The sequence below is a fragment of the Gadus chalcogrammus genome, chromosome 16 (assembly GCF_026213295.1).
Source record: "Gadus chalcogrammus isolate NIFS_2021 chromosome 16, NIFS_Gcha_1.0, whole genome shotgun sequence".
Classification (NCBI taxonomy): domain Eukaryota; kingdom Metazoa; phylum Chordata; class Actinopteri; order Gadiformes; family Gadidae; genus Gadus; species Gadus chalcogrammus.
This window is the reverse complement of record NC_079427.1, coordinates 2,259,170-2,547,527: the sequence shown is the minus strand read 5'-3', so window position 1 is coordinate 2,547,527 and position 288,358 is coordinate 2,259,170. Positions and strand designations below refer to the sequence as shown.

At 43.7% G+C, this 288,358-nt stretch overlaps 6 protein-coding genes and 3 long non-coding RNA genes across 17 annotated transcripts in view; 3 read left to right on the top strand and 6 right to left on the bottom strand.

Annotated features, from left to right (window-relative positions):
* The window catches only part of LOC130405754 (uncharacterized), a 164,063-nt gene extending 142,688 nt beyond the window's left edge, over window positions 1-21,375 (bottom strand). The window contains exons 1-7 of one of the 2 annotated variants that reach the window (XM_056610933.1): window positions 18,419-21,375; window positions 16,774-16,833; window positions 13,751-13,822; window positions 12,708-12,767; window positions 11,532-11,591; window positions 6,491-6,604; window positions 2,450-2,554 (exon numbers count right to left, since the gene is read on the bottom strand). In XM_056610933.1, coding sequence (XP_056466908.1) covers window positions 2,450-2,554; window positions 6,491-6,604; window positions 11,532-11,591; window positions 12,708-12,767; window positions 13,751-13,822; window positions 16,774-16,833; window positions 18,419-21,293 — 3,346 coding nt within the window. In that variant the 5' untranslated portion in view covers window positions 21,294-21,375. The remainder of the gene's footprint in view (window positions 1-2,449; window positions 2,555-6,490; window positions 6,605-11,531; window positions 11,592-12,707; window positions 12,768-13,750; window positions 13,823-16,773; window positions 16,834-18,418) is intronic. The other variant, XM_056610934.1, reaches the window with a different exon arrangement.
* A 30,862-nt stretch (window positions 21,376-52,237) lies between these two features.
* On the bottom strand, window positions 52,238-250,310 carry LOC130405767 (uncharacterized). 2 transcript variants are annotated; one of them, XM_056610963.1, is made up of 9 exons: window positions 249,955-250,310; window positions 241,318-241,587; window positions 223,656-223,910; window positions 219,927-219,974; window positions 219,005-219,283; window positions 218,746-218,793; window positions 217,646-217,723; window positions 217,219-217,509; window positions 215,371-217,036 (listed from the first exon to the last, which is right to left on the bottom strand). In XM_056610963.1, the coding sequence occupies exons 1-9, from the start codon at window positions 249,959-249,961 to the stop codon at window positions 217,020-217,022; spliced, it is 1,293 nt and encodes a 430-aa protein (XP_056466938.1). In that variant the 5' UTR covers window positions 249,962-250,310; the 3' UTR covers window positions 215,371-217,019. The 2 variants fall into 2 exon arrangements, with proteins under 2 accessions (XP_056466939.1, XP_056466938.1); XM_056610964.1 differs by lacking the exons at window positions 215,371-217,036; window positions 217,219-217,509; window positions 217,646-217,723; ... (4 more) ...; window positions 241,318-241,587; window positions 249,955-250,310 and adding exons at window positions 52,238-52,566; window positions 53,331-53,600; window positions 53,914-54,186; window positions 54,478-54,750; window positions 67,200-67,252.
* LOC130405779 (uncharacterized) lies at window positions 75,249-79,298 on the top strand. Of its 2 annotated transcripts, none has more exons than XR_008904369.1 (4): window positions 75,249-75,563; window positions 76,798-76,890; window positions 77,001-77,040; window positions 78,890-79,298. It is a non-coding gene; the product is annotated as an uncharacterized LOC130405779 (long non-coding RNA). The 2 variants fall into 2 exon arrangements; XR_008904368.1 differs by having other exon boundaries at window positions 75,249-75,766.
* LOC130405769 (uncharacterized) lies at window positions 82,068-165,237 on the bottom strand. 4 transcript variants are annotated; one of them, XM_056610968.1, is made up of 6 exons: window positions 165,156-165,237; window positions 149,041-149,301; window positions 129,170-129,280; window positions 84,387-84,647; window positions 83,967-84,266; window positions 82,068-82,902 (listed from the first exon to the last, which is right to left on the bottom strand). In XM_056610968.1, the coding sequence occupies exons 1-6, from the start codon at window positions 165,160-165,162 to the stop codon at window positions 82,877-82,879; spliced, it is 966 nt and encodes a 321-aa protein (XP_056466943.1). In that variant the 5' UTR covers window positions 165,163-165,237; the 3' UTR covers window positions 82,068-82,876. The 4 variants fall into 4 exon arrangements, with proteins under 4 accessions (XP_056466943.1, XP_056466941.1, XP_056466942.1 ...); XM_056610966.1 differs by lacking the exon at window positions 165,156-165,237 and adding an exon at window positions 154,458-157,519; XM_056610967.1 differs by lacking the exon at window positions 165,156-165,237 and adding an exon at window positions 154,458-157,519 and having other exon boundaries at window positions 129,209-129,280.
* LOC130405781 (uncharacterized) lies at window positions 167,197-171,328 on the top strand. Of its 2 annotated transcripts, none has more exons than XR_008904371.1 (3): window positions 167,197-167,694; window positions 168,062-169,427; window positions 170,198-171,328. It is a non-coding gene; the product is annotated as an uncharacterized LOC130405781 (long non-coding RNA). The 2 variants fall into 2 exon arrangements; XR_008904372.1 differs by having other exon boundaries at window positions 167,303-167,357; window positions 167,468-167,694; window positions 168,062-171,328.
* On the bottom strand, window positions 181,448-182,247 carry LOC130405782 (uncharacterized). The gene is made up of 2 exons (XR_008904373.1): window positions 182,050-182,247; window positions 181,448-181,745 (listed from the first exon to the last, which is right to left on the bottom strand). It is a non-coding gene; the product is annotated as an uncharacterized LOC130405782 (long non-coding RNA).
* On the bottom strand, window positions 187,315-208,127 carry LOC130405758 (uncharacterized). 2 transcript variants are annotated; one of them, XM_056610944.1, is made up of 20 exons: window positions 207,769-208,127; window positions 207,488-207,535; window positions 207,266-207,346; window positions 206,838-207,125; window positions 205,381-205,644; window positions 204,316-204,579; window positions 203,123-203,392; window positions 202,556-202,612; window positions 201,737-202,030; window positions 197,213-197,281; window positions 194,380-194,486; window positions 194,169-194,286; window positions 192,300-192,873; window positions 191,765-191,949; window positions 189,453-189,541; window positions 189,028-189,201; window positions 188,721-188,940; window positions 188,404-188,589; window positions 188,136-188,245; window positions 187,315-187,962 (listed from the first exon to the last, which is right to left on the bottom strand). In XM_056610944.1, exons 1-20 carry the CDS (start codon window positions 208,085-208,087, stop codon window positions 187,855-187,857), a joined length of 3,825 nt encoding a protein of 1,274 aa, XP_056466919.1. In that variant the 5' UTR covers window positions 208,088-208,127; the 3' UTR covers window positions 187,315-187,854. The 2 variants fall into 2 exon arrangements, with proteins under 2 accessions (XP_056466919.1, XP_056466920.1); XM_056610945.1 differs by lacking the exon at window positions 202,556-202,612.
* A 13,864-nt stretch (window positions 250,311-264,174) lies between the features above and the next one.
* LOC130405766 (uncharacterized) lies at window positions 264,175-271,875 on the top strand. The gene is made up of 12 exons (XM_056610962.1): window positions 264,175-265,212; window positions 266,555-266,632; window positions 266,734-266,766; window positions 266,972-266,995; window positions 267,123-267,172; window positions 267,290-267,342; window positions 267,518-267,744; window positions 269,177-269,433; window positions 269,967-270,092; window positions 270,250-270,385; window positions 270,466-270,558; window positions 270,969-271,875. Exons 1-12 carry the CDS (start codon window positions 265,206-265,208, stop codon window positions 271,247-271,249), a joined length of 1,365 nt encoding a protein of 454 aa, XP_056466937.1. The 5' UTR covers window positions 264,175-265,205; the 3' UTR covers window positions 271,250-271,875.
* A 2,586-nt stretch (window positions 271,876-274,461) lies between these two features.
* Window positions 274,462-284,445, bottom strand: LOC130405768 (uncharacterized). The gene is made up of 10 exons (XM_056610965.1): window positions 284,353-284,445; window positions 281,337-281,414; window positions 281,024-281,155; window positions 280,552-280,623; window positions 279,810-279,881; window positions 277,765-278,043; window positions 277,521-277,568; window positions 277,289-277,369; window positions 276,864-277,148; window positions 274,462-275,475 (listed from the first exon to the last, which is right to left on the bottom strand). Exons 1-10 carry the CDS (start codon window positions 284,357-284,359, stop codon window positions 275,450-275,452), a joined length of 1,080 nt encoding a protein of 359 aa, XP_056466940.1. The 5' UTR covers window positions 284,360-284,445; the 3' UTR covers window positions 274,462-275,449.
* Between the last annotated feature and the right edge of the window lie 3,913 nt (window positions 284,446-288,358).

The following is a 288,358-nucleotide window of genomic DNA, read 5'->3' as shown; positions in this document are numbered from 1 at the left end:
TTCTGTGCTGATACAGAAGCAGCTTTTCTCCAGGGTGCCTTTTGCTTTCCAGATATCGTTTTAACCTTTTAAGGTGCAATGACATCTATGACTTTCAAAATGTTCAAATTAAAGTTTTCTACAAGATCATCAGCAGAACATGGGTTGAGAGGTGGTAGCAAGGAGATGGCCTTTTTAAAAAGTACATTAGAATCTTGATTGATATACCGTTTTTTGACAGTATTTGATTTTGTCTGTATGTCGGGAATAAAAGATATGTTAAAGAAAACACAAAAGTGGTCAGACAAGGAAGGATCAGTCACAGAGAGATCAGAAACATTGAGGCCCTTTGTGATAACCAGGTCTAGAGTGTGCCCCTTACAATGAGTAGCCTCTTTCACACGTTGAGACAGTTCAAATGTGTCCAAAACTTGTCATTCAAATCATCAGTATGAAAATTGAAGTCACCAGTTATAACTCGACAGTCTATTTCTGTGGAGATGCTAGACAATAATTCTGTGAAGTCATCAAAAAAATCTGCAGAGTATGTGGGTGGCCTGTAAATAATTAATAGGAGAACTCTGGGGGAGCATTTCAATACAGCACTAAGGTATTTAAATGATGGAAAATCACCAAATAGAGACCTAACATTAAGTAGAGCCATCCTGATGGTGTTGTTAATAGGCTTTAAGGTTGTTTTTGGTTTGGAGGCAATAGATATGAGACTTGTGACTTGTGAGGTTAGCAGTGTGTCTAAGTTTCCCTTTGTTAACTCTCTTAGTGGTTACAGCATGAATGCAAAAGTTGCCATGTTTTGACGTAGGCAACCATGGGTTCAGCAGATTATGTGAAACTTCCTTTATACTTTGTCTACGGTTGAACTCTTTTTTGTCTCAGTAATACTTAGGACTACTATCAGTACAGGGGGTAACACCCAGAAATAACACCCAAATTTTAAGTACAGGTAGGTGGGTGTGTACTGCTATGCATTTATATTCATATGTATTTGTACATAGACCATACAGCAAAGGTACTTAATATTATAGTCATACACAAACTGTAGTAGGCTGGGCTACTACAGTGGGTCAAATAGCAATGGCCATAAAGTAGGTCTTTATATGCAGTGTAAGTGTCATGGTCTGTCTGTTTCCTTGCCTTGTTTTGGTGTGTTTCCCTGTGTTTTCTGTTTTACTTTGGTATCTCTGTCTTGTTTCTCCCCATGTCCTGTCAAGTTTCCCTCCTGTGTGATTACTGCTACCTCCCCTAATGTGTTTCAGCTGTTCCTCGTTGCGTGCCCTGTGTTTGGTATTTAAGCCCTTGTCTTTCCTTTGTTCCCCGTCGGATCATTGTGGTTGGTGGTGTCCTGTGTGTTACCTGTGTTCCCTATGTTACCCGTGTTACCTGCGTCACCTGTGTTCTCCGTGTTCCTTGCCTTTTTGCGTTAATAAATTACCCTTTACCTGAACTCTCTGCTATTGGGTCCTATCTACATTTATATTTAGGGCATTTAGCAGACGCTTTTATCCAAAGAGACTTACAATAAGTACATTTGTCATGAGAAGTGCATCAATATATCGCTGTCGGTACAGAAAGGATGTTCATAGAACCAAGTACAACAATCGCTAGGCTAACCAATTCCCCGTGTTACAGCCATGATAGCAGCTACTGTAGTTGCTTCACAGTTAAGTACTACAATACAATACAATACAACACAACACAATACAGTGTACAATGGTGGCCAGAAGGGGGAGGGTGGCTATGTTTCCTACCTGCCGGCCTGCCACCCGCTAACCGTGACAGTAAGCTTGTCCCTGCAAGTCAGGATGTAGGCTATGAGAGTAGCCTACATAGAGTAATTGCAAATGCATTTTTATTTACTCAGGACCCGGCCTGGAATTTCGTGATTTTAGGGGCAAGGCCCCTTGGCCTGCAGCGGGGCAACTTTTTTGAGGGCACAAAGGCCACATGCCAGGGCATCAAGACCTTAAGTTAAAAAACATGATTTTGATTTCACTTAAATAGACAAATCCATTTCTAAAAGCATCAACGCCTTTTTAATAAACAGTGTTACACTTCTAGAGAAATTGTTCATTGTTTTGCAGTTATTATCTGCATCTTGAAGAGCCCTTTTGCAATAATTCTCCACTTCGTTTTCAAAAGGAAAATAAATCGAGTGATTTTGTTAAAGGAGACATATTATGGTGTCTTTCCAACAAGTAAACATAGTATTTGAGATCCAGAAAACATGTTTTTGAAGCTGTTTTCTGGAAGTAGCTTTTAGAAAATACAATTTTGCCTAGGGTTATGCGCCAGAGGATCAGGCTAAGGTCAGGGGGGCGTTTGCTCAAAAAAGGTTGAGAACCACTGGTTTAGGCAAACTTTTTTTCAAAGTTTGCATGCGTGTGGGAGCACCATAGACCCAAAACAACACCAACAGAAGGGGTGAATTGAGATTCACCATTGAACTCACCGCATAAAATTGGAAGTGACGACTCAGAGTCCACAGGGACACTTAGACAGCTTAGCTTAGACCTGGACAAGCTCCGCTGTCTGCTACTGCCTGACGCCACCGGCTCTGAAAGACAAATCAATAGAATTTGCAAATTGTGTTGAATATTTTCTTGTTTTCTGAAAAATACAGAAATGTAAGATCTGACTTCCTCGGATACTACTTAAACAATATGTGTCAGTGTGTGATACCTGTAATCCCTATGTTACCCGTATTACCTGCGTCACCTGTGTTCTCTGTGTTCTTTGACTTTTTGCGTTAATAAATTACCCTTTACCTGAACTTTCTGCTATTGGGTCCTACCTGCCTGCCTGCCACCCGCTAACCGTGACAGTAATCTTGTCCAGGGCCTGCAAGTCCGGATGTAGGCTATGAGAGTAGCCTACATAAAGTAATTGCAAATGCTATTTTATTTACTCAGGACCAGGCCTGGAATTTCATGATTTTAGGGGCAAGGCCACTTGGCCTGCAGCTGGGCAACTTTTTTGAGGGCACAAAGGCCACATGCCAGGGCATCAAGACCTTAAAGGTTGGGTATGGAATTCTCTTTTTTGGCCATTTTTGCAAAATTACTTGAAATCCTTAACATAACCCACTTACAGCCACTGAGTAAAAAGTACTGACATGAAAATTAAACAAGTCAATCATCTGTGGAACAGGCAGGGCGCGAGAAACTCCAGCCAATGATTTCCAGACCCACCGAGTGGCATTGGACCGTTAGTACGTCAATCAAGCGGTCGTACTGCACTCCCCCTCCCCCCGCGCGACCCCTTCGTGCACGTACTCAAAGCTCGTGACCCAGAGCAAGCTTCTGTTTGTTGTTATACTGCGGTGGCTACTGGAGCTGGCTAACTAGCTAATGGCTCGCTCTCCGCATCTGTGTTCGCTCGTGCATGATTGCGCGTCCATGTACTTGGAATGGGTGGAGTCAGAGTCAGCGTTGAAGGAGAGGGGGTAGGACCATTTGAGCAGTGGCGTATCCAGGACATTTTTACTGGGGTGGCCAAGATGGGACACAAAGCTAGTGTGGGGTGGCCATGGCATAGCGAAGTTTAATACATACACGTACGCAGCCAACTGCGGTTTGAATCCCGGTCCTTTGCTGCATGTTGCATCCCCTCTCTCTCCCATGATTTCCTGTCTCATAACTGTCAAATAAAGGTGTCTATGCTGGTGAAATGACTTTTTTTTTTTAAAGTCATTTTTTAAATTCCATTTCCACCTATCACAGTCCTCAAGTATATCTGGTTATTTTAACATGTCTATTTTTAATCAGTAATTATGAATAGGGTAAACATTTTCTAAGAGCCATTTCCTTATAGTGGATTAAAGTCCTCATCTCTTCACAAGTTAAATTAGAGTAGCAAAATGCAACTGCTCTTAACTCATCCTATATAATAACATTAATCAGCTCATCATCTGTGTCACCTGTATTGTTACCTGTGTTTGCTTTACTAATTGAGGCGCCATCTTGTGGTTACATAAAACACAGCAATCCAGGCAACAGAACAAACCAAAATGCTTTAAGATAGACCTTATTAAAAAGTGTATCTGTAAGCAAAGGATAAATTAAGCTTGTAAGGAAAAAAACAAAAATATTAGTTGTTTTTGCTTTACATGCTTAGTTTATGTTATTATTTAGCTTAGATCTAATTTGTTGGAGATACTGGAATTCGATTTTTTTGGTTTGTTCTTTGCTTTGGTGTGTTTTTATTTAATCACAAGATGGCACCTAAATTAGTAAAGCAAACATAGGTAACAATACAGGTGACATTTTAACTCCAAAGTATATACTATAAAGTAATGTTAGGTAAACCTTCAAACTCTCATGAACAATAGAGGATTCTAATAATAGTAACAAAGTGCAATAGAGGTAGCTAGTTCTTGCTTTTGCTCATTCTCCTGCTACAAAATGCTTTCATATAGGCCATAAGACCACAAGACAAGACTTAAAGTCCAATGCAATGCCACCAGACCAAATATAACTGGAACCCCTTAAATAACAGCTTTGACTCCATTAAAATGTCAAAAAGAAAGGAGGTGTCAACAATGTGCCTAATTATGTCTATTTATAGGATCTACAAAGGTTTATTTTTACATAACTACCACTCTTACAACTCACTTTTAATAACACAATTAACACATATTGCATCTCAAGCATTTGTGGCATTTGAATGCAACAAATAAGACACAGCTTGTTCTTGTGTTATAGCTACTTAAATCTAGACTGTCACACTATGTTTCACACACTGGTTGGCCAAAAATATAACATTAGCTCTATTGAACACACACATCTGCAAAAAACACCATCAGTCTTCAGTCCAGAAAACATCTTTTCATATTTCATGGCGGTATCCAAAACACTAACGTTACATGCTTAACTTGGTTTGCAGGCTGCTAAGCTAGCTAGTGCAGTAGTTCGTCTTTTAGCTGCTACTTAGTGCTGGATAAAGTTTTCCTACACATTCAGAGGGAACTACGATATAACTAAACATTAAATTACCATACCTCTCAACGACAGATTTCAGCGTCTTTATCGTTTTTATATTGTTCACATTGTCACTGTGACCGTTGTCGTCCTCCTGTTTCACGGACCAGCAGCATGTGCAGCGCGCTCATCTCATGGGTTACCTGACCTGCATAGCTAAATGTCCGCCGAGCAGAAATCAGCTCTCACAGCCTCAGTACGACCATTACTGTGTTAGTTAAAAATGTAAAACTGACCCTAAATCAGTTGATCAGCTGTCATCATTGATTGACAGTATTTCTCTTATTTCTTGTGTTGACGAACTTGACCAACTACCTATCAGATCTGGGGTGGCCACAGGGGTGGCCAATGAGCTTTCAGGGGTGGCCCTGGCCACCCCAGGCCACCCCCTAGAATCGCCACTGCATTTGAGTTGTGTATTTTCAAAATCTGCTGGCGTTTCGCAAATCCCATACCCAACCTTTAAGTTAAAAAACATGATTTTGATTTCACTTAAATAGACAAATCCATTTCTAAAAGCATTAACGACTTTTTAATAAACAGTGTATCACTTCTGGAGAAATTGTTCATTGTTTTGCAGTTTTTATCTACATCTTGAAGAGCCCTTTTGCGATAATTCTCCACTTTCCAACAAGTAAACATAGTATTTGAGATCCAGAAAACATGTTTTTGAAGCCGTTTTCTGGAAGTACCTTTTAGGAAATACAATTTTGCCTAGGGTTAGGCAAACTTTCTTTCAAAGTTTGCATGCGTGTGGGAGCACCATAGACCCAAAGCAACACCCCAAATCCCAGGAAAAGTGTTGTTTTCATAATGTGTCCCCTTTAAATGTTAAAACTGTATTATTGTCTATAAGACGAGTCATATTGCCATAAGTAATATACATTTTTTAATTACACATTGTAATCATGATTTTTTCAAAATGACAATAACCCTCCCTCTGCCGTCATGGGGGTCGCCAGTGTTGCCAGATTGGGTGGGAAATCTGGCCCAATCTGGCAACACTGGCGGAGGCGTCATTTACTGATCCGAAGTAGTTTTATTTCAGAGTGCAGCAAAAAGCTCCGCTGTGCTTGAACTTAAGAAATGCTTGAGAAAATGTAACTTGTGTGGACAGTACTGCAGTACTTGGTCAAACGCTTCCCGAATGTAAGCGTTTTCGAACGCTTACATTTACTCACATCGTCTTTGGGATCACTGTGCTGTATGGATCGGGTCAACGAGAGCTCTTTAACGCTTGAATTTGTATTGGTCACACTTGTTGATAACGCTGCTGTTGTGTTGACCAATCAAGTACGTACATACTAACATTCCGTGGCTGGGGCGGACTTGACAGGAGAGGGCAGAGAGGCAGGGAGCATGATCTTACTTTCAAGGGGATGTCAGCCCTCCCCCTTACCCCTCAATAAAATGACAATCGGGAAAATGCTACCCTGCGCCTTAACGCGAAAAAGTGAGGGTCAGGGGTGAGGGTTTGGGTGAAGGGGCGAATTTAGTTTCACCATTGAACTCACGCAGCTTGCCACCAGCAAATGAAAATGGAAGTGACGACTTAGAGACCCCAGGGCCGGACAGCTCAGGCTTGGACAAGCTCCCCTGTCCACTACTGCTTGACGGCACTGGCCAATCTGAAAGACAAATCAATAGAATTTTGCAAATTGCGAAAACAAGAAAAAAATATTTTCTTGTAACGTAACATCCGACTTCCTCGGATACTACTTAAACAATATGTGTCAGTGTGTGTTAACAATTTCATGAATAACCCAAAGTTATCCTCAACATGCCCTGGGCAGGTTTTTCATGTCAAATTACAGCCCCATGAAGTACACTGTAAACATACATAACATACATGTCACATGTCATGTAATCTTTCAAAGTGAGTACATGAATCAGAATGTATTGTTATCTGAAGTACTAGCTGCTGTTCATAGATTCGGGATTTCTCAACCTGGAGACTATTTTATGATCAATTTGGGTCTAAGTGACTAATCCGGACAGCGATTCTTGAGATCCTGGCACACACACACACACACACACACACACACACACACACACACACACACACACACACACACACACACACACACACACACACACACACACACACACTACTGCCAAGAACTATGTCTGACCAAGTGTTCTCCAGTCTTGTCATCGGAAATATGTCAGTCATGCGAAGGATTTGTTTGAAACCACCCATAGCTTTAGAATTTATGTCCCAGAATCCCCAACAGATATTCCAGAAAGCCACACAACTCTGTCATTTAAAAAAAAAATCAAGTTTGTATTCATTAAATTAGGTCTTATTAAGTCATTATATGATCTATCATTTATCTGGTGTATGTGAAATGTATTTTGACAGGGAAAAACTATGACATAGAGGGTTATGTTACTTATTAATCCTAAAAGTAGGAGACTTACTGCGGGAAGCTATTTTGGACCAGGACGCAGGCGGGGACTTCGGACGAGGAGGCCTCTCCTGTCCGCTACTGGAATGGAACGCCATTAAGGGTAGCGCCGACATGTGTGTAAAATTTGATCTTGATCCGATGTCTAATTTTGGATTTTTTGGGATTTATGATTTTCCAAGTGTAACGTAGCTGATAAACAAATATTCAAAACGCTACCGTTTCGTCGTCGAATGTCGGATCAAAAGATTGTTCGAATAAATGTAAAATAAATGTAGTGTCTATGTCCGAAAAGTTGAGTAATAAAAGGAACTACAACTGAAAGCAGTTATCCAGGGGTCCAAGCGATGTGCATTTCGCCGGCACAACGCGAAGCATGTATTCCAAACGCTACCGTGAACCTGTGGATATAACGGTTTTGACTGTGAGAGGTTCGGTGTGGGAGTTATAGCCCCAAACGCGTTTTTCCTTGGTATAGCGCCACCTAACACCACTCAACGGGGGACTAGGGACTGCTGTGTCTGTGTTTTTACAGAGACATGGCTCAACGATCGAGTCCCGGATGCGGCCATTCAGCTAGACGGACTAACCTCGCATCGAGCCGACAGGGACTCATCACTGTGCGGCAAGACCCGAGGTGGCGGACTGTGTGTTTACATCAACACTGACTGGTGCAACAACTCTGTCCTAGTCTCAAAGTACTGTTCATCGCTGGTGGAATACGCGGTTGTGGGATGTAGACCCTTTTATTTGCCACGAGAGTTCTCCTCCCTGCATGTGGTAGCTGTTTACATTCCCCCCAGTGCAAATGCTAAGGCTGCGCTGGCCGCACTTTACGGAGCCATTAGCGATCTCCAAAACACTCACCCAGAAGGACTGCTCATTGTCGCTGGAGATTTCAACCATGCAAATCTCCAAACTGCGCTTCCTAAATTTCATCAACATCTGGATTTTGCGACGAGAGGGGCGAGCATGCTGGACCTTGTTTACACCAACGTAATTGGTGCGTACCGGGCTGAGCCCCGCCCCCACTCGGATACTCGGATCACATCTCCGTCAAGCTGATCCCAGCATACAGACCGCTCGTCAGATGCTCCAGACCAGCCAAGAAACAGGTGAAAACCTGGCCAGCAGGAGCCATCTCTGCCCTCCAGGACTGTTTTGAGTGCACCGACTGGCATATGTTTAGGGAAGCAGCAACCACCGACGGCTTCATTGACCTGGAGGAGTACACAGCATCAGTGACTGGTTACATCAGTAAGTGCACTGATGACGTCACTGTCACCAAGTCCATCACCACACGCTCCAACCAGAAGCCATGGATGACTGCAGAGGTACGTGCACTGCTGAGAGCCCGAGACATAGCCTTCAGAGCAGGTGATAAGGGCAACACTGGCCCAGGCTATCAGGGACGCTAAGCCTGCACATGCTCAGAAAATCCACAGCCACTTCAGAGACAGTGGAGACACACGGCAGCTATGGCAGGGCATCCAAGCCATCACCAACTACAGGACATCTACACCAGCCTGTGACAGCGATGCCTGATTGCCTGATGCGCTGAACGTGTTCTACGCCCGGTTTGAAGCAAAAAATGATGTGGTGGCGGAGAAGAACATTCCCTCTCCCGACGAACAAGTGCTACGTCTGACCACGGCTGAGGTGAAAAAGTCACTGTTCAGAGTGAATCCGCGTAAGGCTGCTGGCCCAGACAACATTCCCGGGAGTGTGCTCAAAGGATGTGCAGACCAGCTGGCAGATGTTCTCACGGACATCTGCAACATCTCCCTGAGCAGTGCCAACGTCCCATCGTGCTTCAAAACTACCACCATTGTCCCTGTGCCGAAAAAGTCACCTGTGTCCTGCCTCAACGACTACCGCCCCATAGCACTCACTTCTACCATCATGAAGTGCTTTGAGAGGCTGATCCTGAGGCACATAAAGAGCCTCCTGCCTCCCACCCTAGACCCCCTGCAGTTTGCGTATCGAGCAAACCGCTCTACCGATGACGCCATCTCAACCACCCTCCACCTAGCACTCACCCACCTGGAAAAAAAAAGGACACATATGTTAGAATGCTGTTCATAGACTTCAGTTCAGCATTCAACACAATCGTCCCCCAGCACCTGATCACGAAGCTGGGCTTGCTGGGCCTGAACATCTCCCTCTGCAACTGGATCTTGGACTTTCTGACGGGGAGACCCCAGACAGTCCGGATCGGGAAAAACACCTCCAACACCACCACTCTGAGCACAGGGGCCCCTCAAGGCTGTGTGCTCAGTCCACTGCTGTTCACACTACTGACGCACGACACGGCTCGAATCACATCATCAAGTTCGCAGACGATACGACCGTGGTGGGTCTGATAGAAAAGAACGACGAGTCAGCTTACAGAGAGGAGGTGAAACAACTGCTAACCTGGTGCAAAGTCAACAACCTGTCCCTGAACGTAGACAAAACCAAAGAGATTGTTGTTGACTTCAGGAGAGCACAGAGGGACCACGAGCCGCTGGACGTTGATGGCTCCCCGGTGGAGATCGTGAAGAACACCAAATTCCTTGGTGTCCACCTGGCCGAGAGCTTAACCTGGTCCCTCAACACCGGCTCCACGGTTAAGAAAGCCCAGCAGCGCCTCCACTTCCTGAGAAGGCTGAAGAGAGCCCACCTCCCAACCCCACATCTCACCACTTTTTACAGAGGGACCATAGAGAGCATCCTGGGTAGCTGCATCACTGCCTGGTTCGGAAACTGCACCAAACTTGACCGCAAGAACCTGCAGCGAGTAGTGAGGACAGCTGAGAAGATCATCGGCGTCTCTCTCCCCTCCATCTCAGACATCTACATCACTCGCTGCATCCGCAAGGCAACCAGCATTGTGGATGACCCCTCCCACCCCTCACACAAATTCTTCTCCCCCCTTCCGTCTGGCAGAAGGTACCGGAGCATCCGGTCCGCCACAACCAGACTACAGTACAGCTTCTTCCCCCAGGCCATCCGACTCCTCAACTCTAAGGGACAGATCTGATCATCTCTGTTACCCGTGGTTTATGCACTATTGCACTATTGCTTTATATTCATATTTATTATATTCATATTTATATTCCCGCAGTACTCAGACACATAGTCATATTTATATTTATATTCCCGCACTACAAATTCCACACAGTCACTTTACTGGTTTGCAGTTATATGTAGCATGTTGTTGTTGTTGTTGTTGATTTTTTGTTATTATTGTCGCTCTATGTTGCACCTTATGTTCTTGGGAAACGCTATTTAATTTCACTGTATACTGTGTATATGGCTGAAATAACAATAAATTATCTTGAATCTTGAATCTTGAACCTAGTGACCGGTATGTCTGGATTTTGTCGTCTGCGTAGACCTTACGGACCTGGATCTAGTCATGCTATAGACGTTTCTGCACCATTTACGGTTTGGGCTGTGGACCCACTTTTAGGGAAGGAAGTATAAAGATACACAATGTCGTCGTTTTTGGCGGCCCCTTTTGGCGAAAATTTCCGAAGACAATTTTCCTCGTGGCGAAAATGTTTGATTTTTTTATGGAACGCCATTAAGGGGAGCGCCGACATGTGTGTACAATTTGATCTTGATCCAATGTCTAATTTTGGATTTCTTGGGATTTATGATTTTCCAAGTGTAACGTAGGTGATAAACAAATATTCAAACGTTACCGTTTCTTCGTCGAATGTCGGATCAAATTTTTTTTCGAATTTCTTTTTTGTGTGCGTCTGAAGATGTTGTGTGCAAAGTTTGGTGTTGATCGGGCAAGAAATGTGGTAGGAGTAGCAAAAAGGCAGTTTAGCGTTTTTTGCGAATTTTCGGAAAATTTCTATCGACGCAAATGGGCGTGGCCTATGCCAAAATATAAAGCAGTCTCCAGTGAATCTGTGTTTATAACATTTTGGACTGTGGGGGGTTCGGTGTGGGAGTTATAGCCCCAAACGCGTATTCCTTGGTATAGCGCCACCTAGGGACCGGTGTGTCTGGATTTTGCTATCTGAGTAGCGGTGCCGGACCTGGATCTAGTCATGCTATTGGCGTGTTTGCACCATTTACGGTTTGGGCTGTGGTCCCACTTTCACGGGGGGAAGTATAAAAATAATCGCTACAAAAACAATAGGGATCCAACCTTTTAGCGTACGAGGAGGCCTCTCCTGTCCGCTACTGAATGATGGATTCCAACCAAACCCTGAAAGAGAAATCAAGAGAATTTCAGTATGACACATCATACAAATACAGAGAACACAAAACAACAATAATTATAAAGTGCCATAAACATTATTTATAAAATAAATGTAGTGTCTATGTCCGAAAAGTTGAGTAATAAAAGGAACTACAACTGCAAGCAGTTATCCAGGGGTCCAAGCGATGTGCATTTTGCCGGCACAACGCGAATCATGTATTCCAAACGCTACCGTGAACCTGTGGATATAACGGTTTTGACTGTGAGAGGTTCGGTGTGGGAGTTATAGCCCCAAACGCGTTTTTCCTTGGTATAGCGCCACCTAGTGACCGGTATGTCTGGATTTTGTCGTCTGCGTAGACCTCACGGACTTGGATCTAGTCATGCTATTGACGTTTCTGCACCATTTACGGTTTGGGCTGTGGACCCACTTTTAGGGAAGGAAGTATAAAGATACACAATGTCGTCGTTTTTGGCGGCCCCTTTTGGCGAAATTTTCCGAAGACAATTTTCCTCGTGGCGAAAATGTTAGATTTTTTTTATGGAACGCCATTAAGGGTAGCGCCGACATGTGTGTAAAATTTGAACTTGATCCGATGTCTAATTTTGGATTTTTTGGGATTTATGATTTTCCAAGTGTAACGTAGCTGATAAACAAATATTCAAAACGCTACCGTTTCGTCGTCGAATGTCGGATCAAAAAATTGTTCGACTTTCTTTTTTGTGTGCGTCTGAAGATGTCGTGTGCAGAGTTTGGTGTTGATCGGGCAAGAAATGTGGTAGGAGTAGCGAAAAGGCAGTTTTGCAGTTTTCGGAAAAATTGTACAGACGCAAATGGGCGTGGCCTATGCCAAAATATGCAGCAGTCTCCAGTGAATCTGTGTTTATAACATTTTGGACTGTGGGAGGTTCGGTGTGGGAGTTATAGCCCCAAACGCGTATTCCTTGGTATAGCACCACCTAGGGACCGGTGTGTCTGGATTTTGTCGTCTGCGTAGACCTCACGGACTTGGATCTAGTCATGCTATTGACGTGTGTGCAACATTTACGGTTTGGGCTGTGGTCCCACTTTCACGGGGGGAAGTATAAAAATAATCGCTACAAAAACAATAGGGATCCAACCTTTTGGCGGACGAGGAGGCCTCTCCTGTCCGCTACTGAATGATGGATTCCAACCAAACCCTGAAAGAGAAATCAAGAGAATTTCAGTATGACACATCATACAAATACAGAGAACACAAAACAACAATAATTATAGAGTGCCATTAACATTATTTATAAAATAAATGTAGTGTCTATGTCCGAAAAGTTGAGTAATAAAAGGAACTACAACTGCAAGCAGTTATCCAGGGTTCTAAGCGATGTGCATTTTGCCGGCACAACGCGAAGCATGTATTCCAAACGCTACCGTGAACCTGTTGATATAACGGTTTTGACTGTGAGAGGTTCGGTGTGGGAGTTATAGCCCCAAACGCGTTTTTCCTTGACAAAATCCAGACATACCGGTCACTAGGTGGCGCTATAATAGCGCCACCTAGTGACCGGTATGTCTGGATTTTGTCGTCTGCGTAGACCTCACGGACCTGGATCTAGTCATGCTATTGAAGTTTCTGCACCATTTACGGTTTAGGCTGTGGACCCACTTTTAGGGAAGGAAGTATAAAGATACACAATGTCGTCGTTTTTGGCGGCCCCTTTTGGCGAAATTTTCCGAAGACAATTTCCTCGTGGCGAAAATGTTTGATTTTTTTATGGAACGCCATTAAGGGTAGCGCCGACATGTGTGTAAAATTTGAACTTGATCCGAGGTCTAATTTTGGATTTTTTGGGATTTTGGATTTTCCAAGTGTAACGTAGCTGATAAACAAATATTCAAAACGCTACCGTTTCGTCGTCGAATGTCGGATCAAAATATTGTTGCCAAAATATGCAGCAGTCTCTAGTGAATCTAGTGAATGTTTATAACATTTTGGAATGTGGGAGGTTTGGTGTGGAAGTTATAGCCCCAAACGCGTTGTGGCAACCCCCTTCGTCGGCGGCGGGGATTCTGCAATTAATGAAAGAAGCAGGGTTGCGGTGCAACGGGTTTTATTGTAAAACCAGTCACGAAAAGGGAAATCATATAAACTAAGGTTCTTCCGTAATCGGGAATAAGGGCACGGGACCTCCTGGTCCAGACCGTCCAGCCCTTCCTCGGGGTCGGCGGGGAAACAGCTCCCGACGCCTCCGGCTTACTCCTGGTGGGGAAAACGTTTCGTTAAAGCACGCCGGTTCATCAGTAAGTGCACTGATGACGTCACTGTCACCAAGTCCATCACCACACGCTCCAACCAGAAGCCATGGATGACTGCAGAGGTACGTGCACTGCTGAGAGCCCGAGACATAGCCTTCAGAGCAGGTGATAAGGAGGCTCTGAGCATAGCGAGGGCAACACTGGCCCAGGCTATCAGGGACGCTAAGCCTGCACATGCTCAGAAAATCCACAGCCACTTCAGAGACAGTGGAGACACACGGCAGCTATGGCAGGGCATCCAAGCCATCACCAACTACAGGACATCTACACCAGCCTGTGACAGCGATGCCTGATTGCCTGATGCGCTGAACGTGTTCTACGCCCGGTTTGAAGCAAAAAATGATGTGGTGGCGGAGAAGAACATTCCCTCTCCCGACGAACAAGTGCTACGTCTGACCACGGCTGAGGTGAAAAAGTCACTGTTCAGAGTGAATCCGCGTAAGGCTGCTGGCCCAGACAACATTCCCGGGAGTGTGCTCAAAGGATGTGCAGACCAGCTGGCAGATGTTCTCACGGACATCTGCAACATCTCCCTGAGCAGTGCCAACGTCCCATCGTGCTTCAAAACTACCACCATTGTCCCTGTGCCGAAAAAGTCACCTGTGTCCTGCCTCAACGACTACCGCCCCATAGCACTCACTTCTACCATCATGAAGTGCTTTGAGAGGCTGATCCTGAGGCACATAAAGAGCCTCCTGCCTCCCACCCTAGACCCCCTGCAGTTTGCGTATCGAGCAAACCGCTCTACCGATGACGCCATCTCAACCACCCTCCACCTAGCACTCACCCACCTGGAAAAAAAAAGGACACATATGTTAGAATGCTGTTCATAGACTTCAGTTCAGCATTCAACACAATCGTCCCCCAGCACCTGATCACGAAGCTGGGCTTGCTGGGCCTGAACATCTCCCTCTGCAACTGGATCTTGGACTTTCTGACGGGGAGACCCCAGACAGTCCGGATCGGGAAAAACACCTCCAACACCACCACTCTGAGCACAGGGGCCCCTCAAGGCTGTGTGCTCAGTCCACTGCTGTTCACACTACTGACGCACGACACGGCTCGAATCACATCATCAAGTTCGCAGACGATACGACCGTGGTGGGTCTGATAGAAAAGAACGACGAGTCAGCTTACAGAGAGGAGGTGAAACAACTGCTAACCTGGTGCAAAGTCAACAACCTGTCCCTGAACGTAGACAAAACCAAAGAGATTGTTGTTGACTTCAGGAGAGCACAGAGGGACCACGAGCCGCTGGACGTTGATGGCTCCCCGGTGGAGATCGTGAAGAACACCAAATTCCTTGGTGTCCACCTGGCCGAGAGCTTAACCTGGTCCCTCAACACCGGCTCCACGGTTAAGAAAGCCCAGCAGCGCCTCCACTTCCTGAGAAGGCTGAAGAGAGCCCACCTCCCAACCCCACATCTCACCACTTTTTACAGAGGGACCATAGAGAGCATCCTGGGTAGCTGCATCACTGCCTGGTTCGGAAACTGCACCAAACTTGACCGCAAGAACCTGCAGCGAGTAGTGAGGACAGCTGAGAAGATCATCGGCGTCTCTCTCCCCTCCATCTCAGACATCTACATCACTCGCTGCATCCGCAAGGCAACCAGCATTGTGGATGACCCCTCCCACCCCTCACACAAATTCTTCTCCCCCCTTCCGTCTGGCAGAAGGTACCGGAGCATCCGGTCCGCCACAACCAGACTACAGTACAGCTTCTTCCCCCAGGCCATCCGACTCCTCAACTCTAAGGGACAGATCTGATCATCTCTGTTACCCGTGGTTTATGCACTATTGCACTATTGCTTTATATTCATATTTATTATATTCATATTTATATTCCCGCAGTACTCAGACACATAGTCATATTTATATTTATATTCCCGCACTACAAATTCCACACAGTCACTTTACTGGTTTGCAGTTATATGTAGCATGTTGTTGTTGTTGTTGTTGATTTTTTGTTATTATTGTCGCTCTATGTTGCACCTTATGTTCTTGGGAAACGCTATTTAATTTCACTGTATACTGTGTATATGGCTGAAATAACAATAAATTATCTTGAATCTTGAATCTTGAACCTAGTGACCGGTATGTCTGGATTTTGTCGTCTGCGTAGACCTTACGGACCTGGATCTAGTCATGCTATAGACGTTTCTGCACCATTTACGGTTTGGGCTGTGGACCCACTTTTAGGGAAGGAAGTATAAAGATACACAATGTCGTCGTTTTTGGCGGCCCCTTTTGGCGAAAATTTCCGAAGACAATTTTCCTCGTGGCGAAAATGTTTGATTTTTTTATGGAACGCCATTAAGGGGAGCGCCGACATGTGTGTACAATTTGATCTTGATCCAATGTCTAATTTTGGATTTCTTGGGATTTATGATTTTCCAAGTGTAACGTAGGTGATAAACAAATATTCAAACGTTACCGTTTCTTCGTCGAATGTCGGATCAAATTTTTTTTCGAATTTCTTTTTTGTGTGCGTCTGAAGATGTCGTGTGCAAAGTTTAGTGTTGATCGGGCAAGAAATGTGGTAGGAGTAGCAAAAAGGCAGTTTAGCGTTTTTTGCAAATTTTCGCAAATTTCTTACAGACGCAAATGGGCGTGGCCTATGCCGAAATATAAAGCAGTCTCCAGTGAATCTGTGTTTATAACATTTTGGACTGTGGGAGGTTCGGTGTGGGAGTTATAGCCCCAAACGCGTATTCCTTGGTATAGCGCCACCTAGGGACCGGTGTGTCTGGATTTTGCTATCTGAGTAGCGGTGCCGGACCTGGATCTAGTCATGCTATTGGCGTGTTTGCACCATTTACGGTTTGGGCTGTGGTCCCACTTTCACGGGGGGAAGTATAAAAATAATCGCTACAAAAACAATAGGGATCCAACCTTTTAGCGTACGAGGAGGCCTCTCCTGTCCGCTACTGAATGATGGATTCCAACCAAACCCTGAAAGAGAAATCAAGAGAATTTCAGTATGACACATCATACAAATACAGAGAACACAAAACAACAATAATTATAAAGTGCCATAAACATTATTTATAAAATAAATGTAGTGTCTATGTCCGAAAAGTTGAGTAATAAAAGGAACTACAACTGCAAGCAGTTATCCAGGGGTCCAAGCGATGTGCATTTTGCCGGCACAACGCGAATCATGTATTCCAAACGCTACCGTGAACCTGTGGATATAACGGTTTTGACTGTGAGAGGTTCGGTGTGGGAGTTATAGCCCCAAACGCGTTTTTCCTTGGTATAGCGCCACCTAGTGACCGGTATGTCTGGATTTTGTCGTCTGCGTAGACCTCACGGACTTGGATCTAGTCATGCTATTGACGTTTCTGCACCATTTACGGTTTGGGCTGTGGACCCACTTTTAGGGAAGGAAGTATAAAGATACACAATGTCGTCGTTTTTGGCGGCCCCTTTTGGCGAAATTTTCCGAAGACAATTTTCCTCGTGGCGAAAATGTTAGATTTTTTTTATGGAACGCCATTAAGGGTAGCGCCGACATGTGTGTAAAATTTGAACTTGATCCGATGTCTAATTTTGGATTTTTTGGGATTTATGATTTTCCAAGTGTAACGTAGCTGATAAACAAATATTCAAAACGCTACCGTTTCGTCGTCGAATGTCGGATCAAAAAATTGTTCGACTTTCTTTTTTGTGTGCGTCTGAAGATGTCGTGTGCAGAGTTTGGTGTTGATCGGGCAAGAAATGTGGTAGGAGTAGCGAAAAGGCAGTTTTGCAGTTTTCGGAAAAATTGTACAGACGCAAATGGGCGTGGCCTATGCCAAAATATGCAGCAGTCTCCAGTGAATCTGTGTTTATAACATTTTGGACTGTGGGAGGTTCGGTGTGGGAGTTATAGCCCCAAACGCGTATTCCTTGGTATAGCACCACCTAGGGACCGGTGTGTCTGGATTTTGTCGTCTGCGTAGACCTCACGGACTTGGATCTAGTCATGCTATTGACGTGTCTGCACCATTTACGGTTTGGGCTGTGGACCCACTTTTAGGGAAGGAAGTATAAAGATACACAATGTCGTCGTTTTTGGCGGCCCCTTTTGGCGAAATTTTCCGAAGACAATTTCCTCGTGGCGAAAATGTTTGATTTTTTTATGGAACGCCATTAAGGGTAGCGCCGACATGTGTGTAAAATTTGAACTTGATCCGAGGTCTAATTTTGGATTTTTTGGGATTTTGGATTTTCCAAGTGTAACGTAGCTGATAAACAAATATTCAAAACGCTACCGTTTCGTCGTCGAATGTCGGATCAAAATATTGTTGCCAAAATATGCAGCAGTCTCTAGTGAATCTAGTGAATGTTTATAACATTTTGGAATGTGGGAGGTTTGGTGTGGAAGTTATAGCCCCAAACGCGTTGTGGCAACCCCCTTCGTCGGCGGCGGGGATTCTGCAATTAATGAAAGAAGCAGGGTTGCGGTGCAACGGGTTTTATTGTAAAACCAGTCACGAAAAGGGAAATCATATAAACTAAGGTTCTTCCGTAATCGGGAATAAGGGCACGGGACCTCCTGGTCCAGACCGTCCAGCCCTTCCTCGGGGTCGGCGGGGAAACAGCTCCCGACGCCTCCGGCTTACTCCTGGTGGGGAAAACGTTTCGTTAAAGCACGCCGGTTCCACAGCACGTCTCTTCCTCGTCAGCCCTCTCCCCTGTCTGCCACGTGCCCAGCCCTTAAAGCCCCTCTGTCCTGGTTCCCCAGGTGCCCCCAATGTTCTTGATTCCCTGGGCCCGGTTGATGTTCCCTCTAGCGCAGCTGGGTGGAGGGGGAGGTATCTCCCTTCCACCACCCGACCACGGGGCCGGTGCTGCGGCGGCTGGCCCCTGGTCAATGGCGTGGGGTTGCCACACACCCCCATCCTCAGCAGCAAGCCGGGGGTTCCTCCTGTTAGCCCTAGGCAGGCGTCCCTTCGGGACAGTGCGTCTGCGTTACCGTGGGCCCTTCCGGGTCGATGGACCACCTGGAAGCGGTAGTCTTGCAGGGCCAGGAACCAGCGCGTCACCCTGGCGTTGGTGTCCTTGGCCGTGTCCATCCACTTTAGGGGGGCGTGGTCGGTGACCAGGCTAAAGTTCCGACCGAGGAGGTAGTAACGGAGCTTTTCTAGGGTCCACTTGATTGCCAGCGCCTCCTTTTCCACCGTTGAGTAGGCCCTTTCGCTGGCCAGGAGCTTCCGGCTGATGAAGGTCACCGGATGTTCCTCTCCTGACCGGACCTGAGATAGAACGGCTCCCAGCCCCACCTCAGACGCGTCCGTGTGTACCACGAAGGGGAGGCTGAAGTCCGGGGTGATGAGCACGGGCTCGGTGCAGAGAGCCTGCCGTAGGTGGGAGAAGGCTTCCTCAACCTCCTCCGTCCACTTCACTCGGTCGGGTAGAGTCTTCCGGGTTAGCTCGTTGAGGGGGCTGGCCAGTGTTGCGAACGCAGGGATGAACCTCTGATAGTAACCGACTAGTCCCAGGAAGGACTTCACCTGTTTCTTGGTGGTTGGCCTGGGCCAGGTCCGGATGGCTTGCACTTTTTCGTCCTGGGGTCTCACACAGCCCCTCCCGACTTGATAGCCCAGGTAGGAGGCCTCCTCCAGGCCCAGGCGACACTTCTGGGGGTTGGCCGTGAGGCCGGCGGTTCGAAGCGCCCCCAGGACGGCTCGGAGGTGGTGGAGATGGAGGGTCCAGGTGCTGCTGTGTATTACGATGTCGTCTATATACGCGGCGGCGTATTCTCTGTGGGCCCGTAGGATCCGGTCCATCATCCTTTGAAAGGTTGCGGGTGCCCCATGCACCCCGAACGGGAGGACGGTGTATTGGTATAGCCCGTCTGGTGTGGCGAACGCCGTCTTCTCCCGGGACCGCTTGGTGAGGGGGACCTGCCAGTATCCCTTCGTGAGGTCTAGGGTGGATATGAACCGGGCCGGGCCCAGTTGCTCTATTAACTCGTCCACCCGTGGCATAGGGTAGGCGTCGAAGACAGACGCTTCGTTCAGTTTGCGAAAGTCATTGCAGAACCGGTAGGTCCCGTCTGGTTTGGGTACCAGAACCACCGGGCTGGACCACGCGCTATGGGACTCCTCTATGACCCCCATCTGCAGCATGCGGGCGACCTCTGTTCTGATGACGGCGCGCCGTGCTTCCGGGATGCGGTAGGGCCGGAGGCGGACTCTGACTCCCGGTTCTGTCCGGATGTCGTGGCTGACGGTTGTGGTCCTGCCGGGTCGCTCTGAGAAGACATCTAGATGTTGGAGCACCATGTCCCGCATGTCCTGTGTCTGGCTCGGGCTCAGCAGCTCCCCCACTGGGACCTCTGGAGGGGGCAGTCGAGCGGCCAGCGTCAGGAGAGTTGGATCCCACGGAGTGGTCAGTGGTTGCCACCGCTTCAGCAGGTTGATGTGGTACAGCTGGGTGGTCTTGCGTCTCCCCGGTTGCCGTACCCGGTAATTGACCTCGCCCACCCGGTCGATGATCTCATAGGGTCCCTGCCACTTGGCCAGGAACTTGCACTCAGAGGTCGGGATGAGGACGAGGACCTGGTCGCCCGGGTCGAAGGTGCGCAGCTGGGCCCCCCGGTTGTACACCCGAGCTTGGGCTTGCTGGGCTCGTCCAAGGTGCTCCCGGACCACGGGCCACACCTGCGCCATCCTGTCCCGCACCTGCTCCACGTGCTCGATGATGGTGCGGTGGGGGGAGGGTTGGCTCTCCCAGGCGTCCCGGGCGATGTCGAGGAGCCCTCTCGGTCGTCTCCCATAGAGTAGCTCGAACGGGGAGAAGCCGGTGGAGGCCTGGGGTACCTCCCTGATGGCGAACAGGACGTGAGGGAGTAGCTGGTCCCAGTTCTTTCCATCGACCTCCATCACCTTTTTTAGCATGCGTTTTAAGGTCTGATTAAACCTCTCTACCAGTCCGTCGGTCTGGGGGTGGTAGACGGAGGTCCGGAGGTGGCGGATCTGTAACAGACTGAGGAGGTCCTTTAACACCCGGGACATAAAGCAGGAGCCTTGATCTGTCAAGATCTCCCTAACTATTCCCACCCTGCTAAATAACGTCATTAGCTCTCTGGCCACTGCCTTGGCTGTGGCGGCGCGGAGAGGTATGGCCTCTGGGTAGCGGGTCGCGTAATCTACCATGACCAGTATGTAGCGGTGACCTCTGCTAGTTCTGGGGAGGGGGCCTACGATGTCCAAGGCCAGTCTGTCGAAGGGGACCTCGATCAGGGGCATGGGTATGAGGGGATTCCGTACGGACGGTCTAGGGGCGGTACGTTGGCACTCGGGGCAGGCTCGGCAGTAGTCCTCTATGTCTTTCTTTACCCCTGGCCAATAAAATCTAGCTAACACCCGGTCCCTGGTCTTATCCATCCCCAGATGAGCCCCTAGGAGGTGTGAGTGGGCCATGTACAACACCTTGCTAACATAGGACCGTGGAACGATCAGCTGTTCCACCTCCTCTCCCCCCCTCTGAATTACCCTATACAGTAACCCTCCCCGTGTGCTGTAATGTGGGTACTGCCGGCAACTCACCGAGTCCCGTGATAGTCCCTCGTGGGTTTGCACGTGTCCCCAGGCGTGTCTTAAGGAGTCATCCTCCAGCTGGGCGGTGGCGAACCGTCCGCCCCTGTCCGCTCGTCCCTCAACGGCCAGGGGGAGGTCGGAGAAGTCGATGAGGGGTGGGCTCTCACTCTCCTCTGGTGGAGGTATCGGCTCGGAGGCGGTCATCGTGCCCGGTGTCCCCGGGGGAAGGGATTCCGTGGACGAGGCGTGAGGCCGGCGTCCTACCTCTCTCGCGGGTCTCTGCGGAGGTTCGTCGGAGTCAGTCGGGGATGGTGGGGGATGGCCTGCCATGTAGACGGGTCGGCTTCGTAGCTGGCGCGGTCTCGTCCTTGGATGTCGGGGTCTTGGTGGGCGAAGCTCCGCCCCCAACAGTCGTTCAAAGATGGGACAGTCTCGTCCAATTAACAGGGGCATGGGTAGGTTGGGCACTACCCCGGCCTGGACCGTGAAGGTCCCCTTCGGGGTTTGTACTGTGATGAGGTTGGTGGGGTATGTTTCCGTCTGTCCGTGGATGCAGCCCACCTCCACGTCCTGCCCGGGCGTTCCACAGGCTAAGTCGGGCCGGATCAAGGTGACCACGCTCCCTGAGTCCAGGAGGGCATGGGTGTCGCGCCGTCCCACCCGTACCGGCAGGCTCGGCGAGACGGTCCTCTCGTGTGACCAGCAGGTGGTGCGGAGGCAGGCTCCTCCCCTCTGGTCGGACGGACTGGCCGTGGGCATTGACACGTCCCCTGCGCCGGGACAGTGGCGGGCCAGGTGGCCCTTCTGGCCGCAGGTGTAGCACCTCCACTCCTCTCTCGGAGTCGGGGGGGCGGGGCCTCGGCGGGCCACGATGTTTTGAGCCGGGTAGGCGGGGCCTCGGACGACTGGTGTCTGGGAGCGCGGGGTCTCTGTCATTCGTCCGCGTCGTTTGGTCCGCGGCTCCCCCCCTCCGGGAGGCGGGGCTGTTCCTCCGCAAAGCCGCTGGGTTACTTGATGGTTCTCGAGGAGTTCCACGAGATCGTTCACCGTTCGGGGCTGGTTCCCGGAGGCCCAGCGTTTGGCGCCGGAGGGAAGCGATCGGATGCAGCGGTCTATGACGAGACGATCCAGCAGGGGGGGGCCGTCGCCTTCTACGAGCCACCGCTCGGCCAGCCGGACGAGTTGGGAAATCTGGCTTCTCACTGAGCCGAGCGGTTCGTAGCTCCAGTCGTGGTAGCGCTGCGCCTGGGCGGGGAGGCTGTGTCCATAATGGGCGAGGATGGCCTGCTTGAGCGTCGGGTAATGCCCCGCCTGTTGGGGGTTGAGATCCCGGTAGGCGCGCTGAGCTTCCCCGGTCAGGAAGGGCGCTAGGATGTGGCCCCAATCGTCCGCGGGCCATTGTTCACGGTCCGCGGTCCGCTCGAACACGTCAAGGTACGCCTCTACGTCGTCCTCCGGTCCCATCTTTGTCAGCCTCTTCGTGGGGGCGGCGAATGCAGGACCCCGAGCGAGCTGCTCGGCCATTCGGACCATGCATCTCCGTAGGACGTCTATCTCCTCGTCCCTCGTGGCGGGTTGGTCGGCGTGCTCCATCGTGGTCTGGGTTGTGTTTAAGTCCAGAGATCGCGTTGCCCGCATTCTCCACCACTGTGGCAACCCCCTTCGTCGGCGGCGGGGATTCTGGAATTAATGAAAGAAGCAGGGTTGCGGTGCAACGGGTTTTATTGTAAAACCAGTCACGAAAAGGGAAATCATATAAACTAAGGTTCTTCCGTAATCGGGAATAAGGGCACGGGACCTCCTGGTCCAGACCGTCCAGCCCTTCCTCGGGGTCGGCGGGGAAACAGCTCCCGACGCCTCCGGCTTACTCCTGGTGGGGAAAACGTTTCGTTAAAGCACGCCGGTTCCACAGCACGTCTCTTCCTCGTCAGCCCTCTCCCCTGTCTGCCACGTGCCCAGCCCTTAAAGCCCCTCTGTCCTGGTTCCCCAGGTGCCCCCAATGTTCTTGATTCCCTGGGCCCGGTTGATGTTCCCTCTAGCGCAGCTGGGTGGAGGGGGAGGTATCTCCCTTCCACCACCCGACCACGGGGCCGGTGCTGCGGCGGCTGGCCCCTGGTCAATGGCGTGGGGTTGCCACAGCGTATTCCTTGGTATAGCGCCACCTAGGGATCGGTGTGTTTGGATTTTGTTATCTGAGTAGCGGTGCCGGACCTGGATCTAGTCTTGCAATTGGCGTGTGTGCACCATTTACGGTTTGGGCTGTGGTCCCACTTTCACGGGGGGAAGTATAAAAATAATCGCTACAAAAACAATAGGGATCCAACCTTTTGGCTTGGACCCCTAACTCTCGTGTTTGTTCATATTTCAAATGAAATATGAACAAACATGTTTGAAGATGGCATAATTTAAAAAAACCTAAACTATTCTCAGATTACCACTTGTGGTGGTGTTGGTTCAAGATGCCACAACTAACAAAACTGATTTCTCAACATCACCTTAACTTCTGTGTTTTTCTTAATTCATAGCCTACATTAAAGGCATATTGAACGATTTTCAGTGATATACACTTTTTAATATGTTGTTGAAATTGTTTTTTACATCCTGACAGCAATAAATAACTTATGGGCAATGAAAAAGAAGCGGAAACTAGAACTGCAAGCAGTTATGCAGGGGTCCAAGAAGTGTGCATTTCGCCGGCACAACGCGACAAGAAATGTGCGTTTCGCCGGAACAACGCGAGGCATGTGTTCAAAACGCTACCCTGAACCTGTGGATACAAAGGATTTGACTGTGGTAGGAGTAGCGAGTAGTCACTGTAGCGTTTTCGCGGCGAAATTTTGTAGAAGATATACAATTTCCTCGTTTATTGCGCCCCCTAATGGCGAAATTTTCCGAATTTTTTATCGAACGACATTAAGGTTAGCACCAACATGTTTGTAGAATTAGGACTCGATCCGATGTCTACTTTTGTATTTTTTTGTATTTTTGATTTTCCACGTCTAATTTAGCTAATATACCAATATTCCAAACACTACCGTTTCGTCGTCGAAGGTCGGATCAAAAAAGTGTTCGAATTTTATTTTTTGTGTGCGTCTGACGATGTTGTGTGCAAAGTTTGGTGTCGATTGGTCAGGAAATGTGGGAGGAGTAGCGAAAAAACAATTTAGTGGATTTCGCGATTTAGCGAAAAATATTCGTTGACGCAAATGGGCGTGGCCTAGGCCAAAAGATGCAGCAGACTCCAGTGCATCTGTTGGTATAACGTTTTGGACTGTGGGAGGTTCGGTTTGGGAGTTAAAGCCCCAAACGCGTATTCCTTGGTATAGCGCCACCTAGGGACCGGCGTGTCTGGATTTTGTTATCTGAGTAGCGGTGCCGATTCTGGATCTAGTCATGCAATTGGCGCGTGTGCACCATTTACGGTTTGGGCTGTGGTTCCACTTTCACGGGGAGGTAGTATAAAAATCCTTACAAAAACAATAGGGATCCAACCTGTTGGCTTGGACCCCAAAAAAAACGAATTCTGTATCTGCTATAAACCTGTTAAAATGCTTACCAATCGGAGACATTGTACCCGAATAATAAAGAACCAATCACAAGCCTGCGCGTTCTCTCCCCTCTGTGTACGAGCCTGAGCCGGCCTGAGCCGGCCTGAGCGCGTTCACAGAGGGCAAAGAAAGCGTTGTTGTCATAGTAGTTCATGACAGTGGACTAGACCTAGTGAGCCTACAACGTTAACACGATGGAAGAAAAAAAACAGAAGTTACCACTGCCACCGTTACTTGCCCCGGTTCATCCTTTTAAAAAGGCAAGAAAAAGAAAGACAGAAAATGAAAAGGCAGCAACAACAAAAAAAGTAAGAGAATGCTCGAGGAAAAACGAGAATAAATATTGGATTCGCTTTTCAGCGATGGCGACAGCTGAGGGAGTTGAATGGCCTGAAAAGTGACGCAATGGTTGCCGTTGAAGTAAGCCGTAAGCAGCATTAGCGCTCGTGCACGGCTCTGGGTCGAGGGGTTGGGGCAGGGAGTCCTGAAGGGTGGGGGAGGAGTTAAACGGAACTCCGAAGAGAAGCTAATTTCAAATCATGCTAGCTCTCTCACATCGTACAGTATAGCTTTAAGTACACATAATGTACAAGATTTAAGATTTTGGGTGACATTCTACAATTGGCTGTCTGTTGCAGATAACGTCATATGTGACCAGAATGTATTGTTAGTGTAGATTTATCTGAAAAACTAGCTGTTCTTAGATTTGACAGTTCTAAAGACAGAGAGTAGAAAATACCAAAAGAGAGCAAGGTTATGAAACTAAACAACTAAGAACTGCCCTCTCCCTCTTTGCTCTCTCGCTCTCTGCGTTTATAGTAATAATAATGAATATATCCGCAAGCGGTGATTAACAGGGTCGGAGCAAAATGAAATGTCAAGAACACAATCATGAAAGATATATATGGAAGATATATAAATATGACATATAATTATGAAGGAAAGATGTTCCCCTTAATGTCAAGCTGTTCCTCGGCTTTCAATTTGACTGCAGAGCACGGGCCGAATTTCATGTTCAGCTTGTTCATAATGCTCTAACCTGAGGTGCGTTCAAGTTCAGCGAACATAGGCGAACGTTCGCATCGAACGCGTTGACATTGAACAATTAATTTTGAACGATTTTTGAACACCGTTCTAAACAAACTGTAAACGAAAAAAATGGATACGACGGCCATGGTATTAGCGGCAGCCTCCATGTTAATGGAAGAGTTTACAGAAGTGGGTTTGCAAGTGGTCGACCTCGTTGAAAGCCTACTGCAGACAACCAGTACGGAAAATTCAAGAATAGAGGGCTACGTCACCGAAGTTGTACCCACTTACTGCGATATAACGTTCAAATCGCATTTTAGGATGCAAAAGACAACAGTTGAAGTAAGGGTGTAGATAGGCTATATGAAACGTTTTATCTATTGCTTTCTGTGTAGGAAAGGAGTAAATGATTTCAATATAGTTTAGTTTAATGCCATGGCAACGAATGTCACGTAGCCGAAGTGTTTGTGGAGAACTACCTCTTCAGACAGTTTGCCTATGTTCGTAAACGTTTGCTTGCTTATGTTCGTTTAACGGAAAATGTTTAAAATCATTCACGAACGTTCGCCTATGTTTGCGATTCTGAACGCACCTCAGGATTCGACCTCTCAACCTAAGGGTCACCAATACAAGGTATTATCCCATCGAGCCACTGACAAACATGGACTTTAGCCTCATTCACATGCTGATATTCTCTATTGATGAGCAAACAACATCAAGAAAACAAGTGAATTCAGGGCTATCGCATATGCATGAAAATTCTTCTGGGGAAATTAAATATTTGTAGTCAAGAACACTATCGGAAGAAATTTAAATATGACAGTGAATTATGAAGGAAAAATGGTTTACGAAGAAGTTCTCCTTAATGCCATACTGTGTCTTGGCAGTCAGATTCTTGGAAACGAATGAGCCGGAATGTTGATTGACTGATGAATTTCAGGTGCTGTTCAATGTTGTGTTCCCCATGGCATGAAAATGTCACTCTATGAGGTTTTCTAATAGGAGTTCCCCTAGCCTGCCTATGGTCCCCCAGAAGATAGAAATGGCGTCCGGTGTAAAATGAGCACTAGGTATCCTGCTCCGCCTTTGAAAAAATGAAGGCTCGGACGCGTCGATTAGGAATCTGGCCCCATATGTCTTCATAAGGGGCCAGGTTACCTCCCCTTTCTCTGCTTTGTCCGTCCAGAGAATTTGGCCCGCCAATGAGACAATGAGCTACGACAGTGTGTGTGTGTGTGTGTGTGTGTGTGTGTGTGTGTGTGTGTGTGTGTGTGTGTGTGTGTGTGTGTGTGTGTGTGTGTGTGTGTGTGTGTGTGTGTGTGTGTGTGTGTGTGTGTGAATACAGAAACTGTACCGCAAGTGTTGTACACTTGGGGGGTAGGGGGGCAAATAGTCTCAGACTCAAGTCCCTGTCTCTGCAATAGACAGTTCTGTCATAGAACTGCCATACTTTCATTCATAATTCAACCTGAGCGCTGTGTCTCTGTCAGAGCGCAACAGACTTATAATAGCCATACACCCTAGATGCTTCCGTCCATGGTCCGTGCCCACGACCTAGACCTGACGTCACCTAGACCAGCGGCCCCCAACCACCGGGCCACGGGACATTCCTAACCGGGCCGTAGGTTAGTAGGCTACGACATGAGTAAAACAATAAATTAAAAAAAAAAATCATGCAAAATGCATGCACACATAATAAACTCAATTTACTTCGCAATACTGATACTCTTTTACATGCCATAAGTCTATATGCAGTTGTTAGATTGCATATAACATGTTTGCATTTTTGGCAAGGTCTTAACTTCTTTTCTTAGGCAAAACTGTCTGTCTTTCCCATCCTCAACACGTATTGGCTTCAGCGGCTGTGCGCGCAGCCTAAGCTCACTTCACTTGTTTAGTTCAACGGTAGTGTCACACAATGAGTTCAGCTCAACCTGACACTCCAGGGGAGAATGACTACTGCTGGGTAGATGTAGAGTGCGTGTGTGTGTGGGTCTACATGGGGCGATCTGCATACACAGAGCCCCCTGGTTGAGGTTCCTTATGCTTTATCTGCCAGTTTACTGGCATATAAAGTTGCTGCATTTAAAGCCAAGCTTGATTTGTGGGATCGAGGAGTGGACAGGGGAGTATTCGATATGTTCCAAACATCCGTGGGGATTTTGGGAGGGACTGAGGCAGGGCCCATTCTCTTGCAGCTGGTGCGCGATCACCTTGTTGCGCTTTCAGATGAATTTGAACGTTACTTCCCATCCTCCAAAGATCCACCACAAACAAATGAGTGGATCTGCAACCCATTTGTCAATGTCCCGAATCACTTGTCAGTGCAGGAGGAAGATCAATTGATCGAAATAGCAAATGATAGTGGCCTTAAAAGTGCGTTTGAGCAAACCTCTCTGGCAGGTTTTCGGATCAAAACCAAAGCGGAATATCCCGAGACATCCATAAAAGCGCTGAAAACGTTGCTTCCATTTCCCACCACGTAGGCCTATCTATGCGAGGCCGGGTTTTCGGCAATGACTGCAACTAAAACAAAATTGCGCAATCGATTGGAGTTCTGAAAGACAAATCAAGAGAAATGGAAAATAATATTAAACAAAACATTACAACTATTCTCAGATTACCACTAGTGGTGGTAGTGTTGGTTCAAGATGCCACAAAAACCAAACTGATTTCTCAACATCACCTAAACTTAAACCTGTGTGTTCATCTTAATTTACAGCCTACATGAAGTACATATAGAGGACAATATCTAAGATTTTGGGAGACATTATACAATTGGCTGTCTGGTGCAGTTATCGTAATATTTGATGTTCTTTTGTAAGACGAGGAATCAGAATGTATTGTTAGTGTAGATTTATCTTAATACCAGCTGTTCTTAGATTTGACAGTTCTAAAGAGAGAGTCGAAAGAGCAGAAGAGAGCAAGGTTATGAAACTAAACAACTAAGAACCGCCCTCTCCCTCTTTGCTCCCTCGCTCCCTGCGTTTATAGTCATAACAATAATAATAATAATAATAATAATAACAACGACAATGAGCTGTGGGGTGTTCCACAAAGCCGGTTTTATCACATAACCGGGTAAGTTAACCCAGGGTTTGCTGTAACCCTAGGTTTTCCGTTCCAAAAGGATCACGGTATGTTAGTTGCTATAGCAACATATGCTCTGAATCAAACCTGGTCGGACCAGGTTTTGCGCAGGTTAAGTTTGAAACATAACCCGGTTTTGGGTATTTCAACCGGCGTTCACCGCAGATTTCATGTGTTCACAATGGCATGCCCTTTTGATGAGAGAACTGCTCATATCAGAGCGCAAATTATACGTGCAATCCACCGGGAGCGATTGATAAGACCACGGCTCGACATCTTGGCATATTGGATGACTTTTTGCTGGAGTGGAGAGATATAGATTCTCGCGCAAATCTTTAATATATTTAAATAGCCTTACATAGCCAACACTACCAATCGAGGACCTGGCCTCAGTTCACTCCAGACTATTTGCGTAGCCCTCCCGTTTTTTTCAAATGGTAGTTTTATCTAGGCTATAATGCTGGAGATGCTGAGCACATCACAGTCGTTTCAGATGACCCATCCAAGATTTGTATCGGCCTCCTATCATACAAAGAGCAATATTGTCTGAGTACTATGCCGAGAGGCATTTACAACATAAAGTATAAAATAGTCCTAACGGACTTGCATCCACTGGAGAATGTTCGATCGTAGCCGGCGGCTTCATTACAAGCACTGATCCATCTTGATCTGTGAAGTTGATGAATGGTCACTTTTAGGTTTTCTACCCAGTTACCAAAAAATAAACATTTGGAATAGTATGCGCTGTGGCAAGCACACGGTTTGCATGTGTTACTTCGAAGGCAAAAAAAATCTAAAATACAAGAAAACACAAAAACCTACATTCAACCAGTGTGGGGTATGGCCCATGACTCTCTGAGGTGGTAGGTACCTCCAGGTACCCCCTCCATGCCAGGGCGCCCTGAATTTATGTTTATTAACAGCTCCTCCACCGGGGTCAAGACAATTTGAGGGCCAGATCCAGTCTGCCGACTGTCGGCCTTTTCACGATTGGCTTAAAAAAATGGCTTATTTAAATTTATACCAATACGATGGTGGGAAAAGCTTACCAGTTTGTATGTTTTTTATACTTCATTTTTATACTTGATCCTCTGACCGCTTGGAAGCAATCGGAGTACATATTGTTTTAGAAGAAAGGGGTTATGTGGTAGGATCTTTAAGAATGCTTAACTGGGATATTTATATATTCATGGCTCAAATATTAAGGATCATGCTTTTGACGTGTAACTAACGCATTTACGCGGTCAGCGATCCGCTGCCAGGCTTTGGTTCTCCGGGTTCCAGAGGTTTTAGCGTTCCCTTTTCTTGTGATAATGTCCTTCTCCTCGTCATAGCTCTCCAGGAGAACCTGGGGTTCCATTTCATTGAAATAAGCGGCCCGTTTCGCCATATCGATCAGGGTTTCCATGATCCATACATCACGTCTTTTTAAGTTTGGCGTGGACGCGCACAACCCTGTGTTAACCAACCCCGAGTTGATTGAACTAATGCATAACCGCTGCTGTGGAACCGAAAACTCTGGGTTGGTCGGCACAGGGTCAATCAACCTAGAGTTCAGCGTTAACTCAGTGTTTGTTAAACCTCCGTTCGTGGAACACCCCTCTGGTCTCATGCCTGACGTCATGAGACCAGCAGATTGATTCCTGACATATTCTGAATGTCATGACATGTCAGACATGCCAAAATCAATTGGAATGCATACGATAATTGTAAAAAAACATTGCGCTCATGGTCTGCTCTATTGTTTGCCACTCCTCGCTGGAATGCCAAAATTAAATCTGTGCTGCCAAGTTCCTACAAGATACCAACTGGTGCACCCTGGGTGAAATGGGCGTGTCAAGATAACTTTTGACCGTTCATTGCAAAATGCTAACTTGTGTATTGGGACGGTACTTGGTCCGCAAAAGATGAAGTATCACAAAGACCCAAGAACACAAGTACAGACAAGAATGCAGAAGGCCAAATGCGGGATTGGCAAAAAACTCAATAGTGAGCATAATATTGACAGCCAGAGGCGTCACTATAGGTAATGACAGCAGGGGCGGACTGGGACAAAAATAATCGGCCCGGGCATTTTGGACCAGACCGGCCCAACACATTCGATAACGCACACCTATTCAGTCTTTTCTAGGGCTGTAACGATACACAAACTCACGATTCGGTTTCTATCACGATTTTTGACCCACGAAAGAATACTATTAAAGTATAGCTAAATTAATAAAGAAATAACCAAAGATTGCAGTTGGAGGATGCTTTTTGCTGGTAGGCAAAAACCCTCAACTGTTTGGTTGGTTTAGTCAAATATCCTTATTAGCGCTTCTTATCAGGCTATGTAGCTTAAATAATGACATAATCAGGCCGTATAGAATGCAACATGTTTAATAGCCTAACTTTCATTAGATGGGGAAAAACATGAAGGTGTCAGGATTCTCGCATGGACTGTTGTTGTTGTCTCCCCCTACCTGTTGGAGTGTGATAACTCTGGACTTTGTTTATGTTTGGAGCCATGTGTTGGTCATGTGTCCGGGGTGACGCCCATATCCTTATTTGGGCAACTTCCTGCCTTTTGTTTGTTCCCTCCATTTTCTCTGTCCACCTGTCCCTCATTTTGCACTGATTGGTGGAGTATTTAAACGCTGCCCTTTCTGCTCACTTTGTCAGATCGTCACGTTAGGTACTGTTTGCTACCAGACTGGCTCGTGAGTGCGACTAGCGTGAAGCTCTTTAAAGAGAGACTATATTTACTGTTCTTCCCGGTTTTGAACCCTGGCTGTTTGGATTAAGCCTTCTGCCTATCGTTTTGGATCTCTTGCCTGTAGCTGTCCGACAGTATCTGTCTGCCTGCCTGCCCGTTTACGAACCCTGCCTGTACCTGGAATCTGATTTGCCCGCTGGACTGTATGGAAATAAATCCCCTTTTGATCTGCTATTGATTCCCGTTCTGTGTCGTGACAGTACGATCTGACCAAGATGGAATCAGCAGATCTGGATCAGGTGAAGGCTGTGCTGGAGAGGCAAGGAGCGCTTCTCGGTCGACACCAAGCCCAGTTTGCGACAGTCGAAGTTTCTCTGGGGGCCATCGCAACCAGCATCACAGACTTGGCGGCCCAGCTGCAGCAGGTCCAACTGGCCCTGGTGCGGCCACCCCAGCCTCAACTGCCAACACCGCCCGACCCACCCGGTCCATCTGGTAACCCGTTCCGAGAGCCCCGACTGCCAGCTCCTGCACTTTATGCCGGGGAACCAGGAACCTGCAGATCGTTCCTTTCACAATGTTCGCTGGTGTTCCAGCTGCAACCCGCCACCTTTCCGTCGGATCAGTCCCGGGTTGCTTATGTCATTACCCTCTTAACGGGCCGTGCAAGAGAGTGGGGAACTGCGGTTTGGGACTCCAACTCCCCAGTCTGTCTAAGCTATCAGGCATTCATAGGTGAGATGAGGAAGGTCTTTGATTGCTCGGTGCATGGGAGAGAGGCCGCCCGAGTGATGTTGCAGATCCGTCAAGGCAAGAGGTCTGCTTCAGACTATGCAATAGACTTCCGCACCCTCGCTACCACCAGTGGCTGGAATCTAGATGCCCAGTATGATGCCTACCTCTTTGGACTCTCTGAGGCCATCAAGGATGAGATCGCCACCCGTGAACTACCTTCCACCTTTGATGACCTCGTTGAGCTTGCCATCCGAGTGGACAAACGTCTGAAGCAGCGCGCCGGGGAGCGAGAGTTCCGCCCTCCTCCGAGGTCACCCGCCTCGGAGGCCCCTCTCCCGTCCCTGCCAGTGCCAGCTTACTTCAGCGTACCAGAGCCCATGCAAGTGGACCGTACCCATCTGTCCCCAGCCGAGAGAAAGAGAAGAAGGGACACCAATTCTTGCATGTATTGTGGTAAACCGGGTCATTACTCCGCCCAATGCCCAGCAAAAGGCAACGCTCACCCGTAGAAGGGGGATTACTGGTGAGCGTCACTCCTCTTCATCCCTCTTCTACCGTCCGTACCCTTGTCCCTGCCACACTCTTTACAGGAGCTCGTTCCCACCTCGTTTCTGCACTTATTGACTCGGGAGCCGATGGCAATTTCATGGACACCTCTCTGGTCTTAGAGCTACACCTCGTCCCAGCCCTGCTGAAGGCGCCCCTGGAGGCAAGAGCACTAACCGGAGCAAGGTTCTCCCAGATAACCCATGTCACGCCCCCGGTGAGTCTACTCATTTCTGGTAATCATCAAGAGAAAATGGAGGGAACAAACAAAAGGCAGGAAGTTGCCCAAATAAGGATATGGGCGTCACCCCGGACACATGACCAACACATGGCTCCAAACATAAACAAAGTCCAGAGTTATCACACTCCAACAGGTAGGGGGAGACAACAACAACAGTCCATGCGAGAATCCTGACAGAACGTCTAACATGAACGTTGCAAAAGACGAGGCGTAGTGTTACGAGTAGCATATGTGTGTGCGCGAGAATGGCAGTGTGCGTATGCATGTGTGAGTGACGTCAGTGAGTGAGTGGACGAGCGAGGAGAGCGAGCGGTAGCGCGTGTGTCTAGTGAAGAAGCGAACAGGTCCGGTAGAATAAAGTACCCATCCTGTCAATAATCGGTGGCCGCTTCATTCCGACCTATAAGCAGACAAGCTGCCAGTCAAATCACACAAAACAATAGAGACAGGACCACACAGGCAATTTTTTTCGCGCTTGGCCCACTCTGGATAAATGCCGTTCATATCGCATATGAGGACTTCGACGGCTGTGGAGAAATGCAATCCTCCGTAGCCACAGAGAGCTGTCATCACAGAGAGGGCATCTCGTCGCATACTTACGGCATCGATGAGAGCGGGCGGTGTCAGCAGACTATTGTTTAGACAAATTATTAGCAAATTTCAATCTGACAATTTGACAGGAGAGTTAGAAAGGGCATATCGCGCTTCTGCCTTCTCACACCGCGAGACAGGTTTGTGGCTTTGAGTGTCGCGATTTCGGTTTCAATACGCGTATTGTTACAGCCCTAGTCTTTTCGGTTTCTTGAATGTGTATACCAACTGTGCAACTCTTTAAAACCATGTACCTTAAGCCATGCAATGAGTTAACGGGAATCAGTGAGAGTGGACACATTAAATACTTCCAAAAAGTGTACCTTTACGAAACGGAACAACTCAACGAAGGGCCCTGGGGAAGAAATGGGTCACACACACACACACACACACACACACACACACACACACACACACACACACACACACACACACACACACACACACACACACACACACACACACACACACACACACACACACACACACAAACCCTGATGCCAACCCTCCCCTTTAATCCAGGCTTGGGACCGACACCTAGTTGAGCTGGCATGCCCCCTGAAGTGGCTGGGTTAGGCTAAACTACAAACATATATTACAAAGACTCCCACTAAATAAAGCCATATACACTACGGAACCACATCTAAAATACCCCCCGCCCCACCCCTGTGTGTGTGGGGGTGAAGTACGTTACCTTTCAATAACCGTCGAGTCTCGTCAGATAGGTCCTTCATGTCTTCCAGACCTCTCAGCAGGTACTGTGCTGTGGCCTTTCCTGGTCTTCGGTCCTTCCACAGCCGCAACATGTTCCGTCTCTGCATGTACTCGTCTTTCTTTTCTTTCTTGATCTCGTCCAGATCTTCGTTCTTCAGCCCCAGGTGGAGGGCCACCTCCACCCACTTCTGTCCCAGCGTTTTTGCAACATCCCGGAGCTGCTCATCAGACAGATCCTGCCCTGCAGAGCAGGTTTTATAGTCTCTATCTGGAAAAAGTATAAACCAAGAAAACGCGGGTCAAGTTCCACATTTTGACGATGTACCAAAAATATAGATATAACCATTTTAGAAATGGGTGTGAGGGGTTAAGGTGAGGCTACAAACCTGAACCAAACCTATAAAAGGTATCCTCCACACAGACAGAAAATGTGTGTTTGGTTCATGAGCCGAAATAAAATCACCTCAAAATAGGCGTGCATTAAATTCTCTTACATTTAAGTAGAACTTCAACTTGAAATCATTTTACCTTAAAGAACATAAACTGGAGAACAATGAACAGTCCATGCCAGCTCCACTAATACATCATTAATCAAATCCACTTAAAGGTCCCATGACATGCTATTTTATGGATGCTAATATAGGTATTAGTGGGCCACTAACACAGTATTCAAAGCCGTTCCCGAAATTCAGCCGTGGTGCAGAGTTACAGCCACTCCGAGGCAGTCGCACATTGAGCTTCCCCCAAATGCGCCGTTTTGGTGTCTGTAGCTATAATGCAAATGAGGAGGAGCGAGGCGGGTCAAGGAGGAGGGTGGGGGTGTGGCCCTGAGCAGCTTGCAGCCACGGTACCATGCGCTCTGTTTACAGTGGATGTATCGCAATGGCGAGGCGCACACAGCCTTTAGCCGTGTTCTGTAAATATTCTAGAACACACGGGAGTCCTGGAGCACTATATCTAAATAATATCATAGATATCTATATCATATAATATATATTATCACGGCCAAAAGCAGTGTGAGCCGATATTATGAATCTCAATGGACCTTGTTGGGTTCTCCGACATTCCTGGTTCTTCCACGTCCACATCAATCTGAAGTAGACTGAACCGCGACATGGAGGAGAAGGGATTGTCGCCGGGCAGCACTCAGGCACCACCGCCTCCTGCAGCGCCGAGGCGGTGGTCCCTCGGCAGCGGGAAGAGGCGCTCAAGCGGGAGACATTCGCCGCCAACAATCCCTTTCTCCTCCATGTCGTGGTTCATGTTCTTGAGGGAGTCAAAGCCAAAGTCCCTTTCCCCCAATTCATTCTCAACCATGGCTGAGATAACCCCCACTACGAGTCTCGTTGTATACGAGAGAGGAGAGTCTGACGTGTTATGCGCCATAACACCAACAGCAGAACGGTTATCCAAATAACTAGGAAGTGTACAACACTTGTGTTACAGTCCTGGAGCTCTATATCTAAATAATATCATATAATGCATAGATATCTATATCATATAATGCAGTGGTTTTCAAACTGTGGGGCGCGCCCCCCCTGGGGGGCGCCAGAGTTCTTCAGGGGGGGGCGCGACGTGAGAAAAAAATAAACCCGAAGAAAACCCTGAAAGACGATGATTCAAATCATCAGTCGTACTTCAACTGTAGAAGTAACATAATAACTAAATCAATTTTCAACCGTTTATCTTCGTGCAAACCATTTAACAAATCTACACACTTGTATCTTCAATAATATTGAAACAGAATTTCGATATCATTTAAAATGTCTTCAGAATCACAGTTTTAGTTTCATACTGCTTCGTTTTCAGCTGTTTTCATTGAAGACGTCAGCCCATTCTGATACACCTACTTCTAGACATCGTAACTCATTCCTTTTTCAACCGTTTACCATCGTTCAAACCATTAAACAAATCTACACACTTGTATCTTCAATACTATCTAAACGGAATTTTGATAGCATTTATACTTTTTTCAGAATCACAGTTTTAGTTTCAAACCGGCGTCGTTTTCAGTTGGTTATAATAATTGAGGTCACCATAGCAACGCCGGTAAACAAACCCTGCCGAATAGTCGAATCTCTGGACTGAAAAGGCAGATCTGATTCGACTCAGAAAATTCAGAGTTGGGGACCCTGAATGAATCTGTAAACTGGCAGTTTAAACAGATTAAGATGTTCAAATGTATTTAAAAAAGGTTAAGCTAAAACATGCTTAGATAAAGTTGTTAAATTTTGTTGTTTAAAAACGCAAAAAGATGTAATGTTTCAGAAATATGTTTAAAAAATATGTTAAAAAATTTGTTTCAAATGTTTCAAAAATATGTTCCAAATGTTTTAAAATTATGATCGGAGATGTTTGAAATGTGTAAAATAATTAAAATAGCTTTCAAAACACAGGTATTTAGAAAAAAAAATTGGGGGGGGGGGGCTCAGCTGAATTTTTTTCTCTGAGGGGGGGCTCACTCTCTCACACTTTGAAAACCCCTGATATAATGCATATTATCACGGCCAAAAGCTGTGTGCGCCTCCAGACGATATTATGAATCACAAACGACTTCGTCGGGTTCTCCGACGTCTCTGGTTCTTCCACTTCCACATCAATCTGAAGTCGACTGAACCGCGCGCTGCCTGCTGCCGGCTGCCGGGTGGTTTGTGCCTCGCCGCATTTTGTTATTTTATAAGACAATGAATCAGAATGTACTATGGGTGTAGATTTATCTTAAATACCAGCTGTTATTAGATTTGACAGTTCAAAAGAGAGAGTAGAAAAGAGCAGAAGAGAGCAAGGTTATGAAACTAAACAACTAAGAACCGCCCTCTCCCTCTTTGCTCCCTCGCTCCCTGCATTTATAATAATAATAATAATAATAACTAGGACTGTCTGCAAGCAGCCCTCGAGGTATTCACAGCCCATGCACCGCCGTCCCCAGCGACCGCCTTCTCAAGCGATTCGCTGGACACGTCATAATCCTAGGCCAGGGGCGGATGGTGTTGGGGGCGATTCGGGCGACGTACTACCAACTGGGAGAAAGAGGATTTTTTTTCTAACAAATTCTATCACAGCAAAAGTAGTTTTCAGTGTTCTAGACATATTATCTGTCATTGTCCAATCAGAATCGTCAGATTCAAGTCGCGTTTCAAATGGTCCCGCCTCTCTGGGCAAATTCATTGACGTAGAAAATCGCCTGTCATGTTAAAACTTTATTTTTTCGGAAAATGAGCCGAAGATATGAGGGATATCTTCGACCAAGTCACTTGCTAATTTCAACATGGCTGCTGATGTGTGCAATTCCGTTGCATCTCTGAAAGAAGTTCCATTTAGTCGACGATTCCAATTCAGATAAATTGGCATTAAAACAATCTCTCTCTCTCTCTCTCTCTCTCTCTCTCTCTCTCTCTCTCTCTCTCTCTCTCTCTCTCTCTCTCTCTCTCTCTCTCTCTCTCTCTCTCTCTCTCTCTCTCTCTCTCTCTCTCTCTCTCTCTCTCTCTCTCTCTCTCTCTCTCACGCCCCAGCATGCATGTGGCCCATGGTATGCTACACACCTCCAGGCTTCTCCCTCTCACCCTCCCTTCTTGTTTTGTCTTTTTGCCAGACACCAGTGCTGAGATTGATGAAGATAATAAGGGTGAGCAGTTACACTCTTCCATTGAGCTTTGAGTCTCAATGACTAGGTGATCTGACGACAGAAGTGTTTCATTAAATTGTGTGTGTGTCTATAAAGTTCATATGCTTCTGTACAAAACATATCACTACTAACTGCAGAATTGTGTCTGGTTTCAGATTTACCATTCCTCCATCTCACCCTCCCTTCTGCTTTGTCTTTTTTCCAGTTGCCAGTGCTGAGGTTGATGAAGGAGAGCAGCATGCTGCCTGCCAGTGTATAATGAGGCCGACTGTTATTCAGGGGCGGTTCCTTAGAAGAGGCAACGAAGGCAACACCTCCTCATGATTTAAAAAATAAAAATAAATAAAAAGATTTACGTGATGATGAAATTATTATTCAATTCTTCTTTTTTTTCAAAATGATCCATGTGAAATGTGTGTTTATTATTGAATAATTGCATGAAAATGTTGGAAGGGTTCTTCTCGATTAACCACCAAAGTGGTTCGACCTCAAAGCTTCAAATAAGTATGCTAGGGACACCTAGTGGTGATTGAAATTGTGATGAAAAAAGAGTTTCCAGTGAACCCAACCCATAATGTGATGTTTGCTTTAGGTGCTGATACAACATCAAACTATTTGAGAATTAAAGTCATTTCAGAGTGTGTGTGAGTGTGCTATTCATAAATATCTCCGGAGCTCATGGTAGAAAATAAATCATTTGGCAAAGATTTGAAGTAGTCCTCCCGGCCAAAATAGACTTATCAACTACAGTAGGCCTACTAATAATTGTAACAATACTGTAATACTTGAAGTGATTCATGGACTAAAGTGGTATCACACTGCATGATGACTGAGAATGAGTGTGATTAATTCATTATAGCCATTAAAGTGATCTTGGAACTTGGTAGAGTCTTCTTTTTGTAAATGATGTGCAAATTAAGAACCCATATCGTGGAAAAGCCCGAGATGAAGCCTCGACGGTAACACACATCGTCATTTCGCCTATGTGAATCCTACTCGATACGGAGATTCGCTGGGGGAGGAGCCGACGTAGCCTCCTCGACACACGCCCCGATGCCTCGACGCAAACCATAACATCACTAACTTGAAAACTTGACAAATATATCAAAACTGTACCAAGTATCATGTTTGTCAAGTATCATGCCATTTATCAAATTGCCCTGCGGAGCGGGTTTCATTGTCTCCTGTCTGTGAAAAAGACTAAGACAATCCACACAGTCACCTATCGAGATGATGGACCACTCAACCAAAATCTCGACCCCTCCGTTTTATCCATGACACCCCCTGAAAGCCTCAAAATCATAATTTGAATGGGGACTCAAATTTTGTCAAAAAAAACATATTTTATTTTATTGTCACTAATGGCCACTTAAATGTTTTTATGCTCACCATGTCCAGGTTTCAGAATTCAAAACATGCATTCACAAATATGTTATTTTGTGTGTGGAGCCAGCCAGTGGAGCCAGCCAGTCTTGTGTGCGTATGCAAATTAAACATGTTCGCCAAACAGAAGAAAGACGTAATGTTGCAAAGTCATACTAAAAACGGCTAGCAAGCGAAAGCTAACCAGAGTGTATCACTCACACACTTTGGGTCTATTCTAACTTAAGGTAAGAGGCTATCTTTTAAATCTTTGCAGTGACTGAATTGTGATGATAGAACTGGGACATATGGGGTGCACTGTGCATAAGATGAGTGCGTGCTACTGTGCGCGTGCATGTCCTTTCCGGCTTCGGCATACTTATGAAGGCTTTGTGGTCGGTTGTGGTCTTAAGAAGCAGCCTTGGAGTTGCAGAAGTTGGAGTGATAGTTTAGGTGCGTGCGAAAGAGAGCGCGAGAGAGAGAGCGCACCTGCCGTGGTGATGTTTGGTTTGTTGTCTTAAATGTTGTCAGCATCCGCCGTCGTTGGACGAATGTGCTTTGTGCATGTGTTCAATGATGTATTTGTCTGATTGTATTTGCTGCAGATGGATGGTCAAATAATGTCAAACGATTGGTCATACTGCAGGTTTTCATTTGCAAGTGCACCGATTGCATGCCAGTCTCCGATAGGCTATACCTGGCATTTATTCAGTTGTTGATTGCTCTCCTAAGTGCGCCATATTGGTGCCAATTATTGCTGTGTTTGCGTTGTAATGCACAACTTTTCCTCTCCTTGTTATAGAACATTGTGCATCCAAACAACTTTAGCCAATCCAGCCTCCTATGTCAGTACTGACATAGGAGGCTGCATTGGCTAAAGTGTTCCTTTACGAATATGCTACTTTAGCATATCGGATTATCAATTTTGTATTGCGCAACAATCCGGGGATGGGGACCCCCGAATAATGACGGGTATTTCGAACACTGGCTCTAAACCTATAAAAAAACTATAAAAAGGTATCCTGTCACACTAACACCACACACACACACACACACACACACAGACACACACACACACACACACACACACACACACACACAAAATGTAAGTTTGGTTAATAAGCTGAAATAAAACCACCCTCAAACTTGGCATTGAATTATCTTACATGGGAGTAGAACTTCAACTTGAAATCAACTTAACTGAAATAACATCAACCGGAGAACCATGTACAGTCAACGCCGGCTACACTGGTACATTATGGATCACACCTCCCAAGTTCTGGTGCAGAGGTTTGAGTGCCAAGTCTGTGGCCCTACCTCAGCCCTAACTACTATTTGATGGGTGTCCATCTGCCACCCCTAATACTACCGTTACTGGGTTAAATCGAAACGTCAACTCAACCACACGTATATTGGCATTGATTGGTGTTTGTTAAAATAATTATAATAATACCGCCAGTTTTTTTCAAAACCAGCCCAAATTGTATGTACCCGCCCAATCTTGCAACACTGACCGTGAATGAAATGAGTAAGCAAGAGCACGGGTTTAGAAGATGCCAATTTAAATTTACAGCGAGGCACGGTGAAGTTTTAAAAAAAACTTGCTGGTGGCGCTGCAGAAATTCATATTTTATTGAACCACCCATTTAGAGAATGTATGAGACTAGAAACATCTGACGATGAGGAAACATTCAAACCAGCTTTGGCAAGGAGAGATAAATCGCTGGATTTATGCTGTAATGTTTCTAAAAAGAAAACGATTAGATAAGAATCATGTAACAATCACGTAACAATCACAGGCCATAACGCCTATGAACAGGTAAAACCGCCAAAACCTAGACGACACTGATCAGATTCAATTCTCATGAAACCAATGCGCATATAATATCATACAGTAGCCTAATAAGGCTAAAAATGTCATGAAACTATCTTGAAGTTTGTAAAATGTTTAGCCTTATTAGGCTGCTGTATGATAGTATATGCGCATTAAAAGATGGCTTACCTTCCATAGTCTTGTGTCAACGTTGGCAAAGTCGACCAATATGAAACAGCTTTTTTCTTTAACAGACTTCCTGTTGTTTCCACAGTTGTGGTGCTGTGTGTTCTCCCACTGTGTCGGCCCCACCCCTGTGTGTCTCTGTCTCTGTGCTTTGCCTGCAACTCTCAACTGCTCACATCTGCACGCCTGCACCGGTAGAGACAGGACGCTGACGTTCTTTTATGGCACTTTATTCTGTAGGCTGTACAAGTTCAATGAGAGCAAAGATTCAGAATGAACCAGTGGAATGCAAAACGAGCACTAATAGTATTCCAAAAGTTCCATTCACATTGCACTGCTGTGGACACGTACCTCTCTCAATCCAACGCAAACTGAGAAAGGAACGCAAAAATCCAGCATATAGCCACCAGTATCCAATAGAGGGCGCAGTTTAGTGGTGCAACGGATCACGGATTTCCCGTGATCCGTATGGATCAACCCTCACGGGGCGGGACGCACGTGATCCGTGGGTCAGCTGACAAATAATAGTTGCCCGTTCACGTTCGAATGATCGGCGTATGCTTAATTAGGCTACTGAACATTAAGCGTGGCAGCATGGCGAGTGGCGGGGTGGAGGAGTTGGGAGAGGCCTCCTGCATCATTTAAATCTGTTGTATGGGAGCACTGTGGCTTCCCTGTGCACTTTAATGAAAACGGAATAAGGGTAGTGGACAAAATGGCCACGGTGTGTCGGCACTGTGGCACCAGAATAACCTACGACCACGACAACACCTCAAGCATGGCCAGCCACGTGAGGCGACATCATCCCGGTGTGTCGGGAGTGGGGATGTAACGATATACCGTAAAACGGTATATCGCGATATGAAAAGGCCACAAATGTCAACCGTACGTATTTTCATGTAATACCGTGTTGCGGCATAGCCGCGAGATTGCATCGTAAATGCGCACTGTCATTGTGGGGAGTCTGTCATTAAAACGTTGCACTCAATTTAGCACGGAATGCCCAGGCAATCCACACCACACAAAATAATAAAGCATTGACACAACACCACTGAAATATGACTCCTAACTTGAAAATCAACGGTCCCCTCTCACGTGGACCTTTGTTTGTAAACAAAGGTCCACGGGATGGTAGGTGTAAACACTAACCATCTCAGTGTTGCAGTTGCAGTGTCCGTTTCAACTAGGGATGTGAAGAATGTGTCGACTCAACGGTCGATTCTCGACTCGTGCTCTAAACGACTCTAAAAATAGAAATCGATGAATCGTTTTTTTGCTTTTTTTTGTTTTTTTTTACATACGAACTGCTTCAATGTCCTTTACAAAACATTTTAACCCATTTCTGCTTTCAAAATAACCAATTAGAAATTATCAAAATACAATAAATCCTTTTTTTTTTTTCAAATGGGAGACATAGCAGTGTTGTTTTTCTTACGGTCACTTCTCTTCTGCTACACCGCTATGTCTCCCAAGAGCGATCTCTTCCTTTGTCCTTTCATGACAATGGCATCTTCACTTAAAAGTCTGGTGTGGGATAGTTCCATGAAGATTGATGACAGAACAGTTCAGAGTTAAATTATGCCTCATGAAGTTTGCGTACCATTCGTCCACAACCGTGAATCACGTCATGTTGAATCACCTGGCAAGGAGGCATCCCAAGCCTTCCAGCCAGCAAGGCAGCATCGCAAACTTTACGCTGAGATCCTGTGATAGCCGCCAGGCTGAAAGAATCAGCGGGTTGCTAGCTAAGATGATAGCCGGAGATATGCTGCCCATGAGCGTAGTAGAGGGGACTGGGTTACGCAATCTGATTTCATTTCTCGAGCCAACCTACACAGTGCCATGTCGCCAAACGATGACTGTGAGGCTGGAGAAAATGTACCGCAAAACAGCAGCCTCCCTCCGCGAGATCCTGTCCTCAGCTGACAAAGTTGCTATCACCACTGATGCCTGGACAGCTTTGACGACTGAGTCGTACGTGACGGTGACCGTTCACTTTTTCAGCGACTGGGTTCTGCAGAGTGCGATCCTCCAGACCCGCTCAATGCCAGAGAGGCACACTGCTGAGAACATGGCTCACGTCTTGCAAGCCGCCGTTGACAACTGGGGCATAGCCGGCAAAGTGGCAGCCTGCGTGCACGACAACGCGTCCAACATTTTGCTGGCAAACTCCCGTTATCTGGAGTGGGAATCGCACAGATGCTTCGCCCACACGCTGCAGCTTGCAATCAAAGACGGCTTCAAATTGGGATCGGTTAGTACCGTTGTCGGGGGTGCAAGTCGCCTTGTGTCCCATTTTCACCACAGCACAGTGGCAACCGAAGCTTTAAAGGGAAAGCAGGCCGAACAATATCTGCCCCAGCACCGCCTGATCCAGCATGTGAAAACGAGATGGAATTCCATATATGACATGTTCGAGCGCCTACTGGAGCAGCGCTGGGCTCTAGCAGCAGTCTTATCCGACCGGGGCTTCAACAAGCTGACAGATGCGCGTACCCTCGAGCTTGCAGACGCAAGCTGGCACGTCATGGAAGAACTGTTGCCTGTGCTGAAGTCACTCAAATGTGCCACAACTGCACTGTGCAGGGAAACAGAGCCGTCAATTTCCATGGTGCATCCAATTACAGCCACTCTGCTTTCCCGTTACCTGAGGCCGACAGAAGGCGAGTCACCAAAAGTGAGGGAATTCAAAGGGAAGGTAGCAGAGTCTCTCTCCTCTCGAGCCTGAAAACACTGACACAGCGCAGAAAGCGGCCTTGGTCGCATCGTTCTTGGATCCACGAAACAAAAACCTCCGGTTTACAACCGACCAAGTCAGAGAAGCTGTCCACACAAAGTTGGCGATATGCTGTCCAATCTCCCGGCCTCACCACCAGATCATCACGAGGAGCAGGCTCTCGCACCGATCCCCGAAAAAAGAGCCAAACATGCCGATGCCATGCTGGCCTTTTTCGGAGACGAGTACTTCACGGAGGAGCCAGCCAAAACTGCTCGGTCAGAATCGGAGCGATACCTGTGCGAAGAGAGCATCTCCCCCACACAAGACCCTGCTCTCTGGTGGAAACTTCATGAGAGCAAGTACAAGAGGCTGTCCCAAGCACTACCTCTGCATCCCTGCCACATCCGTGCCAGCAGAGGGTTTTCTCCGCTGCGGGCTTGATCGTTAACAGGCTACGCTCTCGCCTCCTCCCATCTCACGTGGATATGTTGATCTTTCTAAATAAGAACAAGTCCATTGTTAAATAGTAATGTTAGGCTATGATTTTTCACTCGCTGCTATGCATTTTTTCTTTTGTTAGCCAATATGTTTTAGGCTTTAGCCCAGCCTACATTGGAATAGCAGACCGGAGTTATTTTAGCCTATGTAATAGCCTCGATAGGCATAGGCCAACTGTTATTTAAGCTACTGTTTGACAATTGTGTAGGCCTTTAATTTTTAATAAACACACTTCGACTTTGAAAATCCTCTCATTTTTATTAATACTAGGGTTTTGGTGCAACATTTTAATTCTAAACAGCAGTTGTGGTCCCAAAAATGTTTCTTTTTGTAATTCAGCAAGCACAGCCGATTAATTAACGGCTGGAGGCGCGTGCAGCCAGACCCTTCCCAGATCGCAAAACACTGCGGTTGCCTACTAGCAACTTGCTCGAAAATATTAAAAATGTATTTAAGATATTTATTTACTGTGCGGAATCTCAATCAGTGACCGCACCATGCAGACAGGAGTGCGCCCACAGTCTCCAGGTGCACCTTCTCAAGTATTGCAAAAATACACCAAAACATGAATTTTCGTTTACAAATATTTATTTAAAAACGAAAATATCTGTTTTAGTGGGTGTAGCCTCTGTTAAATTAAATGGTTTTATGTCCGACTTAAACAATTTCGTTGCAAAGAGGAGGCGCGCATCATCAACTGCCGTTCCTCATTAATACAACGCCGACACATTTTGCCTATTGGGAATTTACAGGTTCACAATCCTGCTCTTTGATATTTTGTTTATCATAATTTTTATATCAACTTAACTTCATAAAAAAAATGCATTATTGGTGTGCTCCTGATAGCCACCTTTGAAATAGGACGGGTGGGTCAACTGGGCCGCTGTCTTAAAGGAATGCGCAGATCCTTTGAGCTCTGCAACTGCTGCAGCCGCGGGCCGAAAAAAAGAGAAGAAATCGATCGATTTTTCGATTTATGCCTCCTACACGTCGACTCACAGAAAACGAGTCGTTTAACATCCCTAGTTTCAACAACATTATGCACACAGCAGCCAAGAAGAGAAAACGCAAGCAGATAAAAAGAGAAAGAATAGCGATTGAAACTAGCTTACCTGTTGAAGGAGAGAAAAAAAGCGATTGAAACTAGCTTACCTGTTTGAACAGAAAGTGGTTCATCACGGGTCAGTAATTATGAATCCAGGCGAACAAGAAATTGCGGAAGCAGAGGACGCATCTTCGCTATTTAGGCCACCAAAACGGACCTGGGCCCCGTTTCCCGATATCGATGGATCTTCGCTCGTAAGATCATTCTCCCGATGGATCTTTCGAACCATCGATAATTTCTTTGGAGCGTTTTCCGAAACTCCTCTTAACGTGAACGCGCATTTGCTGCACTCACGACGATCGTAGGATTGTATCTGTCCGCTGACATGGTGCTGAAACGGGCTATGACGCAGGGGGAGACGTAGGAATGTCGGAGGAAAATGGGGTTAAAAAGGGTTAAAATATCTCCCCATCAAGGCCAACCGCAGAGTAGCCTACGAAAATAATAGATTGCAATAATATGAATGCTAAAGATATTAAAACACAATTGATTAAGCCTAGGCCGACATATATATCAGTCCTAATCCTGAACGCACTGTGCATACATTTATTCACGGCATTTCCCCCCCTGAAATAATTCCATGTTACAAAAATCCAAAATAGCTTGTGTGACAACTACATTTATCTTAATGTGCTGATTTTTTAAACATATATTTTGCGCAGCAAGAGAGCCGACTTTATCTGATATAGGACGTAAATATGGGCTATTATGACACGGCTCTTCTCAATGCCGTGGAACGCTCCGTTCACTTGCATGGGCCCTTCACAACAACGCCAGCTTCTTCAGTTGCTAAGCGACGTCAACGTCTTTGGCTAACTATTTCTGTGCTGATCAACACTACGTATGGTAAGTTGGTAACAAATAAATTGTTAAAAGAAAAACACCTTGTGAAGTTATTTTTTCGTTTGGCAAGTAGCCGCTCATTATCGAAAATAAATAATAAATTATCCAAGCACCTCCGTTTCGAATCGGTGTCCGGTTCGCCCTGTCTGGGATTATTTTCCCGATAATGACCGGCGTTCTATTATCCCACTTAACGTCAATATAACTCTGCATGTGGAAGGTAAAATAGCTTTATTGGTAATTACAATAATATCCTGCTGTATTTTCCGAGACCCCCACATATATTTGAGTTTACTGCTTTCATGGGAGCCAGACCTCTCTCTATGGGAGCTCAGCTCCCACTGGCTCCCACCTAACTCGAACCCTGGCTATAGGTCTTTCTACACTGCCGAGCCGGTTCGGTCGCAGCTTGGCACGCCCGGCGATTTCACCTTCTTATCTCAAGTTTCCTGTGTCAAACCGAGGGGGTTAAATCCCCCGTTCGTCACGGCACAGGGTTTCTTGGTTCACTGGGGAAGGCGGGGCTGTGCACAGAGTCTCTGACCTCTTTAGAATAATTTGCATTATTGGATACTCCCGAATGTTTTCATTTTTTATGAATGAAGACACCCGCATGCAATGATGAGTTCACTCTATAGTAGGCTAACGAGGCTCTTAGCGTCCTACGAGTACCCTGGAGCACTCGTTAGCTACGAGCGTTTTCAAGACGTTCGTTACCAAAGATGCTTTCGGGAAACGGTGTGAAAACTGTACGATGCTCGTACGACCCACTCTGCGATCCACTTAGGCTAAATATGCTCTCGGGAAACTGGGCCCAGGTCGGCAGTGTAGGAATTTTTCGGCTATCTAAAGGATGAAGACGGCAAAGTTCTTGTAGATGGAATGCCGACTTGCAAACGCTGCAAGAGAAAAGTTCCTTGCAAAGCGGTAAACACGTCCAACATGGCACATCATCTCCGTGAGAAACATCCACAAGACTAGCCAAAATCGTCAAGTCCACGGTAAGGTTGGCGAACATCCGTGACAGATGATATAAATGTGTCCAATGATCCTTAATATGTTCAACATAACTTTACGTTAGCTTGTGTACTACCGGCATGTTGCGCACAAGAATAGAATCATTAATAGGTCACACTCAGGTGACGTTGCCCACCTCCGATTGTGAGAGGGAGGGAGGGGTGAGAAGAGTGCACTGTAAAAACATACATTTTGAGACAGATTTTTTAAAATAATAATTAACCAATAAAAATATCGTGATCCTTTTTTTATTTCATTAAGTCAGAATGTATTGAGATAAAAACTTAAATAAAAATAGATTTGATAGTGCACAGTCAAGCAGCCAGCCTAATATAAAATAAACCTTTGCCAAGGGAGCAAAATATGCTCCCAAATCAAAAGGAATTAGATGAAGCAGTGGCATTTTTTTATTGCAAAGGACATGATGCCTTTCCAAGTGGTTGAAAAGCCCTGATTTAAGCATTTGATGCAGAAGACGGCCCCAAGCTACAAGCTGCCATCTCGGGTGTTAGCTCCCCTTTGTCTGCCTTGCCCGCCCAGAGAATTTGACCCACCAAGCGCCACAAGTGCCACATGTGTGCGTGTGTGTGTGAATTAGGGCTTCACGGCTTCATTTTTACTGAATGTTTTTTATTACTGAAAAAAATAAATAAAAAAAATCGGTATTGCCGGTGTGTAATCGGTGTTGGCCTCAACACCGGTAACACCGGTAATACCGTATACCGCGGCAACCTTATTGTGGAGCAGAGCTCATCTCAGCATTTCTGAGACCGGTGCCACGGTTTAAGAAGTCCTCGCATTAGACAATGCGGCAGACTTCAGCTTGCGCAGCTCTTGGGGCGGCAGAGGTTGATTTCCCATTTGGGGACGTCTCCTTGCGTAGCTAATAGAGGCGCAGGGCAAACTCAGGGCAAACGTTTGTTCACGTTTATAACTCAAATAAACTAGCCTAATTGTTATAAATTCAGATGACTATTTCGTTAAACAGTTTAGACAGAAACGATTGACTTGGTTCCTGAATTCCCCCCACAGGGGGTAAAGGCCGTATGACGCCATCCACTCTCAATCATCTTACTGCCAAGAACTATGTCTGACCAAGTGCTCTCCAGTCTTTGTCATTTGAGAAGCTATAGAAATGGACTCTGGTGGGTTCAGTAAAATGTCGACCTCCACAAAAAGTTTAAAATCTAAAATATGTGCCATATCTCATGCAAATGATTTATGTTTGAAACAAGCCATAGGTTTGGAATTGTTATCCCAGATCCCCAAGATATTCCAGAACATGCCACACACCTTTGACCTTCTTTCAAAAAAAAAAAAAAGTATTGATTAAATTAGGTCTTATTATGTTATTATATGATCTGTAATTATCTGGTGTGTGTATTGTGTAATGTATTTTGATAGGGAAAAACTATGATATAGAGGGATATGTTACTTATTAGTCCTAAACCTAGGAGACTTAAACTTACCCAGCTCGCTGTCGCCTTCATGCATTTCGAGGGGCAGAGACGGGGACATCAGACCAGGTCTCTCCTGTTTGATACTGAATGACGGATCCCCACCAAACCCTGAAAGACAAATCAAGAGAATTTGAGATGGCATTAATTGAAAAATAATGGACTAAAAAAAAATTCTGAAATAAAAATAAACACTTCCTCAGTTTACTTCTGGTAAACCTAATTGTTTCAGTGTTTGATCAAAGTGCCACGAATAACCAACCCACTAAACATTGAACGTTGGATAGACGTGCAGATCATGTTTATATCAGGTCGGTACATGACCAATTCTTGACATCCTTTTTGGGACATCATAATTTTTTTGGACATCATTTGGACGCCTATGACAGCTGCAGGAAATGTATACATGATCACGATGCGCAATGCCGTCGGAGTGACGTCCTTTCTGAGTCATTATTGGTCGTCAAATTTCGGACCAAATTTCGGGGTTGTTTTGTAACGCCAGGCGACGTCTAATGATGACCTCTGTGGGACCTCCGTGGATGGGCTATTTAGTTCAAATGTGGTCGTTTGTGGACGCCTTTTCAACATCAAATTTAGACTAATTTTAGACGTCATTTTTATACTACTTCTTAATGTTTCAAGATGTTTTCTGTACCATTAGGTTTCCTGTAGCTATAACATTTCACCTTAGAACAGGGTACGGTTTTTGGCCGTCATTTGGAAGCGTATGACAGGGCCTTGTACCACGAAGCTCGCTTAGAGGGTTAGCGAGGTATGTTGAGCTCCAAGCCTGGGTTAGTTGTACCACGAAAGTCTCTTTTAGCGTCGCTGTATCACCATGGTGACTTATGCTCGCAACCAAACCTGGTCGGGAGCAGTTTTTCGGCTTAGTCTAGCCGGAGATCGGCTACTTAAATCGGCGTGCGCAGCTTCCTAGCCCCTCCTCTGACAATGGCGTCACCATTTGTGGGTGTTCCCGTGGACCCCGGCGCACTTCTCGTACATGCGTCTCTCCGGAGACAAGGGTTTTATGGGACAGAACCGATCCCTTGGCATTGTCTGATGACATTCAGATTTCAGACTTTATTGTCATTGTGCAAACAACGAAATTGGGGTTCTTCATGAGAGATACAGATTCTCATCAGAGGGTGTTCGTTATTTGATCGTCCTTTTGGACCTTATGTAGACAATAATTACTGTTGCGCATTGCGTCTCAGTAACAGAGTGCTAGCGTGGAGGTAGCGCGTCAGTCTTGAATTTCTGCGCGGGGGGTTCGACTCCCAAGTGAAGCGAATTTATGTGAAGCTTAAAAAGTTCTAATTCTCATGCATATGGAATTATTATTATTCACTAAAGCTTATGGAATTATATTTATGGAATTATATTTTTGTGCTTATTTCGAACTTGAACCCATATTTTCAAGGCCGTGCTGGCACCACATCTATGGGGGTAAAACGAATTGAACCCCGGTCGCTGGCGTTCGGGTCTTATACTAATCCACTACGCTACAGCCGCTACCTCTCAGCGGTTGAAAACATGCAATACATTTCTTAAATAGGGTGTATTTAAAGTGAATTCCCAAAATGATAGAATAAGGCAGGATGGACGTTGCTTATGCATTTTAAAATCATCATCATTCTATTTGGATTAATGGCGAACAATTCTGCATTTGGCATAGTTATTTTACAGACAGTATGCAGAATCTTTTCACTTATACTCATATAGACTGCTTGATCTATCGTAAAGGTGAGAAAAATGACGCAAAAAACGCCCCTTTCATGTGAACGCGCACTGAACCTAAAGCGGAAAATCTGGTTCAACTAATTCAATCTAAAGTGAGCTTCGTGGTACCATTTAACTCTGCGGGTTGCGGCTCTATCGAGCCAGGTTTTCCCAAGAAAGCCTGGGTATGTTCAGCGAGCTTCGTGGTATAGGGCACAGGTGCAGGAAATGTATGCATGATGTAATATTTGTTTATAATGATGTTTTGTTGTTATTTTACATTTTCGTGTCTGTCTGTCTGTCTGTCTGTCTGTCTGTCTGTCTGTCTGTCTGTCTGTCTGTCTGTCTGTCTGTCTGTCTGTCTGTCTGTCTGTCTGTCTGTCTGTCTGTCTGTCTGTCTGTCTGTCTGTCTGTCTGTCTGTCTGTCTGTCTGTCTGTCTGTCTGTCTGTCTGTCTGTCTGTCTGTCTGTCTGTCTGTCTGTCTGTCTGTCTGTCTGTCTGTCTGTCTGTCTGTCTGTCTGTCTGTCTGTCTGTCTGTCTGTCTGTCTGTCTGTCTGTCTGTCTGTCTGTCTGTCTGTCTGTCTGTCTGTCTGTCTGTCTGTCTGTCTGTCTGTCTGTCTGTCTGTCTGTCTGTCTGTCTGTCTGTCTGTCTGTCTGTCTGTCTGTCTGTCTGTCTGTCTGTCTGTCTGTCTGTCTGTCTGTCTGTCTGTCTGTCTGTCTGTCTGTCTGTCTGTCTGTCTGTCTGTCTGTCTGTCTGTCTGTCTGTCTGTCTGTCTGTCTGTCTGTCTGTCTGTCTGTCTGTCTGTCTGTCTGTCTGTCTGTCTGTCTGTCTGTCTGTCTGTGTGTGTGTGTGTGTTTGTATGTGTGCACTGGCATGTGGCCTACGGGTGGGTCAAAAGCATGCAAGCTAGACGGAGGGAGGGAGAGCCATTGATCGGTCCATAATCATTTATCCGACGCTGCAATTAAATAAATCGCTATTTATCCTTTTCTGACGGCAAAAACCATCATCATATAAATAAATTAAATAAATTATAGAAGTAGTATAAAAAAGATGTCTAAAATGAGTCTACAAGTCTACACAAACGACCACATTTGCACTATAAATAGCCCTTGCACAGAGGTCCAGAGGTCGCCTGGCGTTAAGAAAACAATCCCTTCAGTGGACCGAAATTTGACGACCAATAATGACACAGAAAAGACGTCACTCCGACGACACATTGCGCAGTGGGAGGCTGAGTTCACTACGTGACCTTAGTTCCTCCTGTTATTAACACATTTAAGAATCATATAGTTTTGGACAAACGAGATGATAATTTAATGAAGGTAAATAATTCCTTTAAAATAATGAAAAAATACATTTAAATAGCAACTCGCCTATCCGTAGTTCAGGGTGCCTCGTCGTCAGATAATCAACCATCAGGCTACTTGCTCTCTCCCCTTTCTCCAACACCGTATCAATGAGACAACGTGCTTTGTCTTCTCTGTTTGTCTTCCTCTCTACAGTCTTCTTCTCCTCGTCGTTCAACACATTCATCTCCCTCAGGTAATGCAGGAGATTGATGACGTCGTGGTCCGACAACATGCCGAATAATTTAGAGCCAATCCTTCCAAGTTCTGAAAGATAAGTCAAGAGAAATGGAAAATGGCATCAAAGCAAAACGTTACAACAATTCTCAAATTACCACCTGTTGTTGTAGTGTTGGTGGAAGATGCCAAATAAAACGAATTTCTCCACTTTACCTATAAGCTTCTGTGTGTTCATCTTAATTTACAGATTACATTAAGTACACATTATGGACAATATTTAAGATTTTGGTATCAGAATGCATTGTTGGTGTCGATTAATCTTAAATGCCATCTATTATTAGATTTGACAGTTCTAAAGAGAGAGTAGAAAGAGCAGAAGAGAGCAAGGTTACGAAACTGAACAACAAAGAACCGCCCTCTCCCTCTTTGCTCCCTCGCTCCCTGCGTTAATATTAATAATAGTAATAATAATAATAACTATGACTGCAAGCAGCCCCCGAGGTATTCGCAGCCCGCACACCGCCTACCAAGGCGACCGCCTTTTCAAGCGATTCCCGCTTGCACACGCACACACACACACACACACACACACACACACACACACACACACACACACACACACACACACACACACACACACACACACACACACACACACACACACACACACACACACACACACACACACACTTAAAATATGCAGTTTATATGTGATTCTTGGCCCCTGCAGGTAAAGTGGTGCATTATGCTTAACAGCAATTACTTTGATTGACGCTGAAACTTCAGCAAATTAGTTACGGACAAAAAACTTTACACATGTTAAGGGAACTTTAAAAACATGGTAAACTCACTGATCTGAGCAGTTTTGGTCGGATCCAGGGTTGAGCATAGTTCAGGGTGTTTCTCCGTCAGATAATCAACCATCACGCTACTTGCTTTCCCCCCTTTCTCTTTTACCGTATCAATGAGACAACGTGCTTTGTCTTCCATGTTTGTCTTCCCCTCTACAGTCTTCTTCTCCTCGTCATTCAACACATTCATCTTCCTAAGGTAATGCAGGAGATTGATGAAATCGTTGCATGACAACATGTAGACTAATTTAGAGCGAATCCTTTCAAGTTCTGAAAGACAAATCAAGAGAAAAGGCAAATTAAATGAATTAAAATAAAATTCTCAACATAATAATCTCCATTGATAATTTCTGGGATAACAATTTATCAATTCTTTAAAATATACAATCAAAATCACTACTCCTCTGTGAAACACACACACACACACACACACACACACAGTTTATATGTGATTCTGGGCCCCTACAGGTGAAGTGGTGCATTACGCTTAACAGCAATTACTTAGATTAACACCGAAGCAAAATAGTTCGTGAAATAACTTAACACACATGTTAAGGGAACTTTATAAACATTTTGAACTCACTGATCCGAGCAGAAGTTGGTGTCAGACCCAGGGTTGAGCATAGTTCAGGTTGCCTTGCCGTCAGATAATCAACCATGAGGCTTATTTCTCTCTCCCCTTTCCCCAGCACTGTATCAATGAGACAACGTGCTTTGTCTTCTCTGGTCGTCTTCCCCTCTACAGTCTTCTTCTCCTCGTCATTCAACACATTCATCTCCCTAAGGTAACGCAGGAGATTGATGACATCGTTGTCCGACAACGTGTAGACTAATTTAGAGCGAATCCTTCCAAGTTCTGAAATACAAATCAAGAGAAAAGGCAAATTAAACAAAGTTAAGTTTCTTCTCAACCAAATTATCTCTGCATTGACAATTTCTGGGATAAAAATGTATAAATTCTTTAAAATAAACACACACACACACACACACACACACACAGTTTATATGTGATTCTGGGCCCCTACAGGAGAAGTGGTGCATTACGCTTAACATCAATTACTTTGATTGACACCAACATTTCAGCAAATTAGTTGCTGACAAACTTAACACACATGTTAAGGTAACTGTATGAACATTTTAAACTCACTGATCAGAGCAGAAGTTGGGGTCAGACCCAGGGTTGGCCATAGTTCAGGGGGTTTCTCAGTCAGATAATCAACCATCACACTACATGCTCTCTCCCCTTTCTTCATCACCGTATCAATGAGACAACGTGCTCTGTCTTCACTTGTTATCCACCCCTCTACAGTCTCCTTCTCCTCGTCATTCAACACATTCATCTCCCTAAGGTAACGCAGGAGATTGATGACATCTTGGTCCAATAACAGTTCGATAAATTTATAGCGAATCCTTCCAAGTTCTGAAAGACAAATCAAGAGAAAAACAAAACGTTACAACTATTCGTAGATTACCACTTGTGGTGGTAGTGTTGGTACAAGATGCCACAAAAAACGAATTTCCCAACTTTACCTAAGCTTCTGTGTTCTGCTATTTTATGGATGCTTTCATATAGGTATTAGTGGGCCACTAACACAGTATTCAAATACGTTCCCGAAATTCAGCCGCGGTGCAGAGTTACGGCCACTCCGAGCGAGTCGCACATTGAGCTTCCCCCAAATGCGCTGTTTTGGTGTCTGTAGCTATAATGCAAATGAGGAGGAGCGAGGCGGGTCAAGGAGGAGGGTGGGGGTGTGGCCCTGAGCAGCTTGCAGCCACGGTACCATGCGCTCTGTTTACAGTGGATGTATCGCAATGGCGAGGCGCACACAGCCTTTAGTCCAGTTCTGTAAAATTCTAGAACACATGGGAGTCCTGGGCCCAATTTCCCGATAACGATGGATCTTCGCTCGTAAGATCATTCTCCCGATGGATCTTTCGAACCATCGATCATTTCTTTGGAGCGTTTCCCGAAAGTCCTCTTAACATGAACACGCTTTCACTGCACTCACGACGATCGTAGGATTGTAACTGTCCACTGACACGGTGCTGAAACGGGCTATGTAGAAGGGGGAGACGCAGGAATGTCGAAGGAAAATGGGGTTAAAATGGGTTAAAATATCCCCCCCCATCAACGCCAACAGCAGAGTAGCCTATGAAAAGAATAGAGTGCAATAATATGAATGCTAAAGATATTAAAACACAATTGATTAGGCCTAGGCCGACATATGCTATTTCAGTCCTAATCCTGAACGCACTGTACATTTTTTCACGGCATCCCCCCCCCCCCCCTGAAATAATTCCATATTATGCAAATCCAAAATAGCTTGTGTGACAACTACATTTATCTTAATGTGCTGATTTCTGAAACATATTGCGCAGCAAAGAGAGCCGACTTTTTCTGATTCCGGATAAGGTTTCATTGATTGGTCACGTGAAATGACCCACCCATAAAAAAACCTGCGGAAAATGGGAATGACTTCTGCAAAATGGCACGAAAGAGAAAAGCGTTGTTCAAACCTGAGGAACTTAATTTCGACATCAATCAAATATGACTGGTGCGGGGGTGCACACGGCGCAGGCCCTCAACGACGAGGAAGAGCGAGCCATGGCCATCATAGGCTACTTGGCCTCCCAGGGCATCCCCGGGGGAGTGGATATCCTCGCGGGTATCACGGAAGAGGGAGATCCTTCAAGTGAGCAATGGCAGGAGGATGAGGAACCCAGGATACCCCACCAGTCCACCTCGGCTGCCCCCACCTCCATACCCGTCATGACGCCCCTGCTGACCACACCGTCCACCTCGGCTGCCACCTCTACCCCTTCCACCGTCTCAACAGTCACCGCCTCCGTCATCGGTTGTGGCTGCCAACGCAGCCAAGACCTGATGGAGCTGGAGAGGGAGAAGGTGGCTCTTCTCCGGGAATCCTCCGAGCGTGACGCTCGCTTCCAGGAAGAGGTGATTGTGCTGAAGAGGGCCGAGTTGGACCTTATGGCACGTCAGCTTGCCCTCGAGGAGGAGAGGTTTGGCCAGCAAAGCCTTTCAATAATCATCCCGGAGCAATAAGGTAATGCATATTTTCAGTAGGCCTACACACAGATATTTGATATGGAGGTTGGGAAAGTTGAATGAGCTTCATAAGGCATTTTTGTTCTCTTTTTAGATGGCGACGGGTCATGACGGGTGGGGGCAGCCGAGTTGGACTGGTGGGGTATCCTGGGTTCCTCATCCTCCTGCCATTGCTCACTTGAAGGATCTCCCTCTTCCGTGATATCCGCATGGATATCCGCTCCCCCGGGGATGCCATGGGAGGCTGAGAAGTCTATGATGGCCATGGTTGGTTCTTCCTTATCGTTGAGGGACTGCGCCGTGTTCACTCCGCACCGGTCTAATTGGTTTGATGTCGAACTTCCGACGCTTTCTTTTTCACTCCACATCGGATCTAGTGACCGCATTCATTATCAGCTACCCCCCCCCCCCCCCCACTTCTTAAAATGTTGCTTGTTGGTGTGGGCCCCTTTGAACCGTTTTTTCTTTGAGTTTTGAAATAAAAAAAACGTTGTTTTTCCAAACGATGTGTGATAATCATGCAATTACTATGTTTCAGTCAAATGCAGCCTAATATGAACCACAATGGTCTCCACAAATGATAAAGCACACTTCAATGGCCGCTGAGCGGCTGTGTTGCCTTCGTTGTCTAACATGCGTGCATGTTTTTGTGTTAAAGCTTTTAAAATTACTCTTGGTTTAAATCCTTGAGAGGAAAAAGATTTGTCTGGTTACATAGCATCCTTAAAAAGCAATTTTAAATATAGGGCTACTACTATATAATTATAATAAAGACTATAATACTATAAAGCTATTATACGAACTATAAAATAATACATGTGGAAACACCAGCAATGAGTTTGATATACCCTTAACAAATTAACTGGTTAACATAACCGAGTGTCTGATTGTTAATGTGTTGATAGTGTTGTGGAGGCATGACGCATCTAATTAACATTATTCGTTGGCAGGTTGTATTAATTAGTCTCGGAACATAGGCCTATATAGTGCAAGGGGCCATGCAGTAGGCTACATCAGTGCAAATAATGGCTGGTAGACAGCGTGTGCTAGCGCTCCGTGAGCAAGAGAGAGCGAGAGCAAGAGAGAGCGAGAGAGCGAGAGAGCGAGAGAGAGAGAGAGGCCGAGAGGCCGTGGCGTCCCCGGAGTCGCCTTGTTGCAATTAATGCTCGAATCCGGGACAACTTTGACCCCCTCAAGGTCTACAATGACGCGGCAGTCATCCAGCGCTACAGGCTGCCCAGGGAGCTCATCAGACAGCTTCTTGGGACGATCAGCGAAGACCTGAGACGCGCAACCAGGAGGAACTTTGCGCTCACACCGCAAGTACAGCTCTTGGCCGCCCTCAGGTTCTATGCCACAGGGAGCTTTCCGCAGGTCGTCGGAGATGGCCATGGCCTGTCCAAGGCGTCAGTCTGCAGGTCGGTCCAGGCAGTGACGTACAGCCTCCTCCGACTGGTTCCGCAGCACGTCCATTTCCACACCAGAGACGAGATGAATTCTTTCGGTCGTTCCGCATCCCTCAAGTGGCCGGAGCCGTGGACGGAACCTTAGTACCAATTCTTACGCCCCATGTGGATGCCCCTGTTTTCATATGACCATCAGGGCATCATCCTTGGTGTCGTGGCGAGATGGCCTGGAAGCACACACGACTCCTTCGTCGTCCGCGAGTCCTCCATCGGGCGGCTGGCTGCAGCCTCCAGGGGAGAGTGGCGGCTCCTCGGAGACAGTGGCTATCCTCTTTGCCCTCACCTCTTCACACCTGTGACTAACCCGGGAGACGCCCATGACGAGGAATACAATGAGGCCCACCATCTGGCCCGGTGCATCGTTGAGCGCACGATCAGGGTGGAATTCGCGCTTTAGGTGCCTCCACAAGTCCAGCGGAGGGCTCCAGTTTTCGCCAGCCAAGTCATGCGCTGTGATATGTGTTACAGCTATGTTGCACAACATTGCAGCTAAGGGTGGGGTAGCTTTAATTGAACCGGACTACATTGAAGACGATGACGACGAGGAAGATTGGTGTGAGGACGGCCTCCCTCATAACTACGCGGCTGGTTTTCATGCACGTCGAAGAGTGATTGAGACTTTTTTTTTAACCCCCTCCACCCTCCCACATGTCACTAAACATCCCTGTCAACGAGACCAATCTCCACCATATCCAAGCCTTTTGCCTGCTCATTTGCTTTTTTTTTTTTACATTATTTTAGGCTATGTTTTATGAGTAGCCTATGTTAGTCTGCACAAATCCCCCCCACTTTCTCTCACACATTTTGAGTGCCCTGCCTGCTCAAACATTTCCTGGACTGTCTCTCTCAAACTAAGAACATAATGGCCCACATTAGGCTCAGACGCATGTGATACACCATTACCAATGTGTTATAATAAAATGCATCCAATGTCTGCTGGTTACGCCACTGAGGCTATAGTAGGCTAACGAGGCTCTTAGCGTCCTACGAGTACCCTGGAGCACTCGTTAGCTACGAGCGTTTTCAAGACGTTCGTTACCAACGATGCTTTCGGGAAACGTGAGAAAACTGTACGATGCTCGTACGACCCACTCTGCGATCCACTTAGGCTAACGATGCTTTCGGGAAACGGGGCCCTGGAGTGCCAAACACAGCATCAATTCACGCAACACAGCAGCAATTAACACAACACACCAACAATTCACGCAACACACCAGGGGCCTGTACTACGAAGCTTGATTAGAGGGTTAGCGAGGTATGTTGGGCTAAAAGCCTGGGTTAGCTGTACCATGAAAGTCGATCTCTTTAAGCGTCGCTGTATCACCATGGTGACTTACGCTCGCAACCAAACCTGGTCGAGAGCAGCTTTTCAGCTTAGTCAACCCGGAGATCGGCTACTTAAATCGGCGTGCGCAGCTTCCTAGCCCCTCCTCCGATAATGGCATCACCATTTGTGGGTGTTCTCGTGGACCTCGGTGCACTTATTGTACAGGCGTCTCTCCGGAGACAGAGGGTTTTGCGGGACAGAACGATCCCTTGGCATTGTCTGACGATATTCTTTATGAGAGATATATTCTCATCAGAGGGTATTCTTTATTTGATCTTCCTTGTTGGACCGTATGTAGTCAATGCTACACAAAGAAGCCGTGCACTTACTAGCCGCGTTTACATGGACACATCTGATCCGCATAGATTTCTATGCGGAATAGAAAATGATCATATATACGCAAGGGTGGACTGGCCATCTGGCATACCGGGCATCGTCCCGGTGGGCCGTTGACCCAATGTGGGCCGGTCCGGTCCGCTATGTTTTCTTTTTTCCTCTCTCTCTAAATTCCCTCCAATTGGGCCGGCCAATGGGCTACAGAGAGCTAGCAGTGTGTTGCCAGCAGACGCATATTATTGGTCTATGTTTGTCATTGTCAATCAATCATGGGCTGACTGGCTCAGAGAGCCCTGACAGTGCTGTCAATCACAACACAAACCAGGGTGGGCGGGACCTCATGGCATGGGCCGGAGTCGCGGGAGCCGTTACGGAGCTGAAAACGCCCGGGTGGTGCTGAAAAACGGCGACTTAAGCCTCTGGAGATGGAAGTTAAATGTTCAAAATTGACAGACCTATTTGGTGCCGGGGTCCACACCCCAGCAGGTGCTGCTGCGCCAGGAGACGAGCGAGTGGAGGCATATGCTAAGTAACGTTAGCCTGGGGCTAGCTAGGCTACATTTTGAGACAAAGTAGAAAACGTTTTTTACATTGAATGTGATGTGACCTAATTAACTGCATACTTGTGACAACATATTAGCCCAGAGTTGAAGGGCTGTGACTGTTGGTAGTTGTGGTTGATTTTGTGTGATATTATTGGTTATTATTGTTCAGATGATTTGGCTAAGCTAGCTAACAGCTGCTAACGTTAGCAGTCTCTTGTTGCCATAGCAACAGTAAACATTGACAAGGACTAATGAGCTGTAAATAGCGATGCAGAATCAAGCTGTATTGTAAATACAGATGTGACACTTTGAATTTTAGCACAAAATACAAGTAAACCTATTGGAAATAATTAGTTTAATTTGCAATATTTGCCATTGAATTTATTGTAATCTTTCAATTCATTTATTGTTTACTGAGGTGATGACTATTTCGAGAGGAATGCAATCTGTGTATGTTTAAAGGTTTATGTGAAGAAACATACTATATGTGTGATAAAATGACAATTGGTTATTCATAAATGTCTCTTTATATTCTCTGCTACCATCATCTCCTGTCAAACAGGTTTTCCTGACCTAATAGAAGTTCTTCTATGATGAGAGAGAGAGAGAGAGAGAGAGAGAGAGAGAGAGAGAGAGAGAGAGAGAGAGAGAGAGAGAGAGAGAGAGAGAGAGAGAGAGAGAGAGAGAGAGAGAGAGAGAGAGAGAGAGAGAGAGAGAGAGAGAGAGAGAGAGAGAGAGAGAGAGAGCTTCTCTTGACTTTGTGAGTTTATTATGCAACTTGTTTTGCCTCAGATTGAAACAAAAGGTTTGATTATGATTATTTCCTGGTTGAAGATTTTCACATTGATTTTAATTTCAAACATTTGCATATCTTTTAAGTTAAATTAACAGTTATTACAGGTCTGAATAGATATGCATTCTCATATACATGTATGTGCACATGTATACATACATGTGCACATACACGTGTATGAGAATATGAGAAAAAAAATTAAATTCTCTATTTATGGTTTCATAATGACGTTAAACAAATTGGTTTCAGCTCTAATGCTGTTACTGTCTGTAATATGTTTCTATTTAGATTATTTGTCAGGAGATTTTGTTATTATTGTCCGAGTCTGGTTTTAACTAATGCTGGGCTTACACCAAACGATTTTCACAGTCACAGACTAATAACTGCAAGAGAGGATTTAGCGTTGGATCATTTGTGATATTTAACAAGGGTTTTGTAGTAGATATGGCGGGTGGAGATGCAGCAACCACAGGATGTCTGTTGACTTCCTGTTCGGGTTTCACACCTTTCTTGTCAGCAGCACAAGAAACACAAACTTGAAAAACAAAAAACGGAACTATTATTCGGATATACAGGGTTCTTCCCGTTCGTCTCGTCCCACCCCTAGTGCTAATAATGGAGTGGGCTGGTCTGGAGAGAAAATGCCAGGGCTGAATTTTTCTCCCAGTCCACCCCTGTATATACGCCTCATTCGGAAGCGACGGGACATGGGTGTTTATTAATGATGTGTTTGCGTATCGTAGTGTCCGCGCGCGTCCGAGATAACTGTAAATGAGTAGGCTACTACTAGTACTTTTGCAACCCCTTTTTGCAGGCTGAACGTTAAAATACTTCTTAACTTAGAGAGACCACTCTCTCCCACCAGTCTTGGCTGCGGACTCGCATTCAAATTCCTCTTGTTTGCGGCGGAGGTGGGGGTAAATATAAAGATTGGACGTAGCTGTGCTGTCCTCCTTCTTAATTGAAGGAGCAGGCAGAGAAAAGCTCTCTCCTGCTGTGCTTTCATTAAAATCAAATTCACAATGCCAAATAGTGATAAGACATCCCTGTGTCTCTTTAAAACCTTGGTAAAAACGCACCTTTTTTATTTGGCCTTTGGACACTAGATGGCGTGTTGATGTGATGTAGAAGTGTTGGGTGGGTCATGTGTTTTTACTTATTTTATCTCTTTTTCTGTGTGCAGCACTTTGGAAACCCTTGTGTTTGTTTAAACTGTGCTATATAAATAAAGTGGATTGGATTGGATTGGATAAGACGTCCATTATGTCGCCGCCGGTCCAGAGATGTGTCAGGTGTGCGCGAGAGACATAACGGACACTTTTGTTACTGCCATGTATACAGTAGGGGATCACATTTTAGGAACAGATCTATTCCGCATAGAAATCTATGCGGATCAGATGTGCCATGTAAACGCGGCTAGTGTTGCGCAGTGTGTCTGTGTTTCAAGTTCGAAGGTGGCCCCGCACGTTCAACGTACATTAACCTATAGTCAAGGGCCGTGTTGTCCATTATCCCTTATACAACCGCTATGTCAGTGACACAATTAGGTCTAGGCATTTTTTATTCTACAAATTCATATTATAGCTGTGAGAATTGTTAAGAAAGTCGGAAAACCAAATCATAGGCTAGATTCACCTGAAATTATTCAAATGGATGCTTACAACATTAAATAATATTTTTATATTTATTTTTGACCACCACATATATGGGGGCAAAAGGGATGATGATACATAACATTTTTTAAACAATATGCAGAATCTTCACTTACGAAGGCTATTTTTTGCCAGCACGCCACCCTAGCCATATTATGGGCAACCGTGTTCCCCTTGGCTGTGATTTGAACTTTGAATTCCTCGTAGGAGTTCATAATAATACACTGCTCGCCTTGGATGAAATACACCGCTCTCGCGCGATTTATTTTGCATATGGGCGAGTCAAATGACGCGAGAAACGCCCCTTTTATGTGAACGCGCATTGAACCTAAAGCGGAAAACCTGGTTCAATGTATGCTTTTGATGGGGTTGATTTATGCCCTCAACCTGGAGTATCCAAAGAGGAACGCATTTGAGGCATTCCAGAAACTTTTTCCGGAGCTTGATGGGGCAAAGCTGCCCAAAATCAAGCTACTGGACACACGCCCACGCCCACGCCCACGCACACACACAGTCACTCACTCACTCACTCACTCACTCACACACACACACACACACACACAACGAAGCAGTCTTTTTTTTTTGAGCAAACAGGTTTAAATGTTCTGTTATAAAATGACTTGGCTGCTGAAAACACACACACTCACACACAAACACACATTTACAACTGCAAAGTGACCAGTTGAACACAGACACACTCACTCACTCTCACATACAGGCACAAACTCGCACACAAAGAAAGCAGAAGCACTGAGTTGTATTATGCATGCTATTTATTTTGTAGCAAACCGGTTTAAATGTACTGTTATGTATGGTTGTTCAGAAACCAGTTTGAAATGACCTGGCTGCAGAAACACACACACACATTCACAGCTGCCAAGTCACCAAGGTGCACACACACATAATCACACCCGCCAGCCCACACACACACACACACACACACACACACACACACACACAAGCACTGAGTTGTATGAAAAAAAAATTAGCAAACAAAACCCTTTATTATTGTTTGAATGTATTGTGAATGTTTTGTGATCCTCTTGCAGGGGTTGACACTAACGGTTGCCCGCTTGCCCGGGGCAAGTAAAAAAAATGTTTGGGCAAGTTGAGATTTTTTCCTGTTGCCCGAACGGGCAAGTGGATTTTGGGTGGATGTTAACATAAAAGCTATTTATTCAAATGTTTTTAGAAACTGCAGAACAACCTTTTGTTCCGGTAAACCACACAAAATAGAAGTATTTGCAACTGATCAGCGCGCCGTCTTCTTATAGCCCCGCCTTCTGTCACTCACTCGCAGTGCGGTCTCTGGCAGTGATTCGCTAAAGGTTAGCCAACACAGCTAGCATCTCAAGTGCAGCACCTCCGCGAACGGTTTAGGTAGAAGTTAAATGGAGTAGTGATGGAGGAGTGCAGTTTGGAAGTACTTTGGATTGAGGCAAATTATCAAGGAAAGTCAAGAACACGGTTTTGGGTTTCATAACTGTGCACATGCACACAGCAATAGCGACCTTTTTCACGAAATTGGACCCTCACAAACTACTGTATATATTACATGAAAGCTGAGCCTCCACTTATTCCAACAGTCCAAACCATATCATTCTGTGACTAAAACTCGCAAATAACAACTTAAGAAGAAACGTCCCCTTTTCTTTTAACAACCAAAAATGAAGTATTACCTTTGTGATCGTTGTCCACAAAGTTGATTCTGATCGAATAAAACCACCATAAACAGATTATCCAGTATCTGGGCCAAATTTTGCAACTTAACATGGTGTTTTCAATCAATGAATAAGAGAAGGTTTCTTAGGAAATAGGTAAATTGCCTTCAATCATAAAACATATTCTTCAGCGCAATCTAGTGGCCATATATTTATTTGCGAGTGTTTGGCTTGGTGCATTCGATTGCCCTGAACTTTAAATAGAGGTGTCAAGTGTCAAAATTGTAAGATATCTACCTTTATTTGTGTCTCATAGTAAGACAGCGCTCCCAACTGATAACGACCAACTGATACTGATAATTATTTCAGGTGGAAATGTTATCTTCCACTTATGCTGTGTTCCATAGCTTTATTCACTTTAACCAAGTATTATCCCCATTAAATATTTCACATGCACAACAATCTTTCTTTTGGCCCAAAGATCACATTATCGCCCTTGCAGTTGTGGAGATATAATCTATTTACTTTGGGTATGTTCTTTCCTGAAAAAAACTTTTCCCCTGATATCGAAAATGGTATAGAATATCGATCATTTTCCAGGAATAGTGTTGAAGTTAGAAAATCCAGTATCGTGACTGACAACCCTACTAGAAACGCAATTGTGATTGTTAGAGCTACAAGAAACTTGAAAGTTAAAAAATACATATCTTTGCTACTACCTCTGACATTTAGTTAAGTACATTTGCATCAAATCATGCAGGTCTACATATAACTTGGCGATAGCTTTAATAGGTTGCAACGGTGGACTGAAATCACTTCATGGCACGATGTGACCGCTCGATAAATAAGTAAACAGAGAAGTTTGTAATTTTTTAAACACAACATGTGTGGAAGCTAACATTCAGCTTCAGTCTGAGCTAGGATGATTTTTCTGAGCACCCCCCAAAACCAGGCCGGGTGCCTGGCAAAAAGAGGGCCGTTCACGATTCTGATTATAATTTGGGCAAGTGAACATTACATTCGGGCAAGTTGAACCTGACCTGTACTTGCCCGATGGGCAAGTGCTTTTGAAACCTTAGTGTCAACCCCTGCTCTTGCATATTCTTCAAGAAACTTTTGATCATTTGGTTGATGAAAAAAGTTGACTTCATCAACACTTTCTGCTGTGTCTGAAAATAACTTCAAGTAAATCGAACCTTCCCTGAATAGGTAATAGTTAATTAGTCATATTAGCTAATTATTACTGATATTATTAAGTAGATTAATGCCTAACAGTCTTAAATTATTCTTATTGAATTATTTGGAGTAATTTGTATTGAAAAATCGTGGGTAAACTTTATCTAATTTCTTTTAGTATTTCATAGCTGTTGAATGGAGGTAGTCTTTACTCAAAATATGGAAATTTACCCAACCATATGCAAATTGTTACCTGAGAGGAATTGGGTAAATTCTGTAGGTTGATATTTACAGTGTGTCTTGGCCAGGACACCGAAAGAGATGTTTAATCCCAACGATGATTATTATTTGCAACTAACCAATACTAGTTGACATTTTTAAATGTCAATGCACTTTTCAGCCCTGAATAAAGCTTTTTAATAATTGATTTGCATGCATAGTATACTACACTTTCCATTGAACAATTACCCCTGTTACCATAATTTGATTAATTTTATAATGTAATCAAATGCTCACACACTATATCCAGACAACATATCCTGACATTTGTAACCTGAAAATCTCCTGAATAATGCTACCCCTGAGGTAGTATTTTCTCTGTAGGAAATGTAAATTACCGTATGTGAATGAGGAGTAGAACGTCTGTATTTCTCACACCACTTCAGTGTTGATGACGCTTCTGCAAGTCATTGAGTGGCCCGCTAAATGATAATCAGTCTGTTGCCTTTTGTTGGCTGAATGGTTAAAAGATATTTAAATGTTGCCACTGCTTTTATGATATACATACAGCATACAGACCTACTTCATGGCAATCCACCAACCATTGCTATTTGTCCTATGGGTGTTATTCTGATATTGAGGAAAATCACGTTCACTGTCCCATAGTACTACTGCTCACAACTAAGCTAATGTGGAAAATAAATGATATATGTATTTGGTAGACCTATACACCTTTAAGAGGAAATATGAAAAGACATTGAATGAGTCTTGTGGGACTAACTATATATAGTGTGTGTGTGTGTGTGTGTGTGTGTGTGTGTGTGTGTGTGTGTGTGTGTGTGTGTGTGTGTGTGTGTGTGTGTGTGTGTGTGTGTGTGTGTGTGTGTGTGTGTGTGTGTGTGTGTGTGTGTGTGTGTGAGAGAGAGACGTCAACCTCATAGGGCACAGAGACAAACGCTCTTCAAATTAGCCTACACAGATTTGTTTGAGGAGTGAATTTGCTCCTAATCGATTGGTTTGCTGATAGCCTGCTGCTGTGGAATTGCGGACAGGTGTCATCAAAATTGGCCCGTGGATAAGCAACGCCTTTAGGTTGGGAACGGTCAGGTTCCTCTAGTCAGTCCAAGTATTGTTCATTATGGAAAGTTCAGCTCAACGGGAGCATTAGTGGCAGGCAGACAAACGGCAAACTGACAAATTCGACGTATATTTTTGTACGGAATCTCCGTGCTTCTGAAATGCGCGAACATCTCCGCCCAGCGCTCGTCCGCTGGTTTTAAAATGTCCATCAGCATTCGACTGTGCGATCATCCCTATTGCCCATCACATGACCCCTCACACATTGTTGAAATCATATGCTGGATGCTTTAATGTTTTTATGTGTTTTTTAGTTAATGCTCGGGCTATAAGAAGACCACGTTGGCTATTTAATCGCGGAATAAAGGGGACCTTTCATAGTGGTTGGTGGAAATCGGGACATTTTAGTGTCCCAAAAGGTTGTCGGGAGTCGGGACACGCAACTCAAAATCGGGACGTCTGGTCACCCTACGAGTAGACTAATAATAAGGTAGGCCTATATTAAGATGTTACAAAGTCCAAAGATAGTTTATTGACAAAAACGGCTTACCTTCCATAGTTTCTTGTGAACGTAGGCATACGTTGCAACATCGACCAATATGATTGATCTACTTTCGTGTTTAACAGACTTCCTTTATCTTGCAGGGTTCTAATTGGTTGGAGTATCCTCTTTTCCATCACGTGTTTCTACCTGATGCAAACCAACAGGTTCGGGTTACACCAATAAAACCGCCTTAGGTCATCACACGCCGTAGCCTACCCCACCCAGCCTCTCTGGGTAGAACTACCTGGCGGTTATGGAGCTCATTTCCATCCTGATAAACATTATGACAACACATAGCAGTGGTGATTTTAGACTATTTTTAGTGCTGCTCAAGCACACTTAGATTTTATTTCAGCAACCCTACAGAAATGAAGTTAAATGATGATATTTTTCAGTATTGTTACGTATTTTAAGAATCTAAGCTACCCACACATAGGCTGTTTCCCAAAGTGAAGGCTGCAGCCTTGCTAGGACGCGTCCTTACTAGTCGCGTCCTATGGAGATGAGACTAGAGTGCTAGCTCGAGTGCTTCCTAGCGTTTGTAACGTCTGACTTTGGGAACGACTTGGTAGTGTGGAAGCGCTTCCGCTTTTTAATACTGCGTGTCCGCTTGTAAACACATGTGCGCTTATGAATAAAACATGGCAGCAATCAAGCTGATCGATATTTATTTGACTTTTGTCTGTTATGAATGCGGTCATGTCTCCTTCGCATGGCTCTTTGGGGAAGTCACAAAAGCGAAAATCGAATTGTCTTTATTAAAAGGAAAATCCATTCAATTTTTATAAAACTAAGTGAAATTGTCTGAGAACTTAATTCATGCATCACATTTACAGTACGGTTGATTACTATTATGCAGGGGGAAAAAGACAAAGAAAGAGATGATAAACGTGTATTTATTTGGATATATTATTTAACTGATCTGATTCATTCATTCATATATGCCTACAATCTACCAGTGCTTTGAACACATAAGTATATCATATAAAATACAATTATATACGTTCATTAAAAATTACAAACATTGCAAATGATCGGTTGTGCATTAATTTTACAACATTGGATAGTGGCACTATCCCTTCCACCGGTAAACAAATGTTTGTGCGCCACCCTTAGGCGCACAAAAACCTCCGTTTGCTGGGCTGACCCTAAAAACCCGATTCAACACAAACATAAATAGGTATACATAAATAATGTAATCTTGTGAGCGAGTAAATTGACATTGGTGACAGTGGTGTTTAACACCAGCTACGTCCATGCAAAATATAGCAACGTATCATTAAGTTGCAAAAACGTTTGAAAAGTGGCACAGGTCTTTAGGCTTGATTATTTGCATTAACATGATGAATCTATAAAAAGCAATACGGCACAAAATATTTCTGAAAACTAATATAACTTCACTTCATCTGAACGTGTACTGCCCTGCCATTTTCAAGACCCCGCCCAGTGAACGCAGAGGATTGTGGGTAGTTTTGGCTCGTCTAGGATGCAGCGATGCATCCTTGAAAAATCTCGGAATTCTCAAAAACGAAGGACCCGAAAAGGGGGCGTATTTCGAGTGTCCTCAACATTGGAACAGTGCTTGTCGGCGTTCGATGACGTAGCGTCCTTAAAAGGGCGGCCGTTGAGCATGCTTCCTTGACATTGGGAAACAGCCATAGACCCAATGATGCAGGACCAAACATATAAGCCGTAAATACTATACATAGCCACTAGGGGAGCAAGACCTTATTGAAGGCGGCTCCACCACAGAAGGCATCACCTGAAGAAGCCGAAGCCACCACGCCCACTAGGCCACGCCCACTTGACGGTTCCTTACCTGTGCACACGAGGTGAAGGGCGCAGTGATAATAACGACACACGCGAAGGGTCACGGGCCTCTGCCCGTGGCCCATAGAGCCCCAGAGATTTTCAGCGACACCCGCGTGGCTGAAAGTAGCCAGAGTTATTATCTCTCACACGTGTTAGATTCAATTCCCTCCGTATAGCTTCACTTACCATGCCGAAACATACCGACGACTTTATAATAAATGAAGTGAGTTAAAGCAACCCGGGATTGGACAACTTTCTTCGAGAATACGCAAAAGTATCATTTTAGAAAAAGGAGGAAGTGAACCGAATTGATCTCGAAATACCTTTGGACTTTGTAACATTGTGTTACACCATTTATGAGGCTACTATATGACGGGATATTCACATCAGTTTTAGAAGTAGGCTATTGCGATCGATCAGTGTGGTCAGGGTTTAGTTATAGGGACTACTGTAGTGGTTGGTCTGTACTATTGAACATTACTAAATGTGGACTGAGTTCAGATCCAGTATACTTGTGTTCTGTAGACTCCTGGTGTGACTCCTGAAATTCATATTTATCTCCTCACTGTGATATCAGTGAGTTCAAGTTAAAACTCAACTTTATTTCGACTTGTCCAATTCCACAACACTGTACATGGGGTTTGTTGTATATAGGTGCATTTAAAATACAATGTATAATTAATATCCATAGGCCTATTATTGTGATATAAGTCTATTCTGGCTGCGTTCAGTAGTCTGTCTGTATCGAGTCGCGTTTCCTGCATATTGTTCTGCACAACAGAGATGGTCTACAGTAGGAAGGGAGGTACCCCTACCTGTTGTAGAACCGAGCACAGCAATGCTCTTAGAATCTCCACGAAGGTCTTCTAATATACTTGAAGCAGATTATTGTATACTAGTATTTGTCTGCAAAAGTAGATAAATTGATGGATGTTGTGATTGATAGATTAAAAAAGGGAATTTATAGCCAGGCCGAATGGGAGTTGATACACCACTCAAACACTTGTAAAATAAACAGTTGATAAGTAACATGCCCTTAAGAATCGCTGTCTGCATTTAATTAATCCCAAAATGTTTGGAAAATAGGCTCAACGTTGAGTAGGCCTATCATGTCTCATGATACATATATTACCTATATTAATGTAGTTTGTAAGTTTACATGAAAATCCTGCAAGCTGTGGTCATGTTGAGAGTCCAGTTGGGTTATTTGTGGAATTGTGTATATTAGTAGTAACCCAAGGAAGTCAGCTGTTCAATTTCAGTATTGTGGGTAAAAATATGCAAAAATATACATAACATGACTATTAATTAGAAACAAACTACAAATGTATTCGTGTTAACAATCGTTTATTTGAGTATTAATAAGATGTATGTTTCCTACATTTCCTAAACACACACACTCAATGATCAAATACAGGGAATGCTTTGTAGTGAATGACAAAACCTGTTCTTGTTAGGGGGGTTGCGGGTGCAGGCAGGCAGGTAGGACCCAGACGCAGACGGTTTCAGGAAAACTGCACTTTATTCACGCCTAAAGGCTAAGGCACAGGAATCAGGGAACTCGGGAGACAGAGAACTCGGGAGACAACAGGGAACACGCAGGACTAACAACCACAATGAAAGCACAAGGAACAAAGGAAAGACAAGGGCTTAAGTAACAAACACAACGAGGAACAGCTGAGACACATTAGGGGAGGGATCAGCAATCAACACAGGAGGGAAACACAGGGAAACACACACACCATGACAGTACCCCCCCCTTAAGGGTCGACTCCCAGGCGACCCATGACAAGCAAAAAAAACGAAGAAAGTCAAACCCAAAACGGGTGGGTGGAGGGGCGCCAGGAGGGGGGAATCAAAAAAAAAAAATGGACTGGGGCAGAGCGGAGGGGTGTCAGGCGGGCGGCCAGAAAACTGCCCCAGGGCATGGCAGGGAGCCTCAGGCGGACGGCCTGGGGGGCAAGCAGAGGCAGAGTGAAGGCGGAACCCTTCAGGAGGCCGGCGGCAAGGACGATGAGGGCTCAGTCGCTCAGGAGGAAGGCGAGCTGGAGGGCGGGTCCCCTCTGGAGGAAGGCCAGGTAGAGGGCGGGTCCCCTCTGGTGGAAGGCCAGGTAGAGGGCGGGTCCCCTCTGGTGGAAGGCCAGGTAGAGGGCGGGTCCCCTCAGGAGGAAGGCCAGGTAGAGGGCGGGTCCCCTCTGGTGGAAGGCCAGGTAGAGGGCGGGTCCCCTCAGGAGGAAGGCCAGGTAGAGGGCGGGTCCCCTCAGGAGGCAGGCCAGGTAGAGGGCGGGTCCCCTCTGGTGGAAGGCCTTGAAGGGGAACCCCCCTCGGGAAGGAGTGGAGGAGGGCCCCCACAGGCAGGAGCGGAGGACGTGCCTCCCCTGGACGGTCTGGAGGGTGGGCCCCCTCCGGCAGGAGCAGAGGCCGGTCCCCCTCTGGAAGGAGCAGGGGGCGGGCCCCCTCTGGAAGGAGCAGGGGGCGGGCCCCCTCTGGAAGGAGCAGGGGGCGGGCCCCCTCAGGCAGGAGCGGAGGGTGTGCCTCCCCTGGATGGTCTGGAGGGCGGGCCACCTCCGGCAGGAGCAGAGGGCGGACCTCCACAGGCAGGCGAAGAGGCCGGTCCCCCTCTGGAAGGAGCAGGGGGCGGGCCCCCTCAGGCAGGAGCGGAGGGCGGACCACCTCAAGCAGGCGAAGAGGCCGGTCCCCCTCTGGAAGGCGAGGAGTGGGCTCAGGAACCGGACAGGGCTCGGGGACCGGAGTCAGTGCGGGAGCTGGAGTGCCAGGAGGAACCGGGTGGTACCCCAAACCCTCCCAAAAATCCATTGCCTTCATTAAGAACCCTAATCAATCCTCCCACTCACGGCTAGCTTGATCGTCCGCTGGGTCCAATGTTGTTGCTTTCATTCTGTTAGGGGGGTTGCGTGTGCAGGCAGGCAGGTAGGACCCAGACGCAGACGGTTTCAGGAAAACTGCACTTTATTCACGCCTAAAGGCTAAGGCACAGGAATCAGGGAACTCGGGAGACAACAGGGAACTCGGGAGACAACAGGGAACTCGGGAGGGAACAGGGAACACGCAGGACTAACAACCACAATGAAAGCACAAGGAACAAAGGAAAGACAAGGGCTTAAGTAACAAACACAACGAGGAACAGCTGAGACACATTAGGGGAGGGATCAGCAATCAACACAGGAGGGAAACACAGGGAAACACGACAGACCATGACAGTTCTCTCTTTCTCTCTCTTTCTCACAAAAGCCACAGCATGCATGTTGCCCACGGTGCACTGGTTTGAAGAGAAGGACGCTTCTGATTCAGATTCTGGTCAGAGTTCTGGTTCTCTTCTCACGCTACATACCTCCAGGCTTCTCCCTCCCTCCCTCTCACCCTCCCTTCTTGTTTTGTCTTTTTGCCAGACACCAGTGCTGAGATTGATGAAGATAATAAGGGTGAGCAGTTACACTCTTCCATTGAGCTTTGAGTCTCAATGACTAGGTGATCTGACAACAGAAGGAAGTATTGCATTCTGTTGTGTGTGTGTCTATAAAGTTCATAGGGATGCTTCTGTACAAAACGTATCACTGCTAACTGCAGAATTGTGTCTGGTTGCAGATTTACCATTCCTCCGTCTCACCCTCCCTTCTGCTTTGTCTTTTTGCCAGTTGCCAGTGCTGAGGTTGATGAAGGTGAGCAGCATGCTGCCTGCCAGTGTATAATGAGGCCGACTGTTATTGGAGGGCTTAATGTACACATTACTCTTACACTGGACATGCTATCGGATATGTTACGGACAGTAATTATTTATCCTGACAGAGGAGATGCACGTCAAGTCACATTGTGAAAAATGTGAATAAGCTCAGCAGGTGAATTTAAACAAAATAAATACCTTTACATTGAAATTTCATCAATTACCTTAAGTTTAAAATACTACGTTATACATAATAATGCTCCATGACTCCTGGAGACCTGCTGGATCGGTTTATGATGTGGATGTGGTCAACAAGGATCCATCTGTGCTCAAGTTTATCCATTTCCCACACTCTCTGTGCCTTGCTGGTAAGAACACTCCTGATTTACCAGCCACCTAAACCAAACCCAGCTTTCATCCCCGAGATACATGACCTCCTCTCCACACTCTATACAACCCCAGGGAATATCATCATACTGTGATTTTAATATTCATGTTAACAACTCCCCTTCCTACTCTGTAGCTGAATTCCTTAATCTTCTTGACAGTCTCAACCTCACCCAACACGTCAATGTCCCAACACACTCCAGAGGCAACACTCTTGATTTGTTGATCACCAACTCCACCTCCATCAGCAATCTTTCGCTGCACGATCTGGGCGTGTCCGACCATAAGGCCATCTCAATGGAGCTACCCACCCTGTCCCCCCTCAATAAGCCCGACAGACAAATCAGTTTCAGGAACCTTAAAAATATCAACCCAGTCACCATGACTACTGACCTCCTCCGTCTCTCCGCTGCCAACCCCCCTTCAGTCACTGAATCTGTGGATCTCTACAATTCATCACTCAGCACCCTCCTGGACCGCCATGCCCCAGTCAAGCTCAGAACTGTCACCTTCACATGCTCAGCCCCCTGGTACACCAGTGAGCTACGACTGCTGAAGAGAACGGGGCGTGTCCTTGAGCGGCATTTCATGGACTCAGGACTTGCTGTTCACAAACTAGCCTACCGCGAACATCAGAAGGCCTACAGCAAGTCCCTCAGTGACACACGGTCCCGGTTCTACTCCCAGATAATCAATAATAGCCCTGGTGACTCCAAGCAGCTTTTCTCAACTATAAATCATCTCCTCAAACCTCAGACCCCCCTACACTCAGACAACACGCAGGAGCGGTGCAACAGCCCCCCTGCCTCCCCGCCCTCCCCTCTCTCTAGCCCCCCTGCTCTCTCTTCTTCCCAGCCCCTCCCATTCTTGTTGGCACTCCACACCAGACCCAGTCATCCAGTATCACCAACATCACCTTCTCCGGCCATGACATCCACCTCTCATCCTTAGTCACTAACCTTGGTGTCAAAATGGATCCTCACTTGACCTTTGAGGCCCACATTCAATATCTCTGCAAAACCTCCTTCTTCCACCTCAGGAACATTGCAGAACTCTGCCCCATACTCACTCTCCCCAATTCCGAAAAACTTGTCCACGCCTTTGTCTCCTCCAGGCTGGACTACTGCAACGCACTCTTCATCAGGATCCCCAGAAAGAACATCCAGCGGCTGAAGTACATCCAGAATTGTGCTGCCAGGATCCTGATGGGGGTGCGCGCGGAGATACCACCACATCACACCCATCCTCAAATCCCTCCACTGGCTTCCTGTCCAGTACAGGATCCAATTCAAGATCTCCCTTCTGTCCCACCAGTGCCTCCATGGCACTGCCCCCCTATACCTCAAAGAACTCATCACCCCCCATTCCTCCTCACGCCATCTCCGCTCTGGACAGGCCTATTTATTTATTTTTTGTTGCATTTTTCTCTTTTCTTTTAATGTGCATTGTAGCACTTTGAGATCATTGAATTGATATAAAGTGCGTTACAAATAAAATGTATTATTATTATTATAACACACGCTGACTGTGAAGAGGGGGGGATTCATAAGCCGAATACTCTCAGAATCTGTGTGCATGGCAGCTTTGGCAGTGTTTTGTTGACCAACCATTCTGGTAATTCCTTGGTTTCCATGGAGCTTTGAAGGACGTTCCATCTCAAGGCTCCCAGTCTAGTTTCCCCCTTGTTTTCAAATTGTACAAGATCCCTGCTTATTTTTAAAATGAAATCTGGATTACAAAATCATCTCTAGAACAACTTGTAATATGTTTATTGTTTTACTTTCACATGTATTTCTCCAGACTTATGAGTTTATGTACATACTGGCTATTATAATTTCCCAACAGGCTTGAATAAATAATGTAACTTTTCCACAGAACCGGAGCATGAGCTGAGCAGCTTCAGTGTTCTGCATGTAAAGGATCGCCATGCCAACATTGAGTCGACGGTGGACTTCATGGCGAGCCCTGTTAAATGGAGCGTTTCCTCGCTTTCTCCTCCTGGGTCTCATCATTCCGAGCAGTCTGCAGGTGAAGCACCATGCGTTGGTGCTGATTTACAAGGAGCGGATCACATACCAAAAAAAGATATCAATCTTCCACGTGTTTTTGGCCTGGAACAACGTCTCTGTGTTAGGCCTTTCACACCAAAAAGAAGAGCCAGTTCCGGGCTGGTGCTAGGGCCAGTTCAAGACTGGTTCCAGCCTTATCCCAGTCATGAACCAGTTGGTTTCACATCGGCCAGAGCCAGCCATGGAGCCGGTGAGAGCAACGTTATGACGTCACTGCAAACGTCTGCTTACGTCTCCGCTTTCAAAGATAGCCTTTGTCCGGGTTGCTCCCTCTAACTTGTTCTGGACCTCGGAAGAAGACCAGAATCCAAGGAGACAGGTTGTCTCCTCCACGGTCCACTGCGTTTTCATCTTCACGTCCATTGTTTACTTCAGTGTTTTTAAAAAGGCCGGTCTTCGTTGGTCTTCCTGTTTATGAAGGTAAGGATAACCCCGCCCCCTGCCCCTGGCGTAAAGGCAGTTCTCGTTCTAGCCCAGCACAATCCTGGGGCTGGAGTTGAACCGTTTTTTACAGCCCGGAACCGGTTCTCTGGCCTTGTGAAACCGAAACACTGGCTCTAGCTCCGAACTAGCCCGGAACCTGCTCAGATTTTGCGGCGGTGTGAAAGGCCTATGAGATCCAGGTGATGAACAAAAAGGACGAGAGTCCCTGTGTGTTGATAAACAGGATAAACGGACAGACTACACTAAACTAGGCTATGCTAAAATGAGCAAAGCTGTGATAGACCAAGCTGGGATAAACTTGGCTAAACCTTGCTATAGGCTAAACTGGGAGGGACTAAAATAGGCTGAACTAGGCTAGCCTATGAAGGCTAAGTGAGACTGGGCTAGGCTAGACTGCACTGGATAGGCTAGGTAACTCAGTGTAACATCCTCTCTTGAGGGTGCTTCTGTCTTTCTGTTTCTGTGATCTGCTGTCTTGAAAATAACCCACATCCCACATATTAATACCTTCCTCTTCAGAATCAGAAAAGGTTTATTGCCAAATACATTTACACATATGAGGAATTTGTCTTGGTATTCGTATTCGTTGCGCACGATCTTAACAAACAGTAAACAATAAACAATAAGCAAGTATTGAATAATAAGTACTGAAAAAGATAAGAGTAAATAAAAATATAGTAAATAAAAAATATGAATAAATAAATAGAGATACTCTATATACATATACATATGCACCTTAATAAGATAAGATAAGAAAAGAAAAGAAAAGAAAATAATATACGTACAATTGTGCTTGATGGTGAAAGTAGTGCAAAAATTGTCATCATAGGCAGATGACAACAATTGTTGTCATCAACAATGTGGGTGTTGATGGGGGAAGGGGGGGTAGTGTGCGTGTCAGTGTTGATGGGGTTCCGGGGCCGATGTTGATGAGGCCAGTTGCAGACGGGAAGTAACTGTTTTTGTGGCGGGAGGTTTTGGTCTTGACAGACCTCAACCTCTTACCAGAGGGCAGTGTTTTAAAGAGTATATATTTTTTGAAGTACGCTTCGGTGAGCGTCCTCCTTTCGAATTGTTTCTGAAGGACTCGGACTGAGATTAACCTTTGTGGTCTACTACAATCAGAGAAGGAAACCAATGGACACAACTGGAATTGTTTTTGTGGTTTGCATCGTAAGACTCTGATGCTCTTTTCTGTGCCAAATTCTAGAGGAGTGGAAATTCAAGATGAAACCAAGCGTAAAACCAAGACGTAGGTTATTACCTTTAAAGAAGACCCAAGTGGCAAACACCAGACCAGAAGGTACACTTTTCTTTGTGATGCTGTGTTCTTTGGATCATTGTTGGTGTTCCAATCGGATAGTAGTATTATTGGGCACGTTTAATCAGCCATTACTTGCCCCTTCTATTCAGGAGAGCAGAGCCAAGGACGAAAGTGCAGTCAGTCAGTCAGGTGAGTCATGGAAGATATTTAAACTATTAAACGTTGTGTTGGATCGAGCCAAAACATTAACATTAGTTTCCGTTTGTAGGGGGAAGGACCCATGGTCCTAGCACGAGTGGTAGCGCGAGAAAACTTTGAGTAAACATATCCCCATGATGATACGTTCTAGTTTAGTTTTTTCAAACGAATCATTTGTATATTACTGTACAGCATAAAACATTTGCTAATTACAGTAGCTCAGCATATCAAGTATTTGTACTCAACCTTTTCTCCCAAGTTGAAATAAGTGTTTATCTTATACAGTAGGCATACTTTAGTATAACAGCACTTGGGTAAGTAAACAAATCACAACAACCAACCAAAAATGAAACGTGTAGAGTGCATTTGATAGAGTCAAAATAGTCACAGCTCATCTTAAGCATCTACTGTCTCCTGGTAGCTACGGTGATGCCCATTTTGTGCTGGGTAATTAGCTCTGATGGCCTGGACAACACAGGAGGCCGATACTGTCTAAGAAAGAAAGAGACCAAAATTAGCAAAAGCAAGATAAATTATGCCTTGAGTAGCCTATACAGCATTACACAGACTTCAAGCCTATGCTCTACCAATAGGATCGGCTACTTTCGGATAGCTACATTGTAGCAAATGTGTTAGCCAAAAAAACCACACACTTACTCTATGCTCAGACGTCTGTTTCTCCCGGCTTTGGCTGGCGTTTCCAGTTCGCTTTCTGTCCGGAAATATGTATCCAATACACCGGGTGAGAGGTTACACACATGGCCCCGTCCTCGCCAGATTCAGCCATTTATTCTAGAAGAAACTGGCATCGCTGAAATTCGCTGCAGCACAGGGACTCTGTGTTAGTGTCGCTAGGCGAACAGAGCAAACCAGCGCGCTCCGGCTCCTCGTCCTCGGCAACAGGCAGGGATTGTTCAGCTGCAGCCGCAGCAGCCTCCTCTATTTTTGTCAATTCTTCCTGGCTGTATTCTGGCTCATACAAATAGCCCTGAATGTCCAAATCCAACAATAGAATTTCAAAATGCACTTTGACTGTTTCACATTGCAAATTTGTTCTCAAGCTAAGCTGTGAAGAAACATGGCGGACATTGTGTTTACATCTCGTACGCGAGCTCCCGCCCCCCCCTCATTCCTTATTGGTGGGTTCACAAATTTGCGGAACCAATGGTTTGTAGTCCTGGCCCTTCTAGCAGGAAAGCAAAGTTCTCCCGAGATGACGTCAAACGCGTCATTTGACGTCATCTCGGGAGAAAATTAGATCAGGAAGGCTGGGCCAAGGGAAGACTGGGTTAGACTGAGGTTAAAAACAAACCTTTTTTTATATTACAATAGGGATTTTATAATGATAGAAGGCCAGTTCTGAATGGGTGAAGTATCCCTTTAAGTTGAAACAAGGATTACAATGTAAAGAAGTGAGATTGGTTTACTGTTGGCCTACAGCCTGCAATTAAAAGATTCAAATTAATGAAAGACTGCATGTAAAGATACCAGCAAGTCATATTATTCATATTAAAGTGATGGGAATAGAATAATTGTGGCAAAGAAATCGTTCTTGATGGTGTATCTGCAGGCATGAAACACACATCATAGAAAAAATCAGCTAATTCCTTAATTTAGCCTTTTGGAAGTGTGTGAGGTCAAAACTAAAGTAAAGTGAATCAGCGCAAAGCCACATTACTATAAACTATGGGATGTAAGCTGTGTTTATCTTAACAAACAACACTTTAAACAATATTTAAACGTATGATCAGGGTCGTCGTCAAAAATTTTGCTGATTTTGTGTGTGACAAAATATTTACCCCAATAAAGAAGTTGAATTAATCATCTATCGTGATTGCAGGGGAGCTTCCAAGGATCTATTCTGAATGGGTGCAGAGAGTTTCAATCCCAGTTATCAAAGGTCTCCTGGATGACCTTTGGCAGCAGAAAGTGTTCAATACTGAGGACAAGGACACTGTGATGGAGAACCACAAGATCAGAGTGGAACGAGCACGTTGTCTGATCGACATGGTGATCGGGAAAAGGGAGAGAGCAAGTCAGATAATGATTGATAGTATGAAGGAGAGAGACATTGAATTATGCATCACCTTGGGCCTGATCTCTTTGATTTTAGTAATTTTAAAGAAACGCACTGCCAACTTTGTTTTGACAAGACAAGCTGAAAAAGTAATTGCTGCTGTAGATAGGAATTTTGTTACATTTTATTATAATAATTTTAATATGGTTGTTATCATGGAGTTTAATGAATAAAGTTGACAAAGAAAGAAAATAATTTTGCTTATCTTGACATTTGTAATAATCCACAGAATTGTATAAGGGTTGGATTTTTAATTTTCTTATAATTTTTTATCATGGATATGACCAAAATGAGCTTGTGTGACAACTACATGTATCTTAATGTGCTGATTTCTGAAACGTGCTTTGCGCAGACAAGAGCCGACTTTATCTGATTCCGCATGGTTTCATTGATTGGCGCACACTCTCGAGAATAATTGTAGAAACTAAAAAGGCAACGTTCCATAATTCAAACGCAGAGGCTAGGCATTGACACACGGCTACTGCTAACCCGATTAGGAGAGCTTGGTCTAGATCCTGCCCATTTTGTTGTGCAGGATGAAGTAGGCTATAGGTCTTTTTACACTGCCAAGCCGGTTCGGTCGCAGCTTGGCACGCTCGGCGAGTTCACCTTCTTATCTCAAGTTTCACCGTGGTGAAGTTGGTTTGAAGTTGGATATTCGACAGATATTCGGCCATTCATTTCCTATGGGAAATTGCTTTTTGCTCAATAGCTTCTGAGTTATAGGAGCCAGTGGCCCCAGACCAATGTTGACCTGTCCTACTATGTGGTACTAACAACACACACCTCACTAAAAAATAATATTTTGCTCCTCCTATTTTATTTAAATATTTTAAGAATCCCATTCATTTCCTATGGGAAATTGCTTTTTGCTCAATAGCTTCCGAGTTATAGGACCCAGAGGCCCCAGACCAATGTTTACCTGTTCTACTATGTGGTACTAACAACACACACCTCACTAAAAATAAATATTTTGCTCCTCCTATTTTATTTAAATATTTTAAGAATCCCATTAGTTTCCTATGGGAAATTGCTTTTTGCTCAATAGCTTCCGAGTTATAGGAGCCAGTGGCCCCAGACCAATGTTGACCTGTCCTACTATGTGGTACTAACAACACACACCTCACTAAAAATTAATATTTTGCTCCTCCTATTTTATTTAAATATTTTAAGAATCCCATTCATTTCCTATGGGAAATTGCTTTTTGCTCAATAGCTTCCGAGTTATAGGACCCAGAGGCCCCAGACCAATGTTTACCTGTTCTACTATGTGGTACTAACAACACACACCTCACTAAAAATAAATATTTTGCTCCTCCTATTTTATTTAAATATTTTAAGAATCCCATTCATTTCCTATGGGAAATTGCTTTTTGCTCAATAGCTTCCGAGTTATAGGACCCAGAGGCCCCAGACCAATGTTGACCTGTCCTACTATGTGGTACTAACAACACACACCTCACTAAAAATTATTATTTTGCTCCTCCTATTTTATTTAAATATTTTAAGAATCCCATTAATTTCCAATGGGAAATTGCTTTTTGCTCAATAGCTTCCGAGTTATGGGACCCAGAGGCCCCAGACCAATTTAGACCTGTTCTACTATGTGGTACTAACAACACATATTAAATCTAACAGTAGTCTATGAGTAAACTATCGGCGGTAATCACTGTTTTTGGTAGCGAATTTGTGCCAGCTTGGCATTCTGTGGAATTGGATGTGTTTTAATAAAACACATCCAATGCACGGAATGACGGCTGGTGACGCCACTGAGGCTATAGTAGGCTACCAATGCTCTTAGCATCCTACGAGTACCCCTGGAGTCCTCGTTAGCTACGAGCGTTTTCACGACGTTCGTAACCAATGATTCGGGAAACGGTGTGAAAACTGTACGATTTTCCATTTAAAAGACTGACATTAACTGAGTCATCTGTACATTTTTAAATATGTCTGTTTGTGTGCTGGCTGCGACAGTCATCAGTTTATATGATGTATAATAGAGGGGACAGGACACAGCCCTGTGGTGACCCTGTGGAGGACAGTATCTCCTCTGAGAGTACCCCATTTACCCTCACTCTGAGTTTCGTCGGTAAAAAAAATCCAAAATCCAAAATCCACCCCACTAAACTGAAAGCTAAATTAAAACTTCGAAATAACTCAATTGAAATGTGTGGTTGAATAGTGTTAAAAGCTGCAAAGCAACAAACACAATTTCGGCATGTGTGTTGCTACCTTCACTCTGTGCTTCAGTATCAGATTAATATTGTTGCATCTTCAACCCCTCGCCTGGCCCTACAAGAAAATTGTTGTGGGTCCAAGAGATTCTGTTTTAATAAGGAGCACCCTTACCTACTCACTGTCAGTACAAATATACAAAACAACTATAGGTTCATTTAGGACTTATCGTAACATGACTATCACTTATTCATTAGACAACAGTAATTCATATTTTCTTTTTGTTGTTCTTATAGTTATTCATATTTTCCCTTTGTTGATCTTTCATTTGGAAGTTGTTACACTTTCTGCACAGCGAGTTTGTGGGATTTTTTTTGGAAGTGTCTGCAGCGACCTCTCTTGGTCACACGCGGGAGTGTGCTATTTGCTCTGATATAATGGTCCTTCCTTTGTTTGGACATCAAAAATCCCAAGACGCCATTCCAACGTAACTCTGTGACTAAAAAGAGCACTCTGACTGTTCTTCAGAATTCAGCACGGCTGAACTCTGGAAAACATGCCTCCACTCATCGTAGAAACACCTGAGCTCAAACTTCTACTCGCAGTTCTTTAGGGCAATGAGTGAAACAATAAATGATATGCATGAATCCACGGAGATGTCAATGTTGACCGAAAGCTTACAGGAATGTGTTCCATTATTTATAGAATAAGAGTTCAATTATATTAATGTGACGTAATTATTATATTAAAAGTATTTATTAATATTGAATATGTTGGCATGACTAAAAACAAATGAAGCAAGAAAGAAGCCTTTTCCACCAATCATTTTAATTTTGCACCAAACAGATGTTTGAACATTCCTGGGTCAGGATAATGTTACGGTGAACACCCTGAGGTAAGGTTATCAATAAGTTACGGAAAACATTTTTGTAGAAACCTGAATAATCACAGTATGGGTCATGAGTCATGATGAACATGTTAAAATAATATATAAAAATAAAATGACACACTACCAGCTGCCTCTTCGGGAAACTATTAAAAAGAGTCCTGAATAATTTTTTGGATAATCCTAATCCTAATCACAATCATACCAAAATTCCTGTCTAAACCTGGCTATAGGAAGTACCTGAGGGGAACATCTTAGTACACATGTAGTAGCCCAGGAAGGAGGAACTATTCTAAACATGATATCAATAATTACTTTACACGGTCAAGATATTTGGAAGAAGAGTGCAGATTGAAAACTCATCTTTTCCGGCTGCATCTTGGCATATGAAAAATAATTCAGATAGAAAGTTCTCTATCACTTGTTTCTATAATGTAGCACTTAAAGCACCTTCCTTATTGAATGCCTTTTATGTACTTGCACTTGGACATATTCCTGCACTTTTTGGGTTTGTCCTCCATTCTGAAATGAAATTCCAGAAGCTTTGGACTAACGTGTCAGCTAAATAAATGTAATTTAAACAGTTTAGAAACTGTTTCAGGTTAGTTGGCCCATCACTTGTTTTGGTCAATCTTCAGGGCTTTTCTTTCGACGGAGACATCTACTGCACTATGGAATCTGCCATGTAACTATTTTGAGGATTTCTTCATCATGCCTGAGAAAGCAAACAGACAGGGAATTAGTGCACATACAAAAAACAAAGTTAACCTCCATTGCAATTACAACCATATTACATTACTACCACAAATAATATTGAATGCAAACTGATTTAGCACACTAATCTAACAAGAAGTATCCAACGTTATGGGGTGTGGCGCCCAAAGCAGACCGTACTTCCTGCGGAGGCTGCGATCATTCAACATCTGCAGGAAAAACCTGTGGATGTTCTACCAGACTGTGGTCGCCTGCGTTCTTTTCTACGCTGTGGTGTGCTGCGGGGGGCAGCCTATCTAACGGACTCGTCAAGGCTGGACCAGCTGATTAGGCCCTGCTCTGGTCAGAATGAAGCTGGACTCTGGACAGCGGCAGAGAGGAGAACATCCAACAAACTGCTGGCTATTCTGGGCAATGTCAGCCATCCTCTGCACACTGTCATCAGCAACCAGAGGAGCTCGGTCAGCGACAGGGTGCTCCTCAACACCAACAGACTGAAGAACTCCCTTGTCCCCCGAGACATTAAACTGTCCAACACCTCACTGGGATTTAGGCGGCGGCCAAGAAGGACAGAGTTACCTTGTGGTCAATTCCATTCAAAAAGCTTTATGGCACGACTATTGTTGTGAACAGCGTTACCAATGCATTATTTATCATTATTTTTTGTAAATTATTATTATTTTTAATACATTGGTAGTCATGGCGGGGCCCTATTGTTGTTAAGGCGGCCGCCTTAACCACACAGTGCTCGGGGAAACACTGCATGACACTATATCAAACCCAACTTGGCTGTTTGACTGTTTAAGCACTCCCGCATGTAAGTATTGTCTTGTGTACTATTCCTCTTGTATATTGTTTCACATTTATATTTGTTCTTCTTTACTGTTACTCTATTTGTTACATGGTGTTTGCTGCTGCTGGAAGTGCAATTTAATTAATAAAGATTAATCAAGTTCCTGTCTGTCTGTCTGTCTGTCTGTCTGTCTGTCTGTCTGTCTGTCTGTCTGTCTGTCTGTCTGTCTGTCTGTCTGTCTGTCTGTCTGTCTGTCTGTCTGAGTACGTTACCTGTCAATAACTGACGAGTGCCGACCGGTAGGTCCTCCATGTCCTTCAGACCTCTCAGCAGGTCCTGAGCCTTTCCTGGTGGTCTTCTTCGGCCCCTCCACAGCACCAACATCTTCTGCTTCTGCATGGCTACAGATCTATGTTCTGCTTTGATGACCTCGAGATCGTTGTTCTTCAGCTCCAGGTGGATGGCCACCTCCTCCCACTCCTGTCCCAACGTTTTGGCCACCTGCAGGAGCTCCTTATCAGTCAGAGCCTGCCTTGCAGGCTCTGACTGAGAGCGGGTTTCAGTGTTGCTGCCTGGAAAAAAGACAAGGACGATCCACACACACAGGCAGGTCAAGTCATCTCAAAAAGATGGAACGTGATGGTCCTGCTTTCCCCCCACTATGTTGCGTGTTGTTGGGTGAGGAACGTTACCTTTCAATAACCGATGGGTCTCGACCGGTAGGTCCTCCAGGTCTTTCAGACCTCTCAGCAGGTCCTGTGCTGTGGTCTTTCCTGTTCTTCGTTTCTTCCACAGCAGCAACATGTTCCGTCTCTGCATGAACTCAGCCTCGTCTTCTTTCTTGATCTCGTCCAGATCTTTCTTCGTCAGCCCCAGGTGGAGGGCTGCCCTCTTCCACTCCTGTCCCAGCGTTTGTGCAACATCCCGGAGCTGCTTATCAGACAGATCCTGCCCTGGGGAGGGGGTTTCATAGTGTCATCATATTTCTGGGAAAAGACATAGACAATCCACACACAGGCAGGTGAAGTTCCACCATTTGACGATGTACAAAACAAAAATACAGATTTAGATTGACCACTTCTGAAATTGGTGTGAGGGGTTATTTTACCAAGAATGTGTGGCTAGGTAGATGAGAGAAGCAAAGTGTATGCACGAGGTACACAAGCAACATTATGCATGCGCCCTTAAAATAGCATCTGAACAACGCGCCACTGACTATAAACCAGGTATTTCCTGGTTTGTGGCACAAGTGATTTCTGAAACGGCAAGATAGCACCAGGGAACGTTTGCGCCAGAACACGCCTCCTCCTTTCGCCGAGCCGCCCCTTGGGGCGCAAGATCATTCCCTAATTTACCGACGCGTGGCGCAGGAGGGAAAAGAACTCTCTGCACCAGTTGCAAACTAGCAACGACACATGCGCCAGTGATTAAGTCAATTGCGCCGGATGCAAGATAGAGCCCGTAAAGTTTTATTCCACACAAATGTAATCCCGAGTGGAAGATCAGTGGATCCCAGTGGATTAAGGACAAAGAAGCTCCCCTCTTGTCAAAACAAAGCTGGTAGTGACCGTTTCTTTAAAAAGTACATTCATGGTAACAACTCACCCACACCAGCAGGAGAAGAGATAAGACCCAGGGTGGAGCATAAGTCATAGTACTTCCTCTTCATACTAGCAATCATTATCCGACTTGCTTTCTCCCCTTTACCGATCACCATATCGATCAGACACCGTGGTCGGTCCTTTGTGCTCCTCTCGTTCTCCATCACAGAGTCCTTGTCCTCAATAATGAACACTTTCTGCTCTAAAAGGTCATCCAGGAGACCTTTGATAACTGAGATTTCACAAATTCACAACGGACCCTTCGAAGCTCCACTGGAAAAGAAATCAAGGGGCAAAATAAAAATGACGGCATGAAAACACTATAGTTGAGGCAGGGTGTTTAACACATTGTTCAGAATTTTGGACCACAGAATTCAGGAAACATTGATTAAACTTTTCTTGACCTCTGTATATTTTAAACCGTTTGTCGTACCACCTTGTCACCCACAACATATCTCATCAATAAGATGTTTTTTTGCTAGACTTGGTTTAATCAAAATATGCTACATTAAGTTCACTTTTGCATAAGAATAAGCAGTTTCTCGTTATATAGTTAGTCAAGTGAGATGCGGTCGGCGAGGTGTTCTGTCTTGGGCCAGCTCGTTCAAACGTTGTCCGTTGTCTGTGCTCTTAATGTAGTTTATATCAACAATGTTTGGAGGCCTACTAATTGGCCCAATGTTTTAAGTACAGGTAGGTAGGTGTGTACTCTATGCATTAATATTAATATTTATCTGTTCCTTAGACCATACAGCAAAGGTACTTAATATTATAATCATACACCAACTGTAGTAGGCTGGGCTAGGGCGAGCCTACAAACCTGTAACAAGCCTATGAAAGGTATCCGGTCGAATTACCTTTTTAGAAGAAATTGGGCCCTATCTTGCATCCGGCGCAAGTGACTTAGTCACTGGCGCATGTGTCGTTGCTAGTTTACAACTGGCGCTGAGCGTTCTTTTCCCACCACCGCCACTCGCCGGTAAATTAGGGATTGATCATGCGGAAGGAGGAGGCGTGTTCTGGCGCAAACAGTATTTTGCCGTTTCTGAATACAACTGCGCTACTGACTAGGAAATACCTGGTTTAAAGTCAGTGGCGCGTTGTTCAGATGCTATTTTAAGGGCGCATGCATACATGCGCATGCGATGCATACGGATTGCTTGTGCACCTCGCGCATACACTTTGCTTCTTTCATCTACACGGACAGTGTGGTAGAAATTAACCATTACTTTTGTATTAACTATGAGTATTATCAGGCCTATATACCAAGGCATAAACATTAATAGTGGAAAAGTAGAGAAACCACCTCTGGACCCAGAGCAATGGCCTAATAAGGCGCCAAAGACTTTGGGGCCCAGGCTACGGACATCCTCCCATTATTTACATTAACTACAGGAGATGAGCACATACGTAAGGGAATGTAAGGCTAACTTTCCATACCGTGTAAGGCCATTTTGAACATATACCAGGACGGTCGTATAACATGCATGACAGCTCGGTTGAGGTGGATAAGAGGGACTGGGATCGGAGCCCCAGTCAGTGTGTCTTTTGCAAAATCACATGCTCGGCTCTGTTGTACCTATTTTGTGGGTAACAATAAAGTCTTTGTCATTACTTTTTCCGGACTCCCCGATTTCTATTGCTCATAGCTAGTTGAAGTAAATTAGATAAGTCGTTAACAAAAATTGCAACTACACATTGGCGTCACGAAGAACAGGACTGGAAAGAGACAGCCCAACTGCCGGGCTGCAAGGCGGGGCGCGGACGGATCACACAACCAAGCGCACAAAATTATTCTCGGTAAGTTTGGCTTACCACTAATTAAACGGTTGGTTGATCTGTTTTTGCCCCGTCTGAACGCTTGGTGAACGGGTAAAGTGTCTCTTCAGTCAAACGAACCTAAGTTAAAGAGGAGAGATAGAGAGACGGGAGCTCCGGGAGAGATTGACGTGCACACGCACATAGGCCATATACGCGTTCTGTGGTTCTAAATGACCAAGACGCTTTGTGGCTCCCTATTTTGATACGAGTTGTTGTTATTTGGTGTTTTGGTTAAAATATACCTACTATAAAGTCCTGTGGCTGTATTCTAGAGGAACGAATTAGTGAGAAAGTTCCAATAGAAAAGTGGGTCCGCAGGTCGAAAGATTGCGCACCTGTTGGATTTCTGAGATCTCGGCTCAAGTTGGGTCCACAGTTCGAACGATTGCGTAACTGTTGGATTTCTGAGATCTCGGCTCAAGTTGGGTCCACAGTTCGAACGATTGCGTAACTGTTGGATTTCTGAGACCTCGGCTCAAATTGGGTCCACAGTTCGAACGATTGCGTAACTGTTGGATTTCTGAGATCTCGGCTCAGGTTGGGTCCACAGTTCGAACGATTGCGTAACTGTTGTAACTGCTGAAATAGTTAATTTATAATTCTGATCTTGGCACTGTGAAGCGATAGGTACTTGTTTGAAATTTTGGTTGGTTGATTATCCATCCGACCGGTCATGTTTTAATTAAAAGGCCAGTTTCTACGCTCGGTCAACCTTTTATTTGTAATTAATTACAAACAATTCGGACATTTTTCAATACAATATAAAGAAATTGTATGAATCGGCTTATTGTCTGTATTTAAATCGTGTTAGGATTAAATTACCTCGGAGATTTTTACGACCCGGTTTATTTTTTGTTGATTCTGTCATAAATAAATTAGGCGGACAGAGAATAGTTAATTTGTTTGAAGTAATTGATAATCATAAATAGTTAGAACGATAGAGAATAGTACATTTGTTGAAGTACTGAATAAATGTGGAAATCTTCTTTGACTTAAACATTAACGCTCTGAGTCTAACTGCACGTGCACGAGCAAAACTCACGGGACGAGCAGGAGCCTGCAGGCCAGGTCTAAAAATAGATAACAGGGGCCACATTCCAATCGTCGGGAGGGAGAAGAGCGCTTTGGAAGAGTTCACGTTTGTAGCTTAGAGATAATAAAGTATTTTAACTAACCATTAGAATAAACTCAAATAAATTGTATTAATAAATAGTGTATTTCAAAATAAATAAATAAAATAATTAAAATAAATAAAGTAATAATTAAAAATGGCACCAACAGCGGTAGAAGTTTTGAGTAGAGACAATCCACTCCTCAGAGATGAGATAAAACAAATTTCTGAGAAGTGGGAGAAGCGGACGGCTAAATCAGGCACAACATGGCCCGCGGGAGGGACTTTTGATCCAATAATGTATAGGGACATGGAGGTAGTAATAAGGAATTACATAGATAACAGAAGTGGAAAAACGGCCTTAGCAAAGAGGGACAGGGAAAAGTTAGTACTAGCTTTGTTCTTAGAGGAAGGAGAGAGATGGCGAACATTACAGAGAGTGGCGGGAGAAATAATAGCTAATAATAACAAGGCTCAACCATTGCCTCTGAAGGTTGAGCCACCGCTGCACAAACTAGTATCATTGTACCCATTGCTAAAAGACAACGTAGAATCTAAAGGGGAAGTCACACTAGATGAAGGAGATAATAAATGTAACACACAGGGGAGGAGGGGCGCACCCATACACATGGACTGTTATGAGGGGATCAGGAAAGCAAGGGAAGAGTGTAACAATACTGACAGTAATTCTAGTGAGAGTGAAGATGAGGACGAAGATTGGGCAAGTGGTGTTGAGCACAGTAATGAAGATGTGAAAGATGGCAATGAGCAGGTTTGCGAGGGGCCTTCTCCAGAAAAGAAAAAAAGAGGAAGGAGGTCAGTAAAGAGGACAAAGACTCAGAGGAAGCTAAAAAAGAGTAATGACCCCAAGGGGGAGGGGCATAGTGGGAGCCCAGCGACAGAGGAGCCTTGCTGCAGTACATCATTACTAAGCCCCACACCATTCGAGTTAGATAAGAAACAAAGGAAATCACAAAGGGGAAAAAAGGCACCCGACACCCTCCCAGGAAACTATCCTATTCTAGTCAAAGGACAACAGGTCCACTATCAACCATGGGGTTCACAGGACTTGGAGGGAGTCATTTCTAAACTCCCTAACATACACAACGGGGCGTCTAAATGGATTAGAACATTTGAGGTACTCACAGTGGGAAAGCTAATGGCAGTGGGGGACCTGAAAGCTCTGTTGGCAAGAGTATTGGGGTTATCTAAAATGGAGTCTGTACTCAGGAATGGAGGGTTGGATATAATGGACGGAATGTATGATGGGACTACACTTGATTGCTACAGAGTGGCGATGTGGGCCACACTCAGGAGGGAGTTCCCGGTCCGCATGGATCCTAAAAACATGAGAGGTCTCCCTATTGGTGACACAGAGAACCCTGCATCCTACCTGCAGGCCCAAGTAGACAGATGGCGCATGGAGACGGATGAGGATCCTGAGATCCATCCGGTGTTCTCTGTCATGTTTAGAAACTCTGTGGTAGAGACACTTCCCAGCCAAATCAAAGCCAAGCTAGAGGATGTGGTTGGACTGTTTACATCAGGATCTCATAGAGATTTTAATGACCATTTAGTTCATGCAGTGGATGAATATCGTAAGAATAAACAAAGAATACAGGAACAAAGCAAAGAGGTCCAGAGGAAGCTATATCAGCTTCAGCTGGAAGATCTCACAAGGAAGGAAAGAGATAAGAAGAGACAGGCAGGTGTTTTAGAACCAGCTGCTGTAATATCGCAAGCCGTCCAGCAGGGCGCACTTCAAAACCACTATCCACGATTGGCATTTTCTCTCCCAGTACAACAGCCTCAGAGCCAACTGTCACCTACTCCAACTGTTACACATGTACACATCCATGATTATTGGAACCCCACAAATAAGAACAAGCAGAATCACAACAAGGGGCCCCAGGGACAGTATAGAAATATTCAACAGCAGGGATTCCAAGGACAACGCAGAGGTCCTTTAATATGTTATGGGTGCAACCAGGAAGGACATACTAAGAGAAATTGTTTGACTAACCCTTTTCCATCCCAGCAAGGACAGGGTAACGGTTATCAGGGGAGGCAAGATCAAGGGAACTACAACCAGGGACAACAGTGTCCCTTCATGGGTCAGGGATACTAGGGGTGCCCAGAGAATCCACAGGGGGAGGGTCAGCTTGTAGCAATCACAAAACAAGCTGATGAGGAACCAATACTGCAGGTTCTGATAAATGATAGAGGCACGCCAATGATGGCTGACACTGGAGCCACTTACACTTGCGTAGGTTCAAAATATGCCTCTCACCTCCCCATGGCAGGAAAATTCGCCAAAACTTTAGAATTCTCGGGACACACGCAGTTAATACCTATGACAGCTCCAAGGATGAAAATCAGAGAATTCTTATTTTAAGTTGTATATGTGAGTGAGTGAGTGAGTGAGTGAGTGAGTGAGTGAGTGAGTGAGTGAGTGAGTGAGTGAGTGAGTAAGAGAGAGACTAAGAGAGAGACTGTATTCGCATTGTACTGAATAGATTATTTGTGTGCTTGGATGTACTCTGTAATTGGTCCCTGAATGTAACCTATGTCCACTGTTTTAGAAAAAACGTAGAACCACCACTGGGATCGGTGATTCTGTGGTTCTTGGAGACTCTCCAACGCGTCGGAACACCATGTGGTATATATCATTACATCTTGGTACACAGAGCACTGGTGAGACAACGGGTTGGATCAGAGGGAGAAGGTGTTTGGAGAAGGGAGAGGAATGTAAAGAAAGCAAAAAGGGCGGACGTGGACCGACGCAGAGGTAATAAATCAGCGGAGAGGAGGCTGGGGGTCGGTTTAGCTCAGGAAGTAGAGGGTGTCTTGTAACCGAAAGGTTGCTAGTTCGATCCCCATCTCCTCCTAGCTGAGTGTTGATGTGTCCCTGAGTAAGTTACATGGTGATCACAGGATTTAGGAATAATTATCTAGACTCCAAAACATGAGCAATTAGCGTTAAAAATTGTCTGCACACCACGCTCCACAGGAGTCAATGGGTTCAATGGCGCCAGGGTAAAGTGACTCATCAAAAGAGGAGCGGACCCAACCCTTGGACTCTGCGTGGATAGGTGGATGTTATCTTGGTGCTTGTACCTGACGAGGTCTAGGTGCCAAGATAACAACACAAATAAAATATTTCCTTAGAGATTATGATAAGTAATAGACAATTTATTAAAAGTGATCTTATAATTTAGAAAAAACAATCGGCAATACTTAAAAATTAGACCAAATAAGTATGATAAAACGTTATCCAAATTTCTAATTTAGGTTATCCACAATGACAAAATGTCATTTAAAATAAATAAGTAAAATAGAATAAGAAAGGATGTGTGTGTGAGCCTGTTCTCATGTGTGTGTCGGGGCTGCCGAGGTAGGGGAGAATCCTCTCCTACTCCGAGTGATGGAGTACACAAGGGGATACACAAGCACACTTCAGATAAAACAATATGGTTAATTAGTAAATAGAAACAATGTATCAATTCAGTGTTGAATAAACTAGTTAAGATCAACGTAGAGGGTTTGGGTTTGGTATAGTAGTGAATCAAAATGTGGAAAACACTAAATGCAATCAATAGGTAGAATAAAAGGTTTAATTAGGTCGTCCAATTTAAATAGATAGTGAAAGGCAATCGGGTAGGATTATGAAGAGAATTGTGATTTTGAGTAACGGTTAAGATAGAAGTGAGTCGCCCAATATTGAAAATGCAAGGTTTAATATTGTGATTTTTTGTTTTCTTTCACATCTCCCTAGTTAAGGACAAAGGTGGATTGACGCCACATCTGCTGGGAAGGAGTCATACATGCTATGTTGTCAAATTGGATTCGGAAGTAGTGGGTTTACCTTCAAATGCCACTAATGCTGTTGCAACACTTTAATAATTTTAACTCTGATAAATTATCTTTTGTTTTATAGTCGCCCTGATGTGCACACACATGGCTGCATAAGGCAGATGCGGCTGAAGACTCTGTCTCCATCCCTCCACTTTGCGATCTATACGACCATATAGGTGGGGATTGATCGTATCCCAGGTACGGCATCCTGCAATAAGCCAGTATGGAAGGCTGGTTAGCCAACGACGGGTAAGATCCCACCTTGAAGCCCGGGACAACCTAAAGCAGGCACAGTCACGATTACTTGGCAGAGTCACTGTGAGCACTGGCTCACTTGATCATGGAGTGACGGACTGCAACCATCATAGGAAAAGCCGGCTGATGAAAGGTGGAGGGGGAACAGGAGTCAGATATGGCAGCTATGGCAGCAGAAGTGGTCTTGGAACGGGGCATGTCGCGTTTTATTTTATTTTATTTTACCTTTGTGGTATAGAAGCCCACTAACGCATGTACGTTTTTTCGGTTTAGTGCATGACTTTGGAACAGCGTGGTTTCAGGTGGCTGATGGTAAACCCACCCATATTGGGCTTTGGATTTGGACATACTGGTTTCGATTTCCCTTCCCAAAAGATTGGTTTCAGTTTGTTGATGGTTACTTACGGTTAGACTTTTCGACGTTGGGTGCACCAACGGCGTTATTAGATTTGTTTATCATTTAATGCGTATGGTTTTGACCATTGCGCAAGGGGGGAGGTATTGAGGAGAATTAGAAAAAAAATAGAAAACAAGGTTTTTCTTCACCATACTTGCAAACAATGATTGACATCCAGCTAAATGAGTGCTAAATATTTGAAAAAACAGTGTTCAACAGATGGGTAGAAGCAGTCCCATCAAAAGACCAAAGTGCGGCTACAGTAATCAAGTTTCTGACTAGAGAAGTCATGCCAAGGTTTGGAATTCCGTCACTAATTAGCTCAGGCGATAGGGCAGCGTTTATTCAGAAAACACTCAAACAAGTGATTCAACATCTGCATGTCAAATAAAGACTAGTCCGTGTCTACAATCCTCAAACCACAAGGTATGGTGGAGAGAGGAATGGGACGCATAAAACAAAGATTAACAAAATTAAATTAGAGTACTAAATTAAAGGACTAATGCACTACGACTGACACTAATGAGTTATCGCATGAAAACTACCAGAATGACGCATCTAACCCCGCATGAAGTGCTTAGGGTCGACCCATGCCTTCACTTAAACATTCGAGGGTCCCAAAAGGGACTTCCATTAGAGTAATAAAATTAAGGAAAATATGCTTTTGAACAACTAACTGCTTTACATAAGTTTGTAATCCCAGCGAAAGAAAGACAGAGTTCCAGAGTTGAAGAAGGAGCCACCAAGGGGGGTGGAGCCAGGTGACCAAGTGTACCTAAGGGTGTTCAGGAGAAAGTGGAACGAGCCCAGGAGAGAAGGGCCATACAAAGTCACAAACGCAACACCAACAGCCATCCAGGTGGAAGGAAGTGCCACATGGTATCATCTCAACCACTGCACAAAAGCCGCTCAACCCAGGGATGAGCGTGAGGAGGAGGAGCCAGACGCAGACACACCTGGGGCTGACCAGCTGCCCCAGGACCAGATCCATTTCGAGCCGAGTCAGGAGCGGCAGCCACACAATGATGCTGAAAGTGATCAATGACAGCATCTAGGCTCTCCAGGGAGATGACCCTTAGGGTAACTGGCATAGATGAGTCAAATGATTGGGAATGGAGGCTCTATGGGAAAGAGCTTCAGAGCGAATCTGAAGAGGAGAGCGGAGTGTGATACATCAAACACCAGGTGGAGGCTCACACGATGTGCTAGTAACCTCTCGATGTGAGCCGGCCTCGTGATCTACAAGGCTTGATTTCAGCCAACAGGAGCAACATCTATGACAATGTCCAAAACCCCCCACTTGTATCCTGCGCACCAATACATGAAGATCACCTGAGCCATTCAAATCCGTGCAAGCATGCAGACAATCTCACATTTCTAAAAACTGTATTATGATGAAACATCAGTTTTTGAGTGTATTATTATGACCCATATTATTATGTCACGTATTTCTTTAAATGTATATTATTGTGTCCACTTTTTAGTATAATATTGGGTCACACATTTTTGAAATGTATAATATGATGTCACATATTTTTGAAATGCCAATTTTCAATGCATGCTGAATGATTATTGATTATTATGCTTTTTATGATTATTATGTGGGTATTCTAGATACACATTTATATAGTTGCATGATGAATATGGAATATTGTGCTATTATGATTAGAAAGGTTTTATGATTACATATGTACAACTTGTAGGGATTAGAATGTTAATAATACACTGCATTTGGTAAATCTTTTTGGCCTACAATCAGGTTGAAATCCCTGAAAATATTGCAGGTTGAAATCCCTGTCAAATCTCTGAGGTTTTTACTGATGACCAGATGTGGTGTCAATTTGGCAAGGGCTTAGCAATAATTCAAGTAATTTGTTGGAACCTTATTGGCCCCAACAAGGGGGGATATGTGGTAGAAATTAACCATTACTTTTGTATTAACTATGAGTATTATCAGGCCTATATACCAAGGCATAAACATTAATAGTGGAAAAGTAGAGAAACCACCTCTGGACCCAGAGCAATGGCCTAATAAGGCGCCAAAGACTTTGGGGCCCAGGCTACGGACATCCTCCCATTATTTACATTAACTACAGGAGATGAGCACATACGTAAGGGAATGTAAGGCTAACTTTCCATACCGTGTAAGGCCATTTTGAACATATACCAGGACGGTCGTATAACATGCATGACAGCTCGGTTGAGGTGGATAAGAGGGACTGGGATCGGAGCCCCAGTCAGTGTGTCTTTTGCAAAATCACATGCTCGGCTCTGTTGTACCTATTTTGTGGGTAACAATAAAGTCTTTGTCATTACTTTTTCCGGACTCCCCGATTTCTATTGCTCATAGCTAGTTGAAGTAAATTAGATAAGTCGTTAACAAAAATTGCAACTACAACAGCAGTTCCCATTTTTGCAAGGAAATTACAAGGAAAACAAAATATTACCACACAAGGAAAATCATTGTGGTGTCCATACAGATAAAATAAATAGGCATAAATCTAGCGTACACATTTACCCAAATTATTCACGCGAATTGTAGCAGGCGTAATGACGGATCTAATTAACCTGGTTGACCAATAGTGGCAAGAGACACATGTATATAAGGACACCTGTCAAAGTGGGTTGTCCGTCAAGAATCAGGAACCACAATTCTGAAGACTGTGAAATAAATTCTGAAGACTGTGAAATCACCTTCTGTAAGTCCATTTAAAACCTTGCTCTGCAACTTACCAGTTAAGTTGAGGTTGCTCATAATTTTTCTATTGCACAGTGGAATGGAATACGTCTTGGGACCGAGGATCAGACGCCGGGGGGAGAGGGTCTACCGGCCCAGACACACCTATCTCTCCCTGAGTGAGGAGGAATGCAGGCGTAAGCTACGCCTGACCCGTCAGGCTGTCACAGATATCTGCCATCTCCTGGCAGATGAGCTGGGGACTGATGCACGCTGTCCCTATGCCCTCCCCGTTGAAGTGAAAGTTACAGCGGCAATGCATTTCTATGCATCTGGGTCGTTCCAGCATCCCCTTAGTTCTATTGGACGCATTTCACAATCGGCAATAAGTTCGGCTATACATGCAGTTACGTCAGGTCAAGTCCGACATGCTGGGGAATACATCAAATTCCCCGTTACACCTGACAGCCAGGAAAGAACAAAGCAGGAGTTTTGGACCAAGTATGGGTTCCCTGGCGTCCTTGGTGCTATAGACTGCACCCATGTGCAGCTACGTGCCCCATCAGTAAACGCACTCGTATATATAAACCGGAACGGAACTCATTCGATTAATATCCAAGTCATTTCCGATGCTAATTGTAGAATAAATCATGTCTTTGCTAATTACCCTGGCTCAATCCATGACTCTTTCATATTGGCAAACTCGACCATTCCTGCCATATTCGAGGGGAATCCTCCCTTGGATGGGTGGCTGTTAGGGGACAACGGCTATCCGTTGAAGTCATGGCTCATGACCCCATTTATTATGCCAGCAACAGTGCGCGAAATTGTATTCAACAGGAAACACACACACAATTACACGCAGTGTAATTGAACGTACATTCGGAATACTGAAAATGCGCTTCAGGTGTTTGGATAGGTCAGGTGGTACTTATGGTCCTCAAAAAGTCGCAGCATTCTTTGTGGCATGTTGTGTTTTACACAACATTGCCATGAATCATGGATGTGTCGATGACATTAATGAGGATAGATTAGAGGACTTAAGGAGACGTGATGCTGAACTGCATGTGCCGATGCCATTACGTCCAAATGCCCCAGCTGCAGCACGGGAGAGGAGAGCTCATCTGTCAGAGGAGCTGCATCGTATATAGTGAGGTATAAGCAAACTAATGACATCTCCGCTCTATTGTTTAGCTACATTGTACAATTATTACCATGCATTCATAACCTTCGGATTCAGAGAAAGTGAGCCCAAAACATCGGAAAGTATAGTATGTCCTTGAGACATTTTTTATTCGACTTGTCCAAATGTTCGTAGGCGTAAATGAAGAAAAATAATACAAAACGAAAAATGAAAAGTTGCAAAGATTTGAAGGAGATTTAGCCGAAAAATAAATTATTTTCTCCCTCCTCTGGACATCATTGTGACGGGGTGCATAGCTTCCGTCAATGTTTAATAACTTCCGTCAATGTTTTAATAACTTAGTCATAACTTCCGGCTAAACCGGAAGTGACCCCGGAGTTTTTGTAATTGTGTTTATTGCTGTTTTTTGTAATTGTGTTTATTGCTGTTTTTCTATATTTTGGCTATGCCAAAATCTAGCATTAGTACACGGTTTACCGTACTTAGGTTTCTAGCTTATAGAGGGGAGAATTGTAGCTGTTTTAAGCTGTTTAGGTAATTTAACTGGTAACACCCCTGTCTCACGTATATATTGGTATGCCAACCCTTTTGACACTTGCGCCGCGGCGGAAGTGTCATTTATCCGCCTGTAAAATGGCGATAGCGCCGTAGAACCGCCCACAAAGCTACTTGCGCTTTGCGCTTCCCACTTGAGTTTCAGACCGTTAAAATAGGGCCCAAAAAAGCTGTCATATTGTTAGTTATCACAGACAATTTTAAGTAGAAACGGGTGGCCAAAAGCTGTCATTTGTTAGTTATCACAGACAATTTTCAACAATGAATGATCTGTACGGAGCTCCATAAGGGACATTAGGGAGAACGCTCCCGGACAGAACCTTAGTTTGGAAGTCGTGCTTAGTGACACGACAAATAGCCTACTTCCAATTGAAATACAAAATTTAGAAAATAGGCCTACTGGACCCTGATCACGTTTCAATAGATTAAATAAAGTGACAGTATCACGTATTTTCGTGAGACCAGGTTTGAGCGTGTGCATGGGTTGAATTGCGTGTGTCTCACGCCGAATGCATGAGACATGAGAGCCCTGTACTTACGTGACACAAACCAGCACCGCAAACGTTCTCTCCCGCTTGAGATGACGTCTTTCTTTATAGCTTCATGGGTCTGATGCGCCGATTTATATATATTGCCTATATATATATATATATATATATATAGGCTATATATATAATTAGGCTATAATTATATTATTTAGCGTGTAATGAGACAATCTATAGCCACATTTATGCGCCGATTTCCCATGCAGACAATTTGGCTATAGATTGTCTCATACACGCTAAATAATATATATATATATATATATATATATATATATATATATATATATATATATATATAGCATTTGTGGTTTTGGCATAAACATAACTAGGGTGCACTGTACTATCTGCGCACACCCTTTCTGAAGCGCACACCCTTTCTCTCGCTCTCTCTCTCTCTCTGTCCCTCCCTCTCTCTCTTTCTCTCTCTCTCGTACCGTTTTGTGGAGCACGTTAATTGTCTGAGAACACTCCCATTCAGAATGCATTGGTTTACATTTCGTTCTGTGTGGCACGCAAAAAGTCGGACTATCGTGCTCTGGAACACGCTTCAATAGATTAACGTTCGTGCGCATGAGCACGAAATAGCGTGATACCGGGTTGAGAGAAGAGATAGATCGCTAACTAGCATAGAGTTGTAATCACTTTCCACCCTTTTCAGTGGAGGAATTGGACTCCCCAAGCAATGTTATACATAAAAAACCTTCGGCCTGTAGCATATAAACAAAATGAAGCAACTGTATTATATTTCTAACTGTATTTGAAGTAGACATTGAGACTCACAAAAAATGGACGCTATAGGACAGTGATCATGATTTGTCTCAATATGAGAATAGGCATTTTTATTAACTCAGGACCAGGCCTGGAATTTCGTGATATTAGGGGCAAGGCCACTTGGCTTGCAGCGACCTTAAGTTAAAAAACATGATTTTGATTTAACTTAAATAAACAAGTTTTCGGACTATAAACCGCGCCTTTTTTCAAATTTTTCGATTCTTCGGTTTATATAATGGTGCGGCTAATCTATGGATTTTTACAGCTAACGGCCACTAGGGGACCTACTAAATCTATGGATCTTACAGGTTACAGTCCACCAACTTTAAATCTATGGGCTCTATGACCGGTCCGCGCCCCCCCACCTTTAAGCGGCGGGCTCCAGCAGGAAAAACTGGAGGCCGGAAAAGAGTGAGACAGGTAGCGCGCAAAAGTAAAAGTGGAACCGAGAGTGGTACGAGAGACAGAACGAGAGACAGAACGAGAGCAAGACAGACATTACGAGAGCGAGACAGCCATCTCTTTCCCGACAATCCCCTCTGTGCACGAACCCTTACATATGGTAATTAGGACTGGCCTAAATTATTCAAATACTCGTACTGAAAAATTAGTATTCAAAGCTTAAATCAGTATTCGGAGCTTCGTGTTTTTTTTTTTTCACGTACGTGACGTTACCAGAGCGAGGGAGGCAAACTATAAGGGCCGTTACATAGTCTACACAGCATACGCAAACATCGCGGGCAATGCATGACATGCAATACACCACTCACGCCACAGGTGGCAGCAGAGTCACCGGTGTTTTCGCGGGTGACGTTGCGGATAAAATTCCGGGTGACATTCCGATCAAAATAGCTATGGAAGAAGAGTGCATTTTATTGCCCCTTTTACATTGGTGGCTGCAACGCAGGAAGCGCAGAGATAGGCGGTGGTATGTGCGCCCTTTAAATACCACACGAGATCAGGATGTGGAATTTATTTCTCTGGTGCTTCCAATGAGAAACCTGGACGAGGAGAGGCATTTCCAGTATTTTCGGATGTCGGCGTCAAAGTTTGATGATCTCCTTTCGCGAGTCATCCGATATCTTCCCGACTCTCACCAAAACCGGCCCTTGTCAGGGAGCAGCTGGCAGATTATTTTTTGTCAGATGCTGGCATGTTTCCCCACCAGTACAATGTGCTACGATTGGGTATGCGCACTGACCAATAAATGTATAGACATTGGTCACTTGGAAGCATGACTTTTGATTCATTAGTTATCACATTACACAAGTTAACTAATTTTGTTTACGTCAAACTCATTAATTCATATCCATATAAAATGGTTATACAACGAGCTACTGCCTCGACAGATGAATTAATTATTTAAGTGTATCATAGGCCCTATAGCCAAAGCTATAGCGCATAATGTCCACAGAAATTATATGGTAGGAAACATTATTAGAGAAAAGGGGTTTATTCATCAAATACAGAAACTGACCCACCATACACGCACACATTTTTCATTCACTCAAAGAGGCTACTGAACTTATGTTTCACACAGAACATGAACGCTTATGTTTCACACAACGTGAACACAAAACATTACGTAATTAATTCAAATAGGCTAACACTAAAACAAATAAGGCCAGTAATAGAACGAATATCGGGTGACAAGAAGATCATTAAAATGGCACATAATCCCGCATCAGCTGTTTGATGTCGCACATCAGCTGTTTGATGTCGCACGTCAAAATAAAACTTTTCCCCTGTGGAAGGGTTCGCATAAATTGGCGTAAGCCTAATTAGTAAAAGAGACGTGAATATCATTCTTTTCACGTTCCCTCATCCTCTCAAATTCTCTTCTGTAATATAACCTATAGTTTAAATAATGTACAATTTTTAAAGTATCGCCCCCACCGACAACGCGTAGCATTGCATGGATCGGCGTGTCGCGTATCAAAAATTGGGAGGACGCGTTTTGCTACGCGTCGACGCATAATGGTGGCCGAAGCGTCGCGTCGCGTAGCCTTCTGGACGCGTATGCGTAGCGATGAGTCGACTATGTAACGGCCCTAAAGGCTTGATTCCACCGGACGCGTTACGGCAACGTTACGGCAGCGGCACGTCTTGGCCGCGGTCACCGCAGCAGATAGGTTCCACTCTAATCAATGAGACCATTTCCACCGGGCGCGGCTGCGGAACGTCTCAGCAACGTTCCAGGAGCGGCTCGCCGTGCCGCAGCGCTATCATTCCGTAGCAATCGTATTTTTGCCGCAAGCCGTTGCTGAACCGCGTCAATTTCAACAGATCAGGGCAGGAAGTGAAAAAGTAAAAGCCATAGAGCATTCCGGTCAATTTTCAAAATAAAACACAATAAATAAAACACCAACATTATTACGTCATGACCGGTGGCACCAGGTCAGCAATCAATCAAAGGGTCTCAAATCATCCTTTTTATAAGAACAATGTCAGAAAGGACAAAGCCTGGCATTTAATTGCAGTAGTTTTGGGAGTGGAAGGTGAGTACATTAGGTTTCGGATTATCGCGGGATCTCGTGATCTCGCGGGAATACGGCTGGCTCGCAAGGCAGCGTTGCGCTGCCGTAACGCGCCCGGTGGAAATGCAAGCAGGGCAAAGTCGCGGCCAAGACGTGCCGCAGCCGTAACGTTGCCGTAACGCGTCCGGTGGAATCCCCGGGTTAGCGTCAGCGACACCAAGCAGAGAAGCGAGAGAGGTGGAGGAAGAATAGATATCTTGTTTCCCTTTACTTTATAACACAACATTAGCGGGATCTCGGGAGGAAAAGTAATTCTTAGCGAAATGCTAACCTTAGCTAAGTTGTTTGTTTACGTTCGCTGTACAGCGCCGCGCCAATCAACTGTGACTGGCTTGCTGCAGAGCGTGAGCGTCTTGGGAATACCCGGTCAATATAATGGATATAATATGGACACATAAGACAATCAATATTCAGTATTTGTTATGGATTTATTGTACAAATTCCCTGAAAAGATGCACGTTCCAGGATGAATTGAAAAGCTCCCGTAAGGGCACTTTCACGGGGAAAAACTAAGGAACTTCAACCTACTTAGGCCTACTAATTAACGTTCAAAAGCTATTAAATCTTCAACAAAATATGCATATACTGTCAAAATCGGTCCAGGGAGTATATAGTAGAGCTGGGACGACTACGTCGACGTAATCGACTTCAAAAATTCGCCGACATGAATAATTTGCGTTGACGCGTCGCCTCCCCCCCCCCCCCCCACTCTCACTCCAGTCGTGGTGGTAAATATGCACCAGCGTACCAGCGTTGCTATTGTGACCGGTCTTGCGTGTTCCAACGGTTTATTAGGTATCTAATAAGCTGTCTAATCACTTCATTCACTGCCTCTTCCGTGGTCATTACAATATTATGAATAGACTTTGTCGGGTTCGGATTTTATACTCTGGTGGTGAAAAGAGAACTTTTGTCATGTTATGTGGTTCTAGTCTAGCTGTTGACTGTCGAAATTCCACGATCTAGCAACCAGTTCTAAGTAGTTAGAGAACTTTTGTCATGTTATGCAGTTCTAGTCTAGCTGTTGACTGTCGAAATTCAACCCGGTATCACGCGATTGCGTGCTCCTGCGCACGAACGTTAATCTATTGAAGCGTGTTCCCGAGCACGATAGTCTGACTTTTTGCGTGTTACACAAAACGAAATGTAAACCAATGCATTCTGAATGGGAGTGTTCTAAGACAATTAACGTGCTCCACAAAACGGTACGAGAGAGAGAGAAAGAGAGAGAGAGCGGGAGGGACAGAGAGAGAGAGAGAGAGAGCGAGAGAGAGGCTTCAGAAAGGGTGTGCGCAGATAGTACAGTGCACCCTAGTTATGTTTATGCCAAAACCTATATATATAATTAGGCTGTGGAAATTGCAATAAGTTAAGAACACAACTTCGCACGTTGAGCACACAGCCGTGTGACTCGTTTATTTTGTAAAAAAGAAAACCGGAAAACAAAGCGTGCTGAAGGTAAACAAATCCAGCATGGTCTGTGACGTCATGAGACGCACGTAATCCTTAGGGACCGCGATCCCTGAACCACCAAGAACGTAAATGACATGCAGTAAACAACAACACAATTGAAAGAACAACACATAACGAAATACTGTAGGTGAATTATGTTACGGTCACTACAAGGCTATAATTATATTATTTAGCGTGTAATGAGACAATCTATAGCCAAATTGTCGAAGATGCCCGAGAATCTTTGGGGATAGGGTTAGGGACCAGTTTTTGAGATAGGAAGGTCCTACCGCCCTGAAATTGTAATACCTTATTCTAGGGCCTAACTGGGACCTCTCCGCACCGAAACTTGGCCCGGTCGGACCCCGAGGGCAGGAAGGGGGACCATTAGGTCTTGCAGGCTACACTTCTGAGGGGCTTTGTCCAAATGACACTCCATTTGGGAAAACTTTTTTTCTCTAAGGGCTAGAACTCCAAATCTCGGATATGTCGTACACGGGGCCCCGGGAAATGTGTGTAAACATTTTAGCATCCCTAGCTATCTCGAAAAGGTCGGCAAAGGGGCGTGACCTCCAACAGTACAGTAAATGTACATAAGACAGAGGTTAGTTTCTAGTCCCCATTTTTTGTGGGATGGAGGTGTACATTTGTGGCTAAAGGTGTGTAGACACAGCTGGCCTGTGGCCACGTTTTTGAAGTCGGGGGTCAAAAGGAGCCGGCACCACGCCGCTTATGAGATAACAAAAAGTTAATGTGTTTCTCTCGTAACTTTTTGTCATTATTAAAGAGAGGCCTGATTCTCAGATATGCATGTTGGATGGCTAGGGTGTAGGTCTGGGATGAACTTCAGGCCAAAATCTTGCAAGCGATCCGCTGGGTGCAGGTGCAACGAGATGGAGCACTTGCTGAGCCTGGACTTTCATAATCTTCGCTCTGTGAATGTAAAGGATGTTTGGTCGGATGTTACGACGAAGAATCATAATGTGAATGGGAATATTCTATAAATCTCTTGATATCATCTTTCGTCTCAACACTTCTGCTGCAGCCACTTAAAGTCTCACTCCGAGAACCTTAAAATATGAATCAATCCATTAGAAGTATGAAAATATCTTCCCGGTGGTGCAACAGAGCAAACAAGGTGTCCTTTGACATCTACGTTTCGAGACGATTGCAACAGTGCCACACATGATCATATTTGAATATGTTTCGGGGTAGTAATTAGCTGTCGATTTTGGAGGCCTTTATCAATAATGACCAGCTATAGATTTGCTTCCCGATGGAGATTTTTGACAAATTACATGTTAATTAGCATCTACACGTTAAGCTGAGTCCAATGAGATCAAGCTCGGCCTCTTGCTACACCGAGATCATGTCCTAGACCTAGGTGTACCATGTCAAATACATGTTACCATTAGCTAGAGTGTCGTTCTTGGTGTCATTGGACTCAGCTCAACGTGTAGATGCTAAATAACATGTCATCATTTGTGACAAATCTTTATCGGGAAGCAAATAGCTGCTCAGTATTGATTAGTAGTATTGAGAGTACCAGAGAGACTCTAAGGTTGGCAAAAATTGCAGAGTCGGCCTGACCCAAAGCAATCGTTATCTTCATTCGGCTCCCCCACTTTGGCCTTGGAAGGCTGATATCTCTCCTTTCCCTGGTTGTTATGCAGACGGATGCCCTGCCACCCTTCCCCCCACAAAGTCCACCCCCCACCTCCTGTGAACTTTATCTCTGGTCGGAACTCTTCGAGGTCGTCTCCACGGCGACGGTCGTGTCCACGTCACCAGCTATCAGACGGGAGAGACACTGTTGGGTCCATTGGAGATGGAGTCCCTGAGCTCACACACACACGCACACAAGACTGAGTACACACACACCCCCCCTGGACTCACCGCCTACTGGACTCCCTCCCCCCTCCCCTGCCCCTTCCCCCCTCCCATATGCGTTTGTGATGTTTTTGATGTGATGCTTATGTGTTGAGGTGTTTTTTTTTTGCTAATCCCTACACTGTGCCCCCCTTATAGGAGCATAGTTTGGGGTATTGACAATTTTTTTTCCCCCTCGTTCCCTCTTGTCTTAGCTTTGAAACTTTCTTATATAATGCGGGCCGCATGGTTCTCCGTGAACAAGCGCCTGACAGTCTCTCCGTCCTGTCTCCCCACACTGTCTTCTATGTTTCTTGGACGGATTGTTACTGGGAATTTCGTCGATAGTTTAAATGTTCTTTTCCCTCACTCTCCACCTCATCCCTAACTCTCCACCTCAAGCTGGTGTGTAGTGAGCGTTCTGGCGTCGATTGGTCGCCGTGCATCACCCAAGTGGGTGCTACATATTGGTGGTGGTTAGTGAGGTCCCCCCCTTCACTTTAGGCGTCTTTTTGAGTGTTATTAATTCTTCATGTTTAACCTCTGTCTTATAACTTTATGCTCTGTAAGGTGACCTTGAGTGTCTTGAAAGGCGCCCTTTAAATAAAATTATTATTATTATTATTATTAAGGCCTCCAATTTCGACAGCTAATTACTACCATTAAACATGTTCGAATATGCTCATGTGTGGCACCGTTGCAATCTCCTGGAAGCGTAGATGTTGAAGGACATCGTCCTCTTACGCCACCGGGAAGATATTTACATGCTTCTGATTGACTAATGAATTGATTCAGCTATTCCCCCAGAAGTCTGGGGTCAAAAGGTCAAAAGGAGATGGCACCACGCCGGGGTGGATCCAGATCTCGGGCAACAGCGCAGGGTTGCCAGGTCCTGCAAAAAACGTGCCCCCCACATACCGTTCAAAATCCACACAAAATGTCCTAGAAGCATCCCAAATAAAAAATGATATTATTGGCCATTTTGGCCAACGTTTTGAAAGTAATAATATTTGAGGGAATATTTTTTTGTTGTTGTTTTAGCAGCGAAATGCACCGTGTGCGTGTGTGCGTGTGTGTGTGTGTGTGTGTGTGCGTGTGTGTCTGTGTGTCTGTGCGTGCTTGTGTGTGTGTGTCTGTGCGTGTGCGTGCGTGTGTGTGTGTGTGTATAACACGCTATTTTATGTTGAAATGCGACGTAATCCAGTGTTCACGAAAAGTACACTGTCAACGTATGCTTTTGGCGACTGGGTTGGCTCTCAGATATACGTGTTTCTAACAAGATGATATCATTAAAAGTTACATAAAGTAACAGTTTAATAACACAAACGCAGGAAGCACGTGAGCTGCTAGTTTAGCGAAAGCAACCTGACGTCGTTGAAACATGCGAGCGAGCCGATCAAATCCTAATAACTATAAAACTAAAGATCAGACACAATCACTGACTGAAGATTATGCAAGTAAAAAGTATATTTCTCGCTAGAAATGTTATTAGAAACACGTTTAACGGTGAATCGGTCCTAAAATATTGCATTTCCCATTCAGATAATAAAGATTAATAAAGATCATACACATTCACTGACTGAAGATTATGTAAGGAAAATGTACATTTCTCGCTAGAAAAGTCATTAGAAACGCGTTTAATGGTGTATCTGTCCTAAAATATTGCATTTCCCATTCAGATAATAAAGATTAATAAAGATCATACACATTCACTGACTGAAGATTATGTAAGGAAAATGTACATTTCTCGCTAGAAATGTCATTAGAAACTCGTTTAATGGTGTATCTGTCCTAAAATATTGCATTTCCCATTCAGATAATAAAGATTAATATAAGCTACGCCGTGTTCCGGAGCCGCGGGGGATTCTGGGAATTGGGGTTCTCAGTTGACAAATGGGGCTTTTGTTAACTTGTTTTGTTGTTAGGATTAAGTGGGGTTAATGGGTTCGGGATGTTATGTGGTTGTGTGTTGTTCTATTAACATTGTTCGTGTGTTCATTATTGTCGACACCGTCACCGAGAGTGACGTGACCATCGTTTCGTGCAGCTGTTCCGTGTTGAAGTCTTGTTCAATAAAAACCAACTCTCGTTGTCGAGCGTTCAATAAAAACCAACTCTCGTTGTCGAGCGTGCCCCCCCCCTACAAACGTGTCTCCCCCCCCTCAACAAACGTGTCCCCCCCCCTTCAACTAACGTGTCCCCCCCCCCCCCCCCCCCTTCATGGGTCTGATTCGCCGATTTCCCATGCTGATATCCCCGAAGATTCTCGGGCATCTTCGACAATTTGGCTATAGATTGTCTCATTACACGCTAAATAATATAATTATAGCCTTGTAGTGACCGTAACATAATTCAACTACAGTATTTCGTTATGTGTTGTTCTTTCAATTGTGTTGTTGCTTACTGCATGTCATTTACGTTCTTGGTGGTTCAGGGATTGCGGTCCCTAAGGATTACGTGCGTCTCATGACGTCACAGATTTGTTTACCTTCAGCACGCTTTGTTTTCCGGTTTTCTTTTTTACAAAATAAACAAGTCACACGGCTGTGTGCTCAACGTGCAAAGTTGTGTTCTTAACTTATTGCAATTTCCACAGCCTAATTATATATATAGGTTTTGGCATAAACATAACTAGGGTGCACTGTACTATCTGCGCACACCCTTTCTGAAGCCTCTCTCTCGCTCTCTCTCTCTCTCTGTCCCTCCCGCTCTCTCTTTCTCTCTCTCTCGTACCGTTTTGTGGAGCACGTTAATTGTCTTAGAACACTCCCATTCAGAATGCATTGGTTTACATTTCGTTTTGTGTAACACGCAAAAAGTCGGACTATCGTGCTCGGGAACACGCTTCAATAGATTAACGTTCGTGCGCAGGAGCACGCAATCGCGTGATACCGGGTTGCGAAATTCCACGATCTATCAATAAGTTCTAAGTAGTAAACACACACTACAAGTTGACAATTTAAATTACATAAATCCTTTTCGAAGTTGGGTCTCTGAGGTGGCAATGCATTATTTTTCAGTTTGCACAATGAGAGAGGGAGGAAGGAGTAGAACAGTATTTTTATATTTGGTATATTCCTCCTGATTGACTTATTTTGTTCATTTGTTGGATACTACATATGGCATCAAAATGCACTATTTTTGCAGTTTGCACAATTTAAGTGCCGTGTTTGCACAATGTTATTGCACAAAAAAGTGTCATGTTCAATAAATGTTGATATTTTAACAACAAATGTTTTGATATCCATATTGTGTGAAAAGTTACATTGATGAAGTAATGTGAAATAATCGGTAACTGAAAAAATAATCGTTAGATTAATGGTAAAATTTGTCGTTAGATTAGTCGACTAATCGAAAAAATAATCGCTAGAATAATCGTTTGGGACAGCTCTAGTATATAGTGATTATCAATGTTGTTTTTGATGGTGTTTTTTTCTGGAACGAGTATTCGAATATTCGCTCGGAAAAACCAACGAGTAGGCCTATTCGAAGCCTGAAAAATGGCATTCGGGCCAGCCCTAATGGTAATTCAACATTAAAACACCTGTGGCTTACATATGTACACAGGGCCGACCCAAGCCTTTCGGGGGCCCTAAGCAGAATTTGATATTGGGGCCCCCCCTCCCACCTAGCGGAGTCATTTGCGCTCGACGATTATTGACAAAAATGTCACACTACAATGATTTGACAATGAATTAATTGACATTATCAATTGTATTAATACTGAATTACGTAGATGTGATTTCCTGTATTTTTTATATGGCCAGCTGGAGAAGGGAAATACCTAAATTTAAGCATATTCATAGCATTTTGCTTTTTGACTTATTGAGATGGTGACTTGGGCTTGGGCTTCAGTGCCCCTTGACCTCTTGGGCCTGGAAGGCTCATTCAGTTGCTCTCATGCCAAAAATATTCTAGACTTTTGTCCCTTGATAGACCCCTGTATTATTATAGTCACCTTTTAACCTTAGAGGGCACTTAGATCACAGATTTATTTTAACCTTTCATATTCAAAGTGAAGCATCAAGTGTGGTTTACTGAAGTTAAATTGTAAAATAATTAAATACAACAGCATTTGTATTTTTTTTTAAAGTATCAGTTTAATAAAAAAATCTTTCAACAGATTTGTAAATGTGCAATCTTAAACTGAAATCAAAATACACAAACATTAATATTATCAAAAATAACATTAAAAAATAAATAATGATAGTGCCTCTGTATTCCAAACAAACGATCACAAACATATTAAATAAATAATTTGCAACTGTGCAAATGCGTATTAAGTTAGCAATTTCCAATTACAAAATAAAAAATAGAACGTTACATAGATACATAGATTAAATAATGAAATTGACTCAGTATTCAATTAACCTTTTAAACTAAAAAACCTAGTAAACCTTTTCTTTTTCCGTTTTTGGGAACCAGAGAGATACGTCCTTTTAGATGACATGCTTATATATGTCCCTTCCAACTTAACCTTGAGTATTATGCAGTGTCTGTCTATGGCCGCGAATTATCTGTCAGCAGATTGAGCACGCAGTTGATATGCATGACTCGAACGCTGGCAGATATATTGATCGTAAAATCAGAATTTTCTTGTATAGATGTATTCTTTATTCTTTATTCTTTTTTCCGATAGGGGGCCCCCTGGCGGTCAGGAGGCCCCAAGCGCCCGCTTGTATCGCTTATGCCTCGGGCCGGCCCTGTATGTACACATCATTCAATTTAGCTGCTGCGGCTTATACTCCGGTGCGCCTTATAGTGCGGAAAATACGGTGTGCGTGTGTGCGTGTGTGTGTGTGTGTGTGTGTGCGTGTGTGTCTGTGTGTCTGTGCGTGCTTGTGTGTGTGTGTCTGTGCGTGTGCGTGCGTGTGTGTGTGTGTATAACACGCTATTTTATGTTGAAATGCGACGTAATCCAGTGTTCACGAAAAGTACACTGTCAACGTATGCTTTTGGCGACTGGGTTGGCTCTCAGATATACGTGTTTCTAACAAGATGATATCATTAAAAGTTACATAAAGTAACAGTTTAATAACACAAACGCAGGAAGCACGTGAGCTGCTAGTTTAGCGAAAGCAACCTGACGTCGTTGAAACATGCGAGCGAGCCGATCAAATCCTAATAACTATAAAACTAAAGATCAGACACAATCACTGACTGAAGATTATGCAAGTAAAAAGTATATTTCTCGCTAGAAATGTTATTAGAAACACGTTTAACGGTGAATCGGTCCTAAAATATTGCATTTCCCATTCAGATAATAAAGATTAATAAAGATCATACACATTCACTGACTGAAGATTATGTAAGGAAAATGTACATTTCTCGCTAGAAAAGTCATTAGAAACGCGTTTAATGGTGTATCTGTCCTAAAATATTGCATTTCCCATTCAGATAATAAAGATTAATAAAGATCATACACATTCACTGACTGAAGATTATGTAAGGAAAATGTAAATTTCTCGCTAGAAATGTCATTAGAAACTCGTTTAATGGTGTATCTGTCCTAAAATATTGCATTTCCCATTCAGATAATAAAGATTAATATAAGCTACGCCGTGTTCCGGAGCCGCGGGGGATTCTGGGAATTGGGGTTCTCAGTTGACAAATGGGGCTTTTGTTAACTTGTTTTGTTGTTAGGATTAAGTGGGGTTAATGGGTTCGGGATGTTATGTGGTTGTGTGTTGTTCTATTAACATTGTTCGTGTGTTCATTATTGTCGACACCGTCACCGAGAGTGACGTGACCATCGTTTCGTGCAGCTGTTCCGTGTTGAAGTCTTGTTCAATAAAAACCAACTCTCGTTGTCGAGCGTTCAATAAAAACCAACTCTCGTTGTCGAGCGTGCCCCCCCCCTACAAACGTGTCTCCCCCCCCCTCAACAAACGTGTCCCCCCCCCTTCAACTAACGTGTCCCCCCCCCCCCCCCCTTCATGGGTCTGATTCGCCGATTTCCCATGCTGATATCCCCGAAGATTCTCGGGCATCTTCGACAATTTGGCTATAGATTGTCTCATTACACGCTAAATAATATAATTATAGCCTTGTAGTGACCGTAACATAATTCAACTACAGTATTTCGTTATGTGTTGTTCTTTCAATTGTGTTGTTGCTTACTGCATGTCATTTACGTTCTTGGTGGTTCAGGGATTGCGGTCCCTAAGGATTACGTGCGTCTCATGACGTCACAGATTTGTTTACCTTCAGCACGCTTTGTTTTCCGGTTTTCTTTTTTACAAAATAAACAAGTCACACGGCTGTGTGCTCAACGTGCGAAGTTGTGTTCTTAACTTATTGCAATTTCCACAGCCTAATTATATATATAGGTTTTGGCATAAACATAACTAGGGTGCACTGTACTATCTGCGCACACCCTTTCTGAAGCCTCTCTCTCGCTCTCTCTCTCTCTCTGTCCCTCCCGCTCTCTCTTTCTCTCTCTCTCGTACCGTTTTGTGGAGCACGTTAATTGTCTTAGAACACTCCCATTCAGAATGCATTGGTTTACATTTCGTTTTGTGTAACACGCAAAAAGTCGGACTATCGTGCTCGGGAACACGCTTCAATAGATTAACGTTCGTGCGCAGGAGCACGCAATCGCGTGATACCGGGTTGCGAAATTCCACGATCTATCAACAAGTTCTAAGTAGTAAACACACACTACAAGTTGACAATTTAAATTACATAAATCCTTTTCGAAGTTGGGTCTCTGAGGTGGCAATGCATTATTTTTCAGTTTGCACAATGAGAGAGGGAGGAAGGAGTAGAACAGTATTTTTATATTTGGTATATTCCTCCTGATTGACTTATTTTGTTCATTTGTTGGATACTACATATGGCATCAAAATGCACTATTTTTGCAGTTTGCACAATTTAAGTGCCGTGTTTGCACAATGTTATTGCACAAAAAAGTGTCATGTTCAATAAATGTTGATATTTTAACAACAAATGTTTTGATATCCATATTGTGTGAAAAGTTACATTGATGAAGTAATGTGAAATAATCGGTAACTGAAAAAATAATCGTTAGATTAATGGTAAAATTGTCGTTAGATTAGTCGACTAATCGAAAAAATAATCGCTAGAATAATCGTTTGGGACAGCTCTAGTATATAGTGATTATCAATGTTGTTTTTGATGGTGTTTTTTTCTGGAACGAGTATTCGAATATTCGCTCGGAAAAACCAACGAGTAGGCCTATTCGAAGCCTGAAAAATGGCATTCGGGCCAGCCCTAATGGTAATTCAACATTAAAACACCTGTGGCTTACATATGTACACAGGGCCGACCCAAGCCTTTCGGGGGCCCTAAGCAGAATTTGATATTGGGGCCCCCCCTCCCACCTAGCGGAGTCATTTGCGCTCGACGATTATTGACAAAAATGTCACACTACAATGATTTGACAATGAATTAATTGACATTATCAATTGTATTAATACTGAATTACGTAGATGTGATTTCCTGTATTTTTTATATGGCCAGCTGGAGAAGGGAAATACCTAAATTTAAGCATATTCATAGCATTTTGCTTTTTGACTTATTGAGATGGTGACTTGGGCTTGGGCTTCAGTGCCCCTTGACCTCTTGGGCCTGGAAGGCTCATTCAGTTGCTCTCATGCCAAAAATATTCTAGACTTTTGTCCCTTGATAGACCCCTGTATTATTATAGTCACCTTTTAACCTTAGAGGGCACTTAGATCACAGATTTATTTTAACCTTTCATATTCAAAGTGAAGCATCAAGTGTGGTTTACTGAAGTTAAATTGTAAAATAATTAAATACAACAGCATTTGTATTTTTTTTTAAAGTATCAGTTTAATAAAAAAATCTTTCAACAGATTTGTAAATGTGCAATCTTAAACTGAAATCAAAATACACAAACATTAATATTATCAAAAATAACATTAAAAAATAAATAATGATAGTGCCTCTGTATTCCAAACAAACGATCACAAACATATTAAATAAATAATTTGCAACTGTGCAAATGCGTATTAAGTTAGCAATTTCCAATTACAAAATAAAAAATAGAACGTTACATAGATACATAGATTAAATAATGAAATTGACTCAGTATTCAATTAACCTTTTAAACTAAAAAACCTAGTAAACCTTTTCTTTTTCCGTTTTTGGGAACCAGAGAGATACGTCCTTTTAGATGACATGCTTATATATGTCCCTTCCAACTTAACCTTGAGTATTATGCAGTGTCTGTCTATGGCCGCGAATTATCTGTCAGCAGATTGAGCACGCAGTTGATATGCATGACTCGAACGCTGGCAGATATATTGATCGTAAAATCAGAATTTTCTTGTATAGATGTATTCTTTATTCTTTATTCTTTTTTCCGATAGGGGGCCCCCTGGCGGTCAGGAGGCCCCAAGCGCCCGCTTGTATCGCTTATGCCTCGGGCCGGCCCTGTATGTACACATCATTCAATTTAGCTGCTGCGGCTTATACTCCGGTGCGCCTTATAGTGCGGAAAATACGGTACTAAAAAATGACAATAACCCTCCCTCTGGGCATACGATTTTCAGAAGGGCATCACGGCCAGATAGCGGGGCGACGACGGCCATGGCAGTCGTGGCCGCTGTTGAAATTCCTGCCCTGCTTAGCACAAATACTCACTATTTCTCTCTGGAAGCTATTCTACAAGGTTCTGCGATTTCTCAGATTATTACTATAAACTGCTTTTGAGATGGCAATCCTTGATCCTACTCCTCAACTGTACACCAAAAAATATATAATGTCTACTTAAAACAAAAATAACCCTTTCATACCGCTTCTGTCGTTTATTTGATATAATAAATGTTATACAGTTGTTGGCCTGCTTTCCTTCAACCATTGTCGTCCGCCGTCTGCCCTGTTAGCTGCAGTGGTCCGTGAGAGGGTCTCAGAGAGCTGCTGGCCGGCCGGCTAGCTAGTTTGCCCCAAAATTCAATATCTGCATAGTTAATTCCTCGCCTAAATCTTTATCAGCAGTGAATTAAGTGATGAAATAGCATACAAAAAAATAATATTGCGTTCTTGGTCTGCTCTGTTTACCGCTCCTCGCTGGAATGCCAAAATGAATGAATTAATTTGCGTATCATATCAATACAATTGGCCTCTTCTGTGCCCTGTACTACGAACCTCGCTGAACATACCCAGGCTTTCTTGGGAAAGCCTGGATCGACAGAGACGCAACTCGAGATCAGAGTTAAATGGTACTACGAAGCTCACTTAGGATTCAATTAGTCAAACCAGGTTTTTTCCGCTTTAGGTTTAATGCGCGTTCACGTGAAAGGGGCGTGTATCGCGATATTTTACTCACCTTTAAAAACTGGATGGATCAAGCAGTCTAGATAAATGTGTATAAGTGAAAAGATTCTACTTATATTCTATACAATAACTATGCCAAATGCAGAATTGTTCGCCATTAATCCCAATAGAGTGATGATGATTTTAAAATGCAAAAGCATGCGTCCAACCTGCCTTATTCTATAATTTAGGTAATTCACTTTAAGTACCCCCTATGTAATAAATATATCGCATTTGTTTTCAACCGCAGAGAGTTAGGGGCGGTGGCGTAGTGGTAGACTATCAGACCCAAACACCAGCGACCGGGGTTCAAATCTCGCCGGTCTACCATCATGCCTTTTACCCCCGTAGATGTGGTGCCAGCACGGCCCAATATGGGTTCAAGTTCGAAATAAGCACAAAGATATAATTCCATAACCTTTAGCGAATAAGTATTTCATATGCATGATAATTGGGACCTTCTAAACTTCACATAAATGCGTGTCACTTGGGAGACGAACCCTGCACGCAGAAATTCAAGACTGACGCGCTACCTCCACTCTGTCCCTCTCACCGAGACACTACATGCAACAGGGTGTAATATCCAGGGCTGCACATAACTTCTTTATAGAGTTACTCAGTTGAGTACCAAGAGATGGTGTTTGAAACGCACCCCGGACATAGCTCCACACGTAACATCGGATCTTATGAAATTTACCCAGTTTCACAGAGGTTTTTTGCGTCACCTTTTTTTCAATCAAACTGCAGCAGCTCGACCACGGAGCGTTTGATTATCTGTCAAAAGGAACGTTGCGATCAGCTGATTTTGCGCAGTTCTCCAGTGTGTGCGCGGTGCACAGCGCATATGAGCGCACATTTCATTGCGCTTATCATTCGTTTCGAGCCATGGCACATCTTGGTGCCACTATTTCGAAAAAAAAACATTTTCTTCTGCTCCGGTTCCATTTGCCTTTTCTTCGCAGGTGACGCTCAATGTATTTTGTTGTTTCGTTTTTTTTCTATCTCCCGTAAGTTACGCAAAAGCGCTGTAGTGACATAAGTGACGTTACGCATACCCGGTTATGGCCGCGCATGCGTACTTGCGTACCAGTTATGTGCACCCCTGCTGGTAATATCCCTTTAATTATAATTACACAAAATAGCCTTTTATAGATTTATTGCCTGAAGTTTATGTAACCCTGTCAATATAAGGGCTACTAAAGCATTAATTGGAGGGCTTTTGAATACTTGGTTAAAATGTATTGATCCAACTATTTAGTTTGAAGCGTTGGTTTTCGACTGAAGTTCAATATAAGTGACTTTTATTTTGAAGTGTGAACTGTTGTATGTGGGAGGAGTTGGTCGCGTGAGAGTGCCGTGAGTTGCGCAGTGCGCACGTAGGGAGATGAGACGGAGAGGAACGCAAGTGTTTATGCTCCTAGCCAGAACAAGCCACCGTGCTATTCCTTTAGTCAGATAACCGAACGCAGATACAAACAGATGAAGCGTCAGAGAACCGTCAGAGCGACGCAATTCTCTTGTGAAAATACTTTTGTCGTCTCGCGCCGCCGCGACTTTCCGTCTCGTAAACGGTCGTTGCCATTTGAAACGGTCGATGCCATTTCCGAACATTTCCGATTGCGTCCGCTCTCCGATCTTGAATTCCGAATGCTTCGTGAAACGGTCGATGCCATTTCCGACCATGTCCGATTGCGTACGCTCTTGGAGTCAGTTAAAAACAGCACAGGGTGGAATGTTTTCTATGCCAGTCATACATAATGATTGATTGAATAGAGGAGACCTGGGACAGTTGCAACACTTTTTGCTATAATGGCTCTTTTGCTTAGCAACAATTTGAATTTAAGGGATGATATTTGAATAAAATAAACTTACATCTGTCAGCTATTCATCAATACAATTTAAGGATGATTACCTTAAGTACATTATTCACAGTTGGCCTTTGAATGTAAGATGCCAACAGCAACTGTCCCCGTAAAGACACCCATGATAAAGACTGATATGCTCGGATATAAATAACAATAATCGGGTTAAATAACTTCACATGGTGTGTCTGGTGTGTTTCCAGCATTCGTAGTGTTGATCAGCAGATATATAGTCCGCCAAGACGTTGAGGTTGCTTAGCAACCAGAGACTCTGTCCATGTAAGTGAACGGAGCGTTCCCTCTTCGTCATAACTATCAAACCAAACATCCTTCACATTCACCGAGCGAACATTATGAAAGTAAAATGCACATTTCTCGTTAAAAATGTTTCCATAAAAGCATTTAATGGCGTAACTATGTTACTATTTCCACACAGAATAAAGAAAGATGTCGGCCGTATGCTTCTGTCAAAGCTCACTACTCTCTTCCAGTGACGTCGGGTCAAGCTCAACGCTGATTGGGCAACGCGGCTAATCAATTCAAGATCGGAGAGCGGACGCAATCGGAAATGTTCGGAAATGGCATCGACCGTTTCAAATGGCAACGACCGTTTACGAGACGGAAAGTCGCCGCGCCGCCACACGGGCGCTGTTTTGATGCTGCGGGAGGGCCGAAGCAAGTTATTTAACCTTTGGTCAGGTTTTTCCTTTTGACGCTTGATTGATTCCACACTGACCGATCCCGTCCAAAGATGCTGAGCTACCATTGAACCAGGATCCACTGAGAGGAACATTTGAAATTCTTTGGACCGGTTGTGAGTTATCAACTGAATGGTAGGCTCCGCACGGCCACTACTATTCCGCATATCGTGCGAGAATCCAACACGGAACAATCACCAAACGCAAGAGACAATTATAATCCCGGGTTACATTTTCTTCTATTCTCTTTTATTTCCTACTTGGGCCCAAGGTTATGTTGTTTATGTGATTTATAAAGTATAAGGTTATGTTTGTTTACGGTTTAAAGAAACAACTATTGATTAAAAGTCGTCAAACTAAACTGTGTCGTCTCATTAATTATCCATCTTGCTCCAGTAGTCGAACCTAGTAATCTGGCACAGAATATTTTTGTATAAAGAATTCTTAAAGGTGCCATGGCATGAAAATCTCACTTTATGAGGTTTTCAAACATAAATATGAGTTCCCCTAGCCTGCCCATGGTCCCCCAGTGGCTAAAACTTGCGTTCGCTGTAAAACGAGCACTAGGTGTTCTGCTAGCCTTTGAAATAAACGGAGGCTCAAGCGCGCTGATTTGGAATGTGGTTTCCTATGTCGTCACACTGCAGTAAGCTCCTCCCCTTACTCTGCCTGGCCCCCCCAGAGACTTGGCCCGCCAATGAGACACGACCGTGCGAGCGCCGTGTGTGTGTGTGTGTGTGTGTGTGTGTGTGTGTGTGTGTGTGTGTGTGTGTGTGTGTGTGTGTGTGTGTGTGTGTGTGTGTGTGTGTGTGTGTGTGTGTGTGTAAATACACACACTGTAACGCAAGCGTTTCTTGTCGGTTCATTGACGTCTCTTGTATTTCCACAACGAGACTGTAGTGGGGGTTATCTCTGCCCGCTGCCGGCAGCGGGCAGCCGGCAGCAGGCAGCGCGCGGTTCAGTCTACTTCAGATTGATGTGAAAGTGGATAAACCAGAGACGTTGCAGAACCCGACGAAGTCGTTTGTGATTCATAATATCGTCTGGAGGCGCACACAGCTTTTCGCCGTGATAATATGTATTTTATGACATAGCCTAGATATCTATGTATTATAAGACTGGGGGTAAACGATTATTTATTAAACGATTAATCGGGCGATTATTGTATAGATTAGTCGACTAATCTAATGACTAATTGGACGATTATCTATTTTTCTGTTGCTCGATTAATAAAAACCATAATGTATCTCAAATAAATACCAAATAAATCTTAATAATATACTTTAATTAATACGGAACCCGTAAAGGGACATGAAAAAAATGTGTGCGTATACTCTCTTGCGCTCCGCCTCCAACTACGAGATGGTTAGTTACATCTTTCCTGCTGTCGGCTCCCAGACCGAGGAGCACAGGTGATACGTTCCCTCCAGGGCCGATGCTCTCTCGGGGGCATGACCCTTCACTTTGACCGACAGTGAGTCTGCTTATAGGTCGGAATATGATGGAATGAAGCGGCCACCGATTCTTGACAGGCTGGGTACTTTATTCTTACACACAACCGGACTCGTTCATTACTTCACTAGACTGACACGCACGCTATCGCTCGCTCTCCTCGCTCGTCCACCTACTCGCTGACGACACACACACACACACACACACACACACTGCCAGTGATATGCGCACGATATTTCCCCGTGCTCATGAGATACTTTCTCGTGCGCACGAGATACTTTCTCGTTTGAGATGCTCCAACATTGCTGTCGTGCTCTTGTGATATGCCAACTCCATTTGGCAAAGAGTGCAAATCACAACACCTTTCCGTTTAGGACTTAACTTGAAGTATTTCCATACCTTTGATGATTTTGTGCGAGGATATTTTCTTTATTGTGACTTTCGTCCATTTCTCCGTCGAAAATCGTCGACGACTTTTTGACGTTGACGCGTCGACATCATCGACGCGTCGCTACAGCTCTAATGTATTATATGATATTATTTAGATATAGGCCTAGAGCTCCAGGACTGTAACGCAAGTGTTGTACACTTCATTGTTATTTGGATAACCGTACTGCTTTTGGTGTTATGGTGCGTTACACGTCGGACTCTCGTCTCTGGTATTTCTATAACGAGAATCGTAATGGTTGAGAATGAATTGGGGGAAAGGAACTTCCCCCCCAACTTAGCCCCGCTTCCTGCTGCCGAGGGACCGCTGCTGAGGGACCACCGCCTCGGCGCTGCAGGAGGCGGAGGTGCCTAAGCGCTGCCCGGCAACAATCCCTTTCTCCTCCTTGTCGCGGTTCAGTCTACTTCACATTGATGTGGACGTGGAAGAACCAGGAACGTCGGAGAACCCAACGCGGTCGTTTGAGATTCATAATATCGGCTCACACAGCTTTTGGCCCTGATAATATATATTATAGATATCTATGTAGGCTATATGATATTATTTAGATATAGAGCTCCAGGACTCCCGTGTGTTCTAGAATATTTACAGAACACGGCTAAAGGCTGTGTGCGCCTCGCCATTGCGATACATCCACTGTAAACAGAGCGCATGGTACCGTGGCCTCAAGCTGCTCAGGGCCACACCCCCACCCTCCTCCTTGACCCGCCTCGCTCCTCCTCATTTGAATTAAAGCTACAGACACCAAAACAGCGCATTTGGGGGAAGCTCAATGTGCGACTGGCTCGGAGTGGCTGTAACTCTGCACCACGGCTGAATTTCGGGAACGTCTTTGAATACTTTATTAGTGGCCCACTAATACCTATATTAAAGCATCCATAAAATAGCATGTCATGGCACCTTTAATCTGCTAATCCAAAAAGGTGTTACATTTAAACCGTGCTTTTTAACCGTGCTCAAATCTGCCAGTGTGAGTGTGGCCAGTCTGGCCAGGCCAGGCCAATTTGGCCACTAGGGAGAGGTGTGCTGCTACGGTACGGGCTGCCACGGTACAGATGCTAATGAGCAGACACCCGCACACGCACGGCTACGCAACCTGAGCTGGATGACCTATAGTCCATGCGACGACCATGGACATAATAAAGGCGACGAGCCTTCTTTCCCATTAAACGGTAAACATATATCCAAATAAGCAACAGACTCAGCAAAGTGCGAACTGTTTTCTCTGTGTTGTTGTCCATTGTTGTTAAAACTCTGACTGGTGGCAGACTTTATTATGGTCCATGCAGCGGACGCTTGGTGATGACGTGTTACGACGTGATGACGTATTTACAAGAGCCTACTGTGGCCAGGCCACAGTTGCGACGGCCAACGGCCACGGCCAGATGGCCTAGTGTGAGTGCAGGCCAAAGAACAATGGGGCCAGTTGAGGACGGTTAGGTGTGAAAACGGCCAACGGCCATGGCCAGATGGCCTAGTGTGAGTGCACTCTGATTTAGCTCCACCTCCTTCTGTACTCCCGCACGCATTTCTGAGAACCCCATACGTTTCCTGTCCCCCCTGCCCTCTTCCCTTTTGTTCTAATTCTCTTGGGAAGAGGTGTATGTATTTATTTCCCCCCATTTTCTGATCAAATCTTAAACCATCTTCTAGTTTACCATTCTTTACATTAATTATTTTGACTATACATTGTTTAATGGAAGTGTCATGTAAATACCAATGCATAGATTGCAGTGTTTTGGAGAACTTCATATTTTATTCCGATATGCTAGCATGCACCTGTCATGCTAGTACCCCTCCCCCTCTGTGTGCTTTGTATGGAGTTGGAGGATTGTTTAAGGGCATTTTCTGGAAGGAAGCTGTTTTATATTTATCTTCGGGTATGTCTTTTATTTCCAAAAAATGTGATAAAGTTGCATGTACGTAATGCCCTTTTGTTCTGATTCTCTTGGGAAGAGGAGTTGGAGGATTGTTTGAGGGCACTTTCTGAAAGGAAGCTGTTTTATATTTATCTTCAGCGGCAAACAATAAATGGACGTCGGATTTCCCGAGTCCGGACTGAGATCCTGGGTCACGTCTTGACTGAAGAAAAATACACAACGCAGATTCAGCCGGTCACATACATAAGGATGATCAAATAGAAAACCTGCACCCGACCAGGTTTGGTTGAGAGCATAAGTCACCATAGTGATACAGCGACGCTAAAAGAGATTGACTTTTGTGTCCGAGCTAACCCAGGCTTTGAGCGCAACATACCTCGCTAACCCACTAATCGAGGTTCGTAGTACAGGCCACTGGATTACTGTTCTCCTGTTTCCCTGAAGTTCGGGGGTAAGGCCAAACGACACCATAGACATGTAACCGACGGCAACGGACCATTACTGTAAGTAAACTATGGATATCTCTGGGTTTGAACATTGTTGGAAACACTTTAGAATCGTCAAGTACACAACTCAACAAAATAAATAACATAGTATATTTAATGCGTAAATGTTACATGTAAGGGCATTTAATATCTGAGGGATTTTATTATAGACGTGATTGTTGGATATTTTAACTGATTAATGTTGGATTGCATCAGAGACAAGGAGGGTTATTAGTAGAACAGCCAGTTAAGAATGCTTCATTGTGCTGCTTTTACATCAGTCTTTTCTAGAATAATATATCATGTACCCTATGTTTCTTTTGTCATCTAAAACCACACACACACACATTTTAGTCATTTATTTATGTTCACATTTTACAATAACAAATCTTGAACACAAACACTGGTAGATGCACTCATCAAGCCCAGAATCTCTTTGACATGTCTGATCTCAGTCTATGGATACAGGAAGCAGCGTCTCCTCCATATGTGGCGGCTGCCTATTAATACAGATATGGAGCAGAATTTTGCAAGTGCTTTAGCTTTTGGCTTCGGAATTCCAGCCATCTGCAAACCCCTTATGACGAGTCTGTGGACATGGCCAAGGCTTCCAAATATAAACACAAGTAGTTTGCAGGTGTACCCCAGTTGTGCAATCTCATTTCTGAGAAGTTGGTATTTTGTAACCTTGGCAAGGAATGCCTCCTCCAGACTATAGTCAAACGTACAGCTTACTTCTAAGATGGTGACTTCTCTGCTTACCTCATCAACAACAATAACATCTGGTGTATTGGCTGTCACATTTGAAAAATAGTCAACTTCGTTATTGCACAGAGTGAACATGTCAGATGAAACCCTTGAATGGGTATATACTTTAACGGAGGAAGGTGGGGTATATAAAAGCATGTTCTTAACCAGTAAATCAACAATTCTATCATGTCTGGAAATATACATGCCCTTGTATACATGGCAGCCATTCAGAATATGTGACAGTGATTCTATGGTTGAGTTGTCGTGGTGCAGACAATGAGGAGGAAATCTGTTAGGGTACCACAGAGAGAGATTGAGTCTGGTTGGAAGAACTTGTAATCTGGCTTTAACTGCAAATGTAAGAATATCCTCATCAACTGCATAGTTCTTGAATATTGTGTGAGAAACTGTGTGATCTGCAGTGGGAATACATGCTAGCTTTCCCTGTAGCTTTAGACCAGTCCAGTGTTGTTGCTGCCTCTGCTGTTCTAACCCTAGCAGGTACCTGCGTGTGTGAGCTGGTGATACATGATGTTCAGTATCACACACACACACACACACACACACACACACACACACACACACACACACACACACACACACACACACACACACACACACACACACACACACACACACACACACACACTCACTCACTCACTCACTCACTCACTCACTCACTCACTCACTCACTATGGGCCCTATCTTGCATCCGGCGCAATTGACTTAATCACTGGCGCAGAGCGTTCTTTTCCCGTAAATTAGGGAATTTTTTTACCCTTTTACCCCTTTTTTTATCCTCTCTGCAAAAGGAGGAGGCTTGTTCTGGCGCAAATGTTCCCTGGTGCCATCTTGCAGTTTCAGAAACCACTTGCGCCTCAAACCAGGAAATACCTGGTTTAAAGTCAGTGGCGCGTTGTTCGGATGCTATTTTAAGGGCGCATGCATAATGTTGCTTGTGCGACTCACGCATACACTTTGCTTCTATCTACCTACCATCTACCTAGCCACACATTCTTGGTAAATGATTTGGGAAAGAACAGCTGATACAACGGTAATAAGTTGTACTTTTAAATCAATGCATCTGCAACCACCGTACATCAAACACATATTTTCTTGACACAGACATCGTGTACATGCCCATAACTTTTAGGATTGATGAGTATTTGATTGTGAGAAAACATTGTCTTGCCGCAAATGACTGTTAGAATGAATGCGGGCGCGCATGTGTGTATGTGTAACACGTGCGTCCATCTGTTTAAAGACACGCAAACTAAACACGTAACGCATAATACAGTCCATGGCAATGAATATTAACGGGGGGACAACTGCATATTAGGATCACAAGTCCATAACGATAATGCATACAATACTGATAAGAAACTATGTTTATAATGTATTGCATATATCATTAAATAGAACCACTGTTACCGCATTTCATGTGTTATATCATAGATGTTTTCTTTGCCGAAATTTATTTGAGGACTAAGCATTTCTGAAGTTGTGGAAGAAAACCTTATTCCATGTGTGAATTAGGCCATATTATTTGGCCATAAACTGAGCCATTTGAAGTTTGAAATTCATGCATCTGTCTCATCGGAGACTGCAGACGCGCTGTCAAAATATCAACTCGTCAGATTCAAATGCGCTCATGGCTCTTAAAGGGGATGGGAGCTCGCACTCTCATTGGTTTATTGCACGTTACGCCCAAACCACACCTACGGGTAATTAGGCTACTTCAGACCAACCCTTTTTAGATATGCGCCGGGCGCAAGAGTCATTTTTCGCGAGGGTAAACTAGCGACATCGCCATATAAATGTTAAGCTTGCTGGTAGTTCTACCAGGAGGACTCAAATCACGCGCGGCTGGCCACCAATCACCAGCTACCAATCACCTGCCTACACCTGCTCTATAAAGAGTAGTCTAACATATGTCTTTGCTGCTCAGGTCTTCGTTCGACGCATACTGCTGCTTTACTGTGCTTCTGATTATCTCGTCGCTTAGTTGCTACGTCGGTTAATACACACCAAGAGGTTATAACTTCGGATTCGTGCTGGTCGGCCTACTACTTCTGGTCCCGGCAAGCGAGCGCAGAAAGCCGTTCTTTTCGGTCCCCGGTATCAACAACACCACCAACAAGTTCCCAACACGGACATCCACCCGGTTCTACAAACCCTCGCCGAGTTGGTGCAAAGCATTGGCGCCAGGATGGACGCCGTCGAAACGCCATGCGGAACTCCCGGACGGGTCCAGGCCCCCAACCCGCTGTCGTCGGTCGCCACGGCGCCTTTCTACTTCCAGCAACCATCAGACTCGGCTTCCTCCGCCTTCACAGGCTACGCACCTTGCACGTGCCCTGCTACCATGGCTACTGCAGTCCCCGCGTTAGCCCCCGTAGCGTATTTTCTCTCACAGCTCTACCAGTCCAGCTTCAGGATGCGGCTCCCTCGGTTGGGTTAGGGGGTTCCTTGCAAGGGCAATGGTTTGCTGAGGGATGGCCAGTCGAAGCTGGTACGTTCGCCCTCGGGTCAGAGTCGTCTGCGCTGTTCGAGCTTTACCCTATCGCAGCAGCTAGCGTTCTGTGGGGCAAAGCATGGCGGCGTTAACGTATAACCATGTTTTGCGATAACAAAGCAGCGTCAAAACGGCTGGGAAGGTGGTCTTCCACATCATACGGATTTTACATCCGGTTGAATTCGTTGAGTTCGTTGCACACGTCGGTGTGGTACAACACAGAACTCTACGTTCGCAATCAAAGGTTCATAATTATCTTTATACCGTGCACTGTTTGGTTAACTCCTTGTGTCTGAGGTTTTTCCCTTCACTTTAACATGAATGCAGTTGATGCGTTTTAGGCACTGTGGTAACTGATTATTACTAAAAGGTTTTTATTGACGAAGGGCCTTTTAGATTGGTTCAGCTGCTGCTCACTAACTCTCACGTTCCTCTGCTCGCAATGCGATTCACATATCGTTCAATTTATTCAAAAGATCCAAAGACAAAGAACGGGTACATTATGGTATCATTTTATATGATTATTTATAGTCTTATTGTTAATAGCTTCAGTCGCGTTGGTATTTAATTTTTCATTTGCTCGTTTAGCTACGTATGACGGTTAACAATGTTGGTGTAGGCCTATTACAATTATTTACGCGTGTAGGCCACTCCAACTCGCTCGATATTTCAAAAAGATTAGTGTGCTCTCTCAGAGCTGGGAGATTTCATCCTTTTAACATATTACTCGAGACGGTGTTTTCTCACAGTTCTACGGGTTCATGCGTTCTCGGGTTCATGCGTTCATGCGTCCACGTCTCCTACTCAGACTTTTCCCCTACACGGGGTATTTAATTTTTCATTTGCTTGTTTAGCCATGTATGTCAGTTAACAATTTTGGTGTATTACAATTATTTATGTGTGTTGGCCACTCCAACTCACTCGATATTTTGAATAGATTAGTGTGCTCTCTCTGGGAGTTTTCATCCTTTTTTTTAACATATTACTCGAGTCAGTGTTTCTCACAGCGTTCTACGGCTTCATGTGTTCTACGGCTTCATGCGTTCTACGGGTTCATGCGTTTTACGGGTTTATGCGTTCTCGGGTTTATGCGTTGGGTTTATGCGTACACGTCTCCTACTCAGACTTTTTCCCCTACACGGGGCCTGACTTTCGCTGATGTCACCTTCTCTGCAAGGCATTTTTTCATCTAAAAGCGATAGCCTAGGAGCAGCTGTTACTATTATCATTTCAAGAATCAACAACTCTCTGTCCTTACGCTTCCATGTTCCTTTATCTCAAGCTTCGGCAACGCACGTCCCCGAATCACCTGTTTATTTGCGGCCTGCCAATGACTAAAGGGTGGTTCAGAGTCAATCTCGCGACGGTGGTAGAAGGGTGCGGCCCACCATCTCCCCTCTACATTGGCCACTCCTTCCGGATTGGAGCGGCGACCACAGCCGCTGAACAAGGGTTGCCGGTCGCGTCTATCAAACGGCTGGGAAAGCGGTCTTCCACAGCTTACGAATCCTACATCCGGTCGAATTCATGGTTCTTCCTTCAAGCGCACACGATGCTCTAACGTCGGTTAAGGCAGGTTTATCACGTTTGCTACTACAGCTGTTTTTGGCGGCCTGTTTCCATTCTAGTTTTAGTCTTTGTGTCAAGGTGTCACTTTTGTTTTTATTAGTTTAGACACGTTCATACTCTTTCTAGTGATATGTGATAAGTATTTTAATGAGCTGCATTTCCCTCACATAGCCACAAGGGGAGCAAGACCTTATTGAAGGCTGCTCCACCACAGAAGGAGCCGAAGCCTTTACGTCACCCCGGCCACGCCCACTAGGCCACGCCCACTTGACGTCCTCTCTAGCGGGTGGTTTCGAACTCGAGAGGCCAGAGATCAATAGGTAGACGGCAGAGAGCCACCCCGGGCCTATGCCCGGGGGCTTGAAGTAGATCACGGTATTTTCCTCTCTCACGCGTTAGATACAATTCCCTCCGTTAAGCTTCAGTTACCATACCGAAACATGCCGACTTTATAATGAATGAAGTCAGTTAAAAGCATCCCGGGATTGGACAACTTTCTTCAAGAATATGCAACATATTGAAATTCCGTTTAGGTATCATCAAAGATACAAGTGCGTAGATTTGTTAAATAAGGTAAACGGTCGAAAATTTATGTTAAGTCTTAAACAGTTGAAGTTCCGTTTGGACAAAACGTTATTACAGTTTATCGCCTAGTTTAGGTCAACGGAAATGAAGACATTTTAGCAGTCTTATTTTGTAAAAACACTTTCAGTCTCGTTCGTATTCGCCAACAACATTGCACTACGCATTTAATTATAGTATTGTCATATGACCAGCATTGTTTTCCTCACGCGATAAAGGTTTGTTGACGACATTTAGTCATAATTTTCGGTGTCAAAAGCAACACTATTTGCAACTACTGGTGGTGGTGGTTATCAGGTACTAAACTCATAAAGCAAAATTCGGCTATATAACTCAAGGTTAACCTGCAGCAACCCCGGCAAGTTCGACCACGTCGGTGGATCATCTAGAAAACACTCTTTGAGTTCGGTGTCACGTTGGTGGCATATCATGGAAAAAATAAAACTCAAGGTTCGCAGCGGCGACCCCGGTGAGTGCGTTGACCAAAGCGCAGCGGTAACAACTCGGGCACTCGTGACTATGACCAGGTCGGCGCACGTTATCTATTACTCATGGTTGACTGCAGTAACCCCGGTGAGTGCGTTGACCACGTCAACGCACAACTCAGGCACTAGTCGTGAGTTCGTTGCACACGTCTGTGCGGTACAACACAGAACTCGACGTCCTACATCCGGTAGAATTCAAGGTTCTTTCTTCAAGCGCACACGATGCTCTCTAACGTCGGTTAAGACAGGTTTCACACGTTTGCAACCATAGCTGTTTTTGGTGGCCTGTTTCCTTTCTAGTGTTGGTCTAGTCTTGTGTCAAGCTGTCATTTTAGTTTTTATTAGTTTTAGTTACATTCATACTCTTTCCAGTGTTATCGTAATTCCATTTAGATATTATCGAAGTTACAAGTGCGTAGTTTTGTTAAATAAGGTAAATGGTTGAAAATTGATGTTATGTCTGGAACAGTTGAAGTTCCAGTCGAACAAAATAACGTTATAAGTCTTTATCGCCTAGTTTAGGTCAACGAAAATGAAGAGAAATTTTAGCGGTCTTATTTTCGTAAAACACTTTTTAGTCTTGTTTTATTCGCCAACTATATTGTACTATGCATTTAATCACTGCTATTGTCACATGCCCAGCATCCACGTTGCGTCCAGTCTCGTTTTTCTCACGCGATAAAGGTTTGTTGATGACGACTCTTAGTCATAATTTTCATTGCCAAAAGCAACACTATTTGCAACTACCGGCGGTGGTGGTTATCGGGTACTAAATTCATAAAGCAAAATTCGGTTTCATAACTCAGGTTAACCTGCAGCAACCCCGGCGAGCGTGACCACGTCGGTGGATCATCTAGAAAACACTCTTGAGTTCGCTGTCACGTCGGTGGCGTACATAGGAAAATAAAACTCAAGGTTGCAGCGGCAACCCCGGTGAGTGCGTTGACCACGTCGGTGGTAACAACTCGGGCACTCGTGAGTATGACCACGTCGGTGGCACGTTATCTAATACTCATGGTTTGACTGCAGTAACCCCGGTGAGTGCGTTGCTCACGTCGGTGGGAACAACTCAAGCACTCGTGAGTTCGTTGCGCACGTCGGTGCAGTACAACTCAGAACTCTAGTTTGTTGCAGCAACCCCGGTGAGTGCGTTGCCCACGTCGGTGGGAACAACCCAAGCACTCGTGAGTTCGTTGCGCACGTCGGTGCGGTACAACTCAGAACTCCACGTTCGCTGCAGCAACCCTGGTAGTGCGTTGACCACGTCGGTGGGCACAACTCGGGCACATGCAAATGTAATTACCACGTCGGTGGCATAATATCAAACACTCAAGTGCAGGGCACTCGGAGTTCATTGAACACGTCGGTGTTCAACACGGAAGTACACAATATTTGCTGCAGCAACACCGGTGAGTGCGTGACCACGTCGGTGGCACATCAAGGGCACTCGTGATTTCGTTGACCACGTCGGTGTTCAACATGAAAGTTCACAATACTTGCTGCAACAACACCGGTGAGTGCGTGACCACGTCGGTGGCACATCAAGGGCACTCGTGAGTTCGTTGACCACATCGGTGGTTCAACGCGAAAGCACTCAGGTCACGCAGCGACCCCGGAGAGTGAATCGACCACGGCAGTTGGTACAGCACGAAAGCACTCGTGGCTCGCTGCGTAACAGCTGCAGAGTGCTCTAAATTTTAATTGATCTCGCTGAGGTATTTCAAGTCAACTGCTTTTACGTGATTCATCGATCTCGCTGACGGTTTTAAGCTTATCGTTTTACGGTATGTATGATTGACTCTTAATATGTCGTATATTGGGTATGCCTTTTATCTTCCAGAAGCAGTATAGATCCTTGTCCACTTCTTCTACGCGGGTATGTATGGTCTCATTACCTCCTTTCGCTATTCTATTTTTGGGGTCGGCTCCGCCCCTGCCAGTCCCGGCAGGACATGCCGAGTTATCACCTATTTCCGGCGTAGGCCTACGTCCTCTCTTTTGGGGAAGGCTCCGCCCCTGCTAGTCCTGGCAGGATACGCCGAGTCCGCACGTCACCCTGGATCAGTGACGGGGCTCATGCCAAAGATTTACCATGCAAAATATTCCCATGTCGTTATTTAAATAAATCCTGTTCATACTTATCAGTGATCGAGTCTTTATGGGAGAAATGTTAAGCTTGCTGGTAGTTCTACCAGGAGGACTCAAATCACGCGCGGCTGGCCACCAATCACCAGCTACCAATCACCTGCCTACACCTGCTCTATAAAGAGTAGTCTAACATATGTCTTTGCTGCTCAGGTCTTCGTTCGACGCACCTCCATCCACCCCACCACCACCAGGTCGGCCTCAGTCTACTTGTCCAGGGGAAGGCTCCGCCCCTGCTAGTCCTGGCAGGATACGCCGAGTCCGCACGTCACCCTGGATCAGTGACGGGGCTCATGCCAAAGATTTACCATGCAAAATATTCCCATGTCGTTATTTAAATAAATCCTGTTCATACTTATCAGTGATCGAGTCTTTATGGGAGAACCGCCCACAAAGCTACTTGCGTTTGGCGCTTCTCACTTGCGTTTCAGACCGTTAAAATAGTGCCCTATGAGTTCTATGACCGGGCTATGGATGCAAACACATCCATTAGGAACTATGTCTGACCAAGTGTTTTCCAGTCTTGGTCATGTGAATGATTTGTACGAAACAAGCCATAGGTTAGGAATTGATGTCCCAGAATCCCAACAGATTCCAGAAAGCAACACACCGTTGACCTTGTTTAAAAAGTATCTATTTATAAAATTAGTTCTTATTATGTTATTATATGATTGATGTATAATGTATTATGATGATGATTATTTATCAACTCACGTCCATAACAGGCATTTTGCAGAGACGAGGAACGCTCACCAGGACGGCTCCCCTGTCCGCTTCTGTATGACGGCTTCTTCTTAGCAGGTTTAGATCCATTCTTTACAAGTCCTGAAAGAAAAGTCAAGAGAAATTACAGATGGACTCTATTTTTCTTTTTCAACTCAAGCACAATAATGAATGGGCTTGTTTGCGCGATGGACTACAGACTACTCAAATATTATTTAAACACAATTATTCAAAATAACACCTGGAACAAGAATAGGCTGTAAAATGCTGTGGGAAACCCTGATTCCTACTTGTCCTGCCTTTTCATCTCAGGTTTTGAGGGCCCTAACCCCATTGGGGCCCTTGGTAACCCCCCCCCCACTATGCCCCCTTGCTTTGGCCGTGAGCGATTGCAGCTTTTCTTTTCGGTTTTTACACCTGCTTTTGAGTTGGAAATCCTTGGTCAACTCACTTTGGTATCACTGTATGACAACTCAGCATGACGTATGGTTAAGCTGACATAGCATAAGCCGTATATTACACAGATTAAACAGATTTAACAGACTGTATATAATAAAGATTAAACAGATTTCACATAGACTGTTTAAACATAAAAAACAACTTGCCTAAGTAAAGTCTTTGTGTCAAAAACTGAATTAGCTTGGTGTCTGGCCTGAGCCACTTGACAAAGTACCACAGCGTAGTAAGCTAGATTGCTATTGACTTATCATATCGATACATTAGGCCTTTACTGGATTACTGTTTTTGTGTGTTTTCCTGAAGTTAGGGGGTAAGGCCATATGACGTCATAGACATGTGACCGACGGCAACGGACCGTTACTGTAAAGTAAACTATGGACATCTCTGAGTTGAACATTGTTGGAAACATTTCAGATTATGCAAATGCACTACTCAACAGAATACATAACATAGTATTGTGAAAAAGAGTTTCCTCGACGCACAATGTTGTTGGTAAAAATATTATTATATATATTTTTACTTAAAAACAATACCACAACAGTCGAGTCACTTGCACAACTCAAGCCTCCCTCCAGTCTAGAACTCTGGGCCTCTGAAGGAGCACCAGAATGGGCTTCGATCAAATTAACCTACAGCTGCAGACTATTACAGGGCTAACAGTCGGAGAGGAACAAGTGAATCTTTTAAAACATGTTAACACAGTGAAGATGCCATTCACATCTTCACAAGAATATTTAAGGCGTAAATGTTACATATTAGGCCGTTACTATCTGAGGGATTTATTTTAGACGTGTTTCATGGACATTTTAACTGATGAATGTTGGACTTCATCAGGGCAGATGCAGGTGTTGGCAGGGCCTGGTGCTGGAGCACTGAACGGCTAGAGTACCTCAGCTAAAAAGCCTTTATTCAGCGTTTGATATGAAGTACCTAACCTGCCTTCCCATCATATGCTGGTTCTTTCCAGTGTCACCAACTTATTAGTTGCAAAGGCGATTTGATGGCCACACTGGGATTCTGGGATATTCTTTATGTTGACTGCTACTACTCCAGTGCTAACGCCTTAATTAAGTTGGTTCACAATTTTCATCCCTTTCCTACTTTATTTTCTTTTATGTGACCCAAATTTCCCTTTCTTGGGGAAAGACGTGACTTTTGTGGTGCTAATTAGTGCTTCATCATTAGCAGTCACTCAGTCAGTCACTCCATGTAGCTGATCACTGATCAGCTGCGTTACTGTTTCTTTTGAGAATCTATGTTCAGCAGAATAAACCATTTTGTGACTTCTGTAAGGGGTGACAGTTGGCCACCACCATTTTTTTCTTTAGAAAGTTTAGTCACTTAACCTTTTATTCAGCCAAAGTTACTTAAGATATTATTTACTTAGAAATAAGAAATTGCAAACAAAAAACAGCTTTTCATCTCAGGCATTTAGGGCCCTCCCCCCATTATTAATCCTATATTATTTATCTGGTGACGTGAAATGTATTTTGAAAGGAAAGTACCATGATATAGACTAGAGAATTATGAAGGTCGACTCACTAAAACTAGGAGTCCGGCCTGAAGTCTGCTACTACCCTCTGATAGCTGAAAGGTGTTAAACTCTTTGTGTCGAAAACACTGCATTAGCTTGGCATGAGCCAATTGTCAAAGTAGTACAGCGTATTGAGCTGGTTGCTATTGACTTATCATATCAACACATTAAAGGTGTCATTCTCCGAGAAACCGTTTAGTCTTGGTCCTTTTAGAAATACGATGGGTCTCTGAGTTGCATATGCATGCTGAACGTGAAAATGTTCTTCTACCTCGATTGCCTGCATTAGCAAATGAAAGCCAATGAATGCATAAACAAGCAAATTAGGTGTAAAAAACTTTTATTCAGCCAAAGTTACTTAAGATATTATTTACTTAGAAATAAGAAATTGCAAACAAAATACAGCTTTTCATCTCAGGCATTGAGGGCCCTCCCCCCATTGGGACCCTGGGTAACCAGTCCTATATTAATTATCTGGTGACGTGAAATGTATTTTGAAAGGAAAGTACCATGATATAGACTAGAGGGTTATGAAGGTCGACTCACTAAAACTAGGAGTTCGACCAATATGAATCTACTCTCGTTTTTAACACACCTCCTTTATTTTGCAGGTTTCTTATTGGTTGGATTATTCGGTTTTCCATCACGTGTTTCTTTTACGCACACCTGATGCAGACCAACAGGTTTATTTTAACAGGATAGGACTACCCCACCCAGCCTCTTCTGGGTAGGACTACCCCATCAGCCTCTCTGGGTAGGACTACCCCATCAGCCTCTCTGTGTAGGACTACCCCATCAGCCTCTCTGGGTAGGATTACCCCACTCTCTGGGTAGGACTACCCCATCAGCCTCTCTGGGTAGGACTACCCCATCAGCCTCTCTGGGGCGTAACCACGCATTCTTTGGGGGGGTCGTGTCCCCCCCAATGTTGAGAAAATACTAACCTGTCCCCCCCAATATACAGCAGGATAGAATGTAAAATATATGTTATCTTTTTATGAACCCTGTCAATGGATCGGTCTCTTGTTATGTCTTATTTTATTTTCAATTTATTTCCGTTTGTTAAGTGTGTGAATCCCCCCTCCTAATTGTACACTTGTGCGATTTAGTTTGAAACCACCTCGCGACTTTCTGCGTTGTCATGGTTACCCCACACTCTTTCTTCAGTGAGAGCCAAGAAAGTAAAGTTGAGTAATGGAGGATTTGAGGTTACCTAAAAAGCAGAAGAAACTGGACCAACAGCCAAGCATACGCAGTTTTTTTCAGACAGTAAGTAACTTGATACCGAGCTTTGAGTAAGCAAATAAAACGAGTAGCCTCGTAAAAGCAGAATATTAAATATAGCTCATGAAGGTCAGTCGCTGTTCTTTTGATAAAATGACATGGTTACGATGCAGGCAGCACAGAGAGAGAAGGAGAGAGACAGGCATGCTGAAAGCAGTGGCCAGACAGGGACATGCTCTGAACATGCAGGTGATCAGGTGAGTCATTTGAATGTAAGTAACGTTATTTAACGTGTTGGAGAGGAGGTAACGGACAATTTAAGGTTACTTAAAAAGCGGATAAAACTGGACCAGCAGCCGAGCGTACACGTTTTTTTTTTCTCCAGACAATTAGTAGCTTGATACCGAGCTAAATGTGTGAGCAAATAAAACGAGTAGCCTAATTAAAATATGAGTCGCTGTTTTTTCTGATAAAATGACATGTGGTAACAATGCAGGCGATAAGGTGAGAATTTTGAATGTGAGACTAGACAGCCTTACAACATTGTTTATAACCTGGGCCTACATGTCAGCAATACATAAAAGTAGCCTACTTCTAATACAAGCAGAATATATAGTAAATAATAAAAAATTGGACCCCCCCAATGTCTAAACCATGGTTACGCCCTTGGGACTACCCCATCAGCCTCTCTGGGTAGGACTACCACATCAGCCTCTCTGGGTAGGACTACCCCACCCAGCCTCTCTGTGTAGGACTACCCCACCCAGCCTCTCTGGGTAGGACTACCCCATCAGCCTCAGGGTAACATGCTGCTTCCTTTAGCTTGCTAAGCCCTGATTTCCCCTTCTTGGGGAAAGACGAGACTATCCTGGTGAAATTGGTGCTCCAGCTTTAGCACTCACTAAATCAGTCACTTAGCCTTACTGTTTAGGGCAGGGGTGCCCAACCAGTCGATCGCGGTCTACCAGTAGACCGCCGACAGATCCCAAGTCGACCGCGAGGGGTGAAGAAAAAAAAAAAAAAACCCTAACCCCAACCCTTTTTTAATAAAATAAAATTTGCGCGGGACATATACGCGCGGCAGCGCATGCGCTGTCAACAGCAGTTGAAAGCCGTCAACAGTAGTTACACACTCCTAAACGTTGGCATGGCTGAGGGGAAACGAGCTAAGACCTACCATTTTCACCCTGAGTGGGAGGAGAAGAAAAAAATATTTGTTGCACAGCTGAATGCTATCACATTATGAGCTGGCTGTTCTCAATTCACAACACGCATTCCATCAAAACTAGCCTACATCAGGCATTCTGACAAAAACGCATGCACTCCCCCCCCCCACCACACATTTATTCCAGAATTCAAGCAAAGCAAGAATGACCAAAAGTCACTTTGTGTCAACAAGCGACTGACCCCACCGACTATCAATTGCAAGTTAAATCAGCCGACCACTTGAGTGCAAAAAACACAAAAGACCTTGCCAAAGCACCAGCAAATCCAATGTTAAAGACGCAATAGATATTGCGTCTGACCTTTATTTATGTGGCAGTGGTCTGCAGATGCATCCCGTGGTGTGGCCTACCACATCCATTTAGTTCAACAGGTTATCGTTCTGATACTGTCCATGGTACTAGCAACCTGCTCTGGTGCTTTTTACCTATGTATTCAGGCTAAAATGACTTGATTCTCTGATGCCTCATCATCCCAGCCAAAGAGTATTGGTATTATTAGTAATGGCTACTTGCCAAATCGAAAAAATTACTTCACACAGTGTGTCTTGCGTTGATCAGCACAGAAATAGTTCGCCCAAGTCGTTGACGTCACTTAGCAACCGAATACGCTGGGGTTGATAAGTTACCAGACTGCAGTGTGATACAGATGACGTGAATCTGAGGCAAAAAGAAACCCTTTCCTTGACAGCGGTCAAATATGCTGGACGTGAGCATTCCACTGCATTGAGAAGAGCCGTGTAAGAAACAAAAAATAATTGACAGCTGAACGTTAGGAAGGCCCATGCAAGTGAATGGAGAAGTCTACAGCATTGAGAAGAGCCGTGCAATAAGTAAGGGATAATGTATATAACGCCGGTCATTATCGGGAAAATAAGCCCCGACAGGGCGAACAGGACACCGACGCGCAGCGAAGGCGTCTTGCTTCGCCATGAAGGGGCTTATTTTGAAGTCCCTTCAGCACCGTCACATACATGGAAGCACACACATGCACGAACACACACACTAATGTTTGTAAACCCAATTTATGCATTGAAGAATCATTCGTGGAGGTTGCTCATTCGTGATGGAGCTGATATAATCTGTATTAATCAGTGTTTCCTAGCGGAGTGATTGTGGATTTTATGTTCAAGTATTTGGATGACCCCTAGTGGAAACCTAGTGGCCAAACTTGATCCAAATCTATTTACGTCTTTAGAAATACGATGGGTCTCTGAGTTGCATATGCATGCTAAACGTGAAAATGTTCTTCTACCTCGATTGCCTGCATTAGCAAATGAAAGACAATGGATGCATAAACAAGCAAATTAGAAAAGCCTCACCAACTGACGTCAGTTGGGGAATTAGTATTCATGGCCTCGGCCGCCTTGGTTTGCGACGGCCCACGGGAAGACAGTATTGATTTTGCTGCCAGGTGACACAGAGCCCATCTCGGCAGGTAGGAGGTAACAGCAGGGTGCTAACATTGCGGAACAAGTTATTGCCTTTGCTATTTGTGGCGATAACAAATGAACGTTGCATCTCTAGGCCAAGAAAGAAGAGTTGAGGAAGAAATGGTTGGATTGGATATGGATTAATGTAAAGTTTCTGTACTCGTTCTTTTCATAAGGCAATAAACTCCATGTTAATCCAAGAAGGAAATGAGGGCGATGCAAAAGGAAAAAATGTGGCGCTTTATTCCCAAAACATAATCCACATTGAACAAATAGCCAACGTTTCCAAGCTAAATCTGGGTATCCGGTCTGTCACCTCAAACTAATTAACGGGAAAAAATAAGTTTCTTAAGTTCCTCACTTTCGCTTGACGAACATGTCCTCTGCTGTCTTTGATTGTCTGGATCACTCGACCCATCACCCATGAATTTCTTGGGGCGGATTCATCCACAATAAGGACAATATCATTCTCACCGATATTCCTTTTTGGATGGGACCATTTTTGTTTCTGTTATAAGTCCGGTAGATACTCCTTGGTCCAGCGTCTCCAAAATCTGTTAAGCAGAGGATTTGGGGTCAAAGCCTCCAGGTCATTTGGATCGTTTGAGACTCTGGTGATAGGGCGGCAATTTATAATCGCCTCAACCTCACAAAGCAGAATGTGCAGCCCCTCCTCATCAATTGCTGCGGCTTCACGATGGAGTTGAGCACCTTCCTTATTGTTCTTACATGCTGCTCCCCTACTCCTCCAAAATGGGAGGCGACCGGTGGGTTGAACATTCATGTGATGCCTTGAATGTGTCTTCAATCTTTGCATTATTCAAAGCCTGTACTGCCTCCCGCAGCTCATGCTCTGTGCCCACAAAGTTTGTTCCATTGTCGGAACGCATCAGGCGGACCTGACCTCTTCTAGCGATGAACCTGCGGAGTGCGTGAATGCAGGAGACCGTGTCCACCGAAACAGTCCACGCTTGTAAATAATAATAATAATACATTTAATTTAGAGGCGCCTTTCAAGACACCCAAGGTCACCTTACAGAGCATATAGTCATCATACATTTTTTAAAAAACAAGACATTGTGGAAAAAATAAATAAATAAATAAACATAAGCAATAAGAAAAAAAAAATTAATTAACGGGAAAAAATAAGTTAAATGGTGGCTCATCAGGTACAATTCGGTCACTGGGAAGGTCTGCCATGACTTGACTTTCTCTTTTCCCCCGCTGACATCGGCTGGTAACACATCGCGTCAGGACATGTCGGACTGCTGCGTCGGATCTTGTAATCCATACTTCTGCCGCACCTTTGACAAGACATGATTTCTGCCACTGTGACTTAGTTCCTCATGAGCAGATCTGAGAATGAGAGAGGTTATATGCAGGTCTTTAGCCAAGATTGCAGGATGTTTAGACTCCTCTGGCATGGCTGACATCAACCTGCCACCGACTCTTAGTATGCCATCTTGAATGGTTGGTGACAGCCAGTAAAGAGGGCTGCTTTTTGGCACTGCTTTTCCTTCGTGAAGCATGGCGATATCCTGACAAAATCTTTTTCTTTGACTCAAGTGAACTACTTCCAACTCTGCCTTTACAACATCACTTACAGTCAGGGGTACAAAGGGAAGTGAAGCTTTTAAGCTTTTCATTTGTTTGTCCAACTCCAACATTTGGATTTCTTCATCCAGCTTTCCAGCCTTGAAAGATGTTCGCAACTCTTCTCTCTTTTTAGCCAGTAGCTTCAGTGTTGACTTCAACCTGAGAACCCATGCAACACTTAGTTTCGGCAACACCAACTTGAGTAGTGATGAATGAGTTGGAGAGTGGCGTTTGTGCTTTGCTCGGCACTAAGTGCATATACTGAAGCTTCTTTGACCTCTAGGTCATTGTTGAGAGGCCGACATATGCTGTGTGGCATTTCAGGCCACTCAGACTCCAGTTTTGTTATGAAGTCTGGACCCATGAGCCAAGTTTTTGCCCTTAGAAAGGCATCCACAGTAAGCCCTCTGGAAGCATAGTCCGCAGGGTTATCTGAAGTTTTCACGTATCTCCACTGGGAACCCTTTGACCTTTCTCTGATTGCCACAACCCGATTGACAATGATTGTGCGGTCTCACTTTTGAGATACTGAATGACCAGCGTGCTGTCTATCCAAAAGACAGAGTCCTTCAGACTCTGATCCAATTCTGCTCACAGCATTATATCCATCTTAGCCACCATAGACGCAGCAGTAAGCTCAAGTCGCGGTATAGTCACTGGTTTCAACAGCGTAACCCTGGCTTTGCCAATGATGAAGGCGCTGTGTGTCTGGTTCTGGTGATTTTTTTATGTATGTGACTGTGCCATACCCTTTCTCGCTCGCGTAAGCAAAGTGATGGAGTTGAGCTGAAGCTGTCTTACCGAACTTAACACATCGGCTTAACACATCTATTCACCTCGAAACTGGGCAGATGATTTAAGCTTGTCACCCACTGATGCCACTGTAGAGCCAGAGCCTGTGGCATGCTGTCGTCCCATGCATGTTTGGTTCTGCATAGCTTCTGCAGAATCTGCTTCCCTGGAAGGATGAGTGGAGCCAAAATCCCAAGTGGATCATAAATAGTTCTCACCATTGAAAGCCCTCCTCTCCTTGTCAGTGGTTTGTTCTGAATTGAAACTCAAAACTTTAGCATGTCCGTCTCCACGCACCACTGAACCCCTAGAGCTCTTTCGATAGGGAGGCAATCCATTTCCAAGTCAAGCTCTTTGACCCTGTCGTCCTCATGCACAGAAGCAAGCACTGTTCTGCTGTTGGAAATCCACATTGTGAGACGAAAACCTCCAGCAGCACATAGATGTCGGAGCTCCTGAATGAGGGCAACTGCCTGTTTCTCGCAGCCAACCGACTTAAGGCAGTAGGCAACGTAAAAGTTCCTTAATACAGCATTTTATTTGCAACTGAGCTGAATGCTGCCTGGTAGTCCTCAGCACACTTTCGTAGTGCAAAACTTGCACAGCTGGGTGATGAGGTTGCGCCGAATAAGTGAACGACCATCTGGTATTCTTTCAGCTCCTGACTGAGGCCTCCTTGAGGCCACCACAAAAACCTCAGCATATGAGTCTCTTCAACCGGAACCCTGACCTGACAAAACATGCCTTCAATATCAGACATGAAGGCGACTGACTCTTGCCTGAATCTTGTCAGCACACCAATGAGGGAACTAGTAAGGTCTAGCCCTTGCAACAGCTGAGAGTTTAAGGATGTACCTTGATACACCACCATTAACTTGTGCTTTGTTGGGTGGTAGACCCCATGATGTGGTATGTACAGAATGTACAGTTTCTCCCATGAACTTTGTGTAATCATGATGAAACTCCTGATTTCTCGATAATTTCCATTTTAGGCTTTCCACCCTCTGCATTGCAACAGCACGGCTGTTTGGGAAAGTCATGTCCTTTTTATTGAAGGGAAGACTGATGCTGTAATGGCCTTCGCTCAGCTTCACTGATTGTGATACAGAGTCTATGAACTGTCGGTCCTCGCTAGACATTTCCAACTTCTCAGTCATCTGATGCTCAGGGAAGTCAAACTTTATTTGCTGCTGAGTGAGCTCTTCCAGCTTTTCCACTGAGATCCTGTTTACTGTTACCTGTGGCCACTCAGTGTCATCTTTGCTGCCATTTCCTCCTCTCATCAAAGGCCCATTGATTGTCCAGCCTAAAACAGTTTTTACGGCATAAGGGCCGCCACCCTCACTGTTAATAACCTTCCAAGGCTCAAGCGTATTCGGTAAGTTTGTTCCTATTAACAAACCAGTATCTTTGTCAATTTGCTTGAGCAAAACCTCCCTCAAATGAGGCCACTTTTGGGAATGGAATTCTATTTTTTTTACAGGAATCTCTGCTTATGAGAAGACTTGTGGAAGCTTCAAAAAGTTGTGCTCATCCAAACCACTGACCTCAAGCCCCAGTATGTGTACCCCTCTCTTTCCATGGTGCGGAGCAAAATATTAGCCTTTTTTCCTGTTAACTTTATGTCCCTCATTAACTCCACTAAGTTCCAGTACTGCCTGGGTCTAAAGGTACGGCCACACTGCACGCGCGTAGGCGTTGAAAAATCTGCATTTTTGCATAGGGAACCATTGGTGTAGGCGCGTAGACGCGTTACACGTGTTAAAGCGGTTCAAAAATTTGAACTTTTGACGCGCCTACGCGTGACGCTTAGCCTCGATAGCCAATCAGCGTGGAGCTTGACCCGACGTCACTGGCAGAGACGCTTGCATAGAAGCACATGGCGGACATCTTACTCTTTATTCTGGGTGGAAATAGTAACATAGTTACGCCATTAAAAGCGTTTATGTAAACATTTTTAGCGAGAAATATGCTCTGTGAATGTGAAGGATGTTTGGTTTGATAGTTATGACGAAGAGGGAACGCTCCATTCACTTGCATGGGCAGCGTCTTTGGTTGCTAAGCAACCTCAAGGCCTTTGGCGGACTATTTCTCCGCTGATCAACACTACGAATTCTGGAAACACTTTATCATGCACCCAAACACGGCGGAGTATGGGTTTCCTACCTCGGTCTCCTAAATCCAGCGCAGCGATGGTGGCTGCTTAGGCGCGTTGAACCATTTTTGTGACGCACAAGTTATGCACGTTTTTTAACGCGAGTAACGCGTGCAGTGTGGCCGTAGCATAAGAATGCGTATGACTCAACTGTTTTGTTGCTCCTCAATCGTCTGACTTTCAATGGAACGATTGACTGTGACCAGGCCAATTCCCCGGCCCCAGTGCAACCACAAATTTCACTATCTGTTGTTGGGGAGGAATTTGAGACTGATGACTTGGCCTGCATGCTTTCGCCAGCAGAGGGAGCTGCTGACTCACCTTTGTTGAAGTGCAGAATGGTGGGGTATTTCTGAGAACATGATTGACAGGTAAGTCTTTGTTGACAGCCTTTGCTTAAAGGGAAACTTCACCCATTTCACATAAGCTTTGTATTTTTAGAACCCCCCGCATATTTTTGAATGGTCTAGCATCATTCCCTTATTTTCTGGAGAGACTGGAGAGATCCGTATCGATCTCCAACACTTCCTGTTTTTAATGACGCAATATGACGATTTTTGCGTACAAGAAAACAGGAAGTGTAAGAGGAGATGATTCTCGTAAGACTACAACCACAAAGTCCCACCCCCCTCTAGGGGGTGGGACCCACTGACGCTACAGACCTATTAGAGCAGTGCCAGTGGGTGGGACTTCACCAGCAGAAACTAACATCCACAGCGTCTGAAGCTAAGATAACAGAGGCTGTTGATAAAACTGAAGTACATTGGCGGAGGGTACTGGATCTGACATAGAAGATGGCTCCATGCAAAAGTTCACCATTTCGAAAGAAATACAAACGAGGACTACCGTATTTTCCGTACTATAAGGCACACCGGATTATAAGGCGCACCTTTAATGAATGGCCTATTTTAGAACTGTTTTCATATATAGGGCGCACCGGATTATTAGGCGCATAGAATAGAAGATACTGCAGTCAAACGTTTGACTGGGGTTGCGTTATGCATCGACATCGACAAGACCGAGCTGTGCTATAGAGAATGTCAACAAAACAGTCAGATAAAGTCAAACTTTATTAAGCGTTCTGACAACTCCGGTCACTCCCATGGTAACGATGTTCAAACGTTAATGTGCATATTAACAATATCTGATCAATATCTCTTAACAATAAGCTCACCTTTTCAGTTCATTCCCCGTCTACGAATTCCTCGAATTCTTGTGTGTGCGAATTGAACAGTTGGGCGATTAGGCCTACGGCATCCAACATGCCCGGATTCCTCTCGTCATTATCCGAGTCATTGTCGCTGTTGTTGCCTGGCAGTTCAGTGATTATTCCTGCCTTCGTGAAAGCTTGGACCACAGTGGAGACTGTTATATCAGCCCAGGCATCCACGATCCATTGGCAGATAGTGGCGTAAATCGCCTGGCGCTGTCTCCCCGTCTTGGTGACGTGTATTCGCCTTCTTGGCCCCGTCCACACGAAGACGATTTTTTGGGTGAAACCGCATAAAAAAACGCTTTTGGTGGACACGGGCTACGGCCACACCAAACGCGTGTAACGTGCCTAACTTGTCGCTTGATCATTGTGTGTCACAAAAATTGGTTCAACGCGCCAAGGCGCCTGTGGCTGCGCTGGATTTAGGAGTCCAAGGTAGGAAACCCAAACGCCGCCATGTTTGGGTGCATGATAGAGTTTAGATCGGGTTAGATTAAATAATCTCGGATATAAATAACAATAATATAGTCCGCCAAGACGTTGAGGTTGCTTAGCAACCAGAGACGCTGTCCATGCAAGTGAATGGAGCGTTCCCTCTTCGTCATAACTATCAAACCAAACATCCTTCAAATTCAACGAGCGAACATTATGAAATTAAAATGCACATTTCTCGCTAAAAATGTTTACATAAACGCATTTAATGTCGTAACTATGTTACTATCTCCACCCAGAATAAGGAAAGATGTCGGCCGTATGCTTCTGTGAAAGCGTCACTACTCTAGTGACGTCGGTTCAAGCTCCACGCTGATTTGTTCCATTAGTAGATGGAACAAGGAGGTGTCCAATAGGCGGAGATGATCAGCGGGAGTGGCCGCCAGCGAAGCTGTGCATGGTGGGAGTTGTTGTCTTCAATCCACAAGCGCCAAAAAGTCACTTTCTGCCTTTTCTCGGTCAAGACGGCACCAAATTAGAATTTTATTTTATTATTCGACTACATATAGGACCCAATTTCAATACATATTCATGTCTGCACCGGTGAAATGCTCCTTTAAGTGACCGTGTGAAAGGCATCCAAAGCACACACCTTTGGATTTAAGGAAATCCATCTTTTCCTTGTGAGGCTTCTGTTTGATGAGCTTGCAAAAATCCAAGTGTCCAGCTTTGTGACAAAAAATACATTGTTTCCCAGTTTTGGAAGCAGTATTTTCCTTATCCTTATTTCCTTGCTCTGTGTGCCTTGGAACAGGGGTTACATCTGTTGCAAAAGGGTCTTTCCTTTCCTCGAATCTTGGAGGACCTTTTTTCTCCTGATTTTAGTTTGTTTCCGTGGCTTGATGACATGGGCTCTTGTAAATTGCCAAATAAAGGGTGTGAAGCGTTTCTTGCCTGCTTGTCCACACAAAGCTGCGAAAGTCAGTGAACCTGGCTCTCAAACTTGTCCTTTCCTGCATGTCACAAGCAACTCCCCTCCGACTTTCTCTTAACTTGAAGGGAAGCTTAGAAATGACAATCAACATTACATTAGTAGGGCTATCCATTTCTTCAATGTACTACATGCTGTTAACTGTATTGATGCAACCGATGAGGAACATGGCAAACTCTGTGAGTGCTTCTCCATCATCTGACCTAATTACAGGCCATTTCAGTGCTTTTTCGATGTAGGCAGAGGCGATAGTATACTCATTACCAAAGTGTTTGTTCAAAAGCTTCTTGGCTTCTACATAGCCTCTGTCAGGATGCATATGTGAACAGCTGCACACTAGCACCTTTGGTCTGCCATGGGTGGACTGCTGAAGAAAATACAGCCTATCCCTGTGGCTGTCTGTCCTATCGTCTATCCCATGCTCAAACACTTTAATGAAAAAAACCAAATTCCAAGGGATCTCCATCAAAAACTGGGATATCCATCCGTGGGAGAGTGGACACTTTTTGTAGCTTCACCAAAAGCTCTGTAATTTTATTTGTTGCAAATCTTGAATATTGGTTGACCTGCCCTGTCCTGTGCTGGGCTGGTAGCTGACGTTAGCATTTGGTTGATGGAGTCTGCTACTTTTTAGTGCATCAATTGGAAGCCTTGTTCTCTGGGCAGCATCTGATGCACTCATTACATGAGAATCTCCACAGTCTGACTGCAGGGCTCTGAAGCCGCCCTCACTACCATGCCCTGCAGCATTAAAGTAGGCAGCCATACCGTCTTCAGGTTCAGCAGAAGTGTTATGAGGTGGCCCGTTTACAGTTAGCACCTCCGGTTTTGCATTTGCAGCAGCGATGGCTGCCCTCAACTCAAACTCCTGTTTTCTTGCTTTAAGCAGAGCCTCTTCGCTCTCAAATTGCTGCAACTGCTTTAGTGACTCCGCACATGCTAACAGAGCTGCCCGTTCAGCTTTCACTTTAAGCCTGGTAGAAGATGCTGTAGAAGACACAAGCGAAACAGATCGACTTGCTTGCTTTTTCCTGCTTGATGGTACTGAGGCACTGTCTTCAGGCTCGATTTCAGCATCAACTCTCTTAGCCTCATTGTCTTGATCTTTCACTCTTTCCAGCCAACTTTCCACTTTCCCCACAAAATTCTTCAAGTAAATGGCTTCTGGCTCATACCACTGTGTCTGTCACTCATTCAAATAGTTTTTAACTGCATAATTTGCGTCACAGAACTTGTACTGTTCTCACTAGATGAACATCCAGCTATCCAGTCAGTTAAACTTCAATAACTCAAGGAGAACGGGATTCTGTATAGAGAGTTTTTAGTGAAGCTCGTAGATTGTAAAACTGTAACACAAGAATAAAAAGAAATGTTGGCGTTACAGTTCCGAAGAAGTATGAAAAGGACACAAAAATGGAGGCTATGCTAACAACAAGTGAACATGCGAACAAATGAACATGAATTAAGAGGCTAGCAAAAAGCCTAATGATGCTAACGGGTATGCATGAGGTATAACATAGCATGTAGATGTACAAAATAAAGGTTTTGAGAAATTAACATAATTCTCGCTAAAAAGTGGAAATAAAGGGTTTTTCTAGGTCAATATACTTCCAACTTAAACATTAACTTACAGACAATGCGTGAAACAGCTATCAGATCGAATGATGGCACAAGAATGTGGAGCTGGGAGTCATCGCTTGACTGCCGCATGTAGACTGACACTTCAAAATGGCTACTTCCTGTTTACAGCAGGCTGCACTATCATCGAACACCACTAGGGGATTTAGCGAACATAAAAACACACGGTGTCCAGAACAGAACTCAATATACATGTCTGTGAAGTCAGCTGCTATTGTCACTCACTTTTTTTAAATTGCCATCATCCTCTATCAGAGCATCAAGTTCCTTCATCTTTTTAGTAAGATTGGTCAACTTAGCTTTCCTTGTTCCTTTAAGCTGTTTAGCTTCTTTTCAAACGCTTTTACAGTTGGTTTTGATACCCTCTTAGTTTAAATTGGCTCCATATTAATTGCTTTGCCACAAACTCTTTAATGCAATTAATTCTTAGGCTTGAAGTTGCTCCAATAGCTATTCAATCACTTAGCTGACATATTCAGACTATTTCCCCTTCTACTAGCAAGCACATGCGCTCCCTTAAATACAAGTGATGCTTACGTTCCATATGTCCAAAAGACATATGGAACGTAAGCTGTGAGTAAGCTTACGCTGTGTTGAATCCCGTATTGTATCCCAGCCGCGTGCACCAAATCCTACTTGTGCGTCGCGGTTAGCTTGATAATCCTTTGACTTGCGGAGCAATTTTCTGAATCATGTAGTGGCAACTTATTTGCTACTCTAGCAGGACGTAAAGTTTCTGTACTCGTGCTTTTCGTAAGACAATAAACTCCAAGTAAATCTAAGAAGGAAACGAGGCCGTGTGACGATTTATTCCCAAAACATAATCCACATTGAACAAATAGCAGACTTTTCCAATTAAAATCCTGGGTATCCGGTCTGTCACCTCAAACTAATTGACAGGAAAAAGTAAGTGACTTGTGCCTAAATTACGTTTAGCTACGTTTAGCTACGTTAAGCTACGGTCAGAAAAATGGTTGCTCACAGCCTGCTCCGAACACTTAATAACAATGCAGAGACGCCGACAGGTGCCACATTTCTAGTTAACAAAATAAGAGCATAATATAGCCTTATCTACTGAATAGACATCAATCCCATTTAGATAAAACAATATATAGTTATGATTAATTATTATAAATTAAAGACAATAAATTATTAACAAATAAGGCAAAAAATACAAACATAAGCCATATCTTCTCCATGGCTGTACCAGTCGTGGTAAATGAATGTGTAATCTAACCATTTCTTACTCAACTCTTCTTTCTTGAAGGAGAGATCTCTCTGTGTCTATCTCTCTCTGTGTCTCTCTCCTTCTCCCTCTCTCTGAGTCTCTCTGGAAGTTTAAATGTTTTTTTAAAGCTCTCTTTAGCATAACCATACAGCATCGCCACATCGGCGGGAAAACACGGCACATGCAAAGTACATCTATTGAATCAGCCGTTTAAACAGGGGCGGATGGTGTATAGGAGCCATTTGGGCGACGCACTACCAACTGGGAGTAAGAGGATTTTTTTTCCAACAAATTATATCGCAGCAAAAGTAGTTTTCAGTGTTCTAAACATATTATCTGTCATTCTCCAATCAGAATCGTCAGATTCAAGTCGCGTTTCAAATGGTCCCGCCTCTCTGGGCGAATTCATTGACGTGGAAAATCGCCCAAGGATTCTCCCATTGACTGTCATGTTAAAACCTTTTTTTTTTTTCGGAAAATGAACCTTCAATGCATTTTCAACGAGGATTTGGGACTCGCCTTAACGTGCTTGCGTAATACGTAACTGAGCAAAGGGCGCGAAGGGATATATCTTCGATCAAGTCACTTGCTAATTTCAACATGGCTGCTAATGTGTGCAATTCCGTTGCGTCTTTGAAAGAAGTTCCTTTTAGTCGACGATCCAATTCAGAGAAATTGGCATTAAAACAATCAGGACCTCCACGACCAAAATTAATAAAAAAAAGCGGTCGCACATCGACATTCTGTACCAGAAGCTCCAGAAGAAGGACATGATGCAGTCTTCATCAAAAGGGCCCTCGAGAGCTTCACAAGCAGTGTGCAGACCATTAGGTAAGATAACATTTATATTATTTGATCCTTCTCAAAGCAAAGCTTTGTCATGAGAACATATGCATGAAAGGAGACAGTATTTGTTATTTTTTTATAATATATGTTCTTTTTATAATATATAGCCAGTGGTGTAATCTAGCTTGCTTTACTCTGTGCTGGACATCCTGGTTAGGCGAGGCACAATGGATAGCTTAAAAAACAGTGTTTAACACTAACATTATGCATCCCTGCCCATTTTAAGTGGGTATACTCATGCCTTCAGTGTGTCTTGAACAACCACACATAAAAGGTTGCCCATATTATATTGATATTTTATCGTATTTGTCTAAATGCATACTTTACTGTAGATAGATTTATGAGTGAAGTTACCAACACAATAGATAAAAAAGTGTTTAACACTAACATTATGCATTCCTGCCCATTTTAAATTGGTATGCTGACATCTTTTTACTGGATAAAGTGTGAACATGTGCATCACGTAGACTACAGTACTGTACACAGCCTAACAAACACATTATTGGTTTGTTTGCATTCAGAGACTCTGACCAGCTGCAAGAGCCATCAGGAACAGACAAACCAAGGACGGCTTTGACAGAAGAGGCGAAGCAGATGCTGTCTGAAGAGGTCTGCGACACCATCCTGGCTCACACCAAAGCGAGGTTCTCTTTCACTGGCCACCTTGTGAGTGCTACCTTAGTAGAAGGAAATACGTTTGAAAGGTACTGTCATTCATTTCCTGCTGATGCTCTGAATGCCACTGTGAAGGCATATCCCACGCTGAACAAGGCAAAGCTCAAGACGGAACTGTCTCTGATCTATGAGAATCCTGAATCAAGTGTGCAGCTTCAGTGTGCATATTGTATGTAGTTCTCTGCAAACCTATGGTGGCATAATACCTTCAGTGTGTCTTGAACAACCACACATAAAAGGTTGCCCATATTATATTGATATTTTATCGTATTTGTCTAAATGCACTCTCTCTCTCTCTACCTCTTTTATTCTCTCTCTCTCTCTCTCTCTCTCTCTCTCTCTCTCTCTCTCTCTCTCTCTCTCTCTCTCTCTCTCTCTCTCTCTCTCTCTCTCTCTCATAGAGACAGAGACAGAATGTTAATTTGTGTATAATTCCCAATTATCATTGATGTATTTGCACTTTTAATCTTGCTGAATTCTACAAGTCAAATAAATTAAGTTAAAACTTAGTTCCCCGGCTCCATTCGTCTTTGTAAGGAAATGTTCTATTTTGTCTTTATTTTTTTGTCAGAATGCACCAGAATGCTTCATTTGTATGGGAAAATCCCCCAAAAAATCAAAGCCAGTTTGCATGAAGCGTTTGGCAACTGGATGGCAGTGGATGCGGACAAGGAACACACCGCAGGAGGGAACATTAGAGCCCCAGCTCGCAACATACTAGTAGCCTGGGTGAAAAATTGTGTGTGTGTGTGTGTGTGTGTGTGTGTGTGTGTGTGTGTGTGTGTGTGTGTGTGTGTGTGTCACTCTCTTCGAGCCTGAACTGGGGGGTATACCACGAAGCTTGCTGAACATACCCAGGCTTTCTTGGGAAAACCTGGCTCGACAAAGCCGCAACTCGCAATCAGAGTTAAATGGTACCACGAAGCTCACTTTAGATTCAATTAGTTGAACCAGGTTTTCCGCTTTAGGTTCAGTGCGCGTTCACGTGAGAGGGGCGTTTTTTGCGTCATTTTTCTCACCTTTACGATAGATCAAGCAGTCTATATGCGTATAAATGAAAAGATTCTGCATATTGTCTGTAAAATAACTATGCCAAATGCAGAATTGTTCGCCATTAATCCAAATAGAATGATGATGATTTAAAAATGCATAAGCAACGTCCATCCTGCCTTATTCTATCATTTAGGGAATTCACTTTAAATACACCCCATTTAAGAAATATATCGCATGTTTTCGACCGCTGAGAGGTAGCGGCTGTAGCGTAGTGGATTAGTATAAGACCCGAACGCCAGCGACCGGGGTTCAGATTCGCCGGTCTATCATCATGCATTTTACCCCCATAGATGTGGTGCCAGCACGGCCTTGAAAATATGGTTTCAAGTTCGAAATAAGCACAAAAATATAATTCCATAAGCTTTAGTGAATAAGTATTCCATATGCATGAGAATTAGGACTTTATAGGCTTCACATAAATTCGCGTCACTTGGGAGTCGAACCCCCCGCGCAGATATTCAAGACTGACGCGCTACCTCCACTCTAGCACTCTGTCACTGAGACACAATGCGCAACAGTAATCATTCTCTACATAAGGTCCAAAAGGACGATCAAATAACAAACACCCTCTGATGAGAATCTGTATCTCTCATGAAGAACCCCAATTTCGTTGTTTGCACAATGACAATAAAGTCTGAAATCTGAATATCGTCGGACAATGCCAAGGGATCGGTTCTGTCCCGTAAAACCCTTGTCTCCGGAGAGACACCTGTACGAGAAGTGCGCCGGGGTCCACGGGAACACCCACAAATGGTGACGCCATTGTCAGAGGAGGGGCTAGGAAGCTGCGCACGCCGATTTAAGTAGCCGATCTCCGGCTAGACTAAGCCGAAAAACTGCTCCCGACCAGGTTTGGTTGCGAGCATAAGTCACCATGGTGATACAGCGACGCTAAAAGAGATCGACTTTCGTGGTACAACTAACCCAGGCTTGGAGCTCAACATACCTCGCTAACCCTCTAAGCGAGCTTCGTGGTACAGGGCCCTGCACAGAGCTCAATGTTGTCATAGCCGTTACGTCTTCCTGACCAATCGCAGTTAAAGGCCGACCTGGGCTGTACCACTTCGGGAGGGGGCGCTCAGTTTCTCCCCTCAGACAAAATCGACTTGGTTTGGACGTTGACAGTTTGTGAGGGTTGCGTGTGTTGAGTGAGTGAGAGGCTGCGGGCGCACAGCTCAGGCTGGCCGGACGGCGCAGCAAGGAACTTTCGTGAACGCAATAGTGTTATCCCGCAATAATCAGCCTGGCGGCCCCGAAACGTTGTCGTCCCACCGGGATTACCACTCCGTGACCGCCACTGATTGGGGCCCTGGGTACCCAGTCCTGCTTTCCCCCCACTATGATGCCTGTGTGTGGGTGAAGAACGTTACCTTTCAATAACCGATGGGTCTCGACCAGTAGGTCCTTCAGGTCTTCCAGACCTCTCAGCAGGGCCCGTGCTGTGGTCTTTCCTGTTCTTCGTTTCTTCCACAGCTGCAACATGTTCCGTCTCTGCATGAACTCAACCTTGTCTTCTTTCTTGATCTCGTCCAGATCTTTCTTCTTCAGCCCCAGGTGGAGGGCTGCCCTCTCCCACTCCTGTCCCAGCGTTTGTGCAACATCCCGGAGCTGCTCATCAGACAGATCCTGCCCTGGGGAGGGGGTTTCATAGTGTCATCATATGTCTGGGAAACTACATAGACAATCCACACACAGGCAGGTCGAGATCCACCATTTGACGATGTACAAAACAAAAATACAGATTTAGATTTACCACTTCTGAAATTGGTGTGAGGGGTTACGGTGAGGCTACAAACCGGAACCAAACCTATAAAAAGGTATCCTGTCACACTAGACCCACACACTCGCCCGCACTCACGCACGCTCACTTTTGCACACACATAAAATGTATGGTTGGTACATGAGCTGAACTAAAATCATCCACAAAATAGGCATGCATTAAATCAGGGGTGGGGAACGTCCGGCCTCCGGGCCGTATACGGCCTGCGGGCCGTATACGGCCTGCGAGGCCATTTCAACTGGCCCGCAATGCAATACAATTTTTATATTTTATATCTTCATATATGCATACATGAATAAAAAAAATAATCAGGAAAAAAAATATATCGCCCGTCATTAGTTTTCCGAGAGAGAGTCCTATGTCCGAGTCAACGTCAGGGTCAGTGAATACAGCATGTGATGTACGTACCACTGCATTGGGTCGGAGTGACTGACACATGACAAGTACCGACACAGACAAGTGATGCATCATGGTGACTGTCAAGAAAAGGAAGGTGGACGCAGAATGCCGCGTATTTCAGGAAAAATGGACAAATGACTTTTTCTTTGTTGAAGTGAAAGGCAAGCCAGTGTGCCTAGTTTGTGGCGAGGCGCTTGCGGTGATGAAAAAGGCCAATGTCGAGCGCCATTACAGCTCGAAACATGCTAAACTCGACGAGTTGAAAGGACAAATGCGTTTGGATAAAATTAACGCTCTTTGTCTGAGTTTGGGTGCTCACACGGCCACAGACTGACAGAGAGAATATTACGCGTGCAAGTTTTGTGGTGAGTGAACTGATAGCCACGAAGCTGAAACCTCACGCTGAAGGAGAGTTCGTGAAGGAGTGCCTCGTAGCCGCCGCGGAGCTGCTCGCGCCCGACAAAGTGAAATTATTTCAAAGCGTCAGTTTGTCCCGGAGAACCGTTTCAGAAAGGATTACTGATATTGAAGATATTGAAAAAACACTCGAACACTGCAAGAGACTTTGAGTATTTTTCTCTGGCCTGTGACGAGACAACAGACATCACACACACAGCGCAGCTTGCCATTTTTCTGCGTGGGATTACGTCTGAGTTTGAAACAAAGGAGGAGTTGCTGTCTTTGCAAGCCATGCATGGCACTACTAAAGGTGAGGATTTGTTCAATCAAGTTATTGTGGCCATGAACAATTTTGAACTGCCATTTGAGAAGTTGAGCGGCATCGCCACTGACGGAGCTCCCGCAATGGTTGGCACGCAAAAAGGATTGACTGCTTTAGTCAAAAAAGAAATGAGCCGACTGAGTCTGGATCCAAGTGGTTTAGTTGTATGCCACTGTATCATACATCAAGAGAGTTTGTGTGCACATTCCCTGAAGCTTAACAATGTGATGAAAACAGTTGTGTCCACCATAAACTTCATTAAAAGCAGAGGGCTGAACAACCGCCAGTTCAAGGAGTTACTCAGCGAGCTTGAGTCAGAGTATGGTGATCTGGTTTATCATTGTGAAGTGCGATGGCTGAGTCGTGCAAATATGCTCGCACGGTTTTATACACTGCGGGAAGAAGTCAGACGCTTCATGGAGATGAAGGGTAAACCTGTCATGGAGCTAAGTGATGGCAAGTTCCTCCGTGATCTGGCCTTCATGGTGGACATCAGCAAGCACCTGTCTGAAGCCTGATGTTACGACTGAATATGCTGGTGAGTGTGCAAAACTCATCCAGGCATTTGATGAGAGGTTTCATGATCTGAAAAATATACAAAAGGAACTCGACGTGTTTGCGACACCATTTAATGTGCAACCGTCTGATGTGCCAGACAACCTCCAAATGGAAATAATTGATCTGCAAAACAACAACAAGCTCAAAGCCAAGTACCACAACCTTTCTCTGCTGGACTTTTACAAACTGTATGTTCGTGCTGAGGATTTTCCCATCCTGAGGAGACATGCCCTGAAGTTTGCATCTCTGTTTGGGACAACGTATCGCTGTGAACAGTTCTTTTCAAAACTGACTCTTGCAAAGACTCGCTTCCGCTCAAGACTGACTGACTCAAACTTGGAAAACCAGCTTCGAGTAGCATCATCATCACTGCCAGCTGACATCAGACGCCTTGCTAGAGAAAAACAGTTCCAGCCATCACATTAGGTGAGTCTAGAAATGCAGCAAACATGAGGCTTAGTAACACAGCAGTTATAGACTTTTTTTGTCTTTTTTTTCATCTTTAGTTATGTGTTCATAATGGTATGGCCCTCTGAGGACTTTGGAAAAATTGAAATGGCCCTTGATGTGAAAAAGGGTACCCCACCCCTGCATTAAATGATCTTACATTTAACTAGACCTTCAACTTAAAATCATCTTAACTTAAAAAACATAAACCAGTGCAGAGGTTGGAGTTACAGGTCTGATGGCTCCTTCGCCCCTAATTACTATTGGACAGGTGCCCATCCGTCTCCCACCCCTAATACTAACGTTATTGGGTTATTTTGAAATGTCAACTCAACCTCACGTATATTGATATTGATTGAGGTTTGCAAAATATAATTATAATAATCATTTTTTTTCAAAAACCAGCCCAAATTGTATGTACCCGCCCAATCTGGCAACACAAATCCAGAACTGTTTCCCCAACACTAACCCTGCCTGCTCCTGAACCCTCGCCTGTCTTACCACCCGCCTTTCAGATTGTTTGAATCCTGAAGAAAATGAATAAATACTTTTGCCAATTGCATCTGGTCTAAGAAACCTTGCACGGTGGATGGGTCAAGTGAGCGGATGTCATCTTTTGAATCAGATGATTGGTCTCAGGACAAATGATTAAGAAGTATGTTTCTTGAGTGTTCTATCTTTAGAGATGTCATGATCTGCCTGTATGTGGATTGTCTTTCTTATTGGCCACTTCTTCTGATTTACTTCCATTTATTTTCCAGCCTCCATTTGCTAAAGACGTACATTATATAAATTGTAAATTTATTTATATTTAAATTCTGCCCTGTTCCCTTTCAAGGAAATGCTCTGTGACCCTGTGATACCAACTAGCTGTCTTTTCCAGTGACTTTACCATTGTCGTCTCAATGGGCAGCTGGTTAAACGGCCTTGGCCCATTGTGTTATGGGTATAGGACTTGAGGCACTTTAAACAGGAGAAGCTCCTTTTTACACCTGCAGATGTAGCTCCTATTGTTGCCAATAATGAGAAAATTTTGTAAAGCTGAGGCATTGCACTGTCCAACTCCATTGTTAAGGGTTGCAGATAAGGACCCAGGTGCAGACCAGATGCAATTGGCAAAAATATTTATTCATTTTCTTCAGGATTCAAACAAAGAGTAGACAGTCAAAAAGTCAATCTTAGAGTCAAAACTAATGCACAAAAGATCCAGGCAAAGTTCCAACATAGAATGAAAAATCCAAAAACAGGCACAAGGCAGAGAATTCAATTGGTAGAGCAGAAACAGGCAGAGTAAAACGGGCAGAGTATCTCACCAAACTTTCTGGTGCAATCTGACAAAGCCTAACTGGTGGGCTAAACTTAAATGTCAGAGGGAGAACAAATCATTGGCGAGAAAACAAGGGACAGGGAAAACTCAATCAGGACAACGAGCAGGCTAATGATCAGGGCCCAGTTTCCCGAAAGCATCGTTAGCCTCAGTGGATCGTGAATTGCGTCGTACGAGCATCGTACAGTTTTCACACCGTTTCCCGAAAGCATCATTGGTAACGAACGTCGTGAAAACGCTCGTAGCTAACGAGGACTCCAGGGGTACTCGTAGGACGCTAAGAGCATCGTAAGCCTACTATAGCCTCAGTGGCGACACCAGCGGACGTTCCTAGTATTGGATGTGTTTTATCAAAACACATCCAATGCCACGGAATGCCCCGCTTGAGCGATTTCGCAATCAAAAACAGTGGTTACCACCGATATATTACTCAAAGACTACTGTTAGATTTAAACAGCAAAGATAGAGACATGTTAGAAGTCTACAACAACATAATTTATTGCAGCAATTAAAAATTCCAAAAATACATGCGCAGCCGAAATGTACCGATCAAACGCCACGTCGAAAGGCATATAATAAAATCAAATGATTCCATTGGTCTTGTGTGGGAGGTCGCTTTTGAGCTACACTTGCTGTCTGCCTCTGATTTTAATTCAACCATCGTGGTTAAAATGTCCTCATTGATCAATGACAGAAGGCATTACTAGACATGCATCATGCTAAGAGCAGCGAGTGTCGGAGAATTTCTGCAAGCGTTTTTTGTTGCGATTGTTTGCATTTAGCACTGTAGGCGCTTCGGTGAGGCTGTTATGAAGTTCACTATTTATTGGACCTTGTCTAGACAGTAACGAACATCCTTGACCATAGTCAATCGCGTTTGTAGTCTACACTCAGAGGGAACTCATTATTGCATGCGGGTGTCTTCATTCATAAAAAATGAAAACATTCGGGATTTGACCCCCTCGGTTTTACACAGGAAACTTGAGATAAGAAGGTGAAATCGCCGGGCGTGACAAGCTGCGACCGAACCGGCTCGGCAGTGTAAAAAGACCTATAGCCAGGGTTCAAGTTAGGTGGGAGCCAGTGGGAGCTGAGATAGATAGATAGATAGACAGATACACTTTATTGAGATACTTTATTTACTGAGCTCCCATAGAGAGAGGTCAGAGGGGTGTTCCACGAACGGAGGTTTAACAAACACGGAGTTAACGCTGAACCCTAGGTTGATTGACCCTGTGCCGACCAACCCAGAGTTTTCGGTTCCACAGCAGCGGTTATGCATTAGTTCAATCAACTCGGGGTTGGTTAACACAGGGTTGTGCGCGTCCACGCCAAACTTAAAAAGACGTGATGTATGGATCATGGAAACCCTGATCGATAGGCGAAACGGGCCGCTTATTTCAATGAAATGGAACTCCAGGTTCTCCTGGAGAGCTATGACGAGGAGAAGGACATTATCACCAGTGGCGTATCCAGGACATTTTTACTGGGGTGGCCAAGATGGGACACAAAGCTAGTGTGGGGTGGCCATGGCATAGCGAAGTTTAATACATACACGTACGCAGCCAACTGCGGTTTGAATCCCGGTCCTTTGCTGCATGTTGCATCCCCTCTCTCTCCCATGATTTCCTGTCTCATAACTGTCAAATAAAGGTGTCTATGCTGGTGAAATGACTTTTTTTTTTTAAAGTCATTTTTTAAATTCCATTTCCACCTATCACAGTCCTCAAGTATATCTGGTTATTTTAACATGTCTATTTTTAATCAGTAATTATGAATAGGGTAAACATTTTCTAAGAGCCATTTCCTTATAGTGGATTAAAGTCCTCATCTCTTCACAAGTTAAATTAGAGTAGCAAAATGCAACTGCTCTTAACTCATCCTATATAATAACATTAATCAGCTCATCATCTGTGTCACCTGTATTGTTACCTGTGTTTGCTTTACTAATTGAGGCGCCATCTTGTGGTTACATAAAACACAGCAATCCAGGCAACAGAACAAACCAAAATGCTTTAAGATAGACCTTATTAAAAAGTGTATCTGTAAGCAAAGGATAAATTAAGCTTGTAAGGAAAAAAACAAAAATATTAGTTGTTTTTGCTTTACATGCTTAGTTTATGTTATTATTTAGCTTAGATCTAATTTGTTGGAGATACTGGAATTCGATTTTTTTGGTTTGTTCTTTGCTTTGGTGTGTTTTTATTTAATCACAAGATGGCACCTAAATTAGTAAAGCAAACATAGGTAACAATACAGGTGACATTTTAACTCCAAAGTATATACTATAAAGTAATGTTAGGTAAACCTTCAAACTCTCATGAACAATAGAGGATTCTAATAATAGTAACAAAGTGCAATAGAGGTAGCTAGTTCTTGCTTTTGCTCATTCTCCTGCTACAAAATGCTTTCATATAGGCCATAAGACCACAAGACAAGACTTAAAGTCCAATGCAATGCCACCAGACCAAATATAACTGGAACCCCTTAAATAACAGCTTTGACTCCATTAAAATGTCAAAAAGAAAGGAGGTGTCAACAATGTGCCTAATTATGTCTATTTATAGGATCTACAAAGGTTTATTTTTACATAACTACCACTCTTACAACTCACTTTTAATAACACAATTAACACATATTGCATCTCAAGCATTTGTGGCATTTGAATGCAACAAATAAGACACAGCTTGTTCTTGTGTTATAGCTACTTAAATCTAGACTGTCACACTATGTTTCACACACTGGTTGGCCAAAAATATAACATTAGCTCTATTGAACACACACATCTGCAAAAAACACCATCAGTCTTCAGTCCAGAAAACATCTTTTCATATTTCATGGCGGTATCCAAAACACTAACGTTACATGCTTAACTTGGTTTGCAGGCTGCTAAGCTAGCTAGTGCAGTAGTTCGTCTTTTAGCTGCTACTTAGTGCTGGATAAAGTTTTCCTACACATTCAGAGGGAACTACGATATAACTAAACATTAAATTACCATACCTCTCAACGACAGATTTCAGCGTCTTTATCGTTTTTATATTGTTCACATTGTCACTGTGACCGTTGTCGTCCTCCTGTTTCACGGACCAGCAGCATGTGCAGCGCGCTCATCTCATGGGTTACCTGACCTGCATAGCTAAATGTCCGCCGAGCAGAAATCAGCTCTCACAGCCTCAGTACGACCATTACTGTGTTAGTTAAAAATGTAAAACTGACCCTAAATCAGTTGATCAGCTGTCATCATTGATTGACAGTATTTCTCTTATTTCTTGTGTTGACGAACTTGACCAACTACCTATCAGATCTGGGGTGGCCACAGGGGTGGCCAATGAGCTTTCAGGGGTGGCCCTGGCCACCCCAGGCCACCCCCTAGAATCGCCACTGATTATCACAAGAAAAGGGAACGCTAAAACCTCTGGAACCCGGAGAACCAAAGCCTGGCAGCGGATCGCTGACCGCGTAAATGCGTTAGTTACACGTCAAAAGCACGATCCTTAATATTTGAGCCATGAATATATAAATATCCCAGTTAAGCATTCTTAAAGATCCTACCACATAACCCCTTTCTTCTAAAACAATATGTACTCCGATTGCTTCCAAGCGGTCAGAGGATCAAGTATAAAAATGAAGTATAAAAAAACATACAAACTGGTAAGCTTTTCCCACCATCGTATTGGTATAAATTTAAATAAGCCATTTTTTTAAGCCAATCGTGAAAAGGCCGACAGTCGGCAGACTGGATCTGGCCCTCAAATTGTCTTGACCCCGGTGGAGGAGCTGTTAATAAACATAAATTCAGGGCGCCCTGGCATGGAGGGGGTACCTATACCTACCACCTCAGAGAGTCATGGGCCATACCCCACACTGGTTGAATGTAGGTTTTTGTGTTTTCTTGTATTTTAGATTTTTTTTGCCTTCGAAGTAACACATGCAAACCGTGTGCTTGCCACAGCGCATACTATTCCAAATGTTTATTTTTTGACAACTGGGTAGAAAACCTAAAAGTGACAATTCATCAACTTCACAGATCAAGATGGATCAGTGCTTGTAATGAAGCCGCCGGCTACGATCGAACATTCTCCAGTGGATGCAAGTCCGTTAGGACTATTTTATACTTTATGTTGTAAATGCCTCTCGGCATAGTACTAAGACAATATTGCTCTTTGTATGATAGGAGGCCGATACAAATCTTGGATGGGTCATCTGAAACGACTGTGATGTGCTCAGCATCTCCAGCATTATAGCCTAGATAAAACTACCATTTGAAAAAAACGGAGGGCTACGCAAATAGTCTGGAGTGAACTGAGGCCAGGTCCTCGATTGGTAGTGTTGGCTATGTAAGGCTATTTAAATATATTAAAGATTTGCGCGAGAATCTATATCTCTCCACTCCAGCAAAAAGTCATCCAATATGCCAAGATGTCGAGCCGTGGTCTTATCAATCGCTCCCGGTGGATTGCACGTATAATTTGCGCTCTGATATATCAGCAGTTCTCTCATCAAAAGGGCATGCCATTGTGAACACATGAAATCTGCGGTGAACGCCGGTTGAAATACCCAAAACCGGGTTATGTTTCAAACTTAACCTGCGCAAAACCTGGTCCGACCAGGTTTGATTCAGAGCATATGTTGCTATAGCAACTAACATACCGTGATCCTTTTGGAACGGAAAACCTAGGGTTACAGCAAACCCTGGGTTAACTTACCCGGTTATGTGATAAAACCGGCTTTGTGGAACACCCCACAGGCTCCCATGAAAGCAGCAAACTCAAATATCTGTGGGGGTCTCTGAAAATACAGCAGCATAATATTGTAGTTACAAATAAAGCTATTTTCACGACACCGACGCGAAACGGAGGTGCTTCAGCCTGAAGGGGCTTATTTTTCGATAATGAGCGGCTACTTGCCAAACGAAAAAATAACTTCACAAGGTGTCTTTTTACAATTTATTTGTTACCATACGTAGTGTTGATCAGCAGAGAAATAGTTAGCCAAAGAAGTTGACGTCGCTTAGCAACCGAAGAAGCTGCCGTTGTTGTGAAGGGCCCATGCAACTGTATGGAGCGTTCCACGGCATTGCGAAGAGCCGTGTCATAATAGCCCATATTTACGTCCTGTATCCCCCCCCCCGTCAAAGTTCAGCGCAAGGCCGGTACGGTCTCCCCCCACTTTCAACAACTTTAAGAGACACCCACAGAGATGGAATCATAACTCGAACCCTGCCTATAGCCTACTTCATCCTGCCCAACAATATGGGCAAGATCTAGACAAGGCATCCCCAAACGGCGGACCGCGGTCCGGGTCCGGACCAAGTGACGTTCCTATCCGGACCCATGACCAATAAAAAAAAAAGATATATATTTTTTATTTTTTTATGATTTCACTATACAAAGCATGATTATGTTAGTAAAATCATTTCTCGCTGAAATACAAATTGAAAAGTAGAATAGTCTGTTGTACAGCATAAAAACAGCAAAAAGCAATGATCTTCACAGAGCGAAGATCATGCACTCACCGAACTCCCCCCCCTCCCTCCATCTGTCACGGCATGTGCGTTATAGCGTCACTCAAATAATAGCTAATCAAATTTTTTTTTACCGGAAGAGCGATTTGGAATGAGAAAATGGCTTGCTCGAAAATAAGGAAATTTGACCCCGAAAACAGACATTTTAAAGATGAATGGACTGACCAATACTTGTTCATTCTCCCGCAAGGCAGTACAAAACCTTTGTTGTGTCTTTTATGTGTTGAAACCGTGGCGCTGATAAAAAGCGTGAATATTAAGCGGCATTACGAATCCAAACACAGATCCTTCGAGGATAAGTATCCCCAGAAGTCAGAAGTAAGAGCGTGGAAAATATCCGAGCTGAGTGCTCAGTATGAGAGGTCTACGCGTGTCTTCACACACTCATTTACAGGCCAGCAACGTGCAAATGAATGCTCACTTAAGATTGCATGGATTTTGGGGCAACATAAAAAAACTTTCAGTGACACGATTGTTGTGAAGGAGTGCTTGAACGCCGCTGCTGAGACGTTACTTGAAGGTAAACAAAGGGATGAATTGTGTGAAAAAATAAAGCAAATCCCAATGTGAGCTGCAACGACAACCAGAAAATCTGAAATGTTATCAGATGACGCACTGTCACAGCTTGATACGGCTGTTCAGAGTGCCCCATCCTTAGCCATTGATGAGTCTTCAGATGTAACGGAAAATGCCCAGCTTTTGGTTGTGCGATTGTTTTATCAAGACAAGAAAGAGATCTGTGAGGACCTGTTTTGGTCTAACACCACTTGAAACACTTTTTTGCTTACTTGAAATGAAGGCCTAATGCTCTTTTTTTGTTGTTTATTTGAAATATAGGTCTGAGGCCTGTTTCAGGTAGCTGGTTTAACATACTCTGAGTTTAATCCTGCGCTCTGAGTTGGTTGACTCAGAGTTCAGGGTTTTCGGTTTCAGAACAGGTGATCAGCGTTGGGTTAATCAACTCTGAGTATGTTCACTCTGGGTTGAGGGCGTGCCTGTTGACTATGAAGAGCCATCATCAATGGATCTCTGATAACATGATCAAACATGGACCAAAAGCGTAGATCCACTTACTTTTCCCCCACGGAATTGGAAATTCTAATGAACGCGTATGCCGTTCATTAAAACGGCATACGCTCCTGCGCTAGCGAGAGGGTGAGAGGGAGCTCGGCAGGAAATAGCTGAACAAGTCAATGCGTGAGTAAAATAAATTAGTAAAATAAAATAAAAATAAGAGGAAAGTTTAACATCTTCCACTTATTCAATATGTAACGTGTGTGTGTGTGTGTGTGTGTTTGTGTTTGTGTTTGTGTTTGTGTGTGTGTGTGTGTGTGTGTGTGTGTGTGTGTGTGTGTGTGTGTGTGTGTGTGTGTGTGTGTGTGTGTGTGTGTGTGTGTGTGTGTGTGTCAATTTACGCAGGAACAACCCAAGTTGCCCCAAGAGGACTTGGCAGCAAATGAAGATGAAGTACAAAAATATAGTTCAAACAGGTATCTAATGTTTAATTGAAATCAAATCAATCGTTGCTATTTTGCCTGCTCTACCTAATTTAACAGCTATATTCAACATGTTATGGGCCTATATTTAAGCAGTAAATGTAAGTAGTACATTTCCCAGCCACCCCAACACAGCCAATATTTAATAGGATTTAGATATATTAGAAGGCTACTCCTAGGCAAAATGCATTATATATATATATAGATATAGATATATATATATATATATATATATATATATATATATATGTCTTCAAAATAGCGCTTACTGAATATTAGGGTAACATTTTCCTCCATGTTAGCAAATCGAAAAAAAGCAGAGCCCCGGCAGACTGGAGGGGGTCCACCTCTGCAGCCCTCACAGAGGCTGAGGAGATGGCCCTCTTATTCAAAATAATTAAATATGTACACGCAACCCAGCGCGATGCAAATTAGATGGGGCAATATTCTGGCTCAAGTAATAATTTCACTGTCTAATCATCTTCTTCCAGTTACTGATGGCGTCATCGCCCCACTTGAACCAGATGCCCTCACCAACCTCCATGCAATTGTAACAATTCTCCACCTCCCACAGATTATTAATAATGTATTGGTAATTGCTGAACACAACCGTTAATGTCATTACAGGAAGATGGAGAAAAATTGTCTGCGGCATTCGAAAGGGAAGAGGAAAGGCCTATTGAGGTTAACACCTTTTAAAAATAACCTCTAAAAGTCGATGATAGCGTTGTACAATTTAAAAATGATATCTACTTTCTCTCAAACAGGATGAAATCGAATCCAATGAGAGGCCATCCACTTCTAAATCACAGCTTACCTCTGTAAGATCCCCCCTGGAATTATAATGAAACGCTCTACTTGGCAGTGTGAAATCCAATGTCATCTTTTGCATTCCTATAGCTTCCAGTCAAAGCCTTATATAAAATCTATCTAGAAAAGCAAATACACAAAGCAGACTTGGAAATGGACCACCTTAGGCAAAAGATGCAAAAGGATGCTTTGGAGTGTGTGTGTGTGTGTGTGTGTGTGTGTGTGTGTTAAAGTTAAAGGTGCGAGGTGCAAACTGGGATAGGCCTACTGTTCCCTGCTCTAAAAACATACCCGATATGAATGACTTTTTTTGTGCTTTCAGGAAATAAAGAAATCCTCATAAAAAGTAGATTGTCTTTATTAGAACACGGGCTGTGGTGGGACAAGTTATTTTGTTGAACAGTTTACTCTAAGGGGTTTTACTTCAGTGAACAATGCAGACGATTATGCTGAGCATGTGCATGTAGAGAAGAAGCATCTGGTTAAAAGCAGGACCAGGGTATTTTCTGCCTTGCATTCTTAATATGCGTTTCTTGACTTGCAGCAGTTATAGGTCCGTGGTTAGTCAGCTACTCTGATCATGGGAAAGCCACAACGTTAAAGTGACTGTAGTACAGAGCGGGTGGGATGCACAGGGCGGATCATTCTGCAAATGCGTTAAAACATTTTTTTTAATTTAAAGCATGCCCCCGGTGCGTTTCAGAGTTAACATGGAGGCTGAGAAGGTGGTCTAAATAAATGATAGATTGCGCTGAAAAACGATAGCGCTCGAAGAAAATTATCAGGAAAAGAAAGTAGCCTATACCCAGCCGGGGTCTTAATAATCGTTCCTCACGGAGATTCCTTCTGAGGATCGCAGCCTCTACGTCCACAGGCTCTCGTAGAAAAGGACAGGCCATTTCTAACACTTCCTTCTGTCGGAGAGCTGCCTTCAGCCTTATAGACAACAAACTCAGAGTAGGTCTAACCAACTCCCGAGCAGGTTAGACCCACGGCGTATGTTGCCGCAGCAACTAACTTTCGGTTGCGCTGAACCTGCTACCTGAAACGGAAAACCCAGAGTTTCCATTAACTCAGAGCGAACAAACTCGGGGTTGCCTCAAAACCAGCTACCTGAAACAGGGCTCTGGTGTACCTGTTCTGCTTACTTGAAATGTAGGCCTAAATGCACTTTATGTTTATTGGAAGTGTAGGCCTAGTGTTCCTGTTCTGCTTACTTCACATGTTGGCCTTATGTACTTTTTTATGTTTACTTGAATTGCAGGCCTAATGTACCTGTTTTGTTTACTTGAAATATTAATATGCGTTACTTTGTCTTACTATTTTTTCATGGTTAAAAGTAAGCAATTTGGAAATTGAAAATAAATACATCCGAAATTATAAGGTAATATGCCGTGTTGATTGTATTTGACAAAAGAAGGCTATTATGACGTGGTAGGTTCGGACCTTTCTTGGAAGGAATTTTTAGCAACTGGACCTTGTTAAATTTTAATTGAAGACCATGATCTAGACCAAGCTCTCCTAATCGGGTCAGCAATAGCCGCGTTTGAATGATAATGTATGAATGGAACGTTGCATTTTTAATGTCTACAAATATTCTATACTAGAGAGAGCCAATCAATAAAACCTTATGCGGAATAAGATAAAGTCGGCTCTCTTGCTGCGTAAAGTATGTTTCTAAAATCAGCACATTAAGATAAATGTATTTGTCAAACAAGCTATTTTGGGATTTTTGTAATATGGAATTATTTCAGTGGGGGAAATGCCGTGAATAAATGTATGCACAGTGCATTCAGGATTAGGACTGATATATATGTCGGCCTAGGCCTAATCAATTGTGTTTGAATATCTTTAGCATTCATACTCTGCGGTTAGCCTTGATGGGGAGATATTTTAAACCTTTTTAACCCCATTGTCCTGCGACATTCCTGCGTCTCCCCCTGCGTCATAGCCCGTTTCAGCACCATGTCAGTGGAGTTTCGGGAAACGCTCCAAAGAAATTAATGATGGTTCGCAAGATCCATCGTGAGAATGATCGTGCGAGCGAAGATCCATCGTTATCGGGAAACTGGGCCCAGGTGTGGCAGACAGAGCAGGTGCGGCCGGGGTTCAGGATAGAAACAAAAGCACATGGCAATGCAAACAAAAACATTCAACAATTCCACAAAAGACCAGCAGGGCAGGCAGAGTCCATACACTACAGTATATTTAATGCGTAAATGTTACATAGTAGGCCATTCATATCTGAGGGATTTATTATAGACTGTTTCGTGGAAATTTTAACTGATGAATGTTGGATTTTATCTGGGCAGATGCACGTGTTGGCAGGGCATGGTGCTGGAGCACTGGTCGGCTAGAGTACCTTAGCTAAAAAGCTAACAAACACACACACACACACACACACACACACACACACACACACACACACACACACACACACACACACACACACACACACACACACACACACACACACACACACACACACACACATAAAAATAGCAAACAAAACCCTTTATTATTGTTGGAATATATTGTGAATGTTTTCTGATCCGCATATTCTTCAAGAGATTTTTGATAATTTGGTTGATTGAACAAGTTCAATTCAATTTTATTTGTATAGCCCTTAATCACCATTACAGTCTCAAAGGGCTTAACAGGCCAAATATTTGTGACACTCCCCTTTACCCATGCCCCCAAGTTGACTTCATAAACAGGAAGACCAACGAAGACCGGCATTTTTAAAAACACACACCAAGTCTGCTGTGTCTGAAAATAACTTCAAGTAAATCTAACCTTCCCTGAATAGGTAATAGTTAATTAGTCATATTCGCTCATTATTACTAATATGATTAAGTAGATTAATTCGTTGTTTTTTTTGTAATTTGTATTGAAAAGTTTTAGGTAGACTTTACCTCATTTCTTTTAGTATTTTATAGCAGTTGAATGTAGGTAGTGTTTACTAAAAATATTGAAATTTACCCAACCAAAGTATATGCAAATTGTTACCTTAGATAAATAGGGTCAATTCTGTAGGTTGTTATTGACAGTGTGTCTTGGCCAGGGCACTGGAAGAGATGTTTAATCTCAATGATCATTATAATTTCCAACTAACCAATACTAGTTTCCTAGCATTTTTAAATGTCAATGCCCTTTTCAGCCCTGAATAACAGTAAAAGTTTTTAATAATTTATTTGCATGTATATTATACTTCACTTTCCATTGAACAATTACCCCTGTTACCATCATTTTGACTAATATTACAATGTAATCAAATGCTCACACACTAGTTACTTTCAGACAGACGTGTAAGTCCTGATATTCTCCTGATGGGCCTGATGTGTGAACAATATATCCTGACATTTGTAACCTCAAAATCTCCTGAATAATATAGTATTTTCTCGGAAATGTAAATTACCATATATGTGAATGAGGAGTAGAACGTCTTTATTTCTCACACCACCTCAGTGTCGATGACGCTTCTGCATGTCATTGAGTGGCCCGCTAAATGATAATCAGTCCGTTGCCTTTTGTTGGCTGAATGGTTAAAAAATATTTAAATGTTGGCACTGCTTTTAAGTTATACACATACAGACCTACTTTATGGCATTCCACCAACCATTGGATGTTATTCTAATATTGAGTCAAATCATGATCACATGTCCTATAGTAGGCCTACTACTGCTCACAACAAAGCTAATGGGAATATAAATCATATATGTATTTGGTAGGCCCATACACCTTTAAGAGAAAATATGAAGAGCCGAATAGGCTTACACATAAGAGTTTTATACCTCGCTCTCGCTCTCTCTCCAAAATACAACATAGGGTTACAACGCTTCATTTTCCACACACACACACACACACACACACACACACACACACACACACACACACACACACACACACACACACACACACACACACACACACACACACACACACACACACACACACACACACACACACAACGGGAAAAGTATTAGTCCTTGTATAACGTGCGCTTCATACATTCACCTCTTGTGACCGTCAAGCCCACAGCAACAGTCTGGCTTAGTGAAGATCACTGCTGGAACTTAGCCTATCGTCTTTTATTTTTGGTTTCATAATCACACATGTGGAATTGCGCCTTTGCCTATTCGGCGTATTGAACCGTCGGCCTAATGCGCCTCCTTTTTGAAAAGTTAATGATCGGGCTATAATAAGACCACGTTGGCTATTTAATCGCGGAATAAAGGGGACCTTTCATAGTGGTTGGAGGAAACCGGGACATTTTAGCGTCCCGAATGGCCTCTGTCGGGGGTCGGGACACGCAACTCAAAATCGGGACGTCTGGTCACCCTACGAGTAGACTAATAATAAGGTAGGCCTATATTAAGATGTTACAAAGTCCAAAGATAGTTTATTGAAAAAAACGGCTTACCTTTCATAGTTTCTTGTGAACGTAGGCTGTTGCAATATCGACCAATGTGATGAATCTACTTTCGTGTTTAACAGACTTCCTTTATCTTGCAGGGTTCTAATTGGTTGGATTATCCTCTTTTCCATCACGTGTTTCTACCTGATGCAGACCAACAGGTTCAGGTTACACCAATAAAACCGCCGTAGGTCATCACACGCCGTAGCCACCAGCCTCTCTGGATAGGACTTCTCAGATTCTCTGAGTAGGACTATAACTGGCGGTTATGGAGCTCATTTTTCTATCCTGATATACAATATGACAACACATAGCAGTAGTGGTGATTTTAGACTCTTTTTAGGGCTGCTCAAGCACACATTTTATTTAAGCAACCCTACAAAAATAAAGTTAAATGATATGATATTTTTCAGTAGGCCTATCATTTTAGGAAAAGAAGGAGGAAGTGAACTTCATGGCGCAGTTTAAAGTGTTCTTACCATGAAGAAACGAACTGTTCTGACAGTTGGTAGGCTGGAAAGCCTTCAACACAGCGGAAGTAGCGGTGAAAACGAAAGTGGTTGATATCGCATTTGAATTAATCACGTAGCCTACGTTTACTGGACTGGAGAACCATGGAAGGTAAGCCGAATAAATGGTACACCATTTATGAGGCTACTATATGACGGGATATGCGCATCGGTTTTAGAAGTAGGCTATTGCGATCGATGTGTGTGGTCAGGGTTTAGTTATAGGGCCTACTGTAGTGGTTGGTTTGTGCTATAGAACATTACTAAATGTGGACTGAGTTCCTATCCAGTATACTTGTGTTCGGTCGACTCCTGGTGTGACTCCTGCAATTCATGTTAATCTCCTCACTGTGGTATCAGGAGTTCAAGTTAAAACTCAAATCTATTTCGACTTGTCCAATTCCACATCACTGTACATGGGGTTTGTTGTGTATAGGTGCATTTAAAATACGATGCATAATTAATATCCATAGGCCTATTATTGTGATATAAATCTATTCTGGCTGCAGTAGTCCGTCTGTATTGTCTTTTGCAGACAAATATTCAAATATTTGTCTGCAAAAGTAGATAAATTGATGGATGTTGTGATTGATAGATTAAAAAAGTGCATTTATAGCCAGGCCGAATGGGAGTTGATACACCACACAAACACGTACAATAAACAGTTGATAAGTAACATGCCCTTAAGAATCGCTGTCTGCATTTAATTAATCCCAAAATGTTCGGAAAATAGGCTCCACGTTGAGTAAGCCTATCATGTATCATGATGTATGATACATATATTACCTATATTAATGTAGGTTGTAAGTTTACATGAAAACCCTGCAAGCTGTGATCATGTTGAGAGTCCAGTTTGGTTATTTGTGGAATTTTGTTTATTAGTAGTAACCAAAGGAAGTCAGCTGTTCAATTTCAGTATTTTGGGCAAAACTATGCAAAAATATATATAACATGACTATTAATTAGAAGCTAAATACAAATGTATTCATGTTAACAATCGTTTATTGGAGTATAACATTTCCTAAACGCACACACTCAATGATCAAATACAGGGAATGCTGTGTAGTGCATTTCAAAACCTGTTCTCTCTTTCTCACAAAAGCCACAGCATGCATGTTGCCCACGGTGCGCTGGTTTGAAGAGAAGGTCGCTTCTGATTCTTTTCTCACGTTACGTACCTCCAGGCTTCTCCCTCCCTCCCTCTCACCCTCCCTTCTTGTTTTGTCTTTTTGCCAGACACCAGTTCTGAGATAGATGAAGATAATAAGGGTGAGCAGTTACACTCTTCCATTGAGCTTTGAGTCTCAATGACTAGGTGATCTGACAACAGACGTGTTTCATTAAGTTGTGTGTGTGTCTATAAGGTTCATATGCTTCTGTACAAAACGTATCACTATTAACTGCAGAATTGTGTCCGGTTGCAGATTTACCATTCCTCCATCTCACCCTCCTTGTGAAAAATGTAAATAAGCTCAGCAGGTGAATTTAAACAAATAAATACCTTTACATTTAAATTACATAATATAATAATTCTTTATTTCAGACCCAGGAGGATCCATATCAACACAAACAAAATAAACAAAGTTTAAAATACGAAGTTGTATTGATCCTTATTGTTGTTTGCTTCTGCTTTTTTTTTTTTACAGAGTCCTGAGTATGAGAAGGTTACACCAACGAGGATTTCTAAGTGGCGCTTCCAGTGAGTGACACGGTCCTGACATCAGTCCCATGGGGTTATCAGAATAATATGGTCCCAACCACCAACAGATTCTGTTTTAATGAGTGTGTGTGTGCGTGCGTGCGTGTTAGGGTACTGCTTGAAGGCGAGGGGGCCTATGAGTGTTTGGCTACAGGTCTGGTGTTTGAAGTGTCGGAGCAGGCTCTGGTCCGCTACTCGGTCCTGTCCTGGTCTGAATCCTCTAAGTTCCTCCATGACTCCTGGAGACCTGCTGGATCGGTTTATGATGTGGATGTGGTCAACAAGGATCCATCTGTGCTCAAGTTTATCCATTTCCCACACTCTTTGTGCCTTGCTGGTAAGAACACACGCTGACTGTGAAGAGGGGGGGATTCATAAGCCGAATACTATAAAAATCTCTGTGCATGGCAGCTTTGTCAGTGTTTTGTTGACCAACCATTCTGGTAATTCCTTGGTTTCCATGGAGCTTTGAAGGACGTTCCATCTCAAAGCTCCCAGTCTAGTTTTCCCCTTGTTTTCAAATTGTACAAGATCCCTGCTTCTTTTTAAAATGCAATCTGGATTACAAAATCATCTCTAGAACAACTTGTAATATGTTTATTGTTTTGCTTTCACATGTATTTCTCCAGACTTATGAGTCTATGTACATACTGGCTATTATAATTTCCCAACAGGCTTGAATAAATAATGTAACTTTTCCACAGAACCGGAGCATGAGCTGAGCTTCAGTGTTCTGCATGTAAAGGATCGCCATGCCAACATTGAGTCGACGGTGGACTTCATGGCGAGCCATGTTAAATGGAGCGTTTCCTCGCTTTCTCCTCCTGGGTCTCATCCTTCCGAGCAGTCTGCAGGTGAAGCACCATGCGTTGGTGCTGATTTACAAGGAGCGGATCACATACCAAAAAAAGATATCAATCTTCCACGTGTTTTTGGCCTGGAACAACGTCTCTGTTAGGCCTTTCACACCAAAAAGAACCAAGAGCCAGTTCCGGGCTGGTGCTAGGGCCAGTTCAAGACTGGTTCCAGCCTTATCCCAGTCATGAACCAGTTGGTTTCACATCGGCCAGAGCCAGCCATGGAGCCGGCGAGAGCAACGTCATGACGTCACTGCAAACGTCTGCATACATCTCCGCTTTCAAAGATAGCCTTTGTCCGGGTTGCTCCCTCTAACTTCTTCTTGACCTCGGAAGAAGACCAGAATCCAAGGAGACAGGTTGTCTCCTCCACGGTCCACTGCGTTTTCATCTTCACGTCCATTGTTTACTTCAGTGTTTTTAAAAAAGGCCGGTCTTCGTTGGTCTTCCTGTTTATGAAGGTAAGGATAACCCCGCCCCCTGCCCCTGGCGTAAAGGCAGTTCTCTTTCTAGCCCAGCACAATCCTGGGTTTGGAGTTGAACCGTTTTTTACAGGCCGGAGGCGGTTCTCTGGCATTGTGAAACCAAAACACTGGCTCCTGCTCCAAACTAGCCCGGAACGGGCTCCGGTTTTGCGGCGGTGTGAAAGGCCCATGAGATCCAGGTGATGAAGCAAAACGGATGAGAGTCCCTGTGTGTTGATAAACCGGATAAACGGACAGACTACACTAAACTAAGGCTATGCTAAGATGAAAAATTAGAAATTGTTAATAAATTGTTGGCATCTAAGGGATTTTTTGAAGTACGCTTCAGTGAGCGTCCTCCTTTCGAATTGTTTCTGAAGGACTCTGACTCTGATGAGCCTTTGTGGTCTGCTACAATCAGAGAAGGAAACCAATGGACACAACTGGAATTGTTTTTGTGGTTTGCATCGTAAGACTCTGATGATCTTTTCTGTGACAAATTCTAGAGGATTGGAAATTCAAGATGAAACCAAGGGTAAAAACAAGACGTAGGTTATTACCTTTGAAGAAGACCCAAGTGGCAAACACCAGACCGGGAGATACATTTTTCTTTGTTATGCTGTGTTCTTTGGATCATTGTTGGTGTTCCAATCGGATAGTAGGATTATAAGGCACGTTTAATCAGCCATAACATCCCCCTTCTCTTCAGGAGAGCAGAGCCAAGGACAAAAGAGCAGTCAGTCAGTCAGGTGAGTCATGGAAGATGTTTAAACTATTAAACGTTGTGTTGCATCGAGCCAAAACATTAATATTAATAAAAGCTACTGTTGTTGACCAGTAATCAATGTATTGTTAAAGGGATACTTCACCGGTGGAGATATGAAGGTTATATGAACTAAATAATTCTATGTATTACAAATGTGCAAAAGAAATGAAATGAAATGGGTTCATCCTAGCCTGAGAAAAGGCAAAAAGTGTCTCTCTGGCTCTCAAGTAAGAAATCCTCCAACTACCACAGTGCATTGCGCTGGCTGCACCGCCCGCCTGTTTCCGTTTGTAGGGGGAAGGACACGTGGTACTAGCACGAGTGGTAGCGCGAGCAAACTTTGAGTAAACATATCCCCGTGATGATACGTTCTAGTTTAGACTTCTGCCCCCGTTTTTTCAACCGCATCATTTGTATATTACTGTACAGCATAAAAACATTTGCTAATTACAGTAGCTCAACATATCAAGTATTTGTACTCAAACTTTTCTCCCCAGTTGAAATAAGTGTTTATCTTATACAGTAGGCATACTTTAGTATAACAGCACTTGGGTAAGTAAACAAATCACAACAACCAACACGAATTTGAAGTTTTGCTAATTTTGTGTGTGACAAAGTGGGGGTGAAAAACGGTTTTATATTTACCCCAATAAAGAAGTTTAATTAATCATCTATCGTGATTGCACGCCATCATTAGGTATTCAGAGTATCTGTTGATATGTAAGGTTATTTCATATTGCCTTTTTATTCCAGGGGAACTTCAAAGGATCTATTCTGAATGTGTGCAGAGAGTTTCAATCCCAGTTATCAGAGGTCTCCTGGATGACCTTTGGTAGCAGAAAGTGTTCAGTACTGAGGACAAGGACACTGTGATGGAGAACCACAAGATCAGAGCGGACCGAGCACGGAGTCTGATTGACATGGTGATCAGACAGAGGGACCTTGAATTATGCATCACCTTGGGCCTGATCTCTTCTCCCTAAGTAATTTTAGTCATTTTAAAGAAACTCACTGCCAACTTTGTTTTGACAAGACAAGCTGAAAAAGTAATTGCTGCTGTCCATTTCAGAATAGGTCCTCCTTCCTGGGCTACTACATGTGTACCAAGCTGTTCCCCTCAGGTACCTCCTATATCCAAGTATAGATAGGAATTTTGTTACATTTTATTAAAATAATTTTAGTATGGTTGTTATCATGGAGTTTAATAAATAAAGTTGATTATGCCAAAGAAAGAAAAGATTTTTGCTTATCTGGACATTTGTAACAATCCACTGAATTTTATTAGGGTTGGATTTTTATTTATTTATTATTTTATAATTTTTTATATGTTATCATGGATATGACTAAAATCCAACTTGCGGGGTTTCACAATAACATTAGCCTGACCAGGGCCCCGTTTCCCGACAACGATGGATCCACGCTCGTACGATCATTCTCACGATGGATCTTGCGATCCATCGTCAATTTCTTTGGAGCGTTTCCCCGAAACTCCTCTTAACATGAACGCGCGCGTTCACTGCACTCACAACTTTTGTAGGATTGTAACTGTCTACGGACACGGTGCTGAAATGTGCTCCATAGGAGGGGGAGACGCAGGAATGTCGCAGGAAAATGGGGTTAAAAAATCACACCATCAAGGCCAACAGCAGAGTAGCATACGAAAAGAATAGACTGCTTATATGAATGCTAAAGATATTAAAACACAATTGATTAGGCCTAGGCCGACCTATGCATCAGTCCTAATCCTGAATGCAGTGTGCATACATTTTTTCACGGCATTTCCCCCCCTGGAATAATTCCATATTAACAAAAATCAAAAATAGCTTGTGTGACAACTACATGTATCTTAATGTGCTGATTTCTGAAACGTGCTTTGCACAGCAAAGAAAGCCGACTTTATCTGATTCCGCATAAGGTCTCATTGATTGGCGCACACTCTAGAATAATTGTAGAAATTAAAAATGCAACGTTCCATAATTCAAATGCAGAGGCTAGGGATTGACACACGGCTACTGCTGTCCCGATTAGGAGAGCTTGGTCTAGATCCTGCCCATATTGTTGGGCAGGATGAAGTAGGCTATAGGTCTTTTTAACCTGCCAAGCCGGTTCGGTCGCAGCTTGGCACGCCCGGCGATTTCACCTTCTTATCTCAAGTTTCTTGCGTAAAACCAAGGGGGTCAAATCCCCCGTTCTTCACGGCGCGGGCTTCCTTGGTTTACTGGATTAGGCGGGGCTGCGCACAGAGTCTCTGACCTCTTTAGAATAATTTGTATTATTGTATTATTTGTAATTTCTTTATGAATGAAGACACCCGCATGCAATAATGAGTTCACGTCTGAGCAGATCCGGACAGTAACGGAGTACATTTACTAAAGTACAATTGTGAGGGATCTGTACTTTACTCGAGTATCATTTTTGGGGAATACTCATGACTTTACTCAAGTAAATTTGAGAGGCAAATATTGTACTCTTTACTGCGCTACTTTTCTATTCATAACCGTACTCACGGTCCGTGAGTACCCGTTACTTCTTCTAAAAAATAAAATATGCAACCGCAAAGAAAAATCTTAGAAACCCTAGATTTATTGTTTCCCTCTCAAACGTGATTGGATTGTGCAGGCGCCACTGATTAGGACAGCCTTCATCCTATCAGCAATCACCTTCGCTTTCCGCCAAAGTCAACTCCATGGTCAGATTTAGATGAGACGATTGTTGATTTGATTGATGAAAAAACAGAGAAACTCACACATACATACAATTGTTAGCTGAATTTTCTTTTCTGATATTACATATTTAAGTAAGCTGAGCAATTGTTTTTATGTTCTTAAGTATACTGTTATTGCCTTGTGGGCAAGTGTGAACTGTTAAATAAAGCAACATGGTCAAAATATGAAAATGACTTGATTTTACTTCAATTCCTTTTACATTCTCCAAGGTATTAACATTTTTCATAGCTCCAAGTAGGACGTTTCTATTCATAAATGTTAGCACTGTGGCAGTAGTAATGCAATATTTAGAAAATGTACTCTTGTACTCATGATACTCAAGTACTTTTAAGAACAAGTACTTCAGTACTTTTACTTAAGTAGACATCTGACTGTAGTACTTTAACTTCTACTTGAGTAAAATTTAGCAAGGGGTATCTGTACTTTTACTCAAGTAAGGAAGCTGTGTACTCTGTCCGCCTCTACGTCTGAGTGTAGACTACAAACGTGATTAACTATGGTCAGGGATGTTCGTTACTGTCTAGACAGGGTCCAATAAATAGTGAACTTCATCACAGCCTCACCGAAGCGCCTACAGTGCTTAATGCAAACAATCGCAACAAAAAACGCCTGCAGAAATTCTCAGACACACGCTGGTCTCAGCATGATGCATGTCTAGTAGCCTATGTCTTCTGTCATTGATCAATATGAGGACATTTTAACCACGATGGTTGAATTAAAATCAGAGGGAGACAGCAAGTGCAGCACGAAAGTGACCTCCCACACAAGACCAATGGAATCATTTGATTTTATTATATGCCTTGTGACGTGGCGATTGATCGGTACATTTCGGTTGCGCATGTATTTTTGGAATTTTAAATTGCTGCAATAAATTATGTTGTTGTTGACGTTTAACATGTCTCCATCATTGCGAAATTGCGCCAGTTGGGCATTCCGTGGGATTTGATGTTTTTTTTTTCCTGCTCGTGGCGCCCCCCATATGATTTGGCGCCCCCCACAAATATGCCGCCCCGGGCGGCTGCCTGGTTCGCCCGTGCCTAAAACCGCCACTGAAAGGCATCCAATACACAGAATGTCCGCTGGTGACGCCACTGAGGCTATAGTAGGCCAACGATGCTCTTAGCATCCTACGAGTAGGTACCCCTTGAGTCCTCGGTAGCTATGAGCGTTTTCACGACATTCGTTACCAACGATGCTTTCGGGAAACGGTGTGAGAACTGTACGATGCTCGTACGACGCACTCCACGATCCACTCAGGCTAACGATGCTTTTGGGGAAACTGGGCCCAGGAATGTTCAGGCCTCTGTTCGGGGCAAAATAAAATGGTCAAACAAACGCTTTCTTGCTTCATTTGTTTGACATATTTATATGCACATGCCAACACAATTAATATCAGTAAACTTTAGTAAAAATGGAATCACTGTGGGAGTGTGTGCGGATGATGGCCGGTGTAAATAGCCTCACCTGGCGGAGGCTGATTGGACCCTGGTGCTGGGTGAGGCTGCACACCTGTTGCATATTGTATAATCAAGGTGCGCAGGTTAAACCAGCCATCAGACACACGCACTCCGGAGGACTACTGCATGGTAGGGGAGCCCTATTGTCATGTTAATAATCATAATTTTGCAATAAACCAACACCACCACCCTGCGTCCATCGTCTGGAGGAGCCCAGAAGTAGTCTCCTAGGTGGAGTGTAGTATTGACGTTTGGTACGATTACATTAATATAACTCCACCATTCTATAACTCAAGGAACGTAATACTTTTAATAAAGACAATGTGGACCATAGGTCCATGAACTGGCACAGAGAGGTTTAACAGCAGGAAACCTAGAATGAAAAAGGTGCATGTAACGACCCAACAAGGGAACAAATGAAGTTAACATATATATGGTAGCCTAGATATGGGGAGAGAGAGGGATTGAGGGGCAGGTGGGAAGATGGAAGAAAGGAAGGTGAGGGGAATGAAGCGATCTCAGATGGGAGTGGCAGGATCTTTGAAGGGGAAGAGTCAGAGGACATCTGGGACAGGTGGAGAACAGCAACTAAAGGAGGGAGACACTTCCTTAAGAGATCACACAAACTATTGAAATAAATCACTGCCATGCGTCTATTTGAAATTGCTTGATTCATTAATGAAAAAATATTTTTAAGAACATTTTTAATGTCCCAATAAAGGCAGGACCTCCTATATCAGAGATCAAATACCACAGCTCCCAGTGGGACCAAGAGGTCGCTGCAGAAACTTCTTTAAAAGATCACTATGACTATCAACTATGGAAGCAAATCACTGCCAGACGTCTACTGCTACGCATGGTCAAAATCTTTATCAGGGTTGAAATTAACAATAACTTTGAGGTAGGCCGACCCAGCATTTCTTCACGTTTTTAACTATGTGGCTTTATTAAAACATATTTTCAACCTCACTTTGCACTACAGAACTCACCGCATTTCCTGCAGGAAATCCATTTTCCAGTTTGCCTTAATAAAAGCTTCATAAAGTGGTTATCCATCCATCCATCCATCCATCCATCCATCCATCCATCCATCCATCATGTTGGTATATGCTCCTGCACTACACTACACACAATCTAGCTAATGCTATGCTGATGATACACAGCTCTACATCAGGACAACCCCCACTTCTTCTGCTCCTCTGCCAACATCCACACTGACCACCTGCCTGGAGGAGATAGAGGCGTGGATGAAGCTCAACTTCCTACAACTTAACAGCCATAAAACGGAAGCCATCCTTATTGGCACGCCACATCAGCTCCGCTCCCCCACCATCACCAATATCACCTTCTCTGGCAAAAACATCCCCCTTTCCACATCCGTCACCAACCTCGGTGTTAAAATGGACCCACAACTTAATTTTGACACCCACATCAAACACCTCTGTAAGACAGCTTTATACCACCTCAGGAACATCGCCAAACTCCGCCAATCACTCACCCTGGCTGATGCAGAGAAGCTCGTCCATGCCTTTGTCTCCTCCAGGTTGGACTACTGCAATGCACTCCTCATTGGGATCCCTGGCAAGAGCATCCAGAGGCTCCAATACATTCAAAACAGTGCTGCCAGGGTCCTGATGAGGGTGCGCAAGCATGACCACATCACCCCCATCCTGAAATCACTGCACTGGCTCCCTGTCTCACTCAGAATTGAGTACAAGGTCTCCCTCCTCACCCACCAGTGCCTTCACGGACTTGCCCCCCTCTACCTTCAGGAACTCCTCACCCCCCCGACAAACTCACGTACACTCCGTTCAGGATCCACTCACACCCTCCAAACCCGACATACGAAGCTGTGCACCATGGGTGATCGGGCCTTTTCTGCTGCTGCCCCTAGACTATGGAACGCCATCCCTGACCACCTGAGGGCTCCACAGACTACAGCTCTTTTTAAACGGAACCTCAAAACCCATCTCTTTAAAAGAGCATTTAGCTAAACTTTCTTTGAGGTTCCCCCTTTTTAATAGTTTTTTGGTATTTTTTTCTCTGAAGCACTTTGAGATTCTTGAATATAAAGTGCATTATAAATACAATTTATTATTATTATTATTATTATTATTAATGTTAAGGTGTAACACGACGTCTATGATTGGTGGAGCTCGCCGTTACCATGGAAACGTTAACCCGCACCCGCGAAAGTGTATGCATAGATTAATGTCGATTACCGCTGTACTCGATCACGGAGCGACGCTGACGTCGCTTTCTGATATGACACGGTTTATTAGAGATGAGGACAGAGTGTCCAAATGGGGGAAAACCAGTACAAGTCCGACCGTGTACTGGACTGCTGTGTTTGTGAGGACCGGCTTGAAAGAGAAGACAATACAGGGTTGAGGTGAGTTCCGCAGGCTGGCTAGTTAGGAATATGGCTTTAGTTGTAGTAATCATCTCATTATCATGCTGCAGTGAATATTAAAAAAATGCAATGATTAAAAAAAAAAAAATACAAGCACTAGGTCTAGCTACAAATTGAATGCTGATGACAAGACTTATGGAAAGTTTGAGAACTGTTACTAAGTTTAGTTAGCTGTAGATAAAAGTAGCTGTATTTAGTGAAAAGGATAAAAAGGTTTAAGAGAAGATAGCTAACGTTAGCTAATTTAGGTGTTTAAAAAGTGAGTAAAGAATAATAAAAGTATAAATAATGCAAAAACTATAATAGTACACTATGATGATGGTATAACAAACAATAAGATAAATAATTGGGAAGATCAATATGCCCCTTCCTTATAGTCATGTTGACACTACGTAGACAAATAAGATCACGTTGGTCATCATATCCTGTAAATCAAAAGGAAACTTAAGGAATGTCAAATGTATGGATCATTGTATTATTTTTAAAGTCCGATCACACCCAATGCTCTTCATTGTGGTGAACAGGCTGTGAGTGGGATGCAATTCTTTACAGGTCTGCACTGGCGACTCTGTAGTCAGCAATTCTACCTCCTGCGGGTTTCCCCCGTGGGGACGACAAGGGCCGCCACTCTGCTGCTTTGATGAGCAGCAGACAGCGGGGCAGAAGGACAATCCCCTCTGGCATGCTCTGAGGAAGGGGCGGCTGGCGGCTAGCCATTTTGGAAGGGTGCTGATGGCGAAGTGTGTCATCCCTTCCCTCAGTTCTAAGCTCTGGGAATCAGGAACTGCATGGAGTGCTGGCTGTACAGTGGGGTGGAGCTAGTGAGCAGGAAGGGAAGCAGGCATTTGAAGAAGCTACGGGCATGAAGGTCAGAGGGTCTGGTTTGTGGCTGGCTGACTCTGGGATCCTGGGGGCCTCCCCGATGGTCTGGTGGGAGAGACAGACATCGTTGAGGTGAAGGGCCCATTCCGGTGGAGGGACCATACGGCAAGTACCACGCTCGGGATGCTGGTTTAAGCCGTAGTCTGCGTTTATTCACAAGAATAGGCAAAATAACAAGGTATACAGTATATCACTGTGCTAGGGTCTCCGTGAGCCTCGTAGCCTGGGACGTGTCGATGGCCTCCTCCTTGTAGGTCTGACTGCCTGTCCCCTGGAATGAGTCCTCGGCTGCCTTTTAAGATGTCCGCCCGCTCCTTTCCTTCCTCCGGCCAGGTGTTCCCCGTCTGGCTGATGAGGGTGAGGGATGAAGTGCTCTCTGCCTCCGGCTAGCGGATGGCGGCGGTACACGCCCTCCACCACCCGCCCCCGGATCCCCCTGGGGGGGAGCGGGTTGTCACAACACACACACACACACACACACACACACACACACACACACACACACACACACACACACACACACACACACACACACACACACACACACACACACACACACACACAACACCAACATCCCACACTCACCCAATAATTTGCAAAAAAGGCCAAACATCCACTCTTGAGTTGCGTGCTTTCTGGCTGAGTTCTGTGATCAGAAGGTGGCAGATAGACAGCCCCACCGCGGCCTCCCAGCGGACCTGCTCCTGCATGCCTTTCTCTTTGGTAAATGTTGGTGCTGCAAAATGTTTAATCGGAGTGTTGATTGTTGTCAAAAGATGTGAAGGTGTTTCTGAAAGTGGATCCTTCAAGGGGAAAAAAATAACATGTTGTTCAAATTGACCATCACATTACCTGACTTCCAAGCGGGCCGTTTGGGGGTCTACTTTGGGTTGCCGAGGACAGGCAGTTGTTACCCCTCAGTGTTTGATTAACCAGGTTGAATTATAAACATCCACTCAGTTCTGGGTTTACTTACCGCATCGCAGAAGTTTCCTCTCTCCGTTGTCCTCCCTGCTGAATCCCTGCATGGTAAAGTGGTGTAATGTATCCACATGTAGGATGGGTTATGAACTGCTGCTGGACGCTACTGACCACGCTGCCAAACCTCCCTTCCTGAGTGAGGTAGTCACTTAACGTGTTGCCCATTTGGCCTTACCAGCTAAAACCGCATCAGAATGATTCTCGGATGTTGAAAGTGAGTCAACGTAAACGTGTGTGAGTGTGACATTGTGCGCGTGTGCTTGTGTGTGTTCATTGGTATGTGTTTGGCTGTTGCGTGTGGTTGTGACTACCCGTCGCGGTCTGTTCTGTTCAACATGAACGTTCCTTCACAGATATGAAGCTCAGTAACCTTGCCGACACGTTCAAAAGAAATAGGAAAATATGTTAAATAGCCTATCTTTAGTTTAGCTATAAGAGTTGTAATGATCATATGCACATTATCATGGGGACGTGTGTCCATCCTCTGTTCTTATTTATTCTGGTGTTTTTTTATTATTATTGTTGAATGAGCTAACTCATTGCATCAACACACTCAGCCAATTGTCAGCATGAGGTCTAGTTGGTGGCTGTAAAAGGCTCAGATATCAGTTATCACAATCTGGCGACAGTGAAACTACTAAGACATGTTACCGTGATGCCTACTCAACGTGTGGCCTTTGTGCTTTATTTGTTTACTTCTAATGTATATTTATGTTGTACTATTTTTTTAATAAAGTTTGTCTCAAAAAGAACCACAGATTTTGTGTAACACTCTCCATTTAATTATTATACATAAACATAACGACTGTTATGAAATGGATCAAAGCACATCATGTAAAGTATGATGCTACGCAGGGACGCGGGAAGTGGGGGTGCTTAGGGGTGCTGCAGCACCCCCCGCCCTGGCGGTGGCGTAACTGCAAGTGAGAACGTTTTCTGAACAAATCAATTCTTTTTTTTTTTGTATAATTGTATCATACAACATGATTTTTCATTAAATTATTGACGTCCACCCTTTTTATGATATTTATCATATTATCATTTCATTTTATTTAGAACATTGTCTGTGTAGGCTGACGTAGGCTATGACGCACAACGCAGAACTGTCCATAGCTGAATGGTAAGCCGTTTCTCAATTCGTTCCAATTCGAAGCACGCATCAAGCGAGTACTGTCAGAGCCCGTCTACGAAGAGCCTGGGCACTCCCTATACGCCCCATTGTACCGATTTTGGTTGTAGTTCCATGAGACATCCACTGGGGGTGATCGCGGGCGAGTAGATTCATACTTTATTGTCATTGTGCAAACTTGTACAATGAAATTGGGGGTGGTGCTCACTACCCATAGTGCAAAATAAAACTGTGCAAAAATACAAACACAAACAACAGCAATAGGCACAATAAATATAAATATGCAGTCAACATATAAGTGTCTTTTTTTTTAAATAAATAAATATGGTAGAGGATTTCACATGTCCATTGGGGGGGGGTCAGGCGTTAAGTAGACGAATTGCCCAGGGGTAGAAGGTATTCCTCAGCCTGTTTGTCCGGCTCCCAAGGGACCTGTATCTCCTACCCGAAGGGAGGAGTTGGAAGAAGCCATGGCCGGGGTGTGATGGGTCACTCATAATTCTTTTTGCCCTATTCAGCCCCCGGGAGGTGGCAATGTTCTCCAGGGAGGGCAGGGGGCAGCCGATGATTTTTCCTGCCGTCTTAATAACCCCCTGCAGGGTTTTCCTGTCTTTGGCTGTGCAGTTTGCGTACCACACCGTAATGCCATACACCAGTACACTTTCAACAGCAGAGTGGTAAAAGGTCTGCAGCAGCTTTGTCCCCACCTGGCATTTCCTCAGCAGTCTTAGAAAAAATAGCCTCTGCTGAGCTTTTCCGACCACCGCAACCGTGTTGGTGTGCCAGGTTAGGTCCTTACTGACCTGCATCCCCAGAAACTTGAAGGAGGAGACCTTCTCCACGCAGACCCCGTCTATCTGGAGTGGGGTGGGGTCACCTCTCGTCGCGCTCCAGTCAAATATCATCTCCTTGGTTTTGCTGGCGTTCAGCAAAAGGTTATTAGCTGAACACCAGGCTGTGAGCCTCTGGACTTCCTCCCTGTATGCTGTCTCGTCACCGTTGGAGATGAGACCCATCACTGTAGTGTCATCCGCAAATTTGACGATGACATTGGAGTGATGGGCGGGGACGCAGTCATGCGTGTAAAGAGAATACAGGAAGGGGCTCAGCACACAGCCCTGAGGGGAGCCCGTGCTGAGTGTCAGGGTGGAAGATGTTTGTGTCCCCATCCTCACTGTCTGTGGACGGTCCGTCAGGAAGCTGTAAATCCATTTACAGGTTGGGGCAGGGAAATCCAGGTCAGTCAGCTTCCTGATGAGAATGTTCGGCAAGATTGTGTTAAACGCCGAACTAAAGTCAACAAAAAGCATCCTGACATAATTCCCCTGTTTTTCCAGGTGACTTGCTGCAGTGTGGTGGACAGTGGCGATTGCATCAGCTGTCGACCTGTTTGCTTTATAAGCAAACTGATGCTGGTCAAAGTTTTGAGGGATTGTCCAGATTGAATAGGAGTCTATGGGGCTAAACGGCTAATTATGCCTCTTTCACCTGCTTGTCGTTGAAATATCGCAAATTTTATTGTAGATTCCGCAAGTTCAATATAGATTATGGTTCAAAAGTCAAATGAGTGAGTACTTATGTCCTTTCGATTTCTTACAGTTTGGGCCGTTGTTGGCCATACACGCTAGCATTCTGCTAATGAATGCTGATTGGTCAGGGACGGACTTGCGACTGATTACGACCGGAGACCCCTCTTACGGCATCTGAAGCTGAAGAGCAATCAGAAACGTGTTAACTCAATTTTTGAGTACTGTATTTATATTTTCCTGCAGGTCCTTTTATTTTTTAGATAGTATGTATGGTGAAAGTACATGGGCATAAATGAATGAATGAATTTCTTCCATTTCTTGTGTTCAATGTTCAATGTGTTATATACATGGTAGGTACGGTATGACCACCTTAAATAATACAGTCAATATCCCGCTCAATATCATTTAATCTGTCATTGTCTATTTTTCGAAAATAAAGATAGTTTAAAAAAGAAATGCCTCGTAAATGTGCAATGATAAACTGCACTTACAGTGGAAACGTATTGTCCGTCTTTTCGTTTACCAAGGACAGAAAAAGGTAACGTTCTTGCTTGCTCCTGTATGAATTGTCCTAGGCTACCTGAGGCTTCACCTGGTAAGGAAAGTTGCGCTGGAGCCCGGGTAATATCGCACATGACTTATTCAAGTTGCGCGCTAGACATTCTCTAAAGTGTCGAGACTCGAGCACTTAGCTTACCTTAACCGATTGTTCCATACAAATGGTTAGTTAACGATTTAACAACTTCAACATCTGCTATTACAGTCGTTATTTTTTTGTAGGACTTGGGCTAATGACCTTGCACAGAGGGAAAACCATCTACACCACTTGTCATTGATTTCTATGCATTCACTGATCTTTACAGATGGTTTTTTTTTAAGCCATTGAATATACCGTAATTGCTCTGCCATGCAACACATTATAAGCTACACATGTTTGTTAAATGAGAAATATGGTCTGGGTCACATTGAAACAGTAACAGTTGTAAAACAGTAATTATACAAACATTATACCAACATTGCAACAGGCAAGTTTATTCAAACATCACACTAACGAGAACACAATAAGAACAGTGACTAATAAAAAAAAAAGAGAAATGATTTAACAACACTGAACATACTGAACAGAGGCAGGGGAAAAGGACAGAGGAAGAAGACTTGTCCGTTGTCACAGCATCAAGGTCCGACTGTCGAGATCAAGAAAGGAAGAGGCATGAGGAGAACAACAGAACACTGCTCTCTAGCAGATTGTTTACTGATGTAAACTAAATTGATGCAGTCTTAAAATTATGATTCTAATCCAGGTTTCTATTTTAGGAGAAAGAAATGGCTCATAATCGTTACCAAAAAAAAAAGCTTTATCATCGGCACTAGTGAGGATTAGAAAAAACACTCTCTGTAAGTAACATACATATGTAAAACATTCGCGCATTTCTTTTTTTTACATTAGCTCACTAAAACTCTGTAACTAGGGCAAAAAAAAAGCCTTACCTCCAACAGCTGGTGTTATCGTTGCGGGACAAGGGAAGTGCTTTAGAAACTGCCGTAAAGCAGTACCTCTGACAGTATTACAGTGTGTGACGTCATCGCATGTTTTTAACGCCTTTTTAGAACAGATACGTGACCTTAAAAAATGCAATATTCAGCTGAGTTTATTATCTTAGCCCCACCCTTTGATAGCAACTTTAAAATTACATCGTGAGAAAAGTGGATTCTGAGGATAAAACCCCGTTGGCTCCCATTCATTCTGGACTCGCCTACGAGCGCCCCGAGTGGTCAAAGATTATTACTGCAACCAGTCCAGAAAACCGGAACTAACCCGCGAGTGCCAGTTCTCCTCATTGCCGCTTTCACACCAAAAAGAACCGAGAGCCAGTTCCGGGCTGGTGCTAGGGCCAGTTCCAAACTGGTTCCAGCCTTACCCCAGTTAAGAACCGGTTGGTTTCACACCGGCCAGAGCCAGCCATAGAGCCGGCGTGAGCAACGTCATGACGTCACTACAAACGTCTCCGCTAGTGATCTTGGACAGAAGCATACGGCCGACATCTTTCTTTATTCTGGGTGGAAATAGTAACATAGTTACGCCATTAAATGCGTTTATGGAAACATTTTTAGCGAGAAATGTGCATTTTACTTTCATAATGTTCGCTCGGTGAATGTGAAGGATGTTTGGTTTGATAGTTATGACGAAGAGGGAACGCTCCGTTCACTTGCATGGACACTAGGGATGGGCAAAATGATTCTTTTCCGGGAACTAGTTCTTTCAGTTCAGTTCACTATAACGATTCGTTTATTTGATTCGTTCGTTACGTCAGATTACATATTAATTTTTTTTTTTTTTTTTAAAAAACAACATTTTTTTTTTTTTAATATGTCGTGGGTCCGGATAGGACCGTCAAGTCCGCAGTCCGCCGTTTGGAGATACCTGCTATATAGTATGTCGAACGTCCCACCAATATTTATACCACTTGCTTACTCTCTATATTTCATTTATGGTTTTACATTTATAATTTTATTTTACTTTACATTTAATTCTTCATTGTTCAGGCATTACAGAACTTGCATGGTCATAAATAAAAAATACGAACTGCAGTTTAATTTCTTTGTTTGTTCTTAAATTGACGTAGAATGGAGCAAAGACTCCTGGGATTGGGAAATGTGTTTATCCAATAAACAGATGGAGGTCAAGTCTATTTTCGAAAAAATGTAGGGGGATATATGAGTCGAATGGTATGACCCAAGATACGTCAGAGAGAGAAAGCGCGCATATTCGACGGTACCGCCTTGTCATTGGTTTACCCAGGTGCCATTCCAACACCATTGTTACCTCTCATTGGCTGAATCTTTGAGGAAGTTGTAGACTCAATCAATATGAGTCGCGGGGAGACGGAGCTCTGTTCGTTTGTATATTTTATTTACGTGACCATATGTTTGGTTGATGTTAAAAAAAAAGAATCAAAGAACCAGTTCTTCTTGTTTTGGGGAACCAGTTCTTGTCGTTCACGTTCGGGATTCGTTCTTTGTAACGAATCAGTCGCGACCGACACATCCCTAATGGACACGGACTCATCTAGCTGCGTTGGCGCGTTGACCCACCACACAATGATCAAGCGTCAGGTTAGGCGCGCAGAAGAACCCTCGCGCCAGTTTCAAACACAACAACAACAATTTCGTCTTCGATTCAATCCGTGTATGGTTCATTCTTTGAATATTCCGATTTAAAACAAAATCAGAAAAAACAAAAAAGAACCATACACGGATTCACGTCCATTGTTTACTTCGGTGTTTTAAAACACTGGTCTTCCTGTTTATGAAGGTACGGATAACTCCGCCCCCTGCCCCCGGCGTAAAAGCGGTTCTAGTTCTAGCCCAGCTCTAAAGTGGGGCCAGAGTTGAACCGGTTTTTAGGGGCCGGAGCCGGTTCTTTGGCGGTGTGAAACCAAAGCCCTGGCCCTAGCTCCGAACTGGCCCGGAACCGGCCCCGATTTTGCGGCGGTGTGAAAGGGGCAATATTAGACATTAGCCGTTTCTCAATTCGCGTACTTGTGCGTGCTCGTGGACTCGTGAAACGTCATCAGTCGTTGCCCGAGCACTGTTCCAATTCGAAGCACGCATCAAGCGAGTACTGTCGTAAAACCCGGAAGTGTTCTGGATGCGTGCTCGATATCGCCGTTTCACCGAGCATGCATCGGAGGTGGCTCGTGTGTGCTTGCTCCCGCTATAAATCCCAGGATGCATTTCGCACTCGCAGCAGTACGAGGGCGGACAATATGGAGAAGACGCACAAGTTACAACTGTAGCTTAAGTTACTCTTAACTTATATATATATTTATATAATATATAATATAATAATAATAATAATATATAAATATATATATGTAAGGTCGTGTGTGTATAGCTTATACACATGACAGGACACTCATATCTTTTCAATTGTTATTCATTTAGAATATTTACATACTATTTGAAAATGAAAGAGGCTGGGATTTTGTTTTGTATCATTTGTTTATATTGTTCAGTAGTATATGCCTAAATGAGGCCGTAGCCAGGCGTGGCCTTCCCTACAGGCGGGTCAGGCGGCCGCCTAGAGCGCCATCTAGAGGGGGGGCGCAAAATATAAAATGCGCGAAAAAAAAAACAAACAAAAAAAAAACACTTATTGGCCACGTCTCCCCGTCAACAACACGCGCCCCCCCCCCCCCCCCCCCCCCGTCAACAATCGCTTTACACCCCCCCCCCCCCCGTCAACAATCGCTTCATACCCCCCCCCCCCCCGTCAACAATCGCTTTATACACCCTCCCCCCTCGCCTAGAGCGCCAAATGTGCTGGGGCCGCCCCTGGCCGTAGCACAGTTAACGGACGAGCAGAGGTGGTGACGTCATCGAGTCCGCTGCTGTTCCAATTGCAGGTACGTACTCGCGTGCTCGCAAGTATGTGCTTGAAGTACAGACTTGCCAAGTACGTGCTTGCAAGTCATCGAGTCCGTAGTACGCGTGCTAGGAATTGAGAAACGGCCGTACTCTGCTGATTTTACGTAAGCATGTTGGTGTTCAACATCTGTTGTAGTGAACATTCTAAAACTGGTGTAAAATGTTGCTGCCATATTAATAGACACGTTGAATATTATCGCTTTGATTCTGGCATCCCGCACGTAAACTGGTTGGCAAAAAAAGAGCAAAGACGGACGGTTCACTTGACGGAGAAACCGTCACTTTCCTCATATCAGACAACTCGTAACTTTGGAGGAAAATGAAGGCTTTCTTTTATTGTCCCTTTCCTTTGTAAACCTTTAGAAATAACCTCCTGAATCCTTGTTATAACGCTGTGTATAATCCCGGACCGCAACAGCGGTCGACACATTTCGACAGTGTTACCCCTTATGGGCTTTTCATGACGACAGATAAAAAACGACAGTGTTACCCTTTACGTTTCATTTGATAAAAACGACAGTGTTACCCCTTATGTTTTTTTTCATGACGACCAATAAAAAACAAGTGTTACCCCTTATGTTTTTATTCATGACGACCAATAAAAAACAAGTGTTACCCCTTATGGTTTTTTTCATGACGACCATGGAAAAACGACAGTGTCACCCCTCATGTTTCATTTGATAAAAACGACAGTGTTACCCCTTGTGTTTTTTTTCATGACGACCAAAGAAAACAGTGTTACCCCCTATGTTTTGTTTGATAAATATCTACAGCGTTACCCCTTATGTTTATTTCATGACAATACACAACAATCAATGATCAATAAAGAGGATATACATGACATTAAAATGTATGTGTGTATTTCTATTACTTCCCTTATGTTTTTTTTCATGACGACCAATAAAAAACGACAGTGTTACCCCTTATATTTTATTTGACAAAGACAACAGTGTTACCCCTTATGTTTTTTTTCATGACGACCAATAAAAAACAACTGTTACCCCTCATGTTTCATTTGATAAAAACGACAGTGTTACCCCTCATGTTTCATTTGATAAAAACGACAGTGTTACCCCTTGTGTTTTTTTTCATGACGACCAAAGAAAAACAACAGTGTTACCCCCTATGTTTTATTTGATAAATATCGACAGCGTTACCCCTTATGTTTATTTCATGACAATACACAATAATCAATGATCAATAAAGAGGATATACATGACATTAAAATGTATGTGTGTATTTCTATTACTTCCCTTATGTTTTTTTTTCATGACGACCAATAAAAAACGACAGTGTTACCCCTTATATTTATTTGACAAAGACAACAGTGTTACCCCTTATGTTTTTTTTCATGACGACCAATAAAAAACAACAGGGGCGATTCTAGGGAGTGTGGGGGTGTCACGTTAAAATTGTACCGGGGGCGAAAATTTTACCGGCCTACGTCATCGTTTGTTTACATCCTGACAACCTGCCCTGCAACAGACGACGCGATGCAGAAAACATGTTTCCAAACGACGAAATAACATAATACAGATAGCGGATCGCTATCTGTATTATGATGGATAGCGATAACACTTGTTTTTACTTTATATTTGTATTGTATTTAATTGTTTAATCGAAACAATAAAAAAAATTGCCCGCGAAACGGGCGATCGCGTCAAATGACAAATGTTTTGCCCGCGAAACGGGCGATCGCGTCAAATGACGTAGGAGGGTTAATGAAACATAATACAGATAACGGATCGCTAGAAAACACTTGTTTTTACTTTATATTTGCATTGTATTGAATTGTTTAATCGAATTTAGCTAGTAAACTGAGTGTTTTAAGCAGGTTTCATAGTCTAGAATGTTCAAGAACCTTCCTACGTGATTTGACGCGTCATTTGACGCGATCGCCCGTTTCGCGGTCAAGTTTCTTTATTGTTTCGATTAAACAATTAAATACAATACAAATACAAGTGTTATCGCTATATATCATAATTCAGATAGCGATCCGCTATCTGTATTATGTTATTTCGTCGTTTGGAAACATGTTTTCTGCATCGCGTCGTCTGTTGCAGGGCAGGTTGTCAGGTTGTCAGGATGTAAACAAACGATGACGTAGGCCGGTACAATTTTCGCCCCCGGTACAATTTTAACGTGACAGGGGCCCTAGGCAGAGGATTGTTGAGGGGGGGGGGGGGGGGGGGAGCGATTGGGGGGGGGGGGGGGGGTTATGGAGCGATTGTTGACGGGGGGGGGGGGGTGTATGGAGCGATTTATTTTATTTTTTTTATATATTTTTTTGGCTCTAGGGGGCCCCCCTAGTAGTGGCCCGGGGCCCCAAGCAATTGCGGGGCCCCGGGCAATTGCCTGGTATGCCTAATGGGATGCAGCGCCTCTGAGTGTTACCCCTTATGTTTTTTTCATGACGACCAATAAAAAACAACAGTGTTACCCCTTATGTTTTTTTTCATGACGACCAATAAAAAACAACAGTGTTACCCCCTATGTTTTATTTGATAAATATCGACAGTGTTACCCATTATGTTTATTTCATGACGGCCGATAAAAAACGACCGAGTTACCCCTCATGTTTTTTCTATGTTGACCAATAAAAAACGACAGTGTTACCCCTTATATTTTGAGTTTGAGATCTCAATTATGGGATATTGCCTAATATCCCGAGATAGCGAACCAATCAAATTGCGCCATTTTAGGAGGTTCACGTGTAGCATATGCTAATAGGTCATTATTGTGACTGCACCTTCAGCAATATTAGCTGTGGGATCAAGGTTTCAGTTTGTTTTCCCGACACCACTTTACGCAACAGTGTTGTAAAGTGTTGAAACCATTTCCCATCGGTCATCGTGGAGCCTGATTCTAAAGACCGGGGAAGAGGTACAACTTTCTGGTTAAGGTGCATCGGTCTTTGACAGCCATCTGTCTTACACTCGCTGAAGGAGGCTCATCTTCAAAACGCTTCAGGACCTGTGGGATGGAGAGCACACGCTAGGATGAAACAACCACATGCTGTTGGTCGAGGTCAGCTCTATCTGGATGGACGGGAATGTGAGGCTGTCCATCAAACAACCAGACGTCAGCATGAGAGAAGGACACTCACTCTGCACACCAGCCTAACGAGAACGATCTGGGTGACTTGCCTTTCTGAAGAGTTCGTCGATGTGGTCCTCGTGTGCGTGGCGGTTGAAGATCTCCACAAGGTGTTGGATTAAAAAAGAACCTTGGATTTTATGTGTATACGACCTCGTGTCTGCAGAATAGAGTGAAAAGATAATTAGAAGTCGTTGTTCAGAGATGGGTGTTCATTTGCAAGTCCTGATTCCAACAATTCCAGTTGTTTTGTATCCTCAACCTATTCTGTAATGAAGACTAAACTTTATCAGCACCGACAAAAATAAATCAACTCACCGGCGGTGCAGGACAGAAGTGAAACCATGTCTTTTTCTTTGTGTACCATGCGAATAGCATCCTCCTCGACGTCTGCGTCCACTTCATCTGCCAGGTGAGGTGGGAGGGCCGCATCCACCTGCACTACCGGGGCCTGCTCTGGGACAGACCCAGGCCCATCGCAGACTATCGCAGAGCCATCTTTATCTGGAAGAGAATACAGTGAATGGAGTAGACCAGTAATTCACTAAAGGTTTCGGGAATCTTTTAAAACGAAATATGGTAAAACAGGTTTATGGTTATGGTATGTTCAAATCGAAAAAGGAACCCAAGCACACCTCCTCTGCAGGCTTGGATGATGATGACTTTGGGTTTGTTGAGCAGGTTTGGACAATGAGCCGAATCCAAGTGTTTGAAGATATTGTCAATGGGGAACTGGTCGTGATGGACGCCTAAAATGGCTCCCCTCACCCCATGGGACCTGATGACCACAAAGACAGAGTCTGTCGTGGCCAGACGGGGGTCTTTAGAAAACCTTTTGACGGCCTCGTCCATCTCCTGTGCGAGAACATGAATCAGTCAACAACACTCATCGCAGGACCACAGATCACATGAAACCTCTTGTGTGAGTGAGGCCCAACGTACCGCTCCACTGAGGTCTCTGTGTTGCTCCACGTTGTATCCCAATGAGATCAGCAGTTTGCTCATATCCTGCTCGTCTTTCTCAGCACCATGCCGATCACTCAAGTGTTTAAAGTGCATGTTGGTGATCAGCAGAGCCATGCGCGTCCTGTTGGCTGGGGCCATGATGGTGTATATCTGACCACATCATTCAATAGAAGAAAGGAAACAGGTGCATGACATATGACTGACACAGCATGCATTGTCTTATCTGATCGTTTGATAGTTCACATCAATTTATGTGAGCCTATGCCGATCAGAACAACCCACCAGATAACCGTTTATGGGTGGCTAAAACACATGCATGAGGTCAATGTTAGAGGAATAACAAGATATGAATGAGGAGCAGCAACACGACGCAGCCTTTAAAGGGCAGAGGAAGGACTAACGTTGTCTCTGTCCTTCAGCTTCTCAGTCTTGAACTGCTCAGAGCTGAGGAGGAGTTCAGAGGTCCTGCCCTTCGTCTCTGTTGGGGAAACTTCCAGGAACAGAAAAAGAAAGATCACTCGTACAATTGCTGCAGGATTTTACTTGACAAATTTGATCCGAATAACTGCATGCAAGTCATCTTTATACGATGCTTTAACCTCCTGAGATCCAGCCAATAGGCTTCCTGCTCGCATGTTAATGAAAGAAAAAACATCAAGCAGAGATTTATTAAATGTCTCTTATCAAGGACATTTGAACTCATATTAAAGGGACTCTCACCTTTGTTGCATTTTTACACCTTTTTGGATAAGGTTAAATTGGTATTAATAAGGTAATGACACTCTAAAATGCAAGACAGACCCACCAGGAGTAAAAACAAACAATTATTTCACTCTCATAATATTTAGTGAAAACTTCAACCAATAAAATTCTTCGGACCGAAGGACCTTATTGGCCGACAGACCTGTCCGTTTGCTGCATGGACATATAAGGTTTTCCGTCTGCTTCTTGTGGCGCATTCGGGCCCGCGTCATCAAGGCGCATCCTCAACTAGAGGGTTTGTTTTGATTCCACGGCAGACAGTAGCGAGTAGCGACCGTAGCGACTGACGATGGCAGACCAAAGTGGTCCACGGCGTACTGAAACTGCACCATTCAGTCCGATTAGGGGACTCATCTCGGACTCAGACTGACAGAGTTACCCTCCTCTGGAGCCTTAGGAAGACCTCCAGAGTGTTGGCCACCAACTGCACCATTCAGTCCGACAAGGGGACCCGATTCGGCCTCAGAAGCCAAGTGGTCCCGCTCCCCTGGATGATTCTCAGGACCTCCAGACCGTTGGCAACCAACCGCACCACTAAGTCCGATTAGGGGACCCGTTTCGGACTCAGACGCGACGTTGTCCCGCTAATCTGGAGCTCCAGGAAGACCTCCAGACCGTTGGCAAACAACCGCACCATTCAGTCCGATTAGGGGACCCATTTCGGCCTCAGACGCTACTTGTCCCGCTACTCTGTTTGTAATGCTCATACACCTTTCTTATACTCAGTGGGACCACTGTCCTTCAACATGGGGCCTCAAAACGGTATCACACGAAGCCCATACAATTACAGTGAGCCACCTGCTAAATTTCTTGTTTACTAGACCCCTGGTAGATATTATGACCCCTGGGAGTCTAAACACAACCCATGGGAGTCTAAACACAACCCATGGGAGTCTAAACACAACCCATGGGAGTCTAGAACTTTTGTACTCTAAAAAATAACGCTTAGGGGGTGAGGCATTGGAGGAAGGCGGGATGATTTGAATGTGCTGTAATTCTCAAATGCAACAAAGGTGAGAGTCCCTTTAATGGCAGAAGTCATAAACGTTTATGGCAGTTTTATACGTTTATATTTTTTATATATACCGTAAGTTCATGACAGTGTCATGTCATAGTTATGACAGTGAAATGTCACTCTTAGATAGATATCTTCAAATTAAGTGTGACCATGTTTTTTCTTAATGGTAGTTTGACAATTGAATTTGTTGTTGGAGGAAGCCTTGGATGTTACAGTAACGTTGCAATGAATTTACTGTTTCAGAATTGACTGCTGAATTGAATATATCTGCACCTCAAACAGATCTGACCTGAGGAGAATAAATGAGGAATAAAGAAAGATTTTTTAAATGCTATAAAGTCTCAACATTGTATTTACTGCATTGGTTTTATTTCAAAAGTCAGTTGTGAGACATATATATTCCCCTTTAAAGGGACTCTCACCTTTGTTGCATTTGAGAATTACACCACATTCAAATCATCCCGCCTTGCTCCAATGCCCCACCCCCTAAGCGTTATTGAGTACAAAAGTTGATTTTTTTTCTGTTTTAACTACTGTAATTTGCACTGCTTGTTCAGCATTTTAAAACTGGTTAAATGTTTTTTTTTTAAAAAAATACATTGTTTGAAAGGCACAATGAATTGAGAATATAAACGTAACTGTAAAATAATGTACATGTATTCTGAATAATTGTAATTAGTTTTGTCTTTGAATTTATGGGTATACTTTTGCCTCCTTAAGGTACATAATGTCATGTCCCCCCAGCTGTACCTCATTAAGGACCAACTCTGTACCTTTCCTACCTTTCTGTCACTAGGGGTACAGAAATGTTCTTTTAGAGGTACAGACAAGAAGGTACAAATATGTACCAATGTTTAAGGTACAGTGTTGTACCATGCTAAGGTACCACTGGGGGGACAAAGCATTTGTACCCTTTTAGGACAATTCCTGTACCTTGATCTCTTAGTGTGTAGGGACTGGTTGGCAGACGGGGAAGAGGGCCTTCAGGGACGGGGAAGACCAGACGTGTCCGCAGAGAGGTGTGAGGTTGGGACATCTGTCTGCGTCCATCATTGCGGTTGTACTTAATGCTCACATCGTTGTGAACCGTCATCAGGATACTGGTTAAGTCTTGGCCGCTGGGAAGCATAGCACACACAAGTCCCAGTCAGTTATAAGTGAACGGTTAATCATTATGAAGTATGATTCCTTCAGTCAGAAAGAGCTTTACTTGGAATCATGGATTTCATTTTCTGATATAAGTATTAGGATACTAATTAAAAATGATAAAACAACAACTGTATATGTATATTATAATGACAAAGAAAATAAATATGTAACAATTAAAAATCTAAGAAAATAAGTTAAAGCGTGCAAGCATGCAAAGCCTATGGTAAATTACATTTACTAATTCATTAGCTTAAGTTATTTCGTAATTTGAAACTAGATACAATGACAGACGACAACGTCTTAGGTAGGTTCCACTAACCGTGGAACCAACTTCACAAGGTTATGGCACAAGGACTGGATGAACCAGGAGCCTCGGCCATCGACTCTCATAGAGGTATAGGAGGGAGTGGTAGCCATGGCGGTCAGGAAATCTGCCGAGGTGGGTACCCACTCACTCTCCTCCACGGCGTCGCTGCAGAGGTCCCCAGTGCTGCTGGGTCCGTCCGTCTGGGTGTGGTCCCCAGTGCTACTGGGTCCGTCGGTTTGGTCCCTGACCTCTGGGCGGGCGGGTCTGTTGTCCAGGACGGGGACCGCCTGCTCATTCTGGTTGCCCTGGCAGGCCTGGATGAAGAACAGCTTGGGCTTCCCTCTCAGAGAGGCGCACCGCACCCCATTCAGGACGTCAGTGAGCTCCTTCAACCGGACCACCCCCCCGTCCACCCCGTACACGCCGCCCTCCAGGCCGTGGCTCAGGACCACGCAAACCACGCAGTCCATCCCACTGTGGTCCCTGCGGGCCAGCTCCCGCATGGAGGAGAGCATCTGGTCTCTGGTGGCGTCCCGCAGCACCTGAACCTTGAAGCCCAGCCAGGTGAACACACGCCTCAGGCTCTCTGCAGGACCAGGGGCGCGCACACACACACACACACACACACACACACACACACACACACACACACACACACACACACACACACACACACACACACACACACACACACACACACACACACACACACACACACACACACACACATTCCAGGGATGAATCTTTGCAAATAGATAACAATAGATATAAATATTACATGATAGTAAAAAATGGTAAAAATGAGTGTATGTACTGTATAATACTGAATAATTTATAAAAAAGCAGAATCTGGACTATGACTGAGACTATAAGTATGGTATTAGCATAGCATGGGCCTACCTAGGGATGGGAATCGAGAACCGGTCAACCGATTCCTTGGAATCGTTAGCAAGCCTGCTTAACGATTCCGCTTATCGGTTCCGGTCGCGGCAAATGCGTCGTGACGTCTCACACACGCTGCTTTGATTTGGTTCATAACGCAGCAAACATGTCGCCGCCGAGGAAGAATCGGCGTTCGGTTTGGTGTGTGTTCACACCAAACGCGACGGGGCGACAAGATCCCATACAAAGTGAACGTAGAGACGCGTATAAGGGCGAGTTTTTCGCGGGAGAAAACCGATGACAAGTTTTTTCGTGATGACAGCCAATCAGCGTTCAACAGCGTGATAACTGAGTGACATGTGTAACGTAACAGCCAATCCGCGTTCAGCCGTCAAACTCAGTGCAGTGCAGTCCGGGTGAACCGCGGAATGGAGGAGAAAGTGATTGTTGCAGTTTGCGACTCCCGGAGCTCTATATATAATAGTATATAATATATTATATACTATATTATAATTGTATATATAATATCACGGCCAACAGCTCTGTCGCCTCCGGATGGCCGTAGCGTGGGGAGCTCTCATAGGGATTGGGCTTCTCGGGGTTTGTTTACCAGCATTGCTATGGTTTCCGGTCTTGTGTGTTCCAACGGTTTATTAGGTAGGCCCATCTAATAAATCTCTGTCTAATCAATGCTTCATTTTGTTTATGTCAGTTTAATTTTGTTACAAGTTGAATGCAAATGAGCACTGTTAGAATTCCAAAAGGCACAAGCTCTTACTTGGCTGTTTTCAGTCTTGAAAATGTCTTGAAAATGTACAATTTCCTAATACTAGAAGCACTTCTGATCAGATATTAAAGAGATGTAATGCAAACAAACACATTTATACTTATTTTCTCACCCAATGAGAATCGATAAGAGAATCGATAAGGAATCGGATCGATAAGCAGAATCGGAATCGGAATCGTGAAATTCTTATCAATTCTCATCCCTAGGCCTACCTTCATCAATTTCTGTCACCATCCGTTGACTTTGGGCCAGACCGGAACGGCTGAAGTCAAAGTTGTTGACGATCAAGCAGTAGCCTTTTGGTTGAGCCTTCATGGGATATGGTGTATCCTAGAAACACCAAGCTGCATGAGATGAGGCTCCATATGACACCAGAGGTCAAAATCGGACTGTAATGTTGTGTAACCATTAGAAGTACTGAACCTCTTCATCTTCGTTTGTTGCTTGAGGGAGTTGTGGAGCAGACTCAGGGGTGTTGGTTTCACTGGAGGACAGGGTTTTAGTGGAGGACACAGCGTGGCTCTCATTCTCTGTAACGAAGGTGACAAAATAAAAAGAAGACACACATCACTGCAGGGTTGGCTACGAAGAAGCCAACCAGCAGGGTCTCTGAGACAGAGACTTTGCATTGGGATAAAGATGACACTGCGTAGGCTAATTAATTAATTAATCAGACTCGTATTTTAGGCTTTTAAGATGAGGAGTTGCCACAAGCCTCAAGACACGAGGAAAATGTGGACCACGCTAGAAAGTAGAGGGGGGGGGGGGGGCTTTTTTCAGGTCAGAGCAGCTGCCCCTCAAAATTCCTGTGCACGTCCCTGCTGAGAAGACATCCTTTAATCAGGATGTTGGTGAACTTCAGGAGGGGTGTATGTAACCAGGGTGAAATGACATGTCTTTCTTTTATTGAAACTTCACCAAATACTGATTAACATGATTATATGTTATTATTATATGTTGAACGATTTGGGGAAATAATCGAATTGCGATTAATTTGACCAATAGTGCGATTGCGATTTAGTTTGTGATTTTTCTTTTTAAAGCTCCTTGTGTTCTGCATTATTCGCCAAACAAGAAGTAAGTCATTCTATAGTAGGACCAACACAAAATTGGAATCAGTCAACGCATAAACTCTGCTCTTTCCTTTAGGCCAGGCCTATGTGTTGAGATTAATTGATGCATTAATGGATATTAAACATCTTTATTAAACTATTGAATTGGAAAAAGAAAAAAAAAAAGAATCTTACTGATCTCCAGTTAGTAACAGTAACAAATCACAGAAAAGGAACAAAGAAAAGTTTAAGAAAAGTCTGTGTTTTGCAACGTCTATGCAGCGCAAAGCTATGGATGTTGTTGGTTTTGTCGTCACATTTGAGAATGTCATTTGTTTTGTAGACAATGAAAATGTGTAATGGGCAACTTAAGTTGTTATAATTAAGGCTGTGAACATGCAGCTGTGCTGTCATTTCAACATACACTTTGTGAAGGCACATTTTAAGAGTTTTATTGTATACACGTGTGTCTGAGTGCCACAGGGTTTCCCGTGTGTTTGTTTGCTAGGAGGGGAATGCTGACCCGTGTACGGTGTACTATATGCTCAGTGACACTTTCCTTTTGTCTCATGCAGGTATGAATTTTTGATCTGTTCTATATTTAATATCAATGCTGGTCATATTTCCGTTTTTGGGAATGCAGGAAATTGCATTAAGTATGTTGTTTTGTTTATTTTCATATTATTTTGTTAAATATTTCTATATATTAGCGGTCTGCGCTAACCTAACTGAGGAGGGGAATGCTGACCCGTGTATGGGGTACTAGATACTCAGTGACACTTTTCTTCTGGCTCACGCAGATCTAAATACATGTGAACAGCCAGCATCAATTGTGGTCCACAGTCCTTCTTCCGCACAGCGCAGAGAGATTTATTCGTTATACTGTAATAATGGTGTCATGACAGCCAGTCTATCCTTCATGATATCTTAATGACAAATCAAAATGGTACCACTTTACTTGAGGTCTGAGAATTTATTCATGACAACCAGTTTTGTGAAATATCCTGTCGCACATCTATCTGACAACCTGGTCTCACAGGAATCCGTGAAATGCCTACGGTCGGACACTTAACTCGAAATCCGTGGACACATCACGGAAACACGCCGATTTCCGTGATGTGGCCACGGAATTCGCTCCAATGCAAGTTAATGACGCTGATGTTCCGTGGCTCACACACGGATCCCCGTTTCAACGAGCGAGTCGACCACGGGGGCTTAACTCAAAACCCGGGGTGGTCTCACTGAAACACTTAAATTGTCCTTGTTGTGTCCACGGAAGTTGCTCCAATGCAAGTAAATGACAATGATATTCCGTGGCACACACACAGATTCCCGTTTCAATCTGTGTGTGTGCTCCCGTTTCAATCTGTGTGTGTGCCACATTTGACCACAGCGGGGGCTTAACTCAAAATCCGCGGTGGTCTGACGGAATCACTTCAATTGTCCGTGATGTGGCCACGGAATTTGCTCCAATGCAAGTAAATGACACTTTTATTTACTTGCATTGGAGCAAGTGGCTCACACACGGATATCGGCGTCTTTCCGTGATGTGGCCACGGATTTCGAGTTAAGCGTCCGACCGTAGTCATTTCACGGATTCCTGTGAGACCATGTTGCAATCTGACCAAGTGCTAGAATTGGTCTGCAACCTTGCACATCTAATTATAAGAATCATTATATCAATATTTCATGAATACCAAAAGAGGTGCATTTTCTGTTTATGTCAAGTTGTCATGACAGAGACATCCTATGGTAACACCATCCTGGTTAATGTCAAGTTGTAATTGTAAAGACATCCCAAACAAATGTAATGTCACGTTGTCAACTTCTGGTAATGCCACTTCAATGAATGTCAACTTGTCATAATCAAGACAACCCATACAATGTCAGCTTGTCATAAAAATTAACGAATGACATTTAATGACAGAAGTCCTAAACGTTTATGACATGTTTATACCGTTTATGACAAGTTCATGACAGTGTCATGTCATAGTTATGACAGTGACATGACACTCTTATGTAGATACCTTCAAATAAAGTGTCAACAAACCTTTTTTATTGTGGAAACCTTTGTGAACTCTGATCAGTCGGATCGGTTTAGAGCAGCTATGAGATGCGCCTTGCGCTTTCTATAATAATCCTACTATCCAATTGAAACTCCAACAATGATCCAAATAACATAAGACCACAAAGAACAACTTTACCGTTGGACCGCTGGAACTGGTTTAGGAATCTTTCCAATAGATTTGGTAACTCCTCGCCGGTCCAATAATCTAGAGTTTGCCATAGAAAGGAACATGTGTCATGAGTCATGCAAACCACCAAACAATTTCAAATCGTGTACATTCCTTATCATCGTTGATTGTACGTTAGGGTACAATTGTACGTTAGGGTACAATCAACGAAGTACCCTAACATTAAATGTAAAGTAACATTACGTTACATTTATTTTGCCGACGCTTTGGTCCATAGCGACCAACAGTAATTGTGTTCAACCATGAAGATACAATGCGAGTAAATGCAATTAATAAAATTAGCAACTGCTTTAAGTGCTACATTATTGAAACAAGAGATATTTTTATTTATAGATAAGGGCTGTCAAGATAATGCGGTAACGCTTTCGACTTTTCTGTTTTTTCACAAACGTCTCTGATTTTGACCTGGGTGCACGTCGGTTCTGCCAGCTTAGTGTGTTGGGCGTACGATTGCTGCCGCTTCTTTTTTTTGGGGAAATGGCCGACCGTTTGGTAGTGAATGCCTATACTTTGGTGGGCTGTGTCATTGCTGCTTGGCTTCCCAACTACGCCTCATTGTGGATGGGTATTGACTTAAATAGATGTAAAATTCAGTGTTTTAGATTTCATAACGCTGCATTTTGCGCCGTTGTATTTTAGTACTTTCTTTATTACATTTTAGTGGTTCACAACGCTGTCGTTCACTCAGTTTTCCCCACTCTACAATGAAAAACCTTTGGTTGGCTTTTTAACACACCAGCGTTTTCCGGACTGATTCCCTGGTATCGACCCTGCCTGTCCCCGACCTGCATGCTCTGTCCCGATGATCCACCATGCCTTCCGCCCCCGACAACGGATTCTGCCTGTGCCCTGCCTGATATCTTCAAACTGTCCATAACAGTGGCGGCTGCTGGTCTTTTAAAGAGGGGAAGCTCATTTTTGGCCTACATCAAAATAGTTGTCAATTTATTTATACCTCAATTCGGCCCTCCGTTCCTTTTCAAGAAAATGGTCTGTGACCCTGTTAAATTAATAATGGAAGCAATTTCGCCAAGCAAATACCAAGAAATGTGTTGCAGTTTGTCATTAGAATTCACTTGCAAAATCCGCGATGGGACTGTCACTGAACTCAGATAGTGAAGTGACTGTGTATATCTCAAAATAGCTGTCAATCAAAAAGTGATTCAGACTTTCGACTGATCCACCAATCATAACGCGGAAGCCCAGCGTCCAGGCTAGCCCAGGCCAGCCCACTGCTCCATCCACCCCCAGAGACGCTGAGCGTCCGGGGGCGGGACAAATCTGGGCATTTATCCAATGACCGTCGAGTTTCGAGGCAATGAAAAAAACTGTTCCATGCAGTCTCATTGAAGTGAATGGACGCTCGGCTTCTACGGTCTAATGCATTGACATTACGGGAATGTATGAGAAGTTAACAAAATCGAGTCAGTCTTGGATAAGATTCTTATCGAACTTGTCTTCGAAATGAACGTATTTTAACGAATTTGTAGTCAATGAAATGTTAACACAACAATACATATTTGACAATTTAATGTTCGAAATTTTAGGGGAAGCTGAGCTTCCCTTGCAGTCTTAGAGAAATCGCCACTGGTCCATAAGTATTGTGTTAAATAAAAGTCCTTACCGACTGTCTGCCTCCCTACGTGTGCTGCATTTGGGTCCTCTCCCGACCCGTTACAAATATACGGTAGTGCTAATATTATAATATATTAATAGATATTAAATATTTCTTGTCTCATCACATGCTATGAAAGCAGAAATTTGTGATGGTTCTTGCAATTGCTATTAAAGTTGTGTTGTCTCTCCTGGCACTCATTTAATATTCTTACATTGATTTCTTAAATATGTATATGTAAAAACGGATGTGAATAATTACTTTACAGTTAAAATAAGCCAATGTATAAATTCATATTATTTTGCCGTTTTAGGTTTGCGATTATGTCACTTCCGGTTTAGTCACTTCCTGTGACGTCATTTCCTGTCCTCTGTAGAAGGAATGGCAGACATGTGCATCTTCTGATTGTAATCCGCTAGCATCCACATGAAAGCATCTAAGAGGCAATGCCGTCAATTTGTTTAATCAATGCAAGACATGTTTAAGATAATATATTAGAGTGGATTTAGTTAAAAATAATGTTTGATGTGTTGTTAAAAACGTTTTGGTTAGCAATTGTGTACAAACTAAAATCAATGCAATTGGCATCAGAATGTCTTCATACAGTGTTAGACAGTTTATATTATTATTTACAACTATGTACAACATGCTGTTTAGTCAAATGTACATTCAGTATTTTTGTATTCTTTTATTTGCAGTTTTCACCGTCTGTTAATGAGGAATTGTGACAGTAAATGGTCAACCTTACTACGACTCTGTCTTCATTGGCTACGGTTTAACTCGGTGTCAAGTCAGAGTTACAACACACTGCACGAGAACATTACAAAAGTACTAACATATTCAGTCCAATGGCAAAAGCTTCCTCCAGAATGAGCAACCACCAAGTCTTCAAAGTAAGACGCTGTAATATTGTTTGAGTCCTGATAATCTGGTTTAATCTGTGTTTCCTTCATAGGAGATTACTAGCGGAGTGATTGTGGATTTTATGTTTAAGTATTTGGGTGACACCTAGTGGCCAAACTTGATCCAAATCTATTCACGTCTAAACAAGCGGCGACTATCCCGTGGTCGTGTGCGTACCCGCGGCGATTTTCTTGATAAAAGAGAAAAGGATGGCTGTTCCATCCAGTCCTGCCTGAAGTCTGCTACTACCACCTGATTTCTGAAAGGTAGTAAACTCTTTGTCGAAAACACTGCATGAGCTTGGTGTCTGGCTGAGCCACTTGTCCAAGTAGCACAGCGTAGTGAGCTAGATTGCTAATGACCTATCGTTTCAATTAGGGATCGACCGATATATCGGTCAGCCGATATTATCGGTCAGCCGATATTATCGGCCGATATTCGCGTTTTTACGTGTATCGTATCGGCCGATATGCGGCTGATTTTCGCCGATATTCTTTTCGCCAATTTTTTTTTTTTTACTTGTTCTACCTCACCTGTTTTTAATATTTGTTAAATATTGTTCATCTACTTGTTCTTACTTGTTCTAACTCACCTCTTTTTACTATTGTTAAATATTGTTTTTTATATTGAAGTTCAATAAATGACTTGTAACATTTGTTATCAGTGTAGTTTTTATGATTGAGGGAGCAAAAGCAGTATCGGCTCTAAATATCGCCTCAAGAAAATCGGTATCGGCGTATCGGCTAAGGCTGATGAAAAAATATCGGTATCGTATCGGCCCTAAAAAATCTGTATCGGTCGATCCCTAGTTTCAATTAGAGCTGTCAGTTAAACGCGTTATTAACGGCATTAACGCAAACCAAATTTAACGGCGTTAAATTTTTTATCGCGCGATTAACGCAATTATTTTATTGAAAAAAAATAAATAATAATAATAATTCTTTGGCCCAAAACAAAGAAGCAGTAGCCTGACTGCTATGTTCAAATGACATTTGTTCAAAGCAGTCGTTTAATTGCACTATAGGCTCTTTTTTTGAATCGTCCTGTTTTGATCAGTATATTCCAATGTTGTTATCAATAAAAAATCATTTGCACAAGGCAAGCCGATGCACTGCACCATGTTGATAAGAGCATTAAAATGAGAAGAATTATGGGACAAAAAAATCAGGGGATAGTTAGCATAGAAAAATAATTTGTGATTAATTGCGATTAATCGCGAGTTAACTATGACATTAATGCGATTAATCACGATTACATATTTTAATCGCTTGACAGCTCTAGTTTCAATACATTAAGCCTCTACTGCATTACTGGATTACTGTTTTTGTGTGTTTCTCTGAAGTTAGAGGGTAAGGCCATATGACGCCATCGACATGTAACCGACGGCAACAGACCATCACTGTAAAGTAAACTATGGATATCTCTGGGTTTGAACATTTTGGACTATGCAAGTACACAGCTCAACAGAATATATAACATAGTATATTTAATGCGTAAATGTTACATATTAGTCCTATAATATGAGGGATTTTCTTAGACGGGTTACATGGATATTTTAACTGATGAATGTTGGATTGCATCAGAGACCAGGAGCGTTTTTAGTGGAACAGCCAGTTAAGACTGCTTCATTGTGCTACTTTTACATCAAGTCTTTTGTAGAATAATATGATACATGTACCCTGTTTCTTTGGTCCTCTAGAACCACACGCACACGCATGCACAGGGTTAGAAATCTAAGAATGACCTAAGAAGAAACATTTTATTCAACCAATTTGAAAAAGGTATTTAGGACATGATTTACCTTGAAACCAAAAACAACTTTTCATCCCAGGCTTTGAGTCCCCCCCCCAACTCTGTGTGTGTGTGTGTGTGTGTGTGTGTGTGTGTGTGTGTGTGTGTGTGTGTGTGTGTGTGTGTGTGTGTGTGTGTGTGTGTGTGTGTGTATGGTACGTTACCTGTCAATAACAGACGAGTCTCGAACGGTATGTCCTTCATGTCTTCCAGGCCTTTCAGCAGGTCCTGAGCTGTGGCCTCTCCTGGTGGTCTTTGGCGCTTCCACTGCACCAACATCTTGTATTTCTGCATGGCCACATCCGTCTGTCTGTCTGCCTGGATGCAGTCCAGATCTGTGATGCTCAGCTCCAGGTGGATGGCCGCCTGCTCCCACTCCTGTCCCAGCATTTCAGCCACCTTCATGAGCTGTTTATTGGACAGATTGCGCCCTGCGGAGCGGGTTTTATTGTCTCTGGCTATAAACAAAGACAATCCACACACAGGCAGGTCAGGTTCCATCTATCGAGAGACCAAAATGTAGATATTACCACTTTAGAAATGGGTGTGAGGGGTTAAGGTGAGGCTAAAAACTGAACCGAACTACAAAAGGCAGTGTTTCCCCAACACTTTGTGGTTAAGGCGGCCGCCTTAACGATAGGGCCCTGCCTTGACTACCAATGTATAGAAAAGAAGAATGTATTTTTTTATAGAATTTTTTTATCATATGCATTAACAAAGTAGAAAACTCGTAGGGGAAAAAAACATACTTCCATCAGGCATAAAAAATAAAGATAAATAATGCATCGGTAATACTGTTCACAACAATGGTCGTGCCATAAAGCTTTTGGAATGGAATTGAAACGTAGACAAAACCTCCGCCCCCCCCCCTCCGCCCCCCGCTCCTTGACTAGCTTGAGCAAGACATTTTCTGGGGGAAACACTGATCCTATCATTAACACAGATGAGCCAAGGAACACAGCAGCACTAAGTAAAACACCTACCCCTTGAAAAAAACGTTGGTTCCTTTGGCTTTACTAGCGTCTTGTCGTCCCAATGTCCTAGGATATGAAAAAGGATCGTCAGTCTTTAGATGAATTTGGGGGCCCCAAGCGCATTAAGATGCGCCCTGGACAGGAATTCCGAGCGGGGGAGGGGGGGTATCGCGTTGTCCTGTGTACTACAGTGAGTTTCAACACACACTAACAATCCCCCGTCCCCTCCCTTGTCTGTTCCATTTGGGAACATGTTTGGTAAACATGTTTTATTACACTTGTTTCATGTAATTTAATTAAGAGCGCCACCAGAGGGCGCCCCCAACACATTGCGCTGGCCCTAGCGCTCACAGTTTTTCGTTGCATTTTATTCATAACCAGTCGTTGTCTTGGGGCCCCAGGCCAGCTTGGGGCCCCAAGCAATTGCTTGGTTTGCTTGCCTTCTCGCGACGGGCCTGCCCGAGTGGACAATAATAAATCACTGGATCCCAGTGGATTAAAGGACAAAGAAGCTCCCCTCTTGTCAAAACAAAGCTGAACGTTTCTTTAAAAAGTACATTCATAGTTACAACTCACCCACACCAGCAGGAGAAGAGATCAGACCCAGGGTGGAGCATAAGTCAGGGTCCCTCTTCTTCATACTATCAATCATTATCAGACTTGCTCTCTCCCCTTTCGCGGTCACCCTGTCGATCAGACAACGTGCTCTTGTTCTGAAGTCCTCCATCATATAGTCCTTTTCCTCAGTACTGAACACGTGCTGCTGCCAAAGATCATCCAGGAGACCTTTGATAACTTTGTTTGAAACTCTATTCACAAATTCAGAACGGATCCTTTGAAGTTCCCCTGGAATAGAAATCGAAAGGCATTGATTAATCTCTTCTTAACCTCTGTTAATATTAAACCGTTTGTCATACCACCTTGTCCCCCACAACATATCTCATCATTAAGATGTTTGTTTGCTAGACTTGGTATCATCAAAATATCCCACATTAAGTCTTTTCCACAAGAATAAGTACTGTATATAGTTATGCTCAGTCAAGTGAGATACGGTCGGTGAGGTGTTCTGTCTTGGGCCAGCTCGGTCAAACTTTGTCTGTTGTCAGTCATCTTGATGTAGCCTTTATCAATAATGTTTGGAGGCCTACTACTAGTTTACCCAATGTTTTAAGTAAAGGTACGTAGGTATGTAATGCTAGGCATTTATAAGGTGTAAAACCAATCTGTACATAGACCATAGACCAGAAATACTTAATATTGTAGTCTTACACCAACTGTAGTAGGCTGATTGTTTGTTAATAATTCTAAAAACCCACCGTCAGGCACAGTGTTGGAGTAACGTGTTGCAAAATTAAAGCATTACTGTAATGCATTACTTTTTGCTGAACACGGTAATGTAAGGCATTACAAAAAAATTATGAAAACACATTTTACTCTCCGCATCAACAGTAGGGCTAGAACGGAGCAAAAAGACTACAACCAGCCTGCCTTTCCGTTTCCGGTCAACGAGCAATGAGTGTTCCAACAGAAATCAAATTAAACATGACAGAAACTGTATTTGACTACGATCCTTGATTTGGAACATCAACAAACACCACTAACCACTCGGGAGTTGCACATTTCTGAAAACGAACGTTTAGGGTTGTTTTAAGGACCAATTTGTGAATACCCATTGCCAGCCATTGTGTAGCAGGCAGGGGCGATTCGATATGAGCCAAATACCCCACTATGACGCCCGCCCGCCCGTGTGTGTGGGTGAAGTACGTTACCGCTTAATGACAGAGGAGTATTGTCCGGTAGGTCCTCCATGTCTTCCAGACCTCTCAGCAGGTCCTGAGCTGTGGCCTTTCCTGGTGGTCTTTGGCGCTTCCACAGCACCAACATCCTCAGCTTCTGCATGACCACAGATCTATGTTTTGCCTTGATGTCGTCCAGATCTTTGGTCTTCAGCTCCAGGTGGACGACCGCCTGCTGCCACTTCTGTCCCAGAGTTTGGGCCACCTCCAGGAGCTGCTTATCGGACAGATTCTGCCCTGCGGAGCGGGTTTTTGTAGAAGCCGACGGTAGCTCAGTTAAGCTCTGCTGGTATCCCCCTCCAGCTAGTTTTTTAGTGTTTGATGATTACATTTTATTATGTTTTATATTTGTTGAATGTTGCAGGACAAAATGTGATGCATGCTTTATATCAGAGGGTTTCATTATAGACAGTGTTTGAGCTATACCCCCCTGTTGCTCAGTTTGATTTCTTTATATTCCAGTTATTGTTTTATTGAGGAAAAATCACCACTACAGACGGGTTCTCCCTGAGATTACTACTTATAAACATAAAGGTTCAAGGGTTTGTTCAAAATTGCACAAAAACCCAAATTAATTCTCCACATGACCTGGACAGGATATTCATGTAAACCTACAGCCTACATAAAGTACACTGTTAATATATGCAACATGACTATCATGTATCATGTTTGTCATGTTTCATGGAATTTATCATCAAATTGAGTGAAAACACTTCAGCCGTAATCCACCCGAACAGGCTGTAGTGCGATCATTAGCAAATTAGTGCTCCAGTTTAAGCTGTCAGTCAATCATTCACTCAGCATTACTGTTTGGGGAATCCTGTTGCAGTGGTGGAATAAACCATTCTGCGCCTTCTATAAGGGGTGACAATGAGCCTCCACTATTTATTTATAAACAGAGTTCAGTTACTTGAACATTTTATTCAGCCAATTTAAAGTTAGTTAAGACATTATTAACCCCATTGGGGCCCTGGGTACCCAGTCCTCCTTTCCCCCACTATGACGCCTGCCCGTGTGTGTTTGGTTGAAGTACGTTACCTCTCAATAACTGACGAGTCTCGACCGGTAGGTCCTCCAGGTCTTTCAGACCTCTCAGCAGGTCATGAGCTGTGGCCTCTCCTGGTAGTCTTCGGCGCTTCCACAGCACCAACATCTTCTGCTTCTGCATGGCCTCAGATCTATGTTCTGCCTTGATGTCCTCCAGATCTTTGGTCTCCAGCCCCAGGTGGAGGGCCGCCTGCTCCCACTCCTGTCCCAGCGTTTGGGCCACCTCCAGGAGCTGCGTATCGGACATATTCTGCCCTGCGGAGCGGATTTTTATAGAAGCCGACGGTAGCTCAGTTAAGCTCTGCTGGTATCTCCAGCTAGTTTTTTAGTGTTTGATGATTGCATTTGATATATTTATATTTGTTGAATGTTGCAGGACAAAATATGATGCATGCTTTATATCGGAGGGTTTCATTATAGACGGTGTTTGAGCTATTCAGTTATAAGATTTAATTATAAAACATTTATTGAGTTTGTTTGCTTAATATATATATTTGCTTAAAAACTATGATTATTTGATATTTGTTTGCTCATTTGGATTATAAATTAAAGTTAATTAAAATGATTGGGCAGCTGTGGCTCACCGGGTGTCTGACCTATACATAGAGGTAGGAGGGAATAGGTAAGACAGGCACTGGGAAGGGTCATGGTTCTTTACCAGCTGTACCAGAGAGACAAAGGAGATGAGGCGACAGGTTCCCAGTCAGGCACATTTGTTTTGTTTGCTTGTAATACCAGAAAATAAACCTTCAGAAACCCCAAAATCCCGACTGGACAGTTGACTCTTTACCCACACTGCGTAAGATTCGCCCCCCTGTTGCTCAGTTTGATTTCTTTATATTCCAATCATTGTTTTATTGAGGAAAAATCACCACTACAGACGGGTTACATGGTTATTTTAACCCATGAATTTTAGATTGCATCTCCCTGAGATTATTACTTACAAACATAAAGGTTCAAGGGTTTGTTCAAAATTGCACAAAAACCCAAATTAATTCTCCACATGACCTGGACAGGATATTCATGTAAACCTACAGCCTACATTAAGTACACTAATATATGCAACATTACTATCATGTATCATGTTTGTCATGTTTCATGGAATTCATCATCAAATTGAGTGAAAACACTTCAGCTGTAATCCACCAAAACAGGCTGCAGTGTGATCATTAGCAAATTAGTGCTCCAGTTTAAGCTGTCAGTCAATCAGTATTACTGTTTGGGGAATCCTCGTGCAGTGGTGGAATAAACCATTCTGCGCCTTCTATAAGGGGTGACAGTGAGCCTCCACTATTTATTAATAAACAGAGTTCAGTTACTTGAACATTTTATTCAGCCAATTTAAAGTTAGTCAAGACATTATTAACCCCATTGTGGCCCTGGGTACCCAGTCCTCCTTCCCCCCCACTATGACGCCCGCCCGTGTGTGTTTGGTTGAAGTACGTTACCTTCCAATAACAGACGAGTCTCGTCCGGTAGGTCCTCCAGGTCTTTCAGACCTTCCAGCAGGTCCTTAGCTGTGGCCTCTCCTGGTCTTCGGCGCTTCCACAGCACCAACATCTTCTGCTTCTGCATGGCCACAGATCTATGTTCTGCCTTGATGTCCTCCAGATCTTTGGTCTCCAGCCCCAGGTGGAGGGCCGTCTGATCCCACTCCTGTCCCAGCGTTTGGGCCACCTTCAGGAGCTGCTTCTCGGACAGAGCCTGCCCTGCGGAGCGGGTTTCAGTGTTGCTGCCTGGGAAAAAAGACAAAGACAATCCACACACACAGGCAGTTCAAGTTCCACCTATCGAGATGATGGACTAATCAAGGAATATACTTTTTTAATTTTGTCCTGAGACCAATCATCTCTTTCAAAAGATGTCACCCGCTAACCTGACCCATCCACCGTGCAAGGTTTCGTATTGGTCACTTCTTCTTCTGATTCACTTCTCTTTCTTTTCCAGCCTCGATTTCCTGAAGATAAATTTAAATGGGTTTGAGGGGTAAAGTTGAGTCTACAAAGTCTACAAGGTATCTGGTCGAATCTGCATTTTTTGAGGAACATACAGTACGTCATTCAGGGAGCCACAAAGCACCACTACGCAAAACACTAACCTCTCGTTTTTTTCCTTGGCTCTACTACCGTCTTGTTGTCCCCATGTCCTAGGATAAGAAAGGGATTGTCAGAAAAAAAAAAAAAAAAAAGACAGTCCATAGACAGGCAGGTCAAGTTCCACCTATCGAGATGATGGACCACTCAAGGAAGAATACTTTCCTAATGTTTCGGGAGTAATCATTTTGTACTGAATCATCTCATTCAATAGATGACACCCATAACACAATTTTACTTTTGAACTAAAATAGAAATGAACATATAATAGGACGAAAACTTTTACCAATACTCAAACTGCTCGATGAGGCGGTAGACCCACTGTCTTCCCATTCCACGTCTTTAAGCTTAGGATACGTTTCTAGGACTTCCTCGTCCTGCAGAAGCCCAATGAACTCGGTTTGTCTTCCTTTGTTAATGAGTTTGTCCACGAGCTTGATAACGAGATCCTCTGCGTCCCCCTTATTGATGGAGTTTAGTTTGGTGTATTCGCGGTGAGTTATCAGTCCTTTCTCTATCACTTTGTCAAGTATGAATTGGGGATCTGCCGATAGAATTTCTTGAATGATTGTCTTGTTGCGTACAATAGCGTTATTGAGTGCCATTCTTGAACCTCAGGGAGAGAGGGTGAAAAGGAAGCTGAAAGAGAGCGGACATTACGTGTTATGCTCCTCCTCTTAAACAAATAAGACAATGACACAAAGACAGAGATCAATTGACGGAAATGTTTCTAAAAAAATATATATATAAATATATAGATAATTATATATATGTATATATGCATATAAAAAGTAATATGTATGTAACCGAGCGTTTTATTGTTGTGTCTATTGGGCAATAAAAAAGAAGAATCGAACAACTCTACACGGGGCGATCCTCTTTATTATTATTAAGTGATAAATCATATATTGTGTGTGCGCATCTACCTCATTACAGCTACCACATAAAGAACCATCATCCAATCCAGCCTGTGTGTGTTCTTGGCGGTACGGGTACAGCAGTTACACTATACCCTTAACCATAAACACAGAGCATCCTACCCACTATTCCTAATCAAAATAGCTGTTTTGCCAAAATAATAAACCAAAATAATCACCACAATTATCTCAATTAAAACATTTGCGGTACAACATTTACGTTCTGCTCCACAGAAATAATAACAAACCAACATTCAAACAGCATGTCAACCCACATTCGTAGTTCAGATATAATACCACACATTGTTAGACACCCTGTTTGCATTGGAATGAACCGGTTAACTATAACTGATAAAGTCCTTGAAATGAACTGGCTGTCTCGCAGCTCTTCCTGAACGGGATACAGTCTGTGGTGGCAGCCCTGTGCCCCCAGCAACGAGGGGCTCCTCAGCTGTCCAGTCCCCATAGGAGGGTCCCTCGCCCTGCCGTGGTTGGGCATGAAGAGGGGAAGTGGGAGGGCAACTTGACAAGCCAGCGAGCAGTGGCAATGTGTAACGTTTCAGTCTGTCGTAATGGACTACCTGTGTCTGTGCGTCAGAGTCCAAAGGACAGGCAAACCGATGGGTAAGCCCCAGTTCTCCTTGAGAGCCCAACACAGCCAGGACCCGGTGTGGTCCCTTCCAGTGGGGAGCCAATTTCATACGGTCCTCTGTGGGATCATGAAGCCACACTAAATCCCCTACTGCATATGGTGTGTGACGGACGGCTCCGTCGTAGTACAGCTTTTGTTTCTCGTGTGCTTGGACACCGCTCTGTCTGGCACCACCAAACGCCATCTCCAGTCTCCCTGCCAAAGAGGCCACAAAGTCTGCATGGGAAGAAGGTAAATCTGATGATACCTGGGATGGCACCATTGGGATTATAGGGGGTGGTGCGTGTCGTGTTAATCCCTAAACATTTACAGTCTTTGCACAATCTCTGCTTCAAACTGCCGACCTTGATCACTGTGAACAGCTTCTGGAATACCATGCACTAAAACATAATCCTCTAACAAACACTGTGTTACCGACTGGGCTGTTTGGTTAGGAAGAGCATACAGATTTACATATTTGGTAAAGTAGTCTTCTACCACCGATACATATCTGTTACCCTGTTCGCCACTCTCTGAAATGGTAGAGTAGCTTGAGAACCCCCCATCGGCGCCCTATGCTTGGGCGCTGGGGCTTTGCGGGTTTGGCATGGGATGCACTGCTCGCACCACTGTTGATTATCTTTAAACATAGAGGGCCAATAACAAGTTTGCCTTGTCCGTTCCCATACTCGCTCTGCAGAAAAGTGTGCCGAGGCAGGACCCCCGTGTAGGTGCTGCAGCACATCAGGGACCAGCGAGGAGGGCACGACCACCTGACACGTCACCCCCCGTGCGGGAAGATTTCACTGTCCGGCAGAGCAGTCCGTTTTTTACAGCAAGGCGGGGATATTCAGTCCATAATTTCCAACATGACCGAGAGCTACCTTTCATGTGCCCCCCGCGGTGGTCGAGAACTACTCCCCTCAATCCATTGAAACACTGCACTTGTGTCAGGATCGGCTCTCTTATTCCAGTCCCGTCATGTGAAAGTGCATGCATGAAAGACATGTCAGACTCACTGTCTGTGTCCACTTGCTGCCCTGTGGTGAGGTCAGAGGTGCAGGGGATCCACAGCAGATGGCGGAGATGACAAAATGTCTGACCGGGGAACCAATGGCTCCGTGTCTGAGCCTACAGAATTCACCTGAGCAGCTGTCTCCTGATGGGTGTGATTCACCACACCAGACCCTGGGTTTTGAGGCCGCCTTGAGAGAGCATCAGCATTGACATGCTGCTGACCCTCTTTGTGCTGCATGACCCAGATAAAAGGGTCATGTGGGGTCCTTGTCAATCGACATGCTGCGAAGACCCAGCAGAGGCTTATGGTCAGTTATAATGGTGAAGGCGGCTGATCCAATGTAGTGTCTGAACTGGCGTACAGCCCACACCACAGCCCATAACTCTCTGTCGAATGTACACCATCACTTTTCGGTGGGAGCCAGCGACTGACTAGCATACACCAGCACTCTCTCCAGCCCTTCCCTGTCCTGAGCCAACACGGCCCCCAACACGGCCCCCCCCCCTCCAAGGTTGACGCGACATACAGAACCACAGAGTCACCGACCCCATTGGTGGTTCTATGATTTGTTCCAAAACAGGGGTCATTAATGGGCCACAGGTTATATTCATACATCCAAGCACACAAATAATCTATTCAGTACAGTGCAAATTCTCTCTCTCTCTCTCTCTCTCTCACCTCTCTGTTCAGCCCCCACTGACGGTTTCTCTTCTTACTCACGTTCCTGCTCGCGCTCTCTCTCTCACTCACTCACTCACGTATACACCTTGCCAAGCTCCTGTGCGACGTATCCACGGGTCAGCCAAGGCCTGTAGTCCCCGCCAACTGGAGACGCCCCGTCTTCGAGGCGGTACACGGCTTGTCTCGCCCAGGTAGGAAACCGTCCTCACGGCTGGTGTCAGAGAAGTTCATCTGGCACGGGCTCAAGAGAGATGTGAGGGCCTGGGTCGACACTTGCACTGCCTGTCAATGCGCCAAGGTGCATCGCCATGTCAAGGCCCCCCTGGAACACTTCTCGGTGCCCGAGCCGAGGTTCGACCATGTCAACGTGGACCTGGTGGGACCCCTACCCCCCTCGCATGGCTTCACTTACCTCTTCACCATGGTGGACAGGATGACGCGCTGGCCGGAGGCAGTCCCGCTCTCCTCAACGACAGCCCCCGACCTGGCCCGGGCGTTCATCGCGGTGTGGGTCTCCCCCGCTACGGCACTCCTGCTGACCTCTCCTCTGACCGTGGCCCGCAGTTTACTTCGGAGCTGTGGGCGGCGGCGGCAGAGAATCTGGGGGTCGTCGCTGCCCCCCGCCCCGCCCAACAAGAGGATGTGATGGACGATGTCACGCCTCCTCCCGCACCTCCTGACTTTGCCTACAGTCGTAGGGGCCGGGCCACACGCCCTCCGCGCCGCGAGGATTTTGAGTATTGAGCAGTGGCGGTTCCTTCATAGGGGCGATTTGTGCGACGCACTACCAAACAGAGTTTTTTTGTTTTTTTTTATCTAGTTGTTAAGGCGGGTGATTAATCTGCTGTATGCAAACTGGTTGTATATGTCATTGTCCAATCAGATTAAGGTCGCGCCTGGTGTTGCCACGCCCATTTGGGGCGATTTCTGTCAAGCCCAAATTTGCACCAGAACTCTCCCATTGACATTCATGGTACGTCCGTTTTTTTCAAAAATCATGCCCCCAATACATTTTCTATGAGGGTTTATGTGCTCGCACAAACGACGTGCTTACGTCATCTGTCTGTTGCTAACCCGCGGGAACATGAACATTCTACGAAGAAGATGGCGAGTGTCAAGTGCAATACTGTAGTATCTCTGAGAGAAGTGCCCTTTAGTCGTCGTACTAATGCGGAGAAGGAAGCGATAAAACAACTAGGACCCCCTAGACCTGATTTAAACATCAAGCAAGTGTCAACGAAAGGGGAGAAGGCCTACACACGATCTTTTAAAAATAACTGGTACGACAGAAAAACCTGGCTAGCCGGCTGTGATGTAGCCAATGCTCTTTTTTGCTACCCCTGCCTTCTCTTCCACCCAGAAAACAACACGGCAGACGGTACAGCGTGGACAATAAAAGGGGTAACGGATATGCAACATCTGTCGGACAAAGTTAAAAAGCACGAGAAGGCAAAAAAACACATGGACAGCTGTCTGAAGTTTTCAGCTTTAGGGAGAGTGAACATTGCTACACAGCTGGATGAGGGGTATCGGCTAGCAGTGCTTCGTCACAACGATGAGGTGAGCAAGAACCGCCACATACTCAATCGGCTCATCCAGTGTGTGAAGTTTTGCGGCATTTTTGAGCTAGCTTTGCGAGGCAGAGACGAAACCGAGGGCTCCGCCAACCCTGGTATTTTTCGGGGCCTTGTCGATTTTGTGGCACAGTTGGATGAGGTGTTTGATGAGCACCTGAAAACGGCAAGTGTCTTCAAGGGCACATCCAAGACGATTCAAAACGAACTGCTGGGGTGTATGCTGGGTGTGGTGAAGGAACGGATTGTCGAGGAGGTGAAGGCTGCGAAGTTTGTAGCCATCCAGGCTGACGAGACCACCGATGTCAGCACGCAGACCCAGCTGGTTCTTGTTCTCCGATACATCGACGGCAAGTATGCAGTGCATGAACGTTTTTTTGAGTTTCTTCCCCTCACCGAGTCAACGGCGACCTCTATAGCGAATGTGATCCTGGAGCGACTGAACAGTCTGTTTTCCGACGACGAGAGAGAGAAACTAATCGCTCAAGCGTATGATGGTGCCAGTGTGATGAGGGGAGAGAAGGCTGGTGTGCAGCAAAAGGTGCGTGAACACTTCAAAAATGCACATTATGTGCATTGTTACGCACACCAACTGAACCTGATCATGCAGCAAGCCACATCCAACATAAGCAAAGTGAAGGTTTTTTTCTCTGAGCTGAGTGGGATTTCGAGTTTTTTTTCCCGTTCACCCAAGAGGACCAGCATTCTCGATCAGGTCGTCGCCCGGAGACTGCCGAGGGCTTCAGCTACAAGATGGAATTTCAACAGCAGGATCGTCAACACTGTCAGTGAGAATCGAGCCGACCTCATTGAATGTTTCGAAACCATCAAGACATCATTTGACCAACCAACAGTGAGAGAGGCATCTGGGTTCATCCGAATGCTGCAAGATGAAGACTTCGTTTTTTTCTTGAGCGTTTTTCACAACATCATGCCCCATGTGGACATCCTGTACCAGCAACTCCAGCAGAAGGACATCGATGCAGTACTCATCCAGCGGGCCCTCCAGAGGTTCACAAGCAGTGTGCAGGCCATAAGGTAAGATTATAAGAATATATTGATAACTATGTTGTACCAATAATGATTAATTAAATTATGCCAATAATGATTAATTAAATGTAGCCTCTGTGGTGTAGTCTAGTTTGTTGAAATGACTGCACTAGCTTAAAATCCTTTGCAATACTAAAGAAAAGTTGTGAACTAAAGAGTTCTGTGTGTGTTTTATGTTGTTAAAAGGATACAGTGAAATAATGCTGTTTCAAATGGATAAACAGCCTGTAGCATGTAGACTACACAACAGCAAATGGCCCAACTAACAACAAATGTTGTGTATTTTCTCAGGGGCTCCCCCTCACTTCAGCAGGTCCAGGGAGAACCAGCTGCCAAACTATCAAGGACAGCGTTGGGAGAGGAAGAAAAGCAGAGGATGGCTAAAGAGATCTGTGACACCATCTTGGCTCACTGCAAGGAGCGGTTTTCCTTCACCGACCACCTAGTTAGTGCCACCTTACTGCAAGGAGATCTGTTTGGAAGGTACTGCCATTCATTTCCAACCGAAGCGCTGCATGCCACTGTGAAGGCATACCCCATGCTGGATCAAGCAAAGCTGCACACAGAGCTCTCCCTCATCTACGAAAACCCAGAGTTTAAGGGATGTTGTGGTGCACTGGCACTTTACCAGCTGCTCATGTCCTACAACCTACAGGACACGTTCTCAGAGACTGTTGCTCTGTTGAACATCATTATCACCACACCCATGACCACCTCTGAAGCAGAGAGATGCTTCTCAACTTTGAAGAGGATAAAGACCTTCCTGCGCAACTCCATGGGCCAGGAACGTCTTAACGCCCTGGCCATGCTTTCAATGGAACGGAAACTTGTCCTTAGCATGCCTGACTTCAATGAGAGAGTCATTGACTGCTTTGCTGCATTAAAAGAGAGACGCAGCAAATTCCAGTACAAGTGATTCTCTCTCTCTCTCTCTCTCTCTCTCTCTCTCTCTCTCTCTCTCTCTCTCTCTCTCTCTCTCTCTCTCTCTCTCTCTCTCTCTCTCTCTCTCTCTCTCTCTCTCTCTCTCTCTCTCTCTCTCTCTCTCTCCCTCTCTCTCTCTCTCTCTCTCTCTCTCTCTCTCTCTCTTCCCCCCCCCCCCCCCGTCTTTCTCCCAGTAACAATATCAAGCTCTTTTCACCTGTTGTGTATTTTGTATGAAACAAAGCAGTGTTAAGGTTGCTTTTTTCAATTGCAGTATAACATTGCCATGCTTGAATATTTCAGTGTGAGGTTAGTGAGTCATGTTTTCTTTTAGAGTAGACCTTGTTCAGCAAATTGCTTATCACATGTACCTCATTTAGTTTCCCTTCAAATGCCTCATCAGTTTCTTTGCCAGTGCTCAGTCTTGGGATTGTCACCTGCAGATCACTTGACTTGTAAATTGATGTTTCTCTTGTACTCTGTTGTCTTTTTGGACTCTGAATGTTTACACCTTGCTAAGACTGTGACCTTTTTTTATTTTTGAGAAGAAGCTTACTTGTGGATGTTGGATATTCTTTGATATTTTTCCATTGTGACTTTTTTACTGCTACCTACTGAGCATTTTGAACTGTGGCAAAATATTTTGGACATCCTTCTTTTTGTATCTTGCTGGTCTACCATCGTGCCTTTGTTCAAGCACCTTTTTGACTCAGTAAAACATTTGAACTTGACTTCCCTTGTCTGCCTCTCTGCAATTGAGTCTCTCCTTTGGTCTTTTGGTAAACTGTCAGCCTGCTTAATTGATATCTGATACCTGCATTTATATGCACTAACAAGTTAGGGAAATGGTCTTGCTACCTAGACAAATATACCTCAATCCTATGGACTTTTATGGTACTTATGGACATAACGGGGGGAAATTGCACCACCTGAAAAAAATGTCAGGAGCCGCCACTGGCTCTCAGTGCAGGAGAAGTCCTTCTACCTTCATCAGGATGACGGTACCTTGGAACAGGGACGCTAATGATCCAAAACATCGAAGGAGAACAATGGGTATAATGAAGGTAATTATACCTTAATTTAGTGATATAATTTGTTGTGTTTTTTTTTATTCTGCTGAAAGCGATTCAAACACCAAATTCAAGTACATTTTATTTCACTGTGGTGGGCTCTGCAAACTGAAACTTACTTATCCAAATGAATCGTAGATCCTCAATGGATTCTGGATTCACTAAAGCACAGCAGAGCTGCACCACCACATCAGCGTCGCTTCGCAAGGTGTGCGGAATGAAACGCAGGATTTTAAATTCTTTCAAATGGGCTTTTGCCCTTTCAACATGGATCCTGGTCCCTGCAATGTCTTAAGTTAATTTGATCACTCTTTCAACCAGCCATGATTCAAAAATGGAGGTATGTTGACACTAACTCCTTCTGGCACAATGGCTAAGATTAGAAATCCCTTATCAGCAAGTATGAGATCACCTGACTTGAAGACCTCCAGGATTCCAAGATGGACTTGTCAGAACCAGATCAAGGATACAATTTGCTGCATACATACGCAAACATATGTACACATACACAAAAAAATACACAGATGTAGAGGCAGTGCAAGTACCATTTCTTCAGGAATGGTAAGAATTCTAGTTAAGTCTGTAAATGTAAAACTATAGGTACCAGCTTACAAGAAAGGGTCCTTTTACATTGAGCGCAATTTTCTTTCCATGTCAACATAATAATTACTAATCATTGAGCTGAATGGGACTAATAGCTTTACACTAATGTATCCCATCATCTATTGAATGCTGTTAAATTATATTAATGTCATTAATGTTTTAATTGATATTGAATATGTTGGCATGACTACTACAGAAATATGTTGGACAATAAAGCAAGAAGGAAGCCTTTCCCACAAACCACTTTTATTTTTCACCAAACAGACGTCTGTACCTTCCTGGCTCGGGCTCATAAAGTAAACATAATATATATTAAAAAAAGGGTACTGACACAATACTAGCAATGATCATTATCTTTCTTTGGCATATAGTCAACTTGTTTCAGAAACTCTGTGATCACAACCATCTAGTCTTGTCTATAGGAGGTACCTGAGGGGAACAGCTTAGTAATAGCAAAGGAAGGAGGACCTATTCTAAACATGACATCATTAATTACTTTAAGTTCAAGACATTTGGAAAAAGATTGCAGACTGAAAACTCATCTCTTGTTTCTATAATTTAGCACTTAAAGAAGTTTCCTTACCGAATGCATTTCATGTACTTGCACGATTCCTGCTCTTTTTGGGTTGAATCTCCCATTGTGGAATGCAATCATTGTAAGTCGCTTTGCACTTAAGTGTCAGTTAAATAAATGTAATCTAAAAGTACAGAATTTAATAAATCTGTCCATATTTTGAATTATTGTGGAAGGGGCCGATAACACAGCACAGGGTCCCAACTGATGCTAACGCTTCAAAAATGCCATGACACATACAAAGTATGTGCATCTTGACCAAAGCTGGTGGAGCAAAGCTGTATGAGCAATTGTGCCATTTAAAGAGTTTATATGGTAAAGATGGACTCGACAAGAGCCTAGCTCTTACGGCTGCTTACACTTTTGAATAATGTCTCTGTTGTCATCATCTGGCCGTATCCCAACGACCAGGATGCATTCACAGACAGCTTCACTGTTTCAGGTTATTCTGCATATCTTCATTGTTCTCTTTGGAAAGAGCCATCTAGTTCACTATGGCTACTGCTTAATCAAGTCTGAGGAAGCAAAGAGACACGTCCTTAGTGCACATACAAAAAACAAGTTAAACTCAATTGCAACTGCGACCACACTACATTACTACCACAAATAATATGTAATGTAAACTAATGGATCCTGTAAAAGAGGGGAGCTGCTCAAATGGTCTGGACTTTCACCGTGTGTGGGTTAAGTACGTTACCCGTCAATAACTGAAGAGTCTCGGCCGGTAGGTCCTCCAGGTCTTTCAGACCTTCCAGCAGGTCCTGAGCTGTGGCCTTTCCTGGTGGTCTTCGGCACTTCCACATCACCAACATCTTCAGCTTCTGCGTGGCCACAGATCTATGTTCTGCCTTGATGTCCTCCAAAGCTTTGGTCGTTATTTCCAGATGGATGGCAATCTGCTCCAACTCATTTCCCAGCGTTTTGGCCACATTCATGAGCTCCTTGTCAGTCAGAGTCTGCCCTATGGAGCGGGTTTCAGTGATGCTGTCTGGGAAAAAAAAGACAAAGACAATCCACATACAGGCAGATCAAGTCATCTCAAAAGATAAAACACTCACGAAACATACTTCTTAATCATTTGTCCTGAGACCAATCATCTGATTCAAAAGATGACACCCGCTCACCTGACACATCAACCGTGCAAGGTTTCTTATTGGACACTTCTTCTGATTTACTTCCATTTCTTTTCCGGCCTCCATTTCCTGAAGAAGTACATTATATAAATTGTCAATTTATTTATGTGCAAATTCTGCCCTGTTCCCTTTCAAGGAAATGCTCTGAGACCCTGTGACACCAACTAGCTGTCTTTTGCAGTGACCATCATTTTCCTCTCAGTGGCCAGCAGGGAAAGGCTGGTTAAACAATGGGCCTTGGCCCATTGTGTTACGGGTGTAGGACTTGAGCCACTTTAAACAGGAGAAGCTCCTTTCTACACCTGCAGATGTAGGTCCTATTGTTGCCACTAATGAGAACATTTTGTAAAGCTGAGGCATTGCACTGTCCAACTCCATTGTTAAGGGTTGCAGATAAGGACCCAGGTGCAGACCCAGGCAAAAATATTTATTCATTGGAGGGATTCAAACAAAGGGTAGACAAGCCAAAAAGTCAATCTTAGAGTCAAAACTGTAACGCACAAAAGATCCAGGCAAAGTTCCAACATAGAATGAAAAATCCAAAAAACAGAAAATCAAAAGGCAGAGAATTGAATTGGTAGAGCAGAAACAGGCAGAAGGTTTTATCTCACCAAACCTTCTGGTGCAATCTGACAAAGCCTAGTCTGTGGGAGGGACATAATCGCAGCATAATCCATGACCGTCGACGCACTAAAATAAGTTTTTCTACGCAGCCCCATTGAAGTCGGTAGACGGTTACTTTCAATAAGCAAATGCACTGTGGCGCTATGGGAATTTATGAGAAGGAAATATAGTCAGTCGACCTGCGATAAGCAGCTGATTCTGAACAAACTCGTCTTCGAGATGGACGTTTTCTAACGCATTTTTAGTCAATGAAATGTTAACACAACAGTATATATTTGACTTTTTAAGTTTTAGGTGAGGCCAAGCTTCCCTTGTAGTCTTAGAGAAATCGCCACTGATTTACGGGGTTAGGGTGAGTCCACAAACCTGCAACAAACCTATGAAAGGTTTCCGGTCAAAACAGCATTTTTAGAAGAAAATATGTAATATGTTCTCAGAGGAGCCAAGGATCACAGCAAAACCCTTACCTTTATTTTGTTTCCTTGGCTTTACCTCCGTCTTGTCGGATGTATGTCCTACGATATGAAAAAGGATCGTCAGTCAGTCTTACGATGTCAACAATACACCTTCCAAGTGTAAAGTTTTATTCCACCCAAATGTAATCCCGAGTGGACGATAATGATTCAGTGGATCCCAGTGGATTAAAGGACAAAGAAGCTCCCCTCTTGTCAAAACAAAGCTGGTACTGACCGTTTCTTCACAAGTACATTCATGGTAACAACTCACCCACACCAGCAGGAGAAGCGATCAGACCCAGGGTGGAGCATAAGTCATAGTACTTCTTCTTCATACTAGCAATCATTATCCGACTTGCTCTCTCCCCTTTCCTGATAACCATGTCGATCAGACACCGTGCCATGTCCGTTTTGATCTTCCCCTTCTCCATCACAGAGTATTTGTCGTCAGTGCTGAACACTTTCTGCTGCAAAAGGTCATCCAGGAGACCTTTGATAACTGAGATTTTAACTGTCTTCACAAATTCAGAATGGATCCTTTGAAGCTCCCCTGGAAGAGGAATCAAAAGGCAATATAAAATGACGACGTGCAAACACGATAGTTCAGGCAGGGTGTTCAACACATAGCCCTGAATTGTGGACCACAGAATTTAAGAGACATTGATTAAACTCTTCTTGACCTCTGTATATTTTAAACCGTTTGTCCTACCACCTTGTACCACACAACATATCTCATCAATAAGATGTTTGTTTGCTAGACTTGGTTTAATCAAAATATGCTACATTAAGTTCACTTTTCCATAAGAATAAGCAGTTTCTCGTTATATAGTTAGTCAAGGGAGATGCGGTCGGTGAGGTGTTCTGTCTTGGGCCAGCTCGGTCAAACGTTGTCCGTTGTCTGTGCTCTTAATGAAGCCTATATCAACAATGTTTGGGGGCCCACTATTTGGCCCAATGTTTTAAGTACAGGTAGGTAGGTGTGTACTGCTATGCATTCATATTTATATTTATCTGTACATAGACCATACAGCAAAGGTACTTAATAAGTCATACACCAATTGTAGTAGGCTGGGCTAAGGCGAACCTACAAACCTCTAACAAGCCTATGGAAGGTTTCCGGTGAAATCAGCATTTTTAGAAGAAAATATGTAATATGTTCTCAGAGGAACCAAGGATCACAGCAAAACCCTTACCTTTGTTTTGATTCCTTCGCTTTACCACCGTCTTGTCGGATATATGTCCTAAGATATGAAAAAGGATCGTCAGTCAGTCTCAGCTCGGTCAAACGTTGTCGGTTGTCTTAATGTAGCCTATATCAATAATGTTTGGGGGCCTACTATTTGGCCGAATGTTTTAATTACAGGTAGGTAGGTGTGTAGTGTACTGCTATGCATTTATCTGTACATAGACCATACAGCAAAGGTACTTAAAAATACAGTCTATGGGTGTGCACCGGTACATGTTGTGGCAGACACCAGGGAGGAGTGAGGGGAGGGGTAGGTCTGGCAACCTGCTGGCTCCACCCCCAAGCCATATATGGACTTCCTCACATTAACGAGGCGAGCCTGGGGATCGTTAAGCAGGGGTGCTTGTGCTTAAAAGAGCTAGCAAACAGACATGTGGGGAGGTTGAGGTTGGAGTTGGAAGAGAAGCTAGGGCTAGCAGAGGACAGGCAGTATCTGTGTGATCGCCTGGCAGGGTGGTACGCCCTGAGAGAGACAGGTGGAAGGTGTTGGACGGACATTGAACTGGAGCATACAGGAGGTGGATGACCCTTTTCCCACCCTGGTTTGGTTTACTCTGTAAATAAACCATTCTGCACTGGAACTGCTGTGTGTTGTGTCATTTATCTATCCGACTTGGTAGCGTGGAAACCCCACACCCACTGGCCCGCTACACATGGTGGAGAATGCAGGCAAGTTATCCCAGGTTGAGTAGATAGACCAACACACAGAGCAAATGGAAGCAAACATGGAGGCATTGTTGAGGAGGCAATTGGAGGCGAACATGGCACAGCTAGCCAGTAGCCGGGAGCTGCTGGGAGTGCTGACAGCCGGTCAGGTCGGCAGGGCTGCAGGTGCGGCAGTGCCCTGTCCTGGGCCCCAGCAGGTTTGTCTTGCCATGGCAAGAGACGCAGACACAGCCGCAAGAGACGCAGCCGCCGCCGCCGCAAGAGACGCCACCGCCGCAAGAGACGCAGTCGCCGCCGCCGCAAGAGATGCATCCGCCGCCGCCGCAAGAGATGCAGCCGCCGCCGCCGCAAGAGATGCAGCCGCCGCCGCAAGAGACGCCGCCGCCGCAAGAGGCGAAGCCGCCGCCGCCGCAAGAGACGCAGCCGCCGCAACCGCCGCCGCCGCCGCAAGAGACGCAGCCGCCGCCGCCGCAAGAGACGCAGCCGCCGCAAGAGACGCAGCCGCCGCAATGCGTACTGCTATGCATTTATCTGTACATAGACCATTCGTGAGTATGACCACGTCGGTGGCACATTATCTAATACTCATGGTTTGACTGCAGTAACCCCGGTGAGTGCGTTGACCACGTCGGTGGGCACAACTCAGGCACTCGTGAGTTTGTTGCACACGTCGGTGTGGTACAACACAGAACTCCACGTTCGCTGCAGCAACCCCGGTAGTGCGTTGACCACGTCGGTGGGCACAACTCAGGCACATGTGACTTTAATTACCACGCCGGTGGCATAATATCAAACGCTCAAGTGCAGGGCACTCAGAGTTCATTGACCACGTCGGTTGTACAACACGGAAGTACACAATATTTGCTGCAGCAACACCGGTGAGTGCGTGACCACGTCGGTGGCACAGCTCGGGCACTCGTGAGTTCGTTGACCACATCAGTGGTTCAACACGAAAGCACTCAGGGCACGCAGCGACCCCGAAGAGTGAATCGACCACGGAGGTGGTACAGCACGAAAGCACTCGTGGCTCGCTGCGTAACAGTTGCAGTGCTCTAAATTTAAACTGATCTCGCTGATGGTATTTTACGCTCAACTGCTTTTACGTGATTCGTCGATCTCGCTTATGGTATTTTAAGCTTATCGTTTTACGGGTTTTATGATTGACTCTTAATATGTCGTGTACTGGGTATGCCTTTTATCTTCCAGAAGCAGTATAGATCCTTGTCCCCTTCTTCTACGGCGGGTATGTATGGTCTCATTACCCCCTTTCGCTATTCTATTTTTGGGGTCGGCTCCGCCCCTGCCAGTCCCGGCAGGACATGCAGAGTTATCACCTATTTCCAGCGTAGGCCTACGTCCTTTCTTTTGGGGAAGGCTCCGCCCCTGCTAGTCGTGGCAGGATACGCCGAGTCCGAACGTCATCCTGGATCAGTGACGGGGCTCATGCCAAAGATCTACCATGCAAAATATTCTCATGTCGTCATTTAAATAAATCCTGTTCATACTTATCGGTGATCGAGTCTTTGGCCGTTTCTCAATTCCTAGCACGCGTACTACGGACTCGATGACTTGCAAGTACGTACTTGGCAAGTCCGTTCTTCAAGCACAGACTTGCGAGGGCGCGAGTACGTACCTGCAATTGGAACAGCAGCGGACTCGATGACGTCACCACCTCTGCTCGTCCGTTAATAATAATAATAATAATAATAAATTTAAACCTCTGCTTGAGCTAGAACCCCAATTTACCCTCCCGGACCGGGAGGCTAAATTGGGGTTCTAGCTCAAGCAGGCAATTTACCTCGGGCAGTGTAAACGTGCGGACCGTGCCGCGAAAATGGCGTGCATAAGACGGCATATTAGGCAGTCTCGCGCTGCTCGAGCGGCAAGCAGTGCGAGAGCCTGCTGCACTCAGCGGGTCCGTCTCAGCGGGTCCTTTGCTTTGGCCTTTCCAGGTGGTCGATTGCCGCTTTTCCTTATGTTTTTTTCACCTGCTTTTGAGTTGGAAATCCTTGGTCAACTCACTTTGGTATCACTGTATGACAACTCAGCACGACGTATGGTTAAACTGACATAATTTAAACCGTGTATTATACAGATTACACAGATTTAACATAGATTGTAAATAGTACAGATTGAACAAATTTAACATAGACTGTTTAAAAATAAAAAACAACCTGCCTATGTAAAGTCTTTGTGTCAAAAGTTGCATAAGCTTGGTGTCTGGCATGAGCCACTTGCCAAAGTAGAACAGCGTAGTATGCTAGATTGCTATTGATGCATCATATCAATACATTAGGCCTCTACTGGATTACTGTTTTTGTGTGTTTCCCTGAAGTTAGGGGGTAAGGCCATATGACGCCATCGACATGTGACCGACGGCAACGGACCGTTACTGTTAAGTAAACTATGGACATCTCTGGGTTTGAACATTGTTGGAAACATTTTGGATTATGCAAATACACAACTCAACAGAATACATAACGTGATATTTAATGCATAAATGTTACTTATTAGGCCATTCATATCTGAGGGATTTATTATGGACGTGTTTCGTGGAAATTTTAACTGATGAAGGTTGGATTGCATCAGGGCAGATGCACGTGTTGGCAGGGCCTGGTGTTGGCAGGGCCTTTTTTGGGATTTACGTGCAGCGGTGGACTAAACCATTTTACTCCTCCTGTAAGGGCTGACAGTGAGCCAAAACTATTTTTGTCCATACGAAGCTCGGTCAATTAAACATTTATTCAGCTAATTTAAAAAGGTATTTACGACATGATTTACTTGGAAACAGAAAAACTTTTCATCTCAGGCTTTGAGGGCCCCCCCCCCCATTGGGGCCCTGGGTACTTGGTCGTCGTCCCCCTCCCCACACACACACACACACACACACACACACACACACACACACACACACACACACACACACACACACACACACACACACACACACACACACACACACACACACACACACTATGACGCCTTAGTGGGTGTGGTCGAAGTACGTTACCTGTCAATAACAAACGAGTCTCGTCCGGTATGTCTTTCAGACATCTCAGCAGCTCCTGTGCAGTGGCCTCTCCTGTTCTTCTTTTGCGCTTCCACAACACCAACATCTTGTGTTTTTTATAAATCAAAGATTTATGTTCTGCCTTGATGTCGTCCAGTTCGTTGGGCTTCAGCCCCAGGTGGAAGGCCGCCTGCTTCCACTCCTTTCCCAGCGTTTCGGCCACCTTCAGGAGCTGATCATCGGTCAGATCCTGCCCTGCGGAGCGGGTTTCAATTCAGACAAGTTCACCCTATTGAGATGATCTACCACTCAACCAAAATGTAGATATTACCACTTTAGAAATGGGTGTGAGGGGTTAAGGTGAAGCTACAAACGAATGAGCCAAAGAAAACAGCATCACCATCAACAGCACACACACACACAATCACACACACACACACACACACACACACACACACACACACACACACACACACACACACACACACACACACACACACACACACACAAATGTATGTTTGGTACAAGAACTTCAATTAAAGCACCCTAAAAATAGGAATGCATTAAATGATCTTAAATGTAAGTAGAACTTCAACTTGGAATCGTCCTAACTTAAAGAACGTCAATTGGAGAACTATGTACAGCTTCCATCTCCCACCCCTAATATTAACCCTAGACCTAATAATATTAACACTAACCCTTCGGTTGAAACAAAATGTCAGCTCAACCTCACATATATTGGTATTGATTGACGTTTGTAAAAAAATATTACAATAATTGTGCTGGCTTTTTTCAAAACCAGCTCAAATCTGGTAACACTGACCGTAAAAGAAAGGAGTAAACAAGAGCTTGGTTTAGAATAAGTCAATTTAAATTCACAACAGGGGGCGGTGAAGTTTAAAAAACCTTAATATCTTATGAAACCACCCACTTAGAGAATGTATGAGACTAGCAACATCGGACCATGAGGAAACAATCAATGAAGGAGAGATAAATCGCTGGCTTAATGCTGTAATGTTTCTAAAACCCCTATTAGATTAGAATGGAACAACCAGTTGGCTTTGACGCCTATTAACACGTTTACCGTGACGCGACTGTTGTGAAGGAGTGCTTGAACGCCACTGCCGAGACGTTATTTGAAGGTAAACACATACTTGTAATACATTTTGTCTTACAAGTAGGTTCTGTCATATCTGGCTGTAGGTGAGTTTGTTAACCAAGATTCCTAGTGTTTAGAATTACGATTGTTTGTTCAAACTTTCCATCTGTTAATACTGTGTGAATTAGGCCTATTTAGTCAGCCTTTTAGCAGAGTGATCAGTTAAGAGGCCAATCTGTCTAGTTTCTGTCACTTAAGGTGAAACAAAAGGCTTGATAGCTGGGCGGAGCCAAGTCTGCCTAATACCACGACATCCAGAACTACAGACCGGTATCTTCTTTCATTCCAGTCTAAACCACTGGAACGTGCCGTTGCTAACCAACTGTCTTCCTATCTCTCATCTAACAACCTCCTTGACCCTCACCAGTCAGGTTTCAAGAAGGCACACTCCACTGAGACGGCTCTCCTCGCGGTGACTGAGTCCCTCCGTGCTGCCAGAGCCTCGTCCCTCTCATCGGTTCTCATTCTCCTCGACCTGTCCGCAGCATTTGACACGGGGAACCACCAGATCCTCCTTGCCACTCTTGCCGAATTTGGCATGAATCTGCTCTTTCCTGGTTCACATCCTACCTGACGAACCGCACCTATCAAGTGACATGGAATGCTCCCTTGTCCAAACCTTGCACGCTTGAAACTGGTGTCCCTCAAGGCTCTGTACTGGGGCCTCTTCTGTTCTCCCTCTATACCAGATCTCTGGGCTCGGTAATTGCATCACACAGCTTTTCCTATCACTGCTATGCTGACGACACTCAGCTATTTCTCTCTTTCCCCTCATCTGATAAAGCCCTGATTGCAACACGCATATCGGAATGTCTGGCGGACGTCAGCACCTGGACAACTGCCCATCACCTGAGGCTTAACCTCAACAACACCGAGCTCCTCCTTATCCCAGGGAAAGATTGCCCACACATGGACTTACTGGTCACCGTTGAGAACATCACTGTATCTCCCTCTCCAACTGCCAGAAACCTCAGTGTGGCATTGGACAATCAGATATGCTGCGCCGCAAACATCAATGCGGTGGCCCGATCCTGCAGATTTGCACTTTACAACATCCGCAGAATCCGGCCCTTCCTCACAAGGGAAGCAGCTCAGCTTCTAGTCCTATCACTGGTCATCTCCCGCCTCGACTACTGCAACTCACTCCTGGCTGGACTTCCTGCCTCTGCGATTAAACTTTTGCAGCGCATCCAGAATGCGGCAGCGCGCCTCGTGTTCAACCTACCTAAGTTCTCCCATGTGACCCCCCCTCTTCCGGGACCTCCACTGGCTCCCTATAGTAGCTTGCATCAAATTTAAGACGATGGTACTGGCATACAAGGCAGTCGATGGAACTGCCCCTGCCTACCTCCCAGCATTGCTAAAGCCACACACCCCAGCTCGATCCCTACGCTCAACTACCTCAGCTGGACGTCTGGTACCACCATCGCTAAGAGCTAGCAAAGGCCGTTCAGCAAAGTCACAACTTTTCTCGGTTTTGGGACCTCAGTGGTGGAACAAGCTCCCTGCCGCTCTCAGGACCGCAGAGTCGCTCACCATCTTCCAAAAAAGACTCAAGACTCACCTGTTCAGAGTCCACCTCGACACTGCATAGCCACCCTCCCCCTTCTGGCCACCATTGTACACTGTATTGTGTTTAGGGATGGGAATTGATAAGAATTTCTCGATTCCGATTCTGCTTATCGATCCGATTCCTTATCGATTCTCTTATCGATTCTCATTGGGTGAGAAAATAAGTACAAATGTGTTTGTTTGTATTAAATCTCTTTAATATCTGATCAGAAGTGCGTCTAGTATTAGGAAATTGTACTTTTTAAATCAATTGTTCTAGACAAAAAAATATATGTTTGGCTTTTTAAGCCCAAATGCCATCATTATGTGCCATAAAACTAAAAACAGACTGAAAACAGTCAAGCAAGTGCTCATTTGCATTCAACTTGTAACAAAATTCAACTGACAAACAAAATGAAGTATTGATTAGACATAGATTTATAAGATGGGCCTACCTAATAAACCGTTGGAACGCACAAGACAGGAAACCATAGCAACGCCGGTAAACAAACCCGAGAAGCCCAATCCCTATGAGAGCTCCCCACGCTACGGCCATCCGGAGGCGCACAGAGCTGTTGGCCCTGATATTATACAATTAAATTATATTATAAACTATTATATATAGAGCTCCGGGAGTCGCAACCGGCAACAATCACTTTCTCCTCCATGCTGCAGTTCACCCCGGACTGCACTGCACTGAGTTTGACGGTTGAACGCTGATTGGCTGTTACGTTACACATGTCACTCAGTTGTCACGTTGTTGAACGCTGATTGGCTGTCATCACGCGAAATTCGCATCAAAGTTGGAATATTTGAACTCGAGCGAATTTGTCGCGGCACAAATCCTCGTGAACGCGCTCGTGTGGCCCGACAAATCAAAACTTTTCTCTCGCAAATAATTTGCCCGATACGCGTCTCTACGTTCACTTTGTATGGGATCTTGTCGCCCCGTCGCGTTTGGTGTGAACGCACAATGCGCTTCTTCCTCGGCGGCGCCATGTTTGCTGCGTTCTGAACCAAAACATAGCAGCGTGTGTGTGACGTCATGACGCATTTGCCGCGACCGGAACCGATAAGAGGAATCGTTAAGCAGGCTTGCTAATGATTCCAAGGAATCAGTTGACTCGGCACCGGTTCTGAACAAGAACCGGTTCTCGATTCCCTTCCCTAGTGTTGTATTGTATTGTATTGTATTATAGTAGTTAACTGTGTAGCAACTGCAGTAGCTGCTATCATTGCTGTAACACGGGGAATTGGTTAGCCTAGCGATTGTTGTACTTGCTCTTGGTTCTATGAACATCCTTTCTGTACCGAAAGTGATATATTGATGCGCTTCTTATGACAAATGTAGTTATTGTAAGTTGCTTTGGATAAAAGCGTCTGCTAAATGCCCTAAATGTAAATGTAAAATGTAACAAAGGGATGAATTGTGTGAAAAATAAAACAAATCCCAATGTCAGCTGCAACGACAACCAGAAAATTTGAAATGTTAGCAGATGACGCACTGTCACAGCTTGATGCGGCTGTTCAGAGTGCCCCATCCTTACCAATTGATGAGTCTTCAGATGTAAGGATAATGCCCAGCGTTCGGTTTATGTGCGATTTTTTCATCAAGACAAGAAAGAGATCTGTGGGGACCTGTTGGGTCTAACACCACTTGAGACACACACAAGACGAGAAGATATTTATGAGGCTATTAAGGAGATGCTGTCAAAGAGGGGGATTGATCTAACAAAGTTGCCTCAGTCACTACAGATGGGGTACCTGTTTTGCTTACTTGAAAGGAAGGCCTAATGCTCTTTCTGTGTTTATTTGAAATGTAGGCCTGAGGGGTGTTCCACGAACGGAAGTTTAACAAACACTGAGTTAACGCTGAACTCTAGGTTGATTGACCCTGTGCCGACCAACCCAGAGTTTTCGGTTCCACAGCAGCGGGTATGCATTAGTTCAATCAACTCGGGGTTGGTTAACACAGGGTTGTGCGCATCCACGCCAAACTTAAAAAGACGTGATGTATGGATCATGGAAACCCTGATCGAAATGGCGAAACGGGCCGCTTATTTCAATGAAATGGAACTCCAGGTTCTCCTGGAGAGCTGTGACGAGGAGAAGGACATTATCACAAGAAAAGGGAACGCTAAAACCTCTGGAACCCGGAGAACCAAAGCCTGGCAGCGGATCGCTGACCGCGTAAATGCGTTAGTTACACGTCAAAAGCATGATCCTTAATATTTCAGCCATGAATATATAAATATCCCAGTTAAGCATTCTTAAAGATCCTACCACATAACCCCTTTCTTCTAAAACAATATGTACTCCGATTGCTTCCAAGCGGTCAGAGGATCAAGTATAAAAATGAAGTATAAAAAACATACAAACTGGTAAGCTTTTCCCACCATCGTATTGGTATAAATTTAAATAAGCCATTTTTTTAAGCCAATCGTGAAAAGGCCGACAGTCGGCAGACTGGATCTGGCCCTCAAATTGTCTTGACCCTGGTGGAGGAGCTGTTAATAAACATAAATTCAGGGCGCCCTGGCATGGAGGGGGTAGCCTACCTGGAGCAGTGACGTGCGGTGAAGTCAGTAAGTGGGTAGGCACTGAGTTATGAAAGCCAGATTACCTCATTTATTGTTTAGGCTAATAGGCTACTGTGGCATCCCGCCCCGTAAGCCTCGGCCCGGACCAGCCCGAGGGTTGGTCTTGGACGGCGTGTACCGCCGTCGCCCACCAGACGGCGACCGAGAGCAGCCCTTTCGCCTCCCCAATCAGGGTGATTGGTGGACACCTGGCCGGTGGCAGAGGAGATATAAAAGGGCTGACACTTGGACAGCACGGCACAGCACGGGAGGAAGAAGGAAGCGCTCGGGTCCACGTGCAGCTAGAGGCCCACGGAGGCCCTCGAGACCGCGAGTGCCTTGGTTGACTAAAGTTGACTGTTAATAAATGCCCGCAATGGCTTTAACCTTCACCAAACGCGTTGTTTGTACCGGTAACCCGGCTCATTTAAGGAGCGGGTTGCCACACTACGTGACAACAGTAGGCTATGCACAGAACAGCCGCTGACTGGTGGCACAGCCACAAAGCCAATCCTTTTTCTCGTACCAATCCGTTTGAAACGAGCGAACAATTTTCGGTCCCTTTTTCTGCAAGAATGCATCAAGTGTTGGCATAGGCCTCCCTTTTGCCAGTAGCTCATTTTTGCTAGTAAAGTTGAGTTTAGAGAAATTTCTTAGCTCTAAAATATCGGTAGATGTCGCTGCTGTCATTTTAACTTTTTGAGTTTCGCGGGGATTACGTGTAGCCGGTGTAATGACGTCAGCTGCGCAAATGTCCAGTAATATCTCGATTTCGATTGGTCCATGTTTGATACGTAGCGTAGATGATTACTGGCATAACATATTTACGTACAAAGGCACAGCAGAGTTGTGCCTTTCGGCGTAGATGTTAAAGAATACAGAATCGAAGTGCGCATGCGCCACATTAGTTTTTCGTTGCTGTTCACAATGAATGGACAGTAAAGGCACTGCTTATTCTACCGTTTTTTTGTATTTGATGTTGCGTAACTGATACAATTGTCATCGTAACGTCTAAACAATTGGAATAACGTATATATTGCATATATATCACAAGAATACTCGGTACAAATACAAATACAAGTTTATTAAATAAAATTATTATTATAGGGCTGGGCGATAAACCGATTTTATCGATTAATTCGAGTGTGTAGCTCACGTCGACTTGTTCAAATGAAAATCGGTTTTCTCTTCAACATCCGCAAACGCTTCCCTCTCAGCTCCCGTAGTTTGGAATGGGCTCAGCCCTCCCCCCGCACAGAGAGCGCGCATTTACCAAAGTGATACACAAACATGGCAGCGAGTTTGACAAGTTGTATACCACAATTTATTCATATATGTATAATCTATTTTGAGGTAAACATAATTCATTTGAAATATATCTGTGTGGTTTAATAATTCGTTGATCTGTTGGTAATTCGTCGATCTTTTGGTGATGCCTCGGGGCTCCAGTAGGGGGATCGCGCTCCTCTTCCTCATTCAATACAGACGAGTGAAGGAAAGAGCTGCGTGCGTGTGTGTTTTTCCTCATTCTTCTCCCGTTACTATTCCCTTTCTTAAGGTAATTATTACCGTTTGCAAAACACTGTATATTTATGACCAGTGTTGAAAGTTTGAATGTTATGTTGGCACTTTATCAGAAGTCCTCTTATCATTAGAAATAGTTTATGTTTACAGAAATATTTTATTTTATATTTTATATATTTTACATTTTATGTTATGTTACAGGTTACACTGTTTACAATGGCAGGGCCTGCCATAATGCTTTTTTATGTAAATCGATTTAAATCAGAAATCGGATTTCTTATGAAAAAATCGGGGATTTTTATTTTAGGCCATATCGCCCAGCCCTAGTTGAATGTAGGTTTTTGTGTTTTCTTGTATTTTAGTTTTTTTTGCCTTCGAAGTAACACATGCAAACCGTGTGCTTGCCACAGCGCATACTATTCCAAATGTTTCTTTTTTTGGTAACTGGGTAGAAAACCTAAAAGTGACAATTCATCAACTTCACAGATCAAGATGGATCAGTGCTTGTAATGAAGCCGCCGGCTACGATCGAACATTCTCCAGTGGATGCAAGTCCGTTAGGACTATTTTATACTTTATGTTGTAAATGCCTCTCGGCATAGTACTCAGACAATATTGCTCTTTGTATGATAGGAGGCCGATACAAATCTTGGATGGGTCATCTGAAACGACTGTGAGGTGCTCAGCATCTCCAGCATTATAGCCTAGATAAAACTACCATTTGAAAAAAACGGAGGGCTACGCAAATAGTCTGGAGTGAACTGAGGCCAGGTCCTCGATTGGTAGTGTTGGCTATGTAAGGCTATTTAAATATATTAAAGATTTGCGCGAGAATCTATATCTCTCCACTCCAGCAAAAAGTCATCCAATATGCCAAGATGTCGAGCCGTGGTCTTATCAAACGCTCCCGGTGGATTGCACGTATAATTTGCGCTCTGATATCAGCAGTTCTCTCATCAAAAGAGCATGCCATTGTGAACACATGAAATCTGCGGTGAACGCCGGTTGAAATACCCAAAACCGGGTTATGTTTCAAACTTAACCTGCGCAAAACCTGGTCCGACCAGGTTTGATTCAGAGCATATGTTGCTATAGCAACTAACATACCGTGATCCTTTTGGAACGGAAAACCTAGGGTTACAGCAAACCCTGGGTTACTTACCCGGTTATGTGATAAAACCGGCTTTGTGGAACACCCCACTGGTGTACCTGTTTTGCTTACTTGAAATGTAGGCCTAATGCACTTTTTATGCTTACTTGAAAAGCAGGCCTAATGTACCTGTTTTGTTTACTTGAAATGTTAATATGCGTTACTTTGTCTTTGTTTTTCATGGTTAAAAGTAAGCTATTTGGAGATTGAAAATAAATACATCTGAAATTATAAGGAAATATGCTGTGTTGATTGTATTAGACAAAAGTAGGCTATAAGGACGTGGTAGGTTAGAGGTTCTGACCTTTCATGGAAGGAATTTTTAGTAACTGGACCTTGTTCAATTTTAATTGAAGGCCCCTGGACTATAGCAACCTGGTCTCACAGGAATCCGTGAAATGACTACGGACGCTTAACTCAAAATCAGTGGAATCCTCATGAAAACACGGCAATTTCCGTGACTTGGCCACGGATTTTGCTTCAATGCAAGTTAGTGACACTCATATTCCGTGGCACACACACAGATCCCCGTCTCAACGACTGAGTCAACCATGGGCGCATAATTCAAAATCTGTGGTGGCCTCACGGAATCACTTAAATTGTCCTTGACATGCCAACGGAATTTGCTCCAATGCAAGTCAATGACACTCATATTCCGTGGCACACACACAGATCCCTGTTTCAACGACCGAGTCAACCTGGTATCACAGGGATCCGTGAAATGACCATATATATATAGATGAAATTTATATTGACGGTATGGTAATATATCCCTATTCTCGCCCTTGCACCCATCTTGAATTTATTAGACCATTTTCATTGCTTCGAGGTCTGGTGGCCTAAATAAATATACATTCATAAATAAATATCTATAAATATGTATGTGTATTTATATATATATTAGAGCTGTCAAGCGATTAAAATATTTAATCGTGATTAATCGCAATAATGTCATAGTTAACTCACGATTAATCTCAAATTATTTTTCTATGCTAAATATCCCTTGATTTTTTTGTCCCATAATTCTTCTCATTTTAATTCTATTATCAACATGGTGAAGTGCATCGGCTTGCCTTGTGCAAATTATTTTTATTGATAACAACATTGGCATATACTGATCAAAAGAGGACGATACAAAAAAAGAGCCTATAGTGCAATTAAACGACTGCTTTGAACAAATGTCATTTGAACATAGCAGTCAGGCTACTGCTTCTTTGTTTTGAGCCAAAGAAAAAAGAAAACTTTTTTTTTTTTTTAAATAAAATAATTGCGTTAATCGCGCGATATTTTTTTTAACGCCGTTAAAATTGGTTTGCGTTCACGCCGTTAATAACGCGTTTAACTGACAGCTCTAATATATATATATATATACACACATACATATTTATACATATTAATGCCTATATATTAATTTATTTTGCTGCTTCGAGGAGGTCTGGTAGTCTCTGTATATAATTATATAAATATGTAATAATAATAATAAAAATGTTTATTATATCCGGAGACCACCAGACCTCCTTGAAGTAACGAAAGTGGTCTATTAAATTCAAGATTAGTTAGAATAGGGATATAGTTATATATTATTGATAGTTAGAGTATTACTTTTCTTATAAACTCCTTGAGGTAGATTTTTCATTTGTCAAACGTTGATCCAACATGCAATAAAAAGGGATAGTAAGAGTTTTGCGCTGTTCATTTATTAAAATTCTTCCATCCCTGAAAAAAGTTGGCCGGTATGGGCCTGAAAATGGCTGAAAATGGGACCCAATCCGGCCCTGTAAGAATGTAACAACCAGTTGGCTGTAACCGCCTATGAACACGTAAAACCGCCGAAACCCATACGACACTGATCGTATTATAATCTCATCAAACCAATGCACATATAATATCATACAGTAGCCTAATAAGGTGTGCTAAAAAGTTACAAAGTCCAAAGATAGTTTTATGACAAAAGACGGCTTACCTTCCATAGTTTCGTTTCAACGTTGCGTGGTCGACCAATATGAATCTACATCCGTCTTTAACAGACTTCCTTTATTTTGCAGTTTTCTTATTGGTTGGATTATTCTCTTTTCCATAACGTGTTTCTACCTGATGTTTCTACCTGATACACCATTAAGACTGCCTTATGGTCGTCACACGCTGTAGCCTGCCCCACCCTCTGGATAGGACTACCCCACCCTCTGGGTAGAACTACCTGGCAGTTATGGAACTGATTTCCATCCTGAAAAACATTACGACAACACGTAGCATCAGTGGTGATTTTAGAGTATTTTTAGAGCTGCACACCTTCATTTTATTTCAGCATCCCTACAAAAATAAATTGATATGATATTTTCCAATATCATTGCAGAAGGAGAAAGGGGGAAGAGAATTTCATGGCGCAAGAAAATTGGTTCGGACAGTTATTAACTGATGGAAAGCCTGCAACACAGCGGAAGTAGCGGTGAAAGCGAAAGTAGATATTGCATCTGAAATAGTCACGTAGCCTACGTTTACTGGAAAGCATGGAAGGTAAGCCGAAAGATTTTTTTCAATCACAAATCATGTGCGGAGCAGAGCTGATGTCAGCATTTCTGAGACCTGTGCCACGGTATAAATATTGCCGTAAAACTTGTGCATGTTTATAACTCAAATAAAAAAATTGTTTTAAATTCGGATGACTCTTTCGTTAAACAGTTTAGACAGAAACAATTGACTTGGTTCCTGAAATCCCCCCACAGGGGGTAAAGGCCGTATGACGCCATCCACATTGACCTACGGCACAACGGACCATTACTGTAAAGTAAACTATGGATATCTCTGGGTTTGAACAATGTAAAACATTTTAGATTGGTCAAGTAACTCAACATAATATATAACAAAGTATATTTAATAGGTAAATGCTACATATTAGGCATTTAATATCTAAGGGATTTTATCATAGACGGGTTAAATGGATATTTTAACTGATGAATGTTGGATTGCATCAGAGAGCAGGAGGGTTTTTAACATCCAATGCAGTGGATCCAATGCAGTGATCAAGTTTGCCGATGACACGACAGTGATGGGCCTGATCACTGATGGTGATGAGACGGCCTATAGGGGCGAGGTCGACTGTCTGGCTCAGTACAGCCAGGACAACAACCTCATTCTCAACACCGATAAAACCAAGGAGCTCGTAGTGGACTTCAGAAGGAAGAGACAGATTCAACACCCCATCTCCATCAATGGGTCTGCTGTTGAGAGGGTACACAGCATTAAGTTCCTGGGGGTCCACATCACCAGAGACCTCACCTGGGAGGAGCACACCAATCAGGTGGTGAAAAAAGCACAGCGGCGCCTATTTCACCTTAGGCATCTGAAAAAGTTTGGCGTGGGGCCCAAGATCCTGGGGGCCTTCTTCAGAGGCAAAACGGAGAGCATATTGACTGGATGCATCACTGCCTGGTACGGGAACTGCACTGCCCAAAGCCGCAAAATGCTGCAAAGGGTAGTGCGGACAGCTGAGAGGATCAGCGGATGTGAGCTTCCCTCCATCCAGGAAACCTACAAGGCCCGGTGTGTCAGGAAGGCCCTCCGAATCATTGGGGACCCCAGCCACCCCAACCAGAAACTGTTTGAGCTACTGCCGTCAGGGAGGCGGTACCAAAGACTAAGGGCCAAAACCCAGAGGATGACAAGCAGTTTTTTCCCCCTAGCAGTCAGACTCCTGGAAAAACACACTACCCCCCAACCATCCACACGCACACCACAACAACAGACTGGTTTTTAACCATCTATTGTATTTGTCCAGCATTTGTCTATTGCACAATAACCTGTGGCTGCTATCAATAACACTTGAACACACTACACTTCATACTTTATTACACCTCATTACTTTTTAGCATTATTGATGCTGCTACTTACTTATTTATTTTTTTACTTTGTTCCTTTTCATATGGTTTCTTATTCTTATTTATTTTATCTTTTACTGTTGCTGCTATGTGAATGTTGAGGAACCAAGCCTAAGATTTTTACTCTTGTGTACTGTACAATAAGATGTAATAAAAGTGTGATTCTGATTCTGATTCTTATATGATCTCTAATTATCTGCAGACCTGCAAACTCCTCAGAGGAAAAATGGTGACAGTGTCATGGGGGGATTTTTTAACCCTTTTTTATTGTAATATACAAATGACACTAGTCTGAGCGTGACTTAACAAAACTCAGCATACTTTATCAAATATCAATGTCAAAACATCCTTGAGGCTTATAAAAATATTTTAATCTCAATTAACTGTCACAAAATCATTTTTTTGTCTCTTAGCCTGTGGGGTGTTCCACAAAGCCGGTTTTATAACATAAGTTAACCCAGGGTTTGCTGTAACTAGAGATGTTCCGATACCATTTTTTCCCTCCCGATACCGATTCCGATACTTATGCTGTGGGTATCGGCCGATACCGAGTACCGATACCAGTATGTTACAAAAATGACTGTGATATGATTATCATTGTGGTAAGGCCTGGGTCAGGTTAAACCCTTTGTAAATGAATGAATGAATAAGGCAAATTAAAGCCATTTATTTTTAAATAGAACAGTATAAAAAACAGTAGTGCAACAGCAACTTAAATAATAGTTATTTTAAAAAAATAATAAAGTGTAGCCACAATATCTTTAAAGGAGCATTTCACCGGTGCAGACATGAATATGTATTGAAATTGGGTCCTATATGTAGTCGAATAATAAATAAAATTCTAATTTGGTGCCGTCTTGACCGAGAAAAGGCAGAAAGTGACTTTTTGGCGCTTGTGGATTGAAGACAACAACTCCCACCATGCACAGCTTCGCTGGCGGCCACTCCCGCTGATCATCTCCGCCTATCGGACACCTCCTTGTTCCATCTACTAATGGAACAAATCAGCGTGGAGCTTGAACCGACGTCACTAGAGTAGTGACGCTTGCACAGAAGCATACGGCCGTCATCTTTCCTTATTCTGGGTGGAAATAGTAACATAGTTACGCCATTAAATGCGTTTATGTAAACATTTTTAGCGAGAAATGTGCATTTTAATTTCATAATGTTCGCTCGTTGAATTTGAAGGATGTTTTTTTTGATAGTTATGACGAAGAGGGAACGCTCCATTCACTTGCATGGACAGCGTCTCTGGTTGCTAAGCAACCTCAACGTCTTGGCGGACTATATTATTGTTATTTATATCCGAGATTATTTAATCTAACCTGATCTAATCTGTTGCTTAAACTCTATCATGCACCCAAACATGGCGGCGTTTGGGTTTCCTACCTCGGACTCCTAAATCCAGCGCAGCCACAGGCGCCTTGGCGCGTTGAACCAATTTTTGTGACACACAATGATCAAGCGACAAGTTAGGCACGTTACACGCGTTTGGTGTGGCCGTAGGCCGTGTCCACCAAAAGCGTTTTTTTTATGCGGTTTCACCCAAAAAATCGGCTTCGTGTGGACGGGGCCAAGAAGGCGAATACACGTCACCAAGACGGGGAGATTTACGCCACTATCTGCCAATGGATCGTGGATGCCTGGGCTGATATAACAGTCTCCACTGTGGTCCAAGCTTTCACGAAGGCAGGAATAATCACTGAACTGCCAGGCAACAACAGCGACAATGACTCGGATAATGACGAGAGGAATCCGGGCATGTTGGATGCCGTAGCCTACTCGCCCAACTGTTCAATTCGCACACACAAGAATTCGAGGAATTCGTAGACGGGGAATGAACTGAAAAGGTGAGCTTATTGTTAAGAGATATTGATCAGATATTGTTAATATGCACATTAACGTTTGAACATCGTTACCATGGGAGTGACCGGAGTTGTCAGAACGCTTAATAAAGTTTGACTTTATCTGACTGTTTTGTTGACATTCTCTATAGCACAGCTCGGTCTTGTCTATGCTATGCGCCTAATAATCCGGTGCGCCCTATATATGAAAACAGTTCTAAAATAGGCCATTCATTAAAGGTGCGCCTTATAATCCGGTGTGCCTTATAGTACGGAAAATACGGTAGTCCTCGTTTGTATTTCTTTCGAAATGGTGAACTTTTGCATGGAGCCATCTTCTATGTCAGATCCAGTACCCTCCGCCAATGTACTTCAGTTTTATCAACAGCCTCTGTTATCTTAGCTTCAGACGCTGTGGATGTTAGTTTCTGCTGGTGAAGTCCCACCCACTGGCACTGCTCTAATAGGTCTGTAGCGTCAGTGGGTCCCACCCCCTCGTCGTGCTCTTTAGCGTGACGCGTCTTCAAGTGTTTTATTAAGTTGCTAGTGTTGAAATTAGCAACACTCGTGCCACCCCTGGAAATCTTTTCACGGCATACGTTGCATGTCGCAGTCTTGCTGGTGGGAGCATCCAGCGTGAAATATTGCCACACCGCCGACATGATAACGCTAGCTCCTTGATTGACAGGTGATCAATTCTTCTTCGCCCCTCTAAAACAGTAGGCTGCAGATGGCAGCACAGCGCAACTGTTTTAAGAGCCGCGAAGAAGAACTGTGTCAGCGCTAACGGAGCTAACCAGTAAATAGCTTTCTATTTTAATAAATTACGTGGTATCGGAGGTGCCTGGACTCCAGTACTCGCCGATACCGATACCAGCATTTTCGGCAGTATCGGAGACATTTCCGATACTGGTATCGGAATCGGAACAACTCTGGCTGTAACCCTAGGTTTTCCGTTCCAAAAGGATCACGTTATGTTAGTTGCTACAGAAACATATGCTCTGAATCAAACCTGGTCGGAGCAGGTTTTGCGCAGGTTAAGTTTGAAACATAACCCGGTTTTGGGTATTTAAACCCGCGTTCACCGCAGATTTCATGTGTTCACAATGGCATGCTCTTTTGATGAGAGTACTGCTGATATCGGAGCCCAAATTATACGTGCAATCCATCGGGAGCGATTGATAAGACCACGGCTCGACATCTTGGCATATCAAATGACTTTTTGCTGGAGTGGAGAGATAGGTCTATAGATTCACCCGCAAATCTTTAATATATTTAAATAGCCTTACATAGCCAACACTACCAATCGAGGACCTGGCCTCAGTTCACTCCAGACTATTTGCGTAGCCCTCCGTTTTTTGCAAATGGTAGTTTTATCTAGGCTATAATGTTGGAGATGCTGAGCACATCTCAATCCTTTCAGATTACCCATCCAAGATTTGTATCGGCCTCCTATCATACAAAGATCAATATTGTCTGAGTACTATGCCGAGAGGCACTTCCAACACAAAGTATAAAATAGTCCTAACGGACTTGCATCCACTGGAGAATGTTTGATCGTTACACGCACTAATCCATCTTGATCTGTGAAGTTGATGAATTGTCACTTTTAGGTTTTCTACCCAGTTACCAAAAAAAGAAACCTTTGGAATAGTATGCGCTGTGGCAAGCACATGGTTTGCATGTGTTACTTCGAAGGCAAAAATAATCTCAAATACAAGAAAACACAAAAACCTACATTCCACCAGTAGGGTATGGCCCCTGACTCTCTGAGGAGGTAGGTACCTCCAGGTACCCCCTCCATGCCAGGGCGCCCTGAATTTATGTTTATTAACAGCTCCTCCACCGGGGTCAAGACAATTTGAGGGCCAGATCCAGTCTCCCGACTGTCGGCCTTTTCACGATTGGCTTTAAAAAATGGCCTATTTAAATTTATACCAATACGATGGTGGGAAAAGATTACTAGTTTGTATTTTTTTTATACTTCATTTTTATACTTGATCCGCTGACCGCTTGGAAGCCATCGGAGTACATATTTCTTTAGAAGAAAAGGGTTATGTGGTAGGATCTTTAAGAATGCTTAACTGGGATATTTATATATTCATGGCTCAAATATTAAGGATCATGCTTTTGACGTGTAACTAACGCATTTACGGCTTTGGTTCTCCGGGTTGCAGAGGCTTTAGCGTTCCCTTTTCTTGTGATAATGTCCTTCTCCTCATCATAGCTCTCCAGGAGAACCTGAAGTTCCATTTCATTGAAATAAGCGGCCCGTTTCGCCATTTCGATCGGGGTTTCCATGATCCATACATCACGTCTTTTTAGGTTTGGCGTGGACGCGCACAAACCCTGTGTTAACTAGAGCTGTAGCGACGCGTCGATGATGTCGACGCGTCGGCGTCAGAAATTCGTCGACGACAGATTTCTCCGTCAACGATTTGACGGAGGACAATGGACAACAACACAGAGAACACAGTCCACACTTTGCTGAGTCTGTTGCTTATTTGGATATATGTTTACCGTTTAATGAGAAAGAAGGCTCGTCGCCTTTATTATGTCTGTGGTCGTCGCATGGACTATACGTGATCCAGCTCAGGTTGCGTAGCCGTGCGTTTGCGCGACTGCGCGTGTCGGCTCATTAGCATCTGTACTGTAGCGGCCCGTACCGTAGCAGCACACCTCTCCCAAGTGGCCAAATTGGCCCGGCCTGGCCAGACTGGCCACACTCACACTGGCAGATTTGAGCACGGCTGGCCTTTCATTTTGTATAACAGTGAAACTATTTTATTTATTTTATTTTGTGTAAAGCAGAAGGTTTTTTGCTGTGCAAAACTGTTGTTAAATAAAGTATATTATTAAGAATTTTTTGGTATTTATTTGAGATACATTGTGGTTTTTATTAATCGAGCAACAGAAATAGATAACCATCCAATTATTCATTAGATTAGTCGACTAATCGATGAAATAATCGCCCGATTAATCGTTTAATAAATAATCGTTTACCCCCAGCCCTACTGTTAACCAACCCTGAGTTGATTGAACTAATGCATAACCGCTGCTGTGGAACCGAAAACTCTGGGTTGGTCGGCACAGGGTCAATCAACCTAGAGTTCAGCGTTAACTCAGTGTTTGTTAAACCTCCGTTCGTGGAACACCCCTCTGGACGAGTGTTTCGCAAGCTCTCTTGCTTTGTTTGGCCGCATGCATGCGCATGCGCGGTAGCCAGGCGACCATCTCATCCAATGGCGAGCTCAGTTGGCGCTGTGTGCTACAAGATTCCGATTGGCCCAGAGAAATGTCAATTATAAGAAAATGGAAAATGGTATTAAAGCACAACGTTACAACTATTCTCAAATTACCACCTGTTGTTGTAGTGTTGGTTGAAGATGCCAAATCAAACGAATTTCTCAACTTTACCCATAAGCTTCTGTGTGTTCATCTTAATTTACAGATTACATTAAGTACAAATAATGGACAATATTTAAGATTTTGGTATCAGAATGCATTGTTGGTGTCGATTAATCTTAAATACCATCTATTATTAGATTGACAGTTCTAAAGAGAGAGTAGAAAGAGCAGAAGAGAGCAAGGTTATTAAACTAAACAACAAAGAACCGCCCTCTCCCTCTTTGCTCCCTCGCTCCCTGCGTTAATATTAATAATAGTAATAATAATAATAACTAGGACTGCAAGCAGCCCCCGAGGTATTCGCAGCCCGCACATCGCCGACCAAGGCGACCGCCTTTTCAAGCGAATCCCGCTTGCACACACACACACACACACAGACACACAGACACACAGACACGCACACTTAAAATATGCAGTTTATATGTGATTCTTGGCCCCTGCAGTGGTGCCATCAAAGTAATTGCTGTTGCTTAACAGCAATTACTTTGATTGACGCTGAAACTTCAGCAAATTAGTTATGGACAAAAAACTTTACACATGTTAAGGGAACTTTAAAAACATGTTAAACTCACTGATCTGAGCAGTTGGGGTCAGACCCAGGGTTGAGCATAGTTCAGGGTGTTTCTCCGTCAGATAATCAACCATCACGCTACTTGCTTTCACCCCTTTCTCCATCACCGTATCAATGAGACAACGTGCTTTGCCTTCACTTGTCATCCACCCCTCTACAGTCTCCTTCTCCTCGTCATTCAACACATTCATCTCCCGAAGGAAATGCAGGAGATTGATGACATCTGGGTCCAACAACATGTCGACTAATTTAGAGCGAATCCTTCCAAGTTCTGAAAGACAAATCAAGAGAAAAACAAAACGTTACAACTTTTCTTAGATTACCACTTGTGGTGGTAGTGTTGGTACAAGATGCCACAAAAAACGAATTTCCCAACTTTACCTAAGCTTCTGTGTTCATCTTAATTCACAGCCTACATTAAAGGTCCAATGACATGCTATTTTATGGATGCTTTCACGTAGGTATTAGAGGGCCACTAACACAGTATTCAAATACGTTCCTGAAATTCAGCCGTTGTGCAGAGTTACAGCCACTCCGAGCGAGTCGCACATTGAGCTTCCCCCAAATGCGCTGTTTTGGTGTCCGTAGCTATAATGCAAATGAGGAGGAGCGAGGCGGGTCAAGGAGGAGGGTGGGGGTGTGGCCCTGAGCAGCTTGCAGCCACGGTACCATGCGCTCTGTTTACAGTGGATGTATCGCAATGTCGAGGCGCACACAGCCTTTAGCCGTGTTCTGTAAATATTCTAATCTAGAACACATGGGAGTCCTGGAGCTCTCAATGTAAATAATATCATATTATGCATAGATATCTATATCATATAATATATATTATCACGGCCAAAAGCTGTGTGAGTCGATATTCTGAATCTCAAACGCCCGCTGGGTTCTCCGACGTTCCTGGTTCTTCCACGTCCACATCAATCTGAAGTAGACTGAACCGCGACATGGAGGAGAAAGGGATTGTTGCCGGGCAGCGCTTAGGCACCTCCGCCTCCTGCAGCGCAGAGGCGGTGGGCCCTCGGCGGCGGGAAGCGGGGCTCAAGCAGGTGACATTCGCGGCCAACAATCCTTTTCTCCTCCATGTCGTGGTTCATGTTTTTGAGGGAGTCAAAGCCAAAGTCCCTTTCCCCCAATTCATTCTCAACCATGGCTGAGATAACCCCCACTACGAGTCTTGTTGTAGAAATACCAGAGACGAGAGTCTGACGTGTTATGCGCCATAACACCAAAAGCAGAACGGTTATCCAAATAACAAGGAAGTGTACAACACTTGCGTTACAGTCCTGGAGCACTATATCTAAATAATATCATATAATACATAGATATCTATATCATATAATGCATATTATCATGGCCAAAAGCTGTGTGCGCCTCCAGACGATATCATGAATCACAAACGACTTTGTCGGGTTCTCCGACGTCTCTGGTTCCTCCACTTCCACATCAATCTGAAGTCGACTGAACAGCGCGCTGCCTGCTGCCGGCTGCCGGGTGGTGTTGCCTCGCCGCAACCGGCGGCATGTCGCAGTTCATGTACTTCAGGGAGTCAAAGTTTCTTTCCCCCAATTCCTTCTCAACCATGGCTGAGATAACCCCCACTACAGTCTTGTTGTGGAAATACAAGAGACGTCAAAGAACCGACAGCTAAGACTTGTGTTACAGTGTGTGTAATGACACACACACACATGTGGCGCTCGCACGGTCGTGTCTCATTGGCGGGCAAAATTCTCTGGGCGGGCAAGGCAGAGAACGTTACTAAATGTGAGTTCATATATCAGGTGATATCAGGTGTTCACTCACTTTTACACTGAACTGTTTTGTGACTATTCCATAACACTATACAGGGGGTTACTTATATTTAGGTATATTTATAATACAATGTTTAATTAATAACCATAGGCCTATTGTGATATAAGTCTATTCTGGCTGCGTTCAGTAGTCTGTCTGTATCGAGTGGACTCGCGTTCCCTGCATATTGTTCTGCACAACAGAGATGGTCTACAGTAGGAAGGGAGGTACCCCTACCTGTTGTAGAACCGAGCACAGCAATGCTCTTAGAATCTCCACAAAGGTCTTCTAATATACTTGAAGCAGATTATTGTATACTAATATTTGTCTGCAAAAATTTATAAATTTATAGATTTTGTGATTTATAGATTTAAAAAGTGCATTTATAGCCATGCCGAATGGGAGTTGATATACCACATAAACACTTGGAAAATAAAGAGTTTATAAGTATATTTCCCATGAGCATCGCTGTCCGCATTTAATTAATCCCAAAATGGTGGGAAAATAGGCTCAAGGTTGAGCATCATGTATCATGATACATGATAAATATGTTACATATATTAATGTAGGTTGAGTCCAGTTGGGTTATTGTACATAACATGACTATTAAGTAGAAGCAAAATACATGATACAAGATCGTGCTACAGCACCATACTAGAGAAATACTGTTAAATGTATTCATGTTAACAATAGTTTATTGGAGTGTAACATTTCCTACACACCAGAGATGGAAATTAACTTTTTTGCCCACCAGCCACTGTGGCAGGTAGATTTAAAAATCTACCAGCCATTCATCTTTTTTACCAGCCACTTTTTATACGCTATATATTTTTTTAATATATGCGTACATTTTAAACAATATAATAGTAACACTAGATAAGAAAAGTTACTATAAGTAACAAATGTATGATAGTAAGCATAATTGGCTCTTAACACTAATATTCAGAAAAAAACACTGCCTCAAAAGGCTATTGGCTGAAGCAATACAAGTAGAGGCATATACTTGAACTTTATACTCTGAACTTTTAAACGTTGCAAACTCCAAAATCGTAATGATATATTTGTGTGGCATTCAGTCCAATGCTGAAAATATATCTGTGGCATTCAGTAGACCAATGCTGTGGTAAAGTGAGTAAAGTACCAAGTGTTTCTTTCTGTTCAATAGATAGAACTTTATCAATCCCCTCTAGGAGAAATTTGTTAATGTTTCCCCATAAAACAATAATGGTAAAATAATAAATACAAAACACAACGGTAACTGTTTAAGTCAAGCCGTCCAATCCAAAGGCTCAACTTAACCACTCCCCCTACTCACTTCCACCAATGCAAAGCGAACAGAACTGAGTAGGGGAGGGCGTAGCCTAACTAGTTTGTGAACGACCCAGAGAAACGCAATGCATATTCAATGTAAACATGTATGAGGCTTTAATAAAATCCCGGACGATTTTGAATTTCCGCCACACATTTTTTAAAAGTGTCTCAAAAAGAGGGCATGTCCGGGCAAAAGAGGACGTCTGGTTACCCTACGTATGGGAAACCGATTTGATCCCTACCTGTAACACTGTCAAATAACGGCCCAAATTTTTGGGCGCTATCCTGGTAATTTCTCTGTTTGAGAAATGCGAAGTGTGGCGTGTGAGCGTGTGCATGGGTTGAATTTTGTGTGTCTCACGCCGAATGCGAGAGACTTGAGAGCCCTGTTACCGATATATTATCCCGGATTCTGACAGTCGCAATTCAGCAAAAGAGGCGTAGAAGAAGGGGGCCGGACGTTGACAGTAATGGTTGTGGAACCGTGCAGCGCCGTATAACGAATGTATTAAATATGCAAATTTGGATCGGACCTGATTGGAAAGTATTACCCGACACAGTGGCGGGTGAAGTGACACGATTCACCCGCCACCATACAAATCCACCCGCAAATGGCGTGTGGCGGGTGTTAATTTCCATTCCTGCTACACACACACACTCAATGGCCAGATACAGTGAATGCTGTGCAGTGCATGACAAATCCTGTATTCTCTCTCTCTCTCTCTCTCTCTCTCTCTCTCTCTCTCTCTCTCTCTCTCTCTCTCTCTCTCTCTCTCTCTCTCTCTCTCTCTCTCTCTCTCTCTCTCTCTCTCTCTCTCTCTCTCTCTCTCTCTCTCTCTCTCTCTCTCTCTCTCTCTCTCACACACACACACACACACACACACACACACACACACACACACACACACACACACGCCCCAGCATGCATGTGGCCCATGGTATGCTACACACCTCCAGGCTTCTCCCTCTCACCCTCCCTTCTGCTTTGTCTTTTTTCCAGTTGCCAGTGCTGAGGTTGATGAAGGTGAGCAGCATGCTGCCTGCCAGTGTATAATGAGGCCGACTGTTATTCAGGGGCGGTTCCTTAGAGGAGGCAACGAAGGCAACACCTCCTCGTGATTTAAAAAATAAAAATAAATAATAATAAAAAGATTTACGTGATGATGAAATTATTATTCAATTCTTCTTTTTTTTCAAAATGATCTATGTGAAATGTGTGTTTATTATTGAATAATTGCATGAAAATGTTGGAAGGGTTCTTCTCGATTAACCACCAAAGTGGTTCGACCTCAAAGCTTCAAATAAGTATGCTAGGGACACCTATTGGTGATTGAAATTGTGATGAAAGAAAAAGAGTTTCCAGTGAACCCAACCCATAATGTGATGTTTGCTTTAGGTGCTGATACAACATCAAACTATTTGAGAATTAAAGTCATTTCAGAGTGTGTGTGAGCGTGCTATTCATAAATATCTCCGGAGCTCATGGTAGAAAATAAATCATTTGGCAAAGATTTGAAGTAGTCCTCCCGGCCAAAATAGACTTATCAACTACAGTAGGCCTACTAATAATTGTAACAATACTGTAATACTTGAAGTGATTAATGGATTAAAGTGGTATCACACTGCATGATGACTGAGAATGAGTGTGATTAATTCATTATAGCCATCAAAGTGATCTTGGAACTGGGTAGTCTTCTTTTTGTAAATGATGTGCAAATTAAGAACCCATATCGTGGAAAAGCCCGAGATGAAGCCTCGACGGTCACACACATCGTCATTTCGCCTATGTGAATCCTACTCGATACGGAGCTTCACTGGGGGAGGAGCCGACGTAGCCTCCTCGACACACACCCCGATGCCTCGACGCAAACCATAACATCACTAGCTTGAAAACTTGACAAATATATCAAAACTGTACCATGTATCATGTTTGTCAAGTATCATGCCATTTATCAAATTGCCCGGCGGAGCGGGTTTCATTGTCTCCTGTCTGTGAAAAAGACTAAGACAATCCACACAGTCACCTATCGAGATGATGGACCACTCAACCAAAATCTCGACCCCTCCGTTTTATCGATGACACCCCCTGAAAGCCTCAAAATCATAATTTGATGGGGGACTCAAATTTTGTCAAAAAAACCCATGTATTTTATTTTATTGTCACTAATGGCCACTTAAATGTTTTTATGCTCACCATGACCAGTATTCAGAATTCAAAACATGCATTCACAAATATGTTATTTTGTGTGTGGAGCCAGCCAGTGGAGCCAGCCAGCCTTGTGGGCGTATGCAAATTAAACATGTTCGTCAAACAGAAGAAAGACATAATGTTGCAAAGTCATACTAAAAACGTCTAGCAAGCGAAAGCTAACCAGAGTGTATCACTCACACACTTTGGGTCTATTCTAACTTAAGGTAAGAGGCTATCTTTTAAATCTTTGCAGTGACTGAACTGTGATGATAGAACTGGGACATATAGGGTGCACTGTGCATTAGATGAGTGCGTGCTACTGTGCGCGTGCATGTCCTTTCCGGCTTCGGCATACTTATGAAGGCTTTGTGGTCGGTTGTGGCCTTAAGAAGAAGCAGAAGTTGGAGTGATAGTTTACGTGCGTGCGAAAGAGAGCGCGAGAGAGAGAGCGCACCTGCCGTGGTGATGTTTGGCTTGTTGTCTTAAATGTTGTCAGCATCCGCCGTCGTTGGACAAATGTGCTTTGTGTATGTGTTCAATGATGTATTTGTCTGATCGTATTTGGTGCAGATGGATGGTTAAATAATGTCAAACGATTGGTCATACTGCAGGTTTTCATTTGCAAGTGCACCGATCGCGTGCCAGTCTCCGATAGGCTATACCTGGCATTTATTCAGTTGTTGATTGCTCGCCATATTGGACATAGGAGGCTGCATTGGCTAATGTGTTCCTTTACGAATAGGCTACTTTAGCATATCGGATTATCAATTTTTTTTGTTGTCATGTAGGCTATAGACGATTGCTTGCATCCATGAAATATTGTAGTGCTATAGGTCAACTGCATATTGAGAAGATTTAGATCGGTATTGCGCAACAATCCGGGGATGGGGACCCCCGAATATTGACGGGTATTTCGAACACTGGCTCTAAACCTACAAAAAACCTAAAAAAAGGTATCCTGTCACATTAGCACCACACACACACACACACACACACACACACACACACACACACACACACACACACACACACACACACACACACACACACACACACACACACACACACACCAGGGATGGAAATTAACACCCGCCACCCGCCATTTGCGGGTGGATTTGTATGATGGCGGGTGAATTGTGTCACTTCACCCGCCACTGTGTCGGGTAATACTTTCCAGTAAGGTCCGATCAAATTTGCATATTTAATACATTCGTTATACGGCGCTGTGCAGTTCCACAACCATTACTGTCAACATCCGGCCCCCTTCTTCTTCTACGCCTCTTTTACTGAACTGCGACTGTCCGGGATAATATCTGTAACAGGGCTCTCAAGTCACACGCATTCGGCGTTTGACACACGCAATTCAACCCGTGCACACGCTCACACGCCACACTTCGTATTTCTCATGCAGAGAAATTACCAGGAAACAGTGTTACAGGTAGGAATCAAATGGGATTTTATTAAAGCCTCATACATATTCTCATTGGATTTGCGTTGCGTTTCTTTGGGTCGTTCACAAACTAGTTAGGCTACGCCCTCCCCTACTCAGTTCTGTTCGCTTTGCATTGGTGGAAGTGAGTAGGGGGCGTGGTTAAGTAGAGCCTTCAGATTGGATGGATTGATTTACGCAGTTACCGTCGTTTATTTTTTTATTTTTTTTTATGATTGTTTTATAGGGACAAACATTAACAAATTTCTCCCACAGGGGATTGATAACGTTCTATCTATTGAACAGAAAGAAACACTTAAAGAAACACGGTCAAACTTTACATATTTTATCACAGCATTGGCCTACTGAAGGCCACAGATATATTTCCAGCATTGGACTGAATGCCACATAAATATATAATTATGTTTTTTCACGTTTGCAACGTTTAAAAGTTCAGGGTATAAAGTTCAAGTATATGCCTCTACTTGTATTGCTTAAGCCAATAGCCTTTTGAGGCAGTGTTTTTTCTGAACATTAGTGTTAAGGGCCAATAATGCTTACTATCATACGTTAGTTACCATGTCTGTGGACAAATTTGTATTCAGGCACTAATTAGATTGACTTATGATGGTGTAGCCATGCATGTTGTTTTATTGCTAACATGTCAATTTGTTTTTTATTGAAAATACTTTGTATAGATGCATTATCCCCAAACTTGTCATCGTTACACCTTTGACATTAACATGGCAGATACCTGTGTATTGTTTATCATATGCGGTAAGAGTGTAACATTTTCAACTCAGTTCCTTGGTAGCACCTACTTACAGTAAGAATCACTTTTGATGGAAAAAATGATGTGTATGAAAAACACTTTTCTTATCTATTGTTACTATTATATTGTTTAAAACGTACGCATATATTAAAAAATAGAAAAAAAATATAGCGCATTAAAAAGTGGCTGGTAAAAAAGATGAGTGGCTGGTAAAAAAGATGAGTGGCAAATACATCACACACACACACACACACACACACACACACAAAATGTAAGTTTGGTTAATGAGCTGAAATAAAAAAAAAACTCAAACTGGGCATTAAATTAGCTGACATGGGAGTAGAACTTCAACTTGAAATCAACTTAACTGAAATAACATCAACCGGAGAATCATGTACAGTCAACGCCGGCTACACTAGTACATTATGGATCACATCTCCCAAGGGGTTTGAGTGACAAGTCTGTGGCCCTACCTCAGCCCTAATTACTATTGGATGGGTGTCCATCTGCCACCCCTAATACTACCGTTACTGGGTTAAATCGAAACGTCAACTCAACCTCACGTATATTGGCATTGATTGGTGTTTGTTAAAATAATTATAATAATACCGCCAGTTTTTTTCAAAACCAGCCCAAATTGTATGTACCCGCCCAATCTTGCAACGCTGACCGTGAAGGAAATGAGTAAGCAAGAGCACGGGTTTAGAAGATGCCAATTTAAATTTACAGCGAGGCACGGTGAAGTTTTAAAAAAAACTTGCTGGTTGCGCTGCAGAAATTCATATTTTATTGAACCACCCATTTAGAGAATGTATGAGACTAGAAACATCTGACGATGAGGAAACATTCAAACCAGCTTTGGCAAGGAGAGATAAATCGCTGGATTTATGCTGTAATGTTTCTAAAAAGAAAACAATTAGATAAGAATCATGTAACAATCACAGGCCATAACGCCTATGAACAGGTAAAACCGCCAAAACCCAGACGACACTGATCAGATTCAATTCTCATGAAACCAATGCGCATATAATATCGTACAGTAGCCTAATAAGGCTAAAAATGTCATGAAACTATCTTGAAGTTTGTAACATTTTTAGCCTTATTAGGCTACTGTATGATAGTATATGCGCATTAAAAGATGGCTTACCTTCCATAGTCTTGTGTCAACGTTGGCAAAGTCGACCAATATGAAACAGCTTTTTTCTTTAACAGACTTCCTGTTGTTGCCACAGTTGTGGTGCTGTGTGTTCTCCCACTGTGTCGGCCCCACCCCTGTGTGTCTTTGTCTCTGTGCTTTGCCTGCAACTCTCAACTGCTCACATCTGCACGCCTGCACTGGTAGAGACAGGTCGCTGATGTTCTTTTATGGCACTTTATTCTGTAGGCTGTACAAGTTCAATGAGAGCAAAGATTCAAAATGAACCAGCCTCTCTCAATCCAGTGGAATGCAAAACGAGCACTAATAGTATTCCAAAAGTTCCATTCACATTGCACTGCTGTGGACACGTACCTCTCTCAATCCAACGCAAACTGAGAAAGGAACGCAAAAATCCAGCATATAGCCACCACTATCCAATAGAGGGCGCAGTTTAGTGGTGCAACGGATCACGGATTTCCCGTGATCCGTATTGATCAACCCTCACGGGGCGGGACGCACGTGATCCGTGGGTCAGCTGACAAATAATAGTTGCCCGTTCACGTTCGAATGATCGGCGTATGCTTAATTAGGCTACTGAACATTAAGCGTGGCAGCATGGCGAGTGGCGGGGTGGAGGAGTTGGGAGAGGCCTCCTGCATCATTTAAATCTGTTGTATGGGAGCACTGTGGCTTCCCTGTGCACTTTAATGAAAACGGAATAAGGGCAGTGGACAAAACGGCCACGGTGTGTCGGCACTGTGGCACCAGAATAACCTACGACCACGACAACACCTCAAGCATGGCCAGCCACGTGAGGCGACATCATCCCGGTGTGTCGGGAGTGGAGATGTAACGATATACCGTAAAACGGTATATCGCGATATGAAAAGGCCACGAATGTCAACCGTACGTATTTTCATGTAATACCGTGTTGCGGCATAGCCGCGAGATTGCATCGTAAATGCGCACTGTCATTGTGGGGAGTCTGTCATTAAAACGTTGCACTCAACTTAGCACGGAATGCCCAGGCAATCCACACCACACAAAAATAATAAAGCATTGACACAACACCACTGAAATATGACTCCTAACTTGAAAATCAACAGTCCCCTCTCACGTGGACCTTTGTTTGTAAACAAAGGTCCACGGGATGGTAGGTGTAAACACTAACCATCTCAGTATTGCAGTTGCAGTGTCCGTTTCAACTAGGGATGTGAAGAATGTGTCGACTCAACGGTCGATTCTCGACTCGTGCTCTAAACGACTCTAAAAATAGAAATCGATGAATCGTTTTCTTGTTTTTTTTTTGTTTTTTTTCCATACGAACTGCTTCAATGTCCTTTACAAAACATTGTAACCCATTTCTGCTTTCAAAATAACCAATTAGAAATTATCAAAATACAATAAATCCTTTTTTTTTTTTCAAATGGGAGACATAGCAGTGTTGTTTTTCTAACGGTCACTTCTGTTCTGCTACACCGCTATGTCTCCCAAGAGCGATCTCTTCCTTTGTCCTTTCATGACAATGGCATCTTCACTTAAAAGTCCGGTGTGGGATAGTTTCATGAAGATTGATGACAGAACAGTTCAGTGTAAATTATGCCTCATGAAGTTTGCGTACCATTCGTCCACAACCGTGATGTTGAATCACCTGGCAAGGAGGCATCCCAAGCCTTCCAGCCAGCAAGGCAGCATCGCAAACTTTACGGTGAGATCCTGTGATAGCCGCCGGGCTGAAAGAATCAGCGGGTTGCTAGCTAAGATGATAGCCGGAGATATGCTGCCCATGAGCGTAGTAGAGGGGACTGGGTTACGCAATCTGATTTAATTTCTCGAGCCAACCTACACAGTGCCATGTCGCCAAACGATGACTGTGAGGCTGGAGAAAATGTACCGCGAAACAGCAGCCTCCCTCCGCGAGATCCTGTCCTCAGCTGACAAAGTTGCTATCACCACTGATGCCTGGATAGCTTTGACGACTGAGTCGTACGTGACGGTGACCGTTCACTTTTTCAGCGACTGGGTTCTGCAGAGTGCGATCCTCCAGACCCGCTCAATGCCAGAGAGGCACACTGCTGAGAACATGCAGGGGTTGACACTAAGGTTTCAAAAGCACTTGCCCATCGGGCAAGTACAGGTCAGGTTCAACTTGCCCGAATGTAATGTTCACTTGCCCAAATTATAATCAGAATCGTGAACGGCCCTCTTTTTGCCAGGCACCCGGCCTGGTTTTGGGGGGTGCTCAGAAAAATCATCCTAGCTCAGACTGAAGCTGAATGTTAGCTTCCACACATGTTGTGTTTAAAAAATTACAAACTTCTCTGTTTACTTATTTATCGAGCGGTCACATCGTGCCATGAAGTGATTTCAGTCCACCGTTGCAACCTATTAAAGCTATCGCCAAGTTATATGTAGACCTGCATGATTTGATGCAAATGTACTTAACTAAATGTCAGAGGTAGTAGCAAAGATATGTATTTTTTAACTTTCAAGTTTCTTGTAGCTCTAACAATCACAATTGCGTTTCTAGTAGGGTTGTCAGTCACGATACTGGATTTTCTAACTTCAACACTATTCCTGGAAAATGATCGATATTCTATACCATTTTCGATATCAGGGGAAAAGTTTTTTTCAGGAAAGAACATACCCAAAGTAAATAGATTATATCTCCACAACTGCAAGGGCGATAATGTGATCTTTGGGCCAAAAGAAAGATTGTTGTGCATGTGAAATATTTAATGGGGATAATACTTGGTTAAAGTGAATAAAGCTATGGAACACAGCATAAGTGGAAGATAACATTTCCACCTGAAATAATTATCAGTATCAGTTGGTCGTTATCAGTTGGGAGCGCTGTCTTACTATGAGACACAAATAAAGGTAGATATCTTACAATTTTGACACTTGACACCTCTATTTAAAGTTCAGGGCAATCGAATGCACCAAGCCAAACACTCGCAAATAAATATATGGCCACTAGATTGCGCTGAAGAATATGTTTTATGATTGAAGGCAATTTACCTATTTCCTAAGAAACCTTCTCTTATTCATTGATTGAAAACACCATGTTAAGTTGCAAAATTTGGCCCAGATACTGGATAATCTGTTTATGGTGGTTTTATTCGATCAGAATCAACTTTGTGGACAACGATCACAAAGGTAATACTTCATTTTTGGTTGTTAAAAGAAAAGGGGACGTTTCTTCTTAAGTTGTTATTTGCGAGTTTTAGTCACAGAATGATATGGTTTGGACTGTTGGAATAAGTGGAGGCTCAGCTTTCATGTAATATATACAGTAGTTTGTGAGGGTCCAATTTCGTGAAAAAGGTCGCTATTGCTGTGTGCATGTGCACAGTTATGAAACCCAAAACCGTGTTCTTGACTTTCCTTGATAATTTGCCTCAATCCAAAGTACTTCCAAACTGCACTCCTCCATCACTACTCCATTTAACTTCTACCTAAACCGTTCGCGGAGGTGCTGCACTTGAGATGCTAGCTGTGTTGGCTAACCTTTAGCGAATCACTGCCAGAGACCGCACTGCGAGTGAGTGACAGAAGGCGGGGCTATAAGAAGACGGCGCGCTGATCAGTTGCAAATACTTCTATTTTGTGTGGTTTACCGGAACAAAAGGTTGTTCTGCAGTTTCTAAAAACATTTGAATAAATAGCTTTTATGTTAACATCCACCCAAAATCCACTTGCCCGTTCGGGCAACAGGAAAAAATCTCAACTTGCCCAAACATTTTTTTTACTTGCCCCGGGCAAGCGGGCAACCGTTAGTGTCAACCCCTGACATGGCTCACGTCTTGCAAGCCGCCGTTGACAACTGGGGCATAGCCGGCAAAGTGGCAGCCTGCGTGCACGACAACGCGTCCAACATTCTGCTGGCAAACTCCCGTTATCTGGAGTGGGAATCGCACAAATACTTCGCCCACACGCTGCAGCTTGCAATCAACGACGGCCTTCAAATTGGGATCGGTTAGTACCGTTGTCGGGGGTGCAAGTCGCCTTTTGTCCCATTTTCACCACAGCACAATTTAAAGGGAAAGCAGGCCGAACAAAATCTGCCCCAGCACCGCCTGATCCAGCACGTGAAAACGAGATGGAATTCCATATATGACATGTTCGAGTGCCTACTGGAGCAGCGCTGGGCTCTAGCAGCAGTCTTATCGGACCGGGGCTTCACCAAGCTGACAGATGCGCGTACCCTCGAGCTTGCAGACGCAAGCTGGCACGTCATGCCAGCTCTGTTTCCCCGCACGTGCCACAACTGCACTGTGCGGGGAAACAGAGCTGTCAATTTCCATGGTGCATCCAATTACAGCCACTCTGCTCTACCGTTACCTGAGGCCGACAGAAGGCGAGTCACCAAAAGTGAGGGAATTCAAAGGGAAGGTAGCAGAGTCTCTCTCCTCTCGCATAGAGCCTGAAAACACTGACACAGCGCAGAAAGCGGCCTTGGTCGCATCGTTCTTGGATCCACGAAACAAAAACCTCCGGTTTACAACCAACGAAGTCAGAGCAGCTGTCCACACCACCAGATCATCACGAGGAGCAGGCTCTCGCACCGATCCCCGAAAAAAGAGCCAAACATGCCGATGCCATGCTGGCCTTTTTCGGAGACGAGTACTTCACGGAGGAGCCAGCCACAACTGCTCGGTCAGAATTGGAGCGATACCTGTGCGAAGAGAGCATCTCCCCCACACAAGACCCTGCTCTCTGGTGGAAACTTCATTAGAGCAAGTACAAGAGGCTGTCCCAATTGGCCAAGCACTACCTCTGTATCCCTGCCACATCCGTGCCAGCAGAGAGGGTTTTCTCCGCTGCGGGCTTGATCGTTAACAGGCTACGCTCTCGCCTCCTCCCATCTCACGTGGATATGTTGATCTTTCTAAATAAGAACAAGTCCATTGTTAAATAGTAATGTTAGGCTATGATTTTTCACTCGCTGCTATGCATTTTTTCTTTTGTCAGCCAATATGTTTTAGGCTTTAGCCCAGCCTACATTGGAATAGCAGACCGGAGTTATTTTAGCCTATGTAATAGCCTCGATAGGCATAGGCCAACTGTTATTTAAGCTACTGTTTGACAATTGTGTAGGCCTTTAATTTTTAATAAACACACTTCGACTTTGAAAATCCCCTCATTTTTATTATCACTAGGGTTTTGGTGCAACATTTTAATTCTAAACAGCAGTTGTTGTCCAAAAAATGTTTCTTTTTGTAATTCAGCAAGCACAGCCGATTAATTAACGGCTGGAGGCGCGTGCAGCCAGACCCTTCCCAGATCGCAAAACACTGTGGTTGCCTACTAGCAACTTGCTAGAAAATATAAAATATTTATTTAAGATATTTATTTACTGTGCGGAATCTCAATCAGTGACCGCACCATGCAGACAGGAGTGCGCCCACAGTCTCCAGGTGCACCTTCTCAAGTATTGCAAAAATACCTCTGCCAAAATACACCAAAACATGAATTTTCGTTTACAAATATTTATTTAAAAACGAAAATATCTGTTTTAGTGGGTGTAGCCTCTGTTAAATTAAATGGTTTTATGTCCGACTTAAACAATTTCGTTGCAAAGAGGAGGCGCGCATCATCAACTGCCGTTCCTCATTAATACAACGCCCGCACGGATGAAGGATGAAGACGGCAAAGTTCTTGTAGATGGAATGCCGACTTGCAAACGCTGCAAGAGAAAAGTGCCTTGCAAAGCGGCAAACACGTCCAACATGGCACATCATCTCCGTGAGAAACATCCACAAGACTAGCTAAAATCGTCAAGTCCACGGTAAGGTTGGCGAACATCCGTGACAGATGATATAAATATGTCCAATGATCCTTAATATGTTCAACATAACTTTACGTTAGCTTGTGTACTACCGGCATGTTGCGCACAAGTATGGAATCATTACTAGGTCACACTCAGGTGACGTTGCCCACCTCCGATTGTGAGAGGGAGGGAGGGGTGAGAAGAGTGCACTGTAAAAACATACATTTTGACCGATTTTTTAAAATAATAATTAACCAATAAAAATATGTCATCCTTTTTTTATTTCATTAAGTCAGAATGTATTGAGATAAAAACTGTTAAATAAAAATAGATTTGATAGTCCTTCAAGTGCACAGTCAAGCAGCCAGCCTAATATAAAATAATCCTTTGCCAAGGGAGCAAAATATGCTCCCAAATCAAAAGAGGCAAAGGAATTAGATGAAGCAGTGGCATTTTTTATTGCAAAGGACATGATGCCTTTCCAAGTGGTTGAAAAGCCCTGATTTAAGCATTTGATGCAGAAGACGGCCCCACGCTACAAGCTGCCATCTCGGGTTTACTTTTCGGATTCAGAGATTCCCCAGATGTTTGAAAAGGTGCGTGCAACTGTTCAGAAAAAGGTGTCTGAGGGAGACCTGTGGACGAGCAGAACCATACATCAGTTTAACCATCCACTACATCTCCAAAGATTGGAAGCTGAAGTCCCACTGCTTGGAAACAATGTATTTCCCGGAAGACCACACCCACGCTCACATTTAAGAAATGATCGACAGTATTCTCCAGGCTTGGAAAATACCAAGAGAGAAGATTCTCTGTTTCACAACAGATAATGCCTCCAACATGAGGAAGGCATTTGAAGATGACCAACATCCTTGGGTGTGGTGAGGGTGGTTCGGGCACAATCTAAATTTAGCCATCTCAAAAAAAGTTTATATTGTATCGTGATATCGTGATATTAATTTTGATATCGTATCGTATCGTATCGTACTAAAAATGTCATATCATTACATCTCTAGTCGGTAGTAACGGGAGAAAAAAAAAAAGATGCGCAGCAACTGCTTCTCCCCGATGCATTTAAGCAGTGCTTTTTCTGCAAGCTCCGACCGGGCAAAAGCCATCACCAAATCGATTGGGGTGTTTATAGCGGCGGACATGAGGCCATACTCCGTTGTGGAGATGAAGGCTTTAAAAACATGATTAAGGTGCTTGAGCCACGGTGCAAAATACCCTCGCGCTACCGCTTTACAACCAAGATCGTTCCCGAAACTTTATGAGGAAGAAAAAAAAGATTATTGTAGATGAATTTTCCAAGGCATCCTCCGTTGCCCTCACTACAGACGGGTGGACCTCTAGAGCCACTGAAAGTTTATTTTAAATTAATAATTTATTTTATTAAATGTTATTGCTGCAATAATAGTTCTGTGAAAACTGGAAAAAAAGATTTAACATCAAATAATTGTTTCTTCCAGGGTCAAGCCACAGAGCCGACAGGAGGAGGCGCAGGGACATCTCCTCCACAAAAGAAGTCAGCCATGGAGGCGCTTTTCAGGGAGACCTTTGCAGGCAAGGAGGTCACAGGCAAGAAGCCGTTTCTTGATGCCATTGAAGAGGAAGTGGCATACTACCGAGCAGCAAGTGGCATTCCGGTTGTTGGTGATCCACTGAATTGGTGGAAGACCAACGAGGGCAAATACCCTCATGTTGCCATGATGGCTAAATGTTACCTTGCTGTGCCTGGCACTTCAGTTCCCAGCGAGAGAGTATTTTCCAATGAAGGGGACATAGTGACTGCAAAAAGGTCTACACTCTCCCCAGGCAATGCAGACATCCTCATCTTTTTGAAAAAGTGTTTAAAGTTATAAATCCAGGCCTGCTGTGCTTCTTTGTGCACTTTATTTTGTTTCTGCACTTTATTTTGTACAGCCTGTTATTCACTGTTGAATGTTGAAAATAAAACAAAAAAGCAATTGAAAGCTAAGTCACACTAGTCTTATCTTTTTCGTTGTTGATGCGATAATGATCCGATCCGTGACTCAAAAACCGTGACCCGATCCGAACCGTGAGTTTTGTGATCCGTTGCACCCCTAGCGCAGTTACGCAATAAATGAATCTCCTAATACCTAAAAACGACCATGAACAATACGAGATTTTGGTGAAATAAAACTCACATAACCACAAAATATAAAATGAAAGGATACAAAAATATTTGTCATTCTTTAATCTGTTACATTCACCCCTCTTTAATTTTTCCTTAACATGTAGAGTAAAAAATATACAAAACAAAGCTCATGTTCACTTGGTCCAAGATAACCCTGGGGACTTTCCCATACACAGCATATAACGCTACTTACAAAAGAAAACAGCAGTTGATCAGACTACTGCATCTTTTAGTGAATATGATGCCTTTTACACTATACCAGATCTTGGAACACTTTCCCTCCCATATGAACATCTCATTACTCAAGTGATCCAACATGTAATAAAGAAAAGTATACCACAGCACCTAAGTCTCTCTTTGTTTTCTAAAATAAGGTGAGTAAAGACAATGACTTATTTTGACCCCTTCAACCAAACCCTTGGTGCGTGACTTTTGCACCATGTTCTCTATCAGACGATCAACTACCTTAACAACCCTATCAGTACGTGTCCTTACTACATGTGTCTCGGGCCCTTGTGCTTGTGTTGGTGTCCGACTATCAGCCACCGCAACAGGTGAGGTAACATTAGGGGACTTCATTACACCTAAGTCAGAAGCATCAGTTGGGGGGTCAGTCAGTGTCGGTCATTTGCGAGTCAGGGGGCACACTGGAGCCAGGTAAGTCTCTCACAGGTGAGGCTTCGTTTTCCTCTTGACCTCTGACCTTGTCAGACTGGATACTCGTGGGTATCAGTTGAGAAGAGTCACTGCACAGAGAGTGAGGTATCTCGTTCTCCACCTCAGACTCATCAGCTTCTCCCATTGACTCACACACAGCATCAGATGACGCGTCTAACCACGAGCAGGTACGGTCCCCAGGCCACTCAAAGCATCAACAGACAGAGGCTAGAATTCACTATGCACATCTGAGACATCTTCATCCAACTCCCCACTGCTTTGTTCTGGGACCGGTAAGAAGCTCACGTCCAACATCAGGTTCCGATGGGCTACTTTGGTCTTCCCACTCTCATCCCTGACTTTGTAAATGTGAGTATGAGGCTTCCGGTCTTGATGGTATACATGGTGGGCTCCCACTTGTCTGCCAGCTTCCTCTTCCCTCTCTCCGCTTTATTGGCCAGCAATCTGTCGCCAACGTTCAAGTGGGTTCCACGGACTCTTTTGTTATAGCCATTGGCTTGATGTCGCTGTCCTTTCCTCGCATGCTGCTAAGCTATGCCGGCAGCCACATGAAGGTACGCCATCAGTTTCTCTGCATGGGTCCTATAATACACCACGACTGGATCCTTCAGGACTTGTTTGAAGACCATATCTACTGGGATTCTGGGGGGGTCGACCGTACATCAAGTAGAATGGAGGATATCCAGTTGTTTCATGAATGGTGGCACTATAGGAAAAGGTCAAAGTCTGTATCTGTTGGGCCCAATGTTGTTTGGCTGCTCGCGGTAGGGCACGCAGCATACTGCCAAGCGTCCTATTGAACCTTTCGGTTTGCCCATTCCTCATGGGATGGTATGCTGTTGTGTGTGTTTTTGTAATCCCTGTGAGGCTGAGGAGTTCGGCAATGAGTTTACTTTCAAAATTGTGTTAGGGTTAGGAACACCGTAGATGCAGAACACGTTATCCCATAACTCCTTCGCTACTTGCTTTGCAGTTTGGTTGACGCAGGGGAACGCATGAGCCAATTTTGTGAAGTGGTCTGTTATGACCAACACATCGACAGATCTTAGTTTACTGTCCTCAGCACTCCAAAAATCGAAGTGCGAATGCTCTCCGAGGGAGCCCGGGCAGCTGGTTCAGGGGTCTTTGCAAGGATACAGCGTTGGCAGCATTTCACGTATTCCTTGATGTCTCTTTCCATCTGCAGCCAGAAGAAGCACTGTTGGGCGAGATGTGCTGTTCTAGCTTGCCCTTGATGCCCAGCTAGATCATGCACACCAGCGAGAGCTTCGGCCTTCAAACTAACAGGCAGCACAAACTGATACCTCTTCTCTCTGCTGAATGGGTCCTTGGTTACCCTATGTAGAACTCCATCCTGGACTTTTAGGTGGTGCCACTGCTTGCACATGGTCTGGCCTGTAGGAAGTAACCTACTTCTCCCTCGCCTAGGTGGTGGCTCACCCCTCTGAATGAGCGGTAGGACCTCCCTGATAATCGGATCAGTTTCCTGACTGTGCCTAAGCTTGCTGATGGAGAGGGCTGGAGGTGTGTCCCGTTCTGAGGGCACCGCCTGGGGAAGAGCCGTGAGAAACTGCGTCGCTCTTATCTCTGCCCCCTTTTCTTACTCTATGTGAGCTTCACAAGCAGATCTCACATGTGATGGTTCTTGACTACCGGCCAGCCTGTCTCGAGTGGTGTCCATGGCCACGCGGCAGCCTGCATCGTCTGCCTGGAGACACTGGACCTGGCACCGGAAGATATCCTGGACTTTCTCCTCCTCCCTTCCCTCTGCTTCGGCCAACAGACCTTCATACGGCTCACTGATCAACCTGTGGCTCACTGACTTGGCAAAAGGATCTCTACTAAGGGCGTCCGCCACAATGTTCTTTACCCCAGGGATGTGCCATCGAGTTTAAACTTGCTCTGCTTTGCTCATGTTTGAGGTTTGCCTGTCTACAGTGCAGAGTAGTTGAGCGTTCAGCAGCTTGACAGACTCTACATTAGGGCTGGGCGATATACCGGTTTTAAAATTATACCGGTATATTTTTGAAAGCGATATGTAGTTGAGACAATATCGCCATAGTCCGACCTATAAGCAGACCCACTGCAGGTCAAGTGAAGGCTGTATTGCCCCCGAGAGATCATCAGCCCTGGAGGGAACGTCTCCCCTGTGCTCCTCGGTCTGGGAGCCGACAGCAGGAAAGGTCTAACACTAACAATCTCGTAGTCAGAGGCGGAGCACAAGAGACTAGTAGGTGCTCCAATAGTGCAAGATAAAAATAAAGCACATTAATTTGAATGATTTTAACTTGTTGTATGATTTATCGCGGGCACGGGCACACACAAGCTAAAATCATTCAAATTAGAGAAGAGGCTGCTTGAAGACCCCAGCGTCTTTGGTTGCTAAGCGACGTCAACGTCTTTGGCGGACTATTTCTCTGCTGATCAACACTACGAATGCTGGTTACAAATAAATTGTAAAAAGACACACCATGAAGTAATTTTTTTCGTTTAGCCGTGTAATAAGGAGGATAATGTATAGAACGTCGCCAGTCATTATCGAAAATAAGCCCCTTCAAGGCGGCCTGTTCGCGCTGTCTGGGCTTATTTTCCCGATAATGACCTGCGTTCTATACATTTTCATTAACATATCTGTTTTTAAAGCACAGCTGTGCTTCGTTGAGCAAAAAAAATAGAATAAACCTAAATATATGGTTGATAATGAATACTGGTGGCGTGGAGTTAAAACTACACACTTTACCCGTTTTGTTCAAAATATCGTATATCGCCATTCGAACAAAAAATATCGAGATATGAGTTTTGGTCCATATCGCCCTATTCTGCATCTACTCTGAACAAAGGCTACTGGCCCCCTGCTGGGTGGCGCGACTGCTGCTGTCAGGGCCTTCTGCTCCAGCACACGGTTCAACAAGCCAATGAGAGACTGGACGCAGACACCCTCGACCTGAGAAGAGGACGAGGGCCCCATTGACGTCGGGTAGCAGATAAGGTCGGTGGTGTTATTAGCAGGGACTGTCTATTGCTGAAGTCTGAGGATGTGCACCGATGTTCTTTGGCCGGCACGATTTGGCTTGAGACATTGTTCTGGCCTCTCTCTGATGTTCGATGAGGTGTTCCTGAATCTCATTTGCTGTCCACTTCTCTGATATTTTGCACTTTAGGTCACTTGCAGGAGCGGGGTCAGGACAGTGTTTCACCAGCGTCATCGTGACCTCATGAGAGGGGTCCTCAACGTTTCGCCCCTGCCTGCTCAGACACCCATCTGCGACATCCAGAGCCTTATTCAAGCGTATCCAGTAGTCCATGGGACTCTCTCCAGCCATAGGAAGTGTGTTATAAAAATCTGCTAGAGGCATTGAGCAGTAGGTTACCTCACTGAAATGTTGTTTCAGGATATCAAAGACAAGCTTGGGCTGAATCCGAATACTTAGTACATACTATTTCTGTTCAGTGTCTACTACTTGATCGTACTACACTTGACAGTGTAGTACGGTCTACAGCTATGCGTAGAAAGCCTCCACCGGATGTTTGGAGATGACGCATCTCCCCTCAGATGCCGGCAAAATTACCTTGATAAGTTACCTGTTTTCCGTCTTGTCATCGTTGCTATTAAATAAAAAAAAATCTCTTTTTACTTAATTACTTACTTTGCTTTTTTACTCTTTTTAATGTCTAGTTTTTTCGCCGCTTTCTACAACGTCTTTCTGGTGGTATCGGGTTAGCCATCTCTTCTTCGTTTGTTACCAGACTCCGGTTGCATTGTGGGATAGCGTAGTGAACTCTGTTGTATACTGTGGCGGTAGTACGCATCGGAAACGTTTTCCGTACTACACAATGCGTACTGAGCATTCGGACGCGCTATATTTGTGGCGTACTACAAAATGCATACTATATAGCAGTCAAGTATGAGTATTCGGATTCAGCCTTGGAGTGTTCAGCTGGCCACAGCGATGGCATGGCATGGAGCACTCTTGTGGGGGGACACCCCGCTTATTCAGGTAGACGCTCATCATTTCTTCCCACTCATGCACTGTGTGTCTGTCTAGTACGGTGTACGGTGGATCTTTGACATCTGTCTTCATAACTAACGTTACTCCAGTCATGTTCAAGTCCGACCGTCCTTGTCCTAAATTCAGACTAGATGTGGGAGTTTTCTGACTATCTGCGCTACCGATAGATCTGGTAAGTTGGCTAGCAATGTTCTCCCCTATCTCGTATGCTAATTGTGTAATGAGGTTCCCTAGGTCTGAGGAACTCGCCTCTGGACTAGAAACTGGCTGACGTGGAGAATGTTCATCTGTATGCGTGTGAGGGTATGAGAATACAGGACGGCCCACTGGACTAACACCACTACCAATGTCTGAAGCATCCCCTAATCTACGCATATGCGGTGCGGGGGAATGTGCATCAGTGTGTAAGTGTGTGGAAGAGAGTACAGGTTTGCCTAGTGCACCAGCCCCTTTAACCGGCGTGCACTCCACCCTACTCATAAGCCTGCCCCTACCTAGGCTTACCAGCGCAGCGTCCCCACGGCTAAGAGGTTTCTGCACATCCTTACCATCAGTCATTTTTGCAAAGGTTGTCATGTGTTAGACTATGGTAATAATATATGAATAAGGAACAAACGCAAATATCGAGAAAGCAAAAGAAAAACACAATGTAAAATTATACTAGGTGAGATAGAGGCAATTAAGAATTACAATTTACACATTAAATAACAGTAGACCAAGTACTTGTCAAGGTCCCGAAGAGGTTCCTACTCGTTACTGCAACCTCCGGCGATAACCCTGGCGATGATCTGAAGCGATGAGATCCGGGTCACGGCACCAATGTAGCCGGCGCGGTCCGCCGACTACTGCGTTGTGTTCCGGTGCACTGAAGACAGGACGCTGACGTTCTTTTATGGCACTTTATTCTGTAGGCTGTAAGTTCAATGAGAGAAAAGATGCAGGACTCTATCTTCACGGAATGAACCAGCCTCTCTCAATCCAGTGGAATGCAAAACGAGCACTAGTATTTCAAAAATTCGAAAATAAAATACAAGAAAACGTTTTAATTAACACATTCTAAACCTGGTATTGGGAGTAGGCTACATACCTGTACACGTTCAACGAGAGCAAAGATTCAGTACTCTATCTTCACGGAAGGAACCAGCCTAACATAAGAAAAAGGACAACTGAAACATTTGGGCTATACTACACGAAGATAGAATGGCGAGCGCAAACCACGAGGTTAGCTAACAACTAAGCTCACAGAACATAAATGTTCTCGACAATGACTACATTTAAGTCCACTCATCTTGAAATACATTTACAAGTTACCATATACACTAAAATTAAAGTTAGAACAGGTATATTTCAAGTTCACATTGCACTGCTGTGGACACGTACCTCTCTGAATCCAGTGGAATGCAAGAAAGGAGCGGGAAAATCCAGCGTATATCCACCACTATCCAATAGAGGGCGCAGTTACACAACAAATACATCTCCCAATACCTAAGAACTATCATGAACAATACAGGACGCCGCCCCTCCGTGAAATATTCACTTGAATATATCTGCCAACTATTATTCAACTATTATCAATACGAAGTAAATCAACAAAAATACATAGTTTTTATCCTCGTTTAATAACACTTGTCACTGCCAGCAACCATTTAAATGCGTCTGAACGTCAATGATTTGGGCTAGGCTAGTTATTGGTCATTCGAAATAAAGCCCTCCTCCAAGTCAGGGGCCCCGGCCACGTTGAAGTCAATGTAAGCTCGCTAACTTTTTGCTGTCTATCAAGCAGAGACAGCTTTTCATTGGCGCAAGAAAATTCGCCCTCGGGTCGCACCAGTGTGCGCCCCAGGCCAATGGTATCGCTTTTCTTTTTTGTTATCACCACATGATTGGACAATTCAGCGAATCAATCAAATATGCTAACTCCCTCAACAGCATTCGCGCAACACAACTAGTAGAGAAGAGATAGATCGCTTACTCAGAGAGTTGTAAGTAGGCCTACTTTCCACCATTTTCAGTGGAGGAATTGGACTCCACACACAATATACAATAATTGGCTTTTTCCCGTTACAGCATTTCATTCAGTAGCATAGTATTAAGGGTTTCCTTCAGTTAGGCCTACAGCAACTGTCAATATTATACGTTTGAAATGTTTCATTGGCTAAAGCAACTGACAATATGACAACATTTTGGGTTTCCTTCACTGACATCAAACCACTCAGTATGATATATTATAAAATACAAGTTCCACCTTCTGCGTCAGTGCCACACCATCACAAGCAATCGACCCCGTCCGGACGGAGGTAAAAAGAAAAAAAAACGTTTGGAAGGGGGGCCACTGGAGGGTACGAGCTCAGTTTTATGGGGGCACTGGCACTGGCACTGGCCCTTGACTTTAGAGCCCTTGAAGTAAACGGGTTCCTCTTGCCCTCAAATTGGATGTGGCGTTGTCAGGCATAGAAGGTCATATCTTACCTATAGTTTTATCACACCTTTTATTATGAACCCGTTGTGCACGAATAAAGTCATGGAAAAGAAACTGATAGAACATACTGATGGAAAGCCTGAAACACAGCGGAAGTAGGGGTGAAAACGAAAGTAGATATCGCATCTGAAATATTCACGTAGCCTACGTTTCCTGGAAACCATGGAAGGTAAGCCGAGTTTATCTCCAACTACCTTTGGACTTTGTAACATTGTGGTGTAGCCTACCTTTTATAAGGCTACTTTATGACGTGATATGCGCATCGTTTTTTAGAAGTAATGCGATGGATCAGTGCGGTGTGCAGGGTTTAGTTGTAGGGCCTAGGCTACTGTAGAGTCCGGTCCGTAGGCCTACTATTGTAACATTACTAAATGTGGACTGAGTTCAGATCCAGTGTCCTTGTGTTCTGTTGACTCCTGGTGTGACTCAAGTAGTTGATGTTTATCTCTTAACTGTCTGTGGAACCAGGAGTTCACTCACTTTCACACTGAACTGTTTCCTGACTTGTCCAATTCCACAACACTATAAAGGGGGTTTGTTGTGTATAGGTCTATTTAAAATACAATGTATAATTAATAACCATCGGCCTATTGACTTGTGATGTAAGTCGACTATTCTGGCTGCGTTCAGTAGGCATAGTCTGTCTGTATCGAGTGGACTCACGTTTCCTGCATATTGTTCTGCACAACAGAGATGGTCTACAGTAGGAAGGGAGGTACCCCTACCTGTTGTAGAACCGAGCACAGCAATGCTCTTAGAATCTCCACAAAGGTCTTCTACTATAGGCCTACTCTAAATAAATTATTGTGTGCAAATATTTGTCTGCAAAAGAAGATACATTTATAGATGTTGGGATTGATAGATTAAAAAAGTGCCTTTAAAGCCAGGCCGAATGGGAGTTGATACACCACACAAACACACAATAAACTGTTGATAAGTAACGCTGGCCGTATTTAATTAGTCCCAAAATACTCGGATAATAGGCTCCAGATTGAGAAATCCCTAGTTTCCTTTAACTCTCTTTCAATCAAATCTATAAACATGTGGTTATTCAGATAATTATACACCAACGATACATTCTGATTCCTTGATCAATCGATTTGGATAAATTAGACGATACGTGACTAACATGATATGATACATCTTACGATGTAAATTGACATGAAAACTCAGTCCAGTTGGGTTATTTGTGGAATTTTGAAAAAAATCACACTGAATAATTATGTTTATTAGTAGTAACCAAAGGAAGTCAGCTGTTCAATATCAGTATTTTGCTGAGTAAAAATAACTAAAAATGTACGTAACATGTCTATAAAGTAGAAGCAAAATACATGATCCAAGATCATGCTACAGCACCAGACCAGAGAAAGACTGTTAAATGTTTTCATGTTAACAATCGTTTATTGGAGTATAACATTTCTTACACACTCAATGACCAGATACAGGGAATGCTGTGTAGTGCATGACAAAACCTGTCCCCTCTTTCTCTTACTCTCTCTTTCTCACCAAAGCCACAGCGCTCATGTTGCCCAGTGTGCGCTGGCTTGAAGAGAAGGTCGCTTCTGATTCTGATTCTGATTCTGATTCTGGTAAGAGTTCTGGTTCTTCTGGTTCTTCTCTCACGCTACATACCTCCAGGCTTCTCCCTCCCTCCCTCTCACCCTCCCTTCTTGTTTTCTCTTTTTGCCAGACTCCAGTGCTGAGTTTGATGAAGATAATAAGGGTGAGCAGTTACACTCTTCCATTGAGCTTTGAGGCACAATGACTGGGTGATCTGACAACAGAAGTGTTTCATTAAGTTGTGTGTGTGTCTATAAAGTTCATATGCTTCTGTACAAAACGTATCACTGTTAACTGCAGAATTGTGTCTGGTTGCAGATTTACCATTCCTCCATCTCACCCTCCCTTCTGCTTTGTCTTTTTGCCAGTTGCCAGTGCTGAGGTTGATGAAGGTGAGCAGCATGCTGCCTGCCAGTGTATCAAGAGGCTGACTGTTATTGGAGGGCTTAATGTACACATTTGTCTTACACTGGACATGCTGTCAGATATGTTACTGACAGTAATTATTTATCCTGACAGAGGAGATGCACGTCAAGTCACATTGTGAAAAATGTAAAGCAGCTCAGCAGGTGAATTTAAACAAAATACATACCTTCACTTTTACATTACATAAATTACCTTAAAGTTAAAACAATAAGTTGTATTGATCTTTATTGTTGTTGGCTTCTGCTTTTTTTTTTTTACAGAGTTCTGAGTATGAGAAGATTACCCCAAGCAAGATTTCTAAGTGGAGCTTCCAGTGAGTGACATTCGGTCCTCAGAATAATCAGAATAATATATTCACAACCATAAACAGATTCTGTTTTAATGTGTGTGTGTGTGTGTGTGTGTGTGTGTGTGTGTGTGTGTGTGTGTGTGTGTGTGTGTGTGTGTGTGTGTGTGTGTGTGTGTGTGTGTGTGTGTGTGTGTGTTAGGATACAGCTGAAAGGCAAAGGGACCTATGAGTGTTCGGCTACAGGTCTGGTGTTTGAAGTGTCGGAGCAGGCTCTGGTCCGCTACTCGGTCCTGTCCTGGTTCCAATTCTCTGAGTTCCTCCCAGACTCCTGGAGACCTGCCGGATCGATTTGGAATGTGGATGTGGTCAACAAGGATCCATCTGTGCTCCAGTTTATCCATTTCCCCCACTCTTTGTGCCTTGCTGGTAAGAACACACTGTGACTATTGGGTTGGGGGGGACTCATAAGCTGAATTAGGGCCGTATTTTGCACCCAGCGCAATTGACTTTCTACACTGATGCATGCATCGTTGCTAGTTTGCACCCAGCGCAAAGCCGATTTTCCCCCTGCAGCAAACCTGCGCCACTAAACTTGCTCCCCGAGAGGCGTGTCGGCGAAAAGCAGAGGGGTGTTCAGGCACAAATGATACATGGTGCTATCTTACAGGTCGATAAAGCAGTTGCACAATTGACCGAAAAATACCTGGTCTAAGTGCACTAGCGGATAGCGCAGTTGGTGTTGCTATTTTGACGTACTATAGCAGGTTGGAACTGCAACATAAGCTTACACACCAGTAGGCTATACACAGCAAAAACATGCAAATTATTTGCCTGATTTAAATATTATGATGATTGTTGAAAAAATGTAAGTTATGTAAGTTAACGGGGGGACACATGCATATTATGAACACAAGTCGATGACGATAATGTATAAAATACTGGTAAGAAACGATGTTTGTTCATGTATTGCCGCATATCATTAAATACACCCACAGGGCCGCTTTTCATATGTGTATTAAGTTTTCTTTGCCAAAATGTACATGACGACTCAGTATTTCTGAAGTTGTAGAAGAAAACGGTATCCATGTGTGAATTAGGCCATATTAATTGGCCATAATGTGCCCATATGTCATGCATCTGGCTCATCGGAGACTGCAAACACTGTCAAAATATCAACTCGTCAGGTTAAAATGTGCTCATGGCTCTTAAAGGCGATAGGAGATGGCACTCTCATTGTTGTTACGCCCAAAACACACCTACGGGTATTCAGACCAACTCATTTTAGATTTGCGTCGGGCACAAGAGTCATTTATCCGCCGGTATAATAGCAACAGCGCCAGAGATCCGCCCACAAAGCTAGTTCCGTTTCGCGCTTCTCACTTGCGTTTCAGATCGTAAAATAGGGCCCTATGAATCTCTGTGTGCCTGGCAGCTTTGGCAGTGTTTTGTTGACCAACCATTCTGGTAATTTCTTTGATTTCAAATTGGGCTGACTCATGCAGCTCGCATTAACTTTTGATACTCGATATTTGGTTTGGAGTTTTTAATGAAAAATGTTTTTGTTGAATTGAATGTTAAAAAAATACGAAATAGGCAAAGTAATGTCATCTTTCTAATATTTATTTATTATCATGGAACTTTGGGAGGGCGTTCCATCACAAGGCTCCCAGTCTAGTTTTCCCATTGTTTTCACATTTTGCAAGATCCCTGCTTATTTTTAAAACGTAATCTGGATTAGAAAATCATCTGTAGAACAACTTGTAACAACATGTATTTCTCCAGACTTATGATTCTATGTATATACTGGCGATTATAATTTCCCAACGGGCTCATATAATGTGATGTAACTTTTCCACAGAACCTGAGCATGAGCTGAGCTTCAGTGTTCTGCATGTAAAGGATCGCCATGCCAACATTGAGTCGACGGTGGACTTCACGGCAAGCCATGTTAAATGGCGCGTGTCCTCGCTTTCTCCTGTGGGTCTCATCATTCCGAGCAGTCTGCAGGTGAAGCACCACGCGTTGGTGCTGATTTACAAGGAGCGGATCAAATCCAAAAAAAAGATATCGATCTTCCACGTGTTTTTGGCCTCGAACGACGGCTCTGAGATCCAGGTGATGAAGCAAAACGGACCAACAAGTCAGTAATGGGACGAGAGTCCCTGTGTGTTGATAAACGGGATAAACGGACAGACTACACTAAACTGGGCTATGGTAAAATGAGCTAAACTGTGCTAGACCAACCTGGGATTAACTTGGCTAAACTTGGCTATAGGATAAACTGGGAGAGACTAGGCTGGACTAGGCTAGCCTAGAATGCACTAAGTGAAACTGCGCTAGGCTAGGTAACTCAGTGTAACATCCTTGAGGGTGCATCTGTCTTTTTGTTTCTGTGATCTGCTATCTTGAAAATAACCCACACCTCACATAATAATAATAATAATAATAATAATAATAATAATAATAATAATAATAATAATAATAATAATAATAATAATAATAAATGTTATTTATAACACACTTTACATCAACTCAATGACCTCAAAGTTCTACAATGCACATGAGAATGGATAAAAACAACATAAAAGACAAAAATACCATCCTCTTACTCTCATTTTTTCCTGCACATCTTGTTCCTGTGTGTGCAGGCTATTGAAGAACAGGTGCTCTCTTCTCATAAGATATTGATCAAGATGTACAAATCAGCCGCCTGTAGGCTGGGAGAGAAGTTCCACTGCCTCACAAGCAAGCCAAAAGGGCAAATTGAACCCCCGGTATGTATTGTGAACCTTTTTATTCTCATTCACATGTGCCTTAACCTGCAATGAAAAGTTGTCATTTAATATTCAAACAGAAAGATAATTGATAAATATCTAACTTTGTGTGTGTGTGTCTGTGTGTGTGTGTGTGTGTGTGTGTGTCTGTGTACAGAAACTAGAATTTGTTAATAAATTGTTAGCGTCTAAGGGATTTTTTGAAGTACGCTTCGGTGAGCGTCCTCCTTTCGAATTGTTTCTGAAGGACTCTGACTCTGATGAGCCTTTGTGGTCTGCTACAATCAGAGAAGGTAACCGATGGACACAACTGGAATTGTTTTTGTGGTTTGCATCGTAAGACTCTGATGATCTTTTCTGTGACAAATTCTAGAGGATTGGAAATTCAAGAAGAAACCAATTGTAAAACCAAGACGTAGGTTATTACCTTTCAAGAAGACCCAAGTGGCAAACACCAGACCGGAAGGTACACTTTTCTTTGTGATGCTGTGTTCTTTGGATCATTGGTCTTCCAATCAGATAGTAGGATAATTAAGTACATTGAATCAGCGCAAAGCCACTTTACTATAAACTATTGGAGGTAAGCTGTGTTTATCTTAACAATGCACAAGGAACGAACAATATTTAAATGTACGATCAGGGTCATCGTCAATAAATTTTTTTATTGTTGTGTGTGACCAAGTGGGGGTGAAAAACGGTTTTATATTTACCCCAATAAAGAAGTTGAATTAATCAACTATCGTGATTGCACGCTGTCATTAGGTATTCAGAGTATCTATTGATACATTATACGTAATTCCTCGTTTGTTCGCAAACCTGGCCAATAAAACTGAATCTGAATCTGAATCTGAATTTATAATTGCCTTTTCATTCCAGGCGAGCTTCAAAGGATCCGTTCTGAATGTGTGCAAAGAGTTTCAATCTCAGTTATCAAAGGTCTCCTGGATGACCTTTGGCAGCAGAAGGTGTTCAGTACTGAGGACAAGGACACTGTGATGGAGAACCACAAGATCAGAGCAGACCAAGCACGTTGTCTGATCGACATGGTGATGGGGAAAGGGGAGAGAGCAAGTCAGATAATGATTGATAGTATGAAGGAGAGGGATCCTGAATTATGCATCACATTGGGCCTGATCTCTTCTCCTTCATTGAAGTAATTTTAAAGAAACTGTCGCTGCCAACTTTTTTTGACAAGACAAGCTGAAAAAGTAAATGATGCTGTCATGTTCAGAATAGATCCTCCTTCCTGGCTACTACACGTGTACTAAGCTGTTCCCCTCAGTTACCTCCTATATCCAAGTATAGATAAGAATTTTGTTACATTATATTATAATAATGTTAGTATTGTTGTGATCATGGAGTTTGTAAAACAAGTTGACATTATGCCAAAGAAAGAATACATTTTTGCTTCTCTTGACATTTTTGATAATCCACTGAATTTTATGCAGGTTGCATTTTTTACATTTTCATATCAGGTTTTTTTTTTATATTTTATATATTTTTTATATGTTATCATGGATATGACCAAAATCCAACTTGCAGGGTTCTCACCATAACATTAGCCTGACCCAGGAATGGTCAGACCTCTGTTCGGGGCAAAATAAAATGGTCAAACATATGCTTTCTTGCTTCATTTGTTTGACATATTTATATACACGATAATGCAACACATTTAATATCAATACACTTTAGTAACAATTGAATCACTGAATAATCAATGTGCAACAGGTTAAACCAGCCATCAACACGCGAACTACCACCGCAGGACAGGAGAGCCCCCTTGTCATGTTCATTATCATCATTTTGCAATTAACCGGATTTTAACCACCACCACCCTGCGTCCTTGGTCTGGAGGAGGCTCCTCCAGACCAAGGACGTCAATACTACAAACCTCCTAGGTGTCTACTTTTGGGCTCCTCCGACATGCACTGGTACAAGCACATTAATAAAACTCCATAATTCTATAATTCAAGGAATGAATGAGAATAAGGACAACTCGGACCATAGGTCCATGAACTGGCACAGAGAAGATTAACAGCTAGAAACCTAGAATGAAAAAGGTGCATGTAATGACCCAACAAGGGAACAAATGAAGTTAACACATATATGGTAGCCTATATATGGGGAGAGACTGATGAGGGAATGAGGTGCAGGTGGGAAGATGAGGAAGGAAGGGGAAGGGAATGAAGCGATCTCAGATGGGAGTGGTAGGATCCTTGAAGCAAGGGCCTTGCTTCAAAGATCCTACCACTTAGGGGAAGAGTCAGAGGACATCCGGGGGACAGTTGGAGAACAGCATCTAAAGGACATAGAGCTGACCAGGGCCTCTTCTGCTGCAGTGTGAGTAGGCTACCTCATTCGGTGGGTCGGTTCCCTCTGTACATCGCTGGGGTTCTTTCAGAGGTTGGTATCAGAACAACGGATTCAGGCTTCACAGAACCACCGGTAGTTCTCGGACAGACGCCAGCCTGGCCCCAATTCAGCCATTCTTCAATCTGAAGAATAGAGTCAGAGAGCTCTTATGAGTCAGAGTTGGGTTGGAATGGCATATCGGCATGCAGATAAAGCAATTTGAATTTGATTGGTTCATTAATGAATCCTACAGGACCCTTTTATACGTCCAAAAAAAGGAAGAACCATTATATCAGCGTAAATAGCACATTTCCCAGTGTGACCAAGAGAGGTCGCTGCAGACACTTCCTAAAGAGATCCCACACTTTGCAGCTCGTACAGGTGGTGTACGAGGCATCTCAGACACACCATAATACTGTTTTGTATCATAGGGGTATCGCTTTTGTCCAAAGTCGATACATTGAAAGTTACATCAGAAATGGGCTGCCTACTGTCTTATTAATTAAGCCCACACAAGCAGCAACATGTTAATATCCAAAACACCATGTATAGAGTTATGGAATCAGGAAGGTCACAAAACAGGGTGAGTTAAGTGTGTTAAGTGAGTCCAGTCATACAATCACAGACGGTGAGGGGATAGACGTTAAATACAGGACGGAAGGACATTTAATCTGAACTGAGGATCTTTGCTGTTTAAATCTAACAGCAGTCTATGTGAGTTATATCGGCCGTAACCACCGATTTTTGTTGGGAATTTGTGCCAGCTGGGCATTCCGTGGTATTGGATGTGTTTTAATAAAACACATCCAATGGAATGTCCGCTGGTGACGCCACTGAGGCTTTAGTAGGCTAACGATGCTCTTAGCATCCTACGAGTAGCCTACCCCTAGAGTCCTCGTTAGCTACGAGCGTTTTCACGAAGTTCGTAACCAACGATGCTTTTGGGAAACATTGTGAAAACTGTACGATTTTCCATTTAAAAGACTGACAACAACTGAATCATCTGTACATTTTTAAATATGTCTGTTTGTGTGCTAGCGGCGAAAGTCATCAGTTTATAGGATGTATAATCTCCTCTGAGAGTACCCCATTTACCCTCACTCTGAGTTTCGTCCGTAAAAAAATCCAAAATCCACCCCACTGACTGAACTGAAAGCTAAATTAAAATTTCTTAACAACTCATCAACTGAAATGTGTGGTTGAATAGTGTTCAAAGCTGCAAAGCAACAAATACAATTTTGGCATGTGTGTTGCTACCTTCACTCTGTGCTTCAGTATCAGATTAATCAGATTGTTGCATCCTCAACCCCTCACCTGGCCCTATAAGAAAATTGTTGTGGGTCCAAGAGATTCTCTGTTTTAATAAGGAGCACCCTTACCTACTCACTGTCAGTACAAATCTACAAAACTATGGGTTCATTTGCAGGACTTATCGTAACTTGACTATCACTTATTCATTAGACAACAGTAATTCATATTTTTTTATTGTTGTTCTTATAGTTATTCATATTTTTCCTTTGTTGATCTTTCATTTGAAAGTTGTTACACTTTCTGCACATCGAGTTTGTGGGATTTCACACTGGGGAGTGTGCTATTTGCTCTGATATAATGGTCCTTCCTTGGTTTGGACATCAGAAGGGCCCTGTGGGGCCACTATTTATTCATTAATGAATCAGTCAAATTGAAATAGCTTTATCTGCATGCCAATATCCCAAGACGCCATTCCAACATAACTCTGTGACTAAAAAGAGCACTCTGACTGTTCTTCAGAATTCAGCACAGCTGAACTCTGGAAAACATGCCTCCACTCATCGTAGAAGCACCTGAGCTCAAACTTCTACTCACAAATCAGTGAGTAGAAGTGCAATTAGTGAAACAATAAATTATATGCATGAATCCTCTGAGATGTCAATGTTGACCGAAAAGCTTACAGTAATGTATTCCATTATTTATAGAATGGAGTTCAATTGTATTAATGTGATGTAATTATTATATTAAAAGTATTTATTAATATTGAATATATTGGCGTGACTAAAAACAAATGAAGCAAGAAAGAAGCCTTTTCCACTAATCATTTTAATTTTGCACCAAACAGATGTTTGAACATTCCAGGGTCAGGATAATGTTACGGTGAACACCCTGAGGTAAGGTTATCAGTAAATTACGGATGTTTTTTTGTAGAAACCTGAATAATCACAGTATGGGTCATGAGTCATGAACATGTTAAAATAATCAGGGCCGTCGATAAGGGGTGAAAGGTGATGACGATTCAGGGGGCCCACAGCCCACCCCCCCGTCAACACTTGTTCTCCCCGGTCAACAATTGCCCCCCCCCCCGTCAACAATTCAGCGCAGGGGGGCCCATCAGTAAATCTTGTCTAGGGGCCCAGGAATTGTAGCAACGGCCCTGAAAATAATATATAAAAATAAAATGACACACTACCAGCTGCCTCTTGGGGAAACTATCAAAAAGAGTCCTGAATTATGTTTTGGATAATCCTAATCCTAATCACAATCATACCAAAATTCCTGTCTATACCTGGCTATAGGAGGTACCTGAGGGGAACAGTTTAGTACACATGTACTAGCACAGGAAGGAGGAACTATTCTAAACATGATATCAATAATAACTTTACACGGTCAAGACATTTGGAAGAAGAGTGCAGATTGAAAACTCATCTTTTCCGGCTGCATCTTGGCATATGAAAAATAATTCAGATAGAAAGCTCTCTATCACTTGTTTCTATAATGTAGCACTTAAAGCACCTTCCTTATTGAATGCCTTTTATCTACTTGCACTTGCACATATTCCTGCACTTTTTGGGTTTGTCTTCCATTCTGAAATGAAATTCCAGAAGCTTTGGACTAACGTGTCAGCTAAATAAATGTAATTTAAACAGTTTAGAAACTGTTTCAGGTTAGTTGGCTCATCGCTAGTTTTGGTCAATCTTCAGGGCTTTTCTTTCGACGGAGACATCCACTGCACTATGGAATCTGCCAAGTAACTATTCTGATGATTTCTTCATCATGCCTGAGGAAGCAAACAGACAGGGAATTAGTGCACACACACAAAAAACAAAGTTAACCTCCATTGCAATTCCAACCATATTACATTACTACCGCAAATAATATTGAATGCAAACTGATTTAGCACACTAATCTAACAAGGGGTAAAGCCAATAGACGTTCACTGTGGGGGGGTGAAGAGGTGACAGCCATCGTTGGATGCATAAGGGGTGATAGGGAGGAGGAGTACCGGAGCCTTGTGAGGGACTCTGTCATTGGGTGCCACACAAACCACCCGCAGTGCAACACCTCGAAAACCAAAGAGCTGGTCGTAGACTATGGGACGTCTAGACCACGTCCTGGACCAGTTCAGTCCAGTTCAGTTCAGTAGTTTAGAACGTAGCCTCCTGTAAGTAGCTCGGGCAGTGGCTGAACAACAAGCTCAACTGGGCGAGCAACACAGACCATCTGTACCGGGAAGCCCAAAGCAGACCGTACTTCCTGCGGAGGCTGCGATCATTCAACATCTGCAGGAAACACCTGTGGATGTTCTACCAGTCTGTGGTCGCCCGCGTTCTTTTCTACGCTGTGGTGTGCTGCGGGGGGCAGCCTATCTAACGGACTCATCTAGGCTGGACCAGCTGATAAGGCGGGCTGGCTCTGGTCGGCATGAAGTGGACTCTGGTGACAGCAGCAGAGCGGAGAACATCCAACAAACTGCTGGCTAATCTGGACAATGTCAGCCATCCTCGGCACACTGTCATCAGCAACCAGAGGAGCTCGGTCAGCGACAGGATGCTCCTCAACACCAACAGACTGAAGAACTCCTCTGTCCCCCGAGACATTAAACTGTCCAACACCTCACTGGGAGTTAGGCGGCGGCCAAGAAGGACAGAGTTACCTTGTGGTCAATTCCATTCAAAAAGCTTTATGGCACGACTATTGTTGTGAACAGTGTTACCAATGCATTATTTATCTTTATTTTTTGTAAATTTTTATTATTTTTCAATACATTGGTAGTAATGGCGGGACCCTATTGTTGTTAAGGCGGCCGCCTTAACCACACAGTGCTGGGGGAAACACTCCATAACACTATATCAAACCCAACTTGGCTGTTTGATGCAATGTTTCTTGCAATGTTTAAGCACCCCCGCATGTAAGTATTGTCTTGTGTACTATGCCTCTTGTATATTGTTTCCCTGCATATATATATTTTTTCACATTTATATTTGTTGTTCTTTACTGTTACTCTATTTGTTACATGGTGTTTGCTGCTGCTGGAAGTGCAATTTAATTAATATAGATTATTCAAGTTCCTGTCTGTCTGTCTGTCTGTCTGTCTGTCTGTCTGTCTGTCTGTCTGTCTGTCTGTCTGTCTGTCTGTCTGTCTGTCTGTCTGTCTAAGTACGTTACCTGTCAATAACTGACGAGTCTCGAGCGGTAGGTCCTTCATGTCTTCCAGACCTCTCAGCAGGTCCTGAGCTGTGGCCTTTCCTGATCGGCGCTGCCACAGCAACAACATCTTCTGCTTCTGCATGGCCACAGATGTATGTTCTGCCTTGATGGTGTCTAGATCATTTGACCCCAGCCCCAGGTGGATGGCCACCTGCTCCCACTCCTGTCCCAGCGTTTCGGCCACCATCAGGAGCTCCTTCTCGGTCAGAGCTTGCCCTGCGGAACGGGTTTCAGTGTTGCTGCCTGGAAAAAAAGACAAAGACAATCCACACACACAGGCAGTTCAAGTTTCACCTATCGTGATGATGGACCAATCAAGGAATATACTTTCTTAATTTTGTCTTGAGACCAATCATCTGATTCAAAAGATGTCACCCGCTCACCTGACCCATCCACCGTGCAAGATTTCTTATTGATCTCTTCTTCTTCTGATTCACTTGTACGTCTTTTCCGGCCTCCATTTCCTGAAGAAAAAATTGAATGGGTTTACGGGGTTAGGGTGAGTCTACAAACCTGTAACAAGCCTATGAAAGGTATCCTGTCGAATCAGCATTTTTTTTAAGAAAATATGTAATATGTTCTCGAAGGAGCCAAGGAACACAGCAAAACCCTTACCTCTTTTTTCTTTCCTTGGCTTTACCACTGTCTTGTCCTCTTTAAGACCTAGGATATGAAAAAGGATCATCAGTCAGGCTTACTATGTCAACCATAAAACTTTCAAGAGTAAAGTTGCATTCCACACAAATGTAATTCCGAGTGGACGATAATGAACCACTGGATTCCAGTGGATTAAAGGACAAAGAAGCTCCCCTCTTGTCAGAATAAAGGCAACACCGGACATTTCTTTAAAACAACTCACCCACACCAGCAGGAGAAGAGATAAGACCCAGGGTGATGCATAAGTCAGGGTCCCTCTTCTTCATACTATCAATCATTATCTGACTTGCTCTCTCCCCGTTTCCAGTCGCCATGTCAATCAGACAGCGTGCTTTTTCCCTTTTGCTCTTCTGGTTCTCGATCACAGAGTCTTTGTCCTCAGTACTCAACACTTTCTGCTGCAAAAGGTCATCCAGGAGACCTCTGATAACTGAGATTTTAACTGTCTTCACAAATTCAGAATGGATCCTTTGAAGCTCCCCTGGAAGAGAAATCAAAAGGCAATATAAAATGATGGCGTGCAAACGCGATAGTTGAAGCTGTTATGATTTGCTCCACAGACATTGGGTCTTAGACAGGTGCGGGGCGTGGCGAGCGGAGCTGGGCACCGCAACGGGGCACACCTGGACCTCATCAACTCATCACACACTCTTTCTTTAGCCTGGCGGGGACTGCTCGTCGGCGCCAGATTATTCCGTCTCATTCGGTACTTTGGCTGACGAGTGTAAATCGACCTCCGATACTCCGACCTGATCTTTGTTATTCCTAACGTTGTGTGATCCTTTCGCCGGTAGCCAATTCCTCGCCAGTGGATAACCACCAGACCGCATCATTCTCCCGTGCCTCCGCCTGCTACGCCTACCCGCTCCTTTCTTCGCCTTGCACGCTGGATATCTTTTGAGTTCCCTTTTTGACAATAAACTTTGGATTGTCCGAACTGCCTCTGTCTCTGTATCCGGGGTCCAAACTAACATTTTCGCTAACCGTAACAGAAGCAGGGTGTTGTAGGTAGGTATATACTGCTATGCATTTATAAGGTGTAAAACCAATCTGTACATAGACCATACAGCATAAGTACTTAATATAACAGTCGTACACCAACTGTGGTAGGCTGGGCTACGACTGTGATCGTTCAGATATTGTGTTTCCAGTTCAGATCAATAATTCTAAAAACCCACCAGTCAGGCATAGTCTGACTGCCAAAATGTCAAAAGTCATTGATTTCGGGATGGATATGCATCAGTATCAGTATGACTGAGGAAATATAGCTCTTTGTCAGTGGTGTTTTCATTAAACATTAAAGCTTTATTGTCGATGATTTGGGTGTTTAAGAGACCAATTTAAATGATTTTGAGATAGGGGAGATTCTGTTTGGGTGTGCTCGCTCAGGGTGTGAATCCGGAGGGGCAGGGGGAGAAGGACGTGTGGCCATTCACCACATTGTTTTAGTTTGCGAACGTGACTTCGTCTGTCATATAGAACTTAAAGCAGTTTGCTTATTTGCGGAATTTTATGTACTCACATTATTCCTGTGTTTTTGAGGGGGTATCTTCAATGTTAAAGCAACCGGTCGTTGGAAAATGGTGAGGCTGGAAGGATTACCTTGAGCATTTAATTTAGGTAAGCTAAAGGCTATTTGAAGTAGGATGAGTCCATGAAGTCATGTTATTATAATGTGAATGATAGTCGATGAAACCCCTCTCCAGTGATCCACACACTAGACTAATGGGGAGGGGTTTTAGAGGTGGGGAAAGACATTGTGCCACTAATTGAAGGATACCTTGTGGCCTAATAAGTACCCCTAGTACTTAACATGATTATTCACCATGGCAACTGGTGGCCCAAGAACTTAGAAGGTTTTTGGTATATAAGCCGACGGTAGCTCAATGTTGCTCTATTTGTATCGCCCTCCAGTTGTATTTATTTTCTTGATTATTTGATGATTGCTTTTTATTATGTTTTATATTTGATAAGATTAGAATGTTGCAGGATGAAATACGATGCAAGCTTTATATCGGAGGGTTTTATCATAGAATTGTTACATTGTTGTTGGATTGTATCCCAGAATCCCAAAGAGATATTCCAGAAGGCCACATATCTTTGAACTTGTAGTTCAAGTATGTATTCAGAAAATGTCTTACTTACACATTTTTTATCCGGTTAGCATGAAGTGTGTTTTGACAGGAAAGAACTAGAGGGATATGGTGCTGGACTTATTACTCCTAAAACTAGGGGACTTCAACTCACCCAGCGCACCGTCACTTTGAGGCCTTTCGAGGGGCAGAGACGGGGACAGCTCACCATGATGGCTCAGCTGTTCTGAAAGACAAATCAAGAGAAAGGCAAACAAATGTTTTTTACTTTACATGAGAAGCTGCATAAATGAAATAATGAAGTCCCCTCAACGTCAGAAGTCGCTCTGGAACCCAACGGGGTGTTGGGTTGGGATTGAACAGAAGAATCTGAAAGGTCAAATGCTTTGCAGTGCACAGTACACCTGGAGGCTGAAGTCGAAAACTGACTGGCGCTGAATTACATTACCTGAAGAAGTCGCCTGAAGAAGTCGCTGAAGTAGAAGTAGTATAGTCGCTGAAGTAGAAGTAGAATAGTCGCTGAAGTAGTATAGTCGCTGAAGTAGAAGTAGTAGCTGAAGTAGAAGTAGTAGCTGAAGTATGATAGCATTTCATTATGTTTTATATTTGATAAGATAAGAATGTTGCAGGATGAAATACGATGCAAGCTTTGTATCTGATGGTTTTATCATAGACTTGTTACATTGTTGTTGGATTGTATCCCAGAATCCCAAAGAGATATTCCCGAAAGCCACATGCCTTTGAACGGTTTAAAAAATAAGTATGTATTCAGAAAATGTCTTACGTTGATGTATACATTATTTATCCGGTGAGCTTGAAGTGTGTTTTGACAGGAAATAACTAGAGGGATATGGTGGTGGACTTATTACTCCTAAAACTAGGGGACTTCCACTCACCCAGCAAGCTGCCACTTTTAGGCCTTTCGAGGGGCAGAGACGGGAACAGCTCACCATGACGGCTCAGCAGTCCTGAAAGACAAATCAAGAGAAAGGGCAAACAAATGTTTTTTACTTTACATGAGAAGCTACGTAAATGGAATGTGTGGACTCCATTGGGTTCCAGAGCGAACCCTTACTTCTTATGTTGAGGGGATTTCATTATTTCATTATTTCTTTGATTACACATGATTTGTGGGCACGGATGTGTTAGTTGTGCAGGCTTTCAAAGTCATTATTGCTCCTGATTTCTGTCAGTGTTATGTCGCCATACCTTTGACCTCAATAAAACATGTTTTAAATGTGTAAAGAATGAGGTATGTATTCATACAAGCATTTTATTATATGATATGTTATTTATCTGGTGAGCGTGCAATGTATTTCGACAGGGAGGAACAATGATATAGAGGGTTATGCAGGTAGACTTACTTACTTAAACTAGGAGACATGAACTCTTCCTGCATGCTGTGAGCTGAACTACTAGACATTGTCAAGTCCTTATCGAAGCTCTTCTCCGACTTCAAGAACAAAGTCTGAACATTTTCAGAATGATGCTTTGCAAATTCTGAAAGACAAATCAAGACAATTTGCAATAATGGCATTTATAGATTTTGAGTCGCTTCTGAAGATTTTGGGTGAAATTGTACCATTGGCTGTCTGAGATTATCGATGCCATAATATATGATTCATAGATTCATTTGATGAACTATTTCACTTCCATGTGTAACACCAGGCATTCCACTCACCCAGTGTGCCTCTGCTTTGAGGCGTGGACGGCGTCTCAGACCCGCTCCCCAGCCAACTCGGCAGATATTTTCCTAGTCCTAAAAGACCAATCAAGAGAAATGGAAAGTATGTATCTTTTCTTTTACAGTTCTTTCTGTTTCCGTCATGTTTTTACTGGAGCCAATCGCGAAGCTGGCTTTTCCCCCTGGTGCGCTATTGGCTGGTTTAACAAAGCAGTGATGATTGGTTGAAGGACTATCCAATTTCGTACAGTCATTTGGACGACGCCTGTTGATCACGCCTCTTGTGCTGAAGAAAATGACAGCAGCCTCGTCAACGTGCAATCTACGATTGAGCTTGGTCTGGCAATAGCCAGGCTACCTCTCCTCCACTCCCTACGCTAGCTACCGGTGGCCCCACGAATGCGATTCAAGTCACTGGTTCTTGTCTACCGTGCCGTTAACGGATCAGCCCCATCCTACATCCAGGAAATTATACATCCAGCCTTTCCCTTATGCTCCAAGATGGCCAAACGACTTGCTCCTCGCTTTGAAAACCCAAGCAGCCGCTCAACAAAACCTTGATTGTTTGCCGTCCTGGCTCCACATTGATAGAACTAACTGAAATCAGGACAGATGACCCCCACCCATCTTCAGCCGCAGGCTAAAAGCTCATATTATCCGACTACATCTTGGTGAACTCGAAGTAAAAAAACATCCCTTGCTATTTATCTCTATTTATCTCTATCCATTGTTTCTATAGCATAGCACTTGTGAAGCAGTTGCTATGCTTATTTTCGAAGGTGCACTTTTGGGGTTTATCTTCATCGAATGAATGCACTTACTGTAGGATACTTGAGCCCAATGCATCTGCAAATTAACGCCTCATAATAGAATGGGATATGTGGGTGATAATCCGGACATAGCAGTTTCAGACATGCAGCAGCCTGTTGATGGATTTAGCAGATGCCCCAACAAGGAGGGCATTGCAGCAGTCCAGACGGGATGAGATGAGGGCATGGATGAGACGTTTGGCAGTGGGTTGGCTCAACAGGATATCAATTCTGATGTAGCAGGGCCTGAATGAAGGTCATTTGGTGGGGGTGGATGTATCGGGGCCTTGGTGGAGGTACGGGGCTGGATGTAGTATGGGGCTGGGTGAAGGAATGGGGCTGGGGATGTAGGTAGTGTGGCACTGCACTGGTACTAAACTGTATAAGAGTGAAATAATTTAATATCACTAGTAGTATCACTTTCGGTTCTGCACTCAACATGGCCCCTTGCCACCCGTCTCACTGCTGGCTGGGCAGAACAGTGTTATTGGCCCAGCTTGGAGGCCGGCTCATTTTGGGTAAAATTATGTTGTAGTTCGTTACTAGCTTACTACGGTAGTTAAGAGGCGTTGTTTGTGTTCTAAGAGCGTTTCAATATTATCTTTAATGTTATTATCTTTAATATTTGGTTGCGTTTACCCAACAAGAATTGACATGTTAATTTGCATTTTTTGGTTTTGGCCAATGAGGGACCTTGAATGCAACACAATGCAAGGGAGCACTTAGCATGAATTACTGACTTTGTGCATAAATTACTACCGTAAAGGAAAGGATGTGCCCACCAGAGTCAACCAAGGAGCCAATGGAACCTTTAAGCGGGGGGCAGTGAAGTTTAAAAAACCTGTTGGTTGCGCAGCAGATATTCCTGTCCTATTAAATCAACAATGAGGAAACACTCTGTGTTTCCTCAAACACAGCTGTGACAAGGAATGATGAATAACTGCTCTAATGACCCTCAATAGTGCACACTACCAAACTGTACATGTTAACGCAGAGTTTGGTCGTGTTAATGCGACATTTCTAAGACTTTATTTGCTTGAATGAAAAGAGAAAATCCATCATAAAAATCGGCCTCAGGTCGCGGTCGAGAACCGACGTCGCATCGACACCGAATGGTCATTAACATGTTTGTTGGGGACATACATGGACCTTGAAGATATCAGGAGTCTACAGAACACAAGGACAGCGGATCTGAAACCAATGGGCATGTAATATAATAGGCTACAGTAATGTAGTAGGACGCACCAAAATCCGAAGATAGTTTTATGACAAACACCGCATACCTGCCATTGTTCTTGGTCGGCAACGTGACTTTGTTCAGATGCATTATCAACCATTGTGAATCTGCTTTTGTTTTTACCTCACCATATCCTTTATCTTGCGTTGTTTGTTATTAGTTATAATATTGTCTTTCATGACTATGAAAGACAATGTTTTGTGCATGTTTTGTGCATGCAGACCAACAGGTTTCTGTTTAGTCTGCCTTTTTGTCTACACACTGTAGCCTACCCCAATAAGCCTCTCCAGATAAAACTATATTGCATTTACAGATCGAACTTCCTTCCTGGTAAATATTTTTACAGCGAGTAGCAGAATAAAATAACACTATTTCAAATTTTAGGCCTATTACTGTTGTCAACGGCTAAAACATTGAAAAGGTAGGTTTACCAGAAACAGGCTTCCTACTGTTTGTTTTATTAATAAAGCCTAAACAAGCAGCAACATATTTATATGAACAAAACCACGTATAGTGATACGCAATCGGAAAAGACCCAAAACTTTCCGGCGTAAAGTTTGATAACAACATTGGCATATACTGATCAAAACAGGACGATACAAAAAAAGAGCCTATAGTGCAATTAAACGATGAACATACAAACATAAAGCCTTGAACACAGCAGTCAGGCTACTGCTAGATTTTTTATTTATTTTTTTCATATAAAAGAATTGCATTAATCGCGCGATAAAAAAATTAACACCGTTAAAATTGGTTTGCGTTAACGCCGTTAATAACGTGTTTAACTGACAGCACTAATTTTTTAAATTTTCCATTTAAATACCTAGACCGGACACTTTAGAAGGACCTAAAACCAAACTCTGATGACGATGATCATTTGCATTACTTCAAAAAACAATGTGAATATCAGCCTGCACAAAAAGGTTAAAAAGCCCAAAAAGGTAGTTTTATGACAAACATGGCTTACCTGCCATAGTTGCGGATCAACGTAGCGTACGTGTATGCACACCTGATGCCGACCAACAGGTTTGTATTAAGATTGTTGTCGCACGAGCCTAGCTCCCCTCAGCCTCTCCGCCTACCTGGCAGTTATGGATCTCATTTCAACACTGATAAACATGTTGACAACAAGTAAATACTAATGAGGAAATAAACACTCCAAGCAGCTGTGACAAGGAATGATGAATAACTGCTAATTTTATAAAACAGTCTGTGGCGATTTCAGACTATTTTTAGAGCTGCTCAAGCACACCTATATATACACCTAACCCTATATCAACAGCCCTAAAAATATATAATTATATTATAATATTATATAATATTATCTTCATTTTAGAAGAAGGAAGTGAATTACATGTTTCAGTCTAATGTGACTTTGTTTCCACAGAAACGTTTAGTGATAATTATACCCGTGACTCATAGTTCGGTGCACATTGGTATATCAAGTTCCATTGATTTTACAAGTCTCAGCACAGACTCTTCATAACATTCCAAGCAGGACTTAAACTGGATTGCTGCCCCTCCTAGATTGAACCTGGATGTGCTTTCCCCACCTTTATTATGAAAGGTAATGGATTGTTTATATTGCCAATGAGACTCATACATTATTTTTGTTTTTAGTCTGAGATATTTGCCTCCTTTTTCATCACTTAACAAAGTGTCCTCTCTCTCATTCTGAACCATTATTATTATTCACTACAACAGACCACCTAACAGTGTGTATTTAATTGAATTTAGGTTTGGCAAAGTGAAGGTGGTTGAATATTTTAACAAACAGCATATTTCAGTTTTCATTTTATTACACATGATTTTGTGCTGTAAAACCCATGTTACTCTACTTACTTGTAATTCATTAAAAGTATTATTGTTGTAAATTGAAATATCATAAATAGAAAAAAATCCTGGCTTTTAGTACTTATAGCGTTCCCGTTTGTCTTTTTGTCTTAGCTACATTAGCCTCTTAGCAAACCAGCTCGAAAACAAACAACATTAACACAAGCAAACCACACTGCATTGCATTGCACGCACAGCAAGACAGTGCAATGCATAAATTGGTGACAACTTAATCAAGTGTGTGAGAGAATTTAACATCAACATTAAAATGACCAATGTGGTACAAATACAAAGAAAGTGCATCTCCTTACGGGTGCAGTCATTTTTGTTGGACGAGTCTTACGGTCAACCTCACTCAACTCGGTATACTCTCAGAATCCCGACGGGGATCGACAAAGGAGCCGTGCCTCGGGGAAATGCTGCAAGAAAGCTTGGAGATTTCTCACTTTGCAGCTCGTACAGGTGGTGTACGAGGCATCTCAGACACACCATAATACTGTTTTGTATCATATGGGGTATCGCTTTTGCCCAAAGTCGATACATTGAAAGTTACATCAGAAATGGGCTGCCTACTGTCTTATTAATTAAGCCCAAACAAGCAGCAACATGTTAATATCCAAAACACCATGTATAGAGTTATGGTATCAGGAAGGTCACAAAACAGAGTGAGTTACGTGTGTTAAGTGAGTCCAGTCATACAATCACAGACGGTGAGGGGATAGACGTTAAATACAGGAGGGAAGGACATTTAATCTGAACTGAGAATATAGCTTTAATTTTCCATTACAATCCGTAAGTAGGCCTATAGACAGACTCAGGGGCGTAGCCACATGGGGGCTAGGGGGGGCCACGGCCCCCGCTGGTCAGAGGTTGACTACCCCACTGGCCCTCCCCGAGCCTGAACAGAAACGGTCCAAAGAAAGCTGAAATATATGCACTGTTAGTTTGTTCTAACTTTGACTTATTATTCTTATTCAAAGTGTTATATGAATAAATATTGCACTCAAAATAGCTCAAAATGTCCTGGCTACGAATATATTAAGGTATCCAAATATATTAAGGTATTCACAGTGTAACTGATGTGATACGGTATCACATCAGTTACACTGTGAATACCTTAATATATTTGGATATATTAGTCTGTCCAGGGGCGTAGCCAGGACATTATTACTGTGGTGGCCAGCTCGGGCCAGTCTTATATTTGGGGTGGCACTTGATGGACAAATAAAGATAATAGCCAACCGCGACAATAACCAATAGGTATCACTGATATCTATTGGTTATTGGTATCACTGATATCTATTGGTTATTGGTATCACTGATATCTATTGGTTATTGGTATCACTGATATCTATTGGTTATTGTCGCGGTTGGCTATTATTTTTATTTGGAAGCGACCATGTCTCAACCTCTAAAGTCTGTCGTGGTAGATTTGGCTGTACAGTTGAAAATGCGAAAAACTTCAAAAATATTTTTCTTCAGAACCATAGCTTTAAATTAAAAACTTGATATTCATGATCAATGGGCTTGCCTGAACAAGTGGACAAGTGCTAGCTCTTTTGTGACTAGTAATGTCCCCACCTTTCATGCTGTGTTGAGGAATTTTATGTACAAATTTATGTGTCGACTTCTAGAGTCAAAAAACAAACAATAATTGCACTCACTGACACAAAACAGTGATACAAGGTACTCCACTGGGTTGTGGAAACATTGGAATCGATGCTTATATGTATTTTAATCTGTGTGACCTCGTATTTCTATTGTCATGTAATTTGTATTCCTGTCTTGTCAATGGAACTTCGCGTCCGGAATAAAGTATTCATTCATTCTTATTGCCAGGAATGGCTAGCTTGCGGTGGATAATACCCACGGAGTAATACTCTAACAAATTATGAGAGGTCGAGAAGGACTAGGTTTGAATGATCAAGGCTTTATTGTCACCAAAGATAGTAACAACATCACCTTTTTGTGAGTTTGTTTGCAAAATAACTGGGCTATTCGTAGATTCATACATTCAAGCATTAGATACAGAGAGTTAAATATTAAATATTAGTTATATGAAGTTTACATATTATGCATTACAGTTATATGAAGGGAGGTCTTGGATTAAAATCCATTCATCGCCTTGTTTATTAACCTGATCTTAAATCACCATGATTTGCCACATGTGTTCAAGAGATGGGCCCTGTGAAAGCAATATTCATTTACACAGTAAAATATGCATTTTTAATAGTTAACAATGCCACTTTATTAGCCTGTGGCATATACAGTCATAATCCTTAAACTGGTAGGGTCGGGCAAAGGATTAGTTACATTAACTCTAATTTAAGCCTACAGAATATACATTCTAAATCTTCAGACGAGGAACCACAGGGGGCAACAGATGTTTCTCTAAGAGGCCATTTACATGAGGCGTCAGGGGTTCATGGGGATGCAGACATTAGTTTAACACAGGAAGGCCAGGCAATATCAAGTGTTTAGCATTTGGCTCCATTGTTAATATATTTACCTTATATTCTAATATAATTGATAGTTAAAGTTAACCTTACATATATATTTATAATTATTTTCTAAGTGAACTGAGAAATAGACTGATGTCATTGACCACAGAGGGATGGAACAAGGTCTGGAGCTCAAATCCTTCTCCTCGGTTTGATGTTTGAGAAAAAAATGTTGTGAGTAATTGTTCATGAATTTTGCTGTTTCTCTCTCTCTCTCTATTCCCTTTGTGCGGGGGTCACTAACAGGCGGACCGCGGTCCGGGTCCGGACCCAGACGCCGTCCTATACGGACCCGGACCTATAGTCAATAAATTATTCAAATATTTTTCATTTTGACGTGGCGCTTCTATTTTGACCGGCGCAGCGTTTCTAGACATTCCGGTACTGGTTTCAGGAATCAGGAAATCCCTTGACCAATGGCATTCGAGTTAAGCCATCCCACGTGATGCTACTCAGGCAATCGAATCCGTGCATTCCCGGCACAGGCTGCCTGGCTCACAGACAGTGAGACAGAGAGCGTTCATGTGAGGGATGACAGAGAGAAGTGCGAGAATTACAGAGAAAGAAGTCAGATAAGAGTGAGTAGCTAATACAGCGGGAGAAGGCAGATAAGACAGCGGGAGAAGAGTGAGAAAGACA

Excerpts from the sequence above, each read along its gene's own strand:
- LOC130405758 (XM_056610944.1), bottom strand. The coding sequence starts at position 208,087 with ATGGCACTCAATAACGCTATTGTACGCAACAAGACAATCATTCAAGAA. Across the intron at positions 188,590-188,720 it reads CATCCAAGCCTGCAGAGGAG|ATAAAGATGGCTCTGCGATA; the intron begins GTGTGCTTGGGT and ends ATTCTCTTCCAG. Across the intron at positions 188,246-188,403 it reads ACTTCTGTCCTGCACCGCCG|ACACGAGGTCGTATACACAT; the intron begins GTGAGTTGATTT and ends TCTATTCTGCAG.
- LOC130405767 (XM_056610963.1), bottom strand. Across the intron at positions 219,975-223,655 it reads GACTCGTTTGTTATTGACAG|GACATATATCCGACAAGACG; the intron begins GTAACGTACTTC and ends TTCATATCTTAG. Across the intron at positions 217,510-217,645 it reads TTGCACGGTTGATGTGTCAG|ACAGCATCACTGAAACCCGC; the intron begins GTGAGCGGGTGT and ends TTTTTTTCCCAG.
- LOC130405768 (XM_056610965.1), bottom strand. Across the intron at positions 277,149-277,288 it reads TTGCACGGTGGATGGGTCAG|GCAGCAACACTGAAACCCGT; the intron begins GTGAGCGGGTGA and ends CTTTTTTTCCAG. Across the intron at positions 275,476-276,863 it reads GACTCGTCAGTTATTGACAG|GCATGATGAAGAAATCATCA; the intron begins GTAACGTACTTA and ends TTGCTTCCTCAG.
- LOC130405766 (XM_056610962.1), top strand. Across the intron at positions 269,434-269,966 it reads ACGACGGCTCTGAGATCCAG|GCTATTGAAGAACAGGTGCT; the intron begins GTGATGAAGCAA and ends CTGTGTGTGCAG. Across the intron at positions 270,559-270,968 it reads GGCAAACACCAGACCGGAAG|GCGAGCTTCAAAGGATCCGT; the intron begins GTACACTTTTCT and ends TTTTCATTCCAG.
- LOC130405769 (XM_056610966.1), bottom strand. The coding sequence starts at position 154,509 with ATGCAACATGCAGCAAAGGACCGGGATTCAAACCGCAGTTGGCTGCGT. Across the intron at positions 129,281-149,040 it reads GACCCATCGGTTATTGAAAG|GACTTGTAAAGAATGGATCT; the intron begins GTAACGTTCTTC and ends CTTTTCTTTCAG. Across the intron at positions 84,267-84,386 it reads GACCCATCGGTTATTGAAAG|GCAGCAACACTGAAACCCGC; the intron begins GTAACGTTCCTC and ends TCTTTTTTCCAG.